We start from the raw sequence: 288,358 nt of genomic DNA, 5'->3' as shown, positions 1-288,358 counted from the left end.
GTTTTCTTCATTTATTTTAATTTTTTTCAAATTCTCTTTTCTTTTGCTTTCCCTCTCTTCTCATCATTCTGGACTTTTAATTCATCCTATCTATTTTTCTCTATTTAGTTTCTCATCTCATTGTTTGTACTTCACTTCTTATTTCTTATTCTTCTGCACTTCTTACTGAGTTAATTATTCATTTTCTTAGGTCTTATATGGTTCTTCTACCTTTTACTATTATTATTCCTATTATCCTTTTTCTTTTCTTACTTCTTTCCTTTTTTCTGCCCTTTATTTTTTCCCCCAAGGTAACATAGACAGCAGCAAGGAAATAGAACAAGAATATTAAAGAGATTTCTGCAGGTCAAAAGGAAAAAAAAAAAAGCCAGACAGAAAGAGTTGGAGAAGAGTGTAAGAACAATGAAAATGATAAAAAGAGAAATAAAAACAATATATAGCATACATAAACCTAAAGAAAATATGTCTAATGTGAGTAATTCCTTGACAGTCGTAACGTTAAACATTAATGGACTACTCACCTGTCAAGAGACACAGATTGTCAGAAAAGATAAGGATATATGACTCATTTATATGCTGTCTACAAGAAACCCACCTTAGACCCAGGGATGAAAGTGAGCTGAAAGTGAATGGTTGGAAAAAAATTCTACAAGACAAAACAAACTTTAAATTCAAAACCATTGTAAGAGACAAAGATGGGCACTATATATTAATAAAAGGGTAATCTATCAAAAAGAAAAAACAATTATAATTAGTTATGCACCTAACCAGGGCAACTCCAAATACATGAGGCAAACACTGGAAAAACTAAGTGGAGACACAGATGCCTCTACAATTTTAATGGGGGATTTTATACACCATTATCACCATTAGAACATCTCAACAAAGAATCAATAAAGAAACAAATACCCTGAATAATACATTAGAGGATCTGGACCTAATAGACATATATATAACATTACACACAAATGCAGCAGGATAGACATTCTTCTTGAGTGCACATGGATCATTCTCAAGAATAGACCACATGCTAGGCCACAGAACAACTCTCAATGAATCCAGAAAGATTGAAATTATAAAAGTGATTTTTCTGACCATAATGGAATGAAAATCATTAACAGCTGAAAATCAGTAACAGGCAAAGAACCAGATTAGGCACAAAGATATGGAGGTTGAACACACTCTTGGGCAAAAAGTGGGTCAAGGATGACACTGCAAAAGAAATCAATAACTACCTTGAAACAAATGAAAATGACAACACAACATATTAAAAGCTATGAATGCAGCATAAGCTGTTCTGAGAGGAAAATTCATAGTTACAAATACCAATATTTAAAAAAAAAGAAAGAGCTGAAATCAAAGACCTAACTGCACACCTGGAAGAATTAGAAAAAGAACAATAAAGTAACCCCAAAGGAAGTAGAAAGAAGGAATTAACAAAGATTAAAGCAGAACTAAATGAAATTGAAAATAAGAAAGCACCAGAGAAAATAAACAAAACCAAAAACTGGCTCTTCGAGGAGATTAATAAAATTGACAAACCATTACCTAGACTTACAAAGAAAAAAAGAGAGAGAAGATACAAGTGCATAAAATAAGGAACTAGGAAGGTGTTATCACCACTGACCCACAGAAATAAGAATTATCATAAGAGGATACTTTCAAAATTATATGCCAACAAGATGGACAATATACAGGAAATGGACAAATTCCTAGAAACACACAAACAACCTACACTGATGAAAGATGGAATTGATGAACTCAACAAACCATTCACGGTAGAAGTAGTCATTAAAAACCTCCCAACTAAGAAGAGCCCAGGACCAGATGGCTTCACAGGTGAATTCTACCAAACATTCCAGAAAGAACTAACACCAATCCTGTTTAAACTCTTCCAAAAAATAGAAGTGCCTAACCCATTCTATGATGCCAACATCACCCTAATAACAAAGCCAAACACCACAAGAAAGGAAAACTATAGCCCAATCTCTCTAATGAACCTAGATGCTAAAATCCTCAACAAAATACTTGCTAATCACATTCAACAACACATCGAAAGAATTATACTCCATGATGAAGTGGGCTTCATCCCTGGTATGCAAAGATGGTTAAACATAAGAAAATCAAACAATGTAACACACCACATGAAAAGAAAGATAGGAAAAAATCAAATGATCATCTCTAATGATGCAGAAAAAACATTCAGCAAAATACAACACCATTTTCTGATAAAAACAAAGCAAAAGATAGGAACAGAAGGAAACTTCCTCAACATGATAAAGGATATATATGAAAAACTCACAACTATCCTCATATTCAAGGGAGAAATCCTAAAAATTTTCCCTTTAAGATTGGGAACAAGAAAAGGAGGCCAACTTTCACCTCTCTTATTTGACACTGTGTTAGGAGTACTTGCTTGAGCACTTAGAAATGAAAAAGATATAAAAGGCACCCAAATTGGAAAGGAAGAAGTAAAAATTTCACTATTTGCAAATGATATGATCCTAAACATAGAAAGACCTAAGAAATCTACAACAAAGCTTCTAGAACTTATAAATGAGTTCAGTGAAGTCTCAGGTTATAAGATCAATGTGCAAAAATTGATAGCATTTCTGTATACCAACAATGAACAATCTAAGAAGGAAATCAAGGAAAAAACATCATTTACAATAGCAAATAAAATAATCAAATAATTGGGAATAAATTTAACTGAAGAAGTAAATGACATACACAGAAAACTACACAACTGTTAAAGAAAATCAAAGGAGAATTAAATAAATGGAAGAATATTCCCTGTTCATCAATAGGAAGACTAAACATCATTAAGATGTCTATCCTACCCAAACTGACCTATAGGTTTAACACAATCCCAATAAAAATCACTACAGCATTTTTTTTACTGAATTGGAAAAACTAACTATGAAATTTATATGGAAGGGCAAGAGGCCCCAAATATCCAAAAGCATATTGTAAAAGAAAGCAGAAATCAGAGGAATCAAACTACCTGATTTTAAAACATACTACAAAGTTACAGTCCTCAAAACTGCATGATATTGGCACAAGAATAGGCATAAAATCCAATGGAACTGAATTAAGAACTGAAAATTCTGATATAGATCCTCACATATACAGACAACTGATATTCAACGAGGCCACCAAGTCCCTTCAGCTGGGTTAGAATGGCTTCAAAAACTGGTGCTTAGAGAACTGGATATCAATATCCTTAACAATGAGATCACTGTCTCATATCTTATACAAAAATTAACTCAAAATGCATCTCAGATCTAAATATAAGAGCCAAGAGCATAAAGACCTTGCAAGATAATATAGGGAAGCATACATTATCTTGTAACAGGAAATGTTTTCATGAACTTCACACCAAAAGCATGAGCAGTGAGAGAAAAAAAATAGATAAATACAATCTATTCAAAATTTAAAACTTTTGCACCTCAAAGGAATTTGCCAAGAAAGTGAAAAGGTAGCCTACTTAATGGAAGCAAATATTTGGTAACCATATATCTGATAGGGACCTAATACCCTGCATATATAAAGAATTCCACACCTTGAAAATAAAAAGTCAAACAAGTCATTTAAAAAAATGGACAAGGATTTGAATAGACACTTCTCCAAAATAGAAATACAAATGGCTGAAAAGCACATGTAAAGATGCTCAACATCCCTAGCTATTAGGGAAATACAAATCAACACTACAATGAGATATCATCTTATACCTATTAAACTGGTAGCTAATAAAAAAAAGCAGGACTACAAGTGTTGGAGAGGATGTGGAGGAATGGGAATCCTCATTCACTGCTGGTGGGAATGTAGAGTGGTGTAACCATTGTGGGGGATAGTATGGAGGTTCATCAGAAAACTAACTATAGAACTGCCATATGATCCAGCAATTCCATTGCTGGGCATATACTCAGAAGAATTGAAAGCAAGGACACAAACAGATATATGCACAAAAATGTTCATAGTGGTATTTTTCACTATTGCCAAAAGGTGGAAGCAACCCAAATGTCCTTCAACAGAAAAATGGATAAACAAATTGTGTTATATACATACAATGGAATATTTCTCAGCTGTAAGAAGGAATACAGTATTAACACATGAGATAACATGGATGAATCCTTGGGACCTTATGTTGAGTGAAGGAAGCCAGGCACTGAAGGACAAATATTACATGGCATCACTATGAATCTGGTCCTGCAAAGAGTGAGGCCTGGAGGTTGCCATGAGTCCAGAGGGGAGGGGAAGGGAGGAATAGAATAGATGGAACAGGAGACATTTTGAGAGCAGTGGAAGTATTCTACATGATCTTGCAATGATGGATACAGGCCTTGTTAAGTTTCATCAAAATTTATAAAAATGTAAACTATAATGCAAACTGCTGACTATGGTTGGTAGCTTTGTTTCAGTATTTGTACATCAGTTGTAACAAATGTACCATCCACATATAAAGTGTTATTAATAGGGGAAGGGGGAAAAGGGGGAGGATGTTGGATATATGGGAGTCTCTTATATTCTGTATGTGACTTTGTTTTGACCTAAAATATCTTTGAAGACAAAAAAAAAGCAAGACATTGGGGGCACAAATTGAAGAAAATGTCACTGTACATATAGTACAACTGATCTTACAGTGATTAAGGGCAAAATGCCCCCAAAATTTATATTTTTTCATTATTTTTATTATCCCCAAATTTCTTAATTTTTTATATTTAAATTTTTTTTGTATTTTATTTCATATTTTTAAGACTATCATTATTATTTCATTACCTTATTACTTGTATTTGACTATTTTATTTACTTGTTTTTTTAATAATTTTTGGATCACAGAAGAGTTACAACTATGGCAGAGGAGGACCATTTGTTTGGGGTGTCAGTGAAGTGGGATACATGGTAGGAAGTTTACCTGGGCATATATATAAGGCATACAAATGTGTTTAAATTTTCATGGAGCAATGTAACAGTGGGTGGGGATTCTCACAATAACAGAAAAAATATTGAATTCCCATCCTAGAAAATTCTGCCATATTCTCTGATGAAACAGCAAGAATCCTCCAAATACAGGGGCATTGGTCAGTGGAAGAGGATGGTCCATTGATGGGCCCTTGATATTGATGACTGTGCTTATGAACCTTTACTCTTGAAATTGAAACTTACCATAATATAATATTATAGGATGCCTAAGTGTTACTTCCTGAGAGCCTCCTTGTTTCAAATGTGACCTCTCTCTAAGCTGAACTCATCATAGAAATGCAATAACTCCCCCCAAAACCAATGTGGGACGTGACTCCTAGGGATGAGCCTCCCTGGCATCAAGGGTTACTACCAAGTATGAACTAGCAATGCAACTGGAAAAAATACCTTGACCAAAAACGGGAAAAGGTAAAGACAAGTGAGTTTATATGGCTAAGAGACTTCAAAGTGAGTCAGGAGGTCATTCCAGACTTTATGCTTATGCTTGCCTCAGTAAGATCTCATTGACTGCCAAATAGACACTACCCCAAATAGCAGGCTCCTGAGGGATCTGGAGACACCCAGGCACTATGGTCAGGGGAGATGCCTTGGCAGTGGGCCCTACTTTGGGGGTTGTGCTCCCCTGTGTGACAGAATTGGACTCAGTTGTGGTTTCCCTACACAAGGCTGTTCAGTCCCTTTTATTTGAACCTATGGTCAGTGCTGGAGTTTGTGGGTGTACGTCCAAGATACTTGAAACTGTGTATTGTCCATTTATCACTTGAGCCCTGAGCCTTAATGGAGTTGCAGCACATACTCTCCAGTTCATTAGACTCACCCAGGACAACTAACAAGGAGGTGATGTTGGACAACCATACCAAGGAACCAGGAATGCTTACAACTGTAAGCAAGAGAGTCCTATCCATTGGCCATATAGAACTGAAGCTCCCTCCCAATTAGAGGTGAAGTGGGGCATCACCATTCCAGAATCCTCAGGACTGGGGAATGAACTATGGACTAGAGTGGACTTACTGGCATTCTACTATAGACTTATTGTGATTCTCATAATGGAATAACATCTCATTGATGTGGAAGCAGTGGCCACTGGAGGTTCTGAGGTCAGGGAGAGGGAAAACAGGTGTAATACAGGGGCATTTCCAGGACTTGGGAATTGTCCTGAATGACATTGCAATGACAGATACAGGTCATTGTATATCTTGCCATAACCTACTGAATTGTGTGGGAGAGAGTGTAAACTGCAATGTAAACTATAATCCATGCTTAGCAGCAATGCTTGAAAATGTGTTCATCGATTGCAATGAATGTACCACACGAATGAAGGATGTTTTTAATGGGGGTAAATGGGAGCTGTGTGGGGAGGAGCTACATATTTGTTATATAACTTTTATGTAATCTAAACATCTTAAAAATTATTTTAAAAAGCAAACTGCTTGTTCAAGTTACAAATCAGTAAACTTTAGAATTTAGACAAATCCATTACAGAGTTTCACTGGAAAGTTGAAATACTTGATTAAAAATTATGCTTATGTTGCATTTTGGATATCAAAGAGAAAAATGAGATTTCCAGGGAAGATGGAGAAGGGAGCTCCAGGACTTAGCCTTTCCACCAAACAATGTTATATAAGAAGGAAATGTCTGAAATTTTTTGAAACTCCAGAGGACAGAAGAACACTGTACAGCATCCTAGGAGGAGAGGGAGGAAGAGGCTTATAAATTATGGTAAAGAACTGGAAATTGCTCTCAGCATGGGTTGCTACTGGCATCCATCCCCCATGCTCATGGCAGGGCACTGCAGGGTCCAGTCCCTAGTTAGTAGCTGGTGAGAGATAGGGATGTAATAACCCTTTTCCCCAAGAATAGGTGGGGAAGTTAGCTAAAGGGCTGCATTTGTTGGGCAGGATAGGAAAGGTCAGCCTTAGGGAGACTTGAGAGAAAATTGTGATGCTCTTCTTGACTCCCTACAAAAGGAACATTGGAACCAGTCTGCATCCCCTTTGTGAGTCACTGGCTCTGTTTTGACTGGGAAAGATTGACTTGGGAAAGTCTTCTTCAGGGTATTTCTCCTCCCAGAATTTGCCTTCCGGGCAAAAGCAGTGTGAGACAATGAAAGGTGTATAAAAATCTATAAAGGCAGATAATCTAGAACAAAGGACTGCCAACTTCAGATACCTTGGAGAAGGAGGTTGGTGCCCTTGGAAATCAAGGGGACAACCAAGCTACTGTAAATAGGGGAACCCCAAAACAATTAATAAGCAAAATCCCAGCACAAGATAGGGGTCTAATAAGATAGGGAAAACCCTGTACAATGCCTTTGCTATGTGGAGATATTTCTGATATCTTTTGGGAATTGCTTATCACTATCTTGCTCCAGAACCAGGTAATAGACATCCCAGGGACTTCTAAAGTTAACATTTAAAATATTAAAATGTACAGCATGCAACAAAAGAGTATCAGACAAATAAACAAGGAATGATGGCCCATTCTAAGAAAGAGATTAAAAATACAGAAAACACCAATGATGAATTTGAGAATGTGGACATACCAAGCAAAGCCTTTAAGAAAAGTGACCTTAAAAAGGCTTAAGGAGATAAAGGAAAGTACATAGAAAGAACTATATCAGGAAAACAATGAATGAACAATATGAAAGTCTAAGAAAAGAGAAAGAAATTTTTAAAAGGAGCCAAATAGAACAGCTGGAGTTGAAGACCACAATAACTGAAATAAACAACACGGAAGAGTTTCATGAGCAGAGTGGAGCTGACAGAACAAATAATTAGTGAAGTTGATGACAAAACACTTGAAATAAGTCAGGTTGAGAAGTGAAAATATTAAAAAAATATTAAAAGTAAAAATAGCCTAAGATACCTATATGACACCATGAAGCACACCAATATTTACATTATGAGTATACCAGGAGGAAACGAAAAAGAAAGGGGTGGAATGAATAGTCAAAAATTAATGGTGAGGACACAGAGGGGTATAGGAAAATTATATGTGCATGCTAATGAAGTTAAGTTGGTATCAAACGAAAGATAATTGCTATATATTTAGAATGTTGATTTTAACCCTAGGGTAACCACAGGGAAAAGGGATGAAAAATATGTCGATAGAAAGGAGAAAACACACGATATGGTACAACACAAGAAAGCAAATACATATAAAATTAAGCTTTAATTGAAGTGAAGGACAAAAAACATATAAGACATAAAAAGGTTGAATAACAAAATGGCAGAAGAAAGACCAGTATAACTGGTTTTAAATGTAATGGATTAAGCTTTCCATTCAAAAGGTAGAGATTGGCAGAGTGGATAAAAAAAAATGCCCCAACTGTATGCTGTCTGCGAGAAACTCTCATTGAAGTCAAAGATATAAGTAGACTGAAGGTGAAACTGGAAAATATAGATATACCATGCAAGTAGTAACCAAAAGAGACCTAGGGTGGCTGTCTAATATTGGATAAATAGACTTTAAGACCAAAACAGTTATAAGAGACAAAGATGGCCACTACATACTGAGAAGGGGAACAATTCATTTGGAAAATATAGCAATTATATATATACATATATATATATATATGAACTTAGCAGTAGAACTCCAAAATATATGAAGCAAATAATGACACATCTGAAAGGAGAAAATAACAGTTCTATAGTAGTAGTAGGATACTTTAATACACTCTCAATAATGGATAGAACATCTAGTCAGAAGATCGTTAAGAAAGTTACAGGACTTGAGTGACACATTAACAACTAGACCTACCAGACATATACAAAACACTCCATCCAATAAAAACAGATTACACATTCTTCTTGAGTGCGCATTGATCATTCTTTAGTATAGAACATATGTTTTGTCATAAGACAAGTCTCAATAAAATAAAATATATTGAAATCATGAATAAAAAACATTGAAATCTTGAATAAAAGGGGAAATGGTAAAGACAAATGAGTTTGTATGGCCAAGAGACTTCAAATGAGTTGAGAGGTCATCAGAGGGGTCATGCTTATGCATGTATGAGCAGGAACTCAGAGAGAGCCAAAGTTGACACAACCCCATGTAGTGGTGTTCCTGAGGGCTCCAGAGACACCCAGGTAGTACAGTCATGGCAGATAGCTCTGGAGTTCAGTGCCTTGCCGGTGGTCCCTACTTTGGAATTTTGTGCTTCTGAGTGTGATGGGGTTGGACTCAGATGTGATTTCTCTACACACGCATCTTCTGTTACTTTTCCTGAAACTGTGGTTGGTGCTGGGGTTGGCGTATGCCCAGGAGTCTTGAATCTCTGGACTGTCCATGTGCCAGCTGGGCCTTGAGACTCAGCAGAGTTGCAACACCTGCTCTCCGGTTTGTTGGACTTACCCAGGCCAGCTAACAAGGAGGTGAGGATGGTCAACCACCACACCAAGGAACTGAGAGAGTCTACAACAGCAAGCAGGAGAATCCCACCCATCAGCCATATGTAATCTAAGCCCCCTTTCAATTTAGAGGTGGACCAGGCATCACCATTGTGGATTCTCAGGATAGATGAATAAAATATGGGTTAGAGCAGACTTACTGGTATTATTCTATATAATTATTGTGACTCTAGCAATGGAAGAAATTATATCATTGATGTGGAGACAGTGGCCACGGGAGTTGCTGAAGGTAGGGAGAGGGAAAAAGAGGTGTGATATGGGGGCATTTTTGGCACTTGGAGTTGTCCTGAATGATATTGCAGGGACAGATGCAGGATATTACATATATCCTGCCATAACCCAATGAATGGACTATTTGAGAGCATAAACTACAACATAAACTATAATCCATGCTGTGTAGCAGTGCTCCAAAATGTATTCATCACATACAATGAATGCACCACACTAATGAAAGAAGTTGTTGATGTGGGAGGAGTGGGGGGTGTGGGGAATGGGGTGTATGGCTCTTATATTTTTTAATATAGCATTTTGTGTGATCTATGTATCTTAAAAAATAAAGAATAAAAGAAAAAAAGAAGGAAAGCAAACACAAAAAATATATATATTGAAATCATACAATGTATATTATCTGACCACAATGGAATGCTGTAGAAATCAATAACAGAGGGAGAAATGGAAAATTCACAAATATGTGAAAATTAAACTATATACTCTTAAACAACCAATGGACTGAAGAGGAAATCAGAAATGAAATTAGGAAATATCTTGAAGTGAATGCAAATAAACAAAAGCATACTACAACTTAAGGCATATAGTGAAGGCAGTGCTAAGAGGTAAAGTTATAGCTCTAAATGCATACAATAAAAAGAAGAAAGACTTCAAATTAAATACATAATCTCAAAACTGGAAGGAGAAGTAAAAGAAGAGCAAACTAAACCCAAAGGAAGCAGAAGGAAAGAACTAATAAAGGTTAGAGCAGAGATAAATGAAATAGAAAGAAGAAAAAAAAAAAGGAATCACCAGAACCAAATCTGGTTATTTGAAAAGATCAATAAACTTGGCAAATCTTTAGCTAGACTGACCAAGAAAAAAAAAGGATACAAATAACAAAGTCAGAAACTAAAATGAGACCATTACTACCAACATTGCTGAAATAAAATGGATTATAATTGGATACTATGAACATCTGTATGCAAATTAATTTGATAATGAAATGTACAAATTCATAGAAACATAAACTAACTACACTGACTCAAGAAGAAATTGAAGATCTCAACGCAAAGACATTGAAGCAAATAACCAAATATTTTCCAACAGGGACAGCCCAGGACCACATGGGTTCACAGGGAAATTCTACCAAACTTTCAAAGACTTAATTCCAAATCTGCTGAAACTCCTTCAACAAATTGAAGAGGAGTAAATACTGCCTAAGTCATTCTATAAGGCCAACATCACCCTCTTACCATAGCCAGATCAAGATACCTCAAGAAAAGAAAACTACAGATCAGTATCTCTTATGAATATAGATGCAAAAATCAGCAACAAAATACTAGCAAACTTAATTCAACGGCATATTAAAAGAATTATACAACATGGTCAGTGGAATTTATCCCTGATAAATAAGGTTGATTCAACATAAGAAAATCAAATAACTTAATATACGACATTAACGGAATGAAGGGGAAAAAAACACAAAAGTATCTCAACTGAAGAAAAAAGACATTTGACAAAATACACTTAGTAGTAGAAGGAAAATTCCTCACCATAAGAAAGGGCATAAATGAAAAAGTAGCAACTTACTTAATTGTGAAAGACTGAAATCTTTCCCTCTAAAATTAGGAACAAGACAAAGATTGTACTAGAAGTTTTCGCCAAAGAAATTAGACAAGTAAAAGAAATAAAAATTCATCCAAATCAGAAAGTAAGAAGTAAAATTTTCACTATTTGCAAATGGTTGATCCTATCTATGGAAAATCCTAAAAAAATCCACAACAGAACTCTTAAAGCAAATAAATTCAGGAATGATGTGGAGGACTAGATCAATACTCAAACATCAGTATAGTTTTGATACACAAGCAATGAGCAACCAGAACAAGAAATCAAGAAAAAATTACACTCACAATAGCAACTAAAAGAATCTGGTATCTAGAAATAAATCCAACCAAGGATGTACAGGACTCAGAAAACTCAAAAAACCTTGCTGAAAGAAATTAAAGAAGACATAAATAATTGGAAGAATATTCTGCGTTAACAGATTGGAAAACTCAAAAATATTGCTGAAAGAAATTAAAGAAGTTAAATAATTGGAAAAATATTCCTCGTTCACAGATTGGAAGTTTAATATCATCAAGATGCCAATGCTACTGAAAACAATTTGTAGATTCATTGCAATCTCAATCAAAATTTCAACACCTTCTTTGCAGAAATGAAAGTCAATCATCAAATTTATTTGGAAGGATAGGGGTCCTGAATAGCTAAAGCCATATTAAAGAAGAAGAATAAAGTTAGTGAACTCACATTACACTTGATCTTAAAACTTATTTCAAAGACACAGCAATCAAAACAAGATGGTACTGGCACAAGGACAGATATATAGAACAATGGAATAGAATTGAGATCTCAGATATCAATTATGATATTTATGACCATCTAATTATGATGAGACAGCAAAGACTACTCAATTGGGAAAGAATAGTCTCTTCAACAAATAATGCTGGGAACACTGGATTTCATTTAGCAAAAAAAAAAGAAAGGAAAAAAAAAAAAGAAGGACCTGTATCTCACACCATATACAAAAATGAACTGAAAATGGATCAAGGACCTAAGTGTAAGAGTTAGAATTATCAAACTTCTAGAAGAAAATGTAGGGAAGCATCTTAAAGACCTTGCATTAGACAATGCTTTCTTAAACTTTATGCCCTATGCACAAGCAACATTAGAAAAAATAGATAAGCTATGCCCTATCAAAATAATAAACTTTTATTCCTTAAAGGACTTTTATCATGGAAGCAAAAAGATAACTTACACAATTGGAAAAATATTTGGAAACCATATATTTGATAAAGGATTAATATCCAGTATACATAAAGAAATCCTTCAACTTATCAACAAAAATACAAACAATCCAATTAAAAATGGGCCAAATATTTGCAGAGATGTCTCCTCTAAAAAGACATACAAATGTCCAGAAAGTACTTTAAAAGATGCTCAACATCATTAGCCATCAAGGAAATGCAAATCAAAATCACGAGATAAAATTTCACACTTATTACAATGGCTGCTGTGAAAAAAACAAACAAGCAGAAAGTAGCAAGTCTTAGAGATTATGTGGAGAAATAGGGACACATTCATTTCTTGTCACAATGTAAAATGGTACAGCCACAGTGAAAGACAGCCTGTTCACAGAAAACTAAGTATAGAACTTCCACATTATTTAGCAATCTCACTACTAGGTTTATACCAAAAAGAATAGAAAGCAGGGCCATTACACACCAATATTCATAACAGCATTATTTGTAATTGCCAAAAGATGGGAACAATCCAAGTGTCAATTAACCAATGAAAGGATAGATAAAATATGGTATATATATACAATGGAATATTATTCAGCCATAAATAGAAATGGAGTCCTGCTACATGAGACAACATGGATGAACCTTGAGGCATCATGTTGAATGAAATAGGTCAGGCACAAAAGTGCAAATATTAGATGATTTCACTGGTTTGAAGCAATTAGAATAAAAAACTCATACTATCAGAAACTAGAATATAGGTTTACCAGGTTTCAGTAGCAGTTTTAAACTTTTTGTGAATCCCATTATAGATCATGTTCTTAAAGCTAATCCCTTTGATTTGATTGGTTTCAGTGGTGGGGTGAGGGTACTTTGACTGGATTACTTTGGTGAAGCTTGACCAAGGATGGGTCTTAGTCCTCTTGCTGGAGTTCTTTATAAATGGAGGACTGGAAGCAGCAGACACATAGAAAAATGTGGCATTGACAGAGAAACCTCATGAGGGTGAGAGAGTTCCCAGATGCCAGAGGCTAGGAAAGAAGCCCCAGAGAGGCTCAAAGAGAGGAGGCCCAGAGGAGAAGAGAGAGATGAGCCATATGCCTGAGCTTGGGGAGAAAGTAAGCCTAGAGGAGAAGGCAGAGACTCAGATCAACAAGGCTGCCATTGTGTCTTTCCATGTGGCAAAAGTCCAGGATCACCAGTAGCTGACCTTTGGTGAGACAGCATCCCGGAAGATGCTTTGATTTGGACATTTTCACAGCCTTGGAACAGAAAGCATTTAACCAAATAAATTCCCATTATAAAACCAATCTAATTCTGGTATATTGTTCCCAGGAATTTTTAGCAAACTAAAAATACAGGGGTTGGGGTAGGGATAAGGAACAGGAAGTTAAGGCTTAAAATATGCTGGGTCCTGTTTGGAACACTGGAAATGCTCTGGTATCAGACGGTGGTTTTGGTATCACAACATTGTGAATGCAATTTACAGGACTGAAATACATATCTGAATAAGATTTAAATGGGCAAGGTTAGATTGTATATAAGGTAGCAGAATTAATTTTTCAAAAACAGTCCATGGAATTATCTATACAAACAGTGGATCCTAAGTTAAAACATGGACTTTAATTAATAGTACATGGGAAGCCAATTTGGCTCAGCTGTTAGAGTGTCCACCTACCACATGGGAGATGCAAGGTTCAAACCCAGGGCCTCCTGACCTGTGTGGTGAGCTTCCCCATGCACAGTGCTGATGCATGCAAGGAGTGCTCTGCCATGCAGGGATATCCCCCATGTAGGAGAACCCCAAGTACAGGGAGTGCGCCCCTGTAAGGAGAGCCACCCTACATGAGAAAAGTGCAGCTCACCCAGGAGTCGCACTGCACACACAGAGAGCCGATGCAGCAAGATGATGCAACAAAAAGAGACACAGATTCCCGGTGCCACCAACAAGAATACAAGCGACACAGAAAAACACACCACGAATGGACACAGAGAACAGACAACTGGCGGGGGGATGGGGAGAAGTGGAGACAAATAAAAAATTAGTCTTAAAAAAATAAACCTTGTTACAAAAAAAAAAATTAATAGTACCATTATTTTTCATATGTGCTATCATCAATTGTAACAAATGTTCCATAACACTGCAAGGAGTTAAAGGTGGTGTGGTATATAAGAATCCTGTGTTTTATGCATGGCTGTTCTGTAAATGCATAAATTCTCTAATAAATGGGGAAAAAAGAAAAATGAATTTATATCGCAGTACTTTTTCAACAGATATAGACCTTTATAAAACCAAGCAATTGGTTGTTTAGTGAAAGGTCCTGAAATATAAGTGATATGGTGAGTAAATTATTACTTCTTGTACTAATATTGCAGAGCATAACCTCAGTCACTAAAATATCTCTTATTCCAGAAGTGTGTTATTATCAAATAGTTAACCACAATGTTAATGCAAAAAGTCAGTATAAATTTTCAAGGTTTTAAGCTAGTATATTAATATGACACAAAATGCTTGTATTATAAAGTATACAATATGCACTGTCAATTCAAAGGCTTCCTTTCAAAAGAAGATGATTCTGAATTATATTTTTGTCTCTATGCTGTGACAGCCTAAAATGAATATATTCTTGGCTTTTCATTCTAAAAATGAAACAAATGTCAGTTCATCCAAGGGGAAACTAATGGAAATGTAAAGCAACACAGGGAGTTTAGGGTTATATTATAGTCTAAATTACATAATCATTTTGTCTCTAATGTGAGGCGTAGTTTGCTCGTTGCACAGAGGTGGAATTCAGCTAAAGCCAAAGTTCATTTCCCTGTTCTGTTCCCGGCACACCATAGAGAGAATCTGGCACCCTGTCTGGCAATAGCCCACAAAACTAATAGATTTAGTAGAATTGAGAAGTTTTCCCCTTGGGATTAAAAAACTTGATGGCAAAGTAAAAATACCATAACCTTGGATTTCCTATCTTAGTTCTAAGTTTTACCACTTGGTAAGACACAGACATTAGAGAATAAAAATTCAAGATTCATAAGCCTGATCATTTGTTTAGGCTCGCAGAGTAGTCTATGGAACTACAGATTGCTGACAGAAAGCAGGAAATCCCAGAATGGTGGCCACTCAAAATGCCATGATAAGGAAAAAAGAAATGCTGCAGCTGATAATTTTTCACATTTGTTTATATGTTTCCTCTCTTTCTCCTCTCTCTCTCTCTCTCCTCCCTAGGGTATGTATAATTAAATGCTATATTACTATTCATCACTTGATGTTACTTTTTATTGATTGAATAAATACGAATATTTGTTGAATCATAAAATCACCTTGAATAACACAACGCTTGAGATCATAGGGTTATTCAAGTTTGTTTTGAAAAAATCATCAACTTAAATGAAGCAGGATATTTCAGGTGGGCTCCCAGGGCTGGATGGGACAGAGCAACCCATCTGCCAATTGTGCTACAGGCTAAGGGCTGACCACCACATGTGATAAAAAGACATTATTAAGAACCATAGTGGAACAATGCCCATTTCCAACTTTATGATTTAGGAAATGAATTAATAAATCCTATATAATGTCTTAATTTTGAATATTCTTATCCATATTGTATGGTTATTGGAATATTTGTGTTTGACCATAAAGACCAAAGAATGTCAGCTTTATGTGACTGTATAAATAAAAAGATAAGGAAATTGTTAGCTGTAGTAAAATAGCTGGTAATCCCATTAGACAGAATAGATTAAAATATAGCAATCATACGAACTGTAGTTCAGTGGTTGAACACCTGCTTTGCATGTTCAAGGTCCTGGCTTCAAACCCCAGTATCTCCTAAAAAAAAAAAAAAAATACAGCAATCAAAAAACACAATCCAAGGAATAATTTAGATAACAAAGTTTCAATAAGCCTGAAAGTAAACCTGCTCTTAGACCACATCCCTTTCCTAATGTAAAACTGGAGGTTGTTTTTGCTGGTAGTTTAGGTAATGCAGCATCTAGTCATTGTCAAAAGTTTGCCCTTATCTGCCACCATAATTTAGTGTGTTACAGTCTCACACATTTTAACTTACAAGATGGGTTATTTTTCCAATTAAGTACAAAACTAATAAATGCAGTTATTATAGAAAATGTACTATGTTGAACAAATGTTTGACACTTTGTTGGTCAAAATCAGTGGTGCTTGATTTAAAGAAGTCAATTATTTAGTCTACTTCCCTACTGATAACTGTTAGGTATTATCGTTTGAATGAAAATTCTTTGTACTATTCATACAGGTATGAAAAGTTTTGACTATGCCTATGACATTTCTTTTGATAAACATCTTATTTTAAAGAAGCTACTTGTAATGTTCCTATGAGGAAATATACTATGCATACACATATACATATATATTCTAATCAATTAAAGATTTACTTTAAAAAATTTGTAAGTACTACAATAAAATATTAGCATAACAATTAGAACAGGGAAATTAGAAACCATTCAAATCATTCTCGGATTTGTGGTATTTGCTTCAATTATCAACTGTGATTTGATCAGGATACTGAAGATATAAGTAGCTTAATAAGAAACACACATAAACACGTACACACATATGCAAGTGCAGCTTTTAAGAGCCTAAATATATTTTTATATCGAATACAGAGAAACAAAACAAAAGATTGCATAAACTGAATAATTATGTGCATTGTTAGAAGATGCTCTTTTAAGGAAATTGGTACCAACAGGTTTTGCCTTGAAATTTGTAAGATTTAAAGTGGAGAGGTCTCTTGATTATAGTGTATGTTAAAAAGTTGAGAAGGGATGGAGAGTTTACTATTGTCCATTGTACAAACTGGCAAGAACATTAAATGAAAACTGATAATATTTACATGCTAAAGCGATCCAATGACTGCATTTAATTTATGTTCCCTTAATGTACGTGGGATTATATGGCTATCTATTACTTATTAGACCAATTCTAATAGCAGCAGCCATTTACAATACCTGGGAGATTCTGGAGAGTTTATTAAAGTGCTGATTTTCGGGAAACGGACTTGGCCCAGTGGTTAGGGTGTCCATCTACCACATGGGAGGTCCGCGGTTCAAACCCCGGGCCTCCTTGACCTGTGTGCAGCTGGCCCATGCGCAGTGCTGATGTGCGCAAGGAGTGCCATGCCATGTAGGGGTGTCCCCTGCATAGGGGTGTCCCCCGCGTAGGGGAGCCCCATGCGCAAGGAGTGTGTCCCGTAAGGAGAGCTGCCCAGCGTAAAAGAAAGTGTAGCCTGCCTAAGAATGGCGCCACCCACATGGAGAGTTGATACAACAAGAAGACGCAACAAAAAGAGACACAGATTCCCGTGCCGCTGACAACAGAAGCAGACAAAGAAACAAGACACAGCAAATAGACACAGAGAACAGACAACCAGGCGGAGGGGAGAGAAATAAATCTTTAAAAAAAAAAATAAAGTGCTGATTTTCACTAATAGGAAATCTGATCACTAGCTCTTTTTTGTGTCTGTTATTAATGGAAAAGGAAAACACATTTTCTCTAGATTAGATTTGAGGGCAATTATCTTCATAGTAGATGTAGATTTGCCCTTATTGTTTTAATATATCAAAACAGTAAGCTTTTTAAAAGGTTGTCTTATAAAAAGATTCTGCAGAAAGTATGAAGAGGGCTATGTACCTTATCTGGATAGTTCTCCAGAAGAATAAAGTGGAATAACAGATCCACTCATCCACATGCCCAAAATTCTTGTATATTGCCTTGTCTTTTTCATTTTATAAGCACGGAAATTGAAATTGGAAAAACACAGGTATCTTCAGAAATATAAATTTCAATACCACTTTTCCTCTGCATGGCTTGTTTTATCAAGCATATCACCAAGCTCAAGGGAAATCTAACTTCATTTTTTTTTTGCTAATGGGGATAAAAAGAGGCTTGCCCAAAACAAACCAGTAGGATCTTTTTTTTTTCAATATATTTGGGATCAAACATTTGTAGATACTAAATATACTTTGAATTAATTCCTGACTATATCACACTATATCATAAATACTGTTATACAAATTCTGATATCATATCCATCCAGATGAATCTCCATAATGTGGGATATTATAACAATGGACACCTATTGTCACTTATAAAAATAAAGTAATAAAAATAATAGTAGTCATTTATGGCTTGCTTTCTATATGCAGGGTACTGTGTGAATTGCTTTACATGTATTCTATTATCTCACACAGGCAAAAAGCTTATGGGTTTATTATCATCACTTCCAGCTCCAAATTCATATTTTTCCTGATTTCTCAGTCTATTGCCTCATTTTTTGATGCTATCTCATGTCTCCCTCCATCAAGGTTCAAAAATCAAATAGAAATTTTTCCTTGATTTCCACACAATACTATTTACAAAGCCGACTATTTCCAATAAACTTTAATCCTCTTTGGGGATAATGGAGATTGCATTGCTGTACATTAAGTAAAATGTGCACCTGCAATTAATTCATATTCCTGTTCTTTAAGTCACTCAGAGATTCCTGCTAAAGCACATTTTGTTGTTGTTTGCTGTTTTGTTTTGTTTTGTTTATTTGTCCCAGGGTCTCAGCCTCAGGCTGGCAAGGTGAAGGAGAATGGAGAAGTTAGGACTTCTTTGAGGAAAGGTTTGAAGTCCCACCAGAAATCCTGGGTGCCTGTTAGTCAAGTTGATAACCATGAGTGCCTGTATACTGGACAAGGGAGCACAGTGGACCCCTTATCCCTCGCCTCTGAAGAAGAATCCTGGAAGCATCTTATCCCAGGCAACAGGAGGCAGCAAGAGGAAAGGATACAAGCCTACAAGCAGAGTCAACCAAGCCTCACCAGTGTGTTACCACCCCTTTCCTTCTGCCTGCTTTTCTTTTAGATTCCTTTGCCTCCTGCATTTTGTGGGCCCCTGGTCTCATTTGAGGCTCATTTGATTGTGAAATGTGCCTGGAAAAACTAAAGTCCTTTTACTTTTTTGTAGAACAAGCCAGCTCTTTCTTATAGCTAAATCTTGACTATAGTGATTTATATGTATATGTCCAGATGACTGCCATATTTTAAATTATTTTAAAAATCATGCTACATTTAGAAAAAGTTAATGTATTTGATTCTGATTCTAGCATCCATTGACAAGACAACTTAATCTGTATCCATTGCAAAATGATCTTTCCCCTCAAGTGCCTAATTCTATCACCCTGTTGACCACAGCTCAAACATTCGACAGGAAATAAGGCCTGGTTGGAGAGTGATCTGGTTAGTTTTTCTAGAGTTACACCCTTTCTGAAGAGTGGGCTGTCTGAACTTCTCCACCTTGCCTGAATCTGGTATAGTGCTAGAGATTTGTGCAGTGTCTTAAGGGTTGTGAAAATATTTATCCTATTATGAACTCTATATAACTTAATTGACTCCATCGCTATTGTTTCCAGATGTAGACCTTTAGGTTGATCTGTAATTGAACTGTATAAAGACACATAGCCTGGGAGGTGAGTTGGGCTGAAGTGCAGCCCACATACACAGGCACGTGTTCTGTGTCTATGAAGCTGTGGGCTCTCAGAGAAAGCTCTTTTTTAATTCGCCAGAAGCACTCAGTACTTCTCTGCAGCCCTGGATGCCTTGCCTATCATGTACCTGCATGTGTTAGCTGCTGGAGTGTGCAATTCTTGTTTCTTCTCTTAGTTCCTAATTGAGGGATAAACTCCTTAAACTCCTTTGGAGTTTCCCATATTTTCTAATACCTTTGATATGGCTGACACCAGAGATACATTCAAGAGTACTACAGAATACTGTTTTGTGACTATGCCAGTATTTCTGAGTAATTATCAAATTTTTATTTTCAGGACACAAGATCACACATGAGCTTCTTTTGCACTGAATTCTCCATAAAATGGTGCACCTTTTGTAATTAAAATCTGAGATGTAAGCGGAATATATGCTCATATCATAATAAAAATTTCTGATAAGTAGATAACACTGAATAATAAAATGGATAAAACATAGATCACCCTTCTCATATACTTTTCTAAAAATAAATTTGATATAGTTAATGAATCTTGAAGTTTTTTTCCCTCTAATTCATCTGAGATACCTTATTAAACATAACGGAATTTAACAATATCAGTCATTTATTTGTTCGTGTTTAGTTGATGCTATTCTTAAATAGAGTCATGACATATGTACAAAATGTATTTTCATAAGAGATCTTAGCTCTTAATTGAGCTTTGGTTCCTGCTGCCTGTTTCCCACTTAATGTCATAATCTTTTGTGACATCACAATTAATTCCCACAGAGATGATTATAGTGACATAGAGAGGATTATGATTTCAGGAAAGTGATAAGCAGCAGGGACAAGTCCTTTTTTCTATCTCAAGGATTATTATCTTAGTAAGAGTTAAAAGTCAAGGGAAAAATGTGCCTGCAGAATAGTATAAAATAATATGTAACTTGTAGATTATTTTTCTTTTGTGAAAAGACCATTCATTCTTTAAACTGTTTTCTATTGATAAATATGCACTAGCATATTTATTTATTTAAACAGTCAGCGTTTTGTCCACTAAATCAGAATTTTTTTTAGAATGGTTTTAAATTAAGATCCCAAATATGTCGTGTAATTTAGATTTAGCAGCTTCTTTTCATAGCTACTGGCTACCTGTGAATGTTTAGCTTTGCCTTTGACATTATAACAGTGATAAAATAAATCAGACCTTCACGGAATGCATTAATTTCCACTGAAGTTATCAAGAGCTGAATGATAAAACAAGTGATTTTTCATTTCTGTAAAAGCTATGTTCTTTTGAATGAAGCATCTATCAGTATCCTTAGTTCCATGAAAATATATTCAAAGGATTCTGTACAAATAAGCATCCATACTTTCACTTGAACATTCATTATATTCCTTGATCCAAAAATTTCTCTTGGAATGATTAACCTTTTTACACATAAAGAAAGTGAGTACCATATATGGGGTATAGCCTAGAGACATAGGAAAAATGGCAGAAATAGGAATAGAAAAGACATGGATCAAGTCTGAGTATGAAGCAAACATCATTCCTGCCTGATTGTACTATCTGATAAAAGTTTTTCTATAAGGATGTTGGCTAGCCACAATTTTTCAGATTTTTTATTTGTCTAGCTTTCATAGAATACTCTATTGATATATACGGCAATATAATCCAACAGCTCCCTCCACTAATAATCTAAATCAAAATTACATTTTGAACTCAATGGGATTTTTTTTCTTTCAGATTTCTCCTGAAAAGCACATGTTTCATTCATTATTTACATAAACCCTATTCCTCTTCAAAGAATACAAAATAATATGAAGTTGATCTTTGTTTCTGAGGAACCCTGACTTATCATTAGTAGAAAGTCCAACTACTTAATCAATAAATTATTAATTACTTCCACAATTTTAGCATTGTTCTGAAAGCTGAAAATACTGGAAAAATTAATGAATAACTTGAGGAACTTCTAAAGTGTCATTTTTGAGGCTATCTTTTTAAATTGAAAGAACTTTCTTCATAATTGCCCAAACACAATTTTCATTCCGAAAGCTTCCTAGCTTGAAAATGCCCTAAATTATAATTAATTGATTTAAATCTTGCCTTGATGAGAGAATTCGAGCAGATAAGATTAATTTCTTAATTTCTTAGTCTCTAAGTATCTAACTTACCCAAAAGCCTATTCCAAAAGGCTCAGCACTCAGAACATCATCGATTATAATTTATATAAATGATCTGTTTCCTTCGAAAACTACTGAGAAAGTTTATTAGATACAGAAGTCAGTGGGCTATTATGAAACCTCATATAATTATTTATTTTAGAAGTTTAATATCTAAAAAGTTAATGTCTAGAAATACTCAGACTATTGCCAGATGGCTAAGAAAATTGTTTTTCATTAAATTGTACTGTACAAATTTTCCAGATTCATGGATCCAAGGACAGTTTAATCATAGTCAAAAGAGAATTGTAACTTTGAAAAACTAAACAGAACCCCTAGCCAGTTCTGTAATGATAATTGTAATGAAATAATACCGCATGATCAGGAGTTAGCATCCAAGAAGGTAATTTTAGTCATCCAGAGTCTGACACAAGAGGATTACCAAAGGTAAGCCTTGTGAAAATTCCTAGATAGTCTGTTGAGGAAACAGGAAGAGGAATCTAATCTCTTTAGAAGAGTAGAAGTATATGATATAATTTTTGGATTATATATGCATTGAATTGGGATTATGGTTTCAAATGTAATATCCATCTACCCCATTACAGGAACATTTATTTATCAAATACCTCTTTCATTATACAATGTTTGGATACAAACTAATATGACTAATTTTGGACACACTCTGACAGATGTTGTTTCCTGACAGGGTGTTGTTTTCATCTGTGTCTTCATGAGAATATTTTCTGGAAAAGTCTGGGAGACAACTAGCAGCCTTCTCTCTACCTTACCTACCGGTCTGATTTTCTACTGTATGCAGATATTTCCATATGTTTCCATTCTGCAGCCTGGGAGAGATGTTAGGACTAATGAAGAGGCCTACCAGATATATTTTTTTAAAGATTTATTTATTTTTATTTGTCTCTCTCCTTCCCCTCTGTCCCAACCCAGTAATCTACTGTGTCCATTTGTTGTGTGTTCTTCTGTGTCCACTTGTATTCTTGTCAGTGGCACCGGGAATCTGTGTCTCTTTTTCATTGCATCATCTTGCTGCATCAGATCTCCGTGTGGCCGGCACCACTCCTGGGCAGACTGCACTTTTTTCACGTGGGATGGCTCTCCATACAGGGTGCACTTCTTGAGCGTGGGACACTCCTACGCAGGGGACACCTCTGCGTGTCATGGCACTCCTTGAGCACATCAGCACTGCACATGGGCCAGCTCACCACACAGGTCAGGAGGCCCTGAGTTTGAACCCTGGACCTCCTATATGGGCCTACCAGATATTAAACCCTGAAACTGGGAATAAACAGCCCCAGCTGCTTATAAAGGCAGAAATTCTCAGTAGCAGGACCCCTTCTCGGTAGATTACATAAATACTCCTGCCCTTGGGCAGCAATGATTTTTCTCTCCTTTCCAAAGGGAAGTGTGTCCTGTGGAACTGCCACCCACTGACACTGACCCAAGCATTTGGCCTCCCCAGGGACCAGCTATGATGGATCTCTTCCCCTGTTGTTTTGGACCCTTTCTGCTGTGTAAGTAATCAAGCAGTCATCTGCTGAAAGTTTCTGTTGTGCCTGAGCCTGCGTTTGCCCAACACACCAAATAGCAACTCACTCCAGAGATTTTGGCTCAGTGAGAGGTTATGGCATGAGTTGATTTTTTGGCCATCTTTTTCATTGCTCTTGTATTACTTTTGTACAGGAGCCTTTTGGGTAACATGGGACTCAGGGCTTTGTGGGCTAAACTGAGGGGGCATCCTGACCTTACAAGCTTAGGTAGAGATGCTGATCTACAGCTAGCTCTACTGTAGGGGAAGGGTGGTGATAAATGGGACTTTGAGAATCCCCCCTGAATGCTGAGGAGTTGGCTAGCTGGTACCATGTTGAGATTGATGAGTTTGCATCTTCCACCTCCCATTGTACACTCCTCTGGCTCAAAGCTTCTTATATCAGTCGTCATTCTGGAACCAGATGTCCTTATAGTCAGGTCATCCAGACAGATCTGGAGTTAGTTTGAAGTCAGTTCTTATTCAGTAGACTATTAGAACTGAAGATGAGGGATGGAGAGGTAACAAACCATAGTACACATTTTTATGGAGAAGACACAGGATAGGAAAGATAGGTGTGGACAGAAGCCTGGAGAGGAACTCCTCTTGTGGTTATCCCAAATTTATGATGAGGGTACAATTATCACTTTGATTAAGCAGGCTGAATGGAGATTCCTTAGGCACTTTGTGTCCAACTCTCCTCCAGCAAACTTTTGGTTGGAGTTAAGGGCGGAGGGAGGAGGGTGTGGGAAAGGAACAGTTAATGGTGCAGCTGCCGTCCTGCCATGGATGCAGGCTCTATATGGCTGTTTCCTTCAAGAAGCCAGAGGTGCATATCCCACTCTGGGTGATATTCCTGAATTTCAGCTAAGTGTTGGAGTAACAAGGAGGAAGCTGTGGTCACTCTGTAACAACTAGGTGTTAGCACATGGATATTCCACCCGTATCAGAGGGATTTAGCCCCTCAACAAACTCGCATTTCATGGCAGGGCATTGATGATTTTGTTGGAAAGGACACTCTTAGGAGAGCACAAGTTGTTTCTGCTCCTTACCCTAGGGCTTCCCTTGGGAGATGAGATTTAGGAGGTTTATTGCAAGGGCTCCTTGAGTTGTTTTTGGGGTGACTGACAAAGGAACGAGACCAGTGGGCAGAAAGTACATACCTGTTACCCCAGCAAGTCCTCAGACCCACAGAATGGGTCAGCAGCTGTCCCTACCTTTTAGGGCTCCCACTTACGAAGCTATGGTTCTGTGGCTACTTGAGCAAAGGACACCATAGACAGGATTGCCAGTGGAAAACTTTGGAAAAAATATAAACCAAAAGGAGTGCCACAAGTTCAAGAGAACAATCTGTCCCTGCTTGACCCTTTCCCCACAATCCAAAGATATGGGCAGTGGAGGAGGAGGAACCTGAATATCTCCCTCCTCTCCTTTTGGCCCCCACTGAGGGATTTCTTTATCCAGACTTAATCAAATTTAAACTGGTTTCTTGGGTTTCCAACTGTCCCCTTGAAACATTGGCTGGAATATACACAGATTCTTTGTGGGACCTCTTTGTCTGTCTCCCAGAAGAACATGGATGCAGCTATTACTCCTGACAAGCCTGAGCATCCTGATTGACAGAAAAATATGCATGGGTGAAGCTTTCCTAATGAACTGCAGCCTCTGGCATTCCCAGACCTCTACTGCCAACATTGTTGAGAACCACGGTCAGCGGCCTGACGCATCTCCGCCTTCGTGTATGAGTTTGGAAAGTGGGCTTATACTGTGGAAGATAATGGGGAGGAGTAGGCTAGGACTGGTTGAAAGGCCAAGGTGTAGACTGCTGGGAAAGTCAGGAACACACCGAGTGGCCATCTCTTAGCTCTCACCTACCCCTGTCTCCTTTCTATAATGTGCGGATATTTCAGTACATTTCCATTCTGCAGCCCAGGGGGGATGTTAATTCTCATGAAAAGGCCTGACCATACCTTAAACCTTGAAACTGGGAACAAACATCCCCAGCTGCTTATCAGGGCAGGAACTTCTCCAGGCATAGACTCTCCCCCCAGGTTCTGTAAGTATCCCCACGCTCAGGCTGCACAGATCAGTCTCTCCTCTCCAAACTGAAGTGAGATACATACAACTTCCATCTACTGACCCTGATCTGGGCAGTTGGCCGCCCAGAGATGGGATCCCTTTCCCTGCTCTTTTGGATCTTATGTGTTGTGTTAAATAATAAAGCAATAATTTGCTGAAAGTTTATGCTGTGTCTGAGCCTGTTTCCATGGCACACTGTGTGGCAACTTGCTCCACAAGGAGAAAAAAAGTTGGGGGGAGGGATGGGAGGAGAAAGACGAAAGGAAAAAAGAAAGGGAAGTAGGGAGTAAGGGAAGGAGGGAGGGGAAATAAAAGAAGGACCTTTTATATTTTTTGAATGTAACATTAAAAAAATAAATAAAGAGAAAAAAAAAAGTAGTCCCTAAAAATAATTTTATACTTGGAACTGAGTGAGACCTTGCCTTACCCGAAAATGATTTTGCCTTTCTTGAACACTATTAACAAAGTCCAGGAAGGATTTAACTTATGAAAAACATTTTAAAAAAATGTTTTTCTATAAGCTAGTAAGCAGCTGGACTTGGTACCAAGTCTCACACTTTGGATTCTTCTCTACTCCTTCATGAAGATTTAGTAACCATATGTTGTATACCACAGAACACATTGCTTATACTTCTGATATTAGCTAACATTTATTGAGCATTCCCAAGGCTAGCTCAATTGTACCGCAGACATTATTTCGTTTCATTCGCACAACAAGGTGAGGTTTATGCTCTTGTTAGCTCCATTTATTCAGATAAGGAGGGATCAAATGACATGCCCAAGATCACCAGAGTTAAAACCAGAGCCTTTAAATTCTACACCACATGATTTGTTTAAATGTTGCAGAAAAAAGCAAATTGTATTTTAGATAGCTTTCTTCTTGTTTCTCTTATAAGATTAGTGTGTCAGCTCCCAAAGGGGAAGATTTTGTATTATGCTTCTTGGCATTCTTAAAACCTGTCAATGCCAGGTCTAATGCTCTGTGAATGAATAAACAAATGGTGGAATGAATAACACTTGAAAACCGTTAAATCACCCTTCAGCCAAGCCAAAATAGACTTTTATTTTTCATTTAATTTTTACTTAATGCTTTAATTATTTGCAAAATAAACAGAAAGTTCATATTTTTATTCTGCAAATACTAGAATGGCCACAAAGGTACAAAAGTAAATGTTATCACTTGATTTGGGGATGATGTGCTTTGATTTGATCATTTCTTTGGAGTCCTTCCTCAGAGACAGCTCACATGCTAGCATAGCTTATCATAACTCTTGTTTCAGAAAGCATTGGGAAAGAGGCAGGATTGAACCAAATAAGAACTGGTCCTATTTAAGTACATTGCCAGCTATACGAATGGTGAGGGTCTTTGATATGTTTACTGACATAAAGAGGAACCAAAGTTTGCCTGATAGCATTGAATTTAGTTTGTATTCCTCAGATCAAAAGGTGGCAAAGTCCAAGGATGACCTCTGTATTTGATTTTTGCCCTTCTAGTAACAATACATATCCCATGAATTCCGTTTCCATGGCCCAGCAAGGAGAAACTTTGTTCCATATTATGCACTTATAGACATTTGATCACAGAAATAGCAGAGGTGGTTTTGTCCTCAGTGATTAATTGTCAAATACTTTGAAAACATTGCTTACCTTTCTCTTAAGCCACTAAGAAGATTAGTGACCTTTAAAGGATTTAATATTTGCAAAGCTGATATTGCTGAAACTAAAGCTCCTTGAAGTAGTATGTTAATAAGAAAATCACCCACAAGGTAGTCAATTTATGTAAATGACCCATAATACAAAAAGGTGGCTTGACTTTGGCACAAAAGATAATAAGCCAATTAACTCTGTTTGGATAGGAACAGCAATCACTAATCCTAGAAAGATTTTTTTCAGCTTCAATTGTTCTTAAATTATCACTAAAAAGCAATCCTTGTCAGTATTTTTGAATATGTGATGATAAAAATCAACAACATTGAACTCTGTTGTGAGATTAATTCTCAGTGACTTTTTCCCTCCATAAAATGTTGCAGGTCTTTAGCTGATGCTGCACATCATTCAGCACGGGCTGGGGCAGGGCAGCCACCATCTATCAGCCTTGATGATGACAAACCAAGCACAGTTTACTTGAGATTCTTTGTGTTTATCCTTAAAGTTGTCAATTGTCCTGCAACTCTTGGTGTTCAGACTCATTTGTGATTTATAGTGATGAGAAACATTTGTCACAGCCCAGGAACTGCTTCCTGAATGCATGTTGACAACCATAATAAGCTAGACCAAATGATCAAAAGTTTGGATGCTTATCTGTACTGTATTCAAAACCAATCTAAATAACTTTGGATATAATATTCTGACACTTTCCATTTAGATCTTGTTTGAAAGAGGAAGGGCAGAAGCAATCAAGAATAAAATAAAAATGTGGGGTGGGAAGTGTAGATATTGAAGCTTTATGAGCATAAAAAAATTAAATTAAATTCGTGATGAAGTCTGAATAGTGCCTCTATTACTGTGGTAAAGCCGATTATTATTGTGTCTACTTGGAAAGCAAACATATGATAAGGTTAGTGAAGATTTCTGTCTAGGCAGACTGTGCCGTTTCTCAAATCTCTAACAAGGTGAAGTATCAGAGCTGCGATTCTTTTATCTTTTCTTCCCCTGTTTGTTTGTTTGCAAACAGGTTCCTGGTTTTACAAGTTATATTGAACCACAACAAAGCATGCACAAAAGAGACAAGCAAATTCTTTCATCTTCAAGATCCAACCTGTCCGCCACTAGTGCTGATTTGTCTCTTATTCACACCACAATGCTCACCCTTCACTTTTGTGATGAGAAGGGCATACCCAGGGATGGGTAAAAGTGAATTGGGGATTTCCTCAAATGTACTCTGTGGGTGTTTGGGGATCTTTAAATTGAGTTTTGGTGATTCTTCTGCTGTATCCCAATATCACTTTAGAAACACCAACGTTTCATGGAGAGACTTGGAATTAGGAGATGAAATTATTCTTTGAAAAGGAGAAATTATAGGCATCGAATCAAAACGGATACATTGAACTATTGCAGAGGCATTTAGCCTAAGGGGTTTGCAACTATCTCACTGGAAATGAAGGGAAAAATAATTCACAAGTGTATGATCCTCAGTGTAGAAAATAAAAGGGCTTTTTGGGTTTTGTGTTGTTTGTTTAGTCTTTCCTGCTCACTGTCACAGTTTGGGTGTCCAAAAGAGTGTCAGAGTGTCTGTCACATGGAGGTACTCAATAACAAGGTTTGTGTTAATAGAATGCAACAAGTCAATAACAAATTAACAAAAGTTAGCATCTGACTATAGTATATAGAAGCAATACTAGGATGCCAGTTAAAAATAAAGGATTAGAATAAGAGGTATTTGTCCTTACTAGTAATCAAAGATATATAGACATGAAATATGTTTTCCTGCTAAAGTTGCAAAGTTGCAAAGATCACCAGAAATATTAATATTTGTGGTAAAATTACTGCTTAAAATGTAAATTCTATAACCTATAAACATTCATATTTAATACCATTTGATACACAAATTTTAGTTCTAGGGACTGAATCTATGCCAATAGTCAGAAAAGAATGTAAATATACTATTTGAGTCTGTTCCTTCTAACAATAATTCATAATTAAAGAAAATGATGCTAAATGCAATCTAAGTTTCCATCAAAAGAGTTAAATATGTAAAATATGGAGTTAGCTATATATGAAATAGAAGTCACATTAATTGTTATAATTAGATGCTAATGATCTATCATTAACATGAAAAGAGGCTTACAAAACCATATATGTTTACATTTAAATAATATGTATAAAAAGATGAAAGATTTCCTGTTAAGTAGTATAGAGTTATATTTAAGCTTTTGTCTAAAAGGTGATTTAACCTTCTTCATATTTCTCATATTTAGTAAATATTTTACAAACTCTATATTCTGCATTTAAAACCTGAAAACATGGAAAATTAAGAACTCTAAGTTTAATCAAGTTGACTGCAATCTAAAGAGACACTGTTTTAAGAAAAAAACAGTATGCATTCTAGAAAACTAGGAAAGAAAATCCAAAGCACAATATATATGTGTTTATTTTTAGTCCTCTGGAATGACCCTGACTAACCATGCACATAATTAATTTTCCATTTATCTCCCATAGTTGAAATGGGTTGTCTAATACTGTTCTGAGTTTCGGCTCCTGTCCAGGATATAATGGACAGACAAGTTGATGTAAGTGTTCCTGTATACTTGGATGTAATATTTTAACTCACCTGTAAGACCGGTTTGCCTAAAAAAATCTGAGTGAACCAAAAAATTGAGTTTCTGAATCTGTGACGGTGAGGACATTGGTGTCTTTTTATCTCCAGAAGGCGTTGCTATCACCCTGAGAACTCCTGCTTCTTACAGAGCTGGCTGATCTTTTTGTAGGCTGTTAGTTTACTTGGCAAAACTGAGGCCATCATCACAGCTTCAAATGTTTTGGATGGCAAGTAGCTTTTTAAAATATATATATATTTTATGTGAGAGAAGTTTTGAGCTTATAAAACGATCATGCTTAATGTGCAGAATTCCCATACATCACCCCTCCACCAGCACCTTGCATTGTTGTGGAACATTTGTTACAGATTATGAAGGAATATCATCAAAATACTACTACAAGTATATTTCATAGCTTACATTTGGTATATTTTTCCATACACCCCCCCATTATTAACACTGTATATTAGTATTGCACATTTGTTGTAGTTCATGAGAGAGCACTCTCATATTTTCACAACCATCATCTAGCACATGGCTCACTCTGTTATAGAGTCCCACACCTTGTACAATCCACCCAAAGTGTTCACTCAGTGGCTCTCAGTTTTATCACAGAGTTATGCAGTCATTGCTGAATAAATTTTTGAAATTTTTCCTGAGAGCAAAAGAAAAATTCTATACCCGCCTATTATTGACCCTTAGCACTGACAGGCTAGACAGGTAACTTTTTGGTGTATTAATATGTAATCTGTAGTGTGTGGGGGATGAAAGGTCCACCATGATATAACTTGCCTTTCCCTCCAACCTTATCTCTTAATTTTCCTAAATATAACCTGCACAGCCTCATCAACCACTTGTATTTCCCCAAGTTTTAGTAACAAATGATCCCTTCAAGCTGACCTTGTATTGCCCATCTATCTCTGTCTGGTAAGGCCTTTTGTGATGACCTAAGCCAACCTAGGGTCTGTTTTCTTGTGCTCTCATAATTCACTGTGTATAACTTTATTGCCATATTCTGTTGGTATGTGTTGGTTTCCTTGCATCTCTTCTCTCTTCCTTTCACTCTGAGTCCCTCGTGGAAAGGACCGATGTCTTAAAATAAAATTTAAAATAAATGGAACCTAGTATGAAAATGCCAGGCATCTTCTAGCTACTGGAGAAATGTTAATACAAGAATGAATAACTGAATGCATAAATGAATGATGATAAATAAAATAAAGGCATTGCTCTCCCTCAGATGACAAAGCAATCTTGATATTTAGTTATTACATCTAATTCTGATGTGAGAAAAGTGCTATAATTGTAATTAAAAATAAGGTAATCAACACAGTCCTTTAATACATAAAGGTTGTGTTTTTATTTGAATTTTTGAATTACTATAACATCTTTTACTATAGTGATATTATAAAATATTTTAAATTCTGGAAGTGAAATAAAATAAAATAAAATAAAATAAATCCTGAGCAGATAATTAATGCATTATAATGCCATAGCCATTTTATCTTCTTTGAGTTATCTTCTATTATTTTTCTGTCATTCACTGTCAATATTTACTTAGCACCCATTATGTGCCAGATAACTATTTTAGGAGTTTAAGATATAACAGTTAAAAAGACAAACAAGGTCTATGACCTCATAGTGTGCATGCTGGAGAAAGGTGAGGGAGATGGTAGAAATAAATGAACCTATAAACAATGTAGTTTCAAAACATCATAAAAAATGGAAGGAATCCTGTGGTGTGATGCAGATAAACAGTGTGTCTGGTTTAAAATAGGAGGTCAGGAAATGCTTCAGTAAAGAGATAATTAAATTCCTATCCTTGGTAGGAAGAGTCTAGAAACTTCCTTTCATCTTGCCTGATGATGGCATGGTCTTCCTGGAATCAGGGCCAGCTCTGTTGCTATAATCTGTACCTGTTAGTGTCCATGGTCAATTGAGAAAGACTTTTCCAGAAGATGGAAGGTGGAATGCCAAGATTATACTTGTTCTTTATTCAGTGGCTCTTCCATAATCTCTCAGATGTCAAGCATTTTTTGTAATGACGTTACTAGGTGCATTTTTTCCCTCTAGTCAAGGGGTGATAGGTTTGCTACATTTCAGTGATTATGTCAGATCCATGTGAACAGAGGGATACTTGTTTTCCATGTTTGTAGTTCTCATCAAAAATAAAAATAAAGCTATTGAAACTGATAAAGCAAAACACAACCTCTCTAACTTTAGGGAAATTGTCCTCAAATTTCATAAAGACATTCAGGTTTGTAAAATCTCTTACATAATATTAACGTCAGGTCTATTTTACATCCTCTTGTATGAGACATAAGCAGAGCATGTGCCCAATGAAAGTATATAAATAATCAGTTCTGTGACATTTAGCATATCATATGCGATTAGATAATTGTTAAATCTAATTTAGTAAGCATTTTCTAATTTATTTTGTGTTTGATATGATTGTCTTTTCCAGTGAATGAGTTACATGTAAGGGAGATTCTACACTGGGGATGGAAACCCCCTGACAATCTCTCAGCCCAAACCTTCATCTTGTTTTGATTGACCTGGGAGAATCCTGGGCTGAATGGTTTAAGCCACAAACAAAGAAATTATATACATAGAGTGGCACATCTCCCATTTCTTTCAAAACGCGGTCTCGGTTGTCATTCCCCCTTAGCTTCACCAATACAAACATGCAAAACAGACCATCAACATCCACAAAGTCAGGCAAAAGGACAAGAAACACACACACTTACATTCCAGTATTTCTCTCCTGACACCCCAACCACAGACACACACACACAAATATTAATGCACAGGTTTGAAGAGTTTAAAGCATGGCTTCTTATTTTGATTTAGAAAACAGTCATTAGGTTTCTAAATTCTCTAAGAAAAATAGCTAAGACAAATAGCTCCTAGAACAGCACATACCCTGTCCAACTCAAATACTTTCTTATTCTGTTTGGTTTGGTTTTTGCTCTTCATTTTGCAATTAATCACTAATTGCCATTCCTGGCATCTCTTGCACTATCTTGGAATTTTACATAAACTGGTAGGTTGTTTGCCTCAGTGCTTGGAAATCCCTCTCGGCAGGGTCTCCATGATTTCCTTCCCTCTACAAGAGCACTGTACTTCAAAAAGTTCAGTTCATGTTAATTGAAACTTCTCTATTCCCTTGTCAACAATTCAGTTGCTTAGAGAAAAGCATACTAATACGTATATGTAATTAGAAATTTATATAATTAATTAAGGGTCTGCTATAGGACAACAAAGTTCACAGTGGTCTTCTCTGAAGAAGTAACATTTAACTTGAGATAAAGTTGGGGGAAGAATATTCCAGGAAAACCAAATAGCAGAAAATTAAAGAATTCCAGTATGGCTAGAGATCAGAGAACAAGAGGAAAGCCTTGAGAGACAATTATGAAGGAGAATGCAGTAGCCACGTTATGCTGGGGTTTATAGGGCAAGCTAATAGAATTTGAATTTTTGTAACAAGTATCATCGAAAACAAAGGATTTCTTTTATGTTGCAGAATATATTGTATATGTTAAAAAGATGCTACTTTTTTTTTCTGACTCAAGGGTCTTAACATTCTCTACTTTTCCACATTCCTTCGAGGTTAACCAACTTCAAACACAGTTTTTATTTCAGTTTAATCACAGTTATAATCACAGTCCCTGCTACTTATGGGGAACTTAATATGCATATCTCACATACACTATCAAATTTATCCCTTATTGTCACCATAACAACACTGGTGATGGATGTATTAGTATTTTTAATTTAAAGATAAGGTAACCGAAGTCTGGGAATGTTAAATTAGCTTGCTATATTTACTCCAGGTTTGCCAGACTCCAAAGCTCATTAGGCGATATTGTGTACTGTCCCACAAACTACACACTTCCTCTCTTGCCACTTGAGTGACAACTGAACTCAGTATTTCAAGACCTATACAATGTAGGTACATTTTTAAAAAATGAATTTATTTATTTATTTCTCTCCTCTTCCCTCACCCATCCCTGTTGTCTGTTCTCTGTGTCTATTTGCTGTGTCTTCTTTGTCCACGTCTGTTGTTGTCAGCGGCATGGGAATCTGTGTTTCTTTTTGTTGCGTCATCTTGTTGTGTCAGCTCTCCATATGGGCGGCACCATTCCGGGGCAGGCTGCACTTTCGCACTGGGCAGCTCTCCTTAGGGGTGCATTCCTTGCGCGTGGGGCTCCCCTACGCGGGGGACACCCCTTCATGGCAGGGCGCTCCTTGCGCGCATCAGCACTGCGCATGGGCCAGCTCCACCTGGGTCAAGGAGGCCCAGGGTTTGAACCGTGAACCTCTCATGTGGTAGACGGACGCCCTAACCACTGGGCCAAATCCACCGCCTGTAGGTACATTTATATAACCACATTTATCTTACTCTAGTCTCATCATGAAAACTTTACTTGTTTTTTGCCTTTATTCATTCCCTCCTTCCAGCACCTCCCCCACAATTCCTAGTTCCCACCACCCACCACATTAAGTGTTATTCAGTCCCCCTGGATGATAACACACTAACAAGACTTCTGGTCAGCAGAAAATTTCAGTTCCATAGAAGCCTCATGTGTTAATTGGATCTCACTGAAGCTGAAAATGTTATATTATATTTCAAATCAAAATGATAATCTCCATTTTACCTACTTTCCATTAATAGACTGAAGATGAAATGGAATAATGTGTAATATATGTGGAGATTTTATTTTAACTCCAGATTCCTATTCAGATATACATTTTATCTCATCTTACTTCAGGCTCTTTCCTTAGTCATGGTTTCTCCCCATTCTTCCATCCATCCAAATCCTGCCATGTATATGCCAATCTGAGAATAAGGAAATGTCAAGAGGACAAAGGCTTTTCTCATTGGCTTTCACTGCTATTTTCCTGTCATGCAGTCTCATATCCACATGTAATTAAGGAGCTAAGGACAACTTATTGTTTTATTGCATTTCCATGTGTGTAAAACATACATGGCTATCTCTGATACCAAATCTGTATAGTTTATTTTTCCCATTTCCTGCATTCTCTCCATGTCTGCCATTAGTGCTAATAGAAAGGCAAAGTCTAATGGTTCAGAAAACAACCATAGCTCTGCTTTGTCTTAGCTAGGTAAAAATCACAAACACTCCCAGTTTCAGTTTTCTCAGCTTAAAATTGGGTCATTAATTTTATCTCTCTGAGTCATGTGAAGTTTAAGTCAGAAAAGACATGCCTAACAGTGGCTGACTTTGATTCCCTTAACTTCATTTTCACGTTTATCATCCTTCTTCTAGTAAACATTGTAGTGCCTTTCTTTCTGTACCTTCTTTCCATTATTTTCCTAAAGCTTGCTAATGAGGGTTTGTTAAGTCATTATATATATCATTATTCCTTATGGTTTCTGTATGCAATATATTCACTTTAAACAAGCACATTGGTCAGATTTTCAATTATTGCTGCTTCTAATCAATTTAAGGTAAATCGTAGCCAGAGTATCACCCACATGGGATGTGCATTCTGTCTTACCAGGTGATAATATCTTTTCCCACAGACTAAATATAGTACAGTTTATTTTTTAACAACATTTATCAGCTTCCAGAATGCTTTTGTATATTTAACAATTTAAAAGTCAGTATTTATAGCAAGCCTTATTTTCCATGAAATATAGAAGTAGCAGAAGAGGGTAGAGCTGAAGTTTACGTTACTGGGTAATTTGCTAGACATGAATGGTAGTCATACGGAAAAGCAAGTGTCTTTCTGTCAAATTGTGAAAGCATAGTGTGATAATTAATGTGGAAATGCTCCACATACCTATGAAATGAATGTACTTGCAAATGATTCAGGTTGCTATTCTTGTTTTCAGAAATTTAAAATTTCTATATTAATTATTTTATGGTACCATGGTAAATTCATCACATGCTTTACGTTATGTATACTTTGAATCCTTTGATCATAAGTAAATGGCCTAGACTTTTAAGGGATAAAATATGAAGCACTTTGGACAAAGAGGACTTTTGAAAACATGTTACAAAACTATATCATTTTGTTACTGCACTAATAAATTAGACTTAAGAGGGTTTAATCATGTCAGTTCTTATTTACATTCATGGCACTAAACTGATTGCTGGCTTCGAGAATGGAGGGTTTTTTAAAGGACATTGTGAACATAATTTGGCTTCCAGCTATTTTGTAATTGAAGAGTTCAGTTCATTAAGCAGATTCATCTTTAGAGCTGGTGTGACAGAGCCTACTGTTGCTTTAGAATTTCTTAGAACACTGAGGTCAACTTAAACAAGAAGTTCTTTGAAACTTTTAATTTTTAAGTCTGCAAAGTTATTTGGGACTTGAGGCATAAGAGGAGAGTAAGTTGAATTTAAATTCTCTGTTCAGTTCTCCCTTTTCCTCTCCCTTTCTTCTGTCTCTGCTTTTCTCTTTTCCTTTTCTTCTCCTTCCCTCTTTCCTGCAAGAAAACCTGATACATGGAATAGACACATGTAACAGAAACAGAGATTCAGCGTCTGACAACCTCATCCAAACAGAGATTCAGAGCCTGGCAACCCCATCCAAGGTTTCATGGGTAAGAGTCCAGGGGAGACTGGAACCTCTTTACCCTAATCCACAGTGTTCTTTCTAATGGTTCACACCTGGAATGCAAATGCCTTTCCTGAAGAATGGGTTCCAGAGTTGGATTGCCAGAGATCAAATCTCAGTTCCTCCAACCAGAAGCCATAGACATTGGAGAATCTTTTTACGCTTTTTCTACTTCTATTCCTTTATCTGTTGAAATCAGTGTCTCACAGGAGAAAAAAATAGGAAGATATGGCAGAAAAGGGACTTGAGGTGGCTCAAAAGAGTAATCGCCTCTCTCCCACTCCGGAAGTTCCCAGGTTCCTGGAGAAGCCTAATGAGAATACAAGCAGACACAGAAGAACACACAGCAAATGGACACAGAAAGCAGACAGGGGGAATGGGGTGTGTGTGGGAGAAATAAATCTTTAAAAAATAAAAATCAGTGTCTAGCACAGGGGTTTTAGGGAGTACTAAATAAGGCAATCTATGTAATCTTTTCTACCAGAATCTGTATATAGGGTGAAGCCAATGCATTTTCACTGTTATTGTTATAATATTTCTACTTGTACTGCTGATAGATAGGAAGCATAAGTAAAGGGGTGGGTATTTAAGAGGGCAAAATAGCTTGGTAAGAGGAGTCAATTTTAGAGGTAGCATCTCAGAGCTTCAGTTTCCTCACCTGGAAAAAGGGGTAAAATATATGCTTATTCTACAGGGCTGTTTTAAGTTTCAGTGAAATAGTGCATTGGAAGCATTTACCACAGTACCTTGCTGTTATGATGATATTGGAAATAATATGACATAAAATCTGGATTAGTGGAGGAGTGACCGGAGAGAAATGTTCAGTCTAAAGACAGGGAAATACTTGCAAGTAAGATTAAGCATGCTGTAAGTCTTGTTAAACTGTAAGAAAATTATGATATTTTCTCTTTAAAACCCTTTGAGCCCTTCTCATTGCTGTAATTCAGTGTTTCTTTAATTTTTCATCTAGGTACTACTTTCACATATTTTGTCATAGGGGTAAAATTCCCGGCATAGTTTCCTCCTAAGGAGAAATGTTCAAGTCACAATGTGTCAGTGTCCTACCTATATTTTTCACAAACACACAGCAATATAAATTTATCACCATCACAACTAAGAGTTCTGTTCATTTGTGCACTGGGGAAATGTTCATGTCATGTGGTTCTTCCTTTTATGAGATCACCGAAAGTAAGGCATATTAGTTATTACAATTACTGTTACAAGTCAGATCAGAGAAAGTAAGCTCCTGAGCATAAGGGAGTCCAATCACACCGAATTCAATTTTTTTGGTTTATCTCTTTCTTATGGCTGTTTATTCTTTGACACCAGTCCCCAATCCCTCCATGGTCAGCCAGTCAGTCTGAAAATCTTTTCACTTAACATTTACAGCAAATTGATCCAAAAGATCTCAGACGCTATAATAATATTTTATCATCTAATTTAATTGTACTTGTGTGTACTTATTATTGTCACTATTATTATTTGTGTAGTATGTGGATTGTGTGTTTATTACTTTTTTTGCACAGCCTAAAAAGGCCCAGAACATGATCATTTCAGATGTAGAACTTCTCTCCATGAAAAACTGAGGTAAAAGATGGAAAATGTTATTCTACAGACTAGCTCCTCCCTGTAATTCTTTCCTTTTTTTTTTCTTCTTAATATTTCTTGAAAATGGAGCTAAATTTGACTCATTCAGCTAAAGTCACTCAGGTAATTTTCTCACCTTAATACTTCACTTTGAGTCAGAGATTGTTAATTGTTACAACTCTGGGTGGCTGGAATAGATAAGAAAGATGTACTGAGACAAGGACAGGCATAAAATAGCCCATTAAAGCACACTTGTCGGCCCCCTCCTTGCTGTGAGATTCAGGGAGCTTTTATTACACACCTGTGTGATTCTCATCACTGCACTAGCAGGTCCCTGCCAGACACCGGCAGCACAGACCTCTCCGAATTCCCTCTGAGCTTTGGGTCAGATTTTTCATTTCACACATCATTCAATTCCTTGCTCCAGTGATTCTGAAGAGCCAATACCCCACCTGATTCTGTGTGCACATTAAAGTCAACCATTGAAATTCATCCTTTGGAGAGGTGGAGATTATAATAAAAATTCTTAACACACATACACAATGGGGACTTCCATGGTGGATTCTCTCAGAAATCACCTCAGAAAATGATGAAATTTGGGGCCGGGATAAGGACAGTTTACTTTAGTTACTGACCAATTTTCTTATTTTAAATAATGTTTCCTTGAGTGAGTTTCTTTTTACATGGTCATATTGTGTAATTGCACTTGGATTTATTTTAAACAAGTGTTATTTCCCTTAAATATAAAATTTCTTCTCTGGTCACATTTGCTTAATATCTGACAGCTTTTGGAAAGAAGGGAAAATCTATTTTAAATCCTAAATTGGCCCTTGCCTAAAAATATCCACATGCAGTAATGCTCAGTGATGAATGCTTTGTAAATTGGTATTGAGTATTTGCATGATGCCAAGACAATGAGTTTAAAGTTAAATGGAAATAATAAAAATAATATCTAAAACCAGTCATCCCAACAGCAGGAAAGGAACAGAAATTTAAACTGAATTGTGAATAGGAGGTAGATAGGCAAAAAGGAAAGTGAGAAAAATGCATCCACATCCTGAGACCTTAATTTCTGCATTTTGCTGTATATGTGTGTTCAGGGTTTTGTGTAGGCAAGAGTTGGAAGGGGTTTCAACCAAATAGAGTAATTAACATCTGCAAGGATCCTCCATCATTATTTAAAAACAGTAATTCTTAGATACCCTATATTTTATTCTCTGCAAAAGAAAAGATGTGCTAGGGTCAAGCAGTTAATAAACAAATACTGATAAAAATTTTACTTCTATTGCTGGTGGTCCAGAAGAAGTAGATGCTGTGGCATGTAAGTGGCAAGAGCATACAAACTAAGGGAAGACTAGGATAAAGAATGTGGGTGATTAGTGAACAACACAACGTTTATCATGCCTGTTAAATTGTGTTGCACAGGTAATATATTGCATTAGAGAAGTGGAAGACTAATGAGGGTTGTAGTAATAGTACTGATAGCCCACAGCTGGTTACTGCTTTAAAAAATGTACAGAACACCTTTGCACCTATTCTCTGTTTTGATCTTTGGGTCAAGCCACTTAAATCTAACTCCTTAAGAATTGATGTAGAAGAAAATGAGTTTTGGAGTCAGTTCAAAGTCTACCGTTAATTATGTTGTGGTCTTAGGCATGCCACTTACAGCCTCCTGGCTTTGGATTCCTTATCTTTAAATGGGAAAGCAGCTCACAAATTCATGAGGACTGCCGTCAAATCAAAAGAAATCAAAAGAGACATACCTCTGACTGATTATTTTTTTGTAACATAATAAAGTAGGAAATCTTCCCATTTCTTTGCTCTCCTAGCATCCCTACTCTTATACCAAAAGATGACTCAGAGAAAGGACTTGATAAATACACATTGATTAATAAGTACTTACTGAAGGTAAAGTTATTTAGGATGCTCTAAGCTTGAAGAAAGGAGAGAGGGTGGGAGGGAGAAAGGAGGAAGGAAGGAGAGATATTAAAACAAACGAACTTAGCTTACGTTATCTTATATCACAAGTCTGGAAATAGGCTAATGTGAGTGGTGCAAAAATGAATATATCTGAGAAGATGGAAGAAAGAAAAAGGATTTCAGAAGATAGCCAGTCTTATGTGTTGAGAGAGTGATGAGAGTGATGGTATCATAGATAGAGATGGGCAGTTTGGCAGGGGACTGATTTCTTGATAAATACATTATGTTTAACACTTCTATGTGCATTGGATGTTAAATCAGCACGTATATAAATTTAAGTTTTAAAACCAAGATTTGATACTGTATTCCCATAAGGAAAATATTAGATATTTAAACTCTGTTTTGAAGTATGTTTTATGGTATAAAATGTTCATTTCTGCCCCCCCCCCGAGATTAATGTTTGCTCCCTTTGTAGATTGAAATAATGAACAATGATATATTATTTATCTATCATTCCATCTTGTAAGGTTCTTTTTATCTAGTATGACCAAGGGGACTATAGATGTTTGGAATGTTCATAATAATGCCTGAGGCTCAGCAATATTGACTTGCATAAAAACCAACTATAAAAAAAATTTAAAAATTAAAAATTAAAAAAAAAACAACTAATAAACTGATCATGATTTAATTGAATTAGTATATTTAGGATGAATGGTGTTTTTTGCAATTTAAAAAACACTTTTATTGAATCATTAGCATATATGTAGAAACTATTGAGCATTTGAGTTCAAAGACAAATCAGTTAAGACCATATTGATAACAAATTTACAGGCAGGAGACAGATCATTCAGAAATCTCAATCTGCTGTCCTAAGTGCTTCAACTGAGATGTATGTATGGTCCTATAGCAGCACATTTGATCCTCACAGCAATTCTGTGAGTTAGGTAGCTTAGGAAGTTTAAATAACTTGTCCATTGTCATGAGTTTTTCAATGGTAGGGTACTGTTTAAATCTTAATCTTTTACTCCAAACACTGTATTTTTTTTCTATAGCTTCTGATTACTTGAAAACAAGGAATCCATGCATAATACATGCAGTGAATATATGGTTTTTCCAAAGTGTTATATATTTAAATTCAAATTCTCTGATCCACTCCTTCAACTAAGGGCACTTATAGGTACACATCTCATATCTATTTTAAGTGGACACTGTTTGCTCACCTACTGGTCTTTCAGACCCAACCATCATACTAGCCTGCCTTTCTCCAAAGCTACATATGAGGACATACCCAACCTCTTCCTTGAAAACCCTGAGTGCTGATCTAAATTTGAATCACCAGTCCAGAGTCCCTAACTCTCAAGATCAGTTCTGATTTTGTGTTCTGTTACTTTCTGCTCACACAAATTTGTCTACTTCCATCCCAGGGACCAAATATGCCAACCCTACTGCCATTTGGGGGCATAAAAGGTTCCATTGCACATTTGGCAATTGACACCAGCTAGCCCTAGGCTTTAATGCCTAAGACGCCCAAGAGGAAGCAATTCATTAGTTCTTCTCAGAAGTAAAGCTCTTTCTCAAGGTGACATGTGGTAACTAACTCGAAACGTAGAGATTTCTCATAATTTTATGTTCCTTTTTTAGAGAGCATCTTTACCTCTGTCTTAAAAGAAAAACTGAATGTTCCTATATATTTTAAAAATAGGTGTAAACATGGGAACATTTAAAGCTCAAACTAACTCACCTGAGCCAGTTTTTAAGCTCAATGAGACAATAAAAACTGTGCTGATAGCTAGGGTGACACCTACACATATTACTGCTAAAAGCTATCCAAAAGGCTGCATGGAGAGAATTCAATACAGAGAAAGCAGTTTTACAAAAATTTCACACAAGTGTACGTATAATTTTCTCCTACTCTTACCTTGCCAGCTCTTGATTCCTTTTCCAAATGAATATAAATTATTATGATTTACCCCCATATTTGCCTATTCCTATTTCTTGCCTCCATCCACATTATGTATATTTTATCTTGCAGTTTGATAAATTGACTACTTAGCAATTTAAAATTATTTGGGGGTAGAATATTTCTTAAAGAAGCAACATTCAATACCCTGTAGTGTATGCACATGGAAAACTAATTTTAATGACTAGAGTTGCTCAGCTAATATTGAGATGCTGAAGAGTGCTCACATATATTTTAGTATGTTTGTTAGTAATAAAAATGGGAAATTGATCTTTATGTTTCTGGTTTTATTTATTTTTTCCTGAGACTTCCTATTCATCTATTGTTTGAATATTTACCAAAACTGATAATTGGTGAAAATCATCTCTTTTTAATTATTAGAAAGATTTTATAAAATTTTCTATAATAAAAATACATTATGTACAGTACATTTATTTCTTTTTTATATGTAGGAAGAATAAATCATAGATTGTATTACAATGGCATCAAACCATCCATTCCAATATTTGTACATGAAAATTTCCAATTACACAGGTTGACAGAGTGGATAAGTATGTGTGGGTGGGATAGAGTGATATTATACACATAAAAAATATCCTGGGAAACTATGATATGTAATATGAAAAGGGGAAAAGAATTGGACATAGGGAGAAAAAGATAAATGTATTGTATCCCACTTTCACCCACCTCACCACCATGCTCCTTATTATAGCAAAGGCAGCCACATTACAACATGGTCTTTTAAGAATTTGTGTAGTGTCCGTTGATCTCCAGGGGAGACAAATGCTCAAACTCGGCCAATAGCCTTACCTCCCTAGTCACCAACACCATCAAGCCCTCAAATAATGGATCCAGAAGTGGGTCCAATTCCAAACTGAGCAAGTGAAAACTTTCACTCTTGGTTTCTGAACTTGGGCCCAAGAAAGCTGGTTCACTGTCTGCTTGGATGCCTGTGCCATAAAGTGTGCGATCAGGGAGCTGACCATAGCAAGGCTTCCTGTTTCAATAATAGAGAAAGCTTTTACAGAGCAGAATGAGTAGAGATAAGGACAGGAACAGAGGAAAAGGAGAAGAAAAGCTCTAATTCTGTTTGAATCCTTGGATTTATTTGTTTCTGAAGTCTAGCCACATTCCTGCCTTTGATTTCGAAATCCAAACATCTCCTGCATGGGCTAGATTTAACTGAGTAGCTGTGACTCTGACCAAGCAAAGGTTAACTACATCACACTCTACTGAAGAGTCTGCTGTGTCAGAAGTACAGTAAAAAGGTCCAGGCATCATGGCCTTATGGATGTTTTGTTCAGAACATGATCCAATTCTTGGAAATGCTGCGAACATTGTGAAAGTCTTATTGATCAAACGGCTCACCCTAAGTCACGTGACACCTCTATTCTGTTACCTGCTGCATTCTCAGCCACTGCTCTGGACTGCAATCAGCTCTCCAAACTACAAAACTCTCTCTAAAGAAGAACCAGGAAATTGTCCCCACACTGCATCAGACAGTCACTTCATTCAAGCAACACAAAGTTCAATGAGACATGAGGCAGATTGAAGGATATGGGGTCAAGATTGCTGAGGCTGTGCAGCACCCCAGAGCGGACTGCTCCATGATCCTATACAGTTCATTCACTCTCAACCAACTACACCTGGCCCTCTTGCTCTTCCCTGACCTACGCCTGGTTGTCAGGATATTTACCCATCTTTACCATTTATATATGTTTAGTCAAGAAAATGGCAAAATAAAAGGAACAGTGAGTTGGGATCTTGTGAAGCTGAGTGTGTTAGCATTTGAGATCTATGGACTTTAGTTAAGAGCTGAAGGTAGATAAGGGTATATATAAGTCCTCACTTTCATCCTATGTTAGAGATAGAATGGGCTTTTAGTAGTTGGCCAACTTAAACCCTGTGCATGGGCTATAATATATAGTATTAATGAGCATAATTTATGTAAATGCATGTGATTGTGTATGTTTGATATCTATGAAATTACTGGAATTATGGATAAATTGATATATTTATTTACATAAGATTTCTGTTAATTACTAACTTAAGATAGAAGTATTAGAGCAGTATTTTGGTAACTCCCAATTTCAAGCTTTACCTTGTTCTGTCCTTATTACTTTGAATTAGTGGGTCTCATTCATAGGTAATATAGATACTTTTGTACCCCATTGGTTATCTTCTTAGAGAAAAATAGCCTTCATTTGTTTATTAGTTTGTTGTTTTTCTTCAGGGAGTTATTTCTGCCACACCAGTCCAATTCCAAGACTCATAAGCCAAAGTTGAGATTGAATAATATATGGTCACCATATGACCCCCGTATTTATGATTTATTTTGCCCTTTTCTCATGAAATTTGTCTGACTGTGAACATCATTGCCTGAAGGGGATGGTCACATGAGTAATACTGAATAATTTTGCAGGTTCCAATACAAACCTCAATACAGGAGCAAATTGGAAACATCTTATATGAGGAATAACATGTAAAGAGAAATTACTAAGTGTTGAGAGATTGGGGGAAGAAGGATAAGGGTAAAGAACCTTGAGCATGAAATATGGAAGATAAGATGGGCTGGTTGACATCATGTAGGACATGGAGGTATGGAAGTTAGCAGAAATGTCTGTGGACCCCAGTGTGCCCCAGCATGAGCAGTGGTGTGCTCTGGTGTGCTTAATGGGTGAATGCAGTATGGCTACCAAAATAACAGAACACAACTTGCATGAGGAGGCAACAATGGGTTAACTGGAAAAAAGTAAAATTTTTCTGTAATTTAGTGCTCCTGTTCACCGTGTAATTGGCTCCCACTAGCACATCAGGGCAAAATGCCAGTTTCTGGTGTTGGCAAAGAAGGTGTCTTCAATTAGACAAATCTCTCCACTTCTTACCAGCGGCCCTGCTAATGCTGTGGTGTTTGGCCTATATTATTGCAATAACCTCCTAACAAGTCCTCTTGCTTCTCCTCTTGCCCCTTTATAGTCTAATTACCCCATAGCCCAAGAGATCCCTTCAAGTTGTTAAGTTGCATTACATCACTCCTCCGCTCAAAGACCTCAGATTACTCTCTCTCCCACTCAGCAAGTCAAAGTTCTCATGACATACTGTCCTATGTGTTCTGTGCCCCCCTATTCCTTACTTTCCTATCTTATCTACTACCCCCTTCCCCAAGTCCATTTCCCTCCAACCACAGTTGTGTTTCCTTGCTTGTTCTCAAACATACTAGGCACACATCCTCTTCTGGCCCTTTGCACTTGCTGTCCCTTCTGCCAGGCACAATCTTCCCCCAGGTACATATGTGTACTTCTGCTCCCTTAAATCTTGGGTTAAAGGTCAGCTTCTCAAAGAAGCCTTCTGGGAAGTACCCTCTAAAACCGGAACCCTCCTGGACATTCATACCCATCTCTCCAACTATACCTTTCTCCATTGCACTTAGCACTTTTCAAATTTGTACTCTCTCTCACACACATATGTATACACACAACATATATACAAATACATATGTGCATATTTTTGTTCTTTTTTTAATCTTTTTTCTCTGAATGCAAATTTCTTTGACTGTTTTATTCGCTGATTTAATCCCAGCATCTAAAAGGGGTTGGCATGTAGTATGTTCTCAGTACATACGTGGTGAATGAGTGGTTTATAAAACTGAGCTCTCCGTTCAAGTCCCAGATATACCAGACAATTACTACAGAATTTCATTTGGGGGAGAGAGGGTGACTCTAATTGACCAAATGGACACTGATAATTATTAAATCTAATGCAAAGCTATTAGTGACACTATGTCTTTTCTAGGGCAGTAGATAAGATAGACATAGGCCTTTTCATTTACTGGGATATTTTAAAGTGTGTGTGAGATGTTCAGTCTCCCTCTTGTCTCTTTCTGTGGCTCCCTTTCCCCCTCTCCCTCTTTTTCTCTCCCATTCTCATTTGGTGTCTTTGATAAATTTTAATCTGTTTTAAGATGAATTACTGGAAGAAGATTATAAAAATTACAGGGCTTTTTATCTTGTCTTGTTTCACCAGAAAAAGAGAGATTTTGAGTAAGACAGGATGTGAAATAGGGTTTCCCCACTGTGTAGAGTCCATGCGTTTTCTTTTGAGTGTTACACAATCAAGCATTTCTTCTAACTGCAGCTGTGGCGTATCAGTTGTTCCCTGATCTCTTGCTCTCTAAATGCAATCTATGCTTTGCTCTGTTGTTGACAGAAAGTAAACTCTAGATGGATTATAATTGTAAAGATATTAACCTGTGAACAGTGAAACATGTGCATAAATGTCTGCCCCTCTTTTAAAGCACATATTATTCTTAACCTAAAATGATAAGAGTTTTGTGAATTTAAGGAAGGAAAATATAAACTGTGTCCTGGAAACAATGAATAGTTTGACTTACTTAGAATGCAATTTTAATGGAAAGGAGTCATGAAAAATAAGTTAAATAGAAAATTTTTGGCAGTTAATAAAAAATTAATTTAAACTAAGATGTTTTCATCTCTTCTAAGTTCGTGAAGAGCCAGTGAAGGTTAGTGCATGAGGGTAACAAAGGTCTTGAAGTAGAGGAAGATTCAAGAAAGGAAGGCCAGTTAGGGCATAATGAAAGTAGTCAAATTCCAATTTATAAGTTTGTGAACTTAGTCAATTTATAGAATTCATAAAAAGGAATGAATATTAATGAATTTTTGAGCTATAGCAAGGGGGGATGTTAATGCCATTAATAGAAATAGGCAACCAAGAAGAGAAATACTTAGGAGAAACATGATCAGTTAATTTTCTCTAATTAGAATTGCTGGGGGCACGGAGGTTTCTCTAGAAAAGATCCGGGAATATGAGGGAAGAATAGAGAAGCTTTTTGGATATGAAAGCTCAAAATTTTGGATTTGTGGATATCAAAATGATTAAAAAAACAGAATTTCGTCAAGAGTAATAGTCTAGAAAAATAAGAGAAAACCAAAGATTTATACACACATAGGCACCCACAAGCCCCAATTAACCCTAAAGAATGAAAATGTAAATGTAACAAAAATAATGAGAAAGAGGGACCAGGAAGGATAAAAAAAAGAATGTCAATGTTAGAGGTGCCAAACGAGGAGAGAATTTCTCAGGTTTCACAGGAGGATGTGGCTTCTAAGTGGAGATTTTCAATTATGAGGAGGATGGGAGCAATGCATGGAAGGGGTGAAAAAGAAAATTATTCCTAGGTGAAAACGGCCAGAGATTCTTAAAAAAGTAGGTGATTCCAGGTCTGGACAGGAAATGTACTTGGAGCATCTGGTCATATCAGATATTAAGCATGCCATCAAAGACTACTAGGTTCATACCAGAAAGGCTCACAAGTCAATCTGAAAAGGCTCCCATTGACGAAAGAGGAGACAATTTAAACATTGGTAAGACTAGTAGGTGCTAATTAGTAAACATGTTTATAGATGGGAATTCATAATAACAACAAAATGAGAAAAGAAAACAAATTGATCATTGCTGGGTTTTCCTAGGAAACAAACTCTATTTTGAAAACTGTTAAGTAGAGAATCAAGTATTTATGTTGCCTTTTTAATACAAACTATAAAACTGTAACCCAAATATTAGAGGAGGAGACTTAATTCTTCATAGCAGTTTTCAAATGATAAATGAAGAAAATGTGATAAAATTCTAAATCATCATTTTGCAACTTTTATATGAACTAATAGACCTAGTCATTGATCATTGTCAGCTGTTAATATAAGAAAAAGATAGTCAGACATTGTGTTTTTTGATGAAAGGACACTCTGCCACCAATGAAGCAATCTTGCCAACACACACACATACATAAACACAAAGAATCTGAGGAAGCCTTTATAAACAGCTACCAATTTCCAGAGAAGCATGGTAATATATACACCCTAGGGCTGTATCAGCAATATCTAGACCATGGGGAATTTACAGGACAAATCCATTAATCAAATCAATATGAAAGAATAAGAGAAAATGGGCATAACATGAAAGAAACTTAGAGAAACATTACCAATTACATTGTTCGGGTTTTATTTGGACTCTGATTCAAATAAACAAACAAACACACTAATGAAAGTATTAGACAAATGGAAATCTTATCACTAAGTGTATATTTGATTTTATTAAGAAGTTATTATTAATTTATGTTAGATGTGGTAGGGATAAATGAGTATCCTTACCTCTTGAAATATTAACTGTTGAAAGCACATGAAGTGATCTCTTCTTCCTGATAATGGGTGGTGGAAGGAAATTCATGGGGATGAAAATGGGGCTTAATTTGGTTTCTAATGTTTGATGTGATGTTAGGTTATGGGCAAAAGGGGATTCATTATATTGTCCTGCTTTCAAGTGTTCATGTTTGAGTTTCTCCATGTAAAAAATTAAAGCAAAATTAAAATATAAAAATGAGCTGGTCAGCAATTAGTGGCAGAAACCATTAACTAGTAATACAGACATTTGCTTTTGAGAGAGAAAAGAACAAAGTCTTCACTGAGTTGGGGAATTGCTATTTCTTTTTCTCTTTTTTAAAAATTAATGTAGGGAAGCAGACTTGGACCAATGGATAAGGCATCTGACTACCACATGGGAAGTCCACGGTTCAAACCCTGGGCCTCCTTGACCCGTGTGGAGCTGGCCCATGCACAGTGCTGATGCGTGCAAGGAGTGCCCTGCCACGCAGGGGTGTCCCCTGCATAGGGGAGCTCCACGCGCAAGGAGTGCGCCCTGTAAGGAGAGCTGCCCAGAGTGAAAGAAAGTGCAGTCCAAGAATGGCGCCGCACACACAGAGAACTGATGCAGAGGGATGACGCAACAAAAAGAGACACAGATTCCCTGTGCCGCTGATAAGGATAGAAGCGGTCACAGAAGAACATACAGTGAATGGACACAGAGAGCAGACAACTGGGGGAAAGGGGAGAGGGAAAAAAAAATTAATGTAATGTTTAAGAAAAGGATTCTTGGAATAAGACAAATAAGTATTGGGTTTCAGTCCCAGCCTTACAACTGTCCTTTTTCATTAACTTGAGAAAGTAACCACATCTCTCTGACTCTCAGTCCCTATATCTTTAACATGGTAATATTAATAGCATTAATTAGCTGGATGATTATGACGACTGAAATGAAATAATGTAGGTAGGCCAGTTACTCAGAGGCTGTTGATAATGTTCACTAAATATAACAGATGGTAGTAGTTTTTGTGATATTTGTATCCTAATGGATGGAACTGGTAGAGATACACGAATTGAAGAAATGACAGAAAGATATACAGGAGGTATGGAATTATATCCAGGACTCATGTAGAGTGGTCTGACAGAGGCTAGGAAGACTAACATTTATGAGGTTTGAGGAAAAGGGAAAGTGGAGTGCTCACAGTGTTCCCTCCACCCAGTTTCTCTCAAATCTCCTTTACCTTTTATGTGCACTCTTCTCCTCAGCTTCTGTGCTAACCAGCTGCTAATGCTTACACACATTACTTTCTTCCAAGGTCTACCTTTGAGAGCTACTGGAACTCCTTTGCCCACATGGACTGAGAGTTTAATATGCCTGGGAGTTTATATCCTTCTGGGAGGCACTTGGAGAATGACTGACTGGTGAGCAAGTGTGAAAATTGAGAATCCACACCCCCAGTTGGAATACTCTTTGAGGTACAAATGAACATTTCTGTGCTTCCCTCTCAAATCAGACTAAGGCTGGGAATTTATCTTGCTTGGCTCCCCCTACTTCACTCTACAGCTTTCACTTCCTATGGGTCTCTCCTGAGAGCACTTCCTTAGTAAGCCACTTGAACACAGCACTCATCTCAGGCTCTGCTTCTAACAAACAAGCTAAACCCAAAGGGTGCATTAATATAGAGAAGTAGAGGACACCAATCTCTGAATTGTAATGTTCTTCTTGGTAAGTAATCTACAGAAGGGGATTCTGGGGAATATATGTGGAGCTTTAAGAGAATGACAACAAATGACACCACTGGAGAAAATGTTTGGAAATCCAGCAGACACAAATAATTGCCAAGCATTTGAGAAAGTCCAGATGAGGGTGAACAGCATATGTGTAATGGGATGTCTTAGTTTCCTAGGGCTGCAGGTACAAAGTACCACAAATTTAATGGCTTAACACAGCACAAATGTATTGCCTCACAGTTCTGGAGGATATTCATCCAAAACCAATCTTTCAGCAGGGCCAAGCTTCCTCTTACTTCTCTATGGAAGAATCTCTTCCATATCTCCTGGTCTGAGGTGGTTTGCCAGCAAACCTTGGGCTTTAATCTCTGTGTCTGTTGTCACATGGTCATCGCCCCTCTCCCTCTCTAATTCTCTCTCTCTTTCTTTCTCTCCATATTTCATTTTCACATGAGGATGCAAGTCATATCAGATTAAGGGCCTACCCCAATCTCCTTAACTAATAACATTTTAAGGATCCTATTCCAAATAGGGTCACAGCCATAGAATCTGGGGTCAGGTGGGGAACATATCTTCTTGGGGGACCCCAATAACATGCAGGTTCACATAATTTCACTGTTTTAATCCAGAAAGTTCACAACTTGATAAAATATAGCAAAGAGAAAAAAAAAATCTCTCAGAATGTAATAAGCAGAGACTTAGTCTGGTAATTAGCATCCTGGAAGTAACATAATAGGAATATCTTGATTGATAAAATAATTTAATGTCAATAAAATCTCTCCACATATATTTCCTTTTCTTTGTAGAAATAAATACAAGGAAGTAGATAAGGGCAATTTAGATGTAAGTGACGATCCATAAACTTGTTTAATTGAAAAAAGGATGGTTTGGATAGAGAAATATTGAGAGAAAACTGAGGTTGGTTTCTGGTTTTAGAGGATCATGATTGCCAAGGTAAGGGGTTTGAACTTTCCTTAACTGTTTATTAGATTTGTTTTAGTTTGGAAGTGACAATGAAGAAGGAAGATTAATCTGTAGTCTGAGCAGTTTCAGGCATATTTTTTAAGTGACTGCTACAGTGTTTTCAGTGGAAAATAATAAAGGCCTTACTTACGCTATTACATGGGTGAGAATGATAGGAAGGATGTATTTTAAAGGAAGAAAATTATCAAATTAGACAAATATCCTAACTGATATATTTTTACTTAGCATTACATATACTTGTGAACATCTCTTATAGAAAAAGCACCAGAATTGTATGAAATCATTGGAGGGTTTCTTGTTGTTTGTAGGGGACAAAAAGGGAGCCTATAACATAATTAAACTTAAATTTTTGTTTTTATTGCTAAGAATTTGGTCTTTTACTTTTATTGCAAGTCAATTAGCATATTTTTGGATATAACTGATAAAACAGAAAAGTGATTTTTTAAAACTTAATTTTCAAAAAATATAACCAAGAACAGAATAGTTAATATAAAAATTATTGCTTCAGCAATGCAAAGGAAAAATTTCTGAAATGTGAGATTATGAAGGCAAGAACAAAATTGAGCTGGAATTGAAATGTTTCTATTAGAAATCACACAACTAAAATTAGGAGAAAGAAGCTCAAGTGTTTCCTACAATGAAGGCTATAAATCAAAGAACAAAACTGGACAGATTTTAAGAAATCAGTGGAAACTGACTTTATTTGTGTATAAATGTAAAATGTTTGTTTTTTCTCTGGATATCTTCTCACATATCAAAACCTAAGTTTATAAAATAAAGCCTCTCTGTAAGAATGAATCAGAAATGGGCTTTTAGTTGGGAGTGAGACTGTCTAAAAAGAGAATCCATGAGAGCCACTGAATGAGGCAGGTTATCAGCAAAGGTCTTAAAACATATAGAGAAGGCCAGGCAAGAAGACTGTGACATCCAAAAGACCCAGGAATTAAATGTTAAAGTAAGGCCATAAAAAAGAAGCATGTGCAAAGGTGGACTGGAAATGGGCAATCTGCTCTACTCTATCCAGAGAGGGAGGCAGTCCTTCAGGAACACAGATCCAGAGTGGTGAGAAGTATGACCTTGGAGTCAGAGGCCTGAGGTTTAACTCCCGGCCCCTTGCTTACTGTTTTTCTACTTTCTCATTGGAAATATGGGGATGATAGTACTCCTCTCACAGAGATGTGGAGACTAAGTGGAATAATAAATGTATACCACTTAGACAAATGCCAGGATCATAATAAGGCCTAAACAAATGTTAGAAAGGATTGATAATAGATGCATCAATTATCGATGTTCTGAAACACAGGTTATTATACACAAGATTGTAAGCAGGCAGATAGTTATTATACAAGAGGCCACATTGCAGTTAGTATCCATGCAACCAATGGATACTAACACTGTATTAGATCAGTTCTCAAGGTACTGGCTTCCAAGACTGACATTTGCGCACAGAGTTTTATAGAGTAGTGCTCTCCAAACCAGCATGGTGAGGACTTGGAGAAGCAGGACTGGTACTTGGGAAAGCAACAAAAAACCTCACTCTCGAGAAGAAAGTTCAGGAAAATGAGACCCAGACTCAAAGTGCTCCTTGATCACGTGGGGCTTATCATGTGATCTGTTGTATTAGGAGAGAACTTGAAACCAGGAACACAATTCTGATTGCAATGCGCAAAGTGTTAGATAAGAGCAGAAGGAACACGAAGGATAATTTGATGATGTATCCTAGGAGTTATTATTTAATCATCACAGCAATCCTGTCAAAATGGGCCTCATAGCACCCCCATTTTAGAGATGTAAAATTTTAGGTGAACTTGATGTGCCCAAGTTAACACATTGACTAAGTGGAGAAATCATGACTAAATCCCAGGTCTGTCTAACTCTGGCACTTTGTGCTTAACTCCAGTGTGGAGCTGTTAGTTATGAGCTTTCAGGGCTGCAAGAGAGTCATCACCGTGCACATGGCCCTTGAATTTCATGAAGACATGACCTTTTGATGGAACACTTTGAGATTGGCTCCTTCTCTTTTCCCCAGAAGTCACAATATGCTATGATGTGAATGGTGTCCCAGGCATTAAAAGTTTTATTAGTGGAAATCTAGGGCCAAGAGCAAAACAGCTATACAGGGTTGGTGCTACATATGCCACAAATCATCCTTCAGTAAAGCTGGTAAATATGAGGCTGAGTTTGCGGTTGATACAAGTGTGCTGACAATAGCTTCCAAATAGGAAAAGCCATATGAAGCAGGGGCCAATCAAGCCTGTCAGTCTCAAGTATTGAAACAAAAGTATGAATATAGCAACAGTTTTAGCATCATTGGCCATTATTAATGTGTCAGCAAGCAGATCATTTCCATCCAGCTACTGTATTAATGCCAGTTTAGGAACGGATGAGAATAATTGGCCGAACGTGCCTATATTCCCTTATTTATCTAAAAATAAACCACTGAGAGGCATATCGGCAAATTAAATGAAAATAATTATTGTTCATAATCAAATAAAAATGCAATACATTCAAAGAACATTCTTGTATTGAACTTTCCCCCATACCTAATTAACTAGCTGGAATGATTTTCTAAGTGTTTTTTTATTCACTTTTTTTTAAATTAAGGAATTGGTATGGGAATTCTGTATTTTAATGCAAAGTTGGATGCAAAAATCTTGGTTTTGTTAGGATGGTCTATTACTTAACATTTAAATACACATACATTAACAAATGTTAATACCAGTATGAGTACCTGGAATCACACACATATAGAGAAAAACTGTAAAAAAGATGCTACTTTCAATGCGATGCAGACCAAGGAATAAAATTTTCACTGAAGGCATAATCTCACTACCAAAAAATAGTAACTAAAAATAAAAAATATATAAAAATCAAAGCGAGAGAAAAGACCTTTGTTTTCTGAATAAGTAATTCTATTTGAAATTTTGGTAAATTTTATTCTGATGGGATAAAAAACTATAGAATGTTTATGAATGCTTGACGGGGGTAAGTAGAAAAACATATAAAAATAATAAATTCAATCTGCAGTTTTACTTAAATGATGCAATAAAAGGTCTCAACATAAAAACTGAAAAAAATTCTGGCCTATTGACATAAACATGATTAATGTTTAACTAATATGATGCCACATGTATACAGGAAGAGTGTGGATTTGATAGTCAGTATAAATTAATATTTCAGTTGCAATATTTATTATTTAAATTCTTATCCCTCAGTATTTGAACTTATAAAAGAGAATGTATTTGGGGGGGGGAGGGCATGGGGAATAAACAAAGGTAAGATGTGATCAAATCTAGAATTTTACTTCATACAAAATAGACACATTAAACTCTTTCTTCCTTGAATAAATACCTTTAAGAGACTCAAAGTCTCATTTCTAAAACAGTTTTGAGTATTATTGACAGCATCGACAGTTTAATTATGAAGTGTATTGGATATGATAATGAAGCTAACAAGTTTTCAACATGAATAGACAATCTGAGATATGCTCAGAAGGCTTTAACAGAAAGTCTAGACACCAAATGCCATCTAAACTAATCCAGACTATTTTATACACCCCTCAATGTGCAGATACTTCAATGTTTAAACTTAAAATTTTATTAAAAAATTGTTTAATTTATCCTTTTAAAATGTTGCTTATATTTGAATAATGGCATGTAAAATTGGGTGACTGAATAATTTTACAATTTAACTTGAAAATGAGACTTAGAGTATTGTTAATTGTAAAAATTATTAGCTATTTGCTAAAACCACTCTAGCCTCTAATTCCTGCATGACTAAACGTTAAATATTCTGACAAAACCATAGAACTATACTTAAGAGAAAATAAAACTGGGAGAGAATTGAGAGTGTAAATTCATTTTGAGTGACACCAAATACATCAAGGTGACATCAATCTTTACTAAATAGCTACCAGCATTCTTGGCATTCTTACAATGAGATTTTTTTCCCTTGGTCAACAAATTGTGGTGTTTCAGGCAGACTATCCTGCAATTCTGTTTGTAGATATCAAACATATGCTATAGTATCATAATAAGATCCCTCTCCACCCACACATAGCAATAATTGATGTTTTATTAATTCATTAGTTTATTACACATACACTTTTCTCTAGCTCCATATGGTATTTTTCATAGATAGAAATTTTACTAGAAAACTAAAGAGACTAGTGAAAATTTTTCAGTGTTTATCTAAGAATTGTGATACTCCTCTTAGTATTCTGAGTTTTTAAAATTATTTTAGATAGCCTAGTGAAGAATATTCTTGTATATGTTATTTATATAAAAGTCTTTCTGTATATTCTTTGGTTAAAAGAAACACTTCGATTACACATCAAGAAACAATACAGAAAAAAATAATATCAGCCTAAAGCAACTTTAAAAGAGTAATATGGGATTTCTGGAATGGCTCATCAAAGAAATAAAAAAAAAAAATCTGTCCCCAAAAAGCAATAATAAAAACTTGGAAAATTGTCAAAAATAATCAGTTAAGGATTCTGGAAACTGACCAAAGGCATATATTAAATTGAAAAGCATTAATTCAAGAAGATCTACTTATCCTCAATAAATAGTGGAAAATTGTTGAATTTTAACCTGGGGCTACCATCTTCCCTACTACCCTAGCTTTAGGGTACAGGAGTTCTACCAGAGAAGGCAGGACAGAGCACGAGGACCAAATCTCCACATCCAGAAAGGTTAAATGCACAAGAGTATGTGAAAACTCAGAAAAAAATGGAGGATGCCCTAAAGAGGTACTTGTCCACTTGTCCTTCATGGAATTTCAGGCATTGAAAATTCAGAAAAGTAAAATTTGTAAACTGCCTAAATGTTGAATTAATTCTCCAAAGTACAGATAGCCATTGACAAAATGTAGAAGCCCTATTACAAAGCATTTACTGATAACCTTTAAACAAGCATTAGCTGATCAACCAGCTTTGCTGACCCAGGAACTACCCCCAAAAAATCCAGACTTAAAAGTAAAAATAAGAAAAGTTTAACAAATTGAACACAGAAGCCACAAAATTAGTCCAGGGAAGTCAGGAAACACACAAGCAAACAAATATACAAACAAAAGATAGAAACAACAATAACCCTAATGGGTGATCAGAATCTAAATTTTGCAAGTTATTCCACAAAATGTTCAGTTTTCAAAAACAAAAAGGAAATATACAAAGAAAAGAGGAAAGTTTATTTCAAACTTGAGGGTGAAGATAGAAACTATCTCTGAGTGGGCCCAGATTTTGGATTGAGGAAAAAGACTTTAAATTAGTTATTATAAATATGTGAAAAAATATCTAAATGAAACAATGTTCAACTAATTAAAGAAAAGTATGATGACCATCACTTTTCAAATAAAGAACATCAATAAAGAGAGAGAAAATATAATAAAAAGCACTAAATTGAAATTCTGGAGTTGAAAAATACAATATCTGAAATATAATTTTTATAAGGACAACTGAACAGTAGATTTCAGCTGATGGAAGAAATAATAAATAAATGTGAAGATAGATCAATAAAAATTATCCAATAAAATTTAAAAAAGGAACAAATATGATGCAAAATAAAAAGAGCCTCAGAACTTGCTATACCATCGAGTGTACAAGCACATATTTAAGGGGAGTCCAAGCAATGGAGAAGAGAGATGGCAGGAAAAGAATTAAAGAAATAATAGTTAAATAATGGTTAAAAATTTCTGCATATCTAATAACCTAATATCTAATTTTACAAACTATGTAAAATAAATACAAAGAGTTTGCAACTGGGCAAGTAATAGATAAACGGTTAAAAGCCAAAAGTAAATAGAAATTTCTTGAAGTAGCAAAAGGAAAATGCTTTATCACAACAAGGTAAAATTAATAGTTTATGCCTCATAAAAATAATGGAGGCCAGAAAACAATGGGTTGGCTATTCAAAATATTAAAAGAACAAAATCTATCAACCAAAATTCTACATCCAAAAACACTATTGTTCAAAAATGGAGAAATAAAGATATTTCCATGAAAAGCAGTTTAAAGACTGTGTTGCTAACAGACCTACCTTACAAGAAAATATCACATGAAAGTTGTACAGATCGAAAGGAAATGACACCAGTGGATAATTTGAATGCACGTGCAGAAATAGTGCTGGTGAAAGTAATTAAGTGGTTACAAAATACAGCAATTTAAAATATATTTTCTTCTCTCTTCTCTTAGCTGATTTAAAAGAAAATTTCTTTAGAAAATAATTACAAAATTGAACTGTAAAGCAGATACTATATAAAGATGTTATGTAGGAAAATAATAACACAAAGGAGAGGAGAGGAAAGGCAACTTGAATACATGGGAAGAAATGAGAGTTAAAGAAATGGCAAATATGTCTAACATCAAAGATTCCACTTGAATGGGACCTCATATTTTTTTAATGTAATATTTTTACAAAATCAATTAAAAAAAAGTTGAAAAAAAAAGATTCCATAAAAATAATTTTCTTCTTTCAGCTGTTAATTTCTTCAAAAGACATACAACTGCATTTCACAGGGCTTGACAAGCTACAGCTTGTTGACCAAATATGGATGATAATGTTTCTTTAAGTAAATTCTAACTGGAACAAATTCATGTTCATTTCTCTAAGTATTATCCATGGCTGTTTTGTACTAAAATAGCAGAGGTGAGTAGCTGGTATAAAGAATTTACTGCCCACATTCTAAAATATTTACTACCTAGCCATTTACAGAGAATGTTTGCTGTCTATGGTATAAAACAATAATTACAATACTATACTGCTATGTTTATAACGTTTTCAGACATATAAAATAATAATTTCACAAAAGAGAGAGAGAAACTATAAATATATTGGACCAAAAAATCTATTAGGTTTGTACTAATCAGAAGTAGATTGTGATAAATTAAAAATTCACTGTAATACCTAAAACAATTACTAAAAAATAAAGTAAAAATTTCAACAATGGAATTTAAATGGTACAATAGAAAATTATCAATTTAATACCTAAAAAGGCAGAAAAAAAGGACCAAGGAGGTGGGGGAGAGGGAAAATGAGAAACATACAGGATACAAATAGTAAAACAATAGGAATAATCCAATCATAAATAATGAGAGTAAATGTACATGGATGAAACACCCCAATCAAAAATTAGAAGAGTTTATCGGTCTAGATTAAAACAAACAACAAGATACAGTATACGTTGTTTACAAGAGGTACACTTTAAATTCAAAGGTACAAGTAAGTCTAAAGAAAAGGAATAGGAAGGAATGGAAAAAGATACACCGTGCAAACCTAGCCATAACAAAGCTGGAATGGCTGTACTAATATCAGACGAAAGAGATGTTATGATTAAAAAAAATTTTTTTCTAGACACAAAAAGTATGATTTTTATATGTCAGTTATTTGGGAAGATATAACAATTATAAATATGTGACACTTAATGAAAGATCCCCGAAATACGTAAAGAAAAAAAAATGACATAATTGAAAACACAAATTGAAAAATATGTTTTAGAATTCATTGCTCCATTGTCAATAATGGATAGAACAACTAGCCAAATTAGCAAGGTTCTGAAAGACTGGAGCATAACCAAACTGACATCTATAAGACTCTGCCTAACAACTGCAGAATATACATTTTCTCAAGTGCTCATAAACATTTTTCAGGATAGACCACATGCTAGCCCATAAGGAAAGTTTCAGTAAATTCGAAATGAGTGAAATCTTACAAAATATATTATCTGATTAAATTAAACTAGAAATCAATAACCAAAGGAAATTCGAGAAATCAAACAATAATTGGAAATCAAACAGCATTATTTTAAATAACCCGTGGTTCAAAGAATAAGTGACAAGGGAAATTAGAAAATATGAGTTGAATGAAAAGAAAACACATGTCAAATTTTATTCCATGCATCTAAAGCAGTAGTTATAAGGAAATTTATAGTTATAAATGCATATTTTAGGAAAACTAAGACAAATCTCAGACCAATAACCCATGACTCCACCTTAAAAAATTAGAAAAAGGACAAATTAAACCCAAAACAAGCAACAAGAAGGAAATAACATTAGAGGGGAAATAAATAGCTGAGAACACAGAAAAAAAAAATATGTGAAGAATAACTGGACCCAGAAGTTGCTACTTGAAAAGAAAAATCAACAAATTGTAAAATCTTTAGTTACAGTGTCAAAAAAAAAAATGAGAGAAGACAGACATGACCAAAAAATAATAATAATGAAAGAAGAGATATCTCAATTGATTTTACAGAAATTAATGAATCATAAGAGAATGTTATGAGTAGCATTTTGTTAAAAAAATTAGACAATGCAGAAATGGATAGATTACTAGAATGATGCAGATTATCAAACCTGGGATAAGAAGATTTAGAAAACCTGAATAGATCTATAACAAATGAAGAAATTGGTTTAGTAATTATGAATCTCCCCACAAAGTAAAGATCAGTCTCTGATGGCAACACCGGTAAATTTTACTTTGATCTTCTCAAAAAGAAAATTATACCAATCTTTCACAAACCTTTTTCTGAAAACAGAGGAGAAAGGAACAAATCTAATTGATTCTATAAGGCCATGTTTACCCTAATCTGACCTATCACTAGAGGAAAAAAACATAATAGGAAAAAGAAACAAAACAAAGCAAAACTACTGGTCATTTGCTCTCTTGAACATAGATGCAAAAAACTCTTAACAAAATATAGAAAACCAAATCCAATATATATAAAAGATTATGTACTATGCCCAAGTGGGATTAATCCTAGCAATGCAAGCATTCAATATCTGAAATAAAATTACTGTAATATATTTTTCTAATAGAATAAAGTACCAAAGCCATAGGAGCATATCCATAACTACAGAGAATCATTTTGCAAAATCTTATACTTATTCGTAATTTTTAAAATCCTATAAAGAATAAAAGGGAAATTCCTTGAACTGATAAAAGGTATTTCCAAATATCCTAACGTTGTCTTCAAATGTATTTTATCAAAGACTGAATACTTCACCCTAAGAACAGGAAATTGGGAGGGATGTCTGTTCTCACCAATTCCATTCAACACCACACTGGAGGATCTAGGGAATGCAAGCAAACAAACCAAAGAAACAATAAAATATAAAGGAACCTATACTGTCAAGAAAAATTGCCTTTATTTGCAGAATACCTCATACTGTATATGGAAAATTCTAAAAAGTCATAAAAAATTAGTACTTTCAAAAAAGTTTATGAAATCAGAAGATTCAGCTCCAATATATAAGTATTACTTATATACTTGCAAGGAACAATTCAAAAGTGAACTTAAGGGGGCGGTGGACTTGGCCCAGTGGTTAGGATTTCCATCTACCACATGGGAGGTCTGTGGTTCACACCCCAGGCCTCCTTGACCTGTGTGGAGCTGGTCCATGCGCAGTGCTGACGCGTGCAAGGAGTGCCCTGCCACGCAGGGGTGTCCCCGCGTAGGGGGGTCCCACGCGCAAGAGGTGCTCTCTGTAAGGAGAGCTGCCCAGCATGAAAGAAAGTGCAGCCTGCCCAGGAATGGCGCCGCACACAGGGAGAGCTGACGCAAGATGATGCAATGAAAAGAAACACAGATTCCCATGTCGCTGACAACAACAGAAGCGACAAAGAAGACCCAGCAAATAGACACAGAGAACAGACAACTGGGGTAGGGGGGGTAAGGGGTGAGAAATAAATAAATAAATCTTTTTTTTGGAAAGTGAAGTTAAGAAAACAATTCCGTTCATTGTATCATTAAAATAATAAAATAGGAATAACTTTAACAAGAAATTGTTGTGAGAAAGAAGATCTATCTAAATAAATGGAGAGACATCCCATATTCAAGTATTAGAAGATTCAATGTCATTAGGTTGGGAAAATTATCCACACTTATTTATATATTTAATGCCAGCAAATTCAAGCAGGTTTTGTTTTTTTTTACAAATTTACAAGGTAATCCTAAAGTTTATAGAGAAATTCAAAAGACCCAGAATAGTTAAAAACAAACCAAAGAGAGCAAAGCCTGGGCACTCACACTTCCAAATTTCAAAACTTACCATAAATCTGCAACAAGAAAAAGTGCGATACTGAAATGAGGATAAACATACAGATCAATAGAAAAAGAACTGACTATTCAGAAATAAGGACTCTATATTTATGGTCAAAGCAATGCTGAAGCTATATTTCCTATCTTAAATGTTTGCATGTTAACAAATTACCTGGGAAGTCTGTAAAAATACATAGTTACCTAATAGCAGGGAAATACTAGCTGAATAAAACTTTAGAGTCATGCATCATGTCTGCTTGATTCATAATTACATTAAAGCAACACTGTTTCTAGGGCAGAGATTTTAAAAGTGTGCTCTATAAACCACCTACATCAGAATCAGCCAGAGCATTTGCTGGAAATGAAACCACTGAAACTCACTCAGAATTATTAAATGAAATTATTTTATCTGAGACGCAAAGCACATATTATTATAAATATTCCTGGATGAATCATACACACACTAAAGTTTGAAAACACAATTAGAGGGTGACCACATTTCGGAAGTGAATATACAATATAATTTCCAAAATTGTTGAGATTAAACGGAAAATGTCTCATTTTAGGATATAATAATAATAATGGCAAATATTTTCTGAGAAACTAATATGTGTCAGACATTGTTTTAAGACCTTTACATGTATCAACTAAGTTAATTAGGTAATATGATTTCAATATCAATTTTAAGGAGAAAGAAAACTATGTACAGTGAGGAAAAGCAATTTATCTAAGGTCATATAGCAGAGCAAGTATTTGAACCCAAAGGCTGTGTCTTTATACATTATATGACATATTTATATTATATTATATATTTAATTGCTGAAATAATTATTAACTAAATGTATCTAATGAGCCTTAAAGAACTTTCTTATGAGATTTTGCAAAGTAGATGATGTCTTTTGGAACTTAACAGTTACATTATTTGGAGTAGTGGGTGCAAAAGCCATATTGGAGCAGCTTCAAGATAGAATGGCTAAATGAAATTGGAGAAAATAAATAATAAATTAAAAAACAAAACTCAATTGATTATAAAGCAAGTATACAAAGAGAAAATCAACAATGTTATGAATTAGAGATCTTTAAAAAATTAATTTTATTTAAGAACCTAGGAAACTGGTTAAGACTGAAAGCAAAAAATTGACAAATTACTAATATATTAAATGCAGAAGAAGACATTATTAAACATTAAATATTTATTTAATATTAAATCATTAAATATTTTGAAGGCATTAAAAATAGAAAAGGGGTTATTAGGAGACAACTATAGAGAAAAATCTGGCTATTTAAATAAAGTGTATGTGTTTCTTAAAAAAACAAAAAACGAAAGGATAGACAAATTTCAATAAAACTATATCTGGTAACATTAAATAAATTATTTTAAAAGTTCACAAAAATAAAAACTGTTGATTCATTTGAGTTCACTAGCAAATTCTTCCAGTGAATAGAAAAAGAGAAAATAATTCTGACCTCTTTTTATAAAGTTAGAATAATCTTACTATGTAAAACTATCATGAACATTAACAGAAAATTATAGGCAGATTCCTTTCATGAATATAATTCCAAAAATCAAAAAAATATTGCAAATAAAATCCAATGACGTAAAAAGTGGGGTTCATGAAATGAACTGAAAGTGTATTTATTTTTATCTGGTCTGAGATGTTTTTGGTAGGAAGGGAGTAATTTGTTTCTTAAATATTATATAAGTCATGAAATAGAAGTTTTAATCCTTTTACAATTATAATGATCACTGAATCTAGTTCTATCTAGCTACTCTTGTTTGTTTTCTTGGAAGAAGTATATTAAGTGATTCTCTTTATTACTCCCATTACTTTCAGTTAAATTACTAAACAAATTATTCAAGTTTTTTTATCCTCATTTTTACATCTAATGAATTGTCCTTTACACAGTCTAGTTCTATTTGATTTGTTCTATTTGAGTCTTTGACAAATACACTTGAAAGAATAAAGTCCAGAATTCATCAATATCTCTATATTTCTCTCAGAAGAAACAAGATTTTAAGAATATTTAAATGCTATTACTCTTTTTACGAAATTCACCCCACTACTGTTTAGTATGTTAATTGCTTTTATTGTTTAACCACCCCAAATTATTATGATTTGTATTATTACATATTAATGTCAGTGGTTACTGAAGTTTATTATTGTTTAACAATTTTATTTTCACAAATTGTATTTTATAGCCTTTCCTTTATTCTGAATACTGCTCTTATTCCTGGATTTAAGCCTGTAGTATTTTTCAAGGATGAATTATAATATTAATCCCTCTCATTTTTGGTTATTTTAAAAATAACTATACTCTTTTTTTTAAAGATTTATTTTATTTGTTCCTCTCCCTTCCCCCCACCCCCCACTGCCCCAGTTGTCTCTTCTCTGTGTCCATTAGCTGCCTGTTCTTCTTTTTGTCCGCTTCTGTTGTTGTCCGCGGCGTGGGAATCTGCGTTTCTTTTTGTTGTGTCATCTTGTTGCGTCAGCTCTCTGTATGTGTGGCACCATTCCGGGGCAGGCTGCACTTTCTTTCGCGCGGTGCAGCTTTCCTTACTGGGTGCATTCCTTGCGCATGGGGCTCCCCTGCATGGGGCCGCACTCCTTGCACACATCAGCACTGCGCCTGGGCCAGCTCCACACGGGTCAAAGAGGCCTAGGGTTTGAACTGCGGACCTTCCATGTGGTAGACAGATGCCCTATCCGCTGGACCAAGTTCACTTTCCAAAATAATTATGCTCTTGACCTCAGTCATCCATCTAGCCCATAGGGCCTAAGCTCCCTCTCAATTAGAAGTGGAGTGGGCATTACCATCCCAGAATCCTCAGGATTGGGGAATGAACAATGGACTAGAGTAGACTTACAGTTATTCTACTATAGACTTATTGTGATCCTAGCAATGGAAGGAATTTTATCATTGATGTGGAGGCAGTGGCCACCAGAGGTTCTGAGGAGAGGCAGGAGGAAAAACAGGTGTAACAGGAGCATTTTTAGGACATTGCAATTGTCCTGAATAACGTTGCAATGACAAATACAGGCCATTATAGATCTTGTAATAACTTACAAAATTCTGTGGCAGAGTTTAAACTGTACTGTTAAACTTAGTGGCAATGCTCCAATATGTGTCCATCAGTTGTAACAAACGTACAACACTAATGAAGGGTGTTGTTAATGTGGGAAAGTGTGGGAAGGGTAGGGAGTGGGGCATATGGGAACTCCCTATGCATTTTTATGCCATTATGTAACCTAAGTATCTTTTAAAAAATAAAATATATTTTTAAAAAAGATGTGGTTTTTTTTATCATCCACTTTTCTCTTTGATTTAAGATTTTCTTTTTTCTTTTTTGGCATTTTGTAGTATCACTCCAAGGTGTCTAAATGTGGGCTTGTTTTCTATGTACGGTCCTTGAATATGCACTTTTATTTAAAATCAGGTTTTGAGACTCATCAATTTTCAAAATTTCATTTGAATATTGTTTCTTTGCCATTCTCTCTATTCGCTCATTCTGAAATTCCTATATATATATATGGATCTTGTCATTTATCCTCCTTATCCATTCCTTACTTTCTTCTCATCTTCAGAATTTCCACAAAAAAATAATAAATCTAGTTTCTAGATACATGAAGGAAATAAAATTCCAACTCTCAAGCTGTAAGAGGGCTAAATCTCTTGTTCTTTGTGTGTGCAGGGTGTTAAAGTTTCTAGCCTGGATTTTAGTTTCTTTACAAACCCAAATCTATAGTAATTGCTTTCTATTGCAGTTTACTATGCTTTTCATTTTAAGCTTTTTCTTCTTTCATCTTCTCCTTTCCTTCTCACCTCTCTTACTCAAACTTTTCTCCCTCTTCCTTCTCTGAACTCAATTATTCCTGATTTTTTTAAATTTTATTTTTCATTTTATGGATATATAGCAGAAAAGGGGGGATGGAGCATACTAACTCATTACATCATGATACTTGAAATAGCTCAGATAAATATCGCTTGATTATATCGTTAGAGAGAAATATTTGCTTTAACTAGCACTTACCATTTTTTTTCTCCTGAAATACTTCATTTATAAATTGCTACACCATTTAAGGTGGTTTGAGATTTAGCATGAAACAATTTTCTAACTCGAAAACATATACTCATACATATACTCTCTCTTTATCTCTCTTTCTCTCAAGTGTTTTCATTTCTTTAGTTGAGGCCACCCAAACCTAGTGGAAGAGATGACGGCATAGAAATATGGAGCATATTAAGTCTAGCAGGACTTTAATTGGATCTTGGCTGTCTAACGGGATCCGTAGCTATCAGAGATACTTGAATGCAGCCGGTATTATTGCCAAGGAAGACTTATAAAAGCAATACATGTGTGTAAAATAATAATTTAAGGAGCTATTTACATACATATGGCATCTTTATGAATAAAATTAAGCAATGGTCAAACCACTTCCTTTTCTGTTAACAACAACAAAAAGTTAGCGTGGGCATGTCCCTGAAAACAATCCCCGCCTCCTGATTTAAGCATTGTGGAAAAGAGTTTCTCAAACTGGCCAGTATGGTTTACTTTTCCCCTTTTCATATACAACCAGCAATAATATTACACATATTATATATTGTCACTAAGCATTAGTACTAGACACAAATCTTTATTGTCCTCTGAATTTTTGCTTGTTTTTTGTAGCCTCAAGGTAATGTTACAATAAAGCCTACAATATCACTCTATTCCTTCAGCAAGTTAAAATTTATATATATATATGTGTGTATATATATATATATATATGTTTCAAATAGACAGTGATATGTTCTGTACCTTTGAAATATATATATATATGAAATATAAATATTTACTCCTTTGCTATCATGTTTATCATTGAAGAATTATTTTCAAGTAAATTAACCAGGAATAATTTCCTTGCAGCTTTCCTGAAATTTTATATTATTTAATTGACAAAACCCACTTATATTGTATATTTCTCTGTTAGATTTTAATCCGAGAAGAGCTCACTGAGCTGTTCAAAAATGTTGATTTTGTTTAAAAGGCCAGTATTTTTCAAGAATAATATGAGACCATAAACTTTATTAACAAATGCCTCAATGCTGAAGCTCTGAGGAAAATCCCAATGTCTTGACATTTATTTATCAACTAAAAGAGAACAGGGAATTCAAAGAAAAATAATAAAAATGACTCTCTTTTGCTTTTAGCATCTTTGATATACAATTTTGGCAAGACGATTCTCAAGCATACAGTTGATATTGATTTGAGCATGTGATAAGGTAGCAAGTGCCTTACCCAAGAAAATAATTCTGGGCTTTGTAGTAGGAAAAAATGAAAGAGTGGTCAAGGTGAGTCATATTTTCAGCCCTGGGGTAAATCCATTGATTAGCTTAAGTTTTATTGCCTGTGTGTTGAAAGTAGAAGTTTCCTTGCTCATGCTTTTCTCTATTTTCTCAAATGAAAAATGGCACTAGGATATTTAAGAAGCCCGTAAGTATTTTGAGATGTAGAGAAGGTCTATCAGATCATAGTATGGGTTTCTGCTAGCATGCTGCATGTCAAACACTTAATAATTGCCTACTAAATGCATCTATGGCCCAGCATTTTCCCTAGGTACTGTGGGAAAATACCTAGCAAATAATAAAATTTAACCATGGTATAATATATGCATATGTGTGTGTATAAATACACACACACCAACACACCCATATCATCTTTTATTAGAAATGCAGGGAGAAATCAATGACAAATTACCTACTATGGTCTGTAATTAAAATATTAGGTCACTGTGAGCACATGGGCAACCGTTTTGGAGCAGTGGACTCCTCAAGCTCTCCTATCTCTTAGGCCTATACCAAGCACTGACTTCTACCCTTCCTCCCATCCCCCTCATCTTTCTTTACAGATTGAAGGATATAGAGACTTGCGTCTTAAGCCTTAAGACTCTACTTTGAACAAACTAGAGAAATCCAAGCCAGTGGAAAACGACAACGTGGTGGACTAAAAATTAGGGCCAAGTAGAACAAGAATGAAGTCATTAGGAATTTCCTGGACAATTAACATTAATCAACTTTCATTGCCTTTATTGGCAGCAAGGGGCATAATGCAAGTGTAGGACTAGTTTAGGACTAGCAGGAAACTACACATTTATATGTACATTGCAATCTGTGAGTGCAAATATAACTGTTTCCTTACCGGAAACCTAAGGAACATAGTAAAAATCATTGTGGCAAAGGGTAGAGCTATGGTTTTGATTGTGAAATTTCCTTCTTCTTTTAATTCCTTCCAATCTAGATATTCTGACTATATCATTAGCCTAACCTATACTTCTGCCATTATCCAGAACTCCTTTATTTGTTCCTATTTCTTCTTACTCCAATCAAAATCAGAAATAACTGTTCTCTGGAGGTGTTACCACCACGAGGGCCAGCCAGAGAGCACTATCAATGTTTGGGCTGGCCAATGTCTACAGTGCTATCTTCTCATATGTTCTCTCTCTTGCACTATGTTTTATCAGAGAAGACCTAATAGGCCTTTCTGAAAAGCTCATTTTTTATCATTTGATGATTTATTGCACTCCTCTTATCTTAGGATTCAGATGCTGTTTCTTAAGAGCTGAGCCAGAGGTCAATCTCACGAACAGACATTGCTATCTTGCCCCTCTGATTTTGCTCATCATCTTTAAGCCAAAATATAAGTGTTAATGTTTCTGCTGGTTGAGGTAGTTCTTTTCTTGGAGTCTTTGGGCTCTCATGAAAATCAACTTCTACAAGTTTGGTTCAAATATTATATATATATATATATATATATATGTACCAATATTCTAGATCAAACAGAAATAAAATGCAAGCTTTTACAAGTGATACAAGCATGCTGCTGGCTTTCTAAATTTATAATATAAGACCAAATGATCTATAAATCTATAATTAATAAAAGTAATTATAAAGCAAATAGCTTAACTTGGGAATTTTCTCAATTCTTGTCATGTTTTAAGTGTTTTAAATATAATAGCTCATCTTAAATCCTAACAATAAACCTGTGGAATATATTTTTATTGCCTCCATTTTAACAGATAAAGAAACTGAGGCATAGGGGATGTTTTAGTTTCCTCATTGTTAAGGCAAATTTCATGCAATGGGTTGGCTAAAACAATAAGGCTAGGAGAAGACCAAAATCAAGGTGTCATCAAGGCAATGCTTTCTCCCAGAAGGTTGTGGCATTCTGGGTCTGGCTGCCAGTGATCATTGGTCCTTGGCTTTTCTGTCACATGGAGGCCTCTCCTGGCTTCTCATTTCTTTTCCAGGTTCCATTGAAGTTCAGCTTTTGGCTGTTCCTTCTGTACATCTCTCTCTGTGACCTTCTTATAAGACTTTTGGTAGTGATAAAAAAAGTCCCATCCCATCTCAGCTGGGTCACACCTTAACCAAAGTGACCTCATTAAAATTTCCCACTTACAAAACTTCGTACCCACAAGAATGAACCAAGTCTAGAGACACATTTTTCTGGGGTACAAAGCTCCAGACCACCCCAAGCAGGATAAGCAACTTGGCTAAATTTACATGACTAGTCAGGGAAGAACCCAGAATACCAGCTTATACAATATGAAGTGAGAAACCTCTCAATAAGGGCCACTGTAGCAGGATGGTCATCAAATTTAGAGTTTCATTAAAAACATATACTGGATATTCAAGGATTTGTTTGATGTAAATAAGTCTTTTAAGAGTTTAAACTTGGAGTGGGTGTGGTTCAAGCTATTGAGCAGCTGCCTCCCACATGGGAGGGTCTGGGTTAGGTTCCTGCTGCCTCCTGAAAAAACAAGAAACAAACAATAAGCAAAACAAATGACAAAACCAGTGCAGGGATGTTGATGTGGCTCAGTGGTTGAGAGCCAGCTTCCCACATACAAGGTTCCAGGTTCAATCCCTGGCTCCTGGTACCTAAAAAAAAGAAGAGGATAAACTCCTTAACTGGAAAAAATACATTAAAAATGTACAAATTTTGTAAATGAAATGTTTATACATGCACAGATTTATTTTCAGTAAACTTAAAAAGTGCCTTTTATAAAATATATGTATTTTAAATAGGAAAATACAATTTAATAAAATAAAATAAAAGTTTTCTACTTCTTTCACTGCTTATACCTCATGGAGAAACACAAGGTATTCTTTTTAAAATGAGAATTAAAAAAAAAAAAAAAAAGAACCAGGATCCTATCATCATTAGTTCTGGGTAGTCATTTTAGCTGACATTAATATTTGTAAAAACATTTCAAATAGTGTATCTCCTTGCCTTTATAGTAAAATAAAAAATATCCCAAACTTGCTTACAAAGCTGTTTGCCAAACTAGCCTGCTAGTCATAAAATTTTCCAAAAAGTTACACAGCCAACTATATGCCCTTTTCTTAATTAAACCAGAAAAATTTCTTAATTTAACCAGAGAAAAGGTTTATATTGTAATCTGTCACTCCATCCTAACCAAGTATAATAGACTACAGGTGTTTTTGGAATTATCTAAAAAGGTATGTTCCATAGACCGATGGCTGAGAGTTGTCCTGGGGCTTCATGCAGAGTACAGACTCTCCTGTAGTGTCAAAGCAATCAAGCCTTTGCTTACAAACTCTTCCCAGTCAACTGGTCAGTTCCTCATCAACTAAAAATATGCATATAGTTTTGTTTATTCTTCAGGTTCTCACCACAGATTCCAAAAGGAATATTTTTTTAAAGAGTATCATTTCAGGCAAAAAACGATTAACTCTACATTAGAACAGAAAACTCTCTACATTACCAATATATATGAAAGTAATCAAATCCCTATGTATAATACATACATAATTGAGTTAATTATAATCATATTGACAAATTTTAATGTACATAGAGAATGAGGATGACTAAAATACATTTGAATAGGCCAACTATCCCCAAATTAATTGTTATATATAATACTTTTGTAAAAAGAATTTGTAAGCATCCACTGAGTATTGTTTTGAATAGTTTGGAAGTGAAGTTTTATTTCATTGGTAGCTGGATGTCATTTATCTGTAAAGTTAACTGGGTCTGTTCATATGTATGAGTGTCAGAAGGAGAGGCGTGTATAGAAGAGGCAGGGAAAGATGTTTAACAGCTTCTTGTTTTCTCTTAAGGTCTATGATCTGTTTATAACTGTCCCTGTGTCAAAAATAGTTCATAATTTCCTAGGAAATAGCTATGTAATCCAGTATTCCCAATGTATTTGCATAGAGTTTAGTGACATACTCTTATTTTATAAGATGCTGATTAATATTTATTCTTATATTTATGTAATACTAATTTTTTTGTGCTCCTACCAAATAACATGAATGCTTTAGATCCTTATTTATTTTAAATAAGAGAAAATGCTTTTAGGTTTATTTTTTATTTCTTTATTTGTTGGGATTTACCTTTTATTGAATCTATTTTTTTACTAATCTATTACATATATTAATTGTTCATTTTTCTATTCTAAATTGAATATAATCATTTATTTATTTTCATTCTTCTTAACATAGTATATGTGCTTGTTTATATTGATTACATAAGATTTTGTTTTTATCCTTTAGATCTGTGCTTTCCAATATGGGAGTCGCTACACAAATGTGCTTATTTAAATTTAAATCTATCCTAATTAAAATTAAGTAAAATATAGTATTTAGTTTCACTGTCACACTAGCTATATTAAACAGGCATAAACCAGGCACTCTATTTTGCTTTTCTGAGAATGAATTCATACTATATGATTTATTCTGTACTTTTTTCCCCATTAATAATATGTCAGCTATATCTTTCAATGTCAGTAATGTGTAGAGAATGGCTCTGAGTTTAGCTCCAGCATCAGAATGTCTGATTCAAATTCTGGCACTTTATTTCACAGGCTATTTAATCTAGATAAAGTGTTTGAAATTTTAACCAATATACAGAAAAGCTATCACATCTGGAAGAATCCACTGGTGTGTGTCTATTTGGAAAACAGTTTCTTATATTTAGCTTCTCAATCAAACTAATCCTAAAGACATTTCCTGCAGAAATTCTTCAAAACTCATGGTCTACTCATTTTTCTGTGTATTTGTGGATTCCCTTGTCCTCTTTCTCAACTTCCTCTTTTGCTTTTATCTTTGCAGTAATTTTGATGAAATTTGAAAAGTAGATATACCCTTAGGCAAAAGTGTTGAATTTGGGATATCTGATATATTTCCATAAAAATTGTTCACCATGTGCCCAGCTTGGGGACTTCAGAAATACTTGGCGGTTTTAGTTAGGTTAATACTACCTACTTTAAAAGTGGGCTTTTCCTTTTTGCAACATCTCAATGAATTTTAAATATTTAAGTATTTTATATGCTGTTTCAAATGGTAGCATATGATATCTTATACATATACAATTATAAGAATGGCTGTTTTGGCTATGTTAGCTCTATCATTAGTTCTTCTGAGCTAGATTAAATAACCAGCAAATTTATTCAAATTGATGAGCTAGTTGTCATGTTTTCAAAGAATTAGCTGATTTTATTTTATCCACAGTGGTTTTACTGCCATCTGTACATAAAAAGACTTTTATTTCTCAATATGATATGAGGTAGTACTACCAAGAGTATGCTGTATCTCCCCCATTTGCCAGAGATAATACTGTCAGAAAAAGCAAGCACATATGCAGATGATGATTGGGAGTGTTCCCCATATGCTCCTACCAAATAACAGGAATCTGGCTCTTTGGAAGATACATGAACACAGCCATTTGAAAGTGTATACCTAATGGTACTACAAAGCATGCAAGCTATAACTGAGTCTACAAATTCTGGATTCACTCTTGAGTATGTAACACAATATCTGAATAAAATAAGATTCCTGGTATTGTTGTTCTTATAAAATAGAGAGCTCTGGAATGCAAACTTGTCAGGTTGTACAATATATTAAGATAGAAATAATTTAAAACAGTCTCTTGTTATTGTTTATTCAAATAAGAAAGGCCATTCAAACTATTCATTTGTATTTGTGCCATTTCCACATGGGAACTTAACTACTCATTTTGAATTCATTTCCACTTTCCAGCTTCTGACTTTGTGTTTTAGCTTTTGAAAATGAGTCGATGCCTAAATTTTATATAAAGTGAATTTTAATCATTGTAACTAATCCCAACCCAAGATGGTATAAATTTATAATCTCCAGTGATGAAGCTGTTATCAAGTTATTGCTTTTTGCAGTTTAGCCTTAGGTTGTTAATGATACCCATATCAAGAATTTTATAATGAATTTAAATAATGAAGGATGGAGAATTATATTTCATATACTGTATTAGTCAACCAAGGAGTGCTGAAGCAAAATACAAGAAATAGGTTGGCTTTTATAAAGGGTATTTATTTGGGGTAGGAGCATACAGATACCAGGCCATAAAGCATAAGTTACTTGCCTCACCAAAGTCTATTTTTATGTGTTGGAGCAAGACGGCTGCCAACGTCTCTGAGGGTTCAGGCTTTCTGGGTTCCTCTGGGCTCGGCTCTTCTGTTTTCTCCACAAGGTCAGCTGTAGACTATGAGGCTCTCTAGGCTTTGCCTCTCTCCACAAGATCAACTGTAGACTATCAGTCAAATGAGTCTGTTTCTCTCCCTGGAGCTCCAGCTTCAGCATCGAACTCTAACATCAAAACTCCAACATTGAAAGCCTTCAACTCTGTTCTCTGCCATGCGCCAATCATAACTCAGTCATGCCCAGGTACAGATCAGATAACAAACATAATCCAATATTTATTTTTGGAATTCATAACCATATTAAACTGCTACATACACCTACACATTTTACTTTGAATTAGATAAGAGCATTGTTAAAATTAAGTTGCCCTTTCAGGTTGAAGGAAATTCTTCTCTTTTTTATGTGTCAATCAAGGAAGAGGTATCCAGTTTTCATGAGTAGAGTTTTCCAGATGGTGTTCCTATTCTTAAATTGATATATTTTCCCTCCTCTTGTATGATACCTAAATCTCAGAAGATTTTGGCTATAATTTCTTCTTCTCTTGATTAATGTGTAACTTGTTTTATATTTATTTTTTTTAAGATTTATTTTTTATTTATTTCTCTCCCCTCCACACCCACCCCCCCCCCCCCCCAGTTGTCTGTTCTCTGTTTCCATTTGCTGCATGTTCTTGTTTTTGTCCGCTTATGTTGTTGTCAGCAGCAGGGGAATCTGTGTTTCTTTTTGTTGCGTCATCTTGCTGTGTCAGCTTTCCGTGTGTGCAGCGTCATTCCTGGGCATGGACTCTACAAGTATGGTAAATTCATAGCCATGAACTTCCAGGGATGTTTTCACTACCCTGAGCCTTGTGATCAAGGCCCGATGTCTTGTATATACTTGGTCTATTTATCCAAGCCCCTTAGTTACTGAAAAAAGCAGTCAGTTCCAGGGTACCTCAAGATTCAGGGCTGCTTGCATCTCTGGTTTTCCATTTTTGTCTTACATGTGTTTCCTTTGCTCATCTATGTACTTAATGATTTTATCCATTAGTTTTAGCTTTTACTGTAGCCTACACTGTCTTGGTATCTGCATCTTCCGAAATGAATTGCATATCAATTTGTTAAAATTATACGTTTTCTGGGATATGGAGGATTTGGAACCAAATAAGGATTAGCAGTCCACATTCTCACTTCAATATCTACTTTTTCCTCCTTTAAATATATTCTGCCAATAAAATAGGAAGTAGCAAGAATGTCAGGGAGAAGACTATGTAGTTCGACTAGTGTTCACAATTAGAAAGTTTGTGGAAGAATTGGGATCTTTTTCAGTGTGCAGCAGTGTTTCCAGTTGTTTCTACAGTACACATATAAAATATTTTGTGTACTATAAATATTTTGTAACTTTGATTTTTCTCTTTTTGAATCCTATGCAGAATTATTTTATCAAAAAAAAACAACAAGATTAAATATCTGATTTGATACCTCCTAACCACTAATTTTATGATGATTTGCAATTTGAAATTTTCCTGAAGTGGCATATCATTAGTTTGAAAATGAAAGTTGCTTAACAAATGGGTTTAATATACCTTTTTTTTTTCTTTACAAGGCAGAAACATTATTTTTGGCAATGAAAGACAAAACTTTAAGGTCAATTTAGTAATACTAGGGGAGAAAACATGTTAGAAATTATCATGTTTAATCCAAGTCCAATTGCTTAGAGACTTCTGAGCTTTATTCACTCATGTCAGTTCCTAGACAATTTTGTGGGGCAAGGGAGGGGAATTCTGGATAGTTATGGATATAACTGTCAAATGTACTTTTAAGTGATATACTGTTTTATAGTGTGTCATGACTTTATATGACTGAGAAATGGGCTATTTCCACTGTGACTTTGTTTCTAGTTTTGTTCTGTATCACTTATTTTTTTCTGTCCCATAAATGCATAAATGTTATAGTGGTGCTGTCAGCCACAGAAAGCATTCTGTTTCATCCTTGTCAGTAACTACTGGCCTGCTTATGACAGCAAATTAAGGTTTGAATTTCACAGATCATGTATGAGGATCCTTTGAACCTATTCAATCTCTTTAGACTCTTCCCTAATATGTCAATGAGGCTGACGTGTAGCTCTCAGTCTTGAACACTTGAAATTCTTTTTATAATTAAATAATTATAACATAATTACATAATTGTAACAGTGATAAATGAAAACACTGATATTATTAATGTTTTCCCATATACATTTCAAACAAAATTTGGGTCTATTTGTTAATTTTAAAATACTCTTCCATGTCATCCATTATAGACCTGGACATAAAATATTTTCTACAACTTTCATTTTCTCTACAACCATTTTTAGTATATATCCATAATTTTCAATGGAAGATATAATGCTGGCCATTTGACCTTAATGAAAGTACAAGGATGAAGGAATATAAATGCAGTTCAGCATAAACTTCACGAACACATTAATTATAGATCAGTATCATAGAGACGAGAAAGTTGAAATCTCCACTTGTAGAGAGCTTTAAATCTAGTAAGCGGAAACAGAAATATACAGGCAGACTAGCATAAAATTATACAAGTGTTGAAAGTAGTATATGGAGAGAGATTGAATCAGATTGTGGTGCTGTCACAAAGTCCTCATGAATAACCTATGAGCTGAGCAAGTTATTAAACACAGTGAACACTTCATTCAATACAGACTTATTGAGTAGACAGATATTGCCCCTGCTTTCAAGAAGCTGACGATCTAGACAATCTAGCCATAGTGAAAGAAAAGTAATTTTTTTCCTCTTTTCTTTAGTTGCAGTTTGATATTATCCAATGAAATACACAGTGCTTTGTGAGCAAAAGAATAGCATCAGATAAAGTTTTTGAGATCAAGGCAATGGTGGGTTCTCTAGGGAGATGTTTCCATATGTACAAAATCCTAGGAGCAAAGTTTATGTCTGATACTTCCAAATACAACTTAACCCCCTTCTTTGCGATTTTGTTATGAGGAAATAAAATAACTAATGCTGTGGTGTGTACTATAGAATAAAAATCTGAGGGAAATTATGGTGGCTTTATGGTTGAATGCTGTCCTTTAGCGTGAAGGTCAAGAAAGCCATGGGTAGCTTGAAATTTCCATACGGAATTGTCAGTGAAAGAAGGGGTAAGCAAGGCTTAGGTTTCTGTGCAAAGAAACATGGTAATGCAATTGCTTTGCACACAGTGTTTATTCAGTAAACCTTAATTAAGCTTCTAGTATATGATAGACACATGACAGATGCATGAATAAATATAAACATTGCAACAAAGCGATAATACTGACGAAAGAGAGAGTTCCTCTTTGTGAGGCTAAACGTTCAGCCTGTTTTGTCCCTCTTAGTACCCATACAGGATACTTGAGTGTAGCTCCTGTCTGGTTTCTCTGGAAAGTAGTTGTTACTGGTGCACCATGAGAACATAGGCAAAAAAAAAAAAACACATAAAACATTCTGCAAATAACCACTTTCTTAGCTACTCAGCACAGGGGGTTCAAAAGTGCAGGGGCAAGAGGTCCCATCATGGCCAGTTCCCTAGGGAGCCCATCTGCTCAGGTCAGCATCAGTCAATGGTGGCTTTTTAGGACCCGCTTCACATCAGAGCTAAGAGACCCCTGTACAGCAGAAAAGGAAACCTATTGAAGCATCTGCACACAAATAAAAGAAGGGATGGGTAGGCAAGGGCTGCAAAATGGCCACTAAGCATGTCCTTAACTTCTCCAGCATTTTCCATGTATGATCTCTGCATCATTAACATAACCCCAGTACTACCTTCTACAGCATGGAGATAGTATTCATATTGCAAACCTCTCATTTTAGTTAAAAGAGATTACTGGGACAAGGAAAGGCCTTTTCTCTAGAATGGATAGAGAATTAATCAACCTGTTATTAAAAGCAATTCCCAAGACAGTTGTGTACCTCAGGAGAGGCATGGAGAGATTGAGAGGTGAACAATTTTCTTTGTTTGACTGAAAAAACAAAGGAAAAGAAAAAAACAATGAAGTTCTGATACATGCTATGACATGGATGAACCTTGACAACATGGTCCTGAGTGAAAGAAGCCCGTCACAAAAGACCACATATTGTATGATTCCATTTGTGTGAAATGTCCAGATTAGGCAATTCCATAGAGACAGAAAATAGATTAGTGACTGCCTAGGGCTGGGAGGAAATGGGGAGTGACAACTAATGTGTACAAAGTTTCTTTTGGAAGTGATGAAAAATCTAAAATTGATCATGATGATGGTTGTACAAATCTGTAATTATACCGAAACCATTGTATTATCTATTTAAACTAGTGAATTATATAGTATGTGAATTATACCTTAATAAAGCTGTCTTTAAAATGCTAAAAAGAAAGGCAAGGAAAAGTGAACTTACAAAAATTAATTTAAAGGAATGTTAGACCATAGTCAAAAATTTAGTGATGAAAAATCTGGTCTGAAAGGACCAACAGTATCTGATTAATAACTTGAGTAGTATCCAATGTTTTAATTACCGTAGATTTGCAGAGTTAAGAAACCTTAATAAGAGTTATGATGTGTGCTATAAAATTTTAGTTACTAGCATAGCACCACATATACCTGGACACTAAATAAATATTTTTAGATAGATATTTGATAGGATTGTGAGTATCTAATATGATGATTATTTATTAGGTAAGGAAGGGGAAATGTGAATAAAGTAGGTTTATCACTGGATTTCACTATTTTTTTCTTTATTCAGGCTCAACTGAATGCTTTTGAATAAAATAGTCAGCAATCAAACTCTGAATGCAGGCTTGATTACACAAACAATTTAGGGTTTTGTCAATCCTCTTCAAGAGCACTCTGATGTGATCATAAAATGCAATTCCATTTATGAAGTTAAGTATAAATAGAATATGTTTACAGGTGTAAAATTATGATGACATCTCATTTGGGAGGCTATTTGCATGAGTGTATTTGCTTTGTGAAAATTTATCACACTATACAATGATGATTTCTGCAAAATTTTATATATACTTTAGTTCAATAAAAGTTTTTTTTTGAAATATCATGGTGCTATTTGTTTTTCAGGATTAAAATATATTCTCTGGTTATTATTAGATAAAATTGATTTTTATATAGAATGAGAAAAATAATTTTAAATCTGTATGTGAAGGATATCCTGCATGTGAGAAAAGTTTTAGTTAGATAACCCTGGAAGTTTTATAAATGTTTTCAGGCACTTTCTTTATGTGTAGTCATCCTTTCTCTTGCAACTAACTACAAGTGTCTATCCGTTCTTAATAAGCACTGTCATCATTAAATGATTCACTCAGCATGTACAGATAAGCAAGGAAAACAATTGGTTGTTTATGATTCTTGCTAAATTCAGAAGGAAGGCAATATCATGAAGTACTGGCTTGAAAGACATGAGACCTAAGTTTTTTCAGGTCTGTTGTTTAATAGGTATATAATTTTAAATGCCTCAATTCATATTCCAAGGGTCATCTACAAGTAAGCATCAGATTTCAAAAACTTCTTCCAGACATGAATATTCTGCTTTTATATTGTTTAAAAATTAATTTAAGTAGAAGGTTAGAATTATTGAAGAAAATTCCTCTGAATTTTTCCATGAGTATTTCCTTGGTTGGTTCACTTTTCTAGAGAAGAAATCATCATAGGGGAGTTATAGGCACATATAAATTGAGAAATTCCCAGAAATGTCTCTCTTATGAATGAAAAATTGTCTTGGATCATGGAGTCATCTTAATCTGCACACTGAGTCTACTTTATTTGTTATATATTGTGCCCTTTCTTCCTTGTTAACCTTTTAAGATAAGGGTTTGATCTTAGAAGAAAGTTGAAATACTGACTACACTTAAAATCAGGTTTATGTTATTATTTCCATTTTTCCTGTCATTTTTATTCCAAGGATAACTGAATACTAATTTAAGTTCTATACTAAGATTATGAGAGCCAGAAACTACAGAGACACTGAAAAGGATTTGTCTCAAATCATGAAAAGGCTTAAATACCCTCTGGATTTTTCCATTTGTGACTTAAGCTTGTTATATATATTTTTAACTTTTTCTGAAATTTCTCTACTGATTTTTTACCATGACGCTATCTCACATTACCCAAAATCATATGTCCTTTTATTGATCTTGGTAAACTGCTACACATTTGTCATGGCATATGGAAGATCCAAAAAGGGTTAGTTATTTTTATTATCCATCAAGAAAATTAGGACAGCAGAAATTATATAATCAATTCATCAAATCATTTTGTGTGTGTATACTGAGAAAAAATACTTTATTTTTTCATAATCAATGAAGATTTGAATACTAAAATGCAGGCATGTTAAAATTTCTCATCTTCTGTCTGATTCGGTTTCCTCAAGAGATGTTAAAGAGGCCAAGGGCATGATTTCTTTCTCTATTTGAACAGTAAACAAACAAACAAAAAACAGAAATCTTTGCTTCAGAATTTAAAACAACCCCGAGACTCCAAGATGGAAACTTTGAAATGCACACATTTTATTACAAAAAGTTCTAACTTATTCCATTATAAACACTCTTTATACTACCTGGAATGCTGCTCAATTTTTCTTTGCTGATTTATTGAATGGCTATTAAGTTGCAGGTTCTGTGCTGGGATGATAAAGTAATAAAAAAATTGATATGTAATGATACTCTTCTTCACTAAAATGATGTGAAAAGAAAGGCATAAAGAAATGAAGAAAGAATAAAGATGGTATCTAAATTAGGCTAAGCTAGGTCCTTACCAGTGAGTTCCCGGGCCTCTTTCCTATGTACTATATTAGAGACAGCAGAGTTGTGAACATCTGGACCTATATAGCTGTCCATTTATTCGACTCAATTTATTACTTCCCAACTGTGCAATGTCCTTAGGCAGAAACATGTCGAATGCTTATTATTTTACTCTAATGGGACACAAATATGCAAAATTATATAGCAAAGGATGACAAGTCCTATGATAGAGCCAGCCAGAGGGTACTATGAAAAATATTGGATGAACTAGTTCCTTAGCCTATGACAAGAAAACAAGGCATTCTGGAGGACATGTCAGCAAAAGAGGAGCCTGCCATGAGAAAATCAGAGGAACTAGATACTGGAAAAAGAATGACCTATAGGAAAAGACACATACAAATCACAAATCATGGCGTTTTCAAAGTACTACTGTTGGTTTGAAGTTTTAAAAAAAAAATTTGAATTGGCAGATGGTAAGGGAAAAGTCTGGGTGTGGTAGGGTATAAAAGTAGAAGAAAAAACATAGAAGACTTATATACCAAGGTACATCATTAGATTTATCTAGAAAAAGGTGGAAGACCATTGAAGCTTGTCAAACAGGAGATTGCATGATCAAATTTCTGTTTAAAGGTAAGCACTCTGGTGGCACTGCAGAGTGTTGGGCATAGTGTGTAGAAGGATCACAGCAAAGTTTAAAGGAAAGCATAATATTTTTTCCCAGGTAGTGATCTTAAACACTTTCTTGATAAAAATGATTTAGATCTCTGGCTTTCTCTAACATTTCTGTCTTCAATATATTATGCCTCAGGTAGATGTCCAGATTCTACTCCTAAAATCTCCTTCAGCATCCTATCCTTTTTTTCTGAGATTGATCTTAAAGAAGTGTGTGAGTCTATTTTTTGATGTTCTACTACTGATAGCTTTTAAGCATCACCCCTCCCTCTTTTCCTCATTTTTCCCTGCATCCAGGGAAGCTGTTAAGAAAGACAGAGTGGAGTGCTCTCTCCTTTGGGGCAGGTGGGATAGCTGAGCCACACAAGCCTTGCCCATGGGAACTCTTACCCTCACCCTTCCCCTCTAACCACAATAAAAACTCTAACCAGTCTCCTTCCCTTACTCTTTTGAGCCATGTTTGTCCTGCTTGAGAAAGCTGCCTTGCTCTCCCCAGACTTGAATTATGTAAGTAATAAACCTTGTCATACTCTCCTACTGTGTTATGTGTGGTGTTATCAGTCTTGACATCTGATCTGAATTTGACATGTGAGTCTTTCCTGCTTCTGTAGAGATTCAAAGTTTTGGATAACAACTGGTGCACAGTAAGGTCAAGGCACAGGGATGACACATAGACATAAACCCCAGCATGTGACACCACACAGTCCCATATGAGAAGTTATCTCTGCTTTGCCACACCCACAGTCCATCTCTCATCATCCCCTTGTGGTGGTTTGAAGCCGTATGATCCCCAGAAAAACAACTTCTTAAATCAAATCCGTTCCTGTGCGTGTGAAACCATTGTTAAGTAGGACTTTTTGATGAGGTTACCTTATTGAAGGCACAATCCTTAATCCTATTACTGGAGTCCTTTATAAGTATAATGAAATTCAGACAGAATGAAAGCCACAGGAAGCAAGAAGCTGAACATCAACAGACCCCAGAAGGTGAGGAAGAGACCTGGAGACACTGCCATGTGCCTTGACTTGTGATTAGCTAAGGATCGAGATGGCCAGTAGCTAGAATGCCACATTCTTTAGGACTCGCCTTGATGTTACCTTGATTTGGACTTTTTTCAAGCCTCAAACCATAAACAAATAAATTTCCATTCATTTAATTACACCCATTTTATGGTATTTGCTTGAGCTGCCAAGGAAACTAAATCACCCCTCCTCTCCTCCTCTCCTTTCTTCACCCCATTTTGACCTGCAGCTCTCTCAGGTCTAACTGATGGTAAGCATTGTTGTCAGTACACACTGGCTGTCCTGGGTGAATATTTGCAGGATGATGATTGTGGTGGTTTGGAGCTCTGTACCACAGAAAAACATGTTCTTAAATTTAATCTATTTCTGTGGGTAAGAAACCATTTTATGTAAGATTTCTTCAAGATGTTACTCCAGTTTAGGTGTGGCCCAAGTGAATGAGGTTGGGCTTTATTCAGGAATACTGGATTCCCTTATAAGCAGAAGGAAAGTCACAAGCAATAGAGGGCGCAACCAGAAGCTGAACAGAGGTGGAGCCTGAAGAGAAGGGAGAATTTCAGCAACAGGAATTTTGCCCAGAAAGTTCACTTAGGCCGACCATAAAGGGAGAAGCCATCAGAGGTCACTGTGTGCATTACCATGTGACAGAGAAGCCAAGGACTAACATTTGGCAGCAGACAACCCCAGAGCGCCACAGTCTCCGGGGGAAAGCATTGCCTTGATGAAGTCTTGATTCTGGACTTCTAACCTCAAAACTGTGAGCCAATAAATTCCTGTTATTTAAGCCAAGCCAATGCATGGTATTTGTTTTTGCAACAAGAAAACTAAAACAATGATGAAATCCATTTTGGAGGGGTCGTTAAAGTGAACATTTCATTAGTTAGTCACGTAGCTTGATCAGGAGAAATGTAAGATGAGGTTAGACGAGGTTAGAATCGAGAATTTTCTGTGAATTAGAGATATTGAAAAAAAACAACACCATGGCAGTAAATCAGTTCTCATTGGTGTTTATAATGTGTGGCACAGAGATAAATAATTTGCTTAATCACAGACTTGAATCTGGACCATCAATTCAAAAGAGCTAATTAATGTTCATTTTTAAAAAGTTATCACAACTTTCCTTGAAATATCAAATGGAATTTGGGGAAAGCAAATAGGTACTGAAACTCCAATAATTCCAGAATACACTATTTCCTTAGATTAGTTTGTCACTTTAGAGCTGGTGAATTCCAAGGAGAAAAGACAAATGCCAACATTTGTGGAGGCTGACTAGTCCCGTCCCACTTCAGTTCAGGCAACTTTCCAAGGATAATAGGAATGGCATTAGAGAAGCTGTTTTCCTGAATTTCCAGAATAAATTTTCGATTCCTAATGGGCTACATTATTCAGATAAGCCGTGGATGTGACTGCAAACTTTAAAAGCCTTTTTTAAATTGGGCCCAACCTAGAAACCCAAAAACTCATAATGGGAAATGTTTTGAATTTAGACTTGAAAATGGCTATTGTGTTCAATGAAACATGCATTACAATATAATTTTATACCATTGTTCATACAAGAATAGATCACAACTGATTATAGCTGTAGAGAAAATATAATTCTACTCAATAAGTTATGGTGGAGTACATACCTGGGTGTATGGGAAGAGATCCGTGAGACAGGTGGGCAAGCAAATACAACTGTACTTATTCTGAAGACTGAGAAATGAAATCAAACAAAAACTTTCAAATCTCTTGAATTGTTTCCAACTTTTGCAACTTTGGAACTTACTAGTTTGCAAATAAATCCTCTTCATACTAGTTTATATAAAAAAAGTCTACCTGACAATTTAACAAAAATATTATGGAAATCCGATGGCAGGAACTCTAGTAATTCAGGTAGGTCTTATGAGAATCAGACCAACATACCAGAATATCATGAGATATTCCACTCTCAAGGCAGATAATTTCAAAAATCCTTAGTGTTTCTTTCTGTTCACTTATTCATTTTCCTTTCTCTATCATTTTTGTTTTTGTTACTATTGATGACCCTGTTCTACTAAATCTTGGATTTCTTGTGAGTAAGACTTTCTAAAGCACTGAGTCACATTTATGGTTACTTACTAATCACACTTATGGTTCTGGGATAATAAGAACAACAACAACAATAGCTAACACAAATAGCTCTCCTTTTCCCACCACCCTAACAGTTGGGTCATAGGAACATGACTGAGTCTTCATTAGAAATCCAAATCCATCTGAGATCTTGAATCAGAAGTTAGTCATGTAAAAGGGCAGGGACTGTGGGCAATCCATTTTATCAGAATGGTGGTGGCGGGACTCCTCACATCCTGTATCTAACAGTAGCTGTGCCACTAGGAGTTCCAGTGGCACTATCACCCATTGTTGGTATTGCAAGAGTCAAGATGTGGGGTTTATATCTCACAACAGCAAGAGCTGTCTCATTAGAGACCATCTCTGAAGCATAATTGAGAATTCCCCAACCTAGAGCCTTCAAGACTGGTCTACAAGGCTTTCTGAGTTTCTGTGAGGTATACAGTCTCTGTAATAATTCTCTTAAATTGTGAAAAAACACAACAAAACTATTTCTCTCTACTTGTAACAAATAACATTGAATTTTACTAGCACATCAAGGCCAGGGATTTGCATACTTTTTCTGTAAAGGGCCAGATAGTAAACATCTGGGTTTTGATGGCCATATACAGTCTCTATGCCTCTATTCTTTGCTGTCATTATTGTTTATTTTTTTGCAGCCCTTAGCTCACAGGCAATACAAAAACAGGTTGTAGTTTCCAGTCCCTGGTCTAAGCTTCTAGCCCGGCTGTTCCTTACCTCAGTCTCTCAGTTAACCAACTTCAACCTGCAGATAAATTAATTTTCTCTTGTTTATCTTCCTGAGGCAAGCTGTTCCCAAAGATAGCTTCAGAATAGGCTCTCCTAGGGCAGTAGGCAAGCTCTCACCTAAGGGAAGCTGGGAAAGAGCTCTGAAGCTGTGAGTTACTGTTGGCATAAGCACCCTCTACGGAGAAATTATGTGCTCTCTGCAGGCTTTGCCAGCCTGATTACATCCAAGACAAGCCTCTTCCAATCCCAGGGACCACATTATCTATGTGACCCCTATATTTCCCAAGCACATGACTGTGCTGTTAACAAAAGAATAGCCACTACGTGATGTTTAGGCATGCTTGCTGTGTATTTCAAAATAAGTAAACAATCCAACCTCAAATGACTTATTTAGCCTTACTTCTATTTTACATAAGTGGATATAAAAGTAAGCCTGATTGGCAGGTGTTGAGAGCCCCTGCATAAAATCAATGCAAGCCAGGAAAAACTGTCTATGGCCCTAAATCCCAAACAGATGTGCAAACATAAAACAAACAAATAAATAAAGAAGGTGTTGAATTGTTTAAACCCACTTCTAACTCCTTTCACCTCAACCCCTAACCCACATTGTCTCTACAGTCTGCTGTCAACAACCAGGCTGGATCACACAGCTGTCACTTAGCAGGATGTGATCAGAGTGGGCAACTGGACACCATTAGTCATTTTCATTAGAAGGAGAACTTAACAGAGAGGGCTTTTAGAACAGGGATGTCAGGATGATCAGTACCAAATTAACACTTTTAGTAGAACCCAACTTCAAATCTTGTTTGTCTTTATAGTGTCCATTCACTTCTTTTTGTCCACTGACATTGTGCTGCTTGAATACAGAAGAAAATAACTAGTCATTGCCTCTAGCCTGACTTTTGAATTGGTAAAATTTCAGACTAGGAGCCCATTCTACTTACAGAGATTCAATTAAACCCAGCCAGACCATGGTGGTAAAGTGCAACTGGAAATAGTAAATACTGCAATTACTCAGTGCAATGATTTTGTATTGCAAATTATAGATCACCTTTTGCTTTTTAAACGAGCAGAGAAGTATATGTTACACATTTTTATAGTCACCCAAGAGTCAAGAAAGACGCATGCTTGATTATACCTTATGGAATTCTGTAAGTTATTGCTTTGGTCTTTCCTAACTGAAAAATACCTAAACTTTGTTCAAGTAGTAGGCCTGTCTAATGCGAATAACTTTATGCCATCTATTTTCAACATTAATATTAAATTAGTGAATAATTTGCTTTCAGGTATTTAAAAATTGGACACAATGCAGGTGTTTAATTATCAACTTGATCATTCACATGTGATTATCATATTGTTCTTTGAATGAGACTTAACTTATTCTTAGTCATCTTACTGAAATTTTGGCATTTTAAATATTTAAGGCTTAAATTTCCAATTAGTTTACAACATTAGGGATAACATGCAAACCTGAACTAATATCTCATCAGTTTTTAAAAAATCTTCAGGGGTTGAGGAGTGATACTAAAAATCATGAAAATTATGAAAATGAATCCTTCCATTTGGATATCGAAATTTTAAATCTGATAATCTTGCCATGGAATGTTCTAAGAGTTGTTAAAATACAGCAACAGGAATTTAATCCAGAAGGTTCACTTTAGGCAGACCATAAATTTTTAATTTAGATAAAGCAAAGAATATGAATAAGTTATGTCAACTTTAGAAGCATTATAAGGAAGTTTTTCAGTGCCAGTCTGCCTGGGTTCAAATCCTGACATTGCCACTTCATAGGTTTGCTGTGTAACTTGAGGCAAGGTTTTAATTTATTTGAGGCCCATTTGAATAGTTAATGTGAAGAGAAAATGTGGACTTCAGCAGAAGCTTAGGAGTTTGCAATGCTTTTGATGACCAAGTTTTTGAATTAGGAAGTAATGACTTTGAGTTTTGTTTCTGCCTCTTCACAAGGTTGAGTGGCCCTGGCCAAGTTTTTTAGCTTCTATAAACAACGAATACTTTAACTTGATAAGGAGAATAAAGCTCTTTTAGGCATTCAATGAAATAATAAATATTAAGCTTCTACAACTGGGCCTGTTCATACTATTGCTACTATTATTCTCAATACATGCTGCTATATACCAAGATGAAGGCAAAATAATTCTATGCTGTTGACCAAATCACTGTGCTCATGAACGCTTTGCTTTTACTGTCAAGTTTACTTCAAAATATAAGAAAGAAGACATCAAGAACTTGTAAACAAACGTTTTTCATGCTTTGAAGGCTTATGACATTCTCTGATAATATTGTTGTTATACAGCATCTCAAGGGCTAAATTGCTGCCACAGTTATATCATGTCCTTTGACCCAAACAAACTCCAAATCTCCCAGTTATGTTATATATTTTGTTTAATAGAGTACAGTTCAAGTTTATAATTTTTTCTTATATATCCTCTTCAGTATTTTGAAAAGCTGAGTATCTTCTCACAGACTTTAAGATGTCATCTTAAAATTTTCATTCTTACTTTTAAAAAATTACAAAGGTAAACATTTTGAAAGTATTGTAAATATTGACATTTTAAAATAAAACTGTTACATTACACTTCTAAATGTATCCAACTGAATACAAATATGATAGTATTTAGTATCTACTATTAAAAAAATATATGGACACCTTCTTCAAGTGTTACAAACTTTCAGTCTCCTCTCTGTGTCCTCAAATTCTTTGTCTATTCCACAAATGATCCAAAATCTTTTCCTAATCTAATATTCTTTTATGCTTGAAAGTATTTTATTGACCACCATACTTCAATAACATTAACTGTGTATGTGTAACCTATATATAGTGATTTTAAAAGTTATTGTGTTCTTGAATAGTCTGTAAATCTTTTTTTTTAATTCTCTGGATTGAGTTATTATTGTAATTATCATTAGGACAACATTGAGGCAACATATATTTTACAAATTTTATTAAATAATAATGAAGTGTTACTAACATTTCCTTATTAATACAGCTGAAAACTCCATTCCATCCTCCATTTTTGTTGAAAACACCAATTCACAAAAATATCTTTCTCCAAGGAATTGAATTATTTACTGGATTTCCATAAGTATAAGGAAATAACTTTACAAGGGCCATAGTAATGATAGTTTTTATACTCATTATTCTTTCATTTAAAGGCATCTCAACTGAACAGGCACACAGAAATATTTGAGAACCTCAAACTAATTTTTACTTCAACAGTATTTGTTAATACAATAGCATTGGTAATAACATTTTATCTTATTGCATGGTTTATATGTATGTTCACTGAAACCTTGGCCAGCAGATGCAAAGCAAGCCATAGGTGAATGAGAAGATTCTACAGGTACTTTCTTACTCCTGAGAATGACCAAAATGCAGAGAGTATATGCAGAGAAGCAGATAGGTAATTATAAGCATGATCTCAATAACTTTTGAATATTCAGAATATATTATCTGCACATAAATCAGAAGGCTTTCCATGCTTTGGTCTGATGAATGAAATAATACTACCATCTTCAATGTATTTGACCAAAGCTCTCTTTAGTTGGTTTCCACAAGCTCTCCCTGTGGAACCAAACTATTTAGTTTTTTAGCAATTAGGGGATGTTCTCACTCCTATTGTCCAATGTCTAGTATATGTGAATTCAAGGCATTAAAATATAACAAAAACTACTCCATTTATAATGCCATACTTCACCAAAAACAGAAACATTTATAAAACGGGGACAGACATGAGACCTATTGGGAGTTTAAGGTGGCTTGATTAATGAAGAATCGCTCAACACCAGTATTTGAACTGTTTAGAGACCAAAGAAGCTCAAAGTCTGTGGCAATGTACTTTAGTGCAATTTCAGGTAGAAATATATAGTTTATAATGTGAGAGAAGGGCTGTTGTGAAATGGAAAGTATGAAAGGAAAGCTAGAAAGATAATATAAATATAAGTAAGTTCTCAATTTTAGGAAAAAATGGTAACATGGAAATTAAAAATCTGAAAGGTTTTTATCAAAATTATCTATGCCCACCCACCACTTAAAAAATTCTAAAATATATATGCACCACATTTTGAATTTCACAATGTTATTATAGCAATAAGTCAGTTACAGTGGAAAGTTCAAGGACTTTTCAGTTAGTCAGACTTATTTTTGAACCCTAGATATTTAATTTATTGCCCTTGTGGTATGTTTCTTCTTCTTTTATTAGTCTATAAGAAAGAGAAAGCAATATGATGATGGTTAGGCTAATGTGTCAACTTGGCCAGATAATTGTGCCCAGTTGTTTGGTTAAGCAAGCACTGGGCTAATTGTAATAAAAGGACATTTATGGACTTTAGTCATCAGTGATTTTACTGTATAGGTGGCCGACTATATCCACATCATCCAGGGAGACTGCCATCTGCAAAGAGTGATGCTTTATCCAATCAGTTGATAGCCTTAAAATGGGAAGTGATTTCCACATTCAAAGAGAGTTTCACAGTTCTTCTTTGAACAGCCAATGTCTCCTGGAAACTCATCCAGAACATTCATTGGACTTTCATCAGAGCTGTGGTTTGCAGCCTGACTGCAGAACCTGAATTTGTGCATCCCCGTGGTCAAATAAGAGATTCTTATAAAACTGCATACTATTGACAGATAACTCCTGTTGATACTGTTTCCCTAGAGAACCCTGACTAATACAAATACCTAGGGTGATAACCAGATTTATGTGCAATAATATGTGTGAAATACCTCGCATACTGTCTGGGATGTAAATGGTGCTCAAAGATGGTATCCTCATCTTTTTATCAACCCCAAACCAAGAATAATTTATTTTCTAAGAATTACTCTTGCACTTCATGAAATAAAAATATCAAAGTTTTAATTTGCCATTAATTTCTTTTGTATAAAAGGTATTTATTGACTACTTATTATTTGCAAAAAAAATGCAACCTGAATGTGCTTTAGTGTTTAGATTACTGAAATCATTTTATATAGTGATTTTTGTACAGATACACAGATCACGAAACTCGTGTTTATAAACCTGTGTTAGAATTTCGGTGAGGAAAACTGACTTGTTTTCATGCCTAGAATACCCTCGTCAGTCAGATCAGCATATTCCCTCTTGCATGATAGCTTCAGATGGGATGCAAAGTGAGATGTTCCCTGCCAAGCATGGGGTAAGAATAAGGGAATTAGGGTTGTCACTTGAATGAATGAATTAATGGCATCAAACTAAATATGTTGATGCATCCTTTCTCCAACAAGGGTAGTCTCCTATGTGGAACCATGTGTGCTCAAGGACTTTTGAATAAAACGTTCTCAACTCTGCATAAGCAAGGTAAAATTGAAAGTTTATTCTCCACTGGACAGTGTTTGGATGTAAATTTTCATGATTTGCCTTTTTGATTCATATTTTCCACTGGGTTTCTTGGAATGACCAATCACTATATCTATTGACATGTCATTTTAATTTAGTCATATTTCGTAGGAAGGCCCTTCAAATCTTCACAGTGTGGAAGACATTTATCTTCTGGGTGGTTTTCCATATCAGTTCTCTAATATGTTATTGGTTGGTTTTTACACTTTAACTCTCAGGAAAAAAAAAATCGCTTTCCTTTCTCTTCAACCTCCTCCACAAGTAACAACTTTAATAGGAGTATTATATAGGACTGATACTCTTTTTTTTTCCAATTAAACAGAAGCAATAGAAGCTAAATATAGCAAGGAAATATATATATTCTAAACAAATAAAACAAGTTTGTGTCCTTGCCAGTAAAACATTTGTAGTTAATTGTCATAGATTCAAGTATATGACATTTATGTTTGGGAACTCCTTTATATGAATATAACTCTTCTGATTCTGCCTAAAGGTATCATTATACTTTTATTGGTTTCAGTCAACTTAAAATAATTGTCTGCTAAGATATTGTCATGGCTAGGTTCATGTGTAATGGTGCCTAGTTTTGAGTCAAGCAAGAACAGGCCTAAATATTACTGTGAGGACATTTTCTGGACTTAAATCATCAGTAAGTTGGTTGCATCTATGACTGATTACATCTGAGATCAGCAGAGTAGATTGCCTTCAGCAATAAGAGAAGTCTTATCTAATCATTTGACGGCCTTTAAAGGAGAAGTAATTATTTCAGCATTCAGAAGGGAGAATTTCCATCTTCTTCAGACAGACTGGTTCTCCTGGGGAATTCATAAAAGACTTTCATGTGAGTTCTTGGCTTGCAGCCTGCCCTACAGAATTTGGACTTGTGGGTTCCCACAGTCACATAAGGCAATTTTATAAAGTCTCATTTTATTTACAGTTATCTCCTGACATGTCTATTTCCCTAGAGAACCCTGACAAATACAACTATTATTGTATTTTGTAAAGACTAAATCAAGTCTTTCATGGCCATTGTCAAAAACACACTCAGAAAAAATAGAATAAATGATGAAAAAAGAGAGAAATTAAAGAAAAAAATGGAAAGAAAGGAGAGCACAATACAGGAAGAAAAAGAAAGAAAAATGAAAGGAAGGAAAAGTAAAAAAAATCAAATAACCTGCAATAAACCAATAACCAAAAAATAAATAATAGCATTTTCTTGTAAACGCATTGGGTGTTCTTTAGCTGTGGAGGACAATATGTCCACTTGTGTTTTACAATTCCTTTTTCTCCTGATAATATATGAAGAACAGTCCAATGTGATGGCCATTTTAAAAATGCACAAATGACTATATGACTCAAATTTCTGTAATGGAGTATAACCATTTATTACTGCATTTGTTTACTAATTAACTACCCTATTTCAGAGAATATTTCAAGCTGCTTAGAATTTTGATTTGTAACATGTGGCATGTCAATATTCTGGCCCTATTCTATGAAACTCCTGCTTAAATGATCTATTTACTCTGGGTGCCAGGATTCTGAATACAATTGTCAATATGGTCCTTCTGGCTCAGTTGAAGTACTGACAATTAGAACTATAGAGAAAACCACTAAAATTACTGAATCTACATCATGGAATAAACCATATGCAAGTTGTTAAACTGCTAACCTAAACACATTTTTTATTTCAACAAACCATAATTATTAGATCAGTCTACCTACAGCAAAGCAGAAAAAGTTCTTAGCCAAAAGTAGACATAGGATTAGCTTATTTTCCTGAAACCATGTAAGTTTCCTTTACGAAGAAAGTCTTATTATGTCCTCTAATTCTTTATTGTAATTGCTCATAATTCAGAATTTAAACTTGTGATTTTTTTTCCTAAATGTTTTTGTTTAGCTCCTGCTTTTATATATCTACTTGCTATTTATTCTAAATCCATGCAATGTACAATTTTAAGTGAGTCTATTCCTTCCAATGCATGTATTATATACATGCATTATATATAATCCCAATGTATATTGTATGTATAGTACACAAACATGCACACATATTCCAGAAACATGCCTAGAAATAACATACTTTTCTTTCATTTAAGATTGAGTGGAAGTAATTGACTTTAAAGCTTGCTCTATCTTAGGAATAAAGAGAATTCTACATACAAAAACTTCTTTCCTTAGGGATAATATTTTTTTAAAAAATCTATCCTTTTTATTAATCATATTAGGAAATGCTACCCAGAAACTGTTTTGATTATTTATTATGGACTCCATATATCCACACTGTTTTCATCCCCCTTACTAAAATGACTGAGCAATCACAATTTATATATACAGATACATAGATACATCAGTAAGTTTTGTTTCTGGAAAGAGGAACTGGCTTATTTTGGATTAATCCTTCTTCTGAGAAATATAAAGGCTGTAATAATAACTAAAAATTACTTTAAATGCATCACAAATCTACCAAGGTCCTGAGAGATGTCAATCCAAGACCCAGTGCGGAAGGGTATCCCAGAAGGGTGAGCTTGACATTTGGCTCTATTTCTCTCCTGGATACAACTGATTTGAAAGGGCCAGCTGAGAGTGCCGGTTTTGGCAGGCTCATGGCACTAAGGAATGGAAAAATTTAATTTTTGAAGACCGAAAACAGGAGAGTCTTTGTAAAACATCTCTGGCTTTTGATTGGGATCCAGAAGGGATATGCTCTCACTGCGGTGAATTAGAAATAGAGCAGCCCTCATAAAAACTGAGGGCCAGCTTCGAATCGTGTCAATCCCTTATTAAAATAAGGTGACTTTCTCTTGTCATAACTACCTGACTGAAAGAAAAGTGAGTCTCCTATGGAGAAAGAAAACAATTACAAGATATAATGTCCAGCAAGTACCTAAAAATAACTGGGTACATAGCGAATGGACACAGAGCGTAGACAACTGGGGGGAGGGGCGGATAAATAAAATAATAAATCTTTTTAAAAAAGCAAAACAAAAAAATTACAAATATTTTATTATAATTGACTCAGTAATATAACAATAAGACAAAATCTGTAAGCATATAGAATATTGGAATACTGTAACAAAATGTGACTTACTAGACACAAATAATACTGTATACAAATTTAGAGTATGTAAACTTTGCAATACACCTGGAGCATTGATCAAAATAGAATTTGGGCTCAGCCATTAGGCAATTCTTGACAAATTTCAAAATATTGAAATCATAAAGAGAATGTCCTCTGAACTGAGTGGAATTAAGAAAATAGCAACACAAAAAGATAACTAAAGAATTCTTAAATTTTTTTAGGATTAATTAATTAATTAATTTATTTATTTATTTATTTCTCTCCCCTCCCCCCCTCCACCTGGTTGTCTGTTCTCTGTGTTCATTCGCTGCGTCTTCTTTGTTCGCTTCGGTTGTTGTCAGGGGCACAGTAATCTGTGTTTCTTCTGGCTGCGTCATCTTGCTGTGTCACTTTTGGTTGCGTCATCTTGCTGTGTGTGTCAGCTCTCCGTGTGTGCCGGCGCCATTCCTGGGCAGGCTGCACTTTCTTTTGCGCTGGGCGGCTCTCCTTATGGGGCACACTCCTTGCACGTGGGGCTCCCCTACACCCCTGCGTGACTCGGCACTCCTTGCGCACATCAGCACTGCATGAGGGTCAGCTCCACATGGGTCAAGGAGGCCCAGGGTATGAACCGCGGACCTCCCATGTGGCAGACCGACGTCCTAACCACCGGGCCAAGTCCACCGCCCAGAATTCTTAAATATTTGGAAATAACCAAAGCAGTTTACTTCTAAACAACCCATTAGGTAAAAGAAGAAATTACATAATTATTTGCTCTGATTCATAGTTACAAAGATACAACATATTAAAATGTATAGAATGAGATTAAACTGTTCTTAGAGGCAAAATTACACTGTTAAATGCTTATATATTATAAATTAAGAAAGATTGAAAATCAAGTATTCTTTTCACAGTGGTGGAAAAAATCTAAAAAAATACACCCAGAAAAGATAGAAGAAAGGACATTATAAATATTAGTAGAAAAATTAATGACATAGAAAACAAACATACAGAAAGATAACCAACAGTGCCAAAAGTTAGTCAATAGCGTTCAGTGAAATGATAACTCATAACAGAATTGGATTTTACTAAATGTGCACCAGAAGGTAAAATGGAAAAGATTAACAATAATAAATGTTGGCAAGGGAAAAAATGTAACTATTATATATAACTGGAATGTAAATTTTTGCAACCATTTAGAAAATCTATTTGGTCCTATCTACTGAAGTTGAAGATACATATGACCTAATTTTACACACATGTATTAACTAACAGAAATGTAAGTATATATGCCCCCAAAGACATATTTACACATATTCAAAATGTACATAGTGAATTACATATACAAAATAGCATCAAGTACAAAACAATCTAAATTTCCATAATCAGTTGGTGGTTATACAAATTTTCATATATTTATTTAATGGAAATTCATGAAACATCATTGAAGGAATAATTTACTCCTATATGTAGTAACATGGATGAATCTAACTAACCTTGTGCAAAAGAAGTCAGATACAAAATGTACATACTGTAGGATTTCATTTATTACCCATTTATATTTGGGTATTTGAGCAAGAGTAGAGGTAGTGATCACAGGTTACACAAGGGGACTTCGACGGTGTTGGTAATTTCTATTAAAGATATGGATTTTGATTCAAGGGTGTATTCATTTTGCAATAACTTGTATGACTAACACCAATTTATATACTTTCCTGAATGTTAAAGAGAAATGTGGTTAAATGAGAATTTGGGTCTTCATAATGTGAAATTGCTAAATTATCAGACGCTCTCAATATCTTATTCTGGTATTCTGTATATGAAACTTTGATCTTCATAACTCTTCTAAATTGTGATGAATACAGCATCTTGGGACTTAAGTGTTGTCAGCAGGGCCAGAGAATCACTGGACTTAAAGAGTGGCTATATGTCTATTATTATATTCTCCCACTCATCCTTATCCTACAGGAAGGTATTATTTCCTGGAAAAATCTGATGACCATAGCTGCAATATAGCATATCCTCTCCAGAGAAAACTCCTCTTGGTCTCACCAGCTCATTAGGTGAAACAAATGCACATACTTGTCCCCAGTCTGTGATAGATTATAATAAATAATTGTACTTTTGTTTCACATATGGGAACCTGGGGGTGGGAGGTAGTTTTAAATGGTTTGCTAGAGTTTGCTTATGGGGTCAGTAGCAAAGTTGAGAATGGAGATACTCAATCCATTTCTCCAAGTACCTCATTCCCCTGACAGATATGTACTTCCAGAAAGAACTTTTTCAGGGCACGACAACAGAATTTACTTGGTGGCTAAGGTGCTTTTTATATTTCATAGAGGAAGAATAAAAATTGAGCACAACCTTTCAGGACACACTGTGGTTATTATGATGTTGGCTACAGTGGATGTATCCAACAAGTGTTTGATCACAAGTTCACAGGAAGTTTGACAAAATGACTTTATGTCTAGGGGTCAAATTTGAAGAGTTACATTTCAAAGTGCTTAAGGAAGTAACAACCAAAAAATAGTAACAGTAATACCACCACAGACTCAAAGCAGTGACATTAACATAGTAGTTGGGATGGTTATCTGAGAAAATCTGAGCAGTTTGTGTCTCACCCTAGCTCAGCACATCATAAACATTCAGTGAGTCAATTCTCCCATGTAAATAGGCTGCAGATGCAGAGTTAAACAATGGGAATGATTTCTGGTGATGAAAGGTTAGGAAACCAGCCTGGATCCCTCATTGTGTGCGATTGTCTGCTACATCTGCCATCTGCTGCGCTACACAATTTTGGCATTGGCCTAGGGGATTTACCCACCAGCCAAGGCAGGAGACTCTTAATTTCTGTGACACTCATAAATAAAACTATATAGGGAATGCAGTAGATCTCTTGTAGACTTTAACAATATATTTTAAGTTTAGAAAAGTTACATTTGGGAGTCTTGTTCTCTCAGATTGATTTAAATTCTCTTTGTTGGTGTTTATGAGTTCCTGCTGGGTTACAGCCATGAAATACTCAAATGCAAGGGCTCTAGGAAATAGAGAAGCAAAAATATAACCACCAAACAACCAAGACTCATCGTTTTATACACCTGTGATTTCCTGAGTGAGGAGATAGTTTATGTAGTATTCAGGCTTATTCGTGGACTATAAGTGGGCCATCAACAGTGACTACATGACTTTGGAAGACAAGCATGAGAAGACAAACAGTATTTACTAATAATAGTCATGTAAGTGCTGATAAAATCCATTGATCAAGATTGAATGCAGATGTGAGAAACTTAGTTTTGATGACAGACAGTGTTGGGGATTGAATCATGTCCTCCCCAAAAGGCAATTCAGGTCCTGCTCCCTGGTTCTGTGAGTTTTACCCACTGCAAATAGGATACTGATGAAGTTATTTCAGTTAGGGTAAACCTAAGTCAGTTTGGGCTGTAACACAGATTACTGGAGTCCTTTCTAAGCAGAATAAAATTCAGGCAGATTGAGAGAGGAAAAAAAATACAAAGAAGCTGGAACTCAACAGAACCTGAAAGAGAAAGGATGTGAACATGTCCATTGCCCTGTGACAGAAAAGCCGAGGGCCAACATCACCAGCAGCCATTTCCAGAGTGCCAAAAGCATCCTCTTGCTGACGCCTGGATTTTGGATTTCTAGACTCAAAACTGTGAGCTGCCCAATTGTATGTTACTTGTTTTAGCAGATGGGGAGCTAGGAAGGTAAACAGTGAGCAAGAGCGAGTGAGTGAGAAAATGAAAGTGTGTGTATGTTTGTGTTTTGGAGGGGCATATATGAATGAGAACAACAACAAAAAAGGATTTTTCTTGGGAAGAGGAAATTTTTTAAGTCCTAATTGACCATCTCTGCTTAATGTTTAGAAGCAACCTACTTCCACAGAGTTTGACTGGAATTTTGGTGTATAAAACAGTTGGCTTTTATGGGAGATGACACTTCTCTTTGATTGTTAAGACAGAATTCCATTTCAGGCCAGAAATATGAAAGAATTTGGGGCTCTGAAATGTGAATTCTCCTCCTCCCAAAGATGTACACAACAACAAACACATTAAGCACACATAATAGAAACGAGTATGTATTTTAAAATCTGGTTTAAAAGAAATCCAGGGATATCCTAAAGGGAAAAAAGAATAACAGTGCAGAGGTTGCCTGATTTTCAAACATAAACAAGTGATTATATCACTCTATCTTTGACCTTTAATTACTTCTGGAAGAGAATAAAATTTCAGAAAGTAAACAAACTTTTTGTTCCGATAATGCTTGCTGACATGTCAGAAAGCAACAGTTTTGTGGAGTGTCTTGGATATATTGGCTACTCTGGTAAGTTTAAGATAATTGGAGATTCAGCATCAGCTAAAAGCCACGTTCATTTCCTTCTTGGACACTGCCTCCTAATTTCATTGGTTAATGGCCAGTCAGTACCCTTATACTAGTGCTAAGCATAAGAAGTCATAACTAATCACAATACAGAATCATATTCTTGAAGCCAGAACTACTACTAACACCACCCACATTGATTTTAATATATCCTTTACTTTTACTGAACCCCACAATTCAGCTATATTGAAGTGAGTTGTGGTGATTTTTAATTTTTCATGGGCTCAACATTTCAAGAAAGCCCTCCTAAAACATCAGCTAGTGAGGACCTAAGTCAGAAAAGAAGGAAGGTAACACATTACAATGCCCCTTATTACTCTATACCAAGAATAAAGTTATTTCTCCCTGCTTTTGAACATCAGGCTGTTTCCCATGCCACATCTCTCATGCCTGAATCTGTAAACCTATGTTTTCAGAATTTGGAGTTTCATATGGTATAAACAGAAAAACCTTGTTACAGTAATCTTTTCCCTTCATTTGAGTTGAAGAAAGAATAAGAGTTTCAGGAGAATGATTAAAAGTGGGTCAATGGTGCAAACGAGTTGAAAATTGGAATAAGAGAATGACAGATTGAGTTTCTCATTTTTACAGGTTTTACCTTAAAGGAAGGTCACATTTGATTGCTGTACATAGCAGGTGAATTTTTTCAAGTTTATCTTCCAAACAACCAAAGCTCCTGTAAAGTAGGAAGGTAATCACAGGGAGGAGATGTTCAAAGAGAAGGAACATAAAACTTTGTGTATAAGCTCTGCCAAATATTGTATTGACCTTTGAACCTCACATGTGTGACACACATTCTAGCTAAGGGTCAAAAATAATAATAAAAATTAAAGTTTCCATGAAAGTATTTTAAAAAAGCATACCAAAATATTAGCAATGTTGATAGAGAATCCAACATTATACAACATGTGAAGAAACAGAAAATACCATCCATTCTCAAAAAAAAAAAAGTAGAGAACAGACCCAAGAAGACCTAGATGTTGAAGTCTGCCCACGTGTGTTTTAAAGTACATGTTGTAACATACCCAGTATAAAATGGAACATGTTCTCAGAGTGAATAAAGAGATAAAAACTTTCAGAGATAAAAATCTTCAAGGGGTGGAAAGTAATGGAAACTCTGGGCCTGAATAATTGCAATATCTGGAAAAAAAAATCCCTGGGTAGAATTAACAATTGAAAGATGCTGTCAGAGAAGTAGATGAATTTGAATAAAATTATTGGAAGTTATCTGATGTGAAAAGCAACAGAAAAATGAAAAAATTAAAAAGAACACATTTTGGAGAATTATAAGACAATATAAAAAGATTCATTGTAGAACTTATTGGAGTCTCAAAAGTAGGAGAGGCCATTGACCAGAAAAAAAACTAGTTCCAAAACCAATTATTTCCAGTTTTTGAAAGACACTTATTTATAAATTTAGGAAATTTGGTGAACCCTAATATGAAGAATACAAATAAAAGTGTGTCTGATATAACAGAGTCAAACTGCTGAAAACCAAATATAAGCAAAAAATTTTGAAAATGGCCAGAGAAAACATGACACATTATGTACAGGGGAACATTGATTCAAATCATGTGGACTTCTGTCCAAAAACTACTTGGTCCAGAAGAAAGTGGAACACTATCTTAAAAATATGAAAAAAAGCAAAATTTTCAACCTAGTATTTTATATTAAAAGAACTTTCATGAAGGAAGAGAAAATACATATAATTTCAGTAAACAACAACATCAAAAACAACAAGACTTAAGGTAATGTGTTATTATCAAACTCTCAGTACAAAAAGTGCTCAGGAATGCTCTTCTTTCTGAAGGGAAATAATACCAGGTGGAAATTCCAATCTTTCTGAAGAAATGAAAAACATTGGACATTATAAATAATTGGTAAATGTAAATGCTTTCCTATTAATCCTTAAAGGACTTCTGAATTTTAATGCAAAAAATAAAATAAAATAATTATTTGTGGGGTTATAATGCCCATGGACATAATATATAAAATAATATGGAATAAATAATGGTTGCTGGTGATAAATGAACCTATTTGTAAAGTATCAATGTTTTACATTTATTAGTGCAATATTAACTTTAATTAGATGAAATATTAGGATTCATATTGTAATCACTAGAGACATATTTAAAACTATACAAGAGGAGTAACTAAAAAGCTGATGGATAAATTTAAAATTTTTTTCTAAAAATTATGCAAATAATCCAAAAGTAAAAAGATAGAACAGAAGAACAAAAATCAGAAGGAACAAACAGAAGAATAATAATAAAATGGTTGACATTAATCCATCTTTTAAAATAATCATATTAAATGCTAATATTCTAAATACCCAAAGGAAGAGGCACAGATTTTTAGAATGGATGAAAAAGCAAAACCAAAATATAAGCTGTTTAGATGAGATGCCTTTAAATATAAGGGAACAGATAAGTTGAAATTAAGTTATACATATCAAGCAAAATCTAAGCATATGAATGATGCAGTGGCTTTATTATTATCAGATAAAACATACTTCAAGGCAAAGAATACAAACAGAGATAAAGTAGAACATTTCATAATGATGAAAGGGTCAATTTATTATTATAGAAAGACACAATTATAAATGCATATGCACCTAATAAGAGAACTTCAAATACATGAAACAAAATATTAAGAATTAAAGAAAGAGAGAACGTCATAATCATAGCTGCATATTCTCACATCACTATCTTAATAATGGTTACAAGGAATGGGCAAAAGCCACTAAAGGCAGATGATCTGAACAATATTGCCAACCACCTTGACCTAATTGATGTTAATAGAGAGCACTACACACAACTACTGTAATATACACATTTCTTTCAAGTGTCCACTGTACTTTCATCAAAACCATATGACAAATCATAAAAGATATCTCAGCGCATATAAAATGACAGAAATCATGCAAAGAATATTTTCCATTTACAAAGGAATTAAATTAGGAATAAATAATAGGAAGATATCTAAAAAGCCCAAAACACTGGGAAATATTTTTAAAAGACCTCTAAATAACCTATGGGTCAAAAAAGTTATTTCAAGGGAAGTTAGAAAATATTTCATCTTAAATAACCACAAACATAAAACATATCAAAAAGTTTTAGATGCCTTGAAGTGGTGCTCTGAGAGAACTTTATAGCTTTAAATCCTAATATTAGAAAATAAAGATCTGAAATCAATGACCTAAGGTACCCTCTTATACAGAACTAAGTAAATTGACCATAATCAGAAGGAAGAAAATAATTTATATAGAGCAGAAAAATGAAATAAGAAAGAAACAAAAAATGGAGAAAAGTAATATTTTTGCTACTTTTGTCCACTAACTCAAAAATCCTATTATGTCAGCACATTGTTACAGTTACTCTCCTTTCTAACAGGTCTCTACTCCGGCTCCATACCCCTCTCTGTATCAGATGAAACCTGTATACCCTTTCACCCACTTGCCGTATACATTGCTAACATTTTCTACTGCCACATGAATTTATTCCAAAATGTTCTGAAATCAGTCTCTTAATTATAATATCCTTTTAAAATCCTCTAATATGCTTGGGGCTTCATTCTCGTGATTAGTCTTTCAGATGACCTCATTTTGAAATTACTTTATTTACCTTTCTGAAGCCATGATCTGATTTGCTACTTTCACTTTCCTGTCAGTAATGCTAATCAAGGCCAATTGATCACAAAGTACCTCTTAATCACCAAGTCCAATTTTAGGTAGCTTTTCATTAACAGTAAATTTTCTACCTATGATCTTTTTTCATTACCTCATATGTACAGTTGTCCCTGGTTTCTGCCTTTTCTTAGCCTACCACACCTTATTGTTCTGGGTCTCACCTACTTTTAGGTCACCAGTGCACATCTGTCCTATTTGGCATGACTATTTTAATCAAATCAAACCCTCCGTATCTTCTTCTTGTTCGTCTCTGGTCTGATAAACACTGTTGGAGTAATATGCAATAATGTTCCAAGTTGCTTCATTATGAATTCACTCTGGTAAGTCTTCACTTTGCCTTGATTGATGTACATCAATCCTTTTAATGGTGGCAGTATTTGTTAAAACACCAAACAGAGAGCCCAGTATTTAATGTCTAATACCTATAATAGTCTCCTCTAACCATTTCCCTATTTTCTCTGACCCTGCACATTTTAATCGTCTTTTCCACTATCTGAGTTTTACTTATCAGAGTGGTCCTTTCAAATATTTTCTCTGCATGAAACTTGATGACCCTGGTCATCACGCATTCAATTCTGGAAATAGTTCTTCACAATCTCTACTGCAAAGAAAGGTGAATTCACTATCTTCTATCTTCTTTGAATGAATAATTAGATATCTTATGCAGTCCTCTCCTCACATGATACTAAGCAGAATCTAAAATAGCAGTATTTAGAGAATTATTTACTGTTGTTTTTAATATTTATTTTTAATAAAAAAGAATACATGCTCATTTAAATGACAGTATGAATATCAAAGAGTATATAAAATTAGAAATTAAAAGTCTTCCATTCTCCAAGCTTAAATTCATTCCCTAAAGGCAAATACTGCAGGTTGACAATTTGGAATATTGTTTCACATCCTTTCTTATGTATATGACACATACTCAGGGTCACAAGGGAAATAGTGTTTCACAACTTGCTTTTTTCATACTTGATCTAATTTTTGCAACTTCTATATCTGCAATATAGATAAAATTATTTCCTTTTGACAATTGCCTGATATATATGATATATATGTTAATTTTATTTATGATATATATAATATATGGGTCAATTTATAAATTGGCATTTTAGTTGTATTAGGTGGCCACCACAAACACCACAACAGGAATTTATTGTCTCACAGTTATAGAGGCTAGAAGGTTTAATTTGTTCCAGGTGGGTAGCCTTCTGGATGGGGAGCTATCTTTGGGTTCCCTGGTTTTCTTGTCACATTGCAATGTTTTCTCCTTTCCCTGTTAGGTTATGTTGATTTATGGTTTCTGGCTCTTCCCCAAGGTTTTCTCTCTTTCTGAATTTCTTCTGCTAATAAAGGGTTCCAATAATCTGGATTAAGGCCCATCCTCATTCAGTTGGTCAACACCTTAGCTAACATAACATCATCAGGAGATCCTATTTACAATGGTTTAATACCGACAGAAAGTGGATTAGGACAAAGAACATGTCTAAATTGCGGTACATAACTCATGCAGCCACAACTGGGATACAGAAATAAAACAAATACTTATGATAGCCACTATTAATGAACTCCTCTTCTGATTTTCCTACAAAGCAATGTAAAAGGGAAAAATGTAAAAGGGTGATCTACTTTATTAACACTCTACTTTTCCAAAATTGTTGACAGAAACTGCTTTGCAAAGAGGAAATATTCTTTTCAGCATAGAGTTGTATCTAATTGCCAGAAAGAGTTTTATAACTATCTGGTTGTTGTAAAGTAAACGACACAATTTGAACTGAAGTATGTAAATCTGTGAATAATCAATGAAATATAATGGGTTTCAATCGTACTTACAAAGCCACTCATATTTCAGAAGGTTTCTTGGCTCTCCAAATTATGAATTACCTGCACATCAAAGACTGATAAAATCTGATATGATTAATGATCATTCTTATTTAACATAAAAAAGTACAATATATCAGTATGTTTCTGATCTTTTATTTTAAATTTTATGACTAGTTGTAGAATTCCAAAAGCTCATGAAACCTATGATATAGAAGGCATGGAAAGAAAATGTTCTACACAGGGAATGAATCTATAGAAAGTGAGATTTCCAGTTCTCTGTAAAGAATAACACGTTACATCCTTGTGGGAGCTTACTTTTCTGATCATACATAATTTCCTTATTTTTGTAATGATAAATTATGAAATGTAAAGCAAACCGCATTTTTGTTATTGTTTTTTGACATTTTATATCTTCCAAATACGTCTGGAGTCTCTTAATCAGAGGGCAAAGGTTTTAATGGGGAGAAAGTTTATTCCATAAAAGTGATCTACTACATTGTATTTGTATTATGCTTGTCACAATAAATAAATTGCAGCTAAGTCTTAATGGGTGAACTTTGGCTGAGGAAAAGTGACATACTTTTGCACAGTGTCATTCTTATGAAACAGTCTCTCATCTGTTTTCATTGCATTTTGTTATAATTGATATCATGTTCTTATTAACGACTAAAATATAAAAACCCAAAATAGATACACTATGCCCAACTAGCATTTATGAAATTGTTGCAGGGAGCCAAATTATATTTTCTGTGTGATTTTTCCATTGTAATCAATTTGTCATCTCTTACACAGATTTAAATCTTATCACTGAAATGGTCCTGTATAGCATGCAATAGAGACTTTTTACAATGGATGAATACAATTAGACTGTCAAGATTACAGTGCTAGGGTGATGTCACAAATATGATAATGTAAGATAGTCCCTGGAAAAGTCACATTTTAGCATCAACTAATGTTGCCGAAGAGTTACCTCCTGAAAGCCTCCTTGTTGCTTAAATGTGGTCTCTGACTAAGACAAACTCAGCGTGTAAACTCAGTGCCTTGCCTCTGGAGTGGGACATGGATCCCAGGGATGATGCCTGGCACTGAGGGATCATTACCAAGTGCCAACTACTGATGCATTTAGAAAAAGACCTTGACCTAAAGGGGGAAATATTAAATACGAATGAGTTTTTATGGTAAGAGATTTCAAAGTGAGTCCAGAGGTCATTCCAGAGGTTACGCTTATGCACATCTCAGCGGGATCTCATAGACTGCCACAGTAAACAGTGCCTCAAGCCTCAGGGCTCCTGAGGGTTCTAGAGACATCTAGACACTATAGGCAGGGAAGACAATCTCAGGAATTCGGCCTCCTGTCAGCGGGCCTTACTTTGGAATATTTAATCCTCAGTGTAACAGAGTTAGACGCATTTATAATTTTCTTACATATGGCTTTTCTGGCCCTTTTATTTGAACCTATAATCAACATTATACTCATTAAGTATATGTCCCAGAGACTTAAGACTTTGGTCTGTTCATATGTTGGTTGAGCCCTGAATCTCAGCAGAGTTGCAACACCTACTCATTACTTCATTGGACTCACACAGGACAACTAACAAAATGTGTTGATGGACAACACTCATCTGCAAAATCAGAGAATATCTACAACTGCAAGCAAGATGGCTCCATCCATCTCCCCCTCTCAATCAGAAACAGAGTGCACATTACCATCCTAAAACCCTCAAGATTGAAGAGTGAAAAAACATAAGCAGGAAATACAACTACGGACTAACATAGACATTGCTATGCTGGCAATAAAACTTGTTGCATTGCTATAAAGGAAGTGGTCATCAGAAGTTCTGAGGGGAGAGAGAGGGAAGAATAGGTATAACATGGGGTATTTTGGGGACACTGGAATTGTTGTGAATGACATTGCAGTGATGGATACAAGCCATTATACATTTTGTCAAAACCTATAAAAATGTGCAAATTGTGAACAATAATGTAAATTATTGATTGACTGTGGTTAGTAGCAATGCTTTGATATGTGTTCATCAATTGTTTTAACAAATATACCACCCTAATGAAAGATGTTGCTAATGGGGGAAATTCCAGGAGGGGAATCCCCCTATATATATATATTTTTTAAGATTTATTTTTTATTTATTTCTTTCCCCTCTCCCCCCTCCCCCCAGTTGTCTGCTCTCTGTGTCCATTCTCTGTGTGTTCTTTTGTGTTCGCTTGTATTCTTGTCAGCAGCACCAGGAATCTGTGTCTCTTTTTGTTGCGATCATCTTGCTGTGTCAGCTCTCCGTATGTGTGGCCCCACTCCTGGGCAGGCTGCACTTTTTTCGCTCTGCTCACAGGGTGCACTCTTTGGGCATGGGGCTTCCCTATGTGGGGGACATCCCTATATGGTACAGCACTCCTTGTGTGCATTAGCACTGCACATGGGTCAGCTCACTACACAGGTCAGGAAGCTCTGGGTTTGAACCCTGGACCTCCCATGTGGTAGGCAGATGATGTATCATTTATGTAATCTAAAGTTTCTTTAAAAATGAAATGAAATGAAATGTTTTTAAAAAAGACAAATCCCACATGCTTGGAAATCTTGAGCATGATAGAGACTGGAGAGGTGCTCTAGAGATGCACAAACGCTGAAACAAAGAAAAAATAGTCTTCAAGGTCAGGTAGGAGATTTTTGTCCTGGATCAGGCAGTCTGGACTCCTCCTTCCAACTTGGTCCTACACAGCTTGAAGTCACACAGGGACAATATGCCCTGGGTCCTTCCTGTTATCTATGGAAACTACAGAGTCACTCACAGAAGTGAGTTACAATCCAACAACTATCCAGGCACAGAGACCATGACTACAGAGACCCAGGGCAAAATATGAGTGGTTGAAGAGTCCCTCATACAAAAGGGCCCCCGGGGGGTGGGGGGAGAGAGAGAGACAGAGAGAGCACGCACATGGTAGCACAGCTGGCAAGAGTGTGCACATTCAAACCAGTCTCTGTAGGCTGGACCACCAAAATGCAAAACTGAGTTTTCTAGATCGATCCACCTCCTGGACTAACCCCATCTGGATCCCAGTGTAGAACACTCTAATAGGAAAGAAATCAAAGGTAGAAAATCAGCACAGAAAAGAGAGGGAAGGAGTATCTGAACTGCTGTAATACAGGACAGCTCCAAGAACTGAAAAGTGTAAGGAAAAGGAGACACTGAGTGAGGGAGAGAATTTTAACAAATCATAGAAGGGAAGAAAATTATTCATAAATGCAAATGAATAGATCAAGATTTCAAGAGAAGGAATAGAGGAAAGGAAGCTTTTCCTGTTGGTTAAACAATCACACCAAAAGTGCAATCTTAAAAATTGTACTGCATATTCAGGTCAAGAATCAGATGACAAAAAGCTGAGAAAAAAACGAACTGTTAAACACAGAGTACTCCAAATACCCAGAATAAGTTGGACCAAATGTCAAAGAAGAGCCTTAACACCAAGCCAATGAACAAGAAACCCTAGACAAGAGCAGGAGGACTGACTGATTTTTAACACATAAAAACAATCAGAGGCTAAGATATCAACAAAAAATCATAAGTCATACCAAAAATAAGGACGATATGACTCAGTCAAGGCACCAAATTAAAATATAAATTCAGACAGAATTTGGAACAACTCATCAAAGAAGTTCAGACAAATCTCTTAATTCAAGGAGATGTAGGAAAATACGTATAAAGAGATAAAGTTTATTAAGAAGACAATGTGACCTTAATAATTTGAAAGTTTAAAAGGAAACAACAGAAATCATGGGTTTAAGGACACAATAATGCAGATTAAAAATATACTAGAGATATGCATAGCAGATTTGAAAAGTCAGAAAAAGGATCCAATTAACTAGATTGCCAGGACAATCAAAATCATACAGTGAGAAGAATAGATAGAAAAGAACACAAAAAAAATTGAGCAGTGTCTCATGGATTTGAGTAACAGCATGAAGCATACAAATATAAACATTATGGGTATCCCAGAAGGAGATGAGAAGGAAAAGGGACAGAAAAAATATTTAAGGAAATAAAGCCTTTAAATTTCCAAACTATTATGAAAGACATAAATACACATGTCTAAGAAGCTCAATGTACTCCAAACAAAATAAATCCTATTAGTCTACTCCATAGTAACCAAATGTAAAATGCCAAAGGTAAAGACTGAATGCCAAATTCTCACTAGAAACCAAGAAAGTCAGAAGGCCTAAAAATGATATATTTAAGGTACAAAAGCCAAAATCAGTCAGCCAAAAATCTTCAGGCAAATCTGCCCTTCAAAATGAGGGAAAGTTTAAAATAGTCCCAGATAGACAAAAACGAAGAGAGTTCTCCAAATAATAATCCGCCCTAAAATAATTATATCCTGCCATAACCTACTGAAAGTACTGGGGAAGAGTGTGTACTACAATGTAAACTATAATCCAGGCAGTGCAGCCGTGCTCCAAAATGTATTCACCAAATGCAATGAATGTGCCACAATGATGAAAGAGGTTGTTGATGTGGGAGAAGTCAGGGGGTTGGTTTGGGATGGGGTGGGGTATATGGAAACCTCTTATATTTTTTAATGTAGCATTTTTTATGATCTATGTATCTTCAAAAAAAACAATAAAAATTAAAAAAATAAACTGAAAAAATAAAGGGAGTTCTGCAGGTTGAAAGGAAAATGCAAGAGAGACTGCCTCAGAATAGTGTGAAGAAACAAAGTTGTTCAGTAAAGTTAACTTAAAGGTTAAATACAAAACCCTCTGTACTGTAATATACAGCATTTACAGTAGCCTCAGTATACAACTTTACTCTTAATTCCTGTAAGAGTCAGAAAAAGAATAAAAATGAAGACATATTTCCTGGTATTGGACATGCAAAATATAAAGAGGTAGTGTATATGTGTGGGAAAAAAACATTTAAAAAGGGAAACAGGGATATAGGAACAGAAAATGTTTTGCTATTGAAGCTAAGATGATAGCTTTTCTATTAAGTAGGTTATAGATGTAGATTGTATAATTCAAACCCAGATAACCACAAAGAAAACATATACACATATATATATATATCATAAGGTAAACTATAGACCACGGTTAATAGCAATGCTTCAATATGTGCTCATCAATGATAACAAATGCACCACATTAATGAATGTTGTTAATGAGGGAAAGTAAGGAAGAGGGAGGAGGTATATGGGAATTCCTTATATTTTCAATGTAATGTTTATATAACCTAAAGCTTCTTTAAAAATAAAGGAAAAAAAAATAAGGCAACCTGAAAAAAAATGAGAAAGACATTAGTCATTTACTTCACTAAGATCAATTTATAGAAAAGTAGGTTGCAATATAGGGAATGAGAAAAATGAAAAGACATAAAAACCAATGGGGAAAATGGCTGAAATAAGTATAGCCTTTGTAATAATAATACTGAATGTTAATAGATTAAACTTCCCAATCAAAAGACACAGAATGGCAAAATGTATAAAACAAAAGTATGGGTCCAACTATATGTTATTTAGAAGGCACTCACTTTAGATCCAAAGACAGAAATTGGTTGAATGGGAAAGGTGGAAAAAGATATTCCATGCAACCAGTAACTAAAAAATAACAAAGAAACCTGAGTTAGCTATACTAATATCAGAGAAAATAACTTTAAGTCTACAAGAGACAAATAAGGACATTATATGTTAATAACAGGGTCAATCCATCGAAAAGAAATAGCAAACATAAATATTTATGTACCTAACCAAGGTGCCTGAAATAAATAAGGCAAACATGGACAAACCTGAAGGGAGAAATAGACACCTCTCCAATAATACTTGGAGACTTCAAACAACCACTTCTGTCAAAAGATCAGTAAAGAAAGAACTTGAATAATAGTGTTGCTGGATTTTCTCTAGGTTCTTGGCTATGTTACAAAAAAGAATTAAAGAACCTGTCAGTTTAGTTAGGCCAGTGGTTTATTAAGAAAATGAGAGAAGAGGAAGAAAATAATAGAATATGGATCCCAGGTATACTTGTGGCAAAGAGAGGAAAAGGGCTAAAAAGGTTGATTACAGATTACAAATTCCCATTACAAATTATAAATCCCCAGGTGTACTTGCATGCTGGTCCAGGCAGAGAGAGAAAGGGCAAAAAATAGGGTGAAAAAAAGGTTGCTTTAACTTCTTGGCTTGCTTTACAAACCATTAATTACCCCGCCCCTTGTCAATGTTCAGGAGAGGAGTCCCAGCTGTTTGCTATTCTGATTGGTTACCCCTCCTGTTAATTCCCTTGGGGGGTCCAATGGCAAGGCCCCTTGAGACTATCCAGGTCTTTTCCTTGATCCCAGATGAAATCCCATTCCAAATGGGGAATTCTCAAGAGGTTCTGCTAGCAGCCATCTTGTGAGGTCTTTCCCTCAGGGACGGTTCATGTGTCTAGCACCATGGTTTTCTGCCAGATTCATCTTTTCATTCCCTAAACCAGCTTGCCTCAATATGATAAAAGAAATAGACCTAACAGACATTTATAAAACATTGCACCCCAAAGAGGAGGAAATATATTCTTCTCAAGGACACATGGATCATTCACCAGGATAGACCACATGTTGGATCACAAAATTAGTCTTCAGTAAGTTTATAAAAGTTTGAAATTATATAAAGCATCTTCTCTGACCATAATTAGTCCTGATATTAGTGACTTTGAACTCTCTGTCCTTGGGGTTTACATAGTAACATTCCATGGACCATGGTAAAGTGAAGGCTGGGCCCAGATTTTAAGAATGTCTCTTTTACAGCTCTCCACCTTGGGCAAAGAGCTCTGTTCCAGTTGCTACCCAAGTAAGGTCATTGGAGTTTTTTCCATCTTCCACCAGCAAGCTAAGGTCCAAGACCAGCTACATAATTTGTGGGGCCAAGTGCAAAGTGAAAATGTGCATCCCCCTTTCATGACTTACCAAAAATTCCAAGATGGCAATATCAGAACAATAAACCAAACATGGGACCATTTTAGGCCTGGAGCCCTGTATGATTGCACACAAGTTGCACACCCATAAAACTGGACCTGCTAGGAGCACATCTTACCTCCCAGCTCTTCATGCAGGAAGACATTTGTATAGATTTATAGTCATATTTGTGTTTGTGATATCCCAGGACCACAATGTTTATAACCAATCCATATGCTGATTTCTTTTACATTCTAGGATATTAAACTTTTATCTTTTTTTTTAAACTACTGGTATTACTTAAGCAAGATTGTCTGTAGTGTTTTAACACTAATTGTGATGTTGGATTCTAATTTAAGATAGTTTTCTCACTTTCAATTCTAGGTGATTTTTCAAAATCTTTCCCCAAAATTGGTATTAGATTGTTAGTTTATTTTTCATCCCATATCTATTTAGCAAACCATATGATTATTACATGTTTGGCATGCTGATGTGCTATAATAATAGCTGTATTGATATTAAACTATCCAGGTACTTCCTGGTGAGCAAGGAAAATGTACTATTGATTTTTTTTTCTTTATTAGAGAAGTTGTGGGTTTACAAAACAATTGTGCATAAAATACAGGATTCTCATATACCATCCTATTGCTAACACCTTGCACTGTTGTGGAACATTTGCTATAATAGATGATAGCACATTTTTATAATTGCACCATTACATGTCTGTCCATGGTTTAATTTAGGGTTTGCCCTTTTGTAGTACAGTTCCATGGATTTTTAAAAAAATTTAGTCTGGTACCATATACACAATCTTATAATTTTCCTTTTAATCATATTCAGATATATAATTCAGTGCTGTTAATTAAGTTCAAATATCATGCTACCAACTCCAACATCCATTACCAAAATATTTCTATCATTCCAAATAGGAAACCTATACATTTTAAGCCTTAACTTCACATCTCTATCCTCACCCCATCCCCTTGCAATCTATATTTAGATTCTGACTCTAGGATATGTCTTGCTGTTGTAAAGAAGAAAGAATATAAAGGGAAATTTTCCCTTCTCTCTCCCCTTTCTGGAACACAGAATAAGTCTAGGTCTCCAAGATATGATAAAAACTGTACCCCACCACCCCAGTAGTTTCTTCTTGTTTCATGTACTAAGTTACAGAAAATACTTAAGTGTTTCTTTGACAGTAAGAATTATAATAAATAAAATAAAACCAGAGTGGATTTATGGGTAGTGAAGAAATAAAGCTGCTGTTGGACAGGTATAAGTAAAAGTGAGATCTTGCAGAATGGAGAACGGAAGAAGAGAGGCCAAGTCTCTTTTAGGTGTGGAAAACTGCCTCCTGTACAGGGGCCATAGAAAAAAACAGAAGCATGGAAAGGGATGCCTATGGGTTTCACTAAATACATGGATGTGGAGGGTAGAGATAGGAAGTCCTGAATTTGGGTACATGTGCTTAAGCACTAGGAAAGGTATTTCTGAGCCTGCCTAGAGCCTCAGCATTTAGAAGACTACGTGTTTTACAATGGAATGTATGGGGAAAAATGGAGAGCAATAAGACATACGGGTAGGGCCCCTTCCTCCTCTCTGACCATATAGTTGCTAAGTTCCATCATGATATCTTGGACATGATGACTAGTGAAACATGGAGCCAGTTTTAATTTGATTTAGAAAAAGCTAAAACAACAACAAAAATACCATGAGATGATTCTTGCTCTTGATTATTGTGTAGCAAATTCATATCTGTTTTACTCGTATATAAAATTTTTATCTTTTTAAACAAACTTTTGAATTCTATTTGTTAGTCTTTCATTTAGAATATCTGCATCACAAGTCATAGGGAATGAAGCCTATGCATCTGCGCATGGGAGAGAATATGTGCACATGTTTATTTGTATGTGTGCAGACTTATGCATGCCTGTGTTTTCATTTTCCTGTTATCTTTTCCAAGTTTCTATGAGTATTACACTACCTTCTTTCATGTACTTGGGATATTGACAAACTCTTGAAGGTTTTGAAAAATATTTAAGTTATATGCAAATAGTTTATTCCATAGACACTGGAAACAAATGTGGTGCAAAGCCATCTGAGCCCAAATTCATTTTCTTTGAGAACAGAATCTCTCTCTACCATGTGTTACCATGGTTATCATTCTAAAGAGATTTACTACTAATTTTTTACTACTTAAAATAATTGATTTTCTAGAAAAGTGTATATTTAATGAAATTGTCCATTTATTAATTTATGAGGGTGCAGTATAGAAGCAGTTGGCCACAGTAACTCTCCATCTTCAAATCTCAGCTTTACTACTTACCAGCTCTGTGTACTCAGTTAAGTTTGCCTAAGTCTTCTCGTCTATAAAAATCACTATCGATGGAAATAATAATACCATCTATCGCATGGGGATTTTGTTAAACGTAAGTTAGTTAAGAGTGCCAGCCACAATTCACGATGAATAAATATTAGAAAACAATATTTTTAACTTTCATTCCAGTCCTTGTTCCATTCGAGGGTTATGCTCAAAGAGTAGTCCACTTGCTTTCCCACTGAATTTATTTCAACCAACATCTAGATAAACAAACCAGAGAATTATGCTTTGAGTGTGGAATTTTTTTTAGTAAATTAGAAAAACAGATACAGTGTTTTTTTGTCATTATGGAAAATTAACTCAGTAATTGTCTCACTAAATCATGTTAATGATGAAAAGAATCAGGGTAGATTTTTCAAGGTTATATGAGAATAAATGTCTTTAGTAGAAACTTAAAATAATACAAAGCCACACTGTAATTTGTAGACACAGTTTAGCATGTTTTCTTTCTTGATACTCCAGCTGCATAATAACAGAACATGAAAAATATAGAAATCTGTTCATTAATATTTTCTGTGCATTAAACTTAGTATGCACAAGGCACAGTTCAGTATATGTGAATATGTTTGTGTATGTGCATGTGTGTCAATTTATTAACTTAGAAGAGCACAGTATTGAAGCAGTTTCTCTAATGACTCAGTGTTCAAATCTCAGTCCTATTATATACCAACTGTGTGAACTCACATAAATTTGCCTCAGTTTCTCTCATGTATGTCTTCTAAAATAAATGGCATATCTCGACTTTAAAGTCTAGGTCACATAATTTTTAGTGATGAAGCTAGAATGTATATTTAGGTTTACCTAAATCTGACCCCTTTTATCACTTGAATAGATTTTCATTCAATAAACATCAATTAAATGTTTGTTATGTGCCTAGCACTTTGTTAGATATTGGGGACTCAAAAGTAGTAATAATAAGATGTGTTACCTTCTAATAGAGGAAAATGTCTGTAAAGGGTAGAGTTCATAGATTTTTAGGCTACATGTAAACATAAATATTTATGTATTCTTCTAAAGAGAAGTGAGGAAAGGCTTTAGAGTGAAACTCATGCTTGACTCAAGGATGGGAAGATGACTAGGTTGGCAACAAGCAATCAGCAGAGAGTGTAGGTGGAAAAATGCAATTAGAGGTAAGAAGAATGGCATGAGTGGAGACATTGAGGTGTGAAGCCCATACAGATCCCTGGGTATAATTTTATCAGAATCTGCACCAATTCTCCTGAAATTCTTATGAAGAATACTTTTACAGGCAGAATTAGATAGCTTCAATTTTTGCCAGATACATAATCTTTTCATGATTTATTAAAAGAAGAAATACAGATAATGCAATTCTGCTTTCTGCTCTCTTTCATATCCCAGTCCTTTCTTTACTCTGGGAAAACACACAAAGCTGTTGTCAACTCACAAGGATGGAAATAAGCAGTGCAAACTAACAAATGAATTGTACCATTATTACTAATAAAAATTGATAGATACTCTTAGCAAATCAGGCTCAAATTAATTTTGACAACCCATCTTTTACTCATTATGATAGAATGTTCTTAATGATGATGATAAAAGTAACATACATTTACATAGGTTTTACCATTTGCAAAGCTTTTGCTTATTTATTTGTTTGAGTGTATTTTGATATCATTCTAATTATTCCAATCAATATATTGGAGAAACCAGAAGATGAAGTTGGAAATCAGATGATTGCATAGAGAGGACCTTATCATCTGCTGCCCTCGGGCTGGAGGGCTTAGCCTCGCTCAGGCCCAAGAGTCAGGGGGGGGGGGCTCGCTCCTGCCGAACCGTCAGCGGGGGGTACTCCCGAAGGGAGCACCGGTTCTCCAGGCGTGGGGGACGCGCGGTTTGGGAAAAAACCACGGAGACCGCTTGAGCGCAAGAACAGGTCTGCTTTATTATGGAAGTGCACTAGATTATATAGGGTTGAGAGGGAGGAGTAAGATGGAGGGAGGGCTAGCTACGGGGCAGTAGTGGACAGGCTGAAGCTGATGGACAGCCCCGAGGTAAGCAGTTACCGGGGAAGAGGGCAGATTGTACTTTGGCAATATGGGCGGGACTGGCGGGAAAGATAGCAACGGCTGGAAAGGGGAGGAGGGGTGGCGAGAGGCAGCAACAATCTGCACTTAGAAATTCCTTATCTGAATATACTAAAGGTTTAGTCAGAGATCACTTGTATGGATTTTGCATGAGTTAATTAAAAATAAAAATATAAGAGAGTTCAGGAAATTCAACCTCCGATAACCATCCCAACAGTGGATACACGTTTTATTGATTCTTTTAATTTCCCCCAGCATTGCAGTTCGGATCGTCTAAAAGCTAAACTTGATGACTTTACCTGTCAATGCCAAAGAGATTCTGGGTGTCTTCACATTTTCAAATTCTCAATTTTCTGAATGATATTGATTTCAACAGAACTATTTCTCAGCTTCTCCTTTCTTTCCTTCCTTCATTGCTTCTGAACAAGCACCTCAAGGAACTTATTTCATTGTTTTGTTACTATATTCTTTTTCTGTTGCCAGGTGCTGGGACCACGGAGAAGTATAAGCAATGTATCTTACCCCCAAGAGAAGCAATCCAGCAGGGGGAAAGTCAAGCAGTTATTCAATCAGCAACTAATCATTGATATTCTACTCTGTGAGATGAATTGCATACCAAAGATGTAAGCAAATATTTACAATTGTCTGAAGGGTTAAAATTTCCCTGATTTCCACTTTATCCCTGTCTCTTTAAATATCATAATTTTATTGATTGCTTTGCATTTGTCCCCCTCTCTCAGAACTTGTCTACTCAAATAATGTTTTAAAAATATTTGTCATTTCTGTTAGATTCTAGAAATATTCAACTGTCTTCCCATGGGAAGTATTAGCTAAAGCCATTCTCTTTCTTTCTAGATTTATTTGCCTTACAGACCTCTGAGACAACATTAACTTTGTATTTTTTAGGATCCCCATTTTCAAAGTTTGTTGACACTGCACTTGATGGTCTACTTACTAGAGCAAGGATATGTGTTTGATATAGTTCTGTGTTTTAAACCTAAACAACTGAGAAAGTGAATATGACATTTTAAATGAGTATTTGGAAGGTTGAGGTCTTAATATCTTATGAGGTTGAATTTGCTTCCAGGATATTTTACTACCTAAATGTTCTAATTACAGCCTTAAGAAAGCATTAAGTTTAGCATTGCTTTCTTGAACCATGCCAATGGGCCAAGGTGACATTATAATGTAGCAAAAGGGATTGAAAGTTTTTCTACTGCATATACAAATGTGCATCCCAGTCAATCCATTTTGAGTGGAAAGATCTGAAGAACATTATATTACAGAGGATATGAAATTCTTCAGTAAAATTTTAAATGCAGACTTTTGAGCCTGTTTCTGCTTACATATTGCATTGCAAATCCTCAGTATTTCTCTTAATGTTCTCTGGAAATGTTTTATAATGAGAAGCAGATTCTGGTAAACCACATTATGATCAAATTACTTTTGTCAGGGTCTTTGATTTAGCAATTATTAAATATACAAAGCCTAATTTGATAGGTTAAAAAATGTTCATTTCTAAGCCACCGTGATTGTCAACTGTCAACCACTGATATAAAATGACTCATTGTAGGAACACAATTAGAACCTTAAAATACTAATAGAAGAGTGCATAAATGGAATTCAAGCGTTTTTAGATCCATTAAAGAGAGTAAAGCTTACTTAAAATCTGCCTGCATTCAATGATTTTCTATGCAATAAATGAAGTAACTGAAAATTGGAAAATGCTGACCAATGGCCTAGAAAGTATTATTTCCTGCATTTAGAAATTTTCTCTCTTCTTAACTCATTGCCTTTCAAAAGGCTGATATAAATTAATCTATTTCCAACATTTCATGGTTTTTCTGTACCAGGAAAAATATGTTAACAGGACCAAGCCAGCAATAAAATTCAGTCTGCTAGAAACAAAAAACAATAAGACAAAACCCACAATATATGGACCTTTTTACCTTTCTTCAAACTTAGGGCTATGAGTCCTGAGTTTTGAATTTCTGCTACAACCACAAAGATGGAAAAATAATAGGTGATCAGCGTCCCTCAGATTCTGAAGAAGGGTGATGGGTTCTTCATAGCTGACTTAATAAAAGATAGCAAAGTCACTTTAGCAACTCTCAATTTTCATCAATTAACTCTAGCCCTCCCAAAGAAAAGACAAAATAGAAATTTAAAAATAGAATCTATAGGACAATAATTAGCTGTAGGTCTAAAGTCAGATTGTTCTAGTTTTTCTTTCCCCCCTCTCTATGATGGAGGAGAGAAGAGAGATTTTTCCCTGCCTAAGTCAAGTGAGGAGATTTCAAGAGATCCAGGGTTGCTTATAAGAAAGGGGGACTGGTGTCTCAGTCTCTGGCTGGCAAATGGATGTCTTGCAGAAACTTCTAAGCTTATTTCAGTGAAGCCTCTGAAGAAATATATTGAGATGCTTTTTGCTAGAAAGTGATGAGTATTCGTAGGAGTTCAGAAGCATGTATGAACACAATCACAGGCTATTTCTTGCCTGGAGAATCCTAAAGATGGGAAATGGTCAAAAACCATCTCATTGGGAGGAAAAGGAGAAAGGGTAAACAAACTTTCATAATTTTACATGACAGGGACTTGAGAGTTGTCATTCATTTAAATGAACATAGAAAAGTTGGCTAGTCAAAAAATTTAGATGATATACTCCAGAAAGTTTGGTCCACTCTGATTATGCATATATATATATATATGTATGTGTATCTACACCTGTGTTATATCTCAAAATACACCTTAATTTGTACTAATTCTCTGAACAATATCATCAAAAATTAAAAAGTAATGTAGCTTAAATTCTTTAGAGAATTTTATTAGAAGTGTTTCTGTTAGAGATGGTTTAGAGGGATGCTTGCAATGTGAAGGTAATGGATTAGAAGCTGAAACCAAGTTTCTTTTCAACTCAAAGGAGACAATCCAACTTTTGCACTATTAATATTGAGGACACTGAAAGACTATCCAGTTAGGAAAATCTCACTCAGTGATATTGGAAACACTTTTAAGTTTAAGAAGTCATTTCCTACCTCTAGATTGTGAGGTCTTTCAGAATAGAAAGTGCATTTTTATAATAAAATGATTTTAATGTCCAGTAGAATTCACTTATAGACATCTAGGCCAAAGGACTGTATCTTTGCCAGGCAAAAAACAAAAAAACAAAAAACATCCTGAGCCCAGCTCAATGAGATTGATAACTCTAATGAAATCATTGAGTAAGAAATAGAAAGATGGATGACCACTGTTCATACAGTCATTGAGGTTCCCTTTAGTTCACTGGTCTGCACTGAAGTCTTGGTCTTTCATCTGACCTTCAACAACACTCCCCCTCAATCATGTACACACTGAACCTGTTAATGGATTAAGACCAAATATCCTCATCAAAGTTTCAACTTTAATTTCTTTAAAAACATTTGGATGCACATAGTAACTGCATCCTTATATAAACAGAAACAGGGTAAGTGCACAGATAGCATGGTTGTTGTTGTTTGTTTGTTGTTTTGTTTTGTAATTGGAACATAAATTTTGATGAGGTCACGTCATTTTCTTTCATTCTTCTATTTCATTCCATCCTCCCACCTTAATCCACTTGTTATAATAGAAAAAGTTTTATCAAAAATCAAGGACATGATATTTCAAATTTAAGTCGGGGAATCCCTAGTATATCACTTTCTGATACGTGTTTGTATGCATGTGATGAAACGTGAAGGTGTATATGAAACCATCAATTATAATCTAACAATATCCTTTCTGTATTAGGTAAATATATAACAATTTAACCAGTGATTGGATAAGTTATTTAGAATGAAAGAAAGTTTTCGAATTTCAAAATTCTGCTCACCACAGTTACAAGGAAATAATCCTCCAAAGGACAAACTTTGCTGGTATGATAGTAACATTTCTCATAAACTCATTTAGGAGAGGATTCAACTTAGTAAATTCAAAGCAAATGAGGACATTATACATGGCTTGTCACTCTTTGGTCACCTTGTTAGATAGTGTATTTTCAGTCAGGGTTTAAATTGGAGGTTTTCTTGCTGGTTTCTAAATTTTCTGCTCACTGTCTTATCATATCTGCAGCACTTTAAAACAAAATACTTTCCCTCAAAATATGCTACCTATTATAACTTGTTGGCTACCAGATGTTCTACTCTGAGAGAGAGTTTTACTAGTAAATAGTTATTCTCTTCTTTTTCCAACTACTCAGACATGACAAGAAGCATGGATGGCATACTCTGGGCTTGTCCCATCCAAGGAGATATTTGAAGACAATTACTTTAAATTATTTTTTTAAACTTTTACTATTTCGACATTACCAATATCTCTGTTCCCATTTGAAAACAATTTATCATAGAGGTTCTATTTGTGGTCTTTTTTTTTTCCCTTAAAATTTCATTTTCCCTGACTCTCTTTGAACCTATATGGCACTAGATAAGATTCACTGGATACCAGTGGGTCAAAGCTCACAAGCACAGTTTGAATTCCTTCTTGCATGTGTAAATAGGAGAATCTGAGACTCTTTCCTCCTTCTGCCTATGAATGACATGAAAAGAGCCTATCTATGTCCATTCTTCTACAGTATTTCTTTCTCCTGGAAGGATAATAGGTATTGAGCTTGTATATTATTAAAAAAAACAACAACAACATTAACAGTGATAGACTTGGAAAGTTAGATGATTGGGCGTCTTGGAAATTATTTCTAGGAAATGTGACATTAAAATAGCCATTTTGTAATATTGATCTCATATCAAAAAAAAAAAAAGATGAAATGATTGGAAAGTGAAACAGAGCAGTATTTGCCAGATCTTCTATATGAATGTATATGAAGTAACGTGAGGAGACCACCAGTGTTTCGATGTGAGTTTAATGGATTTATCATGGATCTATACTACACTGGGTGTGCAAGTGATTCCGAGTTTCCTCATTCATTAGTTGTGCACTGTCTCTACTTTGATAGTTTTGGAGAAGAATTCTCATGTTAATGAATGCATTTAAATTTCTTAGAACAGTGTCTTGCACAAAGCAGTTACACATATTGATGGTGATAGTGGTAGTAGTAATAACAGTAATAGTGATAGTAGTAGTAGATAAAGAGGCAAAAGAAGCAGGATAAAATATATGAAACACCTGGGGCCTACTTATGAAAAAACTGCATCTCTCATACAGCTTGGCAGAATTCCATTCTCCTTAGTCCTAACACTTCTCTGGTGAACTTTGATTCTCTGTATTCACTATCCACCTGATATTGGGTCTGCAAGGCCACACAGTTCATTATCAGAGTCCCCACCATGTGGAAACACAGGCCATGGTCTGTGACCAAAGCTCCTTTCTACAACCCACTATGGGACAAATAAAGTGAAACTTGGTGTTTCCTTCCCTCATTAATCAATAACTCTCTAGAAACAGCCCTGGAAATATATCCATACACACGGTACTGCTGCCTTTTACAAAGGGTCTTAGGTAATAGTAACCATCTGGATAGGCTCTGATCCAAGGAAAAGGCTAGCACTGAGGTCCTAGGAAGACCAGTCCAATTAGATCAAAGGATAAAGAAGAAAGCTCAACTTGGGGATATGTGACTTGGAAAGAAAGTGGTGGGCTGGAATAAAAAGAAAATTCAAAGAAAATATGAAAGTTAATATTTGAAAAGACTTCAAATTGGTTAGTTAACTCCATATTTTAAAAATGTATAATGAATATTAGGATTTATTTTGCCCATTGTATCCATGTTATTTCTTATTAATTTTGAATGCATGGTATCTTTATGTGTGTGTGTGTGTGTGTGCCGCTTTTGTAGAATAAACTATAATGAACTTCATCTTGCTGGTCTGAATGCTCTCTTTGAGTTCACCTTCAGATGACTGTTACTCTGCCAGTGGTGTTGGCAGGTAGATCAGGGAAACTAAAGTTATGATTCAAATATTGCCGACTTCCTATTTTTCCCTGGATTCTTTTAAAAATACACTTAGGGGGAAAAAAGAGGCCAAAATTCCAGAATATGTGCATTGAAATGTATATTTGTGTAAAAATACATTTCTTAGAAGAAACAAGGTTAAAACAAAAATTTTCAGATCTTTGTTCATGAGACTTTTAAAAAAGACACTGGTCATTTGGAGCTGCCTAGTGACATCACAATATCCTTAAGGATTTTTGCAAAGGAAGACTGGGAAAATTTAAAGAGAACTGTGTTTATTTCCACAAACCCTATTACGAAGAAAATAAGCTGCATAGATTCCAAATTTATGCAGCTAAGCATGTTTTTTCAATGAAGGTAAGAGAAGCTGTTCTTGCTTCATCTTTCTCCTCAATGAAACTCTTGCACTTAGTTATTCATTGACTCATTCATTTTCTAACTAATTGGCATTTATATGTGCCAGGCAGTTTTCAAGCTGCTGTTAATTGAAAAATGGAAAAGAAAAACAATGCTGATGTCATCCTAGTGCTTATACTCTAGTAAGAGTTATCAAAAATAAAACAAAAAAAGAAATAAATAATTAGTGACATGTGCCAAAAAGAAATATAAACAGGGAAAGAAACTACTGTTTAATAATGAGAGAAGGAATAGGAAAGACAGTGTGATCAGAAGATGCCTCTCTATAAAAATTATATTTCATGAGAAATTTGAGTGGTGTGAAAGAGCAGCCTATGAGAGTAGAAGGTCTGCTTTACAAGTAGTGGGAAGAGTCAGGAGGTACATCCTGAATTAGCACTGTCACCAGAGATTAGTTAATTGTTTCGAGCAATTCCTGGAGATTGGTCTGGTTATGTTAAACAAGCATACTTAGTTCTTCAGTTTTTCTCTTTGGTCTGACACACTATATATCCTCGTGACATATCCCATCAACCATGGAAAATATATCTCTTGGTTTCCTATTACAAGAAAGTTGCACAAGTTTATATGCATCAAAAAAAATAAGGTCAAAATCAATAGTGTTCCTTTACACTAATGATGAGCAACGTGTAGAGCAAATCAAGAAAAAAAATTCTATCTACAATGGCAACTGGAAGTATAAAATGTCTAGGAATCAACTTAACTAAGGATATAAAGGATTTGTACATAGAAAACTGCACAATATTGCTGAAAGAAATCAAAGAAGACCAAAATAAATGGAAAGGTATTCCATGTTCATGGATTGGAAGACTAAATACCATTAAGCTGTCAATTCTACTTAAATCAATTTACAGATTCAATCCAAATAAAAATGCCAATAGCACTTTTTACAGAGATGGAAAAGCCAATTATCAGGATACTCTGGAGAAGTAAGGGGCCCTGAATAGTCAGAATCATCCTGAAAGGGAAAAATTGAATTTGGAGTACTCAAGCTACCTGACTTTAAAACAGGGTATCTTGACAAGGAGTCTGTGAGCTTGACTTTAAATTTAAAAATAACAAAATATTATTTTTTGTTGGGATGTGTTGGTGTGGGTGTGATATATTTAATAAATAATATACAGTACAGTCTGGACTTAGTAAGGGCAAAGGGGTCCGTTGAACCAAAATGGTTAAGAACTCCTTCTTCAGAGCATACTATAGATATACAGTGATCAAAGCTGCATGATATTGGCACAAGGATAGAAATGTTGACCAATGGAACTGAATCGAAAGTTCAGAAATAGACCCAGACACCTACGGCCAACTGATATTCCACAAGACTGTTAAGTCTCCTATACTGGAAAAGAATAGTCTCTTCAACAAATGCTGCTGTGAGAACTGGATATCTACATCCCAACGTCCCCCCAAAAAAGAATGAGGATCCCTATCTCACTCCTTTACAAAAATTAACTCAAGATGGATTAAAGACCTAAATATAAGAGCCAGGATCATAAAACATCTAGAATATAATGTAGGAAAGTGTCTACATGATCTTGTGGTAAACAATGGTTTCATAAACTTTATACCCAAAGGATGAGTAAAGAAAGAAAGAAAGAAAAAAACAGGTATGTGGCACCTCCTTAAACTTAAAAATGTTTGTCTTCCAAGGAGTTTGTCAAGAAAGTGAAAGGGCAGCCTATCCAATGGGAGAAAATATTTGGAAATCACATATCTGATAAGGATCTAATACCCAGGATATATTTCAAAAACCCTACAAATCAACAACAAAAAGAAAAACAACCCAATTTAAAAATGGGCCAAAACCTTGAACAGATGTGATTCCAAAGAGTAAATACAGATAACTATAAAGCATATGAAATGATGCTCAACATCACTAGCTATTAGGGAAATGCAAATCAAAACTGCAATGAGATATAATTGCATACTTACTTCAGTGGCTGCTATTTTAAAAAAAGAACTACAAGTGTTGGAGGGGATGTGGAGAAATGAGATCACTTATTCACTGATGGTGGGAATATAGAATGGTGTAGCCACTGTGGAGGAAAGTTTGGCGGTTCCTCAGGGAGCTAAATATAGAATGATCCAGTAATTCCAATACTATTAATAGGTATATAGCCAGAAGGATTGAAAGCAGGGACACAAACATATATATGCACACGAATGTTAATAGTGGCATTATTCACTATTGTCAAAAGTTGGAAGCAACCCAGGTGTCTATCAGGAGATGAATGGATAAAAAATGTTGTACGTACATATGATGGAATATTATTCAGCTGTAAGGAGGGCACATGAGACAACATGGATGAACCTCAAAGACATAATGTTGAATGAAATGAGGCAGGCACATGGGTACAAATATTGTATGTTTTCATTGATATGAATGAATGAGAGTGAGCACAATCATGGTGAAGAAGTTGAGAAGATATATTACCAAAAGATAGAAAGGAGTAGATTGGTGAGCCAATGCTCAATCTGTGCAGCTTTTATAATTAGGTTGTTTATAACAGTTTGGAAATGGACTGAGGTAATGGTGATGCAGTGATGAGAGTGTGGTTAACAGTGCTGATGTGTGAGTATGAACATGGCTGTAAGGGGAAGTTTTGGACCACCCATGAGGCTAAAAGGAAAGCCAGAGGATATAAAGGACAACTGTATAATTCAAGGAACATGGCGTGGCTGTGGACTCTGGTTGGAAATATAAATATAAGAAGGTTCTTTTAGTATCTATAATAAAGTCATGTCACTTATACAGAGAGTTGATAGTGGAGTGATATATGGGGGAAAATAGACCTAAAATACACTTCTATGGGATATGAATGCATTCATGGTATCATGGGTATGTTTTCTTGATAGATGGAGGCCCATGCATTAGTTAGCAAAATGTCGGGCTTACATCCTGGGGAAGTCCTGCTACTTTCTCAAATAAGATGGTGGAAATATCTGGAGTTTATAGCTGTGCCTGAGAAAAGGAAATGGGGCTATATGCCAATCCCTCAGCCTTAATGCTTATAATTATGAACCTTATTCCTATAAAAATAAAACTTAGCCTAATTATGGTTAATGCCTAAGAGTTGCCTACTGAAAAGCTCCTTGTTGCTCAGGTGTAGCCTCTCTCTGAGCAAAATCAGCAAATAGACAACTACCATCCCTGCCTCCTCATCCTCATGTAGGACATGGCTCCTGGGAATGAACTTCCCTAGCACTGAGGTATTATTACGAAGTATTAACCAGAGATTAATTTGGAGAGGGACTTTGACCAAAAGAGGGAAACATCTAATAAAGAGAGTTTTTAGGGCGAAGATATTTCAGTGTGAATCAGAAGGTCATTCTGGAGGTTACACTTAGGCAGATCTCACATTTTTCTAAGTGCCACCGTGAGCAAGGCCTCAAACAAGAGTACTCCTGGAGGCTCTAAGGACATCCAGACACCAGAAGCAGGGCCCATGACCTTATGAAATCAACACTCCATTGGCAGACCCGATTTAGGAAAATGTGATCATCTGTTCCCCCAGAGTAACATAGTTGTACTCATTTATAATTCCCCTACTCATTATTCTTCTGCTCCTTTTATTTGAACCTATAATTTTCAAAATACTCATTAAATATATATCTCATAGTCATGAATCTTTGGATTGTTCATGTGCCAGTTGAGCCCTGAATTCCAGAAGAGTTGTAATCAACTCCTCCTCTCCAGTTCTTTGCACTTGCCTAGAACAATCAGAAAAACAATGATGATGGACAAGCTCCATGCCAAACAACAGGGAGTATCTATGACTGCAGACTGGGCAATTTCTTTCACCTACCCCATAATATCTAGAACCCCTCTTGGTCTGAAGCAGTCAGAGTAGACATCATTCCCTCAGAATTGAGGAATTAACAAATGTGGTTGGGGAGAGATTGTGGACGTGGACCCTCATGGATTTATTGTTGTCATCGTTATTGTCTTTTGCTAGTGGAAGAACTTGAAACATTGATATAAAGGCAATGGTTGCCAGGGATTCAGAAGGAAGAGGGAAGGATGTATAGGTGAAACACAGGGCAGAATCTTTAGGGCAGTGAAATTTTTCTGTGTGATACTGCAATGATGGACACATGACATTTTACTTTGCCAAAGCCTATAAAACTGTACTGCACAAAGTGTAAACCAAAATGTAAACCATAAACTTTGGTTAGTAGCAATGTTTCAATATTAGCTTATCAATTGCAGTGAATGTGCCACTCTATTGTAAGATATTAATGATAGAGGGAACTATGTGTGTATTTATATAGGAATTTCCTATACTTTCAGTTTATTTCTGTAAATGTAAATATAAAACTAATCTAAAAAGAAAGTTTATTATTACAAAAAAGAAAATGAAGATGCATAGAAATTCAAAGGGAAAAAAATCCTTCTTTTAATTCCTTCAAGTCTATTTTGCAAAATTTGTCTAAGGGGACAGCGATTACACAGAAAGCAATGCATATCATCTCAAGCATAGAACTGTTCCAAAAGAAAAATAGATTTGGAATGACTGAAGATCAATTTTATGGAGTAGAGGGAGAATATTAATGAATATTATCTATAATTCAGTTCTGTCCCTAACTAAAGTATATAGGGTGGAGTAATATAAACATATACTATACACTAAAAAAGTATCCACTTTGGAATGGAATTGATTGGATGTTCAAATATGTTTTATTGTGACTAAGCATTGACTTATCTCATTAGTAATAATAATAGCTATTTCATTTAGTTTTCATTGAAATCCTGTAAGGTTAAGGTCCTGTCTCAATATTCTAATTTGCTGATGAGGAGTCAAGAACAGAAAAATAAATGATTCCATTTCTATTTAGCAAATATTTATGCTTTGACTGCTGTGTGTCAAGAACTGCTGTAAATGATCAGAATGCAACTAACAAATCACTAGTTTCTTTTTCATAAAGCTTATAAGCTAGCAGAGGAAACAGACAAATACACAAATAAGTCGAGCACAATATGGTGCCATTAGAGAGTTATACAAAGTGCAAGGTGACCACAGATTAGAGTGTGATGTCTATTCCTTCAGGGTCAGAGAAGGACATGTACCCGTACACAGTGCTTATATGGAGAATATACCACTTGGGAGATAAATTAAACAGAAGGAAGGGAGGAGAGGAGAACACGTCATTAATTGAATCCCCACCATATCCCAGATAATTTGCTCATTAGCTCTTCAAAACAAACCTTGTAGGTAGGAATAAACATTCCCATTTTGTAGATTAGAAAATGGAGCATGAGAAAAGTTAGTTTGCTGCTAAAGATCACAGTTAGCTTCCTGAGCTTGTTGCACTACTGTACTATATCTTACTAGATTAATACTTGGAGACAACATTATACAGAGTGAAGAATTTAGTTGGTGGAGGGTTTGGACTACATCAATGCTGAAGACACTGCCAGGTCTTGGCTTCTGTGGTTTTGACTGATGGATAACCTGGCATCTGTTCTCAAAAGCACAGCTGTTTTTCTGGAAAAAGAAAGCAAGAAGACATGACACATGAGAGCATAAAGTAATAATCGTGTTATTTTTATCTAATTGTTATGGAATCAATCTTAAAAACAAATGGGCAAGGTGTTATGGTTGGGGTATTAAACTCCGCCCCCCCTCAAAAAATAATGAAATTATTTTATTTCAGTAAAAATGTTTTTCCTAAGAATAGGATATATACATTGACTACAAAGTGAAAATGATAGACCTATAGTTTCTTATTGAAAAATGCAAGGTCAGTAATCAAAAAAAAAATCTTGGCTTTGGATATAGCTCCAAGTAAATCCTGTATATATTATATGTAAGCAATGTATTATGGTTGTTAAAAACACAGGTTCTGGAATCTGAATACCTTTATTTAAATCATGGATTTATCTTTCAAAATCTGCATCAACTTGCAAAATACAGATTTTTTTTGTAACTCAGAGTATAGTAGTTAAGAAAACAGACTTCAAAGTCAGACAGACCTGACTTACTATGCCATTCTGATACATGATGGCCATGACCATTTGGTCAAATTACATGCCTTTTCTTTGCCTCCATGTCCTCATTTGTAAAAAAGGTTAATCATAGTACCTATCTCATAGTCTTGTTGGACAAAAATACATATAAAATATTAACAAAAGCTTGAGGCACTTGATCTTAAATCAATAAATGTCAGCTAGTGCAAAATATAGAAGATATATCTCTTTTATAAGAGGATGAAAATGGCTTTCCAGCCAGTGGGGAGGAGTAGAATTTGGGAAACATAAATTTAAATTATATCCTTTATATAGAAAGCACATCCCACCTTAATAATTATTCCTAAATCCATACAAAAGTAATGTATCCAACATTCTCAGAGGAAGGAAGGAAGGAAAGGAAGGAGGGAGGGAGGGAAGGAAGAGGAAAAGCAAGATCTGGGAAGAACTTTCAATCCCTCTATCATATTATGGACATATCATTATAGACGATTTGTTTATAATAAAACTACTCTAAAACATTAAAAGGTTTTCAATATGGAACACTTAAGATCTAAATAACTAGTCTAGACATAGAAATATGAAAGAATATTGGGAAAAATAAAAGCTTCCTCCTTAAAATTGATGTCTTTCTTGAAATTTCGTGTTCTCTCCCTTTTGAGGATGTTGTTGTTTGTTGACTAAAAGTTTCTGTGAGTCCCAATGCTTGAATGTATGCATTGACAGCTATATGACCTAACTCAAGTGCTACAATATCAAGCACTGAAAGTTGAAATTAATTTTCTTTCCTATTGTTACTTCCTACTCAGTTAAGTGAGCTGTCTAAGGCACTGCTAATGTATTAAGGTGTGTGTCTAATTATGCCATTAATATTGATTTGTGCATGGTTAATTTTAATCCATGTATTGGGCTAATTATAACCTAATAATTATGAGATAGACAAACGATTACCAAATTTGACTGAATAGTGATTCTAACTGCCACCACCATGGAATGCAGAGATGTCAGAGGAATTTACTAAGAAGGAGCTATTCTTAGAGAAACATTAATTGAATGCAAGGAATGCGCCTCAGATCTTATTAGAAATCTGTCTAGACTCAGAGGAATGAAATGGGCAAAAATATTGATTAAAGGTTGTGTGCTGAGCTTGTGAATATGTTGGGAAGACAAAAACAATCTCTCCTTTGTGGTTAAGAAAACATTGTCACTTTATATCAGAGACAAGAATAATCAGCATTTCCTAAGGAAGGTTTCATTTTCTGTTGGCTATTATCTCTGTGGTCTTCTTTATCACAACCTATTTGAAATGAGGCCACCTATAGGCACAAGAAATAAATGAGGCTTGTTGAGAGCTAGATGGACTTATTCAACATCTGGAATTCTGTGACATTGTTTTTTATGTCAGCTCTTCTGCATTTGTTTCTGCCTAAGACAGAACTGTGGATATGATAATATAACAAGACACTCATGAAAATATATTAATGTGAATATCTCAAGGGAATGGTTGGAAGTGGAAGAATTTAAGGAGGAAGTCATGATTAAGTCAACCATCAAAATTATGATTGACAAAGTCAGGATTGGCAGAGACTATAAAGGGGGAGATTTGGACTGGAAGAGTGAATACAGACAAGACAACAAACTCCTTGACAACAAAGAATTATCTGATCCTAAGTGTTGGTAGCATCTAGGTTTAGTAACCTGGTTAGAGTGAACAAACTCTATTGAATTCAAGGCATTTAAACCCAGTAGAAGCAATAAAAAGTACCATGTAATTCTCACAGTCTTAGCAGAATGACAGTGCTTCTCACTTTTAAAAATCTTTTCAGAAGAAATATGTTGCAAGTGTTAAGTGTGAGCAAATTAAAGTGTAAGGCAGTTACAAGAGGTAAGGATTGACTTTGATGTACTTCACAGGAATCTGACTGATTCTGTTTGTCACTTATTATTGGATTTGAAAATCTAAAATAGCATTTGAATTTGTATGAGTAATCATTTGCAGAAATACCATCTGAATTTTAGTAACTTACTATCCTGAGGCCATCAGATGTTCCTCTTAGACATGGTGCTCCAATCTTCAATTGAGGTTGAAGAGGTTCCAAAGAAACTGAAGATATATTGTGTAACATTTTTACAATAGCTGTTAAAATTGGAAATTGCCTGAACATTTTCTTATTTTATTTAAAAATTGTGGCAGCATCCATTCCCCATGTCATATTTTGATCTTTAGTCTGATGTGGTCTACCATTTATTCTACTACACACATTTGCTTCATAATGAGACTCTGCCAAACTGAAAAATGAAACCTATGTAAAATATTCATAATATATAAAACACTTTACATTATAACAATAGAAAAGCTCCTTTCCCAGAGGAGTTGATATAGATTGGTAGATGGAGATGCTTAAGGAGAAATTGCTCTCAGGAAATATGGACACATTCTCATAGGAGCTAGTGGAAGATAAAGATACATTACTTCAACACATGCTTTTCTGAAAGCAGAGCACCTAAAACAATGAGTACGTGATGAGAAGTGGGAAAGTTAAGCCCTTGATTTATTAAAAACACCTGCATTCAAAAGATGAAAATATGGAAATTTCAAGTCACTATGAAAAAGTTTTGCTTGTTTTATAAAAATGAGGTTTAAGTGGGTTGGCTATAAATTTTGATAACTATAAAAGTGGAAGGGTCTTTGTTATAGCTCTCTTTATAGATAGATTAGAGAGATAGATTAATAGAGATCAATAGATACATGATAGATAGGTGAGTGTGTGTGCATGAACCATGCAATTTCGTAGCAGAGACTGTGATGACCCCTTAGATTTCTTTTCTTCTCCATTGTATTTGTGAGGAAACAGAGTCATCTTAAAAATGAAATCTGAAAATCTCTAAAAATGCATTTAGGTGTCATTTTCAGCCATGATTATTTAATGAGTTTGTGCTAAAGAACATGTTTTTTCTGTAACGGGTGCAGGTTTTTTGAAGTCTGGGAGTCCCCAGCCTGGAGCATTTTCTTCTTATTCATTTGGAGGCAAGTTAAGCATTTTTGTTATTGCTGAGGAGTATGGCACCCCTTTTGAGATTGCATTTTCATATTTCAACCACTTAGTGTCACCTTGAAGAGATTTTGTGTGTGCTGGGGAATGAGTACTTTTGTTGTATCCTGTTTCCCATGTCTTCCCTCTTTGGGGAATGTTTAGCCATAAGCATAATATGTTGGTATTGAAGAGAATTGGCCCGTGATCCATGAGCATGATTTTCCTCATTTGAAAAGTGATTTAGAATTGTTTATTCATTCTCTCTTCTCTCATATTACTATCTCAGAGAAAATCAACAACTTCTCATCTTCCCAAATCAAATCCCTGATATCATCCTGATTTATGTTCCCTTCTACTCAACTTCCATATCTGGTTATCAAGTTCTTTCCAATTTCTATCTTTTCAGTCCCCTCCCTATGAAGAAGTGAAAGATGCATCTTGGGATATAGAATAAGGCAGTCATAATTATTTAGGAGACACCAACTGCTGAATGATCAAATTTGCAAATGGATATGAAACAGATTGTTACAGATCAGATCACTTCTTCATTTATACTCAAATTGTTATATTGTTTGTAATCATAGAAAACCTGTGGAACTAAGGAATCTCTAGGTGTCTCCCACATACAATATCTGACTGAATCTTTCTTAAAACAGTACTTATATAAACATACAGTAAGATAGGCCACAATGAAAACTTGCCAAATATAGCCCATTATTTTCAGCAAAGATCTCTACTTGTTCCATGTTTATCTTATAAATTTTATCTGACTCATATGGGACAGATATTTCTATTGAGGAACTGTCTCCAAAGGATATCTGTCTTGTTTTTCAAATGTTTGGACTTAGTTAAAAATGTGTGGAGGTTTCCAGTTGGAGGAAAACATTTCCCAGATCCTATTCCAATTAATGTGCCAGTAGATCTAGCTTTTTACTCAAATAATTTTATAGGATGACTTGAGGAACAATTTATAATTTACAATTTTTAAATTGAAGGTTATATTTAGCATCAAATACACGCCTAGTTGTGTACTAAGCAATGTAGACTATACCAGGGTCTCTCAACATTGGCACAATTGACATTGACATTAGGTCATTTTTTTTGGTGGGGTAGTGGGCTGTCCTGTACATTGTGATATGCTTAGCAGCATCCCTGGTCTCCACCCACCAGATGCCAATAGCCCCTTTCCCCATAGTGACAACCAAACATTTCTACAGACATTGTCAAAAGTCTCCTCCTCTACAAAATCATTCCAGGCTGAGAACCCCTAGATTATACTAAAGTAGAAGACAGGCTTGGTATCTTTAAAAGCTATAAACTTATTTATGACAAAAAACATACCCATGACAATGGACACATATCCATATTATGCTCATGTGCAATATATATATACACACAATATTTTAACATATCACAGTCCCATATACTATGAAGCAGCATATCAAGATAGCAGTATTAAAGAAGTAAAAGTAGGGCAAATTGGGATGAGCATCCCTTGAGCCCTAAAGAATTGTCTCACAAATTTTATAGCACACATTAGAATCACCTCAGGAGCTTTTAGACATAGAAATTACTGGGCTCCTCCCCAGAAATTCTGTGCAGTCTTTTGCTGTAGAGTCCAAGAAGTTGTTGCTCTATCAGGTTCTCAGGTTCTTTGAGAACCATTTGAGAACCTATTTGAGATAATAGGCTAAAACAAGGAGTTCTTAACCTATTTTGTTCCACAGACCCATTTGCCAGTCAGGTGAAAACCACAGATTCCTTACTAAGGCCACACTATACTATGTATTATTTAATAAACATATCCCACCCACACCAACATGTCCCCCCAAGAATATTTTTTTTATGCATTTTAATTCAAGCTTATTGACCCCTTGCTAGGACTCCCTGGGCTAAACAGATAGGTCAAGTGGGAGAAAGGCATTATCACCTGTATGGAGTTGGGCCTCAGATTGAAGAGTTGGAGTTGGGTGCTTTAATCTGTATATATATATGTGTGTATGTATATATATATATGTATGTATATGTGTGTGTGTATATATGTATGCTGGTATATACATAGACATACATGTGCACCTACATACTAGTACTGATACTGATGACTGCTCCATCAGTAAAATGTAATCATTGCATTGTCAGAAGAATTGCATCCCTCAAAACCATTACTTCCTATATCCTAAATCTTAAGCTCAAATGAACATGCCTCTTGCATTATTTGTTGAAGTTTCCACTGAATGCTCCAGGTGCAAAATGTGACTCATTGCTGAAAAGATTATTAGCATGAACATTACATACAGGCCACATCCAATTTAAGTTCTGAGCAAATTAGCCAGAACCCAGAACATTATAGGAATTCAATAAAAGTTGACTCAAAATTAATTATCTAAGGTTCAAAGGCATGCTCTTTCCTCAGTGACTTTAACTGTAGTTTGCTTCCTATATTGTTTCTGTGGAGTATTTTCAGTACTTAAACCATTTAATTATTTGTATTCTTTTTATGCGATAGGTAAGCATATTCTTATTTCTATCTTGAATTTTGCCTAAATCTTCTAACAAGAAAGAATCTACATCCATAATTCTGGTCAGAACTGGCATTGCCTGGAAATGGGTGAAATTATGCAGCAGAATTTGTTCCTCTCTTTCTTAAGTTGCCTTTTTACCTCTTGGAAGTTTCCTCCAGACACTGGTAATTGTTGATTCTTAGTGGACTGTCTTGTTGTTCCAAATCCAATAGAAAACCATTGAAGTAGTTGTCAGAGTGTTGGTCAGGCTCCAAAGGACTGATGGACAATTATCAAACTTGCTTGACATGAAGTATTGGTAAAAGGTGCCACTCTTAGGGGATGTTTCCAAAGTTAAATGCTTGGAAGTTATCATCAGAGGCCTTTCCTTTCTGCTTGGTATTTATTTCTTGCAATAATCTCTTGACTCCTTTATTTTATTACTATGTCTTTCATGGCCTCGAGCTTTGGAGGAAAACAGGATTGTGGAGCTGTCTTGCAGTTCCTGAAGTGGGGAGGGGGCTGCTCCCCTCCTACAGGCTCTGGGGCCACCAGTCTCCATTCTGTAAGAAGTAATAAATTGAGTTACTTTTTAATTAAACTGATATAAGTAATATATACAATAGCAGGAATACTGAAAAACTTTACATATAATGTGGAAATTAAATAACACACTTTTAAAAACCCAAAGCATCAAAGATGAAATCACAAGGGAAATTAAGAAATATCTTCAGGAAAATGAAATGGAAAATACAACATACCAAAATTTAAGGGATACAGGAATGGCTATACTGAGAAGGAAATTTATAGCTCTAAATGCAATATTAAAAAATTTTAAAAAGATCTCAAATCATAAATCTAACCTCACAAATGTAGGATTTAGAAAAAGAAGAGCAAACTAAACCCAGAATGAGCAGAAGGAAGGAAATAACAAAGATTAGAGCAGAGATTAGTGAAATAGGGGGAAAAATAGAATCAACAAAACCAAAAGTTAGTTCTTCAAAAAGATTTTTTAAAAATCCTTTAACTATACTGAGAAAGGAAAAAAACAAAAAACAAAAAAAGAGAGGACAGAAAGAAGTAAAATCAGGTATGTTGGGGGGAACTTACTACTGACCCCACAGAAATAAAAATAGTTTATAAGAGGATACTGTGTGGTTGTCCATTAATCACCATGATGAAATGGACAAATTCCTAGAAACACACAAACTACCTACACTGACTCAAAAAGAAGTAGAAGATCTCAACATGCCAGTAACTAGTAGAGGTTTACTTAATAATCAAAAACTTCCCAATAAAGAAACACCCAAGACCAGTTGGCTTCACATGCAAATTCTACCAAATATTCTAAGAAGACTTCACACCAATCCTGCTCTCAGACTCTTAAAAAAATTCAAAAGGAGGGAACACTCCCTAACTCATTCTATGAGGCCAGCATCACCCTAATAACAAAGCCAGATAAAGATACCATAAGAAAAGAAAATTAGAACAATATCCCTTACGAATATAGATGCAAAAAATCCTCAACAAAATACTAGCAAATCAAATCCAATAGCACATTAAAATATTTATACACCATGATCAAGTGGGATTTATCCCAGTTATGCAAGGGAAACTCAACATAAACAAATCAGTTAATGTAGTGCATCACATAAAAAGAATGAAGGGGAAAAAAATGTGATCACCTTAATTGGCACAGGAAAGGCATTTGACAAGGTCTAATAGCCCTTGTTGATAAAAAACACTTAGAAAACTAGGAATAGAAGGAAATTTACTCAACATGACAAAGGGCATATATGAAAAATCCACTGTTAAATTCACACTACATGGTAAAGTACTGAAAGCTTTTCCTTTAAGATCAGGAAAAAGTTAAGGATGTTCACTGTCACCATGGTTATTCAACATTGTGTTAGAAGCTCTAGCCAGATCAATTAGTCAAGAAAAAGAAATAAAAAGCATCCAAATTGGAAAAGAAGAAGTAAAACTTTCTCTATTAGCATGTGGCATGTTCTTATATACAGAATCCTGAAAAGTCTACAACAAAGCTACTGGAACTGATAAATGAATTCAGCAAAGTGGTGGGGTACAAGATTGACGTGCAAAATGCAGAAGTGTTTCTATATAGTAGTAATGAACAACCTGAAGAGGAAGTCAAGGAAAAATTCCATTTACTATAGCAACAAGAGAATGAAATATCTAGGGAAAAAAATCTAACTAAGGATTTAAAGGACATCTTGCTAAAAGAAATCAAAGAAAACCAGAATAAATAGAAGGCTATTCAATATTCATGGCTTGAAAGACTATCTATTGTTAAGATGTCCTTCCTACCAAAGCAATATAGGTTCAACACAATTCCAATAAAAATTACAACACCCTTCTTTGTAAAAGAGTGGAAAACCAATCACCAAATTTATGGAAGGGTAAGGGGCCCTGGATAGCCAAAGCCATCTTGAAGAAGAGCAAAGTTGTAGAAATTCACATTTCCTAGTCTAAAAACTTACTATAAAGCCATAGAAATCAAAAGAGCATAGTTTGGGACAAGGACAGCCATATAGACCAATGTAATCAAATTGAAAGCTTGGAAATAAACCCTCACATCTATGGCCAACATATTTTTGACAAGGGTGCTCCACTACATTCAATTTGGAAAGAATAGGCTCCAACAACAGGTTCTGGGAAAACTGGATATCCATATGCAAATGAATGAAGATGAATCTTATATAAGAATAACTCAAATGGATCAAAGACATAAATATAGGAGCCAGAACTATAGAATAAAATTCCTAGCAGAATTCTTAGGGAAGCATCTTCAGAAACATGTGTTTGGCAATCATTTCTTAGACCTTACACCAAAAGCATGAACAACAACAACAAAAGAATAAATGGGACTTAATAAAATTTAAAACTTTTGTGCATCAAAGGACTTTATCATGAAAGTAAAAAGCAACCTACAGAATGGGAGAAAATATTTGGAAACCACAATCTGATAGGTGTTTTTTTTTTAGATTAAAAAAAAATTATTGAAGTATATCACTCATACATAAACATACATAAGCCATAACTGTATAGTAACAACTGTGAACTTGCAAAACAACCATTCATAACATCATGCAGGGCTCTCACACCTCACCTCAACACCATTACCTAGATTGTTGTGAAACATTCTTTTTACTTTTTAAAAATTAATTTATTGAAGTATATCACTCATAAATAAACATACATAAACAATAAGTGTATAATAATAGTTGTGAACTTACAAAACTTACAGAACTCTCATAACTCACCCTACCACCAATAACTTACATTGTTGTTAATCCTTTTTAACTAATGAAAAAGAGCATTGTCAAAATATTACTACTAACCAAAGTAGTTTCCCCCAACTAACCCTATTATTATTTATATCATTTATATAGGAACATACATAAACAATTAAGTGTATAGTAAAAGTTGTGAACTTACAAAACAAACATGCATAACATCATACAGGGGTCCCTTACATCATCCCTCCACCAACACTTTGCATTGTCATGAGATATTTGTTACAAATTATGAAAGAACATTATCAAAATCTTACTGCTAATTGTATTCCTTATTTTATATTTGGTACATTTCTACTCCAACCCACCCTATTATTATTTTTAAAATATATTTTCTATGAAAGAAGTTGTAACCTTATAAAACAATTATGTACATGTGCAGAATTCCCAAAGAACACTCCTCCATCAACACACCACACTGTGTGTTACACATAAAATAATATCATTTGCTATACATAAGATTATATCATCTGATTGTCACCATGTCCATAGTGTACATTTGGCTCACATTTTCCATACTGCTTCATTATCAACACAGTATATCTTTCACATAGATACAAGAATATTATGTAATTACTGCTAACCATAGTCCATAGGTCATTCCCCCTGTATTTTTCCCATGCTTCTCCACATTCCCAACACCCTGCAGTAGTGATGTACATTTGCTCTAGCTCACAAAGGACACCTTTCCATCTGTACCATCAACCACAATTCTCATCCACCTCTTGGTTTACTGTGCTGTTCAGTTCCAAGAATATTCTCTAACAATTTGTCAATTGGCACTTACATACCTAGACCTCCACTTTCAGCCACATCCCCATATATAAACTAGCTGCTACTCACTATGTGTTACCATCCACTCTATATATTTCCACACTTTTATAATAAAACTAATTAAAGCTTCTACATATATTAAACATCAGTAGTCCATCTTGGAACTCCTCTTATCTCCTTTAAGAATCCATCACCTGCCACCAGGTCTTAAAAGATATTTTCCTACAATTTCCTCTAAAGTTTTATGGTTCTTGCTTTTATTTTTAGTTTTTATTCATTTTGAGTTAATTTTTGGATAAGGTGTGATAGGGCTATGGATATCCCTTTTTAGGCTATGGATATCAATTCTTTCAGCACCATTTGTAGAATGGACTGCTCTGCCCAAGCTGTGTGGGTTCGGCAGGCTAGGTAAAAATCACTTGACCATACATGTTAGGGTCTATTTCTGAACCACAAATTTGGTTCCATTGGTCTATGTGTCTGTCTTCATGCCAGTACCATGCTATTTTTCCCACTATAGCTAGGTAGTATATTTAAAGTCTGGAGCTGAGGGTTTGTGTTTCCCTTTATGGTGTTTCTGGCTATTCAGGACCCCTTACCCTTCCAAATAAATTTGATGATCATGATTTCAATTTTTTTTTTAATGCTGGTGGAATTTTTGTCGGGATTGCATTGAATCTGTATATCAATTTGAGTAGAATTGGCATCCCTTCTTAAAATCTTTGTTAAAAATTTAAAACACTTTTTAATTATCTTTTTTTAAAGTTAATAGATCACACAAAATGTTACATTAAAAAACATAAGAGATTATTTAGGCCTTTTTTATTTCTTTTAACACTAACTTGCAGTTTTCTGAATACAAGTGCTTTATATTGTTGGTTAAGTTTATTCCTGACTATGTGAGTTTTATCTGTCATATTTATTTTCTCCACTCTTTTGACACTTTTAGTTACTTTTATTGATATAATTTTCATTTCTAGACTCTCTTCCAGGCCTCTTTATCTCCTGTCTTTCCTTTTCAGACTCTAGCACACACTTTAGTATTTCCTGAAAATCTGGTCTCTTGCTTAAAAATTCTCCCAGTTTCTGTTAACGTCGCCCTCATTTTTGAAACACAGTCTTGCTGGATATAAGATTCTTGGCTGGAAGTGTGTCTCTCGTAGTATCTTAAATATATCAGATCACTGTCTTCTTGCCTCCATGGTTTCTGATGAGAAATCAGCACTTAATTTTATTGGGTATCCTTTATATGTTATACATTGCTTTTCTCTTACTGTTCTCAGAATTCTCTCTTTCTTTGGCATTTGACAGAGGAGGATAATCACTGACCTCTGCATCTTGGCCGGTAATTTCCCATAGAGGCTGGTGCAGGTCCCTGAAGCTTCCTTCCTGCCAGAGGTGGCACTGGGACCTAGGCTAGAGCTGAAATCTGATCTGGATGGAAAGAAGCTGGTCCCCATCAGCACTGGAATTCTCAGCCCACCCCACTATCCCTCGTGCCAGGCATGGAGTTAAGATGGCAACTCTCCGTCTCTTTCTAACTTGGACAGGAACTTTAGTTGTTCTCAGGGTTATATTTTAGCCTGCTGAATTTCTCATCAGTAGCTAAAGGTGGTGCCCAACTGTCTCTTCCTCCCCAGTTTATGGGAAGTGAAGATTTCAATTCCAGCCACAGAACAGCTCCTGAGGTGGATTGTGCCTCCAGTGGAGGATGGGCTCTGGCCTCCGTGGCATGGAGCGCTCTGCTTACGAGTCTTCTCTGCAGGTGGGCAGTCTCCTCCTTCCATTCCTTCAGGGATGTGGCAGGATGCTCTTCTGGCCTCCTGAAGCCCAAACAGTTGCTTCAGCTAGCTCCAGAGAGCTCTGGGTGTTTGCTAACTGCCCTGAAGCAGGAGCTGACTCTAGGAGCTCCATACTCCATTGCCATCTTACTGGTTGTCTCCTAACAAGGTTTTAATATCCAACATATATAAAGAAAACTTACAACTCAACCAAAAGATGCAAACAACTCAATTGAAAAGTAGGCAATAAACTTCCAAAGAAGGTCTGAAAAGAACTCAAAGCACATGAAAAGGTGCTCGCCATTAGGGATGTGCAAATCTGGATCATAATAAGACAGCATTTTGTACTAGAATGACTATTATTTAAAAATGGAAAATAACGAGTTGGAGATACACTTGTTCATTGGTGGGAGTGTAAAAGGGTGCATGCCTTTTGGAAGACAGAGTAGTAGTTTCTTAGCAACTTAAACAGAGTTGCCATATGACCTGGTAATCCTATTTCTAGGTGTATACCCCAAAGAATTGAAACTAGGGACTTGAGCAGACATTTTCAACTGATCTTTATAGCAGAATTATTGCTAAAAGATGGTAGCAGTACAAGTTTCCATCCACAGATCTGGTAAATACATACAAAAGACTACTATTCAGCAATCAAAAGGAATAGTTGTGACATACGACAACATGGATGAACCTTGAAGACACCATGTTGATTGAAATATGTCAGGCACAGAAGTATAAATGTTGTATGATTTCTAGGATATTAAATAATTAGAATAAGCATATCATAGAGTAAGAAACTAGAATCCAGAGTTTCTGGAGCTGGAGTGGGGCTGGAGAATGTGAACTTAGTACTTACAGGGTAGAGACTTTCTTTTTGGGGTGATGGAAAGGTTTTGGTAATGGATGGTAGTGATGGTAGCACAACATGGTCAATGTAATTAACAGCTCATATTGTATATTTGAATGTGTTTAAAAGAAGAAAATCTAGGTTGAAAATATGTTACTAGAAACAAAACTAAAGAGAAAAAACTGTGATCTGCAATCAGATGAAATACACGGATTTTGGAGGACTAATAGCCCATCCTGGCACAGCAAGCTGCACCAGCAGCTCAGACTGCAGTTGCACAGTTGCTTCGCATGCTGTTGGCAGATGGGGATCTGTAGCTAATGCATGAAAATTCACTGATATTTACTGCAATTTACCAGACTCTTTCTCCAGTTCTTCCCTGAATGCTGCTCAAAGTTCACTAAACTCCAGAGTTCCAAAATAGTTAATTCTGCCATTTCAATAGTTGTTTTGGTAGAGGGACCGATTCCTGGATCTTCCTATTCTGCCATCTTCCCACAATCTTCTTCTTCTTTTATTTTTAAAGATAGTTTTATTATACATTTATGTGTTCTTCAAAAGCACATTTCAATTTAGTTTTTAAAATTTTTATAATTAAACTATCATGCTCTATGTAATCTTTTGTGAGTCTGGCTTTCACTTAATATTGTATTTCCAAAACCTAACTTTATTAATTGTTGCTGTTGTCAATTCATTTTGACTGCTGAATTGTCACTAAAATAATCCATTATATAAATATTCTACAGTTTATTCCTCCACTCTTTACTTGATGGCCATTTTGGTCATTTACAGATTTCAGTTAGTGTAAACAGTGCTTCTGTAAAGATAACATACACATCTCATGTTGTACACTCTTGAAAATGTTGCATCAATGAGTATGTGAAAGTTCAAGTATGGGAGGTAGTGCCAAGCTGTTTTTCAGGATTGTTGTACAGTTTACACTCTCACCAAGAATGTATGAGACATTCAGTGGATCTGTATTCTCTCTGACACCTAATATGTTCAGACATGTTATTTTTTGGTGGAGTATAAGATGGTATCTTGTTTTGGTCTTGTTTTGAATTTCCTCATCATTAATGTTGAAAACCTCTTTATATATTAATTGGATGTGGATATTTCCTGTTCTGTGTACATTTTTGCCCATTTCTCTATAGTATTTCTTTTGGTTTTACATATGCATTTAAAAAAGGTTTTTATAGGCTTATGATCTAATCTTTTGTTGGTTGTATATATTGTGAATCTTTTTTTCCCAATTTTTAGCATGTCTTTTAAAGTGCTACCTAATATTTTTTACTTTAATTTTAAAGTAAAATGTATATACATATATATACATAGAGGTATGCGTATATGTATATGCATATCTGTTCTCCCAGTCATCAACTAATCTTCCTCTTAATGGAATTTCAGTCTGATTTCTTAATACTCTTTTCCTGGGCATACCTCTGCTAAATCATTCATGCCTCTCTTCATTTACTACAAACCCATGAAGCAGTTATACTAATGCTATGTTCTCTCCTTTTTTCTCTCAAATTTAAACCATTTTTCACACATCTTGGGCATTTCTTTTGTATAAATGTATTGGTCATAGGCCCTGGAGTTTGTTGGACTTTCCTGGATGGCCTCATAAGTATCTTCATAGGTGGTGTTTTCCGCAGAGATATCTTCAAACCATCCCTCTCTTGTTGGCTGACCTCTGATTATTAGATTGGTTCTTCATGACTTTTCTTTAAAATATAGCTCATTACTATATCAACTTCTTATTAATTAATACTGAATGCAGTCTTAACCCCTGATCACTTGCTATTTTCCATTGTTATTTACCATTTGGTGTGTATGCCTTTTATTCTCAAAAGAATCATGAAGTAGTATTGTTCTAATGCTATTATCTTATATATCTTTTATACCATCTTTTACAATGCACTCTAAATTAAATGAGAAACATTTTGCTGTTGGAGTAAATGCTTCTCTCACCTGTAATTGCATTAAAGCCTCAATTCTTCATTATTTAAATGAGTCAGGGGTCAATAAAAATCACGTGAAAGAGGAAATTTTGGATCAGAACTTACTTCCAAATACCATCAAATCACGTTGACTATTTGAATGCATAAGGCTTTGATGCTTATGTATTATTTTATTTTTCCTATTTCATTAATATTTTACTAGATGTCTCATATAAGGTAGTACTTCCCATGATTCTTACTTTATTAGCTAACTCTGTGGTCCATATTCAGTCCCTCCTCATTTTCAATATCAATTGTATGTGCACATACGCTTGCACATTTTTGAGATAGATGAAAGATGAAAAGTACTTAAAGGGGAGGAAAACTCAACATCCATGGGAGTATCCAGGAATGTCTGGGTTGTAAAGTAAAGCATGCAAACATTTATCTCATGTAGAGTCTGGCACAGAATTAATGAGATAATTTTCCTGCTAGGATTTACTGGCTTTCAGAAGCTTGGGAAACTTTATTTCAGGCAGTGAATTATCTGACCAAGGATGATAATCAAATTTATTACAAATGTTATTTTACACAAACATTAAGAATTTAAGTGAAATACCACCTAGTGCTGGCTTTCTGCCAATTTAGAATGAGACTTACAATAAGCAGAACATTTAGTATTTATTGTAGTGTGCTTAATTGTCAAAGCTTACAGAGTAAAGTGCAATAGGAAATTCCATCCTAAAGCTTCTCCCATAAATGATTGCTCTGGGGAATTGTTTTGGAGTATCAAAATCTATCAGTGGCATGGTTGTAAAATAATGAACCAGTTTAATAGTCCATATGGTATAGTTGAAAGATAACGGGAAGAGGAATATGTTGCCTTCTGCTCACTGGTGGATTACCTCGTGACTCTGAATCTCAACTTCCTCACTTGCATCCTGGGATGGTCATAATACAGGAACTATCAACATCACAGTCTTTCTAAAATAATCAGTGTCAATGTCTGTGATACCATAAACCCAAATATATTTGCTGTTATTGCACTTTCCTTGATGACTTCTTTTTTCCTCAGGATGTAACCTCAGTGGGCCTAAGGTCTTGACAATTTCCAAAGAACCAAAGGTCTTGTCAATTTCCAAAAAACCCAGCCTGCATTAGTCAACGTTGTGAAATATGGGAGTGACTAAACAAAGAATCCGTCAGGATCCATGATCTCAGCATTAAATGCAATTCGGTGGTTGGGTCTTGATAAATAAAATCCCTTCCCAAGCATGGAAGCATGGACAGCCAGGCTCTCAGCTCTTTTGATGCAGCTCTGTTTGAACTTCATAGTCAATTTGAAAGAGACTGCCATTTGACTCTCCCCTTCCAAAATGTCATTACCACTGCATCTGTTGTGATGCCATTTGTGAAGAAGAAGCTGCCACTACTTTACTGTTATTGAGGTTGTTGTTTTCTTTTATTTATCCTCAGGCAATGGCTTCCTGCACAGCCTGGCTGGCCATCACACTCAAACTTTTGGATCCTACAAGGTTTTGTCTCACAGCAAACACTGGTTGCTGGCTGAAACAGAAGCTGAGAGAGCAGTTGTTATTCCCCATCCACCAGTCTCTCTCTGCAGGAGTGGAGAAAGATGGGAGCGACTTTGATTCAGTGACTTGTATCTGTGTTGATAACTCACAGAATATGTTTTCTCATCAATAGAGTAGCATGCTTCTCCTGAATTGTTTTGCCTATTGCCAATTCTGTTCTGTGACCTATGAGAGTGTTTAGCTTTCTTTCTTTATCTTTCTGTCTTTATTTCACTTGGTTGCTTGCTTGCTTTTTTTCATAGACTCTTCATTATTTTCTTAATAAAGTGTGCATATATTAAGTAGGTAGAGTTTCATTTTTTTTCAATTCCCTGTTTTACGCTAGTGGGACCATTTGTTTTGTATCAAGGAGTACCTTACTCTTTAAGCTGTCTAAGTGCATGATTTAGCAACAGAGTTAACACAATTGATTTAGTGAGGCTCTGTTACTCAGTTCAAGTCTACCTGATTCGAGGGCAAAGTTCAAACCTTCATGACCTATTAAGATTATTCAAAAGTTATCAGAAGGTCTTCATATTCATTTTTGAACTCTAGGTAAGATTTTAGGCAATGACTCACAGCATAAGATTATGTCAAGATCCCAGGGAAATAAATGGATCTTCATTCCAAGATACGAAAGTCATTTTTGGTAGGTCTGGTACTTTTAGAAATGTCTCCAAAAAGTGACAATCCAGATGCTAATTTCTTTTGTCCTTGTCATCTAGGGGAAGTTGAACTAGAGATCAGAAGTGGTGGCCCTTATCTGTAAATAATTTATGTAATTTTCACAGCAAAAATACCAGATGGTATTTATTTCAACTCCAATTAACAGAAGAGGAAAGCAAAGCTATTGAAGTACAATAACTTGCTTAAGTTTACAGAGTTTGCCCATTCATAAATGGCCCTCAAATGCAGGTCAACTTCAATCTCACTATGTTTCAGATGTTCCAGATACACATTTCAGTTTGGGTTTTATATTCATTAAGGCAAAATAAACTATATTTTCTGGATATTTTAGCTGAAAATAGTTTTAATTCAATTTCCTGTATATGAACAATTGAAAACGTTTAAACTCTTTTCTTTCACTGGGATTGCAGAGCTAAGCAAGCAAAGGACAGAGGTTCAGGTCATGTGAACTTTGTTCCTTGCAGAGCCACAAACTACACCACAGCCTTGTAAGCTTTGTGTACAATGGCTGCCAGGGAAGTTAGGTAAGAAGCAAGGCCAAGCCAAAGCATACTTTGCTATTTAAAGAAAAGTAGTTTGACTTTTCTATCATAGTGAACATATGTTTAGTAGTATTAATTGCCTAGAGGAACAAATACATTTAAAAATTAGGAAACTTCTTACTTCTAACAATAGTTTCAATTCTCTATTTTTCTTTGCAAATAGATGGATTCAGAATATCCTTAGCTACCTCCCATGCTACCAAATTCTTATCTCAAATATTCTATGCAGTTTTTAAGAGCTCACTCATTGCACTTGATCTTTCTGTCTAAACACCAGGAAATAAATGTCAACTGTATTGGTGTCAGTTTAAATAAAATGCCTTTGAAATCAAATTAGATGAACAAGTTTCCTTTTATTTTCTTATATTTATCAACTAAAGTGGCACTGGTCTTTATTTTATCCATGTAGGTAGAGTCTAAAATGTTTCATTTATCTGCTTATTCTTATATTCATCTGTTCCCCAATTGGGATAATTTGTACATGAAACCAGCATTATTATTCTTTGAAATTTTCAGAGTTTCCAACACAAGGATCTCCGGAGATATATTGGCAAAGTACAAAGAAGAGCTAAGCTTGAATTTTGGGGAAAAAAAAAAATTAAGGCATAAAGGCCTTCAGACCATGGGAAAGACAGTATCACTTAATGTTTATGGACAAGAAATTTGGAGTAAGACAGAATTAGTGTCATACAATCACCTTCTGCTATAGCCATAATAGTGAAGACAGAAGGGGGATTTAATTCTTGCACTATACTTCTTAAGTATGTGGTCTTGGACAAGTTATTTTACTTCTCTAGCCATAGTTTGGTACTTGTTAAGTAGAGATGATACTCCTACTTTATATATTCATTGTAAGGATTAAATGAGATAATATATAGAAAGTGCTTAACAAAATAAACTAAGGAAGCAACAAGGTTTTATTATGACAACAGTACAATTTGCTCTGATTAGTTACTTATGGGGATGTGGTAAGAAAGATTTTTGTTTGTTGTCATTAACAGCCCAAAGATCTCAATGATGTTTTTGCTGGTGGATAAATCTCTCTGCCACATTATTGTGATCTCTTAATGTTCCTGATATCCCTCAAACTCTCACATCCTCTGTCTCCATGTTGCTGATTTCACTGTGATATTTATGTTTTGCCTTCTAATAGTTCTGCTTACTCATGATAAATACCAGAATATCAGAATACAGAACTACTGACAACAGGAAACAGAATATAGAGCATTAGAAGATAGGAAGTAAGAATTCCTGACTTCTATTTTGAGATCTGTCATTGAGTTGCTATTTGAATGGAGATACCTTAATTGACTAAATAAGAGCCTGTATTTCCGAAAAACGATCCTCATCATCAGACCAGGTTTTGAGCTTACAACAGCATTCTTGTAATTTCAGTTATATATCTATATATCTGTATATATATGTATATATGTATATATTTTATATATGTATATATATTATATATGCCTATATATGTATATATATGTGTATATGTATGTATTTCTAGATAACTGCATTGACTGGGATTTCATTTTCCTCACCCAACAGAAACATGAAAATGGTTAAATTATGCAATAGAAGCTAACGTGTAGAATAAAATTGTGATAGTTTCAGCATGCCAGATAAGAGGGGTATCAACCTAAGAAAAAAAATCACATCCATTGATAAGAGATGTGTTGCACATTTCTAAGAATAAGTATAGTAAAGCATTTAAACAACACATTTGCTCAAACTCAAGGCACTCAAGGCACTTGGAGGATATAACGTCATGCTGGTATTTTACTTTACAACAGAGTCTTTCCTTTAAAATTGAGTCCATTTGTATGATTATTTAAAATGGTGAGTGAAGTACATTGGTAAATGATCATGGTGCATATGAGTGAAAGTGGAGAGTGTTACAGCATAGGAAACTTGAGAAAATCCAGATACTTAATTTTTAAAAAATGGTTATCATCAAAGGAAATGGAAGAAATTGTGTCCTCCTTTTCTTAATCTCAATGGCTGATATATCTCAGCACACTGAAAGGATATTATCTTATTTTTAAATTGGTGGTCCATTTTAAATACATGTATTTGCCTGCTTGCTGCTAACTCAGTTTGATATGCCTTTTCCCAAAGTAATGTCTCAACTAACAATGAGCCTTCTTGGATGCCTCTTAAACAAGGCTGGCACCGTATGATCACCCCCTGAGGTAGTCATAATAGTGAATACTTTTGTGTTTTTACTAAAACCCAGAAACTGTGCTAAGAACCTTTCATGTGTTAGCCTCTTATTTCATGGTTTAGGCATGAGCATTCATACACATGGCACTGAATGCTATGGGCAGACTTTTCCTTTAGTTTTGCAGAGTAAAACATCTGTGCCCAAGGCTCACAGACCTGCACTTATTATTAAATGGGCAGAAAGTTTTGGACATAAGTGGAAGTAGGCTGAACTGCTAGTCTAGAGTCTATGGCTTTTACAAGCCTGTGCCTAAGAGCACCACTGAGGTATGCCAACCATTGTAGATTCTTGCGAGTTGAGATGGAGCCTGAATATTCTTTTGGGGGTGATAATGGATATGTTGAAATTCCTAACATCCTCCCACACCCCCCACAAATTGTTCGTTGTATTTCTGACAAAGCAGTAGTTGTGAATAGGCCATGTGGTCTTAAATCAATGGCAAAGTATACAATTTACATTCAAAACTGCATTCTTTATATTAAGTTAGAGAAGAGGATGATATATCTATGTTTAAAAGGAATTAAAGGAAAGGATCCATTTCCTGTCTAGTAGGAGAGGGCATAAACAGAAATTGACCATTGGGGGTTTAACGTGAATACGCATTCCACCTTCTCCTCCTTCCTCTTGATTAGAACTGAGGGAAGGGATGGGCTGGACTTGCCAGCCCGGGCCTTGAAGATAAGAGCAAGGATGTGATGAGAATGTTCTGAGAATTGCAGGCACATGAACATTTTCGTGGCTGTTCCGGACACCGTGCCTTTTCCCCTCCCCCATAATACCACCGAGGGGGGTGAGTTATCTCTTGACAGGCTGCTATCCGGTACTTAAGTATTAAACTCATGTCTACCCCTCCTGGCCTCCTGTGCGGTGTCTTTGGAATACAGAAACATTTGGTCAACCTTCCTGGACTTGACCTCCTGCACTACAACCAATATATTTGTTTTGTGAAAACTTGGAAGTTAGAAGCTGGATCAGCCAGAAGCTGGCCAATCACTGGTTATTGTATTTTTTTGTCCATTGGTCTATGCCAAATTACACTCACCTTAATTTCAAAAAGTTGAAATTTACTCTTATGTATCTCAAATTCTTAGCTATACAAATAGTGATAAAAATTAATGGCAGGGGCATGACTACCTGTGGTGGCTTACTTTAGGTATATAGTCAGGGAAGACTTAGGCAGAGGGTTCAGGTGGGAAGAGAAAAGCCATATGAGCCTATGAAAAGGATATCTTTGAGCTATCACAGTGCGAATATCTTGGTGAAGGGCATTCCACTTAAAGTGAGAAGCGAGCACAAAGTCTTGGCTTGTGTAGGAGAGAGCCAAAGAGAGGATTTGTTTTGTTTTGTTTTTTAATGCTAATTTTTAGGACTAGTGATTTTGTGTGGGGATGACAATTTTAAAAGGGATTGCTGACATGTTATCTAGAGGAAAATGTTACAAGGAAAGGTGAGTTAAGTATGGTTTGCAATGGCCTGGGCCAGAGACAGTGGTGGCCTGAGTTAGGTTTGGAGCACTAGAAGTGTTAAGGCTGGCCAGATTTGCACCAAGGTTAGTACTAGGTTTCAACTATATTTGTTTCCATTAATAATTTCTGACTTAGAAAGTATAATCTGTATCAGGTGTGTGTGTGGTTGGTCAGAGTCACAAAACGACCTATTGTCCAGGTTCTCTTCCATTTTTCTTCATTTTTATGGTTTTTTTTTTCCTCTGGAACAGTGATTCTTGAGAATGTTACTATACATCAGAATCCCCTGTAGGGCTGGCTAAAGCACTGCCGTTGGTGTGGAGACCGTGGCCATGGTAGTTGCTGGGGGCAAGGAAGGGGAAAAAGGTGTGATATGGGGGCATTTTTGGAACTTAAGAGTTGTCCTCAATGGTATTGCAGGGACAGATGCAAGACATTATATATCCTGCCATAACCCCCTGAATGGACTGCGAGAGAGTGTAAACAACCATGTAAACTATAATCCATGCTGTGTAGCAGTGCTCCAAAATGTATTCATCAAATGCAATAAATGTACCACACTAATGAAAGAAGTTGTCCATGGGACAAGTGGTGAGTGTGGGGGTAGGATATATGGGAACCTCATATTTTTTAATGTAATATTTTGTGTGATCATGTATCTTTAAAAAAAATAATAAAATTTTAAAAAACATACTGATTGCCGTGTCCCTCTCCCAGAATTTGTATTTAGAAAAAATTCTCAGCTGATAATGATGTTTCTGTTCTAGACAATGAGAACACTACTATAGAATAGGGATCTACAAAAGTTCTCTATTAAAAGGGCCAGAGAGTAAATATTTTTCACTTCATGCATCTTAGAATCTGTTGCAGCCACTCTATTCTGTTGTTCTCCTTTGAAAGAAGCCAAATACAATACATAAATGAATGAACATTGCTAAATAACAGCAAAATGTATTTATATAACAGATGCTATTCTGAACACTGCTTTAAGCCATTTACACTGGCCTTAGGTATCTTTATTTGCCCAATAGCGGCATGCTCCTTACTATCTCAAAGCTTCTTCTGGTTTATATTTCTTTGTCTTGCAGTTGATGACGTAAATTAATCAGTAACACTGAAATCATATCATTATTCACAGTCATTATTTTTAAGCATCTTCAATATTCCATTTGAAAAGCAGGAAAATTTGTGGGGAAATAATTTTATGAACTATGTGTTAATTTTGGAGGACCAGAATGCATTACCAAGGTTATCTGTTTTGAAATAACAATTTCCCATTATGATCATTTCTCTCGTCTTAAAAATAAACTCATTACACTCTGCAAAATAAATGACGTGTGTGTTGGGGAGGGACTGTATTAAATAAAATATCATCCTTTTGTGGACTTATGAATATAACATAAATATAATAGGACAAATTATGGGGAATATTTGTTCAAAATAAATATGACCTCCATATATAAGAGGTCAGAATTTTTTTACAAGAAAACAGCCTCCTATAGTTTCCAATAAGACTAACTACGGTTTGGCAGTTTTGCTAGCTGTTTATGAGTCCAAAAAAATATAATATGATATTTCCCAGAGCTTCCTTGTTTCAAAATAACACCATGAAAATAAAATAGTAAGATGGGCTACTTCACAGGAACATTAATTAAACAAACACTATCATATTGTACATAAATTCTATTTGCTTTGCACTTTATCCTCTTTAGTAGAATAAAGGATTATTATCTTTTTTTTCCTCTGAAATGTTATTTGATAATACCAAGACTTACTCATTTATTCTGCAAATTTCCCTTGTGTAGCTACAAGTGTGAGACTAAGTGTAATATAGACTTCTTTGAAATACTGCCTTTGGAAAGCTTTGAGGTCCAGGAAAGAGGAAGGTCAGCTACGCTTTGAGGCCCTGCATAAAGGCCTGTCACTTCCCCTTCTTGAACGGCTGTTTCAGTCCACCACCCAACCCTTCCCCTTATCAGGCTGTCATTCTGGAGTCACTGTACACCTGCTCTTATCACCCCTGGACCAGGTATCAAACAATAAGAGACCACCCCTGAACCCTGGGATCCTTTAAATTATTCAAATTGGCCAATCCCCAGGAAGTCCAGGAAATCTGGCCAGCTCCACTTCTTTGCCATACTTAAGCTACCTCCTACAGCTTACAAGTTCTAGCTTGCAATCCCCTGTGTGACCCTGCATGACCTGCCTCTCCCTTGGAGGTGTAAGTAGTAGACGCCTGCTTTTAATCTATTGGAGTGTCTTTGTGTTATGTCCCACCATCCAAAGAATCTAAGATCATACCTGAATTAGTCAGCCAAAGGGGTGCTGATGCACAATACCAGAAACCTGTTGGCTTTTACAAAGGGTATTTATTTGGGGTAGGAGCTTACATTACCAGGTCATAAACCATGAGTTTCTTCCCTCACCAAAGTCTTTTGCCATGTGTTGGAGCAAGATGCCTGCTGACATCTGCCAGGGTTCAGGCTTCCTGGGTTCCTCTTTTCTCAGGACTTGCTTCTCTCTGGACTGAGGGCTCCTCTCTTCCCAGGGTTTGCTTCTCTCCCCTCTCTTCACAGGAATGTGTTTCTCTCTGGGCTCAGCTGCTATGCTCACTCCACAAGGCCAGCTGCAGACTATCAGGCAAATGGTTCAGTCTTTCTCCCTGGGACTTCTGCCATGTGTAAGGATCCATCTCTATTCCTCTGTGTTCTTCTCCTGTGTGTTCACTTACTGGGCTTCAACTCCAACAACAAAACTCCAGCATCAAATCTCCAACATCAAAATGTCCAACTCTGTCCTTTGTCATGTCTTCTATCTGTGAGTCCTCACCTACCAAGGGATGGGGACTCAACACCCTACTGATATGATCCAATCAAAGCCCTATTCATAATTTAATTATGCTCAGGTACAGACCAGTTTACAAATATAATCCAATATCTATTTTTGGAGTTCATAACATATCAAACTGCTACAATACCTAAAATCATGTATAAAACACCTAGATAACTGAATACTTTAGGCAAGATCACATCATAGTTATCGAAATAAGTTCACAAATTAAAGTCTGTGGACTCCAATTTCAGCCTTTCCATTGAGCTTTGCTGGTAAAGTATAGAGTGATTTTGAGAACATACATTCTTCAATGTATAGTACTGTTGTCCATGACTCAAAGGAACCTGGTAAATAAAGTAAGGGTCAGTGTATCAGAAAGTGGTTTGCAGAAAATATAAGCTTTACACATAATAATTTAAGTAAAGCACATTCACAGAAAAGTGAGTGAATCTATGAAGAGAGTGAACATGCCAATGTAACCACAACCCATAATATGGAATATTGCCAGAACTTCTGATACTTCCTTTGGAAAACAAAAATACTGAAATAAGCTTTTCTGGATATTTGACACTATATGTACTTGTTTTTCTTATCTTATTATCAACATCAGCTGTTCTGATGAAAGCAGCTTAATTTCTCTTTATTCCCTGCAGATAAATCCACTAGTCTCCATCATTCACCAGTGGGATCAAGTCAGTACTGACTATAAGCTAGTAAGATAGTAAAATTATTTAGTAAAATGAGAGACATTTGTGGGTACAGTCCTTTAAAACATATAAATTAGGAGAGTTGAAGAAACAAAATGAACTTTGTGAGAAATGATCTTTTCCTTAGCAGGACTGAAGACTACATATTTTGGTATGATTTCCTCCTAACTTCCATGATTTACATAAATCACTTTATTGTCAGAGTTTTCTTTTTTCCTTTCTTATTCAATTTTCTTCAATTTTAGTCATATAGAGGATTATCCACTAAAAACCTAAAACATAAGAATGATTTCTCCTTTCCTTCCCTCCTTCCCTCACTCCCTTATTCCTCGCTTTCTCTCTCTTTTTCTCCTTCTTTCCTTTTTCCTTCCTTCCTTCTTTCCTTCTGAAAATCACAGGTTTAAATAAAATTGTAAGTACAGTACAGTAGCTTATTTTGTCCTAGAACATTTTAGAGTAAGTTTCCCACATTATGCCTGTATCAGTCAGCCAAAGGAGTGCTGATGCAAAAGACCGGAAATCAGTTGGTTTTTATAAAGGGTATCTATTTGGTGTAGGAGCTTACAGTTACCAGGCCATAAAGCATAAGTTACTTCCCTCACCAAAGTCTGTTGCCAGCCAGCTGTAGACTATCAGGTGAACGTCTGTCTCTTTCACCAGGGCTTCTGCTGTTTCTAAGAAGCCATCTCTATTCCTCTGTGTTCTCCTGTGTGCTCACTTCCCAGCTCCAGCTCATTGTCTTTACTTCCCCAGGTTCCATATCAAAACTCCAGCATCAAAACTCCAACTAACTCCTCTCCTCTGCCCTGTAGTTTCATCCTATTGATGTGGCCCAATGAAAGCACTAATCATAATTTAATCACACCAAGGTACAGACCAGTTTACAAACATAATCCAATATCTATTTCTGGAATTCATAAACCATATCAAACTGCTGCAATGCTCTATCAGCCAAATAAGGAAATAGCCAGCCACAATATAACTATTAAAATCAGTATACTTTCAGTGTAACTTTTCTTTGAATTTCATTCTAAAACTACTCTAAAAATAAAGTAAAAAAAAAAATCAGGATATTAGCATTGACCCATTACTCTTATCTAATCATCAGACCCCATTCAAATCTTGTAAGTGTCCCAATAACATCCTTTACAGCAAACAACTAAGTATGGCAAGTACCTAATCACCAGGTCTTTTTAGTCTCCTTCATTGTGGAATAATTCCTGACTCTTTCTCTGATCTGCATTATCTTGATAACTGTGAAGATTTCCAACCAACTCTTTTAAAAAATATCTTTTGTTTGATGTTTTCAAATAATTAGATTCAGATTATACATATTTGAAAAGAATATCACAAAAGTGGTATGGTATTTTCATTGTATCTTAGGAGAGGGCAATCAATTTTTATTTTTCCTATTTCTGATAATGTTGACTTTGATCACATGACTAAGGAGGCATCTCCCAGCCTTTTCCAAAGTGAAATTACTATTTCTCCCATTGTACTTAATAAGTATTTTGTGGAGAAGTATTTGAGACAGCTATGTAAATATCCTGCTCATCATCAAAATTTTTATTCATTCATTCATTCATTTATTTATTTATTTATTTATTTATTTATTTATTTATTTATTTATATCATCATGGACTTAAACATTCCTGTATAAGTCAATTAGTCAAATCAAATTCATCAGTATTTATTTGTATTAATTTCTTTTTATTTTGGAATAATTTTCAATTTACATAGAAAATTCAAAAATAGTACAGAGAGTTCCTGAATACCCAATCACTTAGCTTCCCCTAATATATATATATATATATATATATATATATATATATATATATATATATATATATATGTATGTATAATATAATCTGACACATTTCTCAAAACTCAGAAATTAACATTGGTACAATACAATTCACTAAACTGCAACCTTATTCTGATTTCACCAGTTTTCTATTAATGTCTTTTTTTTTCTATTCCTGGATCCAATCTAATAAAGCACCTTGCATGTCTCATCTTGTTTCCTTTAGTCGTCACTTCCTTAAACTGCGACAGTGTTTTAGTCTTTCTTTTTGTTTTGTTTCATGACCGTGACAATTTTGAAGAGTCCTGGTTATATATTTTGCAGAAAGTCCCTCACATTTGGATTGCCTGATGTTCTCTTATGATTAGACTGGGATTATGGGCTTTGGGTGAAGGCTACAGAGGTGAAATGTCTTTCTCAATGCACTGTGTCAGTGGGTACATGACAGAAGCATGACTTTTGGGTGACAGTAAGCTTGATGTCTCAGTTAAGCTGGTACTTGCCTGATTTTTCCACTTTAGTTTACTCTTTTTGTTTCTCTGCATTCTGTTCACTAAAAGTGATTAATGAAGCCCATCCCACACTCACAGGAAAAGAAATTAAGCTCCACCTTCCAGATGCAAGAGAAGCAAATAATTTGTAGACCTATCACAATTTGTCAATTTGTTTTTAAACATACAGAAAAACAGCCTTCCTCACATGAGTTTCTCCTCCCCCCACCCCACAGGGCCCCTATGTGATCAATGACAAGATTTACTTGCTCACTTTATTCAAGGCTCACATATTTACCATATAGTCCTCTCTCGCTCCCACCTCTAACATCTACTCAGTCAATATATTTAAATGTCATTTTTACTTCCAAAAAATGTTTTTGTCTCCATTAACTTTTCTTATCTCTCACAGCCTGAAATTCATAGCATCCAGCAAGACTATTTTGGAGCAAAAATCAAGCATCAACATTAAGTGTCCCTACACACATACATGCATAATTTTTAACAGTTCAGTGGTCAAATCATTTTGTGAAATACAGACTAAATAAAAATGTTTTAGTGTTGGATTTCTCAGAGACTTTTAAAAATAAGTATGTGTTGTAATGTTTCAAAAGGCAAATATATTTCCAATAATTCTACATTCAATTGCCTATTTCTCCACCCCACCCCCACCCTTTTTTTTCAGATTATCCTTTGGAAAATTATTCCAAGGAACTCATTTTAGAAGTGTTGTACTTAACTATAAAAATCTCTTTCTTCCTTTTACCTACCTTCCATATGACAAAATGCTCTTTTGATTGTCAAAAATTAAATATTGACTCTCTAGGAATGATAACATCCCCACTCCTTTCTTATTATTTATTCTACTATACTTCCATTCCACTTATTTAATATCATTCTTATATTACTGATACCTTTTATTTAACAATATAGAGCCTTAAATATATAGTTTATACAATTTCTCAGACTCGAGTATCAATTTCTTATTAACAGAGCTTATTTTCTTCACTTTGTTATAAGCATGTTGAGTTTTTAGACGGCATCCCTCCAAGGTTTGTTGATGAATTATTGATCAATATTTTGCTCCAGATCAGAAAATAAACTCACAGCATGACCAGGTACTTTGAGTCTCAGGTTTGTAATCCCTCAAATAAATTAAAGACATTTTGATTATAGGTATCATGTTGAAATTAAATTTATTTAAGACTATTTGACTGTGTTAATGATTTAATATGGACAATTTCAGACATTATTAACATTTCCAATTACTTAAATAAAGTATTTAAAATTCTACATGGATACAAAAATACATTTATTTCCAAGGGTAGTCTTTATATAAAGTGTATTTAAAACCACCTGGAAAGGAAAATGAATTTGTCTTTTTCCTCCAAAGGAATTAAGAAATTACATAGCAATAATATTTCTGTTTGAAGTTTCAAGTCATCTTAATGTTTTCTTGATTAATTTCAAATGTAGTCATTGTTTTTAGACTTGGATTGCTGTGTAAAACCTACACTTTCAGCTATTAAATTAAGCCTTGTAGCTAAAATATGTCTCAAACAAACAAAATTCTGTGCCCTTTATAATTCCTGAAAAAGCCAAAGTTGACTATATTTTTAGGAAGTAAATATGTGAGTAGATACACAATGGATATTCTAAGCATTGTTTAAAAGAAGTTAGAATACAATTTAATGTCATTAACTGTGTCATCATCTTGCTTTCAAGAACTGAGGGGCTTCAGGGAGTAGATGTGGCTCAAGCAGTTGAGTGCCTGCTTCTCACATGGGAGGTCCCAGGTTTCATTCCCAGTGCCTCCTAAAAACATAAAACAAACAACAAGCAAACAAATGAAAAACAAAACAAACAAAAAAAATCCAGGGAGCTGAGCTCAGTGATTGAACGCTGGCTTCCCACATTTGTATCTGGGGTTCAATCTCCATCCCTGGAACCTCAAATAAAACAAAAACAAAAAGCACAACTATGTGATTATATCAATACCATTATTGTACATTTTGGATAAATTATATGCTTTATTAATATGTATCAATAAAATTGATTTGTTTTAAAAAATTCACATTTCAAGACTCTCTGAGAAAGGCTAGTGAACTATCTATGAAGATGGGATATGGCTTGCCACCATTGGGCTTGCTACCTGTGTATTCCTTGGAAGGAGTAAACACAAGCAAGTGTGTTCTTGAAAGGAAGTTATTAGGGTGAAGTGCTGGCTCTCAAAGGTGTGCCCTGCTGCCCTCTGGGGCCATAGTGGAAGTTGGGGTGAAGTGTTTTTCATGTTTTCACCATGATTTTGGAGTATTCCTGGCATTTAGTGGACAAGGGTCAAAAATGCTTATGTACTGCATTTCATTGGATACTCCAGTACAACAAAGATATTTTCCTGCAGGAGTTAAAATGTCTGCCCAATTTACTAGTGTAAATGGAAAAATAATTATAATTGTCTATAGTAATTTATATCCTGTGCTATGGGCTAGTCACTATTCTAAGTGTTTTACAAACACTGATAAAACCCAATTAGATTTAGATTACGTTTGCATTTTACAGATGAGAAAAGGAAACATAGAAATATTTAAGGAATTTTCCCTAGGTCACAGAGCCATGAGGTAGACAAGGCACTTCAAGCCCAGGAAATCTAGCTAGAGAGTCTCTGCTCTGTCACCACAAAATATTCATTTTCTTCCTGAGCCTAGAATTGAAGTTCATTTCCATTTAAACATTAAACACTGTTGCATGGTTTTAGTATAATGAGTTTAGAAATGTGGTTGTGATGGTAGCTATACAACACTATATTTTTTGTCAATTTATATAGAACTTTTATTATAAAGTTCTGTGGGCTTTAACAAATTCAGTAGTGTCTCCCATGTAAAATTTGGGCATGCTTTACTAATTTTTTAAGGTTTACCAAGAATTTTTTTTTTAATTTCAGAAAATAATATTTCTGCTTGTAGTGTGTGAGTTGTCAATACATCATTCCTATATTAAACTGCATTTGTAGGAATTTACAGCTATGTAAACATCTGACTAAGTAATTATAGCCTCTAAGTCTCATGTTGAGTATTGACATACTGAAATACATATGCCTGTCTAGTCCAGTCCATTCAGATTTTTCTTTTAAGAAAGATTTATTGAAGTGTAATACATTAAAATTTATCCTATTTTGTAAAAAGTTATATGAGTTGTGACAAACATACAGAGTTGTGTAGTCACTGTCATCACAATCAGCATATAGAACAGTTCTATCTGTCCCTAAAGCTCCCTCATGCTTTCTAGATCTGAGATTTACCCACCTAGTAAACTTATAATAAACACTGATACATATTCTGTATTTATCAGTACTTCACACCTTTTAGTGTGGAAAAATAGTCTATTAAATAGGTACACCACAGTTGTTTATCCATTCATCCATTGAAGGACATTTGGGTTATTTGAAACTTGTGGTAATTATGAATCTAGCCTCTTTAATCATTGGCATAATATTGTGTGTGTGTGCATGTGCACATGTTTCATTAAAATAAAGTTTCATTTACCTTAAAAGTAGAATTGCTAAGTTGTATGGTAAGTGTATGTTGAAGTTTTGAAGAAAATGGCAAACTGTTTTGCAAAGAGACTATACCATTTTACATTGCCATCACAAGTGTATGAAAGTGCTATGTGCTTTTCATCTTTACCAGTTCTTGTAATAGTCAAGATTTTTATTTTTTTATCCATTCTAATTGGTATGTGATGACATTTATTGTGTTTTTATTTTGAATTTCCTTTATGACTAATAATGTTGGGCAACTTTTCATGAGCTCATTTGTTATCTATATATTTTCTTTTGTGAAGTATGTCTTCAAAATACTGCCCATTATTTATTGGATTGTTTCTTTACTTAGTTTTGAGTTTAGAGAGTTCTTAATAAATCGCTTACCTGATATCCCAATTCGTGTCTTTTTTTTTTCTTCACTTTCTTAATACTGCCATTTGAAGAGTAGAAGCTTTTAATTTTATGAAACCAAATTTATCAAATTTGTTTTTTCTTTCTGGATATTTTGTTTTTCATATTGTACCTAAGGTTTGTTTTTCCTTTAAAGATCATATTTCTTTTGATGTTGTATCTAAGTTCTGATTTCTCTTTCTTAAACCAAGATTACAATTATTTTTTCTCCTATGGTTTATTCTAGTAAATTCCACCTAAATATTCCATGTTTATTTTAAATAGTAAAGTTTTATATTTCAATTCCAACTTTCTGCAAGAGATCTGCTTATTTCTTATGGAGTAAAATTGTAAAAGACCATTTTCCCCCACAGATAAACCTTTAATAATGTACAAAAAACAATTACTTGAATGGTATAGTGACTGAAAAAGGTAGCCTGATTTGGGAAAGGAGTCAAAATCTGAAAAAAAGCAAGTTTCTCATTAGAAACTATGGCGATTCAAAGATAGTAGAACAACATATTTTAAAAAGATGAAAGAAAAAAAGTGATATCTCTCTATCTGTCTATCTCAGCTTAGAATTCTATATCCAGCAAAAATATTCTCCAAATATGAAGGCAAAATGCAGGCACTTTCACATAAAAGGAAACTAAGAGAACTTATCATCATTCAGAACTGCACTATAAGAAGTGTTAAAGGATTTTTTTTTCAGCAAAGGAAATTCAAATCACAAAGAAAGATGAAAAGTATGAGGAACTGTAAACATCTGGATAAGTATGAAGTATTTCTTCTTCTTAATATATAGGAGTATTTAAAAATAAGTTATGACATTGTCTTTGAATTTACAATGTATGTAGATTCAATGCATATAACAAGTATAGCATAAAGAACAGAAAGAATTGATAGATGGAGCCCTAAGATTGTAGGCTTCCAGCATTTAAATGAAGTAGCGTGTACTTCAGTTTGGATATGTTCTCAGCTTTGGTCTGTATTCTGGTTGTGTGGACCCACTGTAAATAGGAACTTGAAGATGTTATGTCACTTAAGGTGTGGCTTTAATCTGGATTACCTGAGTCCTTTTTTTTTTTTTTAAGACTTATTTTTATTTATTTCTCTCCCCTTTCCCCCACCCCCTCAGTTGTCTGTTCTCTGTGTCCATTCGCTGCGTGTTCTTTTTTGTCAGCTTCTGTTGTTGTCAGCCGCACGGGAATCTGTGTCTCTTTTAGTTGCGTCATCTTGCTGTGTCAGCTCTGCGTGTGTGTGGCGCCATTCCTGGGCAGGCTGCACTTTCTTTCGCTCTGGACGGCTCTCCTTATGGGGCGCACTCCTTGCACGTGGGGTTCTCCTACACGGTGGACACCCCTGCGTGGCAGGGCACTCCTTGTGCACATCAGCACTGCACGTGGGCCAGCTCCACACGGGTCAATGAAGCCTGGGGTTTGAACCGCGGACCTCCCATATGGTAGAAGGATGCCCTAACCACTGGGCCAAGTCTGCCTCACTGAGTCCTTTATAAGAAGAATAAAATTCAGATATATAGAGTAAGCCATAAGAAGAAGCCAGAAGTCATCCGAACCCAGAGGAGAAAGGAAAAGACAACACCACATGCATGTCCATATAACAGAAAAGATTAGAACCAAGGAGCCCTGGAGGAAGCCCAAGAATAACAAAGTTTCTCAGGAGATTGCATGACCTCGCTGACACCACAATTTCATACTTTTAACCTCAAAACTGTGTGCCAATAAATTCCCATCACTTAAGCCAACCCTTTTATGGTATATATTGTAGCAGATGGGAAACTAAGAAGACATGGTACAGTATGAACTCAAGAGGATTCTGAATATTTAGGGCATACCTTGTAGTCCCAAGAGCAACAATTAAACAATTAAAAAAGTAATTCAAATAAAAATATATAAAGAGCTAATAAGTAAATAAAACTGGCATGTTTAAATTTGTGATTAGGTAATACAAAATTAGATAAGAAAAACATTACAGAGGGGAAAAATGAATACAATTGTCTTAAATCCAATTATATCAATTGTTCCATTAAATACTAATGGGCTGCATACTCAAATAAAATTTCAGAGATTAAGGAATTAGATGAAATGACAAAAACCAACTATATGCTGTCTTCAAGAGATGCCCTTTAAGCTTAATGATATATTTTGTTGGACTTTCACAGGTCAGCTAACAGAGAGGTGAAGATGTTCAACCAGCACACAAGGGAACCAAGAGTGCCTACAACTCCAAGGAGGAGAATTGCATCCATCAACCATGCGGGATCTAAGCCTCCTTTTGATATAGAGGTGTAGTGGACATGACCATGACCACAGGATGGAGGAATAAAATATGGATTAAATGAATTTATTGGTTGGTTTTCTACTATAGAACTATTGTGACTAGTAATGGAAGAAACTGTAGCACTGATGTGGAGAAAGTGGCCATGGTAGTTGCTGAGGGCAGGGAGAGGGAAGAAACGATAAGATGTGCGGGCATTTTCAGGACTTGGAGTTGTCCTAAATGATATTGCAGGGACAGATGCTGGACATTATATATCCTGCCATAACACACTGGATGGACCGGGGGAGAGTGTAAACTGCAATGTAAACTATAATCCATGCGGTGCAGCAGTGCTCCAAAATGTATTCACCAAATGCAATGGATGTGCCACAATGATGGAAGAGGTTGTTTATGTGGGATGAGTGGGATGGGGGATGTGGAGTATGTGGGAATCTCTTATATTTTTTAACGTAACATTTTTTTGTGATCTATGTATCTTTAAAAAAAGAATTTAATTTTTAAATGTTTAATGATATATACTTTTGAAATTAAATAGGAAGAAAAAAATAGTATGTATGAGAAGACTAAAGTGAACATGAAAATATTGGATTAAATTTCTTTCATGACAAAACATATTACCAGAGATAATTAGGAATATCTGATATTTATAGAAGTGTCAATTACTCATGAAAATTTAGCATTTCTAAGTGTGAAATAAGGGATATAATAGGGATTTTAAAAATAATAAGCACAAGCGGGCAGAAATAAGGAGAGAGAGGAAAAATTCCATAATCATCGTTTGAAATTTTAACACCTCTTTCCAATCAATGGATGAAATAAATGATTATAAAGAAAGACGCAGATGATCCAAACAACACTTTCAAACATCTTGAACAAATTGATATTTATAAATACTACTTCTGAAAACTGCAAAATACTTTTTCTTTTCAAAGACCCTGGAACAATCTAAGACAGGACACAATGAGCCATGAAACAAGATCTAATTAATTTTAAAAGCCTAAAATTATATAGAGTATTTTATCTGAATACAACAAAATTAAATTATGAGTTAATAAAAATTAACTTTCTAGAAAAGCTTTAATTATTTGAATTTAAGCAGTAAATTTACCCACTACTACTTTGTTCCTGGGTAAAAAATAAAGTAAAAACTGAAAATTAAACAAATATTTTAAATATTGAATCATAATGAAAATAGAATATATAGACATGCATGGAAAATAACTAAAGCAAAGTTTCGATGGAAATATATTGCATAATTTCCTTATATTAGAAATGTAGAGAAGATTAAATTCATTTACCTGGATTTCCACCTTAAGAAGTTTGAAAAAGAAGCAAAATGTAAGCCCAAAGCAAATAATTTATAGGCAATAATAAAGATAATAACAGAAATTTTAAAAATATAAAATAGCTGAACATGAGATAATTAACAACATGAAAGCTAAAAAGATATTAAACATTAATAAACCTCAAGCTAGACAGATGAAGAAAACCAAGAACACAAATCTCCAATATCAGGAATAAAAGCAATACATATCACCACAGAGTCTAAGGATATCACAAAATTTTAAAAGGGAATATTAGGCATATCTTTTTGGCAATAAATTAATAAACTTAAATGAAAAAAATTTCTTGAATATTTCAATTACCAATGTTTATACAAGACTAAAAATTCTGAATAGCTCTGTATCTTTTAAATAATTATCCATTGTTAAAAAATTCCCATTAAGAAATTCCAACCTCAAATGATTTCAATGTTGAAATCTATTAAATATTCAAGATAGTATAAACATTAATATTAATATTTATTTTTTAAATAGAATAGAGATCTCCTTACAAATAATTTTATAATGACAGCCTAACTCTAATAGTAAAATCTGACAAAGATGTAGAAAAATAAAATCAAGACTCATTCCTCATGTACAAATCCTTAATAAAATATTAGCAAATCAAATTGAACAATATATAAAAATGATAGTACCTAATGACGAAGTAGGATTCATCCCAGGAATACATGGTTGGCTTAGCATTGAAAATCATTTAGTATAATTCACCATATGAATAGAATCAGAAAACTCACATGCTCTTTTCAATAGTTGGACAAAAATTATTTGATAAAATACAACCCTCATGCCAAAAACTTTCAGAAAATTAATGATAAAAAGGAACTTTCCCAAATCTTATAAAGATATCCGCAAAAAGTCTACAGCTTACATTAAATTTCACAGTGCAAAATTGTGACAATTTCTCCTAACGGTCAAGAACAGGAAAGGATGTCTGCTCACATCATGTTTTATTAAACTGTGTACTAGTGACCCTGTCTAATTAAAAGATATCCAGAACGTATGTATTACTGATACATGCAGAAAAATATGCAACTCTAAATCTATGTATCTAGACTTCGCAATAAGAAAAAAATAAGAGAGAAAGAGAAAAGTTGGAAAGGAAGAAGTCAAGGACTCTTATTTGCTAACATGATTTTGATCATAGAAAATCCCAGGTTTCTCCAAAAGAACTAGTAGATTTAGTAAACAAATTTATCAAGGTGGTAGCTACAAAGTTGCCATATAGCTATTAAAATCAGTTGTATTTTATATATTAGCAGAAAACAATGACTTTTAAAAATTCAATTATAAAATCATCATAAAACATACTTAGGAATAATTTTAACAAAAGATGTGCATGACTGCCTACTATAAAACACTTAGAAAAAATCAATGCCTATATAAACAGAGGACACACATGTACACACACATATCTACATGGATTGGAAAAGTAAATATAATTAGATGTCAATTCTCTTTAAGCTCATCTATATATAAAACATAATCTTAATGAAAATTCTAATACGAATTTTATGCTCATTTAAATTACTAAGTTAATTCTACAATGATAAGAAATTCAAGGGATATAGAAGAGCCAAGGCTTTTTTTTTTAAAGGAGTACAAATTTGGAGGACTTTCGTTATCTGATTTTCAAGATCAACTATTAAACTACAGTAATCAAGATAATGATACATTAACATAAGCATATGTATCAGAAACAGAAACAGATTCACACATATGTTATCAATTTAGTTTTGGCAAAAGTGACAAGGCAATCCAGTGGAGAAAGACAATTCCTTTTAATAAATGGTGTTAGAACAACTAGGAATCTGTGTGAAAGAAGAAAAAAAATATTCCTTTCACAGCACAAAACATGAACAAAATACAGACAAAAATCTACATGCTAACTGAATAAATTTCAAGAAGAAAACGTTGCATTTGGCAAAGATTTCCAAGATATAATTTAAAAAACATTAATTATAAAACTACTAAGTGGGCATTTTCAAAATTAATTTTTTTTTTCTTGTGCACAATGTTGAGAAAATAAAAGGGACAAGACAGACTTGGAGAAAATATTCATGATAGGCTATCTAATAAAAGACTTATACCCAGAATGTACATTTTACTGATACATACAGCAAAATATGCATCACTAAATTTGTATGTTGAAAGGAAGAAGCCAATTCCAACAGTCCTAACAGAATACTCTCTGATTCTATTTAGAAACTTAGCAGTAATCTATAGTGATATCAATTGTTGCCTCTGGCTAAAGATGGAAATGAAGTTAAGTACAGAGTGCCAGAGTGCGGTGAGGAATTTTAGGGAGTGAGGGAAGTCTGGATCTTTATTGTGGCAGTGGTCTCAGGAGTGGATGCATTTGTCAAAATTACTTAATTAAACAACTTAAATGGATGCCATTTCTTGCATATAAGATATATTTCAAGAAAATTGATTTAAAAGCATGAAGTTGGATCCAATGGGAATGAGAACTTTAGGTGTACATACAATAAAGAGACACAATAAAAAAATATAACATTAACTTTTCACTGGAAATACTGATATTCTAAAGCTCTCTTTATTATAGTAAACTAAATCTATAGTATTCAGAAAATAACTGAGCCTCTGTTTTTCCTTCTGTAAAAGGGAGAAAATGTCTACCTGTCAGAGGTACCCTGAAGTTAAAATGAAACAAAACGTTTTAAGCACTGAAAATATGGTAGGCATTTGCTTCTTTCATTTTACTTTTGAAACATTATTATTTTTGTTTGTCTTGATAGTTCTTATATGTGATTCTAACTGCCTGGGATAGTTTTCCTGCTACACACTCACCATTTAAAATCAAAATATTATTTCTCAATTTTTGTAGTAGCATTTACTCTTTTGCTCATAATGAAGAATCTCATATTTGTATTGACCAAATATTATTTACATATGGCATAGACTTACATTATTTTCATGTAAAAGAATGCTGTTTTTCTCTTGAATTGCCTTTATATATATATGAATAAATAATATATAGAATACTAAAAGCCAAATGCCAAAGACCTGCATCATAATATAGTATCTACAGGAGCACCAGTATATGTGGTCAGTAAGAGAATGCATCATGTATAAAATAATTAATTCCTAAATGTATTTTTTCTTTGCCTTCTGATGCCTCTAGAATGAGTTCTAAAAACAATTTTTATTTTATTTTATTTTTATTTTTAAAGACGTTTTAGATTAAATAAATGTTACCTCAACAATATAGGGAATTCTCATTTCCTCACCCCTGCCCCTTCCCATACTTTCCCACATTAAGAACAATCTTCCTTAGTGTGGTACATTTGTTATAATTGATGAGCACATATTGAAGCATTCTACTAACTCTGGACTATAGTTCACATTATAGTTTACGTTTTGCACCAAACAATTTTATAGGTTTTGACAAAATGTATAATGGCCTGTATTGGTCATTGCAATGTTATGCAGGACAATTCCAGTGTCCCAAAATTGCTCCCATGTTACACCTATTCTTCCCTCTCCCTCCCCTCAGAATCTCAGGAGACTGCTGCCTTTATATACTCGATACAAGTTCTCCCATTGCCAGAATAATTATAAATCTATAATAGAATTAAAGCAGAATAATAATGTCTACTTTAGTCCATAGTTCATTCCCCAGTCTTGAGGATTTGGGGGTGGTGGTGACTACCCTGTGTCGATTGAGGAGGAGCTTAGATCCCATAGGGCTTGTGAAAGCCAATAGGTAAGGAGGGTATTTTACTTTTCCTTGACTGCTCAAGGAAATACCATGCAATGGGTTGCCTTAAGCAATAGTTATTTATTGGCTCACAGCATTAAGGCTAGGAAAAAGTCCAATCAAGGGATTATTAAGGTCATACTTTCTTCCCAAAGACAGTGGCATTCTGGGACTGACTACCATTCGTTCTTGGGCCTTAGCTTTTCTGTATATGGCAAAGAACATGGTGGCCTCCCCTTGCCTCTCCCTTCTCTTCTGGGTTTCCTTACCTTCAGATTCTTGCTTCCCATGGCTTTCTCTTTCTCTCCCTCTCTCCCTACCCACCATGCCTGTCCCTCTGCTTCTCTCTCTCTCATTCTTTCCTCTCTGAATATCATTCTGCTGATGGACTAAAGTAATGAAGGATTTATAGATTTAGATGCATCTTGATTAATAAAGAAATAATTTCATCATACTGTCCTACTTACACACACACAGGAATGGCTTTGGTTTAAGAACATATTTTCCTGGGATACGTAACTCCAAAGCACCACATAGGATATAAAATCCTCAAAATCAAGCCATATCAATGGGAAGTAATTTATATTCCAGATTCAATTTGGCTTTACTTTTAAATGTAATACTTTAAGCCTAGGTCCTGATAATTTTCTTGCATGTTCAGCATACACAAAAGAAATAGCTCCCTTACTCTGTGGGTGACTGTGGCACCAGTAGCTTGGAGGGGTTCGCCTTTAACAAACCAATTTTGTATATCATAGTAGACCCTGAGGTATACTCTGTTCAGCAAAGTGAGATAATTTTTGTTTCTTTTTTCCTTTTAACATTTTATTCAGCCTTTCCCTTTGAAATTTATTAGATCATTTTTTTCTGTTTCTTTTTCTTTTTTTCTTTTTCTTTTTGACTGTATCATAGTTTTGTGCAACATCAGCATTAATTAAAGATAACAATGACCTAGCTTCTATTTATTGACCACTTTCTATGTTCTTCAGTATCATACGTCACATTTTAGTTCTCATGGTCATTTTATGAGGTAGATGCTACATATTGCCTTCACCTTCCTTATGAAAAAGTGTGAATAAGACTTTTTTCCCTCAAGAACCCATGACTAGCATAAAGGCTGAAATTTAAGTTTTGGAATGTTGACCTGAATGTCCACATTTTTACCACCATAATTTCCCAAGACAATAGATTTCATGAAGAGTAGAAAACTGAGAAACTGTTAGTTTCCTAGAATGCTCAAATACCATGAAATTGGTCAGGTTAAACCATGGCAATTTAATTGTTCAGGATTTGAAGCTGGAAAAAAATCCAAATCAACGTGTCATCAAGGTGATGGCTTCTTCTCAAAGACTGTGGTGCTCTGGGGTCAGTTGTTAGCAATCCATGGTCCCTAATTTTCATTTCATATGGCAAGGCACATGGCAGCATCTCCTGGTCTCTTCCTTCTCTTCTAGTTTCTACTGATGTTCAGCTCCTTGCTTCCTGTGGAATTCTTTTTATCTGTCTGAATTTCACTCTGCTTATAGAACATTATACTAAGATTAAGACTCATCCTGATTGGGTTGGGTTACCTCTTAAGTGAAGTAACCTCATCAAGAGGTTCTACTTATACAGGCTCACTTATAATGAACTCTACTAAGAGTGGGTTCCTACTTACAATGGGTTCACACCCACAGGAACGGACTAGATTTAAGAACATGTACATAGAAACTGACCAAGGTGTGCTTCTATAATAAACAGAAACAGTTTCTCCAGAAACAAAGTAGTCAGTTAAGAGTTCTTTGGAACTCAATGTTTCTCATTTTGGGCAAAAACAGTTCTGTGTTCCGTTTGCCTAAAGCTCAAGCAGCGTAAGAGATAAACGGTGGCCCTATTATTTCCAGGTTGCATGCCTAATGTCTACTAATGTCTTTTTTACATTTTTAGGGATGTAGGTCAGAAAACTATTTCAAGTTCATAATTTCATTTAGTCAGAGGTGGTTTGAGACTTTTCTAATTCATTATGAGCACATCTGGGTTGATGAAACACTTTCCCTTAGTGTTCAGTTCTCTTACCCTATTTGGGCAAAAGTATATATTTGTGAGTTTGGAAGAAAGAAACAATTATTCTTCTTTTGATACCATAGCATGGGTAGAGTATAGAGTGGCAGGACCCTAAACCTTGTACTTTTTTATCAACTCACAGCTTTAGCTAGACCAAGAAACACTTATGTGAAGACCCATGAATCAGCATACACAAATACCTAAGTAACCCACTCTACTCATTGGGATGCTTAACTTCCGGTATATAAACATTATTAAGTTGTTCTTCCACAGGGCAGCTGTGAGACTTTGGGTAGGTCAGATATGCAAGTGAAATTTCAATGAACCTCAGTTTCTCATTATCGCAAAGAAGGGGTTGTGCTCAGACACCTGTAGGATAATCTTCAATTTTAATGTTCTTTGATCCTACCACTATTTTCATATGAAAAAGTGAGAGTGATTTCACTTCCATTATATCTTCTATGGTGAACTTATGCAGCCTCTTCTTTTTACTATAATCTTTTGATTCTTCTAAGCTCTTGCTCTCTATGAATTAATGTGTTTTTTTAAACAAACATTGCTAGTATGATGGCATATACAATATTAAGCTACTAACCTGAAAATTGAAAGAATAAAACATAGTCCCAACTTGATAAAAAGAGAAACTAAATGTTTGCTGAGCAAAATCACCTTCTATATTTATCAATAAGTTTGTTTTATTTTCTCATAAACTATGATGGTTTTAAGAAACTGCTAAGCACTTTTTTGCTAATATCTATTATATTTGGTCAAACTTTACTCATAACAATTTGGCTTGATTAATTTATTCAATAATCAATCTTTATTAGGACAAAAAAGGAACCAGAGCAATATAGTAGAGTGATTTAAAGATTGGATTTGTAGTAAGATAGACTGGATTCAAATTTGGTTTCCACAAATTACTGCTAATAATGTTTTAAGATCCTTTTATAAGAAGTAAGTGAGATAAATGTATATAAACTACCTGGTGGCTATTTTTATTGCTACTACTATTATTACTATTAATATATCTTTAAATAAGAGCATTGAATTTGGAAGGTCATCATTCTCTGTGCTTCAGGCATTTTGGTCATAGATTCAGTAAAATGTTGCACAGACTAATCATGAGTAGGGTTATAATTAAGACAGATTTTATTTGTATTATTATGAGTATCATCCCATTCCCTTGTCTGGAAATTAGACAAATCAGCCTCACTTGGGCCATCTTACCAAAGAGTAAATTTTACATTCCGCAGATTGCACTCTAGAGACAGATGTTGTAAATGCCTAATATGTTTGAGCAGATCATTTTTATAGGCAGAAAACTACTGCCAATAATAAATGGTCAAAATAGAATTTTAATTATGATATATTCATGAATAAGACACATTCAACTCTTCTTATTCAGCCAGGAAAAACAAAGAAGCAATGTACATATACATTTTTTTCTTGTAGGACTATATGGTGCTATGTCTGTCCCAGTACACATTATTAATTTAATAAATCAAAATGATTAAATGTGACTGCTGAATAAGTGGATTCATAGAGTCTTCTATTCACTGTGTATTAATGCTCACTTTCATAGATATTAGGGATATTTACAAACATCTTCCACCAAAGAATAAGATTGTAGGATCCTGACCCTTTAGGTGTGGATTTATGACAGGTTTTAGCAAATGTGAGCAGAAGTCATATGCCGCTTCTGGATGCAAGCTGGAAGAGAGAGTATCCCACTTGCACTTTACTGTCCCTCAGCAATGGTGATCATCAGAGCTCACATGATGAGCTTCAGTATATCAGTCTTGTCCCTGGGTCACCATTATGAAGAAAGCTCTTTTATTGACCCAATAAGATACATAATCTGAAGGAGAAAAACGTTTTTTCTGCTAAGGCATTAGAATTTGGTGTAGCATAGTATTGTCCATTCTAGGTATTATAATCACTAAATAAAATACTAATGTGAATGATTTTCCTTATTTTCCCCCTTTTTCAGCCTTCCATTACCTTATCATTGCATGTGCAATATATTCTAATTTTTTAAATGGCTCACAACACTGTCGAAATTTCTCCAACATGACTCTAACCTCTGGCCTTCCTAATCCAGTCATAGTGACATCTTTTCAATTTCTTGATATCATCACTCTGACCTCAAAGCTCTTTCAAATAATACTTTTTTGTATATTTACATTGTCTCTGCCAAGTACATTTTCAAGTACAGTAAAAATATACAATCTCAAAATAATATTAACTTTCATTTCTATCATTAAAAATAAATGAACAGATGCAGGATTGAGGGAAGATATCACTGGATTAGATGGGCAAGGCTCAGCTCTCTCACAGAAACAACAGAGAAAGAGCCAAAAGCTGTCTAAGGATCATGCTTTGGGGGTCAGCAAACCAGGACAGTGTTTCACAACATCCCAGAGGGTGAGGGATGGAGAGTAGAAGAATCTAAATAACAAATTGTGAGTTACTAAACCTCCTGGCCACCAAGAAGGGCTGCATTCCCCAACCCCCAAGATATTAAGTGGGAGTAAAATCCCTGGCACATAGCAGCTGATTGAGAGGGGAGCAAATGTCTTCCTCCCTGTCAGCTGTTACCAAGGAAAAAGGAGGGAGAGTCAGGGTGCTTTTCCTCAGTGAAATTGGCCAGGAAGCCCACTTTGAATCTCACCTCTGGCCCTACTAAAACAAAGGAAAACAGAGATACACCTCCATGGAAAGGTGTGCCAACAAGTGCCATCTGCTGGACGGTCAGGAAATTGTATGGACAAAAACTGCTTTTAGGAGTGTTTTTATCTCACCCTTGGGAGAAAATTTGCTCGTCATTAGTGAGTCCCTGGAACAAATTTGATAACTTAGTCTGGGCAATTTTAAACTCTTAGGATATATTGCACCAAATATCAAAGAAGAGCTGTGAAAAAATAATAATAGGCAAGAGAGAGAAATTGGCCATCAGAGTAAATTCACCAACATACTCAGATGTCTAGCTATCAGCAAGAAATTACAAGCCATACTAGGAAACAGGGAGAGATGGCCCAGCCAAAGGAGCAAATCAAATATCCTGAAGAGATAAAGGAAAGACAATTAATCAATAATAATCAAAAGCTCTTCTAAATCAATTTAAAGAATTGAAAGAAAATATGACTAAAGAGATAAACAATATTAAGAAGACAATGTGTAAGCAGAAATAACAATTTGAAACTCTGCAAGAGAAATAACTGACCTTTTGAAAAGAAAGAAAGACATGATGGATGAGATTAAAAATACATTACAGGCACATAAAAGCAGATTTGAATTCTCAGAATTAGTGACTTTGAGAACAGAACATCTGAACTGGCAACTGGAAAACACAGGAGGACAGGAAGAGAAGAGAATGAAAAAAAAAAAGGAACGAGACTTCAGGGAATTGAATGACAATGCCAAACAAAAAACATATGCATAATTGGTGTCCCTGAAGGAGAAGAAAATTGGAAAGGGGCAGAAAGAATAGTTGGGGAAATAATGATTGAAAACTTCCCTAACCTTATGAAAGACATGAATATTAATATTGAAGAAGGACAATGCACTCCAAAGAGAATAAGTCTTAATAGACATATCCCTAGATACATACTATTCAGAATGACAAATATCAGAGAAAATGAGAAGATTCTGAAAGCAGCAAGAGAAAAGCAAAGCATCACATGCAAGGGAAACTTGGTAAGATTAATTTTCAACCTCTCATCAGAAACCATGGAGGAGAAAAGAAAGTGGTATGATGTATTTAATGTACTAAAAGAGAAAAACTGCCAGCCAAGAATCCTGTATCCAGTAAAGTTGCCCTTCAAAAATGAAGGGGAGTTAAAAGACTTCACAGACAAACAAAAACTGAGAGGATATGTTACAAAAAGACAAGAATTACAAGAGACACTAAAGGTAGTGCTGCAGCCTGAAAGAAAAAAACAAAGGTGGCAAACTTGGAGAGGAGTATAGAAATAAAGATTATGAGGAAGTATAAATTAAAGGGTAAACAGATAGACAATAGTACAATATGATAACATAAAGCCAAAATCAAAATGGATGAAGTGAGTAATGCCTTTAGAGTAATAGCATTGAATTTTAATGGTTTGAATTCCCAATCAAAAGCAACCACTGATAGAACAGATAAAAAATGAGCCATCTATATGTTGTCTACAAGAAACTCACCTCAGACATAAGGACATAACCAGGTTAAAAGTGAAAGGTTGGAAAAAGGTATTCCAAGCAACTGGCAATCAAAAAACAGCTGGAATCATGATACTAATATTGGAAATAGATTTTAAGTGCAAAACTTTTATAAGGGATGAAGAAGGCCATTATATAATAATAAAAAGGGCAATTGAGCAAGAAGAAATAACTGTACTAAACATTTATGCATCTAACCTCAGTGCCCCAACATACATGAGGTACACTGTCGCCATTATTACTCAATGTTGCACTAGTAGTTCCAGCTAGAGCAATTAGGCTAGATAAAGAAATAAAAGGCATCCAAATAGGAAAGAGGAAGTAAAACTTTTACTATTTGCTGAAAAATCCACAAAAAAGCTACTAGAATTAATAAACAAGTTCAGGGGGATACAGGGTTAATATGCAAAAGTCAATAGTGTTCTGTACACTACTGATGTGCAATCTGAGGAGGAAATGAGGAAAAATTTCATTAATGCTAGTGACTAAAACAATCAAATATTTAGGAATAAACTTAACCAAGGATATAAAAGACATGTAGAAGAAAACTGCAAAACATTATTGAAAGTAATCAAAGCAGACAAATAAACGGAAGGATATTCTGTGTTCATGGTTTGGAAGACTAAATATCATTAAAATGTGAATTGTACACAAACAAGCTTACAGATTCAACACAAGTCCAATAAAAATCCTGTGGCAGTTTGATATTATTTATGAATTCCAAAAATAGATATTAATTATGCTTTTAAACTGCTCTTTTCCCCTGAGCATGAACCCGATTGATTATTTTAAATACAGAGGTTTCACTTTGCTTTATTATATCAAGATTATGAATGACTTTGATTCCGCCACATCCTTAGGATGTACAGGGTTGAGTCCTCACTCCCTCCTGGGTGGTGCTGCGGGGACAGTTACCAGACATTGTATGTCGTCCCAGGGCCCACTGGGTGGACTGTGGGAGAGTCTGGGCTATGTGTGGACCACTGACCATGAGGTGCAGCAGTGCTCAGAGATGTATTCACCAAATGCAATGAATGTTTCATGATGGACTGAGGAGGTTGTTGTTATGGGTGGAGGAGTGGGTTGAGGGGGGTGGGGGATATATGGGGACCTCATATTTTTTTAATGTAACATTAAAAAAATAAATAAAGACAAAAAAAAGAAAAAAAAAGAAAGTTAAAAAAAAAAAAGAACAGAGAACTAGATATGCAGAAAAAGACAGGGCAGAGGAGAGTACCTGATTTTGGCACTGGAGCCCCAGGGAAAGATGAGACATTCTCTTGATATTTTACAGCTGACCTTGTGAAAGAGAACAAAGAAGCTTAGAAACCCTGTAAGAAGAGACTCTGCCAGCCTTCATGTGAGATCATTCGAAGCTGGGCCCAGGGAACCTTAAGACAAAAGAGGAAAGCCGAACCCTTGCAGATATCAGCAGATGTCTTCTTCAAAATGTGGCAAAAGATATTTGGGGAGAAAGTACCTCTCATAGTACCTTGAGTTGAACACTTTAGGGCCTTGTAAATTTAACTTCCACCCCAAATAAATACCCTTTATAAAAGCCAACAGATTTCTTGTTCTTTGCATCAGCACCACTTTGGCTAATAAAAATACCAAAAGCCTTTTTTGGAGAAATTGAAAAACCAGTAACAAATTGATTTGGAAGGATAAGGGCCCCGAATAGCCAAAAATGTCTTTAAAAAGAACAAAGTTGGAGAACTTTCACTTCCTGACTTTAAAGCATATTACTTAGGTACGGTGGTGAAAACAGCACGATACTGGCATAAAGACAGACAAATTGAGCAATGAAACTGAATCAAGAACTCAGAAATAGACCCTCACATCTATAGTCGAGTGATTTTTGACAAGACTGTTAAGGCCATCCAGCTGGGCTAGAACAGTCTACTCAACAAATGGTGTTGGGGGAACAGGATAGCTATAGCCAAATGAAAGAAATAAGACCCTTATCTCACACCTTAAACAAAAATTAACTCAAAATAGATCAAGTACCTATATTTTTAAAAGTGACAATAAAACTCCTAGAAGACAATGTACGAAAACAATTTCAAGATCTTTTGACAGGAGGTAGTTTCTTAAACTTTACATCTGAAGGTTTATCTATGGGACTGCCATAGATAAATGGGACTGCCTCAAAATTCAACACTTTTGTACTTTAAAGGACTTTGTCAAAATGGCGAAGAGGCAGCTGACTCAATGAAAGAAAACATTTGGCAATCACATATGTTTAATATCCCTTACATAGAGATCATACAACTCAACAATAGCAAGACAAACTATCCAATTAAAAAATGGATAAAATACTTGAAAAGACAAACGTCAAAGAAACATCTGAAAAAATGTTCAACATCACTAGTGATTAGGGAAATGCAAATCAAAACTACAATGAGATATGACATCCTACCTACTAGACTGGCCGGTATTAAAATGTTGGAAAACTGTAAATTTGGAGAAGATGTGGAGAGATAGGAACACTTAGTCACTGTTGGTGGGGATGTAGAATGGTACAGTCACTGCGGAGGTCGGTTTGCCCGTTTCTAAGGAAGTTGAATATAGACATGAATGGGACCCAGCAATATCATTGCTAGATATATACCCAGAAGAACTGAGAGCAGTGACACAAATAGACATCTGCACACTGATGTTCATAGCAGCATTATTCATTACAGTCAAAAGTTGGAAACAACAAATGTGTCCATCAACTGATGAAAAGATAAATAAATTGTGGAGTATACACATGATGGAATATTGTGCAGCAGTAAGAAATGAGGTCATAAAACATATGACAGCATGGATGAACCTAAAGGACATTATGTTCAGTGAAGCAAGTCAGACAGAAGAGGACAAATGCTGTATGATTGCCGAATTATGACCTAAATATATTATGTGAAATATAAACTTAACATGTGAAATATATATATGGGTAAAATTGCATATATAAGACCATTTTTCTTTGAAGCTAAACAAATGTTAATACTACAAAATCTTAATATCAGACAAAAAAAAAAAGCATTATACTAAGTGACGGAGACCAGACATAATAGTATATATTGTATGATTGCAATTTATATAAAATATAAGTATAAATCAATTTATAAAGATGAAATTCAGTCAGTGACTATGTAGGTCTGAGGAAGGAACGCTAAGGAATGCTAAGGGAAGTGGAGTCTTTCTGTGGAGTAATGAAATTGTTCTAAAATTTTCGAGATGATGACTATCCAACATTGTGTTTATACTAAAAGCCATTGATTATACACTTTGGCTTGCTCATATGGTATGTGAATATATCTCAATAAAACTGCTTAATAAACAAATAAACAGTCGTACAAGAATAGCCAGAAACAGCAGCTATGTACAGCAAGGGAAACAGAGAGACTGACAGGTAAGAAATTTATTTGTCTGTTTATTATTATTATTATTGAAATAATGAAAATGCTCTAATAATGATTGAAATGATGAATACGCAACTTTGTAATTACACCAAATACCACTGATTGTAAATTTTGAATGAATTGTATGTTTTATTAATATGTATCAATAAAATATTGTTTAAAAAAATGAATGCAGGAGCTGATGTGGTTCAGTGGTTGAGCACTGGCTTCCTACGTACAAGGTCCTGGGTTCAGTCCTTGGCCTTGGTACCTCAAAAGAAAAAAGAAAAAAGCAGATGTGGCTCAAGCAGTTGAGTGCCTGCCTACCACATGGGAGGTCCCAGGTTCAGTTTCCAGTGCCTCGTGAAAAAAGAAAAACGAACAACAAGCAAAACAAATGATAAAACTAATTCAGGGAAGCCAATGTGACTCAGAGATTGAGCACTGGCTACCCATATACAAGGTCCCAAGTTGAATCTCAGATCATGGGTACCTAAAAAAAAAGTAAATAAATAAACAAACATCTTTTCACATGTTTAAGAAACATTTTTCTTTCAATTCTGATGAAGTTCTTTTTCTACAACACTTGAAAAATATGCTTAATTATATTCTTGTATCTAGTTTTCCTGTTGAGAATTCTGGGATCAATCTGATTAATATTGATTCATAGATGATCTGTGTGATGGTTAGGCTAATGCATCAACTCAGGCAGATAATTGTGCCCAGCTGTTTGGTCAAGCAAGCATTGGTCTAATTCCAATACAGGGATATTTATAGACTTTACTCAACAGTAAGTTTACTGCATAAATGGCTGATTACATCAACGTCAATGAGGGAGATTGCTGTCAGCAATGAGTGACACTTTATCCAATCAGCTGAATGCCTTAAAAGGGGAAGTGATTTCAGCATTCAGAGAGAATTTCCCAACTTGTCTTTGGACAGCCAACGTCTCCTGGAAACTCATCAAGGACATTCATTGAACTTTCATTGGAGCCCCTGGTTTGCAGCTTGCCTACAGAACCTGGATTTGTGCATCCCCACAAGTCATGTGAGAGACTGTTATAAAATCTCATACTATTTATGATATCTCCTGTTGATTCTGTTTCCCCAGAGAACCCTGACTAAGACAATATGCTTTACATATTTTCAAGGTTTTAGAAGTTTAGTTGTATATTCTTAAATTTTACTATATTATGCCTTGTGTGTGTTTCTCATCTAAATATTTTGATTCTGAATAGAGCCTATTAATCCTAGAAATTATTTGTCATTTCTTGAAGTATTTCTCCCTTTTGTTTATTTTTGAGCAACTGTATAAACTATTCTAATGTTGACGATTCTACTTGTTAACCACTATTTTTTTTGTCGTTGTTTTTTACTCTTCCTTTATATTTTTTAGTGCTTAATATTCAGGCTGAAAAGCAGAAAAGAAAATGAATTTAAAAAATGAAACTATCATAAGAGACATATGGGATGCCAGAAAGCATACCAATATATGCATAAAAGGTGTCTCAGAAGAACTTAAAGAGGAACAAAATAGAAGATAGTAGAATGAATACTAAAGTAAATAATGGCAGAAAACTTCCCAAATTTAATGAAAGACATGAATAGACACAGTAAAGAGTCCCAACAAACCCCAAAGAGGATAAACTTGAAGAGAACCATACCAGACACACAGTAAAATTGTCAAAGGTATAGACAAGAAGAAAATACTGAAAGATGTAAGAGCAAAGCAATGTATTATGTACAAACACCATCAAAATTAAGGGCCAATTTGTCATCCTAAACTATAGAAGCATGAAGCAGTGGGGTGAAATATTTAAAGTTATAAAAGAAAATAATTGCCAACCAAGGATTTTATATCTGGTAAGTTTGTCTTTCAAAAATAAAGGATAAATTAAAACATTCCCAAATAAACAAAAGCTGAGGGAGAAGTCAACACTAGACCAGACTTACTGGCAATGCTAAAGGTAGCTCTTCACATTGAAAGAAAAGGATCCTAGAGAGTGGATTGAAGTGGCATGAAGAAATAAACACCTCCAGTAAAGAAACCATATGATTAACTAAAAATCCCCTTTCTATTTATTGTTGTTTGTATATAACTCCACTTTTACATTCTTACATATTTTAAAATACAAACATAAAAATAATCACAAATAAATAGTTTTGGACATACAGTGTAAAGTATATAATTTGTAACAAGTACAACAAAAGCTGTGCAGACAGAAATATCATTTCTCTCTGCTATTGAAGCTAAACTGCTATCAAGTAAAATATGGGAGGCAGACTTGGTGCAGTGTTTAGGGCGTCCATCTACCACGCGGGAGGTCCGTGGTTCAAACCCCGGGCCTCCTTGACCCGTGTGGAGCTGCACCAAGTACAGTGCTGGTGTGCGCAAGGAGTGCCATGCCACGCAGGGGTGTCTCCCACGTAGGGGAGCCCCACGCACAAGGAGTGCGCCCCGTAAGGAGAGCCGCCCAGCGTTAAAGAAAGTGCAGCCTGCCCAGGAATGACACTGCACACATGGAGAGCTGACACAGCAAGATGACACAACAAAAAGAAACACAGATTCCCGTGCCGCTGACAACAACAGAAGTGGACAAAGAAGAACATGCAGCAAATAGACACAGAGAACAGACAACCAGGGTTGGGGGGGAGAGGGGAGAGAAATAAACAAATAAATCTTTTTTAAAAAAGGTAAAATATGATTGTTTCAGATTTAGGATGTTAAATTGAAGTCCGACTGTAGCCACACACAAAAAAAAAATCTGAAAAATTATATACAGAAGGAAATGAGAATGGACTTAAAATTGACATACTACAAAAAATCTAATAAATGTGAAAATAGGTATTAATGGAAGAATTGAAGGGTAAAAATGACTTAAAAAGAACAAATAGCAAAAAGTGGGCAGCAAAGTATGCATTATCAGTAATTACTTTTATTTATTTATTTTTAAAAGATTTATTATTTATTTATTTATCCCCCCTCCACAGTTGTCTGCTCTCTGTGTCCACTCGCTGTGTGTTACTCATTGTCCACTTGCATTCTTGTCAGTGGCACTAGGAATCTGTGTCTCTTTTGTTGTTGTTGCGTCATCTTGCTGCATCAGCTCTCCGTGCATGCTGTGTGTGGCGCCACTCCTGGGCAGGCTACACTTTTTTTGTGCGGGGCCCCTCTCCTTGAGGGGAACATTCCTTGCATGCAGGGCTCCCCTACACAGGGGACACCCCAGTGTGGCAGGCACTCCTTACGTGCATCAGCACTGAGCGTGGGTCAGCTTCACCACACGGGTCAGGAGGCCCTGGGTTTGAATACTGAGCCTCTTATAGTACTTACTTTAAATATAAATGAATTGCACTTTCAGTCACTTTCAGTCAAAAGACAAAAACATAGTTTAGCAGAATGGATAAAAAAGACACAAGAAGGATGGAAGTGAAAGGATGGAAAAAGATACCATATAACTAGTAATGTAAAAAGACTGGTGTAACAATACTGATATCAGATAAAATGGACTTTAACTAAAATCTGTTACAAGTGACAAGGTCACTACAGGCTGTTAAAGGGGTCAACTCAACATGAAGAAATACTTGTAAGTATATATGCACCGAATATATGAAGCAAAAATTGACAAATGAGAAGGGAGAAATAGATGTTTCTACATTAATAGTAGGACACTTCAATACACCTCTAAAATGAGGATAGACTATCTAGACAGAAGATCAATAAGGAATTAGATGACTTAAATGAGACTCTAAACCAACTATACCTAACAGACATACATGGTACAAATCATTCAACAACAGCATATGGGCCATTCTCCAAAAGAGACCATATATTAGGTCACAAAACAAGCCTCAACAAATTAAAAAATATTGATATCTTACAATGTATATTCTTTGACCCAGGTGGAATGAATGAAAGGGAGAACTGAAAAATTAAAAAATATGTGGAATTTAAAAGTACACTCTTATATAACCAGTTGGTCAAAGAAGATATCACAAATGAAATTAGGAAATATCTTGTAATAAATGAAAATTCAATACAATATACCAAATCTTATGGGATGCAGTAAAGGCAATGATGAGAGAGATATTTATAGGTTCAAATGCTTACAGGAAAAGGGAAAGATTTCAAATCATAGACCTAACCTCACAACTCAAGGATCTATTAAAGAAGAACAAACTAAACCCAAAGCAAAGAGAAGGGAGGATATAACAAAGATTAGAAAAGAGATAAATGAATACTAATTAAAAAAACAACAGCAATAGAAAGGATTTACAAAACTGAAGTTGATTCTTTGCAAATATGAATAAAATTAACAGCACTTTAGGTAGACTTTGAAGAAAAAAGAAATAAGATACAAATAACTAAAATCAGATATGAAAGAGGAACAATACTACCAGCCCCACAGGCATTAAAAAAAAGTATTCTGAGAGGAGCGCATGAACAACTCATCAACAAAGATTTAAAGGGAAAATTCTTATAAATAAATTACCTACACTGACTTTTTAAGAAATAGAAGATTCCTAATAACAGGCAAAGAGGATGAATGAGTAAACAAACCCTCCCAACAAAGAAAAGCTCTGAACCAGATGTCCTGACTGGTAAAGTCTACCAAACATGGCAATGAGAATTAACATCGATCTTGCACAAATACTTCCAATAAAAAAATGAAGAGTTGTGAACATGACATAACTGATTCTATGAGACCAAGTTGATCCAAATATGAAAACCAGATAAAGAACCCACCAAATTACAGACCACTATTCCTTATGATTAGAGATGTGAAAATCCTCAACAAAATACTAGCAACCTGAATCCAACAACACATTAAAATGATTATATACCATGATAAATTGCAAGTGTGGTTCAACATCAGAAATTTAATAAATGTAATATACCACATTAACAGAACAAATGAAAAATAAAAATAAAAACTCATGATCATCTCTATTGAAGCAGAGAAGGCATTTGACAAAATTCAACATCCTTTCTTGATAGAAATCCTTAGAAAACAAGGAATGCAAGGAAATTTTTCCATGTAATAAAGGAATTTTATGAAAAACTCATAGTTGATATCATACTCAATGGTGAAAGACTGAAAGTTTTCCCTATAATAACAGGAATAAGACAAGGATGCCTCCTGTTATTCTGGAAGTTTTAGCCAGAGCAATTAGGGAGGATGAAGAAATAAAGGCATCAAAACTTTCCCTATTTACTGATTATATGATCCTACATAAAAAAACCTGAAAAATCCACAACAATGCTATTAGAGCTGCAGCTATTGTAACAGGAATAATTAACCTATACTAATTGTTGTACTGGATATTTACTGTGTTGTGATTCAGCTAGGTCAGGGAGTGGGATAGAAAATGCCACAGCAGAGGACAGAGTTTGAGTTTTAATGCTGCAGCCCCAGAAAGTATTAATACATACACAGGAGAAGAGCACAGTGGAAGAGAGAGCTCCATGGACACAGCAGAGGCCACAGGAAGAGAATGAGCTTGATAGCCTACAGCTGCTGCGGAGCCCAAAGAGAGAGAGGAGCCCCAGGAGAGAGACAAGACTTATCCCAGCCCACAGCTGAGATAGGAAGAAGCTGAGACCATGAAGCCTTAAGAGGGAGAGGAAGGCTGAACCCTTGTAGACATCACCTGCAATCTTGCTCAACTAGTGGTAAATGATTTTGGATGAGAAAGTACCTCTTATGGTACCTTGAGTTGTACTCCTTAGGGTCTGTAAGCTTCTACTGCAAATGAATACCCTTTATAAAAGCCAATCGATTTCTGGTATTTTGTATCAGCACCCCTTTGGCTGACTGATACACATGCAAGTGTAATTAATTGAGGAATGGTAGCATTATCAAACAAAAAACAAAACAACAACAACCACCAAAAAAAACACTGCTGGAACATTCAGATATCCATAGGCATAAAAGGAAAAATGAAAAAGTTTAAAAGTAACTTAACTTAAAACTAAATTTCATATTTTATACAAAAATGAATTCAAAATGGAGTTTAAAAAGTCAATCTCAAAAGTTCTATAGTATAATTCCCTTATATAACCTTCTGAGAGTGATTAAATCATGGAGAGAGAATAAAATTGATGGTTGCCAAGGGTTAGGGATGATGGGGAGGAGGGTGGTAGATGCTAATATAAACAGAAGGCACAAGGGACGTTTCTGTGCTTGCTGATGAAATAGTTCTGTATCTTGATTGTGGAAGCAGTTATTGTGACAATGTCAATTTCTTGGTTTTGACATTACACTATGATTATGTGAGATAAAATCACTAGGGAAACATGGATGAAGGGTATACAGACCTCTCTGTATTATTTTTGCAACTTCCTATGAATCTATAATTATTTAAAAATGAGTTTAAAATATATACAAAGGCTGTTTATAAAAAAGCATAGTCTGACTAACAATGATTTTATTTGCAAACAAAAAATATCATAAAAATTCACATTCAAAATTTTAATTGAAAATCCCCAGCTCCTTCAACTCAATATTTTAATTGGTTAATTTCCTGTCTGAGAAAATTGATATGTGTTGTTTAGTCTGCCTACAGAGCTATACTTTTTTTATTCTAGTAACTCTTACTCATCGGATATCAATTTATATGCTATTTCCTGTAATTCTCTTTCACACAGACTTATTTGTTTTTCTTGATTAATAATTCTCACTGAACAATATATTTTCCCTTTGTAACATATATCACAATTAAAATGAATTCACAATAGCTTTCTTACACAATATTAGCCTAAGGTAGCATGGATTTTCCACATAACATGGTGTCCATTTTCTTGGACACCAAAGAGTGTCCATTGTTTTAAGTATTTACTAAAAGTTTGTTAAATGAATATGTTTTAGTTTGCTAAAAACTGCTGGGAGCAATATACCACAAAAGAGTTGGCTTTTACAGTGGGGATTTATTAACTTATGAGCTCGTAGTCCTGAGGCCGTAAAAGTGTCCAAATCAAGGCACCATCAGAAATGCTTTCTCCTTGAGCTACAACTGTGGGCAGTCAGGCGCATGGCGGCATCATCAGAAGATGCACAGTGGTGGGTAATTAGACATATGGCAGCGTCAGCTCATCCCTCCCCTCTCCTCCCCGTCTTTTTGCTTTCAGCTTCTGGCTAAAGATGGTTTCTTCTAAGCTTCTTTGTTCCTCTGATTTCAACTTCTGGTTCCCAAGGCTTGTCTCTCAATTTCTGTGTTCCTTTCTGTCTCTGCAGCTTTTTCCTGTGGCTTTTGATTCCTCCATTTATAAAGAACCCCAGTAAGAGGATTAAGACCCATCCTGGACCATGCAATCTATTCAGAGGCCCTTAACTGAATTAATTTAACCAAAATGCCCCACCTACAATAATTTTGCATGCACAGGAATATATTACTTTTAAGAAGATTTTCTGTGGTCCACAAAAGCTTCAAACTGCCACAAAATGAATGAATCAGTTTTGTTTTGTTTTTACCACAGAAAGAAATGGGGAAAACTGAGAATTTCATAAGAAAAATCTAAAACCCTAGTATAATTACTGATACTTTTCCAAGAGAAGACAAGTAGCAAGACAAGGAAGAGATAGTAGAAGTCGGAGAAAATTCCTTAGAAATTATACCTTTATATAGAAATAGAGAAACATTTTATGTTTATTATCAGGACATGATATGTTCAAAATAATAATTTACAGCATTTATGTTAACATAAATACGCAGATGAGAAAACAGGAAATCAAAGATAAGAAGACCTAGTAGATTTTAATTTCCTACAAGAGGTTGCTGTTATAATTCATTTTCATATTCACAGAAATCTCACGGTACATGCAGCGAGGAAGTAAGCAATAGAAAAGTATTGAATGAATAAATGAGACCATGCTTATAGATGGGGCCTGAGGTCTGGAAATTGGACCAGGGTTCTGGCTGTGACACCGTATTGGAAGTCAGTGATGTGTAGAGCAGAATATACAGTGGTTTATTACCAAAGCACACATTAGCTAGATAAAATTGGTGCTAAAGCGGTCTCATAAATAACTCAGCTATATTATAAACTCCAAAGGTACATGACCTTTAATGTCTCTACATGGGCTCATGGGAAGGACAAAGCATCCTCTGACTTTAAAATTACCATCAGAACAGCATTCAACATGTGGTAAATAAGCCACTCAATTCCCAAATTTTAACGGTGACTTGCGTTGTTAACTAGCTTCTGAGAGCATTATAATGAAATGCTATGAGCAACTTCACATTGTCCAGAAATCAGTAATTCTTTTCTCTCTTTGATATGTGGCCCTTGTATTGTTTTTTTGTTTTTCTTTGTTTTGTTTTTTCAAGAAGATGAGCAAGTTTCCTTTCAAATAAGGAAGTGATGAAAAGCTGTACTGTTGGAAGAAGATTCTATTTTATTTTATTTTAATTTCCTTGATTTTATTTTATATGGAAAGACTAAAGTTCTGTTTAATAAAATTTATTTATATTATTGATAGTTTTATGTTTGCCTTTTTCTTTTAAAAGAAACATATATAAGGAGAATTTCTATTAATTAAAGATTTTCATAATTATGGTTATAGTCTTCATGGTTAAAAGAAAAATCACAGAATTCGTAAAGACAAAATTTAGAATCACCAAGAAAATGATATTAGAAATTAAAAAGGTGTCAATTTATACTTTTATATATTATATATTTATGGATATATAATATATAATTATGTTGCAAAAATTACAGTAGATGACAGGTTTCATGTCAATAAATTTGGAAACTTAGACAAAAGGCACAATATGTAATATATTATGATAAAGTAAATTTGATTCCAGGAATATAAGGAAGAACTTCTCTTGAATATCTCTTAATATATACATCACATTAATAGATAGAAGAAAAATGTTATATTCTTAATAGACATAAAAAAAACATTCAAATAATCAATTCACTAATGGAGATTTATTAAACAGATACTATGTGGCTGGAATTCTGAGTTTCTGGTAATATAATGTTGAAAATAATGGGAAAGTTTCTTGCTCTATGGGACTGTAAAGGAGTATAAAACTTAATAACATTTAATAATCTTTTAAGGATAAAAATCACAGTAAAAAAAAGAAGAGAATGAGAATCTCTTAATTCCCAACAAATGTGAGCTATCAATGACACTTAACAAACACTATATTTAATTTTGAAATATCAATTCATTTACTTTAAATAAAAAGCCAACATCATTTCCATTCAGAATTTCTTTGGAGATCATAGCAAAGTTTGTGAGAATAAAATATCAGAATTTGAAATGAAGAAACTATGATGTTTCATATATTAAGTTTAGTCAATATGATAATTCAGCAATTATAAGCAATTATCACTATTAAATGGAAAACCATAACCAAGTAACTTAATTTAACCCACCAGCGAAAATGTAAGAAAGTAAACTTTTAAACAAGATATTACAACAAAACAAAATATATAAACCAATTAAAATAAATATAACAAATACATAATTTATGGAGGAAGTGCACATATATTGAAATTATATCTATCTAGCTATCTGGTCTATTTTCATTAAGATATTATGAGGAAATGATGATATATAGTATATAGGATTAGCATATTATAGAGATATCAATTCTATCCAAATTAAAATCAGTAAAAGCAATTAAATTCCAGTTAATATCTGAAAAAAAATTATAAAGTTAATGTAATTAAAACTGTTAGCCTGACAAAGGAATAGACAGAGAGCCATAGAATCTATTAGACAGCTCTGAAACAGACCAAATATCGTCTACTTTAAAGATGGTAGATAATATTTAGAATCAGTGGAGAAAAGGATATTTAAGAAAAAGACAGGAACAGAATTGTACGCAGATAGAAATTAAAATAAATAAAAAGTAATTCCCAGAATCATGTGACACTTGGTGGCAGAATACATTCAAATCTTCCTGTTTTATGCATTTTTAAAAAAGAGCAATTCTTTTAAGAAAACCAAGCATCTATACAGAATTAAGTGATAAGGAATCTCTATGAACCCAAAAATCAAAGATAGAGAAATAAATTTCCAATTAAAATGCACCAATGAATTATCAGTGGTGTGGGGAGGATGCAGAGGGAGGTGAAAGGACTTCTGACTATCCTGACAGCTGAGGAACCCCAAATTGTCTATATGCCTTCACTGGAGTGGTCAAGAACCAAATCTGACAGTAGCTGCTGAAAGCGGGAGCAGGCTTTGCCAACATCTAATGAATGTCATACAAAGGGCCATGATGATATCAGAGGTGATATAAGTCCTGTGTATTGTTGAAACTAACAGATGATTGTGCTACTCTAGGGTAAAGCCCTCTCCCCGCCAAAACAAAGAACTAAAAGAAAACAAAAAACAAACAAATAAACAAAAACTCCTGGGAATAGAATTATATTTATGCAGGACAAAGTCAATAGGGTAAAGGTGAAAAGAAAATCCAAATAGAAAAGTAGAGGAAACATGAGTTACAAGTTTCAATGCATAAGGCTATAACTTAATTATTTTTTAACATTTCTCAAAACCAGTAGACTAGAGCCTTAAAACTGAAGCAAACCTGACCTACTCTCCTCTTCCAAAAAAAAAAAAAAAAAAAGAAAGTTTAATCCCACTTAATCATGACACCAAAAGAGGATTACATTTAAATCTGTATACTGTAATTGCATTTAAATGTCATATAACATTATAATAGGACAAAAAATATCCAGGAGAAGAATAAATATCCTCCAGATTATGACGTTAAAACCAAAGTAAGCAAACACAATCAAGTTGCAACTCTATTTTAATACTTCGAAAGGATGTAAAAGAAATTTTTAAAAAGATAAAAATTTTGAGAGGACAGAATAAATCTGAATTGAAAACACTCATAAATGAGGTGATTACAGAATGGAAGATTTACAAACATCGCTTCCAAAATTTAGGAAAGGATTGGAAAAAAATAAAAATTCATTTAAGAAATAATATTAAAATCGGAAAAAGAGCACAATAGTAAATAATACCACAAACATTACTTTAACAGTAAAAATGAGAAAATGTAAAGGATAAAAATTTTTAAAATCAAAAGGAAATGAAGGATATTCCTTTAAGACATAACAAAATAAGACAGTCCCCCTCAGTCTAACAATTACAGTAGATGGATAACGAGAGCTGAGGGCACAAAGAAACCTAAAAGAAAAGAATACCACAAAGAGGAAGAGTATTTCACTAGAGAAAAGTAAATTAATGTTGCCCTCATGCCTGTTGAAATTACAAGAGGAGGAAGGATCTGCCATGTATGGTTAGGAAAATAACATGAACTTCTAAGGAAATTTTAGCGGTCAATGCAGTCTAGTGTGACATTACTATTGCGAGGAGTCCATTACCCATGGATCTTCACTGAGGGTTAAAAAAGAAGACCCCAAAAGCAGGGCCAGAGGAAGAGTTGAGAAAGAGTACTCCGGCTGCGCGGAGCTTCCAGAGAGTGCAAGGCATCCACATTCTGAAAGCGGAACAGAAGAACTGAGAGCAACTCATTAGAAGCACTCAGGGGTTGATGTTGAGCATGGTGCAGACTGGGTGAGAGAATGTCCTCTGTTTCCTTTAACCCTTTCTGAAATTTCACCCAAGAAATACTGTGGCAATGTATATGCGCAGGTGGGGGAGGGCACGACAACACGTTTCCATGATATACTAGGTTGCTATAGCAAGTACAAATGATTCCATGAGCAGGTCCAGGGGTGAGGCAGCATTGAAAGTCTGACAAAGACTAGAGAAAGCAGACAGTGATATGGAAAGCTAAAAGAACTCCCCATGTACCAAAGAGTAGACAGCTGGTAGACAAAGGAATTGAAGATTTCCCACACTTCCCACTTTCAGCTATGAAACACAAATACTTCTTCTAGTCAGTCCTTATATGCCAGTCCCTGTTAAAGAGAAGGTCCCAATTAATTCTCAACATTTTTCAATCAAGTCAACCAAAGCTGCAGCAAATTCAGACCCAGCTCATTTTTAGATTGAATTGATTCAGCATTTACCTTTCTGGCATGATCCATTCCACAGGTAAATATTATTTATATCAATTTCTACTGTTCTTTTAGACTAACTATCTAGTATGCAATCAAATATATGCTATGAGTGCCAAAAGTAGAAAATATACCTTCATTTAATGTGTGTGGAACTTTAACATATTTCAAAGAAAAACTCTTTGAGTGGTTTCTCAAAGAAAACCTCAATATATTCCAAAGTAAAGAAATAAAAGCAGCATTTCCTAATCCAATGAGGAAAAAAAAAAACCAGCTAAAAATCAATAACAAAATAAAGGAAATGGCTTTCCATGTTGAAATCAAAGTAATAAACAACATGAAATTAAACAACTCTGAGTCAAAGGATAAATGTAAAAGGAAACCAGTACTTCTTCAATTTAAGCATAGTAAAAAGAGGATATAAGAAAACTTGTGGCTTACAGCTAAAAACAGTTGTGAGAAAACTTTATAGCATTAAAAATTGCTTTAGCAAAGATGAGAAATATTAAATGCATTAGATATCCAATTCAAAAAACTAGAAAAAAAAACAAAGTAAATCAAAAGCAATCTAATAGAAAGCTTACTAAAAATAAATGTAGAAATAAATGAGTTAGAAGATAGATAAATACTAGAACTAATAAATGCCAAATCTAGATTGTTCGCAAACTCCATATAATACTTCCAATAAGAAAATAAAACCTAGATGTATAGTTAATTTTTCTAGAAAAAATTATCAAAATTGAACTCAAGAGGCAAAAAAATATAAGCAGACCAATTACTCTAGAGGAAACATGGAATTAATTAAAGAGCTCCCCTATGAAAAAGCACAAGTTCCAATTGACTTCATTAGAAAGTTTACCAAATCTTTAAAACATCAATGATGTAGCATTACATCTTTTTGTAATGCTACAAAATCAGTTCTGGAGCAATGAAAAAGAAGGACAATGTCCAATGTTATATGACACGAATATTACATTGATCATGTACACTGCACCAAAATGATGAATTACAAATAGATTTCACTTAAATATATTAATGCAAAATACTTAATTTAATACTAGTAAATAGAATCCTTTAGCACACTAAAAACAATACAAGATAAGCAGCTGTAGTTAATTTCAGTAATGTAAGTGTAGTTCAATGTTAGGAAAGCCACAGATAAAGCTGGCCATAAAACCAGAACTTAAATGAAAAATTATATGATTATTCCCAAATACACAGGAAAATAATTTTTAAAATTTCAGTACATAATGTTTAAAAAGTACTCAATAAAATAGTACTTAATGGATATATCATTAATGTCTTAATCAGTAATAAGTAGTTTATGTAAAAACAAAAGACTATGGGTTTTCCCAATGCAGTCAAGAAAATAAAGGATAATTCCTTGGTTGCTTACCATGGTGCCAAGGAGAAATAAAAGTTTTGGAATATAAGATCCAAGACTATGAAACCACCACAGAAAGCTACACTCTAAGTGCTCGCTTGATCCCAGACTGGCCTGGAGTCAGCTCAGTCCTTGTCTGCAATAAAGTGATCTGCTTTCCCTTTATGTGCCTGCTAGATGATATGGTGAAGCCTCTAGGAAAATGAGAGCATCTGAAGGCAGCAGGTTTTCTTTTCCCTGTACCATGCTCTATATTTAATATTATGACTGTCACAGGCTTTTGAAAGATACTGAATAAACATTGAAATAATTGTGATTAAAATGTTCAAGAAAATACAGAAAATGGTGCAGAATTCCCCAGAGAATTGAAATCTATGAAGATATAATGAAATAGAAGATCTAGGATTAAAATATACAATAATGGTAATAAGAACTCAATAGATGGGTTTAATGGCAGAGAAGACTTAACAGAAGAGATCAGTTAAGCACAAGCTAATTCATGGAATATCCAAGGAAAATGGAGAACACAGAAAAAGATATGAGAGAAATACGAGACATAGTGAAAAGTCTAACATGGCTCAAGTCTTGGAAGAAGAAAAAAACAAGGTAGTAGTAATATTAGAAGAGATTACAGCTGAGGTTTTCCAAAACTGATTAGCAACATTGACACAGTAAGAAGCAGAAGCATGAAGAAAAATAAAACTTTGGATGTGTGCAGAGACATATCATAATGAAACTTCAAAAAAATCTATTAAAAGAAGAAAAATTCAAAAGCAGCTAGAGAGAGAAAAAAATACTAGCATACTAAATAAAATACTGAAGTGACTTCTTAGGCAGAAGTAACACTATATCAGATAAAACAAGGAAAATCATGAAGGAATGAAGAAAAAAAGGATAATAATGATAATGGGGGCAGCAGTTCACAATATTTAAATGCATGGTAACAATATCACACACACAAAAAAACAGTGTTTTGGATCAAATCATGTCTCCACCAAAGACATGATCAAGTTCAAAAACCGAGTCCTGAGGATGTGATCCTATTTGTAAATAGGATCTTCAGATATCCTACTAGTTAAGATGAGACCAAACTGAATCAGGATAGGCTTTTACCCAAAATGACTATAGTCCTCAGAAGCAGAGGAAATTTGGGTACATATAGATGATGATGTGATAGAGGCATAGATAGATTAAGTTATGATTTGTAGGCAAGAGATTGCCAGAATTTCAGAAAAAGCATGGCCTGCCATCACCCTTATTTTGGAATTCTAGCCTTCAAAACTGTTAGAAATTCCAGCTGCTTAAACCAAATAGTAGATGGTACTGATTTTATTACAGGGACCCAGGCAAATTTAGATAAGCAGGATCCAAGCATTTGAGGCAAAATTCTCTAAGGGCTAGTATTGTCTGGGAAGTGTCACTTAATAAATAGAAAGTATGGAATCAAGGATATAAATTGTGATAATCATTCAAAAGAATGGTAAAAAAATAGTTTATAAATTTGGGTGTAGGACGGATGAATATACACTATGCTAATAATACAAAAGAATATTTAAGGAAAAGACAAATGAAAATTGTAGAAAAAATTGAAAGTAAGACAATAGATAAAAGAACAACATCAAAAATTATAATATATATATAAACAAATTAAATCCATTTAAAATAAAGATTGATCAGCTGGAATAATCATATACATAGAGAAAGTAGAAAAATTATATATATACTTTCTGTGTCTTTTATAAAATGCTTAAAAGCTCAAGTAAAAGAGTGGGAAAAGTGCCACAAAATATTAACCTGAAAAAGAAAGGAAGGAAGGAAGGAAGGAAGGAAGGAAGGAAGGAAGGAAGGAAGGAAGGAAGGGAGGGAGGGAGGGAGGGAGGGAGGGAGGAAAAGTGGGAGGGAGGAAAAGTGGGAGGGAGGAAAAGTGGGAGGAAGAGAGAACCTAGAAAATAATGCAATGTTTGAAAATAAGGTATGAACTTTTAAAATAATCATGGAGAGAAAAAGAAGTCTCAATGAGATTAGAAATTGTTTTGATCTAAATTGTAATTAAAACATGTTATATCAACTTTCTGAGATGAAGGTAATGTAGTGCTTAAAGTAAAATAATTGCCTCTAATGAATATATTAGTAAAAAATAAAGCTTAGAAATTTCTGAATTGAGGTTCCACCCCTATATCTAGAAAAACTCAGAAGAGTAGAAGAAAAGACATGAATAGGAAGAGAAGGAATAGAGTATAAAAAATACAATAGGTTCAATAAAACAATGAAACAAAAACAGATCTTTGGAAAAGTCTAATAAAAAAGAGCAAACCTAGCATGAATAAGAAGGGGAAAAAAGTTACAAATTTCAAATATTTATACAGAGGAAAAGGAAACATCATTATAGTCTCTAAAGATGTTACTGATAAGAGCATATTATGAGAAATCTCTCTGTTAAATGAATTTTAAATTTTAAATGAAATAGACCTTTTCATAAGGAAAAAGAAGTCATTTGAAACAAGAATAACCAGAAAATACTAATAGTTCTATATTCATTTTTTAAATGAATCTATAACTATAAACCTTTTCACAAAGAAATATCCAGATTTACCTTATTTCTATTGTGAATTCTAAAATTTTAAGGAAGAAATGAAACCAATCAAAAAAAAAAAAAATTCTAGGGCTGGAAAATGCTTCAACTTCCATTTTGAGCCAGGATCAACTTGGTAACAAAATGCAGCAAAGAAAATGCAGGAAAATTATTGGTCCAGTTTTCTTAGGAAAAAAGCAGTTGTAAAAATCCTTCAAAAATAGTGAATTGGGTCCATTAACACATAAAATAACTTATACAATCACAACTAAATTAGGTGTATTTTTTATTTTTGCAATCAATGATTAAGATTTAAAATAACATGAGCTATAAATTTAGTAGAAAAAATGTATTCTAAAAGTAGATAATTTAAAAAGAGACTAAAAAATTTGATATTCAGCAATGCTGATGTAAATATTAGTAACTAATTAAGAATAAAAGGCTTATTTCTCTCTGAGGGCAAATGTGAAAATTAATGACAAACTATTGGAAGCATTCTCTGTAATTTCTGAATGAATTAAGTGCCTTTAAAAGCTATTTCTAATCAATGCAATAGACAAAAATAAAAATGAAAATGATATAACTGGAAAGGTATAAACTAAACGTCTGTTATGTCCATATGACATGTTTCAATTTGCAGAAAATTCAAAAGAATCACAGATAAAATATCAGAATTAATAAATTTAGCAAAGTCCCTATGTCCGAAGTTAATATAAAAAAGTAATTAAATTTATATATCCCAAAAACAAATAGAAAATAAAATTTAAAAGTGTGCTATTTAAAATAATATACAAAAATCAAATATTAAGAAATAAACATAAGAAAAGTTGTGCAAAATCTGTAAGGTGAGTACTACAAACACTTTTGAGGGAAGTTAAAGAAAATATCAAAAACAAGGACATGCATACTGATCAAAGGTTGGAGGAACCAATATTGTAAATAAGTCAATTCTCCCCAAATTGATTTGTGTGAAATCTCAATTAAAATCCAAAGTGAGTGTGAGTATATGTGAGTGAGTGTATCTGTGGGTGTGTATAAACATTGGTAATGACTCAAAATTTTATGGAAATTCAAAGGAGCAAGAAAAGCTAAGAAAAATATTGAGGAAGCAATTTAATTATTAAGAGAATTAAAAACATGGATACAGACCTGTGCATATATAGTTATTTGATGTATAATAGCGGTTACACTGAGATAAAAGTGTTATTCATCAGATAAGAAAAAAATCAAAAGTTTCATGGCATTATGGGTGAGTTTGTGAAGAAAAAGACTCTCATATTGATTGTGCAAATACAAACTAACAAAATTCTTATGGGGGAGAATATAGCCATGCATTTATCTTTTCACCAAGAAATATCAGTTCTAGAAATATTTCCCACAGATATACCAGCAAAATTACAGAATTCTATGTAAGTGGGGTATTCAGTGAAGTACTGTATTTAGTAAGATAGGACTCAACATTACCTATATGTGTATCAAAATGGGACATTATAATCCCTGTTGTGGCGGTGTGATATTATTGATGAATTCCAAAAAGAAATATTATGTTTTTAAACTGGTCTGTTCCTCTGGGTGTGATACCTCTCTTGGATTATATTTAATTCAGAGGTTTCACTTTTACTTGATTAAATTAACCATGTCAGTAGGACTAGGACGTTGAGTTTCAGACCCCTTGGTGCGCCAACCTTCACACAGGTAATGACATGGCAGAGGAGAAAACTCAGTTTTGATATTAAAGCCAGGGGAAGAGAGCAAAGCCGTTGGCCTGATAGTTTACCCCTGGCCTTGTAGAGAGACTGCAGCAGCTGAGCAGAGAAAAAGGAGAGCCCCAGGAAGAGAAGCAATTTATGCCAGCCTACAACTGAGATTGGAAAAAAGCTGGAATCATGGAGCCTTAAGTGAAAGAGGAAGGCTGAACTCTGGAAGAGACTGGCAGCCATTTTGTTCCAATAGACTTTGGTAAGGTAAGTAACTTACTCTTTATGGCCTGGTGACTGTAAGCGTCTGCCCAAAATAAATACTCTTCATAAAATACATCAAATTTCAGGTACTTTGCATCCATACCCATTTGGATGAAAAAAAAAAAAAACCCTGAAAAATAGTGCAAACTAACAGAAATGAAACATGATAAACTGAATGTAAAATTATATACAAAAAATGCTTATTCTAAAAGAACTAAGGAGAAGAAAAATGTGGTAAATAGAAAACACGTAACAAGGCAACAGGCTAAATCTGAACCACATCATTAATCATATTGAATAAAACATCTACTATTCAATAAAATGTCATGGATTGTCAGACTGGTTACAATATCTAGATTTAGTTTTTTATAAGATATTTGCTAAGTAACAAATATACTATATACTACTTGCATTTCAAATATGCTAAATCCACTAAATGATCACTATGTCACTAGAGAATAAAACAATGGAAAAAGATATAGGTGGAAACCCTAAAAATAATAAAAACTAGTTGTGCTATATTACTATTAAAATATGTATAGGGAAGCGGACTTGGCCCAGTGGTTAGGGCATCTGTCTACCACATGGGAGGTCCATGGTTCAAACCCCGGGCCTCCTTGATCCTTGTGGAGCTGGCCCATGCACAGTACTGATGTGCGCAAGGAGTGCCCTGCCATGCAGGGGTGCCCCCACATAGGGGAGGCCCACATGCAAGGAGTGCACCCCATAAGGAGAGCTGCCCAGCGCAAAAGAAAGTGTAGCCTGCCTAAGAATGGCACCGCCCATACAGAGAGCTGACAAACAAGATGATGCAACAGAAAGAAACACAGATTCCTGTGCCACTGACAACAACAGAAGTGGACAAAGAAGAAGACGCAGCAAATAGACACAGAGAATAGACAAACCGGGCAGGGGGGAAGGGGAGAAAAATAAATTAATTAATCTTTAAAAAAAATTGTGTAACAGCAAAAAGAATATTACCAAATGTAAATATTATATTTCATAGTGATAAAGTGATTATTTCATGGAAAAAAACCCTAAAATCCTAAATGTACATATACTGATAGTCATAGATTTAAAATGCATGATAACAAAATTGGCATAATAAAAAGATAAATATAAAAACCCACAGAGTTGAGTTTTAAAACCTTCTATAAATTGTCAGTGAAAAATATCAACAAGATATAGAAGTTTTAAATGCACTATCAACCAAGCTGATCTAATTGATATTTATAGAGCACTTCACTCACCAACTGCAGAGTACATTTTTATTCACATGCTCAGGGAATGTACAAAATGCTATGGAATGTACTCAACAGTAAAGATCCATTTCAGTGGATTGGATAAGATAAAAATCATAAACTGTGTGTTCTCTAATTCAAACAAAATTAAAATAGAAATCAATAAAAATAAAAATCAACATTAGAAATTAAGCAAGATGCACTTAAAATATCAAGAGTGAAAAAAAATCATGAGCAACATTAGAAACTATTTTGAACTGAATGTTAATGAAAACTTGCCTTATAAAACAGTGGGATACAGATAAAGAAATACTCTAATGGAAATGTATTGCTTTAAATGCTCATATTGAAAATTAAAATGTTGTATAATTAATGATCTATGTTTCCTCCTTAGGACACTAGTAAAATAAAAACAATTAAAATCAAAATATGTAGACTGAATAAAATATTAATGACATGAGTGAAATATTAATGAACTTAAAAATCATTTTATCCTGGGGGGAAAATCAGTGAAATGATATAAGCAATGAAAACAAAATGTGGTTCCCATTTATTTTGGAATCAATAAAATTAGCCTATCAGGAAAAAAACAGAAATTATAAATATCTGAAAAAAAGATGGGACATCAAACAAATCATGAAAAATAAAAAAGAGAATAACACTAAGAAAACATAATACTAAAACCATAGACAACCTAAATAACATAGAAAAGAATTGAGGTGAGGCAGGCTGAAGTCTGGCTGGCAAGCATAGCCGCGCCCAGTGGGGGATATGCGCAGCCTACCACTGGGGTGTAGGGCGGCTGGAACGGATGAATTGCCCTCAGCCATGGAACGGGCAGGCGCACTGCCCTCGGCCCCGCCCAGGCAACCGACACCGGCTTGCTGATAGCCAGCAGGAGCTGCTGCCTATGCTCAAACCCCCCCCCCCCCCCCCCCCCCCCCCCCCCCCCCGCACTGTCAAGCCGCAGCACAAGCTGCACCATAAAAGGCAAGGAACTAGTCCCTACCAATCACTCCCAGCCCGGTTCCCCTTTCCCGCCGGTGCCGCCCCTTCACCAACCTAGAATCTGCCTCTTCCCCCCACCAACTGCTCGCCACCGCCAATCCAATCCCCCTTTGGCCACAGCCAATAAGTCCCCTGCTCACTCCCCCATAACCCTATATAAACACATGTACTTCCCTTAATAAATTAGACCTGCGAGCTCACCTCGTCTCCGTGGTGGTTTCTCCGCCGGGCGCCCTCCATGCCTGCGAGGCCCCGCAGGAGCCTAGGCCTCTCCTGCCCGGTCGTCCACACAGGACGTACCGACCGCAAGAATCATTGAAAAACACAATTAACAAGCCTTAAACAATAAAATGATTTCTGAATAGACCTATATCTATTAAAGAATTTGAATTCATTATTACTTTTCCTAAAACAACAATGACAAAATTCAGACAGAAATGGCATTATTAGTAAGTTACTCCAAACATTTAGGAAAGGAATATCAGCAATTTAATTAGTTTTTCCCCAAAAATATAAGAAATAAAGAATTTAGCAACTCCAATATTAGAGAGGAAGAAGGGACCTCACTACAAATCCCACAGACATTAAAAGAATAATAAGAAAATGCTACAAAAAAATCTGTACATGTAGATTCAACAACTTAGTTGTAGTAGACCAATTCTTCAAAATCCATAAAGTACCAAAATCCATCCAATATGAAATAACTTAAATAGTCCTACTAGCCATTAATGGAATGTGAGTTGTAGTTTAAATGCACAAAAAGAAATCTCCTGGCTACATAGTTTCACTGGTGAATGATACCAATCTACAAATAGAAATAACATCAATTCTACAAATCTCCTCCAGGAAACAGGAGAGGAAGGAACACTTCCCAACCAATATTAAACTGATACTAAACCCAGAAAATTTATTATTAGCTTAAACAAACTGCCAAAAAAATTGCATACCAAAATTGCTCTTGAATATAAAAACAAACCTTAAATTAAATATTTGCAGATTGAATCCATTAATTCAGAAGAAAGGAAACTATATCATAACCACATGGGATTTATCCAGGTACATGAAGTTGGGTTATTATTCCAACAGTGGTGAATGCAAGTCCCAATATCAATAAATAAAAAAGGAAAAAAAAAAACTATGCAATGTTTTCAATACCTGCAGATAAAAAAATTGACAAAATTTATCACCTATTTTCATGTAACATCTCATCAAGTTAGGAACTGAATGGAATCATTTCCTGATTATTTTATTGACACATATTAATAAAATATAAAGCCATCCAAAGTCTACAGTCATTGATACTTGGTTTCATCACATATTTGTACATTCATCACTTCAATCATTCTTAGAGCACTTTCATTATTCCAATACTACTACTACTAATAATAAATGAATAAACCCATCATCTCTCAATATCCCCTGCTGTATGTACCTACTATTCTTTTTCCTTCTTTCCAGGGTATTTGTATTTATATTTTATAAAATCAATCACATGTATGCAATATCACCCATAGTAGTGTTTCACGTAAGTTTTACTATCTTAAATAGTCCCATGTTACAGTTTTTAGCTTTTTCCTTCTAGTAATATGCATGACCTAAGATTTTCCTTTTCAACCACTAGCTCTGCTAGTTTCAAACACCATGACATACTTTCCCCATTTCTATTCATTTCCAAAGATTTACAAACAATTTTTTTTTTTACCAATTGTGCACAGATTTACCCTCGGTTTTTCATTTTCTACTCTCCTTCTATTTTCTGGCAACCTGTATTCTAATTATTAAGTCCATGTGTTTACACAATACATTTAGTTCATAAAAGTGTAATATACAATATTTGTTTTTGTGTGTTTGGCTTGCTTAATGGAAGTAAATGGAATTAAATGGAATTTCCTGAATATAGTAAAGATATCCTAAACACAATCCCTGGTACTTTGGTGTAATTCATCTGTAATCTAAAACATCTTTAAAAATAAAGTTTATGAGGGAATTCTGGGAAGATGGCATGGACTAGGCATGCAGGATTCAACTTTCACAGAAACAATGCAGAAAGAGCCAAAACCTGTCTGAAAGACCTGCTTTTGGGGTCAGCAGATCAAAACAGTGCTACACAACTCCCAGGAGGATGAGGGACAGAGAGATGAAAAATCCAAAATGACAAATGTGAGTTATCAAACCCCCACAGCAAATAGGAAGGGCTACCCTCCCCCACCACCAAGATATTAAGTTGGGATAAAATCCCTGGCTCACTGCAGCTGACTGAGAAGGAAACAGGCATCTAGCTCCCTTTCATCTGTTACAAGGGAAAAGGGTTAGGGAGTCAGTGAATTTGACTAGCAAAGCCTCCTTTGAACCTCAGCTTTGGCAAGACCAAAACACAGGAAAATGGAGATTTCCTTTCAGTCGAGAGCAGCGCTGATGCGCGCCATCTGCTGGTCAGCCTGGAAACTGCATGTACATAAACTGCATTTAGGGTTCTCTACATCCTAACTCTCCGGAAAAAATCTGCACCCCATTAATGAGTGCCTGGCCCAATTTTGATAACTTAAGTTGGGAAGTTTTTAAAACTTAGAATAAGATATTAAGAAGACACTAGGTGAGCATAAATAATTTGAAACTCTGCAAAGAAAAGTCACAGAACTTATGGGAATGAAAGACACGCTGAATGAGATTTTAAAAATGCATTAGAGGTATATAAAAGCACATTTGGATTGCTTTAAGACAATTAGTGATTTTGATGACAGAACAGTTGAACTGGAAAAGACTGCAGAACAGAGAGAGAAAAGAAAGGAAAAAATGGAACAAAGCCTAAGGGAATTGAATGACAATGTGAAATGTGTATACATGTGTGTTATTGATGTCCCAGAAGGAGAAGAAAATGGAAAAGAGGTGGAAAGAATATTTGAGGGAAAAAAATGACTGAAAGCTTCTCAAATCTTATAAAATACATAAATATCACTATCAAAGAAGGACAACACACCCCAAACAGAATAAACCTACCCCCAGAAACCTACTATTCAGTATGACAATTATCAAAGATAAAAAGAGGATTTGGAAAGCAGCAAAAGAAAAGGAAAATATCATATACAAGAAAACCTCAATAAGATTAAGTGCCAACCTCTCATCAGAAACCATGGAGGAGAGAAGAAAGTGGTATGATGTATTTAAGGTACTGAAAGAGTAATACTTCCAGCCCGGAATCCTGTATTTGGCAAAACTGTCCTTCAGAAATGAGGGTGAGTTCAAAGTCTTCACAGACAAACGAAAACTGATAGAATATGTTACCAAATACCAGAATTACAAGAGAAACTAAAGGGAGTGCTGTAGTCTGAAAGAAAAAACAAGGGCAAGAGACTTCAAGAAGAGTGTAGAAATGAAGATTATTAGAAAGGGTAAATTAAATGGTAAAAAGGCAGACAATAGTAAAATATAACAACAAAAAAACAAAGGACAAAATAGATGAAGTAAATAATGCCTTTACAGTAATAACATTGAATGTGGGTGGCTTGAACCCCCCAATAAAAATACATAGATTAATATGGATAGAAAATATGACCCATCTATTTGCTGTCTACAAGAGACTCACCTCAGACATAAGGACACAACCAATTTAAAAGTGAAAGGCTGGAAAAAGATATTCCATGCAAATAGTAACCAAAAAAGAGCTGGAGTAGTGATACAAATATTGGACAAAACATATTTTAAATGCAAAACTGATATAAGGGATAAAGTGGATCATTATATATTAACAAAAAGGGAAACTCAGCAAGAATAAATAACTATAATAAGTATTTATGCACCTAACCTAAGTGTCTCAAGATACATGAGGCACATACTGGCAAAGCTGAAGGGAGAAATAGATATCTCTACAATATTTGTTGGAGACTTCAGTACACCACTCTCAGTGTTAGGTAGAACATCTGGACAGAGGATAAATAATCAGAAAGCCTGAATAATATGATAAATGAACTAGGCCTAACAGATATCTATAGAGCATTGCACCCCAGTACAGCAGGGTATATATTCTGTTCAAATATTCAAGTTAGACCATACATTGGATCACAAGACAATCCTCAATAAATTTAAAAGGTTGAAATTATGCAAAATACTTTCTCTGAACATAATGGAATGAAGTTAGAAATCAATAATGTATGGAACAATAGGAAACTCATAAACATATAGAGATTAAGAAACACTCTCTTAAATAATGAGTGGGTCAAAGAGAAATTGCAAGAGAATTCAGCAAATATCTTGAGATGAATAAACATGAAAACACAACATATCAAAGCCTGTGTTAGTCAGCCAAAGGGTTGCTGTTGCAAAATACCAGAAATCTGTTGGCTTTTATAAAAGGGTATTTATTTGGGGTAGAAGCTTACAGTTACCAGGGCATAAAAGTCCCCCACCAAAGTCTGTTGCTACATGTTGGAGCAAGATGCCTGCCAATGTCTGCAAGGGTTCAGTCTTCATCTTCCTCTTAAGTCTTCATGGCGCCAACTTCTTCCAATATCATCTGTAGGCTGGGATAAGTCTCATCTCTCTCCCATGGCTTATTTCTTTCTGGGCTCAGTTGCTTGGTTCTCTCCACAAGGTCAGCTATAGACTGTGAGGCTCTCTCACTTTCCAGGGCCTGTACTGTGTCTATGGAGTCATTTCTATTCTTCTCTGTTCTTCTCCTGTGTGTTTACTTCCCAGGGTTCCAATACCCAAAACTCCAACTAACTCCACTGTCTTACAGTTTTCTCTGTCAGTCCCTGCCTACCAAGGGGATGGAGACTCAACATACTACTGACATGGCCCAATAAAAGTCTAAATCATAATTTAATCAAGTAAAAATGAAACCTTTAAATCCAATACAATCTAATATGCCTAGTGGAACAGAGCAGGTTACAAACATAATCCATAATCTATTTTTGAAATTCATAAATAATGCCAAACTGCTACACTCTACCCTCTTAATTCCAAAGAAGCATTGTGATATTCAAAACACCTTACTTTAGCACCAATACTAAGTACAAAATCATATCAAAATAAGTTTAAAGAAATACAGTTTGTCTTGGGGCAAAGTCCTGGCTGGTTGTAGACCTCTGAAACAATTTACCTGCTTCCAATACAGAAAGGGACAGACTAAGGATAAACATTTGCATTACCATAAAAGAGATATTGGGAGGGAAACATATTATAGGTCCCTTACAGTTCTGTAAATTTAAAAGGCATACTTCATTAGATGCCATAGTATGAGAGTCATTCTTAAGATTATGGTTTCTTCTCCCTGGGGCCTCATAGGGACCCACACTTTTCACAGGCTTGCCCAATGGCCATTTTTTGGTTCCACCCTCATCAAGCATCTGAGTGGTCACCAAGCTCCAGATTTCACCTTCAAAATACCTTGGGGTGATGGCCTCACCTTCCCTGAAGTCTGGAGTCAAGTATTAACCCCCCCTAGTACAGTGAAGTGAAGACAACATCCGCCCTAACCCTTGGCATACAGGCTCAACCCTCTCAGAGCAACAAGTTGGTGACCTGACCTTCCAGAATCCATGGGGTCAGGCCCACTCCTCTCAAGCCTATGTGGTACTGACCTTACCCTCTGTAATTTTGGGGTAATATGCTCTAGCATGGTAAAACTCTCCCTGAACATAGGGCAGGAACATTTGCCCTCTTCAACTGCAAGTACAAACTCACCATCTCTGTACACATGGGTGGGGTTCTTTTCTTGGCCCAAAGAGAAATCTTAATTACAGATCTCATCTTCCATGGTTTTCCTCTTAAAGCCATTTACCCTTCCATATATACCTTGGATGTCATTTTTAGTCCTGGCTGACAGTGGTTTTGTTCATACAGCTCTCTAAAAATGCTTGTTGGTTAAGCAGGCAAGATACAGGGGTTCAAGTCATCAGACAGTAAGACTTTCCATGAGTCTTTCCTAGATAACTGCATTTCCAGTACTGATGTACAAGTTCCTAGTTTAGTTAAGCCCTCAAGTCACTATTATCTGGGGACTTGATTTTCAGAGGCTTGGAATTTCCAGAATCAGTTTCTGGTTTTGTTCTGTCCAACAGGCACACCACAGTCTTCAAGTTTACAATATTTCTAATGAATATAAATGCATAAAACCTCAACAACGTACTTGCAAACAGAATCCAAAAGCACATTAAAAGAATTATATACCACGAGCAAGTGGATTTTATCCAAGGTATGCAAGGGTAGTTCAAGACAAGAAAATCAATTAGTGTAATAAATCACACAAATAAATTGAAAAAAATTATGATCCTCTCAATTGATGCAGAAAATATATTTGACAAAATACAGCCCCTTTCTTGATAAAACAAAACAAAACAAAATTCTCCAAAAGAAAGGAACAGATGGAAGCTTTCTCAATATGGTAAAGTGCAAATATGAAAAATCTACAGCTAGCATTGTACTCACTAGTGAAATACTAAAAGCTCTCCTACTGAGATTAGGAACAAGACAAGGAGGCCCATTTTCACCATTATTATTCAATATAGTACAAGAAGTTCTAACTAGAGCAATTAGGCTGGATAAAGAAATAAAAGGCACCCAAATAGGAAAGGAAGAAGTAAAACTTTCACTATTCACTAATTATATGATCCTATATTTAGAAAATCCTGAAAAATCTACAAAAAAATTAATAGAATTAATAGATGAGTTCAGAAAAGTGTGAGATATCACCACGTTATAGCGTTTCTATACCCTAGTGATGTGAAGTCTGTGAAAGAGGAAATCAGAAATAAAATCCATTTATAATAACAACTAAAACAATCAAGCATTTAGGAATAAACTTAGCCAAGCACATAAAGGACCTGTATTCAGAAAAATATACCAAATATTGTTAAAATATACTGAAGATGACTTAAATAAATGGAAGGATAGTCCATGTTCATGGATTGGAATACTAAATATTGTTAAGATGCCATTTCTACACAAACTGATTTACAGATTCAATGCAATCCCAATAAAAATCCCGACAGCCTTTATTTTGCAGAAATTGTAAAGCCAATAATCAAATTTATTTGGAAGGGTAATGTATTAATCTGTCAAAGTGATGCTGATTCAAAGTATCAGAAATATGTTGGTTTTTATAAAGGGTATTTATTTGGGATAAAACCTTGCAGTTACAAGGCCTTAAGGAGTCCAACTCAAGGTACCATAAGAGGTGCTTTCTCGCCAAAGTCAGCTGCCACGTGTTAAAGAAAGATGGTGGATGATCTCTGTCTTGTCTTTCCTTCCTTCTTCCTTTTAAGGCTCCATAGGCTCAGTTTCTTCTGATCTCAGCTGTAGCTGGCATAGCACTCATTTCTTTCTGGACCTTCTCAGTTGCTCAGCTGCACTGTTCTCTTTAGTGGCAAACAATCAGGCAAATGGTTTATTTCTCTTCCTGGGGCATTAGCTCTTAGAGCCTCCAACTTTCTGTCACATGACAGGACTGAAATAATCAAGTTCTTTCCTTTTCCATGTGTCTTCTTGAGTAAGTTTGCATTTATATCAGTCTAAAGGGGACAGGGACCCAACCAGAGTTATACCTTAATGATGTAGACCAATCAGAAAACCTAAATTGATTTTATCAAGTAAACTTAGTCAGAGGCCTTCACAAAATCTAATACAATCAAAGGGCATCACACCCAGAGGAACCAACAAACTTACAAAAATAATCCTTCTTTTTTTTTGAGGGGGGGTATTTACAAAAATAATCTCAAACTGTCATAGGTAAGGGGCCTGGAATAGCCAAAAATGTCTTAAAAAAGAAGAATGAAGATGGAGTGCTCTCACTTCCTGACTTTAGAGTGCATTACTTAGCTACAGTGGTATTAATAAAAAATGGCATGGTACTGAGGTAAAGACAGACAGATTGGCCAATGGAACTGAATCAAGACCTCAGAAGTGGACCATCACATCTGCAGTCAAGTGGTTATTGACAAGGCTGTCAAGCCCACCTAGCTGGGCCAGAACAGTCTATTCAACAAATGGTGCTTGGAGAACTGAATAGCCATATCCAAAAGAAAGAAAAAAGAAACACTATCTCACACCTTATATGCAAATTAACTCAAAATGGATCAAAGACCTAAATATAAAATGACAGTCATAGAATTCCTAGGAAAAAAACATAGGAAAACATCTTCAAGATCTTGTGGTAGAAGGTATTTCTTAAAGTTTATACTCAAAGCATAACCAACAAAAGAAAAAATATATAAAGGGGACTTACTCAAAATTAAATATTTTTGCTCCTCGAAAGACTTTGTCAAAATGGTGAAAAGGCAGCTGAGTCAATGGGAGAATATATTTGGCAATCACATATCTGGTAAGTGTTTAATAGCCATGATATATAAAAAGATCATACAACTCAATAAAAAGACAAATTACCTGATTAAAAAATATGCTAAAGACTTGAAATTCAATTGTCCAAATAAGAAATACAAATGGCAAAGAAACTAATGAAAAAAATGTTCAACATCACTATCAGTTAAGGAAATGCAAACCAAAACTACAATGAGATATCATTTCACACCTTTTAGTCTGGCCACTATTTAAAAACTGGAAAACTGTAAATGTTGGAGAGGATGTGAAAAGATAGGAAAGCTTATTCGCTGCTGGTGGGAAAACAGAATGGTACAGCCACTGTGGACGACTGTTTGGTAGTTCCTAAAGAAGTTGAACATAGACTTGCCATGTTACGTGGCAATACCATTGGTAGATGTATGCCTTGAAGAACTGAGAGCAGTAATATGAATAGACCCTTGTACACCAAAGTTAGTAGCAGTGTTATTAATGATCTCCAAAAGTTGAAAACAACCCATGTCCATCAGCCAATGAATGGATAACAAATTGTGGTGCATATACACAACGAAATATCATGCAGTGGTAAGAAATGAAATTGTGAAGCATATGACAACATGGATGAACCTGGAGGACATTATGTTGAGTGAAACAAGCCAGACACAAAAGGACAAATACTCTATGGTTGTGCTATTATGAACTAAATATATTATGCAAATTCTTGGAATTAATAATTAGAATACAGGTCAGAAGAAAACAGAATAAGAGTACAGAATGGAAAGCTGATGGTTAATTTGTGCAGAACTAGTTAAAAGGCTGTTTGTAAATCTTCGGAAATGAAATGGTGAGCGTACATCATGGTGTTTGTAACCGACAAAACTATTACATGGGTATGACAGTGGTTGAAAGGGAAAGCCTAAGAACATTTATACTGCTAGAAGGAACGCTAAAAAATGTAACAGGGGACTGTCATAGCACAGTGAAACCTCATGTGAAATGCAAATATGAATGATTGCATTATGAGACTGTTTTACAAAATATAAATACAAATAAACGAGAGAAAAGGAACAGAATAGCAGCTATATATGATAGGGAAAGTCTAGAGAGACTGAGGGCTGATGAGTTGTTTGTTTGCTTGGTTTTTGCTTTTAAGTATTATTATTATTCCTGGAATAATGAAAATGCTCTAATTGCTCTAAAAATGATTGAAGAGATAAATGCAAAACTACATGATTATTCCGAATACTGTTGATTGTACACTTTGGAATAATTTGTGCTTTATTAAAATGTCTCAATACAATTGATTTGTTTAAAAAAATTTAGTTTATTATATGAAAAAACACTGTAGTTAATAGTATGCTAAATTGTGAAAGACCAGATGATTTTTATTTAAGATAAGTAAAAGGACAATAATTACTCCTCTTACTTCCCCTAGTCAGTATACAGGAGCTAGATCAATAAGGCAAGTAAAAAAGAATCAACATATTGGAAGAACAAACACTATAAAGAAAGTTTGCCTTGCTATCAGAAAATGTAGGAAATCTTAGCTCTAATTTAAGTAATCTAACAAAACATTAAAGGTTCTATAAACCTCTCAAACAAGGTTACAGGCTACCAGATCAATATGCAAAAACCAATGAAAATGAAATTTAAAATATAACCCATTTATAATAGGAATATAAAAGACTTTTTTAAAAAGGATAACTGAAGAACAGTAATCATAAAAAGATACTCACTAATCTGGGAACAAGAGCCCCACAAGAGAAGCAAAAATGCAGATGTCTGACAATAATAAGACATTTGCTGAAGAATAGAAATAGTGTTAGTGGGAAAGTCAATCAGAATGATTATTTTGGAAAATAGTTTGTTACCTAAGACACCTAAATATGTGCCTCCCACTTCCAGTTATATAATTTATAGAAACCTTGCATATGTGTTAATATGTCAGGAGGCATTTGTTTGAAATAGCTCAATATTAGCAACTTACGTGTGAGTCCAAAATAAAATAAATAACATGCTCTAGTCATACAATGGAGTGCTATAGAACAATGATTATCAATGAATTGCAGCACAACCACCAATATAAATTAATCATATAAATAAATTAGAGGAAAAGAAATAAGCAAAAAGATACACATGCCATATGACTGTATTTATATAAAGTTCCAAATCCAGCTAATTAAAATAATATATTGTATATGTATGCATACATGATAGAGGTATAAAATAAACCAAGGGAATGATTATCACAAAAGTCAAAGAATTGATTATCCCTTTTGGGAAGGAAAGGGTAAAGCAACACAATCACAGCTCACAGGCTAAATTATTGACAATTACTATTTTTAAATATATAGCTATTTACTTTATTACTAGTATTTTCAAAAATATGTTTAATATTTTAATACTGCTTTTTGTATATTCCTAAATACAAGCTTTTAATAGGAAAAAATATCAGTTGATATCGATTTAATTTCAAGATCTATTTAAAATGATTTTGCTGACCAAATGGAACAGTTAGTAAATTGGCTCTCCTCTCATGGTATTTGTGAATATAAATACTAGTTAGAAATTTAAAAAGATTTTTAAAAAATTAAATAATGGCTGCCTCTGAAACTCTGGATCTTTCTGCTTAACTATCCTTGTTGAATTGCAGTGTTAAATAAGAATTGAATGTGTGCCATCTCCAACCAGCATATCTTACATGCTTCGGCTAGGGACAGTGTGTTGTGTCTATACAAGGATTAAAGGCAAAACAAAGCACCTTTATATAGTCCCCCATACAAGCATACATCTCTCATCAATATAGTAGAGATTCGCCATCCAGAAGAAAACCATCCAAAGGCTACCTATTACACTATTAGAAGGAGGAGTTTTCTCTTATGGACCACAAAGCCAGAAGAAACAAAACTGAATTCAAGACAGCTTATTCACGTACCCAGAGTTTTAATTCTACAATCATTTATTGGGCACCTGTTAGGTCTATTCCTTGTGTAATGTCTTGCATAGCAGGAAGAACATAGCAAGTTCCCTGCATGAATAATCTCACAGACCTTTCAAACAGACAGTACCTTAAATATAATTGCAACCTTTAATAAATACCATAACTGATGTATGAAGACCAGGAAATGATACCGGCAGAGGGAAATTAAATAGACTTTATTCAGAAAGGGAATCACGAGCCAACCCCAAGGTGATGCATTTGGAATCTCCCAGGTGGATAAATACGACATTACTTATTATTATAAAATCATGATATAGCATATAGCAAAAATGACCATGACATTTAAAAACATTTTAATCATATTAAGAACATAATATCAAAGGTATAACAGAAATTCAGTACCTTTTTTAATATTCTTTTTAAGTTATCACCTCTCGAATGTGTTTCTTTGTGAGAAATGTGAACTTTCCATTCATCCATTCACTCAACATACATTGAGTCCCATAGTGCTTCAGCTATAGCAATGACAACAAACAGGGCTCCTGATGAGCCTCATGGAGCTTGCAGACCAGTAGTAATAGTTCCATATATTTTATTGATCTTTCCTCTTACTTTTGTGTTCTTATTTTCACCCTCACACACCATTTACATCTTCTCATTTGGAGAAAAATCCCCTTATAAATAGAGTGTGGAAACTCCGTTCCTCCTGGATAGGTTCAAGGAGGCTACAAATTAGCTTTTCTTTATAGAAAATTTGGCCTCATAAGAATAACTCCCTTTACAGAGGTCTTGCAAAGAGTTTTTTTCTTTCCATGTGGTGTTCCAAGATTAATGGGAATAGTGTTCACATATTTGTGTCGCTGCCAGACTACCCCACTTATCTGAAGCCGAGTGTCAGGTCTCTGTGGCGATTAATCACCTCTCCAGTCCCTGAAATAAAAATCTGCCTTGTACAGTTCATTGGATTGAGGAGGGGGACAGGGTATGGTGCGGTTTGGGGCTGTTTCTCATCATTAATTTTCAATTATGACTGCAAGAACCATCCCAGTTAAGCCTCAAGTTGGAGGGGAGGGGGTGAAAAAGCCCCAAGGAAGACTAATAGGGGCCACATGGAGGGGGAAACAATTGGGACTTATAAACCCTTTTTTGGAAAAGAAATATAATAAACAATTTAAAATATTCCTAACAGGGTGGTATAAAATATTATCCAAGCTAATTGGAAAAAGTCATATAAAGGACAAAACAAGAAAGACTTTTAAAGGCATAAATTAAAAAATGACTAAGCCACACCTTTGCAGAATGCTAAAATTGTAAACCTGACTTTCTTCACTAGATAATTGTTTCTATGTTAAAAAAAAATGTGACTGCTTTTTCAGTTCTGCTGACATTCCTTGATCAGACAAAGGAAAACCTTTCATAGTTTTTAAAGGCCTTTTCAGGAGCTTTTCTGGTATGATATGAGCAAGCATAGATCTATTCTTAAAAAATAATTTAAAAATCAGGTTTCCTCAACAGACTGAAAGCATCTAAATAATGAAAAACTTACTTTATGTTTGCCATTCTGTATTTTAGAAACGGCCTTTTTAAAGAATATTCTCATCTCACAACATTCTATGTTGTCAGCTTTACATAAATCCCATTTTTCAACTAAAGCAACTAAATATCAAGAAGCAAAGTTATGTGCTCTGTATCATATGTTAGAAGGGGCATATTCAGCATTCCAGTTATGGTCTCCTACATCCGAACACATGCTTTACATGGCATCATGCTGCCATTGAGTCTTTAGAGATTGGTTATTGAAACATTTCTATAGAGTAATCATTTTCATATGATTATGCAGGCATTATCTTTATTAACAGAGAAAACATACATGCATACATACACATACATCCTACTAGACATTAGTCACTTTCCTATTGTCCTTCCCATCCAATCCCTATCTCCATTTTCTTATTTCATATTGTCTGTTTTTGAGGGGTAATTCTTCACTATGACTGTTTTGGAGAGAGCATGCCACTACAAAAGCTCTGTAGATCAGATCATTCTATTCCTCCTTGGACTTAGCCAATCACATACCTTCTCTCGATTCATCAAATCCTGAATGAGAAAACGAAGGCCCAGAGTTTCCTAAAACATCTAAAACATCTTGACTCTTGTTCTTATTAGGATAAATAGTAAGTTATAACAAATAGTTATCATGATTGGAATATCTTGACTCCAATCGTTATAACAAAGCTTGCTCTTCCATAATCCTACCCATTCAGAGCCTCACATATATTCACATACATATTCTCCCAATACATTCATTGGCTGTCTAAGATTACAATCAAGAGTGTGACTGATTCATGCCCTTTTGCAGCTTTGAACATTCTTGTACTGCAAAACAGCTAACTTGATGCTAGCTTCTATGATGTCACATTCTCATATAAGGAGTTAATTTCTTTCAGATATGAAATTCAATCTTGACTCAAGACATTGGAAATAGACTAAATAATCTTCTAAAACATCTCTTGAGAATATGTCACAACGCTTACATGCTAAAGACTGGAATGCTAATGCTATTATAACACTTTTATGAGGTGTTTCCTTCCTTTTGTCAGTTTAATTTAGGTAAAACACAGTTGCTATATTTATAGGGTGGCTCAAATAAACTGCTAAAATTGGCTGAGGTAAAATTTCAAGGATAAGAAGACATTGAAAGTTTTTTAATACTCATATTTGAAGACTATAATGCAGAAAATGTAAGCTGGACAAATCTATCTTTCAGTCTTTTTGCAGAGCCCAATTATGGGAAATTTTCTATTTCCAAACTATACTAACATGGCATTTCAAGTTGCATATTAGTTGGAAAATATTATAATAAAAAGCATAATAAATGAATAATGTTTTTATTACCCTTTATTAACCAAGAATTTGAAATAATCCTAGGTCTAAAATGTTACTATATGTGATTTTAACATTCCAGATTCTAATTTGATCGAGATGTCTGATTTTTTAGTAATAATTCTGATTTGGGAGATGAAAATGGAAAAGCTTACGAAAAATAATCCTGTGTTTGTAGAATTTTCAACTTTATTTTCAAGGTTAATTATTTCTTTTTTACATTATTTTTTGTCATTGAATATGCTTTTATAGTAGTATAATACCAAAATAAATCCATTGGATAACAGGAGATTTACATAGTAAATGTATTAGAAGAAATCCCCATTGAGTGACAAAAGCATGTGTTAAATTTCAAGTTCAATGAGATTGAGACTAGCTTTTATTTATAATGACAGCTGGTTATAAGCTATGGAGACAAACTAGATTAAGAATTTCCTGATACATTTGCTGTGCAGATTGTGAGGCAGGAAGGACACTGGTTTTGGATATTGAAGCAGAAAATTTAGTTTTCCATTTACTCCTAGAGATTTAATGTAGAGGTTGTTTGGAGAAGGCACCTGAAGGAGTAAAAAAGAGTCTGGATATCAAATTAAATATGCCTTAATGCCATCCTTGGATATACACTGAATAAGAACTCACTTTATCTTGGATAAAAAACGTGGATTTGCATTAAGCAAGGATTAAGTTCTTCAGGGAAAGGATACATATAAAAGAAGGAGGAAAAATATTTTTTTCTTTTGTTTAACTTTCTCCTTTAAAATTTATAGAAGGAAGGAAGGAAAGACAGAGGGAGGGAGGGAAAATGGAAGGAAGAAGGGAGGGCACAAAAGTGAAAGAAAGGAAAAGAGGGAGATAGGAGAGAAGGGGAGAAGAGAGGTGGGGGGGGGGGGATGAGAGGAGAGGAAAAGGAATACATTAAATGACAAAGTGCCCAATTATCAGACAGTATGGCACATACACTCTGGATCCCGGCTGCCTGGATTCAATTCATGATCTGGCATTCACAGACTGTGTGGTCCTGGGAAAACGACTTAATCCCTTGTGCCTAGTTTAATCATCTGCACTATAGAACTAACAAAGTAACCACCTCATAAGGTTCTATTAAGGATTATAAACATTGAATAAGTAGGGTGTTTAGCACAGATCTTGACATATCAAAATTCTTACACCTGTCTTCATTATTATTTTGGTTTCCTAAACCCTGGCAGGTCGCTCAAGTGCTTCCAAAGTCACCTGCTGCATCAGTCCCCACCCACCCACCCCCTCTCAATTTACCCCACGGGTCAGTGGACTAGCTTTGTAGTAAATTCCCTGGGTCTACAAATCCCACCTCTACCATTGCCTGCTTTCCCAGTTATGCTGAATTCTTACTGTTCTTACAAACTGTCTACCTTAGAAACTACCTGTCCTTCCTTGAGGAAACTTGACCTCCCTGAAAAGAAAAGTTGCTGCCTATCCAACTTGCACATGGGTTTGCACACATGGGAAACACCCAGTGTCTGGGAGTATCTCCTTTTGGACAAAGCATCAAAGCCACCTCAGTTCTCTTGTGCACTGACAATGTATTGGCTGCACTAGTCCATTTCCCTCACTGTGAGGAAGATTAATATTAACTGGCTTAGGTCTCCTCTGTAGACATGTTTCTCTATACTGCTGCATGTTGTTACACTATTCTGGGAAAATAAGGGAAAGATAATGGAATTTGCAGTTTGGGTTTGTTTGCTCTGCCACTTGTTGTGTGTAAACTTGAGCAAATTATTGAATGTCTTATTTTCCTCTCTGATAAATGAAATACATTATTTTTTATTGGCCAGACTTGAAAAGAGGCATTTATCATTCATGCATAGAACAAATACTTACTGAACACCTACCCATGAACATTTAACCAGGCATTGGGTAAAAAAAATGTGAAAAGCAGAGCCTGCCCTTGAAGTAATTATAAGCAGTGAGGGAGACAGGCACTCACACAGGTCATTACAATACACACTGAGAACTGCTTGACCTTGTCCCATGGTTGTATGTGAACTCAGAGGAAGAAGATATCAGTAATCTAGATATTGAGGTAGTCAGTTAAAGGTAACTGAAATTTTCCTTTTTGGGGTATAATCACAATTAGTAGAATTAGTATAATTCCCCCCAATTATTTTAGATTGAAAACGTGGGAGTCTTTTTGATTATTTTTCTCTGCAATTGATGATTGAGAGCCACACCCCAAATTTCATATGCATTCCACAGTGAGGGATCTGAGATCAGTAAGTCAGTTTTGGAGCTTTATATAGTCATGGTGAATACTGATTGCTGGAGAGAATTGGTTTCATGCAGTAACTTCTCTTTGTTGTTGAAGATCCAGTAAAATCTTCGTAGTGCATGAGATGCAGAGATTACATCTACTTTTTTTTTTATCACCCCCCCCATGGCTTTTTGTTTCTGCGTGCTGTCTGCTCTCTGTGTCCATTCACTGTGCGTTCTTCTGTGTCTGTATTTATTTATTTTATTTCCCCTCCCCCCATGTGGCTTGCTTGCTGTCTACTCTTAGTGTCTATTCACTGTGCGCTCTTCTGTGTTTTTGCTGTCTCCCTTTTTTGTTATGTCACCTTGCTGAGTCGGCGTTCAGTGGCGGGTAGGCAAGCCTGCCTTCACAAGGAGGCCCTAGGACATGAACCGAGGGACCCCCACATGGTAGATGGGAGCCCAATTGATTGAGCCACAGCTGCTTCCCCATACCTACTTTTATAAGGTGACAGATAAATCAAGTTCCTGCAAAGTGGCAATGAGTTACTCACATATCTTGTATTTGGACTTACAGCGCACCACTTTCAAAGAACTACTTACTAAAACTTGCATTGACTAGTATAAACAGCATGAATATAACAAAAGAAAAAAAAAGTAAAATAATCTGTGACTTTTTTGCTCTAGGTCTTTTGAAGTAAGTCCCCTGGCACATGGCCCTGACAACAACTTTGTCTGTAGACTTTTCATGTGACAGGATCAAAGAGCTTATTAGAGTGAATTACTTGAAAAGACTCAATAGTTACATTTCCCTAACCTATAAAAACAAACCCAAAATAGGAAAGGCAGAAAACAATCTCTAAATCAGAGGGGAACAGATTAGGAGGCACCATGCTTCTGCTTGGTTCATTCAGATGGCAGGACAATATGTTGATAATTACAAGCTCTTGCATATGCTCTACCTCATTGAATTTTTAACAAGCCCTCTACAGGATTTAAACACACTTGACAGCCTTATGAACCGATTTTAACAAATAATGAGATTACTATTTAAATTTTTTTTGAAATAATTATAGTTTGACCAAGAAGTTGCAAGGGTAATACAGAGAATTCTCATAAACCTTCACCCATCTATGACTAATATTTTCATCTTATGTTACCGTGGCATATACATTAAGGTTAAAAATTAACATTGTTTTATGATGGTAGTAACTGAACTATAGATGTATTCAAATTTCACCAGATTTTAGACTAAATACCCTTTTTCTCTTACATGAGCCTCTCTAGGACACACCATTGCATTTAATTATTATGTCACCTCGATTTCTTCCATCCTGTGAGAATTTCATGGACCTTTCTTGTCCTGACCTTGGCACTTTTGAAACATCCTGGTCAGTTATTTTAAAGAATGTCTCTCAATTTGTCTAAGGTTTTCTCTCAATTAGGTGGGGTTAATAGATTAGTGGGAAGAATACCAAAGAGGCAGATAACATCCTCAAAGCGTTATATCCGTGGGAACATGACAACCTAACTTATTACTGCGTTATTAAACTCGATCAATTGAATCAATTGCCGACTGCCAGGCCAAGTAAGTTGCTATCAATTTTCCCTTCCCATGCACTATTCCTTACTTTCAAGTCACAAAGTCAAGTCCACATTAAAGTGACAGGAATTAAGCTCCACCTCCTGGAGGGAAGAGCGTGAAAGAATCGGTAGTCATATTTTAAACTACCAGTGATTAATAAAGATTTTGAAGGAAATGCTTTGATGCTATGCATATATTCTGTTACTGTTTAAAGCTTATTCCTACTCATTTTTTCATTCATCTTTTGCCGGCAAGAATTATTACTGTGCTGTTCTAATGATAATTTTTTATTCTTCATTCTTTCTTCTACATTTATTATTGGGAATTCTTCTGTTCAGATGATTTGTCCCATTTCCCTCATTTATTTAGGTGTTCAGTCATTTGTTTATATTGGTATGCAAACACGCTACTAAACTCCTGCATTGATTAAGTTTTCTATTCTATGTTGGGACTTAGTTTAATGTACATTTATTGAAGCTATTAACCATTTAATAAACTGCAGTGATGTACTTAACATTACTGTATTAGTCAGCCAAAGGGATGCTGATGCAAAATACCAGAAATTGTTTAGTTTCTATAAAGGATATTTATTTGGAATAGGAGCTTACAGTTACCAGGCCATAAAGCATAAGTTACTTCCCTCACCAAAATCTTTTGCCACGTGTTAGAACAAGATGGCTGCCTCCGTCCGCAAGGGTTCAGGCTTCCTGGGTTCCTCTTCTCCTGGGGCTCACTTCTCTCCAGGCTCAGCTGCTCTGCTCTCTCCACAAGACCAGCTATAGATTATCAGGTGAATGGTTCATCTCTCTTCCCAGGGCCTCGGCAGTGTCTAATGGAACCTTCCCTCTTTCCTAATGTATTTCCTTCTCCTACACGTTTACTTCCTGGACTCCAGGATCAAAACTCCAACTAAATCCTGTGCCTTGTCATTTTCTCTGTGGGTCCCAGCCCACCAAGGGTGCAGGGACTCCACATCTTACTGATGTGGTCCAATCAAAGCCCTAGTCATAATTTAATCAAGTAACAGTGAAACCTCCAACAGATCAGTTTATAAACATAATCCAAAATCTATTTTTGAAATTCATAATAGTACCAAACTGCTACAATTACACACTTTATGCAGGAACTTTATTGCAGGTACATTAAGCAAGAAAACACAAAAATATCCCATCAAGTTATCACTTTATACTCCCCATCCCAAGGAGAACTCTTTAATGTTTTGCTGGGTTTTTTTCCTAAAATCCTAAAATCACTGAACATGTTTTTCTACTTATTAGGAAAAGGAAGGATTAGGTAGAAAACATGGGAAAATCTGAATTTAGAGAATGTATGCCAATCATATTAGAAGGTTAAAGACAGGGTTAAAATACAAGAGGGAAAACATAATCAGGATTTGTTTCATTTAATGTATTATGTCAACTTCCAAAAATGGGGAGTTGGCTAAATAAATTATGATCATCCATAGGAATAGATATCACACAGTCATTCAAATAATATTTTTCAAAGAATTTGCAGTTGCATAGAAGTTCACAGACTAAAGTAAAAAAATATGGCACGATATAAAACCAGACATGCAGCATGATCTTGATTTTTTTAAAAAGAATGCAAAAAATGAAGAAAATAAAGGAATACTATATATTTGCAAAAATATGAAAATTTTTTTTTAAAAAGGGCTACACAACAACTAGTAGAGTATCACAGGACCTACTGCTAACTTCATTATTCAATTCAAGACAAAGTGGAATATTTAATGACTTAATATCTCCTCTTTAGATTTTATAGACTAAACTTGTATTATTTGGCATTTCAATAAGAAAATGCAATTTAAAAATAATTCAGATGGCAGTTGGCCTTTGACCATCCTCACACTTGCAGAAGTGACCCTTGATGAAAAGTGTTTTGCAACTATATCATCTAGAGTTCACTTTTTGGAAGAAAAAATATTTAGGAAAAAAATTATAAATTAAAACAGATCTTTTCAAATTAATCAACTTGAGAATTTAGCTAATCAATACAAATGCTGTAGGTCACCTGAAAAGCAAACAGAATAATTGTAACTGCTTTAGGAGTCTTTGAAGTTATAGATTAAGCCAGTGGGAAATTGGCCAGATTGCCATTATAGCTGAAAAGTGCCAGGAGGCTCAGGCAGCCAGTGTAATTATGCAAGCTTTGTGAGCCTTGAAAATTTTGTAATTGTAGTGCACACTCTTAGCCTTCATAAAGCTCAGCAACAACCTGCATGCTTCAAACTGCTGTCTGGCCCAAGAGGAGAGCGATAAATTAGCAGAGGGAAACAAATATTGTAGCAAATCCTTCCTTCATTTCATGACTTTCTTTACTTGTTGTGTTCTTAAAGGATGCTGGGACAGTTTGCCCTCCAATGACTAATTTGGCCAGAGTAGGGTGGAGAAGTTCCCCTTTCCATGAGCCTTTGCTCACAGGCCAGGCATGCATACACACAGCTGTGTTTAATTATGGCTGGATTCTTAATGATAAAACAGACCAGCTGGGTGCAGACAGGGGTCATTGATAAGATTAGGGACTCAACATAGCCTGGTTCCAAGGCAGTGTTCTGAGGTTTAGTAGCAGTGAGTCCAAAATGTTGCTCTAATAACCACCCTAAGTGGCTTTTGTTGAGTTACTTGAATATGAATGTTTCTCTGAACTCAAATGTCACTCAGTTGGAGTGTGAGCTGAGAAAAAGGGAGGGCTGGTGTGGCATGAGCATGGACCATTAAGTAGTGAAATTGCTCCCGGGGAAGGGGTTGGAAGAGTGTGTGTATAATCCACAAACCATTACATTCATAAAAGGACAGAGCCAGAAGTAAAGGGGTTACTTCCCCCCACCCCCTGAAGAAAGACTTTCCTGCCTATTTGAAGGAGTACATCCTGAGGATAAAGGAGTAGGGGGTGGGATTGAGGGAGGTCTTTAGAGAGAAGGAGGCTCCACTTGAACTTGTGTATTCCATCAAACTCAAGTAATAGAATCCATCTTATATGTAACCTTTGATTCTTCTGCAGATTCCTTGCCAAAGATAGCATTTTAGACAAGTAGCATCTGGTTTAGAATATCTGACAAAAAAAAAAAAAAAAGATTGTGTAGGACACTGGCTCTTGAGTTTTTGAGGAGCACAGATCACTTTAAGAATTTAGTAAAACTTATTGATTCCTTCTACCTGACACATTTTCCCCATTCCCTCCAAACTGATTATTCAGGGAGTACATAGACCCCATGACACTCTAGTAAAATGTGTGACCCTGTGAGTGCCTAGATTAATAATCCCTGATGTAGAACTTGATGACATGTAATTTCTTATAACCTTTTCTCCTTGGATTTGAAGGAACATTTCGCAAATCCCTCAGCTTGATTCTTTTGGAAAAAAGACTTTTTTCACAGATAGGGACATGGAGGCAAAGAGAAGTCAAATGATAGATGATGATTATTTGGGCGTAATTCAAGACACAGGAATGAGATAATGAATTTCCTTTTCCATTGTTCATGAGCCTATTGTTCACTTCCAATCTACTAGTCAGTTTGTAGAAATTTCAAAAATGTTTTGGAATTGGTGGAAAATGTTTGTGGAGACAAGAATACTCTGTTCACAAAAGAAAGCTAGGGAAACTATTCCTTAGTATTTTAACATATGTTCACATAGTGTAAACACAAAGCTACACAGACATATTTTAAACAATTTCTGTTATTAAAATTATTTTAAAACATTGAAAAACTTCTAGAATTACAAATTGAACTAATGATTTTGATAAAGTTGATTTATTCCTATTTGAATTTGGTATTTATGTGAGGAAGGGAAAGAATTGCCAACTATTAAAAAAAAACTGAAACAGTAAAAATTAACATAGTTGTTTAGAGCTTTCCAAAATAATGAGAATCACAAAGTTATATTTGAATATTAACATCTTCATTGCCAAATGAAAATTTTAAAATAACATGTCCATTTTGTTCTTTCCACTGTATTCGGCTCATTTATTACTAGAGACAAATGCTAACAGCAAGTTCTCCAGAATTCCTCTATGTACATTCTTCCCTATCCCAAAGGAATTGTAGAGTTTACAAATATTTAACCTTGGCACCTGAGGCATTTTATAAGAATGTGTACACAAATAAACTACACAGACACAATTACCTGCATAAACACATAGATATGTGTTCATGCTAATATTAGCATTCACCATAAAAGTTGTTCAATTCTTGGGCATTTTACTTTGTTCCATAGATGCTGGCAGAAGAAAAATCACTCTTGATGTATAGAGTGGAGACTGTGGTTCCTTCCCCTGTCCCCAGCTTCCTTCTTCAGGGCTAATCCTTTCCCTGAGCTGCTGAGACTATCAGTTTATGAAAACTCACAGCTGAGTACCTCATGGGGAATAACCCAAGGTACGGCCCCTCCTATAGGGTACTTTTAACCAAAGACTGACTGAAGCAAGGATATTGAGGTGCAGCGCATTTGCCTCAAAGGCTGAAAACTCTGACAGGCCTACTCCAGCTCCAGATTTCCCTGATGGAGACCTCATTTACAACTAGAATTTGTTAGCTTCTCCCTCTTTCCTACCTAGCCATCTTCATTTTGGGGGTGTTTGTATTCAATCTACGTTTATATGCTTTCCTTGCATATTTATATTACTCAATATAGAAAAATTTTAACTGACCTACAGACTATTTGGATTTCACAAGTTCTTCCACAGGTATTAATTTTCTGTTCTGAGATGCAATCTAAGAAATGACAGTGTATTTAACCACCATGACTCCATAGTCTCCTCAATCTATGGCAGTCTTTTTCAGTCTTTCCTTCTTTCCTTTTGATTTTAAGACTTTAGCGCTTTTAAAGAGATTTGGTTTGTCTAATGTGTTCTCATAACCAGCCTGGGGTTATTGATGGAGGAAAATTACCTAAGAGATAAAGCACTCTTTGCATTGCATTATATCAGGGAGTACATGATAAAACCATGACTTATTACCCCTGATGTCAACCTTGATCATTTAATAATTGTGGCATCTACCAGGTTTTTCCACTGTAAAAGTGCTATTTTTCACTTTTGAAAGATGCTTTCCTGAAATCACCTCCTGATAATACTCCTGAACATAGCTCTTAAATTCAGTCTGTTTCCACAGGACTCTAGAAAATGTGTGTTGTGACATTACCCTATTTTGTTTCAATGGCTTCAAAAATTATGGAACAATTTAGTACTTGAAATTTAACATTGTCAATAACTACTAAAATAGGAACAATATAATTACAGTTTATTTTAATTTTATAGTTATACTAATGATATTTCAAAAATTATGCACTTTACAAAAGTTTACAAGCTAAGTTTCTTTTATGTTATAGCTTTGATTCAAGGAGCTGATAGAAATAACAACTTTTAATAGCCACACCATATTATCACTCACAGTGATGTAGTTCTGGAATGTGGTTTGCTGTGTAAAATAGATCAAACTGCTATCTCATATAACTATAGTAAAAGGACCTGCACTTCTATCTTTAGTATTTGTCCAAACTACATTAACTATACTAGAAATTAGTACATTGCATTCTGAATCATTTTCTACCAATTCATTGAGATTACATTTTATCCAAATCATTATCATTAGATAGGCCCATAATTGAAAATGATTGGATCCAACTGTCAGGTCTTTGCCACATTAGAAAATGGCCTATGGAAAAACTCACTCAACACTATAAAATCATTGTCACTTAAATTTCTGTGACTTTTCCTTTATTTTCCATAAAGAAATGTTTATGTAAAAAGGATAAAGTTACTGATGTTTCCTCAATTTGTTTTATACAAACTGAAAGTTTTAAAATAAAAATCCACAAACTTTTCTCTGGCTCATCTCATCCTCACTTTAGAGAGTATGAATGTATTTGCCAAATTTGAGGTATAGGATAAATTCCAATTGCATTCTTGTTAAACAGAATACCACCTTGCAAAGTAATGCATTCTTTCACATATTTCAACAATGCTGTAGTTTCCAACTTCAAGAAAAGGCACCATCTTTTCCAAGGAAAAGAATAGTATTTTCGGTACTTTTCTTTCTAAAAATAAATAAATAAATAAATAAATAAATAAATAAATAAATAAATAAATAAGCAAGCACAGGAGAGGTGAGAACTTAGACCAAGAGCCTCTGATGATGTTTATGGCAATCATCTCAGGGGATGACACATCCCTGATTTTTGTAGGAAAAGTTTGAGAAAAGTACATACACCTGCAACATATTATGTGTGATCATGGTACCAGGTTTTTCTTCCTTGACAGAGGGCAAAATCCTGAATTTTTTCTTCCCGTGGCAAGGCAGAATCATCCTTGGTATAATTTGAGTCACATATATCAAGTTAAAATAGAAGTCTTTTTTTTAAATTGAATATATTGATTTTTCTCATAGTTCAATAAAATGATCTAGGTAGCCCCAGGGTTTTCTTCAGATCACTGCTTAAATGTTATCTTACCAATGAGTCCTACCCTGAAGATCCTATTTAAAACAGCACACTTACCCTAACAGTACACTCTCCCTTCCTTGCTTAATTGTTTTCCCCTGTAACATTCAATATCCTTCTAATGGGCTCTATGTTTTACCTTTTTCCCCTGAATATTTGTATCTTTTTTCCTAGAATGTCAACTATATGTGGGCTGAGCTTTTGTTTTTAATTCAAGACCATATTCTTAGTGTCAAGAACAGTGCCTTACATGTTGTAGGTGCTTAATAAATGTTGAATGAATACATGGATTAATATATTATTTGACATATATATGTAAATTGTTGGCTCTTTTTGACAATAGAAGGAAATGCAGCATGTCATGCTGACATTAATGATGCTTTAAGGCTAAAAAAGTAGATTTTAACACGTTTAATTCTCCTTTCCAAGTTAATTTTGTGAATATTACACTACAAAGAACCTCTTTCTATCATAAGATTAATAGCTCATCATTCTTTTCACTTCCTATTAATAAAAGTAATGCTACGCCTTTCCCAAACTGCTTTGGCCATAGCATTCAAACTATCAAATTAATTTCAGCAATTAAAACAGGAAGTTCATTGAAGAGTCTATTTCTTATTAGCAAGATTCTACACTTATAAATAATACATTGGGTTTGTCCTGTTACAACCAAGATTTGCCATTGATTTAGATCTGTAAACATGTGCATGTCCACCTGATACAATTCTTTTGACCATTCCCATGGATTACCTGTGGCCACCAAGACTATACTGTTATTTAACTAGCTCCCCTGCTCCATTCCCTATCCATCCTTTCAGATGTGTTTAATTTTCTTATATGTGATATTAATTCTTGCAACTTTAAAAGAAGAGAGGAAACAATTTAAGTAAAAAAGCATCCCTTTGTATTTTTTCATTTTGTGAATTTTAATCATAGCAAATGTGTTTTAACAATAGTCATAAAATAAATATTACCACATATACAAAGGACAAGAAACCAGTTTGGCATAAAAAAAACATATATTAAACTTTTTCATTGGAAAAATTCAGGACTTGCTAAGGCATCACCTAACTACAGAAAGAGCAAGCAAGAATCTTTTTAAGATTAAATTGAGATTTATAAACAGCATCTTGATATCCCCTTTACGAAGTCAATATTTGGCAACTTTTGGACAGTATTTTCTATACAGCCCAACAGCTGATTTATCTTGGCCCTTTAAAAGAAAAGTTCCTAAAATAAATAATCCACATAATTGTAAATGAAACACATAAAGGACTAGAGTTAGCCTCTAAGCAGCATTTATTTAGCCCCTGGCCTGGAGCATTTGGCCTCAAGAGGCCTGAGGAACATCCCAGTGGAGCTGTAGGAATGGAAGGATCCTGTGCAGTGGCAGCGCAGCTTATGATGGGAGACATAACTGTCCTTGTGATTTCTTTTTAACTGGACAGTTTGGAGTTTTCATAGGATATTATCTACAAAAATGCTTATCAGGACTTTAAAAGATCAGTACTAAGAAAACATAACTTCAGAATTATGTCCTAATTACTCATGATTGTTAGTTGAAGTTGATGAAAGAAGATATCATAATAATATGCACCATTATCTTTAATAGTTCAGGCTAGCCTTGAAGATGGTATTCATATCTGAAAGGTCACTTTCTGGTTAGACAAATACAGTAACACTACACTGTTTTCAGAACCTAATCTTTACTGATGCTGGGCCTAAAAGAGTCACTTGCCAAAATTATGAACTGCTTTAAAAAATAACTATGAGTTAGGGGCTTTCTTCAGGAAATGTGATATTAATGAACTTACCTTGGTTGAAAACCTTGTAAGTGACATCCATAAAAAGATGTGTCACAGGTAGTAACATAGAGCAGAGGGTGAAAGGAGGTTGAAGAAACAGACTTCATTTTTCGTTCCATTGGGATTGTTAGAGGAATGGCAGTAGATTCCATTCACACATTCCTAGTTTCCTATCTTTCCAATATTATGAAAATAGCCTTCAGTTTGAGATGAAGCACACATCCTCCCTGCATTCAATGGTACTCATCACCCTTAGAGACAAACAGCAGCTCTGTATCAGCCCTGCTTGGAAATGTCTTTCATTTGCTTTGCTGTGTTCCGCAAAGTGCCACACATTCCACCTTAACACTCCAGGTTCAGTAGCTTGCTATTTTAATGAGTATTCAAATTACAGGAAACTTTCCATTAAAGTGGACTTCAACTCCTGGCCATTTATTAGTAATATGTTTTTCATCACTGTTCTTGTCACTTTTCTTCATTGTCAAAAACGAAATGGGGCAAACCTACCTACCCTCTTTAACTGGAGCAACTCTCTCCTCTCTTTCAAGGAAGTTTTTTATAAAACTAGGGGAATGAAATCTGTTTCACTTTGTTAGAAAATGGTGACTTTTCTTTACTGATCCAACCCTTTTATTTCTACAACAATATGGTCAAATTAAAAACACTATATTTCTTAAAATAAATTCAACCAGAGCAGATTAAGGTGTCCTAAACATTGGAATACAACTAATTTCACTGTGGTGTCAGTCAGAATTAGAGTCAAATTTTTTATTGTTTGGACAAAATAATTTTATAATTGAAAGATATTATTAAAAGTGCTGGTAATATGTATTTCTCCTGGAATTAAAATGTTACCTTTAAAAAGATGTCCTAAATGGAAAACAACTCAGAGAAATCACTGAGATATTTTAAAAGAGTGAAAATTTCAGCTGATTTACACAAAACATTGAAATATTAGTCCCATTACATTCCACCCCCCAATTCCCAACATATTCCCACATATATATGCACATATACACATATACACATGTGCATATACATATATGCACACATGAAGACATATATACTTGTATACATAATTAAATATTGTAGATTGTGTATATGTATGCCTGTGTGTGTGTGTGCGCTGAGGCTAATCTTTGAGGTATATTGTTTTTTATAAATTCTTATTTGTCAGACAAGCTTCAGGAATGTTTAACCATTTAATTTCATGTCAACATTTTTCTTGTTTGTTCAGTAGAAACTATGATATCTATTCGGAAATTGGTTCCTATAGTAGGGGCTAAAATTCTTCATGGGCACCCTTGGAGGAATTTTCCATTGTCTCATGCAAATTAAATACTCAGTGAATATTTAATGAAATATGAAAAGGCAGTGATTTCTCTAATGACTTTTATGCATTACTGATGTGTGGCTCTCACAGACCACTCATGTATTCCACTATTTATTGAACACCTACTATGTTTCAGGCTTTGTTCTAAATCTTTAAGTTATATCAGTGAATAATATAGCACATGAGCCCTACCCTCAAGATGCTTATATTCTAACAAATTGCCCATGATGAAAATAATTCATTTGACTAGTCAACAAGTTTTTATACTGTCATATTATTCTCAAAAAGGGAATAGTGTCAGGGTATAGAGACAATTATACATTCATTCTACACTTGTATTTGGACCATGGCTTTTTCATCTGAGGATTGCATTTAATGATTGAATATGGGATATAATATATTCAAACATAGAATATTACTAGAATATATTTTAGGGGATACATAGGAAGAAATTATCTATCTTAATTTATAAGTATTTTTCAGTCATTAGTTAATATTCTTAGGGACTTTTGTATGGTTTTAGGTATTCTTGGATCAATGTAAAAAAATTTGGTCAATCTGTAAGTTCTCCACACATTTGCTTAAATCTGTTTTGACTGATGCCATCTGAAGAGAAGAAAAAGAGGTCACTTTTAAGACCAGGTGGCCATGGACATTCATAACCATTATCTCAGGCATATGTCTCAAGTGCTTATTGCTTGCCCCAGAAAAACTCTCCATGCTAGATTAAGGAGGGACAAGATAAAGTAAGTGAAAGTAATTCCCATTTACTAACATACATTCCCACTCTGAATATCTAACCACTCACCTTTTGGTATAATAAAGTGATTTTTGAAAACGGTACAAAATCTACTCAATTGGACAAGAATATGCTCTTTGACAAATGATGCTGGGAAAACTATATGTCCATATGCAACAAATGAAGGTAGATCTCCATCTCACACCATAGATAGAATTTAACTCAAAACTGATCAAAGACCTAAATATAAGAACCAAAAATATAAAACTTTTATAAGAAACAATGGGAATAATCTTCAAAATCTTGTTAGGTAATGGTTTCTTAGAATTTACACACCAAAAGCACAAGGAACAAAGGAAAAAAAATAAGTAAATGACACTTCATCAAATTTAAAAATATTTGTGCAACAAAGGATTTCCTCATTATAAAAAAGACAACTTTTACAATGACAGAAAATATTTGAAATTACATATCTAGTAAGGGCTTAAAACACAGAATATATAAAGAAACCCTGCAACTCAACAACAAAAAGAAAAACATCCCAATCTTTAGAAATGGGCTAAATATTTGAATAGACATTTATCCAAAGAAGATATACAAAAAACTAATAGGTACATGAAAAAAAAATGCTTAACATCATTTCCCATTAGGGAAATGCAAATCAAAACAACTACGGGGCGGGGGGAGCAGATGTGGCAAAAGTGGTTGAGCTCCTGCTTCCTATATGGGGAGGTCCCAGGTTCAGACCCCAGTGCCTCCTAAAAACAAAACAAAACAAAAACCAACCAACCAACGAACAAAAAACAATTCGGGAGACGTGTCTCAGTACTTGAGAGCCGGCTTCCGACATTTGAAGTCTCAGGTTGTGGAGATATGGAAAAATTCTTTCATTGTTGGTAGTAATGTAAAATGGTATAGGGGCCATGGAAGACAGTTTTTGGTTCCTTAGAAGGTGAAATATAGAATTACCACCTGATCTGGCAAGCCCACTTTTTGGTATATACTGCCAAATATTAAGAGCAAGGACTTGAACAGATATTTGCACACCAATATTCATAACAGCATTATTATGAATTTCTTATTTTTATTTTTATTTTTTTATTCATTTTTTAAAAATATTACATTAAAAAAATATGAGGCCCCCCATTCACCCCCACTGCCCCCACCCCACCACTCCCCCCACAGCAACACTCTCCCCCATCATCATGACACATCCATTGCATTTGGTTAGTACATCTCTGGGCATTGCTGCACCTCATGGTCAATAGTCCACATCATAGTCCATACTCTCCCATGTTCCATCCAGTGGGCCATGGGAGGATCTACAATATCTGGTAATTGTCCCTGCAGCACTACCCAGGACAACACCAAGTCCCGAAAATGCCTTCACATCTGATCTCCTCCTCCCATTCCCTGCACCCAACAGCCACCATGGCCACTTTTTCCACACCAATGCCACATTTTCTCGATTACTAACCACAATAGTTCATGAATAGAATATCAGTAAGTCCACTCTAACCCTTACTGTATTCCTCCTTCCTGTGAACCTTGGATTGATTGTGTCCATTCCACATCTATGTCAAGAGCAGCTTAGATTCCGCATGGATACTGGATGCAATCCTCCTGCTTTCAGTTGTAGGCACTCTAGGCTCCATGGTGTGGTGATTGACATTCTTCAACTCCATGTTAGCTGAGTGGGGTAAGTCCAATAAACCAGAGGGTAGGAGCTGAAGTCTGTTGAGATTCAGGGCCTGGCTATCATATTGTCAGGCCAGAGATTCAGATCCCCTAGATATATCTTAAACTCCAGCACCAACAACAATTCCAGTAAAGTAACAGGAAAGGCTTGTGAAAAGAGATCACATCTGAGTCCAGCTCCATCACACAGAAACACCAACTCCAAAGAAGGGCCAACTGACATGGCAGTGAGCTCCATCTGCCTTGGCCATAAAACCTGTGGGTCTCTTTAGCCCTCAAAAGAACCAGTACCTGGGGTTGTATCTACTTTATCTGTCTCTGAGACTCTGCTCAGGTGTGCATAAGGGCAATCCTTCTGACAACCTCCAGACTCTTTTTTAGAGACTCATAGCCATATAAACTCATTTGTCCTTTCCATTTCCCCCTTAATTTAGGTCAAAAAGCATTTTTAACTCCTGTTATATGTAGACAGGGATATTATGCTGGTCCGTGTTAAACCTTTAATTCAAGGGTATTTTCTAGTTAGGTCATCAGCTGGTAATTGGCAGTGATCCCTTGGCACCAGGGGGGCTCATCCCCGGGTGTCATGTCCCACTGTGGGAGGAAGGCATTGCATTTACATGCTGAGTTTGGCTTCGAGACTGGCCACATTTGAGTAACATGGAGGCTGTCAGGAGGGAACTCCTAGGCACAGTGCTGCTCTAGGCCTTGTTCTTATTTCAGGTATATAGGCTCACAAGCATAGTCATTAGTATCAGGGGCTCACTGTTGTACCCTCATTCCTTCCTGGTCCTTGCCATTGCACCCGGGGGACTGCCGCTGATCCCCTAGGGACCATGACAGAGCCTCCCCGGCCAGGAACCCAGCACCCCACCAGATGTTGTTTTTAATTGTTTCCACTATGAGTATATCCAAACATTTCTATGCACCCCAGACACATGCCCTGTATAATTCCCTGTCAACCATATGTCCCCTGTCAATAACACCCCATACCAGTATTCCTCCGCTGCAATTGTTGAACCACTCTGTGATCCAAAACTTCCTGAAAAGTGAAACCCAATATAATGCCAGGTTCCTTTAATAGTAAAATGGAATATAGTGATGAGTTTAAAGGTTAGATATAAAATACATATTGATTTGGAAAAATTCTACATCCTACCTTTTTCTTTTCTTTTTTCCTAATTATTGAGCTTCTCTTCACAAGAGCCATAGATCACAGTAATTCATATATACAATATATAGTACTCCCACATATCCATTATAAAACCTTTTCCCTTCCACAGCGATAATCTTTTAACTTATGCATACCATATTTACTGAAACTGATGTACAGATATTGAGACAATAGCTTTCAAACAAGGTAACATTTATGTTTACATTGTCGTTTATACTTTAGGCTATACAATTTTCTAAATTTTTAGTTATCCTATGTTTTACATTATGGCTTACATTATTAGTCTATTGGCCCCTATATGTTTTTGGTGTAATATTACATGTTTTATATCCATCCTTGTGTACTCTTGTGAAACACTTCTATTGCCCTCACAGTTATGTTGGTTCCATCTATTCAATATCTATTTCCCCCCCCCGTTGGGGCCCATAGTGACAGTCAATCTTCATTTCTTGAGGAGCAATGTTCAGAGATACTTTCAACAGTGTTGAGGGCTTGACTTGCTCAACTGCCCTAATGCCCTGGGAGCCACCATTTCTCTTGAGAGATACAGTTCCCTCTATTTGATGGCATTAGTCCTCCCCAGGATGTGGGTATACCTTCACTCTCATTATATGGGTCTCTACCAAATGGTATAACCCACTCTGGCAAAATGAGCATTCACATATTCCCTAGGAGTCTGTCCTACATCAGATTATCCCCTTTAAGTATCTTAAACAGGTAATTTTCCTAATTATATTTTGAAAAGGTTTTCTCAGCATTATACTCTCATCCAACACCTGACAATCTCCTATGTTCGTATGTTGCCCCTATCTCCCCCCAATTTCTTGGGCAATATTACCCATCCGCCCATCCCTAGCCTTCCTCAGTCCCACAAAGCCCCACCCAAAGGTAACCCTATGCCCCCATTTTATCCCTTCCTTGTACATATACTTACCTCCAGCTTATCATAGATTTCACCCACGTAGATGTCAGCTTACATCCTTCCTCTACCCCCCGATTTCCTGTAAGCCTATCTTCCAGTCACTAGCTCTCTGAGGCAGCTTGGTTTACTTATTTCATATCGTTGAAGTCATGTAGTATTTGTCCTTCAATGCCTGGGTTGCTTCACTAAACGTAAGGTTCTCAAGATTCATCCATGTTATCATGTGTTTTTAGTGTATTTGTTCTTATAGCCGAGTAGTATTCCATTGTATGTATATACCACATTTTATTGATCCACTCATCTGTTGATGGGCATTTGGGTTGATTCCAACTTTTGGTGATAGTGAACAATGCTATTATTAATTTCTGAAAGATAGAAGCAACTCAATCTGAATAGATAAAATGTGGTAAGTATGTACAATGAATATTATCCAGCTGTGAAAAGGAATGAAGTTCTGATACATGCAATGAAGTGGATGAACTTTAAAGGTGTCATGTTGAGTGACTTAAGCAAGGCACTGAAGCACAAATTTTGTATGATCTCACTAATATAAAATACTTAAAATAAGCAAATTCATAGAATAAGAAATTAGAATACATTTACAATGGTCTGGGGTGGGGGGTAAGAAAGCGGAATTAATGCTTAAATTGTACAGGTTGCTATTTGGGAAGAAGGAAAAATTTTGGTAAAGGTTGGCAATGATGGAAGCACAATATTGGGAACATAATTAACCACACTGAATTATACATTTAACTGTAGGTAAAAGAGGGAATATATGTTTCTATAAAATGAAAATTGGAAAAAGCATAGGACTGCACAACACGAACAGTGTGGACCCTAATGTAAACCAAGGACCATAGTTAATATTATAATAATATTCTTTCATCAATTGTAACAAATATGCCACATTTATTATGCAAGGTGTTAATAATAGGGAGATCATATATCAGATCTTTGTATTTTCTACATGATATTTCTGTAATTGTACAATTTAATAAAAAGATTACTTTGAAAACTATAAGAGACAAAAGATAACATGTTTGCTTCCTCGTTCTCTTTTCTAATTTGGGATATTAGATTCTCATTTAAAATACTTTTTTTCATTATATATCTTCCCTTTCAAATCTATATACTGACACTTATAATTAGAAAAATGTTGATACTGCATTGTGTAACTGGTTTGTCTTCAAGAGCAAGTCTTTAATTATTAATTTTCATTCTTTTCTATTTAGCCATAGTGCATAATTTAAGAAATTTTTCAAAAAGTTACAATAGTTGAAATGACTCCTGAGTTCTTGCTTATGCTAGCAAACTGGACCATTAATTATAAGTATAATTTCTTGACATTTTAAGCCTAATATTTCCCTCTGAAAAATCGGGATGATAATATAAACAAACTCACAAAGCTATTGTGGAATTTAAATGAACTGAAGCTAGTTAACAGTTGATCACCAAGTTTGACACTATTCAATTAATATTACCATGAGAGTCCTTTAATTTCTTTGCATAAGGAATACAACATGTTTGCCAAGGAAAATCTGGAGTCATAGGATTTGTCCCTTAAAGCAAGGCACAGTTCTCTCTTTTTAAATATTTTTCAGAAGTATTACAGTGGGCAATCAGGAAAATCCCATCAGGGGTTGTTAACCAGTGCCATTTTAAATGCTCATGTAATTATAAAATCAGGGATACGGTGGAGGTAAAATCACATTATAAAGGATATGAAGAAAAGAGAATCAAACACATTTTCTTATTTTTAATATCAATTACTTGACTAGCCCTTGATATTTGCAGCTTTAAGAAGAAAATTTTATTGAAGATATATATTTCTTCTGCAGGCAACAGAATATTCAATTCATGGAGGCAACTTATATTTGGGTTTTCCCAGAAGGAAACTCTGACTCGAGGCAAGGATGAGAGTGTATGTAGGTTATTTTGGAGACGATGCTAGGAAACACTGGAAAAGGAGGTAGGGAATGAGATTAGTAGGGAAGACAGCCAGCAGGGGTTGTTATCAAGCAATAATACCCCTGTGGGTACCTGAAGTTTAGTCATGATGAGGGATTCTGGGTACTCATATGAACCATATGCCTTAGAGACACTCCAGCTAAAGGAGGTTGGAATTAAAGCATTTAAGTCAGCTATCTTCTGTCATTGCCTGTACTGAGAGGCTGACACCTGATCCCTGAGCACCCCTGGATTGTTAAAAGAATAGCAAAATGGGAAACGGATGTGGCTCGAGTGACAAGATCTCTGCCTACCATACAAGACGACCCAGGTTCGATCCCTGGGACCTCCTGCTAAAAAAAAAAAGTAATAGAAAGCATGCCTGCTTGGTGAGCCAGTGCCTGTGTGGTGAAACAAGTGCCCATGTGAGTGCCCACGTGGTGAGCCAGTGCCCACACAAGTGAATCACACAGAACAATGATGATGCAACAAAAGAGACAAAGAGGAGAGTCAAAGTAAAGTGCGACAGAGACCAGGAACTGAGGTGGTGCAATCGAGAGGGAACCACTCTCCACATCAGTGGTCCCCAGGATCGAATCCCTCTGAATCCAAGAGAAGAAAGATTAGAAGAGAAGACCAAAAAGAGAAATAGATACAAAAGATCACATAACAAATGGACAGCAGGGCGGGGTCAGGTGAAAAATAAATAAATCTTAAGAAACAAAAGAAGAGTTGCAAAGTGACTCTGGTAGACAGAGAAACCACCTAGGAAAAGAAGTACAGGTGTTGCTGATAGAAAGTCAGGACAAAGTGCTCCAAATTGGTAGGGAAGCATGGGCAAGGTGCCAAAAGTGCCTGCTACAGTGTGGCACTAAAACAGTGCTCCTCTCAATAGACATGGAATTCCTAGATTAGCAGTACTAGCATTCATTCCAGTGGATAAAGTACTGAACATGGGAGCTCTGGGTAGCATTTCTATAGTCATATTGACCTTTCCATCATGGTTGCTACTTGGCTGTAGTAGATCCAAATCCTGTGTTCTTTCAACTTCAGTCAAAAAAGAAAGGAATTTTCTCCCCATGAATCTCTCTTTTATCAAGATGGAAAAATCTTCCTCAGAATCCCCACAGCTGACTTCTTTTTAATACCTCACTGATCAGATAGAAAAGGGGTTGGACCTATTTTCCTTTAGGTGTCTCAAAACTGAGGTTTTGAGAGCAAAGAAGACATGGGGAATAGGGGTTGCTTTTGGAAAACCAGCACCTTATATCTGCTATAAAACATAAAAGAAAAAAATAAACCTAAAGATGTCCTATGGGCAAAACTGCTTATTTTAGTTCTATTCTTTCAACATCCTTGTGTAAAAAATATATGAGATGGTAAACTAAAATTCTTCACAATGTTCCCAAAATATAGGAGAAGTTATCTCATATTTGTTAAAGTATTGTAGGTCATACCAATTTATGGGAGTAGGTGCACCATGTAATCACATTTCTATTTATTATTCACATTAATTATTTAAATTGCTCAATATGTAAAACAAAAATATATGCAATTAAAGGGCACATTTTATTTTGAGATTGCTTAAAGGACAATGGATCAATCACTTCTATATTATTTTTTATTTTATTTAAATAGGAGATGATGTTCTACATATGTGTGATCTCCATACTCTTTCATAATATTAATATTGACATATATGCTATTTTAAATAGAGAATCATGTTTTCCCGTAGAGAGAGGTCACAGCTCCTATCCACGGATAATGGATTCCATTTGTGTCATGAACATGTGATGTTACATATTCTATATATGTGTTCATATTATTGAACTTCAACACATTCTACTGCAAACTGTGTAGAGAATTTATTAAAACTACTTCCTAAGATGAATATTCATATTTTGCTTTGATTTTGTGTTTGATAAATGGTATTAAAGGGAGAGATTTATGAATCTATTCAGAATTTACAAAAAACCAGACTAATATTTCTATAGTTTAGAGTTTACAAAGCTTAATTTAATTTCTTAGATTCAACATAATTCAGTAGTATCTATTGAGCACACTTATCTAATCTCTATATTAGATTCTTGCTAGAGGAGCAAGTAAGGAAGAAAGCCATGCTAATGAATAAATATAACATACTATCACCACTGGAAGCAAAGAAGCTTCCCATGGCAGTTGGAATTCCAAGAAATGGGAGTGATCAAACTGTCTTCGTTGCAACAGAGAAGAATCCCCTTAAAAGATGACAGGTCAATCATGTTTTTAAGTTTAAAGGATATCTCTCCAAGCTGGCATGAGGGTTGAGGGTGGAGTGTGGAGAATCACTTGATAAATTAGTATTCTTATCAGAGGGAACAACGATGTAAAACCATAGAGCTGTGATGTGGCATGGTGATTTGGGGGAATGAAAGGTCCTTAATTATTGGAACCAATTTACATGAGTGACTGTCAAGAGAAACCAAAGTGAGAACAAAGAAAAACAGACTTGTGTTAAGCCATGAAATGTAACAATCATACTTGCATTTTAGAATGATAAGTCCTACGGTATGGGGGATGGGCTGGATCAGCAGTCTTCACTCTCTTTGATGTCAGGAACCCTTTATATTAAAAAAAATTTTAGGTACCCCAAAGAGAAGTTAATGTGAATTTTATGTACCAATATTTATCATAACAAAAATTAAAACTAAGAAATTTAAAATTATCAATTCATTTAAAAGTAACAATAAAAACCTAGATATTTTTAATGAAAAATATTTTTTCTAAAATAAAAGGTAAAAAGTTAGTGAGTGCATCATATTGTTTTATATTTTTGCAATATAAAACAGTTTGGTTCGCAAAATGCTTCTGTATTCAGTCTGTGTGGCAATATCACATATAAGGTAACTCAGACAATTCCACTCTATACTTGTGAAAGAATGAGAGTAGTAAAGGAAGAAAATATCTTAGAATTATTAGGAAGATATTTTCATATCTTGGACTCCTATGAATGGGTCCTTGGCCCACCCTTTAAAAAACATTAGCCTAGGTAAAAGGCATTCAGTGAAGATGCCACTGTGATAGGCTAGGCTAGAGATGATCAGTAATTCCTGTCTGTGATGGTTAAGTTCATGTGTCAACTTGGCTAGGTTATGAGGTCCAATTGTTTGGTCAAGCAAGCACTGGCCTGAATGTTACTGTGAAGACATTTCCAGTAGTTAAATCATCAGTAAACTGAGTGCATCTAGGGCTGATTACACGTACAATCAACTGAGGAGATCCCCTTCATAATGAGAGAGCCCTCATCCAATCAGGTGAAGGCTTTAATACGAGAAGTGATAATTTCAGCAGTCAGAAGGGAGAATTTCCATCTCTACCAGAGCTAGCTGTTTCTGGGGAATTCATTGAAAACCTTCACTGGAATTTTCAGCTTGTAGCCTGTCCTAGGGAATTTAGACTTCTCTGTCCTCACAGTCCTATGGGCCAATTCCTATTTTAAAATCTCATTAGCTAGCTTGCTAGCTAGATAGCTAGATAGATATCCTGTTGGTTCTGTTTCCCTAGACAATCATGATTAATACAGTGTCTAAAATGAAATCCTTGATTTATTCCTTTGTACACTGGTTTATGGTGTGCCTAGCACTAATACAACCCATGCAGGAAAAAGAGTTGGGATAGCAGGAGAGAAGTTCTTACAGGCAGAGAAAATACATGTGCAAAAGCCTGGAGATGAGAGAGAGCACTTCATAACTGAAAGGTGTTGTATTTGTCTTGAGTATAGATTTTACTATGAGTCTTTAAGTAAAGAACTATGAAGATCAGAAAGGACATCATAAATGATTGGATAAGAGGGTAATCTTGTATTTAGTTCAGATTTCTCAGGATTTTCAGAAGAAGAGAAAATTAAGAAGCTCATATCTCTATTCCCTATTTTAGCCTGCTTCAATTCATATTTTCATGTTTAAAACAATGCAAGTTGTGTGGTTTGCATGGGATATGATAGGGATACATTACTTAATCTATATACATCATTCTTTGGTAAGCCTTAGAAATGTGGTTACTGTAAATGATTCCCCATAACCATGTCAATTAGTTAGGATGCTAAGTGTAAGTAAACTTAAACTAGTTTAAGCAAAAGTGGGGAGCTTATTTTAAGGTGTCTACCCAATTGATTGTGACTTAGAAGGGTTGAAATCAAATCACATAAACATGATTCCTATAAGTATTTGCCTTTGAAGAGTGGGACAGTTAACAGAAATATTGTGAGATAGGTAGATACTCATAAAAGTGTTATTAAATGAAAATAATAAATCATGAAAAAAAGTCTATCACAAAATGTTGAGATTACTTCATATATATATTACTTCATATATATATATGTAGAATTTTTAGTTAACCTGACTGTAAAAGTGAGGAAATATATAGAGCTGGTGGCAACACACAATAGTTGAGTATAACTAACATGGCTGGTTTACAAATGTGATTGAGGCTCAAAGGGGTAGTCTAGGTATCTGAATATCAATTGAAAGAAAGAGAATAATCTAGGGACTATATAATTTAGTGAACCTAGTGGTGAATGAGGATTACGTTTAATAGTACAAATGCAAGAATGTTCTTCTTTGAACTAGAACAAAAGTACATCACTATTTCAAGGTGGTAAGAATGTGGTGATGCCTAGGAAAATACAATTAATGTAACTCATAGACTATAGTTAAATGTAATATTCTTGCATCAATGACAAAGAAGGTATTATATCAGTGCCAATAGTGTCAATAATAAGGGGGTTAGGGATTTGTTCTTTTGGACTAAGGAAAACATTCAAAAATTTACTGAGGTGATGACTGCACTCTGTGAAGAGACTGAGAGTCATTGAGTATACACTTTGGATGGATTGTATAGGGCATGGGAATGTGTAACCACAGTGAACCATGTGGTGGGTTATGGAATGTGGTTAACAGCACAAATATGAGAGCATTCTCTTATGAACTATAATAAATGTACAATACTAACACACGCTGTTAGTAATAGGAGGCGCATGTAAAAATATGCCAAATGTAAGCAATAGACCATAGTTAGTAGCAATGTTTTGATGTTCCTTAATGTGTGGCAAATACTCTACAAAAGTGCAATGTGTTAGTGGAGGGGTGATGTATGGGAATTATGCATGTTATGCATGATTTATGTAAGCCTACAACTTTTCTAATAAAAAATTATTAAAATAAAAATATAATGAATCACCATTATTTCAGGAAAACCTTCTGCAGAATTGCCCTTTATAGAACAAAGCTACAGAAATATGATATAGGATTGGTGATTCATAATGTGGAGTTTCTGAAAACTCCATATTGCATAGACCTATATTTCCTACGAATCTTAGTGTTCTATTTGAAATATGAAAATAAAGTAAAGCCATCAGCATTCCTTTTGAAACTTACCTGAGTTCTAATTGAATGTTTGAATCTGTCAAAAATAATCACCAATGATATTGATACAATATCTGTACATTTTTAGTTATTGATAGAAAATTCTATGGGAACAGAATAAGAAAGAATGCTGTCAAATTTAATGCTAATAAAGGTCAATTATATAGAAATAATCTATATATCTATAAAAAGTAAACCCCTCTGTCAACTTAATCTCCTCCATAATAATTATTTAATCCCCACAAAAGAGAACTTCTTTCCTAGTGGAAATCTCTATACTTATTAATGGCTCTTAACATCCCAAAATTCTTAAAGAAAGGATCACATGATGGATTTGGGATGTGTTATGGACACTCTTCCACTGAGACCTAATCAGAAAGCAGGATCTCTCTCAAAGCATACTTTTAGTAGCCTGGCCTAAATTTGAACCAGTGTTTGGAGAGATGTAACTCTTTATGCTTTAGGCTTAGGCAAATATATGGTAGGGGGTCAGATTTTCCCAGTGAATATTATCTAAAGGACTCTTCATGATTTAGGGAAGAATTGTCCAGCTGGGAATAATCACTTCAGGAATTTGCTTGTATACTGACCCTCCAGTCTGACCTTGAATATTATGTCTTTATGCTGCCTCCATTCTTAAGATCAGTACATGATATATATTCACTGCACATAAAATAAATACAATGTAATATAATGGTACCTACTCTACCCCTCCTCGGCTTCCCCAAGCCTTAGCCACCTTCAGACCTAAAAAATATTCTTGTTCTCTTCCTTTATCCCACAAAGTTACAGCAAAGCAAACTCAAAGTTTGTAATAGCAGCTTAAGTGAATATTTGGAGACAACGGAGAGTAGGGCCTAAACAGCACACAACTTTAAGGTGAATGTCCAATATGATTGCTCTCAGAAAGCCTTGCTCCATTTCCCACCACAGGGAATTCTGAAGCCATCCTGTCCTTCCCTGGGTTCCAGCTGTCACTATAATACATAAGCAACATTATATCACAAGATCCTTTCTCTCATTTTCTCTTTCAGGTTCCCAGTACAATTCTCTGTGAATCAGGAAAGAAGTCCAAATCACAGTTGTTCTATTTTGCAGAAAACAGGAAAAAAACAAAAACATTTTGTCTTCCCATTCCTATTTAGACTATAACCAGAACCATTTTCTTTCAGAGGCATTAGCCTTAAGTGCTTTCCTCAGCAAAGGAATAATTCTCTAACAGGATTTTTTTGAGTTCCCAGAAAAGATGGCTCAAACTGTAGTCCTGCATTAGTATAACTTACATGTCTCCATCTACAGGATAAAGAGCATGTGACATGGACATTGTGGCTCGATATCCCAGGTGACCAAGTTGTAAAAATATTAGAGAAGAACAATGACAAATTCATGATAGCTCCTAGAGGAAAAATTCATAATAAATGTACTCCTTACCCTGGAAGCATCCATCATTTTCATTTTAAGGAGAGTAACATTCACTTCATATGAAAAATATGATCCCAGATAAGGAAAAAAAGGAACACTTTTCAAGGGATCTAACATTTTGGGGGATTAGCTGGTGTGTTTACATAACCTGACGTTATAGATAATATTTTTTATGTTATCCACATTTTCATTCTTGAAAATTTGATGGATTTTTTAATTTGGCCTTTTTAAGTTCCTGTAATTAGAATTTACAGGATGTTAATTTTCTAAGGATTTGAATGAAAACTTGGTAATTTACTTTGGCTAGAATGCCAGCACTATCTGGGGGTATAAATGGAATTAGATACTAAATCTATTGACTTATTTTTGCACACAGACACATCTAAAGGATAAAATCATCTGCAGATTTAATTCGGGGAAACAATTTCTTCCTCAGGGCATTTTGGCATTTTGGCATTTTGGCAGAAATCTTGAGTTGCTTTTTCCTCCCTCTCTTGGCTTTCCTCTCTGGGGCAGAGAGCAGGGACTCTCCATTAAGATCAGATGTGTGTGATCATGATCAATTTCCTGCAATGCAGAAGAGGTGGGCACTAGAGATCTTTGTCCTCAATTTTTATTCTGTTTTCATGAGTGGTGTTTTTCTATCAGTAATAGCATCTGGAATTCAACTATATGAAGGAGAGAAAATGAGACTCCTCTTAGGTATAAGAGTATTCCCTGTTTGTCTGGTTTCTTTTTCTTTATGAGGATTTTCTGTAGTTCCAGTTTCTCCAGTACATGCAATATGATGATGGGAACCCAGACTCAACTCAGTGTACACTTATTTGATGCCACAAATCTGAAGAAATGTCACTTTATTCCAAATGTCAGCATCCAGTTTTCACAGAGAACAAATCTGTCCTAGAAAGTCCCCAACGTATCTATAACTGGCTGTTGCTTGCTTAAAGCCTCAGCTGTGAAAAGACATTTTCGTTTTTGTTGGCACTCAATATATTTGGGGCTTGAAGGACACCTGGTACACTGGCAAGTCATATACCAACTGACAAAGTAACAAAAGAGTAGAAAAGGCCCTTCTCCTTTTCTGGAGATCTTGTATAAATGTGTGTAAAATATATATATATAGATATATGCATATATAAATATATAACTATGAAAATAGAATCATGGCTTTAATGAAAAAGTTCCCAGAAAATCTGATATTTCATTACCCCAACATCATTTTAAAAATACTTTCCTAGACCTACAATTTTCTTATTTTGCTCTTAGTTTTTTATCAAGAATGGAGTTTTAAAGACTTGTCATAGGAAGAAGATTCTGCATCTTTTGTAAAACTATTAGTGCAGAAATTTTTCATTATGTTATTCAATTCTACCAATATGCAAATCTATACAATAGCACTAAGATAAAGCATCTTTCTTTATGTAATTATTATATAGAGGGTGTTTGAGACAGTTTTGTTCTTATCTAGTAGAAGGCTCAGTTCTAAATTTTAGGTTTGCCTGCAGTTATTATCCTTAGCTCAGGCTTTCTGATAAAACTTTTCCCACGTCATCTTTAATAATGATAATAATAATTATTATAACAAGGAGTGTTACATCCCTTACCAAACACGGCTAAACTTCTGAATGAAGAGTGTAGTACCTTGATGTCATTCTGGAGCATTGTAGAGATGCATCTTCTGGTGGTAGCTGAAAATTGACAAAATTTGATAAATCATGACTTGTACTACATGGTTCCTACTCAGAAGCTGGACGGCAAGGAAGCATGTCAAACAAAAATAAGTCCTTATTCACATAAACACTGGGAGTTTAACAAGCCCAGTTTTTTGGTCCAGGTGATATTAATTTTTCATTTATAGACAAACGGCACAGTGAGCTGTTGAGGGCTCCAAGGCAGGAGACCTGGGAATGTAACCAGTTACCCTTGTGACAGACTTTCTCTTGGCCTATTTAACTGGCACATCCTAGACAGCTGTCTTAGTCTCAGAACAATGTCCTGGCTGAGGTTCTCATCTGCTACAGTTCCCCTATTCATCTTCCTACCTTCCCAGTCTCCTGGTCTTAACGCACACATCTCTTTATCCTTGTAGATGAAAAACCCTCTTCCATCTCTTTTGTTTGTTTGTTTGTTTTGTTCAATAGAAGGGACTGGTGGCTGTTCAAGGAAAAGAACCCAAATTTCCTACTAAACTGAACCACAAATTATTAGCAACAGAACGTTTTCCTCTCCATTCCTTGAATTCAGAAGTACTCAGTATTCAGCAATATGACCAAGTGGTATTTATACCTGAAGGGGAACAGAAATTTTTCCATTTCAGCCTGATACAACTATCTCACCACTCTAAGATGGTTTAAATCAGTTCTTATCATCTAGCAAATAAAGAAAATAAGTTGGACTTTCCTGTGCAAACATGCTGAAGATTGAAATTCTCATGATTTCTAATGATGATGAGTGCATAACATTTCACAAATAGATTTTGCATACATTCCCTCACCCATAACAATGCAATTAGTGAGGTGTTATCCTTATGCTTAATACACAGATGAGGAAAGAAAGGTTCAGGGAAGTTGTGACATTCCCAGGATTGCAGGATAGAAATTGGAAAGCTAGGAATCATTGCCTATTTTCCCTTTATACATGTTCAAAGATGACAATAGCTTTCTCATGCCAATGCTCACCTTTCTCTTACTTTGAGTTATTGACTTTAAGAGGGATTTTCTCTCTCTCTCTTTTTATTTTTTGACAGCTCTTACCGATTTATTGTTTTGAAGTTAGGTGGAAATAGAAATCTTAAATACACCAAAAAATGGAATTCTATACTAAAGAAAACAAAGGTAAGTCCGATGATAATTAATCAAATTTACAGGCAGCAAAAAATGAGACATTATTATTCTATCCAATCTGGCTATTTCAGATGTGACATGTTTAAAGTTTGTTCTTAAGGAATTTCCTGCAAAACCTGAAAAATTCACTATATTTTGTAACAGTGAATAAACCCCATACATAACTGATCTTAACTTTAGCTCAATGTGTGAGACTTTAACTCATTCATTTTAATTGGATGGACTTAGCCTCCATCATTCACCTTAAGAGACTAAGGAGAGACTCAAATTAAGTGAATGACTGGAAATGTCAAGTAATTAAACATCTGATTTTAACACATAAAACAAATCACTTCATGCTTGTGGTCTCAGTCACTTGATCCCTCCCCATCCAGCTCAGTCTTTCTACTGCTTATGGCTACATTTAACCTCTTAGCCGAGCTAGACACAACTCCCATGTTTACCATAGTAGCTCTCAGATGTTTTTGTCCCCAAGGCCTTCTTATAGTTTTGCTGCGTGCATTGCTCAGGTTGAGTTTAGAATGTCATTTCTTTCACTCTTCCTAGACTAAAATATAGCTGAAGGAAGAGATATTGATATGCTGTAACTCTTGTAATTAGATTGTGCGTGAACACAGTAACGGAGGAACACTAGCTCCCTATCCCAGACTAGGAAAATGTGGGTACTCCTAGGCTGCCACTTTCAGGACATGTTTTCTTCTCTACACCTCCTGTCCTAAAACCACTGTGCCTACAACGATGGTAGGTAACTTTTGCCTCTCTTAGTGAAATCTGTTATTTCTCTCTTCCTAGAGTTGGTGATATCTCTTCTGATTTGTCTTTGGAGAATATCTCTTCTTCACTCTCAGTCCACAAGGTCTTGTAGGGACCTATAACCTTGTTTTAGACCTAGACCTAATCAACCAGCTTAATGCATCCTTCACACATATTATTGAGTTTCGGTATGAGCAAGTAACTGGCCCATGTCATTTCCATCAGATTTAGTCCTGGAATATTGCTGGAAAAAAATAAGAAGGAAGAGATGTTTCTTCTGCTGAACTTGCTGAAAAAAGTGAATATAAGCATGATGTTTCTGCTGGCCATTTTTTCCACTGCAGCAAAAATTCTTACTGTAATATCACTAAGGAAAACATTAAACTGATCTGGGTCATGGTGCAAAATGAAGTTCAAAACCTTGTACTACCCAAGACTTTCTTTATGCTTTCCAATAGACCAATATATTACATTTTTGCTTAAATCCAATTGATTTATGTTTTTGCAGTTTTTGTTTGTATTTTTTATCTTTTACAATCATAAGATTCTTTAAGAATATAACTTCCCTTTAAAGGCCCAAATCATTTCATTTTGTAGGGAAGGCCCATTTTGGCAGTGGTATAAGGAACATTTTCCAGTCTAAGCTTTGCATTGATCAAATGCCTATTTTGATCCTGATTTTGCTTCTTGACTCTTTTTTCAAATCAAATAGAAAAGCAGGAATTGATTAGGCTTATGAAATGTCAAAAATTCTATGCAAGTTTGATTCCTCTCTTATGAGGAACAGTTGGTTAAACATCTTCTATCAAATAAACCCATAATTTTCTTTGCCTTTCACTATTCATATGGAGTTAACTAATGGCTTCATTGGAAAGATTAGACTTGCTTCATGTGCGAGGTTGCCAGATAAAACACAGACATGAGGCAAGGGACATACTTATACTCAAAATTATATGTTGTTTATCTGAAATTCAATGTTACTAGATATCCTTTATTTTTATTTGTTAAATCTGGCACCCTACTTATGTGTATTTATAAACCCACATGAACAAGAGGTCACTTCCCCCGATTTCATTAATTTAAATGCTAAATATCCCTTAATTATCGACTATTCCATTATCATGCTAGCTAGTAAAATTTTATCTGAACATTGCCTTCTAATTCTATTTATGTCATTTTAATCAAGTCCTAACAACTGTGGAGTATTCAGGGAAATATGAAAGAGATGGTGAAAAAGTATGAAAAGTTCTTGAACTTTCAGGAAACATTTAGTGTGGAGAATGTAGGATTAGGGATATGAGAGAAATGTCATCAAATAATAAAGCATTTCTTATATAGAAGAGGATGCAAATATAATCAATATTTTCTCATCGTATGCAACTCAAATAATAGGGAAAGTCACAAAGGTGACATGTTAAAGTTTATTACAAATATAACTAGAAAAAATATCATCATGGGCATTTACTACAGAATCGGTATAACAGATTTCTGCTTATAGAGAGTGCTAATGTTTGAGGAAGCATGCTGTCAAAAACATAATAGAAAGCATCTTGCATTGTTGTTTTCTGCTGGAAGCCCATGGAAAATAGTTTTGGGGAGGTCCATGGAACCAGGGAAAGAGGGGAAATGGTGAAAAGTTCTGGGCATGGAGTTTAGTGAGAATGGTTCCCCTAGAAAGTGATTTGCATGGGATTTTAGAGAAAAATGGCCAATGAAAAATTTGTTACAGCAGGAAAGCCAGGGAATTTTCAGAGAGAGGAAGATTTATGTTCTATTTTAAATTTCTTCCAGCTCTCTGCTGGGGTGTAGTTTCCTTCTACTCTCTCAAAAACTTCTCTGAAATATGGTACAGGCAAAAGTATTATGTTATTGAGGCTTTGGGGTATCAGGAAAGAGTTCTGTAGCTCTATGACTGAGAAGTGAAGCTGAGAGAAAAGGGAAAGGCAATTGTTGGACTCAAGAAAATGAGAGGGAAAAAGGCAACTTAAGAAAAGAAAAGCAGGATGTAATTAGAAAAATTTGAGGATGAAGTTCATGTGGAACCTCAAAAATTTAAGATGAAATCATAATGTCTCAAGCCATTTTATATGATTGTTAAATAAAAAGTTTGCCTCAGAAGGATAGCTTCTTGGGGATATGCCAGTGACACAAGGGCAAAGTTTATACTTTTTAAAACTTTCCAACATTGGGGTGGGTTAACTTCATACTATGGTAGGATTCTTGAAATTATTCTCACTATCCATCAATGGCATTATAGAAGGCACCCTTCCATTGTATGGAGAAATAACAGGAGGACCTTAATCATCCGTTGTATCCTGAAACTGTTTGATTGAGTCCCCCGACTTTTCATATAGTTATCCTTTTGTCTTCACAAGAGTGTGTTCAAATTCCCAGAGAATCTGCAGGTGGATTTTAAGTTCTTCAGAAACTAAATATTTTAGTATATGGCTTTATACCACCTCTATCACTGTATTAGATACCATGGAGTAGAAAATTAATGAACAATTTAATAATTCAATATGAATCAGAAATAAAATCTCCTTACAGCTCTAATCAACACCTAATGAAGAAAATGTAAAGGCAAAACAAAACAAAATATAAAACAATACATTAGTCAGTCAAATGAGTACTGATACAAAATACCAGAAATCTATTGGCTTTTATAAGGGTATTTATTTGGGATAGAAGCCCACAGTTACCAGGCCACAAAGCATCTGATACTTTTCTCACCAAAGTCTGTTACCATGTTTTGGAGCAAGATGGCTGCTGACATTGGCAAGGGTTCAGGCTTCCTGGTTTCCTCTCTTCCGGGGGGCTCATTTCTCTCTACAACACCAGCTGTAGAGCATCAGGCAAATGGCTTGTCTCTCTTCCTGGGGACTCTGCTGTGTCCTATTGAGCCTTCTCTCCTTCCTCACATATCTGCTTCTCTACATATTTACTTCCTAGGCTCCAGGATCAAAATTCCAAACTCGCTTCTATGCCATGTCGTTTCACACTTAGTGGGTGGGAACTCAATGTCCTACTAACATTGCCCAATAAAGCTTTAATCGTTTGTTAATCAAGTAAAAGTGAAACCTCTGAATTCAATATGCTCTAATATGCCCAGAGGGACAGACCAGTTTACAAACATAATTCAATATCTATTTTTGGAATTCATAAACAATATCAAACTGCTACACTATTCAATTTACTATAAACTTAATATGAGTCTAGAGAACCATGTAATTATAAAATAAGATTATATGTTTTCAACTACAATAAAAAAATTGTGAGAAAATAAGGACATGATGTTACTTTCTTGCTTACTCTGAACACTACATTTAAAATATTATTCTTAGTTCTCAGCTCATTTTAAAATTTAATTAAATAATATCATATCTAATAAAAAGATAAAATTGTAAATTGCTAAATGTAAATGTATTAAAACTTATAACTGAAAAACTATTCTTACATCGGTCACCTCAAGCAACTACTGTTTTCATTTTGTATATTTCTTCTGGATATTTAATATTCTTCAGAGTTACGATAATAACTTGAACAATGTTTATAGTGCTTTTACACGGTTGAAATTTGAAAAATTCTGCAATTTAAAAATTATTAAAATTCTAGTTCCACCTAATATTCCATTGCATGGATGTAATCCTGTAGTTTATTGATTGCCCTACTTTACAAATTTAGGATTTTTTCCAAGTTTTTGAGATTAGTAACAGCATTAAAATAAGTGCCTTTTTGCAACAAGTTTTCTGTATTTTTAGCTATGTTTTTTCAATGTATTCATAGAAATATAATTTCCAGATAAATGAGAATAGACACTTTAAAGTGTATATAGATAGTCTTATGCCAATTTAAGTGTCTATACTAATATACCATTGGCTTTCTCTGAATATTATTACTTCTGAGCTTTTATAATTTGAGAGATTTAAAGAAGAAATTTACATTAAAAAAACAAAATGGTGAATTTTACTATTTTCCTTGGCACATTTTAGCTAGTCATATTTTATTTTATCTTTCTTGACTTTTAGATGTTTTATAAGCTTCTGCACATATATTATTGAGAATAATAATGCTTCAAACTGTAAGAATGCTTTCTGTAGAGTATATTTTTCTATATCTTTTAATCTATTGTATTCTTTTTTATCCCTTGATAATTGCATTTAAGTTTGGTAATGTTATGGGGCATAGAGTGTTAAAAAATTTTATGTGCTAAATCTTTTCTTTTATTTGATGTATCTTGAATTAAATGTAAAATTAGAAAATTTTCCCTATATAGGAGACAAATTGACATTTTCATTTTTAAGGTTCATTTTTAATTCCTCTAATATTTTATGATCAGTCTATAATGTTATGTTTATTATGTGAGAGGTGAAGATTTAAACTGATGATTTTCTAAAAAAATTAACTAGTTGACTAATCTCTATTTATTAGTCTGTCTTTGCCTTCTTATTGATTTGTGATATCTTTTTGCATCCACTTATTTCTTGTATAACATCAAATCAATTTTTAATGCAACTGTTTTTCCATCTCCTACATATTTTGGGTCTGGTATAATATACTTTGAATTATGATTCATTGATTTATAAAATAATCTAAAATCCATTAGTGTTAGCCCTCTGTCATTATTTTTCTATCAAATTCTCTAAATTATTCTCATAATTTTTTTATCTAGGTTAGTTTTAAGATCATGTAATTGACTGTAAAATTATCATTAAGTTTTCAATTTGAATCATACTAACATGGCCAATTATTTCTCATTTAGGTCATATTTAAGACTACAATTTCCATCTACCTTGAGCTTAGGCAAGGCTATGTGATTTGCCTTGGTCAATGGGTTGTGAGTAAATGACATTTTTTACTCCTGGGGCAATGCATACAGCAATAAGAAGGTGTTTTCTTCGTTCACAAGTTGATCCAGGAATTCACATTTTCAAAATGGTAGCACCTCCATATATTGGAGCCAGTGTGGGTTAGGAGTATCATTCTCCACAGACCTGCACTGGATATGGACTAAAAAGAGAATTTGACTTTTGTTGTGCAAGGATGGTGAGAATGGTGATTAAGCTCTTACTGTAATCTAAATGAGGCTATGTTGTCTAGTACAGCACTATTTTCTTAAGTTGGATTTTTTGTACTAGAGGCAAATCCTACAGACATATTTTTTTCTTTTCTTGTGGTATAATATTTTTTTCATGAGTTTTACATAGTTTCCTTCATTTTGTTCATCTTTATGAGAAAATATAATGTTGCTTCTTTTTGATAATAAGTGAGTAGGGACACCGAGTGATGTTCTTGCTTCACAAAACTCCTAAATGTGATCCAATTTTAGAGGCATGACTGGGGTCACTAAATAAACGTGTGCTTAAAGATGAGAGTTTTTTTTGCACTGGCATGGCCAGAATCTCAGATTTCAATGGCATGCTATGACAGGATCCTAAGGAATAGAGGAATTAGAGTCTGGGAGACTGGGAGAATGAGGTCTCAGGCTAGAAGTGCTGGGGGTAAGAGAAGTGGTAAGCATACTGCTAGCTTGGATATGTAGGGGTACATGTTGATGCCAATTCTTGTACCTCCATAGTTGTGGAGGAGAATGATACTGGAAATAGCAATCAGTCAAGTTGCTAAGGCTGATATTACAAACTTGAACTAAAACACTCAAATGAGAACAAGGTAGACCTGGGATGGAGTGACCCTCTGAACACTATCAAAGTCAGAAGTAAATCAATTTGCTATAAAGATTATATAAAAAAGGGCCACAAGATTCTCACAGATTAAATTCAAGCATAATTCCACATACAAAGATTACCAAATATGCAAGAAGGCAAGCTATTATGCACGGAATTTAGAAAAGAAACAATTTTTGATCCCTGATTACTCAAACATTGAAATTCTGAGATACACTGGGGGGGGGGGGGGAATGCAGCAATAAACATTTATTTAAAAGACTGAGAATAAATTATATATATGTAAGTGTGTGTGTGTGAGAGTGTGTGTGTGTGTGTGTGTGTGTGTGTATCTACACACAGCCATTGAAACCCCAAGAAGTCCCGGAGTAGAGAAATGCCCTCCTCCTACTTCACAGGAAGCACTGTAGGCTATAGAGAGCAGAGAATATGTATATAAACATATTTCTGAGAAAATATAATGCAGGTGTAAAGGTAAGTTTAAAATGTAAACATTTATCAATGAATACACAGACTTTAAAAGGGGGAAATTAGGAAGCAGCCTTGGTCCAGTGGTTAGGGCGTCCATCTACCACATAGGAGGTCCACGGTTCAAACCTGGGGCCTCCTTGACCCGTATGGAGCTGGCCCATGCGCAGTGCTGATGTGCACAAGGAGTGCCCTGCCACGCAGGGGTGTGCCCCGCGTAGGGGAGCCCCACGCACAAGGAGTGCACCCGTAAGGAGAGCCGCCCAGCGCGAAAGAAAGTGCAGCCTGCCGAATGGTGCCACACACACGGAGAGCTGACACAACAAGATGACGCAACAAGAAGAGACACAGATTCCCATGCCGCTGACTACAACAGAAGCGGACAAAGACGACGCAGCAAATAGACACAGAGAGCAGACAACCAGGGTGGGGGGAAGGGAGAGAAATAAATAAATAAATCTTTAAAAATAAAAATTTAAAAAAAGGGGGAATTTATAGGAATGCAAAATATAATTACGGGTTATGTAGCAAAATATATACAATTGAAATATAAATTTGCAAAAATGGACATGCTGTGGAGATGTAGTAAATAATATGCAGAAAAGAATATTTATGAATAGAAAATTAGAAAATCTAATATATCTGATGGAAGCCTAGGATTAGAAAAAGAGACTATCAGAGAAGAAATATTTAAAGAGATAATGCTTGTGAATTCCTCAGAACTGATTTAAAACATGAATCCATATATATAGGAAGTAGAAAATATTCCAAGAAGTATTTAAAAATAAATGTCTAATTATGTTTTTTAACTGTAGAACACCAAGACAAAGAGAAGATGTTGAAGCTGCTAGAGAGTAAGAAGATATCACCTCAAAAGGGAGAATATTAGAATGACAGCAGATGAAATCCATAATACAGTGGCATAATATTTACAAAGATCTGAGTGAAATAAACTGTTCACCTAAAATTGTGTACTTTGTGAAACTATAGGAATGAAATGAAAACATTTATAAGTTTAATGGTATTTACATCCAGGGGACCTCTACGTGAAATTCAAAAATAAGTTAGTCTGAGATTTACTGTAAGTTGGCAAACAAATAATTTGGATAAAGTAAGGCAAATACTTTCTCATAAAACATTATATTGTGTGTAGAAGCTAAAAAGGGAAACAACTAAAAAATTGGTATGTAAGTTGGAAAGAGAAGTACCAGAGCTAATGTCTCTTTTTGGGGGGAAGTAAAAGGAGAAGCAAACATCAATACTTTAATTTCAAGTCTCAGTTAAGTTAAAAATACTTGATAAAAGTACAAGTATAACAATTTTAATTGGAAATATTCAGTATAACTTCAGAACCACTACAATGAAAGGGTGGAATAAAGAGAGGGGGAATGCGTGACAAGAACAAACTCCAATCCTTAAAAAAGAAAATAAAAAAAGAAAGAAAGAAAAGTGAGAAACAAAAGAAACAACAACAGAAAAAGAAAAATGTAAACTAAAGAGTCAGGTGGTGACAGAGTCCAAATCTATCTCTTAGGTACATAAGCCTGAATGGATAAAACTTGCCAATTAAAAGTCAAAAATTCTCAACTGGAGTAAAAGGAAAATACAGTTAGGTGGTGTTTACAGGAGATATAACAAAAAATATAAACCCTGGGATAGGAAATTATTTATCATATAAAAGCCACCAAAATAAATCTTAGGAAACAATATTGATATCAGGCAAAATTCACATTTAAATAAAAAATTAGTGATAAAGTTATGACCTAATGCCACAGTATTCATTCCTGGTTGATTACCAGGAAGGAATAGAAATTTCTAACATTTGTACACCTGGCAAAATGGAATAATATACATAAACCAAAAATTAATTCAACTGTAAGGACTGTTACAGAACTGTAAAAGTGTGGAACATCCAGCATTCATCAATTTAGATAAACTAAGAAAAAAAAATCAGCAAAAATATATAAAAGGTAACAGACGTTATATTTTATCTAAATAACATTTTGAAAATTCTGCATTCAAAAGTTTGGAATACACATTTTTCTCCAATACACATGGATCATTGGCAAATTTTGACCATATACTAGGAATAAAGCAAGCCTCAATAGATTTCAAATAATAAGTATTCTGAAGACTATTGTTCTGATATAAACTGCTTCTTTCCATGTATCTCACAAAGGGTGATTGTATCTCACTGTCAGGTCAGCAGAAATATTTAGGAGATATACATTTTCTGCCACTGAAAGTGTAAAAGAAGCCCCTTTCAAAAAAAAAAGGGGAAAGGACCTGTTTTCACAAAGGCAAGGAAAATTCTGGGTCAAGCAAATCTAAACAACTTCTATAATGCAGAATTTCCAGAGCTTTTAATAGCCTAATCCAGGAGAGGGAGTGACGAGCTCAAGGCCTAAATTAAACCTGTCTTAAATCCAGCTCTATCATTTACTATGAAACCAGGGGTAAGACCCCATAACTCTCTGGTGTCTCTGTTGATAAAATGTGAATTCAAGGTATTGCTGTGAAAAACTAATGAGGTCATGTGTATAAAGTATATGAAACAGAGCCTGGCCCATAAGAAGCATTGAAGGGATTTTAACTGTTACCATTATGTATGTGACTGTTGAAACTCTAAGAGGATTCATAGAAGATAACATCCTTCAAACATGGTTCACCCTGGACCATTTTTATTTTTTTCCCAGAAGCAGTTCAAGAAAATGATGGTATGCACAACACATTTTGAGAAATGATATTGTAAAGGGGTCTTTCTAACTTTGAGGTTCAGAACTCATTAAATAAAAACTTAACTGAGCACATATTCATTCATTCAAAAAACATTTTTTGAGGTATCAATGTGACAGTTTGATATTGTTTATGAATTCCAAAAATAGATATTGGATTATGTTAGTAAACTGGCCTATCCCTCCAGGCATATTAGAGTATATTGATTCAGAGGTTTCACTTTTACTTGATTAAATGATGATTAAGACTTTGATTGGGCAACGTCAGTAGGATGTTGCATCCCCACCCCCTTGGTGGGTGGGGACTCACAGAGAAACTGCATCACAGAGGAAGGAAGTTGGAGCTCTGATATTGGATTCAGGAAAGTGAACACACAGAGGAGCAGAGCAGCTGAGCCCAGAGAGAAACGAGCCCTGGGAATAGAGGAACCAAGGAAACTTGAACCCTTGGCAGACTTCGGCAGCCATCTTGCTCCAACATATGGCAACATACCTTGGTGAGGGAAGTAACTTGAGCTTTATGGCCTGGTAACTGTAAACTTGTACCCCAAATAAATATTCTTCGTAAAAGCCAAAAGATTTCTGGTAGTTTACATCAGCACTCCTTTGGCTGACTAATACACCAGGTATTTGTGAATATTACTATTTTGGTGGAGTTACAGGAGGGGCAGGGCACTTTTATAGTCTATCTGAGCTAAAGAACAATAATTTTCAATACATGAAAATGGAGATGGTCCCTGAATTCAGAAATCTCAGTGAGTTCCCCTTTTCTCCTTAGGATTTAATCTTTTTATATTTCTTCATGAAAATGATGGGTTTTGATTTTCTTTTTTTTTTTTTTTTGCCTCATTTAGATTGCAGACATAGTATATCCTTACCTTTTTGATATCATTTAATTATTTCTTCACTCAACAAATACTGTTTTGCCTTTAATATGGCATCATGCTTGATGCTGTAAATTCAACAATGAATACCAACGACACAGTTGTGTCTTGATTGAGTGTGAGCAGTCTGGGGAGAAAGCTTTTTAAATAAACTTTGACAATAATGTGAAGAATACCATGATATTAAAGAACGCAACTGTTAAGTAATAGGAGCAACTATGAGTGAATAATTTATGTAACCAACATTAATTATTCTAACAAAATAAAATAATACAAACAAAACCTTTCTCTGACTTTAAACCAGAGGTTCTTGACAAGGGGTCCATGGAAAGATTTCAGGGGGCCCATGGACTTGAACTGAAAAAAATTCAACTTATCCTTATTTTCTCTGACCTTTAACTGAAATCTAGCATTTCCTTCATTTATGAATGTATGCAGTAAATAAATTACAGTAAGATTCATTTTACCTAACTGGCAAAGGGGTCCGTGGAACACAAAAGATTAAAACCCCTGCTTTAAACCCACAATGCAACTTATATCATTGACTATTTCACCCTATTGTTACTTTGAATACTTTAGTATTTAAAACCAAAAAAAATGAGAAACTTGTCATGGAGGCTCTCAATTGCAAATCCCATCTTTAAGGCAATGGAAGACTCTTAAGTCATTTGGGGAAAAAGGAATATTTCAGATATCCTGGGGCTAGAAACATGCCTCACCCAGACACACGGACTTAAAACAACTGGAAAGAAATTCTATTATTAAGTGTGTCTGAGTCTGTGTCTGTGTGTGTGTGTGCACGTTTTATCCTATGAACCAGTACTGACAGTTCGCTTAGCATCTCTCTTTCCTGAACCCCTTTTAAAAATTCTTCTAAGTTTTTGGCTCCCTGTCAAACAGTGAGAAACAAGATTCCCAGCTGATTATGTAAAAGCTGCAAAGCTAGAAGGTCATCAGTAAGTACATCCCCTTTTAGTGACCTTTTTAATAAGATTTTTCTCCAGATCCTTGCTGTGGGATTCCGCTATATATTGCTAATTAGTTTACTTATTAGCTTAGCTTTTCTCGTAATTGGCATTGACCACTTTGCTTCTCACCCCCTACCATCTAGTTTATTCATCAAGATCAGTTACAAGAAAGAATCATTCATGCTTAGGTATTCAAATTTTTTGATTTGCAAAGCACTCAGTATTGGTAATTGAGTCTAGGAAACAGTGTTTGGAGGAAAAATAATTATGGGATGCTTTAGTAAGTATTAATTGTGGGTGTGGCAAAGCATGCCATTCCAGTCACTTGATCTCCTAGAAAATTTGAACTTGGGATGAAACAGAATCAAGGTTGCATAGATACCCATAATTGGTTCACTGACTTTTGAGCTATTTGCTCATAGAAACTCAGTTGACCACTTATTGGAGGGAAATAAACAGGTCATTTCACAGATTTATATGGCAAATCAGTGTCCCTGATTTTGAATAACTTATGATGTAAATGATGTAGAAATAGCAAGTGATCCTAATAAATGGGTTATTATTTTGGAAATTCTTTTGTCACAGTGTCCAGAATACAAACATATGATTCTATAGAAAATTGCACTAGGGTTTTCTAAAGATATATGATGTGTACACATGTTTGTGTATGTATCTGATTCCCTTTATACTTACATATGAGAATTATTACATCGGAAGTAGTTCTTAGAGAAACTTCTATATATAGTGTAGAGGTTTGATATGATTATGAATTCCAAAAATAGATATTGGATTATGTTTATAATCTGATCTATTTCTGGGCATGATTGAGTTATGATTTGGGCTTTGATTGATGGGGACTCACACATAAAAGGCATGGCATAGGACAGAGTTGGAGCTTTTAATGCAAGGGTTTCTGATATTGGAGTTTTGATGTTAGAGTTTGATGCTGAAGTCTTAAGCTGGAGCCCCAAGAAGTATGCAGGTAAAGGAAAGAGAAGCAAGCCCTGGGAAGAGAGGACCTGAGCTAGAAGAAGAGCACAGAGGAATAGAGACAGCTCCTTAGACACAACAGAAACCCCAGGGAGAGAGAGAAAGACATTCACCTGATAGTCTACAGCTGACCTTGTGGAGAGAGGGAAAGCCTAGAGAGCCTCATAGTCTACAAGTTACCTTGTGAAGAAAACAGAGGACCTGAGCCCAGAGAGAAGCAGAATCCAGGAAGAGAGGAACCCTGGAAGCCTAAATCCTGGCAGATGTCGACAGCCATCTTGCTCCAACATGTGGAAATAAACTGTGGTGACGAAAGTAACTTACGCTTCACGGCCTGGCATCTGTAAGGTCCTACCCCAAATAAATACCCTTTGTAAAAAACAACCAATTTCTGGTGTTTTGCATCAGCATCCCTTTGGCTGACTAATACACATATACACATAAACATACTTACAGGCCCTGTGTTTTATAAATGATTACATTTAATGAAAAATAGAAAAAGTCAAGATAGATGGTGTGTTACATTCTTCTTGGGATAGGTAAGACAAAATACTCCCTGTATGTTGATTTCATGTGTTTGTAGCAAGAATTTTCCTGTCACCACCCTTTGCACAATTCTTTCCTTAACTGAAGCTACTGACCTCTAACTACAGACAGGAACTGGTGGAAGAGACCATAGACTGTCCATCAAAATGTTTTCACCTCTTATTCTAAAGGGATAGAAATATAGTCAGTCTCATGGTAGACTACATTTCCCAGCTTCCTTTACAGTTAGGAGTGGCCAAGGGTCTAATTTCTGTTCAATGGAATGTGAACATATATAATTTGTGCCACTTCTGGCCTGAGCCTTTAAGAGTGCAGATGTCCTTCCTCCAGTTTCCCTTTCCCACCCACTACGAGGTGGACTTGGAGACAACCAGCTCCTACGTCATACAGAGGGTCTAAATTCCCTAAACAATGCCTGAGAAGCATGAAAGAAGCCTGAGTATCTGGTCCCTGAAAAACTTCATGGAGCAGAACACCTTGCCAATCTGGTACACTGACCCTTAACATAAGATTCTACCTTATCTGAAACTTTGTATATTGGGTTCTTGGTTATGGCAGTTAAGTATTTTGTCAAACATATGTAGTACCTACCCTAAATCTTAATAAGACAAATATTTGTAATTGCAGCACAACAGGAAGACCATTGGACTTTATGTTATTTTCATTCTTTGTATTATAGCAGACTTGATCTCATGTCACAATTTAAAACTCTATATATGCCTCATTTGCATATGCTTGAGGTGGTGTTTAGTAATTTGCCTCATATCTCTAGGTCTTGGTATGTCCTCTCCATGCCAATATCCTTTATCAGTCAGGGGAGTTTTGACTTGGTGACTGGAACGTTCTAATTTTTAACATTTGAAAACTTTACTAGCCACCTGGTTTGCCTTACTGATGTTGACAGAATTCCCATTGCTTTGTGTTGAATATTTTCTCTGTTTGACCACCAACACCAACCTCTTCTACATGCATATAGTTACCTATTCTCCAACTGTGGGTAAGTCTGATTACAGGACTGAGCCACTCTAAAACTGCTCCATAATAAGGAAAATAGGACAAATCAGGCCATCACGCATCCAGGATAGAGTTGGTTACAGCTAATGGTAAAGAAAACATAAAAACAAAATTTTATGGAGAAGCCTGATAGATAAAACATATAAATAGTATCTCTAATTGCATCAAGAAGGCATTTCCACCACTCCTCAATCACAAATACAGTGACTTCTGTGTACCTGCTTGTGGCGGCTTGCTCGGTCGGTAGAGGTGGGGTCTGGCTGCGGACGAGGGGTCGGTCCAGCTCTGGACGAGGGGTCGGTCCCGCTTGGGACGAGGGGTCGGTCCCGCTTGGGACGAGGGGTCGGTCCAGCAGCAGACGAGGGATCGGTCTCACAAGGGGTTGCGCGGTTCGGCTGACGGGGTCGCCTGGCGAAGCCGGCGACGAAGGGGTCGCCCGGAGAAGCCGGCGACGAAGGGGTCGCCCGGAGAAGCAGGCGACGAACTAGGGACAAGGGAGGCCAGGCCCTTGTCGGGGGCTCTCAGGACTGGAGGGCGCACGGCAGAAGAACTACCGCGGAGACAAGGTAAACACACAAGTCCACTTTACTGAGGGAGAGGCAACAGTTTTATAGGGGCTGGGGAAGCTGATTGGTCGAAGCCACGCCCTGTTCTGATTGGTTGCCGGCGAAAGGTCAGTGGGCGGTACTGGACGGGGGAGGGGTGGTGGTTAGGGATTGGCTGTCGCTGTTGCTGGGGGAAGGGGCAGGGTTTAGGGATTGGTGGCTGCTGTTGCTGGGGTGGAGGGCAGACTGGATTTTTCCGCCCACGCCTGGCTGTTGCTGCTGTCGGGGGAAGGGAAAAGGGCAGACTGGATTTTTCTGCCCACGCCTGGCTGTTGCTGCTGTCGGGGGAGGGGAAAAGGGCAGACTGGAATTTTCTGCCCTGCGCCTGCGCAGGGAGAAAGAAGAAGAAGGGTGCCGCCCCACAGGCATCGGGTGGCGCCATCCGGGAGGAGGGGTGGCCGCGGAAGCATGGCTGCCGAGAAGGGGAGACCTGAGGGCACTCTGCGCCCATGCCGAGCTTCCTTCAGGGGTGGCGGTGAGTCCGACCAGCCACCCTATTATGGGGGCAGCGGCTTGGCCTGCCGCGGCTGCTCCCCCGCCAGGCCAGCAAACCACACTTCAGCCCGAGGGGTGACCGCACCTGCTGATATCTGTAGATGTTTTAACTCTGTCATTTCATAAATAACAAAAATGAGTTCCAAGCAGTGAAAATGACTTACGCATTAGAACATATCAAAGAGACAGCACAGGGTAGAACCTGGGCCAGTGCACTTTCTTGCCTGCACCCAACCCTCTGTCCCAAGGTAAACCCCATGGTCAATGCACATTTCCTAGATAACAAGCCAAAAGTGCATTTGTCATGTGAGATTAAGCAAAAGAGAGATAAGAATTATTACTCATAATATTTGAGAAAAAGACATTGCTTTTTCTGGTACTGGACTTGATGGATGAAAAATGCTCTTTCTGGCCCTTTCCTTAAAACTGGAAAAAGTCCATTTTCATGATAATATTACTGCTAATATGGAACAGTACTCTTGAGCAAGTTTTACTCCTACATGACTGTCAGAAGCTTTTGTTTCTCTGGAGTTTGGTGGTCTACATTAATAGCCTCCAAGGAAAGGAATTTTGTGAGATGCCTTTTAAGTTTGCCAAGTACTAAATAGCATTTTTATAAAGTACTGGCAAATTTTAAAACATTAATGTTTATAACAGAAAATAAAATCTGGTAATTCTCAATGGATTAGAAAATATTAGAAACTATATTCCAAAGAATTCATTTAATTATGTTGATCACATTTTGTATTTTTATAATTTTATTGGCTTATAAATTATTCCAAGTATTTTGTCCAATAAAATTATTTAATTGGTAAAAGAAATTGCACTTTGGATAAAGATACAATTTAGCTCACTTTATGCATTTTGGTGTATTATTCCTTTGTGAAATTTATAAATTACAATGAATGAGGTCATATAAATGGCAGTGGAAAATAAAATGCATCAATAACCATGCATTTTTAATAGGATTCAGCACATTTCAAGAGAACAAAAGGATTGTGAAGCAGAGACTTTTTATAAATATTGAAAAACAGCATTCAAGGAACAATATTCCTAGAATTATGTTTCCTCTTTTGTTTTCTTATTCCATCTTAATAGATATTCTTTTATTTGGTTTTTACTTTTCATTCAAATAATCAGATTCCATTGATGCTATGTGAGCTAAAACAAAAAAATCCAAGGTAATATTATTTATTAAAACAGTGTTATTAAGATAAAGCTATACATATAGTTATAAAATCATTATTTATTACATCCTAGAGAAAAGCAAACCATCATACAAGAACCTGCTCGATCTTGATCCATTTACTTTTATTTCCTTCTCTCTCTCTGTCTCTCTGTCGCTCTCTCTTTCTGCCTCACATTTTATTAGAGATTAACCTTGCAAAGATTATCATAATCCCATCTCATTTTTACTTTTCTTCTCAAATGTCTTCTGTCACCAGTTATACCTCCATCTACTTGTTACCTTTAGTAATGCTATATTGAACATGTTCATGAATACTCCTGTAGGGAGTACAATAATTGTAAAAACTTTAATTCATAGTTAATTTGGCTAATTACTGACAGATTGCTCTTCACAATCTCAACTATGAGAATTCAATTTTTTTTAATTCTGCTGAGCTTACAAATACATTGCTCAGTAGTTGCGTAATCTGTTTAATTCATGCCTGTTATATGTGCATACATGGGTTTTAATTATTGGCTTTGAATTGCATTTCTTTAATTACCAATAGTTTTGACATTTATTCCTATACTGTTTTCCATTAAGTTTCTGCCTTGAGAATCTATCATTTGCCAAGTTGAAAAATGGTTTCTGTCAACTTCTCATCCATTTTCTGAAATTCCTCGAATAATCTAGATAGGAAACACATGTGAGGTTTAAAAACAGCATGTGGCTTTTCCTAAGCTGCTGTTTGTCTGTTATCCTAGTTCTCAAAGTTTCTCAAAGGAGAATACCCTCCCCCCTTGGAATTATCGACATTAGTGGAGGCACTTTGGACTATTTTCGTGAATGTGGGGTTTACCCTAGCACATCATGGGCTGGAGCCAAGGAAACTAGATAGTTTATCCAACTTTCAAGTGTCTTACTAGATAATCATTTGATAGAAAATGCTTATAATTATTTGAGCTTAGAAACTAATTCCATTCAGAATATATCAAAGAGTTATTTTTGCTTTGTATTAATAAACGCTGATATTTCCAGAAATACACCTATAACGTAAATTGAGGGAAATGTTTGTTTTGTTTTGTTTTTTTAAAGATTTATTTATTTATTTAATTTCCCCCCCTCCCCTGGTTGTCTGTTCTTGGTGTCTATTTGCTGCGTCTTGTTTCTTTGTCCGCTTCTGTTGTCGTCAGCAGCACAGGAAGTGTGGGCGGCGCCATTCCTGGGCAGGCTGCTCTTTCTTTTCGTGCTGGGCGGCTTTTCCTCACGGGCGCACTCCTTGTGCGTGGGGTTCCCCCACGCGGGGGACACCCTTGCGTGGCACGGCACTCCTTGCGTGCATCAGCGCTGCGCATGGCCAGCTCCACACGGGTCAAGGAGGCCCAGGGTTTGAACCGCGGACCTCCCATATGGTAGACGGATGCCCTAACCACTGGGCCAAAGTCCGTTTCCCTTGTTTTTAATTATAGCAAAAGTTGTTCAGCTATTTTGAAAATCAAATCATTGATGTCAATGTTCCTATTGGTATCTTCTGAATGTCCAAACCAAGACTACCATTAAAATTGTGTTCATAGCCTTGAAATCATAGTGATTCTATGTATAGATGCTAAATTAGTCCTGAACAAGCATGTACATATTCAAACACTAGATATTTTACTATGAATTTAACTAATTTTATTTCACTTTATATTACAGTAACGTATTGTACTTTTAAAAATTATATGTGATAGAAAGAGGGGGCAAGACAGTGGCTGAGTAAGATGTTCCAAGAGTCAGCTCCTCCTACAAGGCAGTTAGTAATCTAAACAGAGCTATCTAAAGCACATATTAGGGTCTGGGAGACCAGAAGAGCATCCCACAACATTTTTGAAAGAGTGAAAGGAGGAGACTACCCATTTGTCTTCTTTAGTGAAGGTTTGTGAATAGAGCACTCCACACTGTGGAGGCCAGTGGCCATCTTGCACTGGTAGCACCATCTGCCTCAGGAGCTACTACAAGGTTGGAGTTGGAAGCTCCAATCCCCCCAAAAGGGGGAGGAAGAGATGGTTGGGCACCAATTTCAGCTACCGATTAGTAAATTTGACTGGCTAAAGGGACCCAACTCCATGCCCCCAATAGGATAGGAGGGGAGCTGTATTTTATTGGCCTCTCTGGGCCACTGCAGGTGCTTTTGGCCTGCACAAACTGGTTTATTGAGTGCGTTCAATTCCATCTCCTCCCCTGCCCATTCTCCATAGGATAGAAGAGGGCTGATGTTTCCTCAGCCTCTCAGGGCAATTGTAGGCACTTTTGGCCTACACATACTTGACTGTTTGGTGCAGCCTCCTATAGGACAAGAGGGTTGGTGTTTCCCCAGCCTCTCTGGCTAACTGCCGGTGCTTTGGACCCATACAGACTGAATAGTTGGACACCTGTGGCTCCATCCCTGCTCCCAAGTAGGATAGGAGGAGAGTTGTGTTTCCTTAGCCTTTCTGGGCAATGGCAGCTACTTTCAGCCTGCATGAACTAGACTGCTGGGTACCTGTGTATCCACTCCACCCCGCATAGGATAGGAGGGGGCTGGTGTTTCCTCAGCCTTTCTGGGAAACAGCAGGAACTTTTGGCCTCCATGGACTAGACTGTTGGGTAACTGTGAATCCAATTAAAAATCAGACAGAAGACTTAAATGGACATTTCTCTGAAGCAAAATACAAATGGACAAAAAGCACAAGGAAAAAATGTTCAATAACAACAGCTATTAGGGAAATGCAAATCAAAATGACAATAAAATATCATCTTATACTGCATATAATGGCCATTATTTTACAAAATAGGAAGCAATAAGTGCTGGAGATGTTGTCAAGAAATAGGAACATGCCTTCACTGTTTGTGGGATTGTAACATGGTGCAGTCTCTGTTGAAGACAGTTTGGTGTTTCCTCAGAAAGCTAAATATAGAACTGCCATATGGTCCAGCTATTCCTGTACTAGGAATATCCACAGAAGTTCATACTGAAAAATGTGACAAGAATGGACATTTGCATACTGTAGCATTTTGATATTATTTATGAAATTCAAATATATATATATGATTATGTTTGTAAACTGGTCTGTCAGAGGTTTCAATTTTACTTGATTAAATTATGATTAGGGATTTAATTGGGCCATGGCAGTAGAAACTTGAGTACCCATCCCCTTGGTATGTGGGGACTCACAGAATAAACAACAAATCAGAGGAGTTAGTTGGAGTTTTAATGCCAGAACCCCAGGAAGTAAATACACAGAGAAACATATATGTGAGAAAAGAAAGAAGCCTTTATTAAACATGGCAGAAGACCCCAAAAGAAAGGCAAGCTGTTCATCTGACAGTTTACAGCTGGCCTTGTGGGGAGAGAAGAACAGCAGAGTCTGGAGAGAAACAAGCCCCAGGGGAGAGACAAGTCTTATCCCAGCCAACAGCTTCCTTGACAGAAAGAGGAAGCCTGAATATTGCAAATGTAAGCAGGCATCTTGCTCCAACATGTGGTGATAGACTTGTGAGGGAAGTAACTTACACTTTATGGCTTGGTAACTGTAAACTTCTACCCCAAATAAACACTTTTATAACTGCCAAAAGATTTCTGGTATTTTGTATCTGCACCCCTTTGGCCGACTAATGCAGAATTTGGTACTGAGAGTGGGATTGTGCTTTTGCAATTACCAAAATGCTGGAATAGTTTTATAAAGGGTAAGGTATATATTTTGGAGGAATTGTGAGATATTTGATAGAAAAACCTAGGGTACTCTGAAGAATCTTTTTATGATGCTTTGAAGTAAATGATGAAACTATTAGTGGAAACTGGAGGAAAGGTTATCCATGATTTAAAATTGCAGAGAACCTGGCAAGACTGACTCCTGAAGTTTTATGGAAAGCAGAAGTTGAAAATGGTGAGCCTGGGCATTTAGTGGAAGAACTTTCTAAGGTAAACTTGGAGAGTGCAGACTGGATTCTTTTTGCAGCTTATAGCAAAATGCTAGAAGAGTGTGACAAGTTGAAGACTGAATTGTTAGTCACAAAGAAACCAGAAACTGATTCTGGAAATTACAAGCCTCTGAAAATCAAGTCCCCAGATGAGAGTGCCCAGTATGAGGAATTAACTAACCTTGGAACTTGTAAATAAGGATAAAAATGCAGTGATCCAGGAAAGACTTGTGGAAGTTCTTACAGTCTGATGGTTTGGAACCCTGCTTCTTGCATGGTAAACCAACAAGCTTTTTGAGAGAGTGTATGAACAAAACCATTGTCAGCTTGGACTAAAAGGGTCATGTAGGGGAAAGGTGGAAGGGGAATCAGCTTTAAGAGTAAAACCATAGAAGCTGGAATTAAGACACCACTGTGGGCCAAGAGAGGAGCCCCGCTCACTTGTACGGAGAGAGTGAGTTTACCCTGGCAGTTGAAGAGGGTAGATGTTCCCACCTGATGTTCAGGGAGAGTTTTGCCACCCCAGGGTATAGAGATCATGGAGCACATTCCCCAAAGATAGGGAGGTTAAGGTCAATACCTCATATGTCTGGGAGGGGTGGGCTTGTCTCCCATGGATTAGGGATGGCCAGATTGCCAACTTGCTGCTCTGAGAGGGTTGGGCCCGTATGGCAAAGGTTGGGGAGGATGTTGTCTTCACATCACTGTACTAAGATGATTAAGACTTTAACCCAAAGATTGCATAAATTGCGGCAATCACCCCAATACTCTTGGAGGGTGAGGTCAGGGGCATTGTCACCACCCAGAGGCTTTATAAGGGTGGAACTAAGAAAATAGTCATCAGGCAAGTCTGTGGAAATGGTGGGTCCCCATGTGGCCAAAGTGAGAAGAAACCATCATTTTAAGAATGAGTTTCAAACTTTGACGTCCAATGAAGTATGCCCTGCATGTTTTTGGAACTGTAGGGAACACATGACTCATGTTTCCCTCCCACTTTCTCCTTGTGATAATGTAAATGTTTATCCTTTATCTGCCCATTTGTGTATTGAAAGCAGATAAATTGTTTGGTAAATTTCAGAGGAATACAGCCAGAGAGGACTTTGCCCCAAGACAAACTATATTTCTTTAGACTGATTGTGATATGATTTTGTACTTAGCATTGTACTGATTTAAGGGTTTTTTTTTAATATTGTAATTTATTTTGGAATTCAGAGGGTGGAATGAAGCAGCTTGGTATTATTTATGAATTCCAAAAATAGATATTGGATTTATGTTTGTACACTGATCTGTATGAGGTTTCACTTTTACCTGATTAAATTATGATTAGGCCTTTGATTGGGTCACATCAGTAGGATGTTGAGTCCCCACTCACCAAGGGGGTAGGAAGTCATGGAGATAATGCCAGAGCCCCAGGAAGTAAATACACAGAGAAGCAGATATGTGAGGAAAGAGAGAAGTTTCCATTAGACACAGCAGAGACCCCTGAAATACAATTAGTTCACTTGCCTACTTATTTACAGCTGGCCTTGTGGGGAGACAGAGCAGCTGAGTCTGGGGAAAGATGAGCCCTGGGAGAGAGATAAGTCTTATCCCAGCCAACAGCTGATATTGGAAGAAGCTGGAACCATGGAGCCTTGAGAGGAAGCCAGAACCTTTGCAGACATTGGCAGCCATCTTGCTTCAATAAATGGCAAAAGACTTAGTGAGGAAAGTAGTTGATGCTTTATGGCCTGGTAACTGGAATTGTCTGCCCCAAATAAATACCCTTTATAAAAGCCTACTGATTTCTGGTATTTTGCATCAGTTCTCCTTTGGCTGACTAATATATGCACTGATTTTCATTATTCATAATTGCCAAAAAATGGAAACAACCCAAGTGTCCATCAACCTATGAATGCATAAACAAAATGCAGCATATATATATGACAGACTGCGATGCTGCAATATGAAGAAATGAAATTGGGGCATATATGATAACACAGATGAATCTTGAAGACATTATGCTAAGTGAAATAAGCCAGAAACAAAAGAACACGTTTTGCATGGTCTCACTAAAATGAACTAAATACAAAGAATAAATGCTTGGAGTTAAAACCTAGAATATAGATTATAGGAGATAAAAGGAGGGCTGTGAAAGGGTACTAATACTTAATATATTTAGAAATTTTAATTAACTTGATAGTAAAAGTGTGGAAATGAATAGAGTTGATGGTAAAACACATTACAATGAGTAGTAGCTGGTTTGTAAATGGGATTGTGGCTGAAAACAGTAGTCTGGGAATGTTAGTATCAAGTTAAGGAAAGCTAGAGTATGGTCTAGGGGCTGAATATCTCAGTGAACCCAGAGGTGCTTGAGAATTGTGGTTAATAGTACAAATACAAGAGTGTCCTTCTGTGAATTAGAATGGATGTACATCACTATTGCAGGCTAGTAGGAATGTGGAGAAGCATGGGGAAAATACAGTTAGCACAACCTATGGACTATAGTTAACAGCAATACAGTAATATTCTTGCATCAATGCCAAAGTTGTACTATATTAATAAAAGGGGGGTAAGGAAAAAAATTGCCAAATATACCCTATGGATCACAGTTAGTGGAAACAGTCTGAAGATATTATCTCATAATCTGTAATGAATGTTCCACAATAGTGTGGTGTGTTGGTGAAATGTTGTATGGGAATTCTACATATGTGAATGATTGTTTTGTAAGTTTGCAACTTCTGTAATAAATAAATAAATATATATATATATATATTTCAAGAAGCAACCAAAGTAACAAAGACAAATAAATGCAATAAGTGATCCTGGACTGGACCCAGTAATGAAGGAGAAAAGTTTCAAAAGGACATTAATGGGACACACAAAAAAATTTTTTATATGTACTGTAAGTTTTCTATCAATGTTATATTTCTAGTATGAAAATTACTTAAAGTGGCTCCATAAGTGAATATATTTCTTATTAGGAAATGTATATGGAAATATGTATTCAAGGAGCATGATGTATACAAACAATTATTAATTGTTTAGAACATAGATAGATAGATGTTAGATAAATAGAGACATAGATAGATGTATTAATAAATGGATGGAAAGATAGATCTAAAGATATGACAAGTATGTCAAAATGTTAAAAGTTGGTGATTGGGGTATCTGGATGAGGGGTATGTTGGAGTTCTCTGTATGGATTTTGTGTTATTTTTGAAGTTTGAAATTATTTCAAAATAAAAAGTTCGAAGAAAAAAATTAAAGAACAAAAAAATAATGTTACTTAAAATAAATAAATTATATCCATGTGCAAAAACATTACATGTGATAGTATCAAATTTTCTAATCCATACAATAGAAAGAAGAACTTTATACAGTATTTGTTATAAAAAGGAGATTTTGCATCTGACGTGCTACATCAATGTTCACGTTGACCTTGATGTGAATAGCAAGTCTTATATTTTTCCTTATGGCTTATATTTTTTGGAACTTGTTGCAGAAATTTGCTACCATCCTTGGATTACAGCAATATTTACATAGATATTCTTCTATTTATTTCATGTCTAAAACATTCACATTTAAATATAATAAACACTGACTGTATGATTATATATAAAATAAGCACTGCAGTTTGGTTTTTCTTTCCATTGTGAGCCTATTTTCCCAACACCATTTGTTTTCCAACAGTTCACACTTTATGCATTTTTAGTGGTGCCACCATATCACATACCAATTTTCCACCATGCTTGGGTCTCTGAGCTTTCTACTGTTATTTTGGTATATTTTTCTGTTCCTACAAGAATAATTTACCTTTTTTTTACAATGTGTTTTTTGGTATATTTTGATAGCTGCGTTTGTGTTTATTGAAATTATATTCTTCCATATATATTTAATGTATGATTACTAAATATATCAAAATTAGCTAGAATGTAACTGAGATTGTTTATATATGTATCTATAATACTGAGTCTATTAGGACCTGGATGTTTTCATAAATATATACATACCATCTGTATTACCCAGCCAAAGAGGTGCTGATGCAAAATACCAGAAATGGGTTGGTTTTTATAAAGGGTATTTATGTGGGATAGGAGCTTACAGATACTAGGCCATAAAGCATAAGTTACTGCCCTCACCAAAGTCTATTTGGAGCAAGATGGCTGCTGACATCTGCAAGGGTTCAGGCTTCCTGGGTTCCTACGTTCCTGGGGCTTGATTTTCTCTGGGTTCAAGGTTCTTTTCTTTCTGAAGCTGGCTTCTCTTTCCTCTGCATGCTGACTTCCTGGGGGTCCAGCTTAAGTCTTCAGCATCAAACTCTAACATCAAAATTCCATTATCATAACCCCCCTACTCTATTCTTTTGCCGTGCCTTTTATGGCAAAGTCCCCCAAGTGGTGGGGACTCAATGCCCTTATCATAACTCAGTTATGCCTAGGTACAGATCAGATTACAAACATAATGCAATATCTATTTTTCTAATTCATAACCATATCAAACTGCTACACCATCCAAATCTCTTTTCTCAGTATTTCCCATTATTTGATGATAACTTAAGTAACTTCTTAACCCAGTTTTCTTGCTAGTTTTATACATTCCAGTGTTTTGTGTTCTTTATTTAAATTAGTGTCTTTTTCTGTGTTCTTTATTTAAATTAGTGTCTTTTCATGCCCACAATTTTCAAATGATTCTTAGATTGGGGTTTGGGAGTGGTTAGCTTCATTTTAATGCATTGATCATTGTTTATATATATATATATATAAATTTACACATATCTTTAATTTTTATTTTTAAAGTAAAACTTTTTAGACATTTAAAATATATGAAAGCCATATATACATTTTTGTAAAATGAATAAAAGAGTATTATAAGAGACATAACATAATATAAAATGAAGAATAGGACTTGATCCACTGAATCTCCATCAACACACCTTGTTAAAGGATTTCCCGTTTCAATTGCAGAAATAACAATCATTGTGAATTCTGTGCTTGCATTCCATTGCTTGGGTTTTTTGTTTGTTTATTTGTTTTGTATTATTTTAATATTTGTACAAATTCTTAAACAATATATCTTATTTTTAAGCTTAGAATATATGTATCCTTCTATGACTTGCTTACTTTGCTGAACATTACATATGTGAGAATTATCATATTGATATATGCAACTCTAATTTACTCATTTTCAAAACTGTATACAATTTTATTTTATTTATCCATAACAAGTTATTTATCTATTCTTAGGTTAGTAGATGTATTAGTCAGCCAAATGGATGCTAATGCATAATACCAGAAATGGGTTGGTTTTTATAAAGGGTATTTATTTAGAGGAGAAGCTTACAGTGTACGAGGCCATAAAGCATAAGTTACTTCCTTCACCAAAGTCTTTAGCCATATGTTGGAGCAAGATGGCTGCTAAAATCTGCCAGGGTTCAGGCTTCCTGGGTTCCTCTCTTCCTGGAGCTTACCTCAATCCAGGCCTAGCTGCTCTATTATCTCCACAAGGCCAACCGTATACTATTAGGTGAATGGCTTGTTTCTCTTCCTGGTGCCTTCTCTCTTTCCTTATGACCAGTTCCTCTGAGTGCTGAGTGCTTACTTTCCAGAGCTCTAGCTCAAGATTCCATCATCAAAATTCCAACATCAAAACTCCAACTCTGTCCTTTGTCATGTCTTTTATCTGTGGCTCTGTGACTCCTCACCCATCAAGGTACAGGGACTCAACACCCTACACATGTGGCCCAATCAAAGTCCTAATCATAATTTAATCATGCCCAGGTACAGATCATTTTACAGACATATTTCAATATCTATTTTTGGAATTCATGAGCCATAACAAACTGCTACATTCCATTCTCTGAATTCCAAAAAGACATTACAATATTCAAAAAACCTCAAATCAGTAGGAATGCTAAGTATAGAATCACATCACAATCAGTTTAAAGAAATACAGCTTTTCTTGGGGCAAAATCCCATTGGCTGTAGAACTCTGAAACTTACAAAATGATTTATCTGTTTCCAATACACAAAAGGACAAAGCATAAATATTTTCATTACAATAAGGAGAATTTCAGAAGGTAACATGAGTTATGGATCCAGAACAGTTCAGTAAAACTACCAGTCTTTCTCCATTTGATTTCAAAGCCTGAGAGTCACTTTTAAGACAGTGATTTCTTCTCCCTGGGGCCACACAGGGACCCACCCTTTCCACATGTTTGCCCAATGGCCATTTCTTGGTTCCATCCTCATCAAACATCTAGGTGTCAAACAAACTCCAGATCTCACTCTTGAAGGGCATTGGGGTGATTGCCACACCTTACCCAAACTTTTGGTTAGAGACTTAACCACTCTAGTACAGTGAGGGGAAAGTAAAATCTTCCCTAACCTTTGGCATACAGGGCCAACCCTCTCAGAGCAATGAGTTGGCAAACTGGCCTTCCCTAATCCATGTGGGACAGAACCCCCCATTTCAGACCTATGGGGACCTGATAATCCTTAATCCACCCTGATGATCCACCCTAATCCTTGAGGAATGTGCTCTGCCCTCTCTGTACCCTAGGATGGCAAAACTCTCCTGGAACATTGGGTGGGAATATCCTCCCTCTTCAACTACTGGAGCAAACTCACCCTCTCTGTACACATAGGTGGGGTGCCTCTCTTTGCCCAAGGCTATGTCTTAATTTCAGATCTCAGCTTCCATGATTTTCCTCTTAAAGCTGTTTCTCCTTCAATCTCTCCTTTCCATGTCCCTTTTAGTCCAAGCTGACAGTAGTTTTGTTCATACAGCTCTCTCAAAAACCTCGTTGGTTTAGCATTCAAGAAGCAGGGGTCCAAATCTTTCCTAGATAACTGAATCTTCAATCCTGACTTACAAGTTCCAAGTTTAGGTTAAGTTCTCAAAAGGGGCATTTTTTGTCCTCTGGGGACTTGATTTCCAGAGGCTTGGATTTTCAGAATTGGTTTCTAGTTTCTTTGTGCCCAACAATTCAGTCCTCAGCTTATCTCGCTCATCTAGCATTTTGTATAAGCTGCAAGGAGAAGCCAAGCAGCATTCTCCTAGTTTACTTTGAAAAGTTCTTCAACTAAATGTTCACGCTCACCATTCTTAAATTCTGCCTTTCATAGTACATCAGGAGTTAATCTAGCTAAGTTCTCTGCAACTTTAAAGCATTGATTGCCTTTCCTCCAGTTTCCAATAAGTTTCATCATTTACTTCTAATGCATCGTAAAAGCCTCTTTAGCATCCACATTACTAGCACAGTCTCTTCAAAGCAATCTAGGACTTTTGCATCAAGTGTTTCACAATTCCTCCAAAAAACACCCCTTACCCATTTATAAAACCATTCTAGCATTTTGTTGATTGCAAAAGTGCTTTCTCATTTTCTAGTACCAAATTCTGTATTAGTCAGCGAAAGGGGTGCTGATGCAAGCTGCCAGAAATGGCTTGTTTTTTATAAAGGGTATTTATTTGGGGTAGAAGTTTACAGTTACCAGACCATAAAGCATAAGTTACTTCCATCACCAAAGTTTTTGCCATGTGTTGGAGCAAGATGGCTGCCAACAGCAGCAAGGATTAAGGCTTCTTTGGTTCCTCTCTTCCCAGGGCTTGCCTCTCTCTGGACTCAGCTACTCTGTTATGTCCACAAGGCTAGCTGTATACTATTAGGTGAATGGCTTGTTTCCCTTCCTGGGGCCATCTCTCTTTCTTTACAACCAAGCTCTTCTGTGTGCTTACCACCAAGGGGCATGAACTAAACACCCTACTGACCAGGCCCAATCAAAGTCCTAATCATAATTTAATCATGCCCAGGTACAGACCAGTTTACAGACATAATTAAATATCTATTTTTGGAACACATGAACTATATCAAACTGGTATAGTAAACAAGAAAACAGTTAAGAAATAAAAAATTCTACTGTAAACATTCTTGGACATGCCACCTGGTAAGCATTATCAAACATTTCTCCATGACTTCATCAATTCTTTCGTTTCAGCCTGTTCCATTTATTACAAAATGGTAGGAATAAAATTATATTCATTGTGATTTCAATTTACAATCACTGAATACTTATGAAATTGAGCATTTCCTATTATATTACCTATTCCTTTTTATTCTATTATGAAATGCCCACTTATGTATTTTACCCATACATTTATGGTTTTGTGTTCTTTATCTTAAAGGTTGTAGCAGTTTGATATTATTGATGAATTCCTAAAAGAAATATTGGATTGTTTGTAAACTGATCTTCTCCTCTGAGCATATTAGGTTATATTGGATTCATAGGTTTACTTGATTAAGTAATTATGTAAACTTCTTGTGCCAGCAGGGTGTTGAGTCCCCACTCTTATGGTGCTCATGTCCCCACTCTTTGGTGAGTGGGGACTCACATATAAAAGGCATAGCAAAGGACAGAGTTGAGGGTTTCTGATGTTGGAGCTTTGATGCTGGGGTTTGATGCTGAAGTCTTAAGCATATGGAAGTAAGCATATGAAGGAAAGTAAGCATATGGAGGAAAGAGATGCAAGTCCTAGGAAGAGAGAACCTGAGCCAGGAAAAGAACACAGAGGAATAGAGACAGCTTCTTAGACATGGCAGAAACCATTGAGAAAGACAGAGCCATTCACCTGAGAGTCTACAGCTGACCTTGTGGAGAAAAAAAAGGACCTGAGCCCAGAGGAACCCAGGAAGCCTGAAACCTGGTAGACGTCGGCAGCCATTTTGCTCCAATAGAGGAAAGTAGACTTTGGTGAGGGAAGTGACTTATGCTTATGGCCTGGTATCTGCAAGCTCCTACCCAAATAAATACCCTTTATAAAAACCAACCAATTTCTGGTATTTTGCATCAGCACCACTTTGGCTGACTAATACAAATGTCTACACGTTTGTATATATATGTTCTGGATCCTAATCCTTTCTTAGTAATCTGTTTCTCAAATACATCGATAGAATTTGTAACTTGGTTTGTTTATTCACATACTAAAATAATATATTTTGATTTTAAAAAGCTTTTAATTTTTATTTATTTGAACGCATTTACCATTTTTTTGCTCTAAGTTCTTAAGTATACATTTCAATATATTCTTCTAAATTTTTAACTAAAATAACGACAACATTCACATTAATATCAGATATTCACTTTTGACACAATCACCTCCAGAAGATTTACTTCGATTTCTTGAACAGAATTTTTTAAAAATCAAAACCATAATTGAAATTAATATAAGTTTCTACTTAAAGCATCTGGTAATACAGTTATGACACCAGAATAAATTAATTCTTTTTGAATTTTTCATCTTCCAATGGAGCCAATACCATAACAGTTATTTCTTCACTTTTCATACATATACAAATCACTTAATTTAAAAAGTGAACAAAATGAAAATAGTCACAAATTATTTGATACAAATGAAAGGGCATGCTTTAAAGAATGATACATGAATGCATATTCTATGGCTGTATACATCTTTTGGCACAGCTTTCTTTTATCAACTACTAACTTTTGAAATAGATGCTAATGCTTCTTTAGCAGATTTCTGTCTCCTAGTAATACGGCATGATAAATGTCAACAAATATTTTGTATAAGTTACATATTTATTGCTGACTGTCTTGATGAGACAGAATGAAGTATTGAAATTTTCATTAAATATGTATTCACATTTTTTAGCTCATTCCTGCTAAAAGATTTATTCCAAACCTTTAATAAACATTGCCAAACAAATTTAAGAAGTAGTTGCGGATGTTTGCTATACAATAAATTATAAGACCACTGTAGTAAAAATATTGAGAGCTCTATATATGCTCGATGGTGGAACAGCAAAACTGCCTTTCCCATCCATATTTCATGTACATCTTACCTACAAATTCTCATGTTGCTGCTGACCGAACCAACCAGTAACTGGTGGCTCTTTGCACATCCCCGGCCTGTATACCTGCCTGGTTTATCAAGTGGCTAACAGGAAGAAGGGTGTTCATCAATCTTCTCGCAATTTCCCAAGACTAAAGGAGATAGTTGTCCCTAGATAATTCTCTCAGAGAGCGCTTGATTTTATAAGAGCCCAACTTGATGTTCCTACAATTAAGGTATTATTTTATATTTGGATAGAGGTGATAAAAGAATGGCAAGTTATTTCTGTTCATATATAAGACTTAACCAGGTGTTGAAATGAAAGTAAACATGTATTTTATGCACTATTAGTTAAGACCATGGCAGAAACTGAAAGTACCAAGTAAGGTCTATCAAACCCATGCTGATTTATTATAAAGCAAAAATAAATAATACCCTATTAAAAAATGAAAATGCATTTAGTTGGCCATGAAAACACAAAAACAGGTATAAGCTGCACTGGGTGAAGAAAATTAGATAGTGTCTCTCTGCCCTTAGGTGATCATTTTAAAACCTTTAATGTATATAATTGTAATTGTTTGTATTGCCCACTGTGTACAGATGTGGGTGGTATTGTGTTATATGCAGCATTTTGTTTCTTGTTCTTTTTTTACTGACATTACTGTGCTTTTGAGGTCCATCCACGTTGCTATATGGACATTTAATACATTGCTCCTAATTGCTATCTAATCCTCCCCACAACATCCCCCACTAAAAATACTCTAGGGAACATCTTTATATACAATTCCTCTAGAGGTATGTGGAAATTTATTTTACAAGTCAGTTTTAGGCATGGTAAAGACATTTTCCCATTCCCTTAAATTAAGCATCTTGTTGTATAATTAAATTTAAATCCTTGATTTTGATTTAATATTTTTTTCTTTTTTGCCTTATATTTGTGCTCTTAAAATTTCTTTATGTAAACAATTTTAGCTACTCCCCTATTTCTAATTTGGTATTTTATTTCAATATATTCAACTTATATCATTTCTATAAGATTTATTCTTTAGTGTCCATGAGATCTCCTTTATGACCATAAACCTATTCTAGAATTTTAAAAATATTCCATGTATGCTGCTTAGAAAGAATAATTCTGTATTTTGTATATAAGAGATAACTTGGGTTAATTTATGCTATTTTTTAGAGCTCAAATAATTCTGCTTGTATTTGCTTAATTGATCAAATAAATATAATGAGCTGTATATTTCTGCTTGAAGCTTTATTAGTTTTTGCATGATATTTTGTAAAGCTTAATTGTGAACTTTATATCTGTTTATGATGGATACATCTCACTCTATTGTTTCTTTTACCATTATGTATTGCTTTCCTCTTTCAATGTAATATATATGTATATATATGCATGTCATATGTACACATTATATAGTGACATATATGTATATATAAGCATATACATTTTTCTTCAAATTTTATTCTGAAAGATTTTAAGAAAGCTAGCGTAGCTGTTTTGCTTAGTATGACTTCCTCCATCAGTTTATTCCAATCTTTTCTTACGTTTTAGTATAACTTATTATATCCAGCTTGGAGACAAATTTGTAGTATCTAAGACCATTCGAACATTGTTTGTGACAGTGAAATATTTTAAAGAACTAAATATCATTAGAAGGACCATAAACATAAGCATATATAACAGAGTACTACAAAAGAACTATATTAAAGAACTACATGCTAGGAATTAAAGTATCATTTTGATGAAAGAATTTCAAAACAGCATATATATGTAAGATATAATTTATTTCTAAAAATTAAAAAACAAACAAACCATTAAATATAGAGAGCATACAATCTCACATTGTTTGAGGGAATAAAGGGATACTAAAACTTACACACAAGTAGTTATCTTTTTAAAAACTATGATGATGATAAATGTTTGTATTTTTTAACTTTATATTGTACCATTATGTATATTTTATATTATTTATTGTGCACTGTAAAAAAGAATCCAAATCAGTGATATTGTATTACAATTTGTTTCATTTAAAATTTATAAAAATATTTATTAATAATAATTTTATTCACATTGTTTGAACCTTAAGTAACTGACTGAAGATTAGCTATTTTTATATTTGTCTTTATGTATTTTCAAAAAAAACTTCAAACCTGTTAGAAAACCCCATGGACAGTTCCATCCATGATAGTTCCATCCATGTGCTACATGGGATCTAAGTTCTCTCTCAATTAGAAACAGAGTGAGCATCACCATCCCAAAGGCCTCAAGATTGGGGAATGAACATTGGACTAAAGTAGACTTACTATTATTCTAGTAATGGAAGAACATTTATCATTAATTAAAAGCAGTGGCCAGGCAGCAGACTTGGCCCAGTGGTTAGGGTGTCTGTCTACCACATGGGAGGTCCACGGTTCAAACCCTGAGCCTCCTTGACCCGTTTGCAACTGGACCATGCACAGTGCCGATGCGCGCAAGGAGTGCCGTGCCACGCAAGGGTGTCCCCCATATATGAGAGCCCCATGTGCAAGGAGTGCACCCCAAAAGGAGAGCTGCCCAGTGCAAAAGAAAGTGCAGCCTGCCCAGGAATGGTGCCGCACACACAGAGAGCTGACACAACAAGATGATGCAACAAAAAGAAATACATATTCCCATGCTGCTGACAACAGAAGTGGACAAAGAAGACACAACAAATAGACACAGAGAACAGACAACCCAAGTCAGGGGGGAAGGGAAGAGAAATAAATAAATAAATAAATCTTAAAAAAAAAAAAAAAAAGCAGTGGCCACCAGAGATTCTGAGGGGAGTGAGAGGGATGAAGAGGTATAATATGGGGTCATTTTCAGGACATTGGAATTGTCCTGAATTACATTGCAGTGGTGGATACAGGCCTTTATACCTTTGCCATAACCTATAAAATTGGACAGGGCAGAGTATAAACTATAATGTAAACTATAGTCCACAAGTAGTAGTAATGATTTAGTATGTGTTCATCAATTGTAACAAATGTACCACACTAATGAAAGATGTTGTTAATGTGGGAAAGTGTGGGAGAGAGTGGTAGGTGGGGCATATGGGAATCCCTTATATTTTTATGTAACATTTATGTAATCTAAAGCTTCTTTAAAAATTAAAATAAAAAAAAATTAATTAATTAAAAAAACACTTTAAATACATCATTAGTTGGCACTTGGTATTAATCCCTCAGTGGCAGGGAGGCTCAACCCTGGGAGTCATGTCCCACATCAGGAGAAAGGCAATGAATTTATATGCTGAGTTTGACTTACAGAGAGGCCACATTTGAGTTAAAAGGAGGCCCTCAAGAGGTAACTCATAGGCAATATATTTACCAGGTCAAGTTTTGATTCCATAAGAACAAGTTTCACAAGTACAAGCATCAATATTACAGACCTGGCACATTGCTTTTCCCTCCTTTGCTAGGCACTGTCCTTGTACTTCAGAGATTCCCCAACCCACTCTATGAGAGAATGTAGCAGGACTCACCAATATGAGAATTCATTATTTCATTGGTTATTCTGTGAGTCTCCAGCCACTGAGACAACTCCCCATGACTACATGAACACACTCACACTCCATAGACCTAGGTGCACTCCTCATACACATTTCTCCACCATTGACATTCCAGGCCAGTGACCCTCCCTTACCATAGTTGCAACCCTTCTGCAAACCAAAACCTCCTCAAAAACAAAGCCAACAAAAATAATAATAAAAATAAAATTAAATATCAAACAACAAAAACCAAAAGGGGGAAATATTAAATGCCAATCAGTTTTTATGACTAAGAGCTTCCAAAGAGTCAGTAGGTCATCCAGAGGTTACACTTATGCCCATCTCAGGGGTCTTTCACTGTCTGACATAGTAAATAGTTCTCAAATAGGGGTGTTCCTGGGGGCTCTAGAGATATCTAGACACTATATATAGGCAGGACAGACAATTTCCGGAAACTGGCACCCCATCAGTAAGCCTTACCTTGGAATACATGATAACTCATGTCCCCAAATATATCAGAGTTAGACACATTTATAATTTTCTTACATGTGGTTCTTCTACCCATTTATTTGAACCAATAATTAATATTATACCATTAAACATGTCACAGACACTTAAATCTTCTATCTGTTTATATGCCAGGAGAACTTTGAATCTCAACAGAGTTGTAGCCAATACCTACTCTCCAGTTCATCAGACTCACCCTGGACTACTAACAAAAGGGTGACAATGGATAATGCCTAACCCAAGAAGCAGAGAGTATCTTCAACTGCAAGCAAGACAGTTCTATCCATCTGCTTCCAACAATCAGAAGAAGAATTGGGCATCACCATCCCTAAATCCTCAAGATAGAGGAATAAACAAGCATAAGAGGAAATGCAACTATGCACTAAATAAAGTAGATTTATTATTATTCTAGAAATGGAAGAACTTATAACATTGATATGAAGACAGTAGTCACCAGAGGTTCTGAAGGGAGGGAGAGAGAGCAATAGGTATAACATAGGGCATTTTTTGAGACATTGGAATTGTTCTGTGTGATATTACCATGACAGATACCAGTCATTATACATTTTGTCAAAACCTATAAAATTGTGCAGTGCAAAGTGCAAAACATAATGTAAACTATACATTATACTATAGACCGTGGTTAGTAGTAATGCTTCAATAATGTGTTCATCAATTGTAATAAATGTACCACACTAACAAAAGATGTTAATGGATGAAAGTGTGGGATGGGGAGGGAATGGGGTATATGGGAAGCCCTTACAATTTTGATGTGATGTTTATGTAATTTAAAGCTCCTTAAATTTTTTTTTAATTTAAAACCAATAGAATGAATCCATTTAAGAATCTTATTAGGAAAAATAGTTTCAAGCGAGTGACTGAAAATTAGGGTCTAAATTAGTGACATTGGAGCTCAATTTTTATTCATTTAAAATTTAGACAAACACAAAAGATAACTTTATTCATATTGTTGAAACCTCAAGAGACTCTGAAACCTCAAGAAATTCTGAGGTTCCGTGCTTTCTTATTAGTGTTCTTAGTTCTTGCTTCATTTAGAGTTGTAAATACCATGAAAAATATCTGAACAATTTGAAAATTTTTGACACAGAAATTATATATAAATGCAAGGGCATTGTCTTGGGCTTAAAATGTTAAGTACCATTCTCAAGGAAATTTTCTTGTCTATAAAAACACTCAGTTACAGTCACTCATTTTTTGTTTCAATTTTTAAAAATATTTTGATATCCTGGAAGTTTTAATCTCAAGCATCAGTAAGTAGAAAGGGAGTAATCCTTTGTTAAAAGTGTGTTCCTTTCTGAAGTAAAAGACCCATCCAAAGAGAGAATTTTAATCCAGCAACTATTAAGGACTAGTCTTTCCAATTATTTAGTTTTATGCCAAAAATCACATCATTGATACGACAATGGAACGAGAGGATTTAACATAAACAATTTTTCAATTATTTTTTTAATTAAAACTCCATCAATCTCAATCTGATATTTTCTGGCTGTATCAATTAGAAATTTTGAGAGGAATATTTGATGCAACCAAAGATAAGACTCAGATGAAAACCTCAAATTAAACATTGGATTTAATAATGTAGAAACGGACATTCAACTTCACATGTGCTGTTTTAAGGGGAAGGCTGGATTAGAAAGAGAGATTGTTATTATCAAATGGGAAGAGAGAAAATAAGATATACTAGGCATAGACAACTTTCAATATTTTTTACTCTAGAGAGGAAAGGAAAGTAAGGAAACACAGGAGAAGATGTGGGAGACAGTAAAGAGATTTTATTTGTTTTGTTTTTGTAAGTTATTTTAGTCTGGAGAGTAAAACATATGAAACAATAGAGGAAGAAAATAATTTTAATAGCCAAATTCTTGAAAGAGAAAAAGAGAACGGGATATGAATCTCAAATGAAGGATGGTTTTTAGTAAAAGGAAGAATAGATTGTATATTATGATGGAAGGAAAAACTGTGCTAGGATATATGAGTATAGGCTTGTAGATTCAGTGATGGGAATGTGAGATATTTCTCTTCTTCTTGCTTCTCTTTTCTTAATAGCAAAATATGTTGAAGGTATGAGAAGAGGAGATAAGAAAAGCTGTCAAATAATTACCTCAATGATAGCGAGAGCCATGTGATAGGGAATATTAGTAGGATTGCTTAATATTGTTGAAGGTCCACTTGAGATTTGTAGATAAAATTTTAAAATGAGTTTTAGAAGTTTTTCTCCAACCACCCTTGGTTAATCACATGAAGGCACAAAATAGAAATTTGATTTAATCAGGGCAGGGGTGTTGGCTGAAAAATGAGAAAGGGGGAAAGGGATAAGAAAGTTAAATATGCACTTAAGGGATGATTAAAGGACTGGAGCATGGAATCTAAACTATTCACCCATGCAGTAGAATGCTCACTTATTCAAGGCTCCGCTTAGGTAGCAGAGATACTACAATGTTCACGTTTAAGAGTGCAATATGTTTTGGATCAGGAAATGAAGGGAAGGAACTGAAGTAGGGTCAGAGACCGCAGTCCCCTTTTGTTAGTTTCACAGTATGTATGAGTAGCATTCCACATTTTTGCTAATTATATATTTGTGGGGGAAAAAATCTTAGCATTTAGTCAGGAAAATTAGAAAACAAAATAGCAGCATTAAGACATTACAATTTTCTGAACACTTTGCTGGGTTTATTTTTCTGTTTCTTTTGAAGAATATGTTCTTGCAGTACTTCTTCCTAGGCTGCGCAACAAACCGGACATAATGAAATTGACACTATCAGTTCTAAACGAAGTGGTCCAATCATCTGTCTCAATGTGATTCCAACCAGTGATTCATGTGTTAAGTTTGCACAAATTGCCTCGCATTAGTGACTGTGCTTGTGAATTTAGACAACTGAGAGAGGGTAAATAAAGTTTGAAGGAACATTTTAACACAGTTGGTAAATCTGGGGAACAAAGAAGGTATTTCAAATATCTCGTTTTAAAATTGCGGTCTTCTACCAGCCCCTAGAAAACCAGCGGGGCATTGCGTTAAGAACATTCTTCACAAAAACATTTCCTTCTAAAGCAGTTAATCAGCCTATTAAAGTCTGAAAGCAACATTTCCCCCGGTAGCTGAGACTGAATTTGCCACTTTTTCCTACATTGTAATCTCGCTGGGACTTGTGACTAAAACGTCTCTGATGCTATTCAGAAAATTGTGACATTAAACAAAGGATTTTTCTCCTCCAAATCTGTCATGAATCTCCAAATATGTAGCAGCTATTATGGAAATTTTGGGATAAATTCACTGTGCCATTAGTGGTATTTCTGAGCCACTTAGTAATGACACAAAGTGAAGAAAAAATAACACACATAGCTTATTGATACAGTGAATTTGGTAGTCACACAAGCTCAGTGGAAAAATGCTCTTTTTCATAAGAGCCCTGTCAGCAAAACATTAATGTAGTTTTAAAAGTCTGCCTTTCTTTACCACCAATTTGAGTAGAACAAATCCATCTGGCTTGCCAACTGCTGATGAAATATGTTGAGAGAGAATAAAGTGGATGCTCATGAGTTTTTTCAGTGTACGTGGGGGTTAGTTTGAACTATATGAAATTACCATTAAAAAATCAAATATTGCAATTTCTGTTCTGATCTAATAAATATATATTTGTATGCATAAAACATACATAAATATCATATGATAAAACAAAACTTTGTTTTATTATACTTATAATTGTATTGCTATAGACTGTTTTGCATATATACAAAATATAATATTTGACAACTGTATACTTTTTTAAATTATTTATTTATTTTTTAAAATTACATTAAAAAAATATGAGGTCCCATTCAACCCCACCGCCCCCACCCCCCACTCCCCCCACAGCAACACTGTCTCCCATCATCGTGACACATCCATTGCACCCGGCAAGTACATCTCTAAGCATCACCACCCTATAGTCAACGGTCCACATCATAGCCCACACTCTCCCACGTTCCATCCAGTGGGCCCTGGGGGGATCTACAATGTCCCGTAATTGTCCATGAAGCACCACCCAGGACAACTCCACGTCCCGAAAACGCCTCCACATCTCATCTCTTCCTCCCATTCCCCAAACCCAGCAGCCACCATGGCTACCGTTCCCACACCCATTCCACATTTTCTCTGTGGACATTGGATTGGTTGTGTCCATTGCACATCTATGTCAAGTGGGGGCTTAGATTCCACATGGATACTGGATGCACTCCTCCTGCTTTCTGTTGTAGACACTCTAGGCTCCATGGTGTGGTGGTTGACCTTCTTCAACTCCATGTTAGCTGAGTGGGGTAAGTCAAATAAATCAAAGTGTAGGAGCTGAAGTCTGTTGAGGCTCTGGGCCTGGGTGTCATATTATCAGTCCAGAGATTCAAATCCCCTAAATATATCTTAAACCCCAGCACCAACTACAATTCCAATAAAGTAGCATGCAAGTCTTGTGAAAAGAGATCCCCTCTGAGTCCAATTCCATCACACATAAACACCAGCTCCAAAGAAGGGCCATCTGCCATGGCAGTGAACCCCATCTGCCATGACCATAGAACCCGTGGGTCTCTTTATCCCTCAAAAGAACCAATACCTGGGGTTGTATCTACTTTATCTGTCTCTTAGACTCTGCTTAGTTGTGCATAAGGGCATTCCTTCTGACAACCTCCAGACTCTTTTTTAGAGACTCATAGCCTCATAATCTCATTTCTCCTTTCCATTTCCCCCTTACATTAGGTCAAACAGCATTTTGAAGTCATGTTATTATATGTAGACAGGGATACTGTATACTTTTATGTAAGTTAGCCCTCTTTGTCTTAGCAAATTTCTTAGTTCTCTAATCCCATCCCCATGATAACATTATAACTTTGTCTCAAAAACAGAAAATTAAAGTCAGTAATCAAACTATTTAACTTAATCGGAGTGAAAAATACTTTATTTTTTGAGAAAGAAAGATATGAATTTAGTATAATTCAAGTATACATCCTATAGGAAGACCACTCTTCTCTAAAAGCATGTTTTCTTCTCTGGACAATTGAATTGTCTAAATATCTGAAGACTATATTCACATCAGGTATTGACCAATATATATTGAAAGTCTGAAAGAAATACACCTATTCAAGTTTTAAGGGAATATAAGCAGCTTAAGTTTGTTTTGTCATTTTTTTCCTTCCTCTTCATTTGGGAATGGGTAATCAGTCTCCAAATATATTCAGTGCATTAAAGCCTACCTAATTAAATCTGTGTTTACTCTGCTATTTTGTTCAGAGCACTCTTCAACCCAGTTATCTACAAACAATACCCCTAAGACTGAGCACATGTCTATATAGTTTATGTATGTAAACAAACAAATTTTACAGAATGCTAATTTGTGTAGTATGTAATAAGATTCTTCTTCATTGTTGCTTATAAAGTAATTAAACATAAAGGTAATAGATATGCATAAATGTTGTGGTAGGCTGAATTCTGTAATTCAATGAGTAAATCGTATTCTTAATCCATTTCTGTGGGTGTAAACCCATTGCAAATACAATTTGAATATGTTATGGTTTGTTATACTATAACCCAAATGAGTGAGGCCCAGCCTTCATTTTGTTACTACAGGATATATGGAGAGAAGGGCAGTTGGAGAAAAAGCTGGAAATCAACAGAAACTAGAAGAGAAAGGAGAGGATGTCTCCTTATGTATTACCACATGACAGAAAAGCCAAGGGCCAAGGATTACCAGTAGCCAACCGCAGAACACCACAGTCTTCAAGGAGAAAGCATCACTTTGCAGACTTTTCAATTGTATTTCTAGCTTCAAACCATGAACTGATAAATTACCATTGTTTAAGCTGATTCATTTTATGACATTTGCGATTCCAGCTGGGTAACTAAGGAAAATGTCAAATAATATTACTTTGAAGTAGCCACATCGCTCATTGCTTTTAATTTTGTGAGTTCCACATATGTGCAAAATTATTTAACAAAATTTTTATAGTCACCACTATGTGCAGGAATAGTCACAGATTCCTGAGAAGCAATAGTAAAGGAAGGCAGCTAATCAGGATTGACATTTTACATCATGAATGGCAGGCCTCATTTCTTCTTTATTTCATCATCACAATCAATAACACATATAGGACAAATACACTTTCGTCCATTGTCACTGATTGCAGATCATGAGACCTAACCTGGGACCTTCATTTGCTGCTACCTCTGTGTGTCTGCCCTTGTATTACCTAAACATACCAGCAGATAGTCTTTGGGGCAGAGATTGCAAACTAATTTCTCTTTCCTAAGCACACAGCAAAATTTTATTCTAGTCTCACTTCTGGATAAGTGGGGATGTGTGATTGAGTTATTGGCAAGGAACTGTGGATACAATTGGTAAATACTACTCAGAAAAGTTGTTTCCAGTTTGAATGCGGAGGAACTTGGAAGAATTCTAAAGTATTAAAAGATGATAGAACATAATTATTTATCTATTAAACAACCTGGGTGTCTGAATGTGTACTGGAAACTTGTATTCACCATCAACCATATTGGAGTGTAACCAGAATAAGAAATAAATTTTTATTGCCATAATCCATTAAGAATTTGAGGTTGGTTGGTTGAGCAGTTAACCTACTCTATTATGACCTTCATGATGACATGGTTTTTTAATATACACTCCCATCCTACCTTCATGCTTCACTTTTATGGATACAGTTCAACTCACAAAATGGAAGTATTTACAAACAATTTAGAATTTTCTGCTGTGTTGACTCCTCCAGTGACATAAAACTAAACAGTTTGAAGAAGCTAGGGACCTTGATACTACTGGCTTAAAATGCTTATTCAGCTGTAACTGATTTTTTTTCCAAGAACAATTGATGCCATTAAATCCTTTCTATTGTGAGGATAAATTCAGAAATCAGGACCCTGGATGCATGCATGTCTGGTAGACTATAGGAGATTTCCTAGTCTAGATAATGAGAAGTAAACAGAAAATTGAGGCAAGACATTGGAAAGGAACTTCATTGATTTCATTAAGTTGGAACACATCAGGAGCTATTTGTAAATACTGGTAAAGGGAAGTATATGCATTAATTCACTATAATTCCAGAGCACATAGAAAAAGTCTATGAATATAGTCCATCCATGGATGGAGGTTCCAACTCAAGAAGAAATGATTGCTAATAACAATTCCAATGACTTCACTAGTTCTGGAAATATATCAGAGAGAGTCTGGATGCCATCCCAATTATCTCCCATAATGATTCCTGAGCATCCGTTTCCACATTTTAGTACTGCTGATAGGTCCCTGAAGTTTCCTGTCTTTTCCTATGGTCCTCACTGTAATCTAATAATTCACAGGTTTCTGGGTTTTTTTTAGTTGATTTGAAGCATATCCTTCATGGATGAACATACATAAAGAGTAAGGGTATAGTAAAAGTAGTGAACTTACAAAACAAACATGCATATTGACAACTGATTCCAATGTCATATACTCCACACAGCCTTTCCTGATGTCCTTCTGTCTTTTCTGGACACTTACCACCACTCTACTCAATGTTTCATATCATCTGTCACTCTCTTTTTATAAATATTGCTATGCTAAGTAAACAAAAAGAATATATTTTTATTTTAGAATTTCCTATAACTATGCTCACCAAATAGTTGAATAAATCATTTGGTTTCTGTCCTGGGTGATACAACAGCCTGAATTCCTCTGAGATTCTTATGAATTATAAAGTTTCTTCATTCTAAGTTGGAAAATGAAAATTTATCCAAGTCTATCTTCTAATGGGTTGTTGAAAGACATGAGAAAGTTTTTCAGGGCCGGTGTGTTCCCAAGACAGTGGAAAACTCAAACACATGTTTGGTTTAGCATTATCTTCTCTAGTATTTCTTCTTACCCATTTTGACCCTAAACCTAGATTATTTCTCTTACCAAATGCTTTTAATCTGAATTTTTCTCTACATATCAATAATGTCCCCTCCATATTTTTAAATATTACTTTCCATGACTTTCCCAAATCTCTCTCTGTTAAATACATACCCATACCCATATATAGTTAGATACACAATATATATAATTCTATCTACATCATAAATGATATATTTCATGATATTATATATTTTATGATATATTAATATATAAAAAACATTACCATACATATCATAGTGTTATCATTATAACAATGTATCATCAAATCCATCATATATAATATCAAATATATTATAGACTATATGATAGCATATATTATAATGAATTTCATAATTCTTATCATATATATGATAGAAGTTATATATTATATGTAGACATAACATATTTCAGAGTTTGAAAATCAATTTGCTATCATATAAGAGTATGTGATGAGAAATATATTAATTAAATACTCTAGGTTTCAGTTTTCTTGTATGTAAAAGAGGAAATATTTTAATATTTAACTTATAGGCTGAGAAAAATAGTAAAAAGATCAAATATGTTAAGTGATGAAAAGGTTTCTGGCCAATAGCAGGCACCAAATAAGTTATAGTTGCTTATTAGTATCAAAATACTGCCTAATGTCCCAGCAGGTAATTGGTGTAATTGGTTCTTAAACATATTTGTTCAATGTATGTGTATCATGTATTTGACTATTTACAATTTTACTGCAAACAAATTATAACGCAGATTTTAATTTTCTGTGATGAAACCTCATAAGTTTGTCAAAGGATGCCAATGCAAAATACCAGAAGTGGGTTGGCTTTTATAATGGGGATTTATTAGGGCAGAAGGCTGCAGTTCCAAGGCTGTGAAAATGTCTAAATCAAGGTATCATCAGAGATGTGGTTTTTCAGTGGAAGTAGAGAGATTCAGTGATCATGTATTGAAGGCTGGGACTCAGGAATTCGCTGACAAGGAAGATTTATTATGATCAACTGGGCCTGGTGGACTCCTGTCCATAAAGCTGAGCCCTGAATAGGGTCTTTAGGTTATTTTTATATAAGAGGCACATGTGGTGGGGCCAGAAGAGGTTTAGGGGTCAAAAAGACTTTCTTTATTAGTTTTTTTAGGGTTTAGCCATTTGTTTGAATAACGGCTAAGCTTGAATTAGCATAGTGCCCACATTCCAAGTAAATGTGAATTAACATATCACACACATTCTGTCTGGATGTAACTTTGCATACACATTCAGTCTATATCCTTTCTGAATATTCAAAGCCTATAGGGCTTATCTTAATTGGCCTTCTAGAAACTAGGCACACTTGGATACAGAATTAGAGAAGTTTGAATTCAGGCACAGGCTATATTATATCCCCCCTTTGATGCCTTGCTTAAGTTTGTTAAGCTTTGGCATCACTATTTTCGGGGTTATGAGGTGGGCCACTGTCTGTGTTCTTACTGCATTATTTATTAAATCATGTACTCTAGTTATTATTAAGGAGAGGAAGCAGGGAAGTATGATGAGATCATGGGAGGAGTTTCAGCTGTTCACTGTCTCAACTGCTCATTTTTCCCATTAATTTTTTTCAGGAGAGCTTAATGATAAAGTCTCTGGAACATCCAGGGCTTCTCCGCTTTTGGAGGAAGTCTTCTTCTGAGTGGTGGAATCTTGGGGAGATTTTTTGCTAGGATCCAGATCTGTTTACCGATTTCCTATCTTACTGGCCTGCCCTATTTTTCCTTTAGAGAGTTTACATTTTAATCTTAAAGGGGGTGCTGAAGGCAAATGATATTTTTTCTGTAGCTACCACCTGCTGGTCAGGAGCAGTTGGCCCTACCTGACAAGTGTGAAACTCTATATTTTCTCTGTTGGAGGAAGATGGATCTAGCATCCTGGGTGAAGCTGGATGAAGTTTTCATATGATTAACAAGATGTTGATTCTGGAAGAAATAAACTTAATTAGAATTTTGAGAATATATTTTGTCCCACTAAGAGAACACTGGACCACAGAAGTAGAAAAGATCAGGTGCCTGCAAAGCCTACATTTTTCTAAAGTTGGTGGGAAACAGTATATATATATATATATTTGAGTTATTTTATGCTGTTGGTTAACTTCAGAGAGAAATTGTAATAAACAACAGGATTAGGAATAAATTGTGAATCCCAGTTCCTAAGGTAGAGGAGAGGAATGAGAAGAGGCATTTCTCTTTTCAGTTAAGATAAAAGGAGATGAAAAGAGGCAAGATTTTTAAAGTGAAGTCTGGTTTGTCTTTTTCTTAGCAATAGGCATTTGGGCTAGAGTTAGAGGAAACAGTTGATTTTGATATAGACACTACTTAGCTATGTCTTTGGGAGAGGTATCTCAGGCTGTCCAATGACTGGCGCTCGTGTGTTCTGTCAGGTGCTTCTGGTGAGCTGGCACTCTTGGGAAGCTGACTTTATTCAGAATTAGTGCACCAAGCTGAACATTCCTTTAGCTTTAATAGCTGTGGGAGTGATCAGAACTACAGAGTAAAGTTTTTATATTTTGGCTCTAATTGAGCAACTCCTGGTAATTTCTTTGACTGTTTTTACCAGGTTTTGTCTTTTCAAAACCTGTTTGGCTAAGCTGGTTAGGGCATCCCTCCCCAGATGAGTGCCTTGGTGAAGTTCATGAAGGACTTTCCACTGTACTTCTCCTGGCAGGTAGACTTGAGTATTTTTAACAAGCCACCCATCAGTTTCCAGGGTGAACCCCAAGCTAGCTGCTCTGGTTTGTTTACCCTGGGTATACTGTGGAAATTCAAGTACTGGTAAAGGTGCTGGAATAAGGGGTAGAAGGGAAACCTGGGTTTGTGCTGCTGTTTTAGCAGTTATGCTAGCTTGAGAATTTTTTTTTTTTTTTTTTTTTGCTATAACAGTGTTTGTTTTCTGATGCCCTGGATAAGGCGTAATTGCTATTTCCTGAGGTAACAGTGTGGCTTCTAAGTAAATCTAGGATTTTTTTAATAGCCTGTGTTTAATAGTTAACCCACTGTTAGTAAGCAAGCTTTATTCTCATTACACAGCAGAGTGAGTGTGAAGGACAAGGAAAGCATACTTAGCATCTGTGTAAATATAGTCCATTTCCCAGCTGCTGGCTTTAAACTTTGGGTAAGGGAAATTAGGTCTTCTTTAAGGACTGAAGTTTCAGGGGGAAGAGGTCTGGCCTCCATGGTTTCAAACTGAGAAACCACTGCATAGCCTGCCTTTTTAATTCCTCTCTTAATAAAAACTGCTTTCATTTGTGAACCATTTAATGTTTGTGTTCACAAGAGGCTCATCCTTTAGATCTGGCCTGCTTGAGTATTTTTGGTAAAGAGTCTCAAGGCAAGAGTGGAGAAGGGGTTCTTCAGGATCTAATTTTGGGCTCTCTACCAGTAGTAGGGTGACTGGGTTGAGAGTTTGACACACCCTTACCTGCACCTCAGTGGTTTTTAGTAATTGAGCCTGGTATTAATTAACTGGCTACCTGTAAGCTACTGGTGATCCTGGGCTTAAGCACATCTTTTATCTGGTGTAAGGTAAAGACTGTGAGAGGTTGCCTCCAAGTTAATTTGGTGGTTTTTAGGCAAAGTGTTTTTAGGCAAAGTGGCCAATTTTTAAAAATTTCACAGACATGTTTATTAATTACTTAGAAAATGAAGTTGACCGAGACTTTTAACACTTCAGTGTCCTTCTGCATATGATTTACTAGAAGCATTTACATAATCATCAGACATGTATTTAGAATAGGATATTGGTACAGTATTTAATACTAATTAATATACTACTCAATGCATAAGTGTCTCCTTGAGCTGCAATTAATAGCTTTAAGTTTCAGGTTTGCAATGCCATACAGGTTATTACTCCATGGGAGCAAGCTATAGTGCCAATTATGTTTAATTTCTGTTCACAGTACTCTGGTATTCATTGCTCCATTTCATATGCTTTTCACAGAAGTTACAGCACCCTTGGCCCTAGAGAGAAGCTAGGAAAGTAGATTCCAGTATTTCACCAGCCTGGTGCACAGTACTCTTTGGCATTATGAAACAATGCCAGTCTGGCGACGATATCCATTGTACATTTTACTATACCAAGCCATTGCTGGATGCTGCAGGAGTTAGAAACTGCAGAGTAGTTTCCATTCACTTAAGGAGCACGACCAGAGATGTAGTAGATACTTCTATTGTTTTAGGGGTCAGTGACCAACCTAGCTAATAATTCATATGGAAAATTACCCTACAATTTATTAGACAACTGGTTTAAATGAATAAGAGAGTTTGACAATACTGAAGTCCATCTCTTGATTTTCATATATCTTTTAAACATTTTTTGTGTAATGTGTTATATACTGAATGAACTCTTAGCACTTTGCTTTTCACTTCAACACTTTTACCATGAAGAGTTTAATTACACAGGTATATTACTTTAGCAGTAGAGGAAAAACTACTTTTTCTATTTTTAAAATGATAACTGAAGATTTCCAATGGAATTAAGGTAACTTTTTATTATCACCACTTGAATATGCACATTGAGATGACTTCCAGACAGGTTTTTTGCTGTGACGGTACTTTTTGCCATTAACATTAATTTAGGTTTTTAATTAATAATGGCTTTTTAGAATTAGCTACTTAAATGCTTCAGTTTAGAAGATGCTTTTACGAACTCTTTATAATAAACCACAACTATACAGAGTGAATAATTTACCTTAGATTACTATTAACAACCAATGAATTTTACTTTACGCATTTAGGAGAGGGGCAGATCCTACATTTCTTCAACTTAATTTCATTAGCTATAAACTTAGAATTTTATCATATTAAAGACTTAATACATATAATGTTAATTTATTAACTTGGTGTTTTATAAACCAAAAAGATAACACCAAGCTAAATAAATAGAAACTGCTATAGTTTATACAAAGGATGTTTTGTTTGTTTGTTTCATTTCTTTACAAAGACCTCTTGTCTTTGATAAAAGTCTAAAACTGTGAATAATCTTTAAAGCATACTGACTTCTAGGCTCTGGACTATATTATAATTATTTAATTTGCTTTAATTATAATTTAGTAAGGATTTTTTCATAGCTTTCAAGGACTTTTCCTTTACTTACTGAAATTTGGTAATAGGATTAGTAATTACCCTTATTTAAGGCTGTTAAAGGTTTAAAATGGGGAACTACAGGAAAAACTGACTTCATTCCCCAGCCTAGAAGACAGAGTTTTAATCTGCCAAACCTGGCCCCTCCCTCAGAGCTCTTGCAAAGAGAAGGCCCTGGGGACTGTGCAAGTCAAAGAACTCAGAATTTTTTTTTTTCCTTTCCCAATAGTTTCTGTATTCAGATTTCCATATGACCTTTCCATACTGCTTAGCCTAATTTGGGTTTTAGGAATATTTATTACTTATATAACTGCATATTTCGTTTTTAACAATTTGAATAGATTTTTTAAGAATTATTTGTTAATTTGATATTATTAGTCTGATGTATGAAGATATACACTGAGCAAATAGGCAGACATGAATAGTTTGACCAGAAACACAATTTAGTTACTTAAAACTTTCCTTTTTTAATAAAACAAGTTCAACTGCAAAACAACACTTGAAAGATCTCCCTGAAGGTTTTTCTTAGTGGACTTCTCCAGACTAGGGATTCATAGTTTCCCCCTTTATGGCTTTCTTAATTAATGGCTTATAACCAAAATGTTTCCAATGTTATGATACAATTTTTCTTTGCTTCAGAACCCTAAGCAGAGGCAAGCAGTGGGGCCATACTTGCAGTAACCATAAACAAGGCAAACTCAGTTTATAATTACCATTACAATAGTTGAAGTCTAGCGGCCAGGAGAAGTTAGTTATAAAATAACCATGATTAAGGTAAGATTAAGTGATAATTACCATTACTATAGTAAGCACTAGATAGACTGGAAGTAGCCATAAACAAAGGTAAATTATTTAAGATTACCATTACAATAGCTGAAATCTAGGCTATATCTACTCTGCTGTAATAATTTGTTAATTTTTTTTTTACTTTTGTATAAATAAAGGTAGCTATACAATTATTTCGACTCTTAGTTTCTAGAAAGTTTTTACTAAAAATCAATTTGGGCACCTTTATTAATTAATTAAACAATGAAAACAATTTTATTAGTAACAAATTTGTGTAGTTTTTCTGCTTTTCCAGCAATTGAATAAATTTCACTTGTAATTTATGCATTAAGTCCACTAGCAAGACAATATTGGCATTTAAAGGTTCATTTTTAGGTTACCTCTCACCGTTATCCAACCTGTAACAAGTGAACCCCAAATATGATTTCCTAGGCATAAGCAAACTGACAAAGTTAAACACAGATATCAAAGTTTAACACAAGGTTAAGCACAGATTAAAACAGAAGAATTTTATAACTTTAGCATTTCTTGGAATTCTTTGACCTTGATTGATGGCACATGAGGTTTCTTTATTTTGATCACTAGTCATACCTTTTATAAGCATGACTGAGTTTAAACTGAGAAGCTTGAGGTTTATTTTCTCATTTCTTTAAGGACACACAATACGAGGTTTCTAAGTCTCAGATCTATCTGTTCCCCTCCCCCCTTTTTATTTATGCTGATTTAACTGGTGTTCAGGGTTCCACACAGAGGCTGCTCTGTGGCCATGTGGACCAGCAGCAGGCAGAACTTCCCAATTACTGAGAAGAGACTCCCATGAGGAGCCCGCTGGCATGCCAGAAGCCTTGCTTATCATTCTAGGAAGAATGAAGAGACACCCTTTTAATCGACTGATCTGGCATCCCAGAGTTCCAGTCTACCCAAAGTTCACCATTTCACACAATTCAATACCAGCATCCGGAGGCATGTGAACATACACTGGCATCAAATAAACCGACAAATACTAAGGAGCCATGGCACACAGACAGAAACACAAAGCCCATCAATTTGACTCATAATTTTCATTGCTCCAGTATGGCCTTTTTTGAGTTTTCTACTTTTTAACTGTTATTTTTAGGAGGTTTCTTTGTTTAACTTTTGGGAAATGCCATCATTGGCTATGGGGGGAGGGGGCTTATCTTTCTTTAATGCATATCAGGAGGAACTGAGTTACAGCTAGTTAATTATTGCAACCTTAGTGAGGGGGAAATTTTAACAGAACTCTTTGCCTACCTTTGCTGTTTGCAAAACAAGCTCAATTGCAATCCAGCATCAAAATTAAAAGGCATTTCTGGCTAAACTTCTCCATTGCTCAATTCATATTCAGACTAAGCTTTATCATAAAAACCAATTCATTTTTTATAATCAAGATCTTTCAAATTGAGACCAGTTCTTCAGGATGCATCCGGTACTGATGCCTCGTTTACTATGGTGGCAGAAAGAGAGAAAGAGAGAGAGAAAGAGAGGGAGCAGCCAAAATAAAGGCACAAGAGGCAGCAGGCCTTTTTCTTAAAGGGAGGTAGGGGGTGGGACTTAAACCCATTATCACCCCTTCCACTGTAACCAAACCTTCACTATCTTAGTGAAGGCAAACCAGATGCCAACCTGCAGTCAGCTACAACCAAAGATCAGGCTTTTTTTTTTTTCAGACTGTTGTAGAATTTGAGAGAGGTTCATTTATTTGCGTATAGAAAGGCCAGGACTCAGGAATGATTCTGAGAAGGAAAAATGATTTATTGAAGGCTGGCCAGATTTAGACTTGGGAGCTTTCTGTTTCACACCTGGGTCTCGAGCAAGATTTCTAAGTTCCTTTTATACAGGGTGGGGAGTCAAATGGTGCTTTTATCAAAGAAAACTGCTTTCTTTGTTAGTTAAGTCTTTGCCTGAGTATCAGATAGATTTTGAATTAACATATCGCCGGGCATTTCAGGTGAGCCTGAATTAGCATCTTGCCCACATTCCGTCTGGATGCAACCTTGAATATATTTTTAGTCTTACATCCTTTCTGAACATTCAAAGTCCATAGCACTTAACTGGATTTCTAGAGACTAGGCACACTTGGATACAGAATTAGATGATTTTGAATTTCTGCACAGGCTATACTATATTTTCCATTCCAGGCCAAGTCTAAGTTCCCTTAAGCTTCCGCATCACCACCATCAGGGTTTCCCTGGACTGACTGGTATGTATATGGAGTTTGCACTGCTAAATGGCCTCCCAGGACTGGAGTCATTGCCATGGTCCCCAAGGGCAGGACTGCAGCCTCTCACCATCCCACACACACACGTCAGGACAGACAGCTTAGGTTAAGGTTATCTCCAAAGAGACAAAGAACCTCCCACCTATAGCCCATATCAAGGCCTGGAGAAGAAGGCTTACCCCCAAAATTCTGGGAGTACTAGGGTCCCCTTGGAAGTTGATCAGACCCCCAACCAATGTTCACAGTTAGACTTCTCTTACATTATGCCCCTGGGGATCTTACCCTTCTGGCATGCAAAGTTCCTTTTTTGTTCTCAGGATTTCCTTTAGACCCTTCAGTGCCTTCAGTTTTTTTCCTTGGAGGATTCCAGCAGAGTCCACAATCTCTTTCTGGACTAAAAGAGGTCCAGGAGCATCCTGGGCTGGGTTCGCTGGAGCCCTCCTGGCTTCCTCAGACGAGTCCAAAAAGGGCAACGAAATGCTGCCATCTCTGACCTTCACTGCAGTCCAGATGATCCCCCAGGAAATGCATTGGAAGCAGGGAGGATTCAGTGTTCACATACTGAAGGTTAGGACTCAGGAATTATCTGAGAAGGAAGATTTATTATGACCAACCAGGCCTGGCAGATGCTTGTCCAAAAAGCCTAGCCCCAAGTAGGGGCTTTAGGTTATTTTTATACAAGAGACACACATTGTGGGGCCAGGAGAGGTTTACAGGTCAAAAAGACTTTATTAGTTTTTTAAAGTTTAGCCATTTGTTTGAATACCAGTTAAGGCTGAATTAGCGTATCACCCACATTCCAGGTAAGCTTGTATTAACACATCACCCACATTCAGGTAAGCTTGAGTTAACATATTGCCTACATTCTGTCTGGATATAACTTTGAATACACATTCAGTTTACATCTTTTCTGAATATTCAAAGCCTATAGGGCCTATATCACTTACTTGGCTTTCTAGAAGCTAGGCACACTTTGATACAGAATTAGATAAGTTTGAATTCATGCACAGGCTATATCATTTTCACCAAAGGTTGGCTGCTGGCAATCCTGGACTCATCCCATTTGGCAAGACAAAATGGCATCTGGCCTCTGCCTTATCCTCTAGTATTGCTTTCTCCCTGAGATCAGCTGGGGCTGATCAGTCATATGGCTTTCTCCCCTCTCCTGATTGCTTCAGCTTCAATGCTCCACTGATTCTAGCCTCTGGCCTTTCTCGTACAGAGGTTCTCTATCCTTCTGAGACTGCAGGCAACCTTGGAATACTCTCTCACATAGCAAGATAAAATGACAGCTCTCTTTCTCTGACCTTTGTTCTGTTTAT

Source organism: Dasypus novemcinctus, chromosome 3 (genome assembly GCF_030445035.2).
Source record: "Dasypus novemcinctus isolate mDasNov1 chromosome 3, mDasNov1.1.hap2, whole genome shotgun sequence".
NCBI lineage: Eukaryota > Metazoa > Chordata > Mammalia > Cingulata > Dasypodidae > Dasypus > Dasypus novemcinctus.
This window is presented reverse-complemented; position numbering follows the sequence as displayed.